At 48.2% G+C, this 203,393-nt stretch overlaps 72 protein-coding genes and 5 non-coding genes across 77 annotated transcripts; 48 read left to right on the top strand and 29 right to left on the bottom strand.

Moving 5' to 3' along the window:
• Nucleotides 1-2: 2 nt before the first annotated feature.
• Nucleotides 3-2,342, bottom strand: BDV27DRAFT_58012 (major facilitator superfamily domain-containing protein). The gene is made up of 5 exons (XM_032076999.1): nt 1,767-2,342; nt 1,617-1,714; nt 1,217-1,564; nt 1,026-1,166; nt 3-969 (listed from the first exon to the last, which is right to left on the bottom strand). Exons 1-5 carry the CDS (start codon nt 2,016-2,018, stop codon nt 135-137), a joined length of 1,674 nt encoding a protein of 557 aa, XP_031931088.1. The 5' UTR covers nt 2,019-2,342; the 3' UTR covers nt 3-134.
• A 29-nt stretch (nt 2,343-2,371) lies between these two features.
• Nucleotides 2,372-3,248, bottom strand: BDV27DRAFT_123097 (MOSC domain-containing protein). Its single transcript, XM_032065790.1, has one exon. The coding sequence runs from the start codon at nt 3,167-3,169 to the stop codon at nt 2,594-2,596; it is 576 nt and encodes a 191-aa protein (XP_031931087.1). The 5' UTR covers nt 3,170-3,248; the 3' UTR covers nt 2,372-2,593.
• Nucleotides 3,249-3,924: 676 nt separating this feature from the next.
• Nucleotides 3,925-7,337, top strand: BDV27DRAFT_154483 (uncharacterized protein; the record flags this gene model as incomplete). The annotated part of the gene is made up of 3 exons (XM_032071969.1): nt 3,925-4,915; nt 4,968-5,799; nt 5,852-7,337. The coding sequence occupies 3 exons, from the start codon at nt 3,925-3,927 to the stop codon at nt 7,335-7,337; spliced, it is 3,309 nt and encodes a 1,102-aa protein (XP_031931086.1).
• A 57-nt stretch (nt 7,338-7,394) lies between these two features.
• BDV27DRAFT_142384 (uncharacterized protein) lies at nt 7,395-8,471 on the bottom strand (the record flags this gene model as incomplete). Its single annotated transcript, XM_032069948.1, has 5 exons — nt 7,395-7,662; nt 7,747-7,908; nt 7,977-8,047; nt 8,111-8,303; nt 8,395-8,471. 5 exons carry the CDS (start codon nt 8,469-8,471, stop codon nt 7,395-7,397), a joined length of 771 nt encoding a protein of 256 aa, XP_031931085.1.
• A 2,222-nt stretch (nt 8,472-10,693) lies between these two features.
• Nucleotides 10,694-12,334, top strand: BDV27DRAFT_168765 (putative MFS transporter; the record flags this gene model as incomplete). Its single annotated transcript, XM_032074858.1, has 2 exons — nt 10,694-11,307; nt 11,386-12,334. The coding sequence occupies 2 exons, from the start codon at nt 10,694-10,696 to the stop codon at nt 12,332-12,334; spliced, it is 1,563 nt and encodes a 520-aa protein (XP_031931084.1).
• Nucleotides 12,335-13,115: 781 nt separating this feature from the next.
• BDV27DRAFT_168763 (uncharacterized protein) lies at nt 13,116-15,360 on the top strand. Its single transcript, XM_032074857.1, has one exon. It carries the CDS (start codon nt 13,132-13,134, stop codon nt 15,256-15,258), a length of 2,127 nt encoding a protein of 708 aa, XP_031931083.1. The 5' UTR covers nt 13,116-13,131; the 3' UTR covers nt 15,259-15,360.
• Nucleotides 15,361-15,461: 101 nt separating this feature from the next.
• BDV27DRAFT_123092 (uncharacterized protein) lies at nt 15,462-16,845 on the bottom strand. The gene is made up of 4 exons (XM_032065789.1): nt 16,685-16,845; nt 16,222-16,625; nt 16,115-16,165; nt 15,462-16,060 (listed from the first exon to the last, which is right to left on the bottom strand). The coding sequence occupies exons 2-4, from the start codon at nt 16,334-16,336 to the stop codon at nt 15,765-15,767; spliced, it is 462 nt and encodes a 153-aa protein (XP_031931082.1). The 5' UTR covers nt 16,337-16,625; nt 16,685-16,845; the 3' UTR covers nt 15,462-15,764.
• A 5,940-nt stretch (nt 16,846-22,785) lies between these two features.
• On the top strand, nt 22,786-23,807 carry BDV27DRAFT_123086 (uncharacterized protein). The gene is made up of 3 exons (XM_032065788.1): nt 22,786-23,196; nt 23,249-23,479; nt 23,543-23,807. Exons 1-3 carry the CDS (start codon nt 23,068-23,070, stop codon nt 23,594-23,596), a joined length of 414 nt encoding a protein of 137 aa, XP_031931081.1. The 5' UTR covers nt 22,786-23,067; the 3' UTR covers nt 23,597-23,807.
• A 1,037-nt stretch (nt 23,808-24,844) lies between these two features.
• On the top strand, nt 24,845-26,152 carry BDV27DRAFT_123085 (alpha/beta hydrolase). Its single transcript, XM_032065787.1, has 2 exons — nt 24,845-25,320; nt 25,373-26,152. The coding sequence occupies exons 1-2, from the start codon at nt 24,931-24,933 to the stop codon at nt 25,709-25,711; spliced, it is 729 nt and encodes a 242-aa protein (XP_031931080.1). The 5' UTR covers nt 24,845-24,930; the 3' UTR covers nt 25,712-26,152.
• A 729-nt stretch (nt 26,153-26,881) lies between these two features.
• Nucleotides 26,882-27,643, top strand: BDV27DRAFT_142380 (uncharacterized protein; the record flags this gene model as incomplete). The annotated part of the gene is made up of 3 exons (XM_032069947.1): nt 26,882-27,065; nt 27,115-27,185; nt 27,239-27,643. 3 exons carry the CDS (start codon nt 26,882-26,884, stop codon nt 27,641-27,643), a joined length of 660 nt encoding a protein of 219 aa, XP_031931079.1.
• Nucleotides 27,227-28,613, top strand: BDV27DRAFT_123083 (uncharacterized protein). Its single transcript, XM_032065786.1, has 3 exons — nt 27,227-27,612; nt 27,666-28,087; nt 28,295-28,613. The coding sequence occupies exons 2-3, from the start codon at nt 27,804-27,806 to the stop codon at nt 28,338-28,340; spliced, it is 330 nt and encodes a 109-aa protein (XP_031931078.1). The 5' UTR covers nt 27,227-27,612; nt 27,666-27,803; the 3' UTR covers nt 28,341-28,613.
• Nucleotides 28,614-29,093: 480 nt separating this feature from the next.
• BDV27DRAFT_123080 (uncharacterized protein) lies at nt 29,094-30,333 on the top strand. The gene is made up of 2 exons (XM_032065785.1): nt 29,094-29,750; nt 29,832-30,333. Exon 1 carries the CDS (start codon nt 29,163-29,165, stop codon nt 29,733-29,735), a length of 573 nt encoding a protein of 190 aa, XP_031931077.1. The 5' UTR covers nt 29,094-29,162; the 3' UTR covers nt 29,736-29,750; nt 29,832-30,333.
• A 1,071-nt stretch (nt 30,334-31,404) lies between these two features.
• abfI (putative alpha-L-arabinofuranosidase) lies at nt 31,405-32,352 on the top strand (the record flags this gene model as incomplete). Its single annotated transcript, XM_032074856.1, has 4 exons — nt 31,405-31,641; nt 31,681-31,767; nt 31,821-31,961; nt 32,005-32,352. The coding sequence occupies 4 exons, from the start codon at nt 31,405-31,407 to the stop codon at nt 32,350-32,352; spliced, it is 813 nt and encodes a 270-aa protein (XP_031931076.1).
• A 2,204-nt stretch (nt 32,353-34,556) lies between these two features.
• On the top strand, nt 34,557-35,540 carry BDV27DRAFT_142377 (lignocellulolytic auxiliary activity family 9 protein; the record flags this gene model as incomplete). Its single annotated transcript, XM_032069946.1, has 1 exon — nt 34,557-35,540. The coding sequence occupies one exon, from the start codon at nt 34,557-34,559 to the stop codon at nt 35,538-35,540; it is 984 nt and encodes a 327-aa protein (XP_031931075.1).
• An 851-nt stretch (nt 35,541-36,391) lies between these two features.
• On the bottom strand, nt 36,392-38,897 carry BDV27DRAFT_123078 (GMC family oxidoreductase). Its single transcript, XM_032065784.1, has 6 exons — nt 38,614-38,897; nt 38,425-38,544; nt 38,156-38,372; nt 37,561-38,097; nt 36,909-37,512; nt 36,392-36,860 (listed from the first exon to the last, which is right to left on the bottom strand). Exons 1-6 carry the CDS (start codon nt 38,655-38,657, stop codon nt 36,622-36,624), a joined length of 1,761 nt encoding a protein of 586 aa, XP_031931074.1. The 5' UTR covers nt 38,658-38,897; the 3' UTR covers nt 36,392-36,621.
• Nucleotides 38,898-40,138: 1,241 nt separating this feature from the next.
• BDV27DRAFT_57897 (uncharacterized protein) lies at nt 40,139-42,206 on the top strand. The gene is made up of 8 exons (XM_032076998.1): nt 40,139-40,785; nt 40,840-40,867; nt 40,923-41,094; nt 41,149-41,285; nt 41,346-41,400; nt 41,449-41,514; nt 41,570-41,699; nt 41,774-42,206. Exons 1-8 carry the CDS (start codon nt 40,627-40,629, stop codon nt 42,128-42,130), a joined length of 1,104 nt encoding a protein of 367 aa, XP_031931073.1. The 5' UTR covers nt 40,139-40,626; the 3' UTR covers nt 42,131-42,206.
• Nucleotides 42,207-43,315: 1,109 nt separating this feature from the next.
• BDV27DRAFT_123070 (putative amino acid permease (Can1)) lies at nt 43,316-45,584 on the top strand. The gene is made up of 3 exons (XM_032065783.1): nt 43,316-43,711; nt 43,770-43,895; nt 43,950-45,584. Exons 1-3 carry the CDS (start codon nt 43,483-43,485, stop codon nt 45,287-45,289), a joined length of 1,695 nt encoding a protein of 564 aa, XP_031931072.1. The 5' UTR covers nt 43,316-43,482; the 3' UTR covers nt 45,290-45,584.
• A 47-nt stretch (nt 45,585-45,631) lies between these two features.
• Nucleotides 45,632-47,356, bottom strand: BDV27DRAFT_168758 (putative MFS monocarboxylate transporter). Its single transcript, XM_032074855.1, has 4 exons — nt 47,096-47,356; nt 46,940-47,037; nt 46,624-46,884; nt 45,632-46,543 (listed from the first exon to the last, which is right to left on the bottom strand). Exons 1-4 carry the CDS (start codon nt 47,286-47,288, stop codon nt 45,755-45,757), a joined length of 1,341 nt encoding a protein of 446 aa, XP_031931071.1. The 5' UTR covers nt 47,289-47,356; the 3' UTR covers nt 45,632-45,754.
• Nucleotides 47,357-52,149: 4,793 nt separating this feature from the next.
• On the top strand, nt 52,150-53,066 carry BDV27DRAFT_57827 (uncharacterized protein). Its single transcript, XM_032076996.1, has 7 exons — nt 52,150-52,383; nt 52,438-52,455; nt 52,511-52,618; nt 52,675-52,692; nt 52,750-52,854; nt 52,914-52,931; nt 52,990-53,066. The coding sequence occupies exons 1-7, from the start codon at nt 52,255-52,257 to the stop codon at nt 53,017-53,019; spliced, it is 426 nt and encodes a 141-aa protein (XP_031931070.1). The 5' UTR covers nt 52,150-52,254; the 3' UTR covers nt 53,020-53,066.
• A 597-nt stretch (nt 53,067-53,663) lies between these two features.
• BDV27DRAFT_123062 (interferon alpha-inducible IFI6/IFI27 family protein) lies at nt 53,664-54,538 on the top strand. Its single transcript, XM_032065782.1, has 2 exons — nt 53,664-53,759; nt 53,823-54,538. Exon 2 carries the CDS (start codon nt 53,856-53,858, stop codon nt 54,360-54,362), a length of 507 nt encoding a protein of 168 aa, XP_031931069.1. The 5' UTR covers nt 53,664-53,759; nt 53,823-53,855; the 3' UTR covers nt 54,363-54,538.
• Nucleotides 54,539-55,458: 920 nt separating this feature from the next.
• Nucleotides 55,459-55,532, top strand: BDV27DRAFT_t45. Its single transcript has one exon. It is a non-coding gene; the product is annotated as a tRNA-Ile (tRNA).
• A 688-nt stretch (nt 55,533-56,220) lies between these two features.
• BDV27DRAFT_57820 (MFS transporter) lies at nt 56,221-58,269 on the top strand. Its single transcript, XM_032076995.1, has 2 exons — nt 56,221-56,948; nt 57,005-58,269. The coding sequence occupies exons 1-2, from the start codon at nt 56,336-56,338 to the stop codon at nt 58,204-58,206; spliced, it is 1,815 nt and encodes a 604-aa protein (XP_031931068.1). The 5' UTR covers nt 56,221-56,335; the 3' UTR covers nt 58,207-58,269.
• A 71-nt stretch (nt 58,270-58,340) lies between these two features.
• On the bottom strand, nt 58,341-60,685 carry BDV27DRAFT_123060 (putative tannase). The gene has a single exon (XM_032065781.1). The coding sequence runs from the start codon at nt 60,363-60,365 to the stop codon at nt 58,608-58,610; it is 1,758 nt and encodes a 585-aa protein (XP_031931067.1). The 5' UTR covers nt 60,366-60,685; the 3' UTR covers nt 58,341-58,607.
• A 606-nt stretch (nt 60,686-61,291) lies between these two features.
• BDV27DRAFT_57817 (putative phosphatidylglycerol specific phospholipase) lies at nt 61,292-63,329 on the bottom strand. Its single transcript, XM_032076994.1, has 2 exons — nt 62,787-63,329; nt 61,292-62,716 (listed from the first exon to the last, which is right to left on the bottom strand). Exons 1-2 carry the CDS (start codon nt 63,099-63,101, stop codon nt 61,520-61,522), a joined length of 1,512 nt encoding a protein of 503 aa, XP_031931066.1. The 5' UTR covers nt 63,102-63,329; the 3' UTR covers nt 61,292-61,519.
• An 837-nt stretch (nt 63,330-64,166) lies between these two features.
• On the bottom strand, nt 64,167-67,036 carry BDV27DRAFT_123057 (putative dynein intermediate chain). The gene is made up of 3 exons (XM_032065780.1): nt 66,846-67,036; nt 65,973-66,770; nt 64,167-65,913 (listed from the first exon to the last, which is right to left on the bottom strand). Exons 1-3 carry the CDS (start codon nt 66,978-66,980, stop codon nt 64,789-64,791), a joined length of 2,058 nt encoding a protein of 685 aa, XP_031931065.1. The 5' UTR covers nt 66,981-67,036; the 3' UTR covers nt 64,167-64,788.
• Nucleotides 67,037-67,215: 179 nt separating this feature from the next.
• On the top strand, nt 67,216-67,828 carry BDV27DRAFT_57793 (ATP synthase subunit e). Its single transcript, XM_032076993.1, has 3 exons — nt 67,216-67,350; nt 67,422-67,605; nt 67,707-67,828. The coding sequence occupies exons 1-3, from the start codon at nt 67,327-67,329 to the stop codon at nt 67,775-67,777; spliced, it is 279 nt and encodes a 92-aa protein (XP_031931064.1). The 5' UTR covers nt 67,216-67,326; the 3' UTR covers nt 67,778-67,828.
• Nucleotides 67,829-68,118: 290 nt separating this feature from the next.
• BDV27DRAFT_142368 (CSN8/PSMD8/EIF3K family protein) lies at nt 68,119-69,033 on the bottom strand (the record flags this gene model as incomplete). The annotated part of the gene is made up of 4 exons (XM_032069945.1): nt 68,119-68,211; nt 68,286-68,515; nt 68,576-68,757; nt 68,837-69,033. The coding sequence occupies 4 exons, from the start codon at nt 69,031-69,033 to the stop codon at nt 68,119-68,121; spliced, it is 702 nt and encodes a 233-aa protein (XP_031931063.1).
• A 276-nt stretch (nt 69,034-69,309) lies between these two features.
• On the top strand, nt 69,310-72,195 carry BDV27DRAFT_57768 (dolichyl-diphosphooligosaccharide--protein glycosyltransferase subunit STT3). The gene is made up of 6 exons (XM_032076991.1): nt 69,310-69,529; nt 69,602-69,625; nt 69,752-69,832; nt 69,925-70,518; nt 70,569-71,697; nt 71,760-72,195. The coding sequence occupies exons 1-6, from the start codon at nt 69,400-69,402 to the stop codon at nt 72,028-72,030; spliced, it is 2,229 nt and encodes a 742-aa protein (XP_031931062.1). The 5' UTR covers nt 69,310-69,399; the 3' UTR covers nt 72,031-72,195.
• BDV27DRAFT_123053 (uncharacterized protein) lies at nt 72,169-73,296 on the bottom strand. The gene is made up of 3 exons (XM_032065779.1): nt 73,172-73,296; nt 72,961-73,085; nt 72,169-72,862 (listed from the first exon to the last, which is right to left on the bottom strand). The coding sequence occupies exons 1-3, from the start codon at nt 73,183-73,185 to the stop codon at nt 72,774-72,776; spliced, it is 228 nt and encodes a 75-aa protein (XP_031931060.1). The 5' UTR covers nt 73,186-73,296; the 3' UTR covers nt 72,169-72,773.
• BDV27DRAFT_57769 (uncharacterized protein) lies at nt 72,197-72,487 on the bottom strand. The gene has a single exon (XM_032076992.1). It carries the CDS (start codon nt 72,392-72,394, stop codon nt 72,233-72,235), a length of 162 nt encoding a protein of 53 aa, XP_031931061.1. The 5' UTR covers nt 72,395-72,487; the 3' UTR covers nt 72,197-72,232.
• Nucleotides 73,297-74,528: 1,232 nt separating the features above from the next.
• On the top strand, nt 74,529-77,984 carry BDV27DRAFT_123052 (RNA-processing protein PTA1). The gene is made up of 8 exons (XM_032065778.1): nt 74,529-75,129; nt 75,252-75,414; nt 75,478-75,608; nt 75,673-75,876; nt 75,931-76,279; nt 76,334-77,163; nt 77,220-77,290; nt 77,347-77,984. The coding sequence occupies exons 1-8, from the start codon at nt 74,792-74,794 to the stop codon at nt 77,496-77,498; spliced, it is 2,238 nt and encodes a 745-aa protein (XP_031931059.1). The 5' UTR covers nt 74,529-74,791; the 3' UTR covers nt 77,499-77,984.
• A 438-nt stretch (nt 77,985-78,422) lies between these two features.
• BDV27DRAFT_57738 (uncharacterized protein) lies at nt 78,423-80,872 on the bottom strand. The gene is made up of 4 exons (XM_032076990.1): nt 79,838-80,872; nt 79,706-79,775; nt 79,162-79,648; nt 78,423-79,099 (listed from the first exon to the last, which is right to left on the bottom strand). Exons 1-4 carry the CDS (start codon nt 80,736-80,738, stop codon nt 78,458-78,460), a joined length of 2,100 nt encoding a protein of 699 aa, XP_031931058.1. The 5' UTR covers nt 80,739-80,872; the 3' UTR covers nt 78,423-78,457.
• Nucleotides 80,873-81,890: 1,018 nt separating this feature from the next.
• On the top strand, nt 81,891-83,873 carry nop12 (rRNA-processing protein NOP12). Its single transcript, XM_032076989.1, has 3 exons — nt 81,891-81,960; nt 82,135-82,315; nt 82,373-83,873. The coding sequence occupies exons 2-3, from the start codon at nt 82,190-82,192 to the stop codon at nt 83,828-83,830; spliced, it is 1,584 nt and encodes a 527-aa protein (XP_031931057.1). The 5' UTR covers nt 81,891-81,960; nt 82,135-82,189; the 3' UTR covers nt 83,831-83,873.
• A 440-nt stretch (nt 83,874-84,313) lies between these two features.
• On the top strand, nt 84,314-85,791 carry BDV27DRAFT_123046 (uncharacterized protein). Its single transcript, XM_032065777.1, has 2 exons — nt 84,314-84,983; nt 85,057-85,791. The coding sequence occupies exons 1-2, from the start codon at nt 84,627-84,629 to the stop codon at nt 85,576-85,578; spliced, it is 879 nt and encodes a 292-aa protein (XP_031931056.1). The 5' UTR covers nt 84,314-84,626; the 3' UTR covers nt 85,579-85,791.
• Nucleotides 85,792-85,997: 206 nt separating this feature from the next.
• On the top strand, nt 85,998-88,200 carry BDV27DRAFT_123043 (uncharacterized protein). Its single transcript, XM_032065776.1, has 3 exons — nt 85,998-86,904; nt 86,989-87,226; nt 87,309-88,200. The coding sequence occupies exons 1-3, from the start codon at nt 86,744-86,746 to the stop codon at nt 88,080-88,082; spliced, it is 1,173 nt and encodes a 390-aa protein (XP_031931055.1). The 5' UTR covers nt 85,998-86,743; the 3' UTR covers nt 88,083-88,200.
• A 1,837-nt stretch (nt 88,201-90,037) lies between these two features.
• On the bottom strand, nt 90,038-91,921 carry BDV27DRAFT_57668 (uncharacterized protein). The gene is made up of 3 exons (XM_032076986.1): nt 91,025-91,921; nt 90,660-90,972; nt 90,038-90,606 (listed from the first exon to the last, which is right to left on the bottom strand). Exons 1-3 carry the CDS (start codon nt 91,378-91,380, stop codon nt 90,259-90,261), a joined length of 1,017 nt encoding a protein of 338 aa, XP_031931054.1. The 5' UTR covers nt 91,381-91,921; the 3' UTR covers nt 90,038-90,258.
• On the bottom strand, nt 91,465-92,035 carry BDV27DRAFT_57699 (uncharacterized protein). The gene has a single exon (XM_032076988.1). The coding sequence runs from the start codon at nt 91,960-91,962 to the stop codon at nt 91,507-91,509; it is 456 nt and encodes a 151-aa protein (XP_031931053.1). The 5' UTR covers nt 91,963-92,035; the 3' UTR covers nt 91,465-91,506.
• BDV27DRAFT_57682 (uncharacterized protein) lies at nt 91,922-93,963 on the bottom strand. Its single transcript, XM_032076987.1, has 5 exons — nt 93,848-93,963; nt 93,547-93,785; nt 93,077-93,491; nt 92,080-93,023; nt 91,922-92,006 (listed from the first exon to the last, which is right to left on the bottom strand). Exons 2-4 carry the CDS (start codon nt 93,608-93,610, stop codon nt 92,537-92,539), a joined length of 966 nt encoding a protein of 321 aa, XP_031931052.1. The 5' UTR covers nt 93,611-93,785; nt 93,848-93,963; the 3' UTR covers nt 91,922-92,006; nt 92,080-92,536.
• A 1,130-nt stretch (nt 93,964-95,093) lies between these two features.
• BDV27DRAFT_154450 (D-isomer specific 2-hydroxyacid dehydrogenase family protein) lies at nt 95,094-96,327 on the top strand (the record flags this gene model as incomplete). Its single annotated transcript, XM_032071968.1, has 4 exons — nt 95,094-95,431; nt 95,481-95,533; nt 95,592-95,679; nt 95,736-96,327. 4 exons carry the CDS (start codon nt 95,094-95,096, stop codon nt 96,325-96,327), a joined length of 1,071 nt encoding a protein of 356 aa, XP_031931051.1.
• Nucleotides 96,328-98,926: 2,599 nt separating this feature from the next.
• On the bottom strand, nt 98,927-99,917 carry BDV27DRAFT_57646 (GPI anchored serine-threonine rich family protein). Its single transcript, XM_032076985.1, has 2 exons — nt 99,591-99,917; nt 98,927-99,520 (listed from the first exon to the last, which is right to left on the bottom strand). The coding sequence occupies exons 1-2, from the start codon at nt 99,802-99,804 to the stop codon at nt 98,991-98,993; spliced, it is 744 nt and encodes a 247-aa protein (XP_031931050.1). The 5' UTR covers nt 99,805-99,917; the 3' UTR covers nt 98,927-98,990.
• A 1,614-nt stretch (nt 99,918-101,531) lies between these two features.
• BDV27DRAFT_57641 (uncharacterized protein) lies at nt 101,532-103,537 on the top strand. Its single transcript, XM_032076984.1, has 3 exons — nt 101,532-101,999; nt 102,077-103,016; nt 103,083-103,537. Exons 1-3 carry the CDS (start codon nt 101,631-101,633, stop codon nt 103,325-103,327), a joined length of 1,554 nt encoding a protein of 517 aa, XP_031931049.1. The 5' UTR covers nt 101,532-101,630; the 3' UTR covers nt 103,328-103,537.
• A 560-nt stretch (nt 103,538-104,097) lies between these two features.
• On the bottom strand, nt 104,098-106,038 carry BDV27DRAFT_142356 (CCCH zinc finger protein; the record flags this gene model as incomplete). The annotated part of the gene is made up of 2 exons (XM_032069944.1): nt 104,098-104,334; nt 104,407-106,038. 2 exons carry the CDS (start codon nt 106,036-106,038, stop codon nt 104,098-104,100), a joined length of 1,869 nt encoding a protein of 622 aa, XP_031931048.1.
• A 473-nt stretch (nt 106,039-106,511) lies between these two features.
• Nucleotides 106,512-107,850, top strand: BDV27DRAFT_57634 (DNA-directed RNA polymerase III subunit RPC25). Its single transcript, XM_032076983.1, has 7 exons — nt 106,512-106,715; nt 106,795-106,893; nt 106,964-107,060; nt 107,118-107,204; nt 107,256-107,319; nt 107,375-107,552; nt 107,605-107,850. Exons 1-7 carry the CDS (start codon nt 106,704-106,706, stop codon nt 107,647-107,649), a joined length of 582 nt encoding a protein of 193 aa, XP_031931047.1. The 5' UTR covers nt 106,512-106,703; the 3' UTR covers nt 107,650-107,850.
• A 711-nt stretch (nt 107,851-108,561) lies between these two features.
• BDV27DRAFT_123026 (cystathionine gamma-lyase CYS3) lies at nt 108,562-110,113 on the top strand. The gene is made up of 4 exons (XM_032065775.1): nt 108,562-108,736; nt 108,803-108,888; nt 108,952-109,396; nt 109,471-110,113. Exons 1-4 carry the CDS (start codon nt 108,629-108,631, stop codon nt 110,044-110,046), a joined length of 1,215 nt encoding a protein of 404 aa, XP_031931046.1. The 5' UTR covers nt 108,562-108,628; the 3' UTR covers nt 110,047-110,113.
• A 274-nt stretch (nt 110,114-110,387) lies between these two features.
• On the top strand, nt 110,388-111,956 carry BDV27DRAFT_168754 (protein-histidine N-methyltransferase; the record flags this gene model as incomplete). Its single annotated transcript, XM_032074854.1, has 3 exons — nt 110,388-110,766; nt 110,928-111,239; nt 111,309-111,956. The coding sequence occupies exons 1-3, from the start codon at nt 110,608-110,610 to the stop codon at nt 111,954-111,956; spliced, it is 1,119 nt and encodes a 372-aa protein (XP_031931045.1). The 5' UTR covers nt 110,388-110,607.
• Nucleotides 111,957-112,957, bottom strand: BDV27DRAFT_123024 (putative NADH-ubiquinone oxidoreductase 178 kDa subunit). The gene is made up of 3 exons (XM_032065774.1): nt 112,754-112,957; nt 112,401-112,645; nt 111,957-112,329 (listed from the first exon to the last, which is right to left on the bottom strand). The coding sequence occupies exons 1-3, from the start codon at nt 112,871-112,873 to the stop codon at nt 112,173-112,175; spliced, it is 522 nt and encodes a 173-aa protein (XP_031931044.1). The 5' UTR covers nt 112,874-112,957; the 3' UTR covers nt 111,957-112,172.
• A 1,305-nt stretch (nt 112,958-114,262) lies between these two features.
• On the top strand, nt 114,263-117,882 carry BDV27DRAFT_123021 (uncharacterized protein). Its single transcript, XM_032065773.1, has one exon. The coding sequence runs from the start codon at nt 114,403-114,405 to the stop codon at nt 117,601-117,603; it is 3,201 nt and encodes a 1,066-aa protein (XP_031931043.1). The 5' UTR covers nt 114,263-114,402; the 3' UTR covers nt 117,604-117,882.
• A 2,787-nt stretch (nt 117,883-120,669) lies between these two features.
• Nucleotides 120,670-121,258, top strand: BDV27DRAFT_123013 (uncharacterized protein). Its single transcript, XM_032065772.1, has one exon. The coding sequence runs from the start codon at nt 120,840-120,842 to the stop codon at nt 121,155-121,157; it is 318 nt and encodes a 105-aa protein (XP_031931042.1). The 5' UTR covers nt 120,670-120,839; the 3' UTR covers nt 121,158-121,258.
• Nucleotides 121,259-121,773: 515 nt separating this feature from the next.
• Nucleotides 121,774-125,397, top strand: BDV27DRAFT_142352 (putative C2H2 finger domain protein; the record flags this gene model as incomplete). The annotated part of the gene is made up of 1 exon (XM_032069943.1): nt 121,774-125,397. The coding sequence occupies one exon, from the start codon at nt 121,774-121,776 to the stop codon at nt 125,395-125,397; it is 3,624 nt and encodes a 1,207-aa protein (XP_031931041.1).
• A 2,650-nt stretch (nt 125,398-128,047) lies between these two features.
• On the top strand, nt 128,048-131,832 carry BDV27DRAFT_122994 (putative C2H2 finger domain protein). Its single transcript, XM_032065771.1, has 6 exons — nt 128,048-128,785; nt 128,875-129,623; nt 129,697-129,960; nt 130,011-130,715; nt 130,773-131,589; nt 131,648-131,832. The coding sequence occupies exons 1-6, from the start codon at nt 128,780-128,782 to the stop codon at nt 131,774-131,776; spliced, it is 2,670 nt and encodes an 889-aa protein (XP_031931040.1). The 5' UTR covers nt 128,048-128,779; the 3' UTR covers nt 131,777-131,832.
• On the bottom strand, nt 131,833-132,543 carry BDV27DRAFT_122992 (uncharacterized protein). The gene is made up of 3 exons (XM_032065770.1): nt 132,313-132,543; nt 132,034-132,160; nt 131,833-131,959 (listed from the first exon to the last, which is right to left on the bottom strand). Exons 1-3 carry the CDS (start codon nt 132,442-132,444, stop codon nt 131,904-131,906), a joined length of 315 nt encoding a protein of 104 aa, XP_031931039.1. The 5' UTR covers nt 132,445-132,543; the 3' UTR covers nt 131,833-131,903.
• Nucleotides 132,544-133,554: 1,011 nt separating this feature from the next.
• Nucleotides 133,555-138,973, top strand: BDV27DRAFT_57348 (chromatin segregase YTA7). Its single transcript, XM_032076982.1, has 3 exons — nt 133,555-133,614; nt 133,746-135,829; nt 135,890-138,973. The coding sequence occupies exons 2-3, from the start codon at nt 133,780-133,782 to the stop codon at nt 138,817-138,819; spliced, it is 4,980 nt and encodes a 1,659-aa protein (XP_031931038.1). The 5' UTR covers nt 133,555-133,614; nt 133,746-133,779; the 3' UTR covers nt 138,820-138,973.
• Nucleotides 138,974-139,459: 486 nt separating this feature from the next.
• On the top strand, nt 139,460-140,870 carry BDV27DRAFT_122988 (Sec63 complex subunit SEC66). The gene is made up of 3 exons (XM_032065769.1): nt 139,460-139,770; nt 139,844-140,154; nt 140,227-140,870. Exons 1-3 carry the CDS (start codon nt 139,671-139,673, stop codon nt 140,626-140,628), a joined length of 813 nt encoding a protein of 270 aa, XP_031931037.1. The 5' UTR covers nt 139,460-139,670; the 3' UTR covers nt 140,629-140,870.
• A 168-nt stretch (nt 140,871-141,038) lies between these two features.
• Nucleotides 141,039-141,134, top strand: BDV27DRAFT_t46. The gene has a single exon. It is a non-coding gene; the product is annotated as a tRNA-Arg (tRNA).
• Nucleotides 141,135-142,913: 1,779 nt separating this feature from the next.
• Nucleotides 142,914-143,018, top strand: BDV27DRAFT_t47. Its single transcript has one exon. It is a non-coding gene; the product is annotated as a tRNA-Met (tRNA).
• A 583-nt stretch (nt 143,019-143,601) lies between these two features.
• On the bottom strand, nt 143,602-143,706 carry BDV27DRAFT_t44. The gene has a single exon. It is a non-coding gene; the product is annotated as a tRNA-Met (tRNA).
• A 1,724-nt stretch (nt 143,707-145,430) lies between these two features.
• On the top strand, nt 145,431-148,048 carry BDV27DRAFT_142348 (ferric reductase family protein; the record flags this gene model as incomplete). Its single annotated transcript, XM_032069942.1, has 7 exons — nt 145,431-145,856; nt 145,914-146,007; nt 146,051-146,103; nt 146,133-146,293; nt 146,352-146,609; nt 146,934-147,282; nt 147,344-148,048. 7 exons carry the CDS (start codon nt 145,431-145,433, stop codon nt 148,046-148,048), a joined length of 2,046 nt encoding a protein of 681 aa, XP_031931036.1.
• Nucleotides 148,049-150,357: 2,309 nt separating this feature from the next.
• Nucleotides 150,358-151,045, bottom strand: BDV27DRAFT_142347 (uncharacterized protein; the record flags this gene model as incomplete). The annotated part of the gene is made up of 3 exons (XM_032069941.1): nt 150,358-150,505; nt 150,562-150,632; nt 150,689-151,045. 3 exons carry the CDS (start codon nt 151,043-151,045, stop codon nt 150,358-150,360), a joined length of 576 nt encoding a protein of 191 aa, XP_031931035.1.
• Nucleotides 151,046-152,363: 1,318 nt separating this feature from the next.
• On the top strand, nt 152,364-152,662 carry BDV27DRAFT_57331 (uncharacterized protein). Its single transcript, XM_032076981.1, has one exon. The coding sequence runs from the start codon at nt 152,427-152,429 to the stop codon at nt 152,595-152,597; it is 171 nt and encodes a 56-aa protein (XP_031931034.1). The 5' UTR covers nt 152,364-152,426; the 3' UTR covers nt 152,598-152,662.
• A 119-nt stretch (nt 152,663-152,781) lies between these two features.
• On the bottom strand, nt 152,782-155,652 carry BDV27DRAFT_122987 (pentatricopeptide repeat protein). The gene has a single exon (XM_032065768.1). The coding sequence runs from the start codon at nt 154,933-154,935 to the stop codon at nt 153,022-153,024; it is 1,914 nt and encodes a 637-aa protein (XP_031931033.1). The 5' UTR covers nt 154,936-155,652; the 3' UTR covers nt 152,782-153,021.
• Nucleotides 155,653-155,819: 167 nt separating this feature from the next.
• BDV27DRAFT_57313 (putative origin recognition complex subunit 3) lies at nt 155,820-158,385 on the top strand. Its single transcript, XM_032076980.1, has 8 exons — nt 155,820-155,895; nt 155,951-156,160; nt 156,224-156,297; nt 156,356-156,590; nt 156,644-156,783; nt 156,829-157,102; nt 157,152-157,273; nt 157,320-158,385. Exons 1-8 carry the CDS (start codon nt 155,842-155,844, stop codon nt 158,296-158,298), a joined length of 2,088 nt encoding a protein of 695 aa, XP_031931032.1. The 5' UTR covers nt 155,820-155,841; the 3' UTR covers nt 158,299-158,385.
• On the bottom strand, nt 158,386-159,725 carry BDV27DRAFT_57306 (uncharacterized protein). Its single transcript, XM_032076979.1, has 5 exons — nt 159,647-159,725; nt 159,474-159,593; nt 159,350-159,410; nt 159,158-159,294; nt 158,386-159,095 (listed from the first exon to the last, which is right to left on the bottom strand). The coding sequence occupies exons 1-5, from the start codon at nt 159,687-159,689 to the stop codon at nt 158,473-158,475; spliced, it is 984 nt and encodes a 327-aa protein (XP_031931031.1). The 5' UTR covers nt 159,690-159,725; the 3' UTR covers nt 158,386-158,472.
• A 150-nt stretch (nt 159,726-159,875) lies between these two features.
• Nucleotides 159,876-162,792, top strand: BDV27DRAFT_57287 (snoRNA-binding rRNA-processing protein NOP14). The gene is made up of 2 exons (XM_032076978.1): nt 159,876-160,170; nt 160,230-162,792. The coding sequence occupies exons 1-2, from the start codon at nt 159,880-159,882 to the stop codon at nt 162,672-162,674; spliced, it is 2,736 nt and encodes a 911-aa protein (XP_031931030.1). The 5' UTR covers nt 159,876-159,879; the 3' UTR covers nt 162,675-162,792.
• A 118-nt stretch (nt 162,793-162,910) lies between these two features.
• On the bottom strand, nt 162,911-164,360 carry BDV27DRAFT_154430 (putative triacylglycerol lipase; the record flags this gene model as incomplete). Its single annotated transcript, XM_032071967.1, has 2 exons — nt 162,911-163,946; nt 164,023-164,360. 2 exons carry the CDS (start codon nt 164,358-164,360, stop codon nt 162,911-162,913), a joined length of 1,374 nt encoding a protein of 457 aa, XP_031931029.1.
• An 821-nt stretch (nt 164,361-165,181) lies between these two features.
• BDV27DRAFT_168752 (putative G-patch domain protein) lies at nt 165,182-166,534 on the top strand (the record flags this gene model as incomplete). The annotated part of the gene is made up of 2 exons (XM_032074853.1): nt 165,182-165,484; nt 165,584-166,534. The coding sequence occupies exons 1-2, from the start codon at nt 165,356-165,358 to the stop codon at nt 166,532-166,534; spliced, it is 1,080 nt and encodes a 359-aa protein (XP_031931028.1). The 5' UTR covers nt 165,182-165,355.
• Nucleotides 166,535-166,617: 83 nt separating this feature from the next.
• BDV27DRAFT_122979 (uncharacterized protein) lies at nt 166,618-168,216 on the bottom strand. Its single transcript, XM_032065767.1, has 2 exons — nt 168,156-168,216; nt 166,618-167,841 (listed from the first exon to the last, which is right to left on the bottom strand). Exon 2 carries the CDS (start codon nt 167,681-167,683, stop codon nt 166,889-166,891), a length of 795 nt encoding a protein of 264 aa, XP_031931027.1. The 5' UTR covers nt 167,684-167,841; nt 168,156-168,216; the 3' UTR covers nt 166,618-166,888.
• Nucleotides 168,217-168,847: 631 nt separating this feature from the next.
• BDV27DRAFT_t48 lies at nt 168,848-168,919 on the top strand. The gene has a single exon. It is a non-coding gene; the product is annotated as a tRNA-Glu (tRNA).
• Nucleotides 168,920-169,011: 92 nt separating this feature from the next.
• Nucleotides 169,012-172,481, bottom strand: sip5 (Sip5p). Its single transcript, XM_032065766.1, has 2 exons — nt 171,603-172,481; nt 169,012-171,545 (listed from the first exon to the last, which is right to left on the bottom strand). The coding sequence occupies exons 1-2, from the start codon at nt 171,975-171,977 to the stop codon at nt 169,461-169,463; spliced, it is 2,460 nt and encodes an 819-aa protein (XP_031931026.1). The 5' UTR covers nt 171,978-172,481; the 3' UTR covers nt 169,012-169,460.
• A 753-nt stretch (nt 172,482-173,234) lies between these two features.
• BDV27DRAFT_122977 (uncharacterized protein) lies at nt 173,235-175,045 on the top strand. The gene has a single exon (XM_032065765.1). It carries the CDS (start codon nt 173,348-173,350, stop codon nt 174,962-174,964), a length of 1,617 nt encoding a protein of 538 aa, XP_031931025.1. The 5' UTR covers nt 173,235-173,347; the 3' UTR covers nt 174,965-175,045.
• Nucleotides 175,046-175,190: 145 nt separating this feature from the next.
• BDV27DRAFT_122976 (uncharacterized protein) lies at nt 175,191-176,067 on the top strand. The gene is made up of 4 exons (XM_032065764.1): nt 175,191-175,306; nt 175,374-175,643; nt 175,706-175,812; nt 175,871-176,067. The coding sequence occupies exons 1-4, from the start codon at nt 175,222-175,224 to the stop codon at nt 175,922-175,924; spliced, it is 516 nt and encodes a 171-aa protein (XP_031931024.1). The 5' UTR covers nt 175,191-175,221; the 3' UTR covers nt 175,925-176,067.
• Nucleotides 176,068-177,583: 1,516 nt separating this feature from the next.
• Nucleotides 177,584-180,037, top strand: BDV27DRAFT_57229 (MFS transporter). The gene is made up of 4 exons (XM_032076977.1): nt 177,584-177,758; nt 177,856-178,221; nt 178,285-178,341; nt 178,411-180,037. The coding sequence occupies exons 1-4, from the start codon at nt 177,686-177,688 to the stop codon at nt 179,526-179,528; spliced, it is 1,614 nt and encodes a 537-aa protein (XP_031931023.1). The 5' UTR covers nt 177,584-177,685; the 3' UTR covers nt 179,529-180,037.
• Nucleotides 180,038-180,733: 696 nt separating this feature from the next.
• On the top strand, nt 180,734-183,369 carry BDV27DRAFT_122972 (uncharacterized protein). The gene has a single exon (XM_032065763.1). The coding sequence runs from the start codon at nt 180,845-180,847 to the stop codon at nt 183,104-183,106; it is 2,262 nt and encodes a 753-aa protein (XP_031931022.1). The 5' UTR covers nt 180,734-180,844; the 3' UTR covers nt 183,107-183,369.
• A 4,219-nt stretch (nt 183,370-187,588) lies between these two features.
• Nucleotides 187,589-190,974, top strand: farB1 (putative C6 transcription factor (Ctf1B)). Its single transcript, XM_032065762.1, has 3 exons — nt 187,589-188,171; nt 188,261-188,445; nt 188,532-190,974. The coding sequence occupies exons 1-3, from the start codon at nt 187,927-187,929 to the stop codon at nt 190,718-190,720; spliced, it is 2,619 nt and encodes an 872-aa protein (XP_031931021.1). The 5' UTR covers nt 187,589-187,926; the 3' UTR covers nt 190,721-190,974.
• Nucleotides 190,975-192,258: 1,284 nt separating this feature from the next.
• On the top strand, nt 192,259-194,947 carry BDV27DRAFT_57179 (S10 family peptidase). Its single transcript, XM_032076976.1, has 10 exons — nt 192,259-192,745; nt 192,804-192,908; nt 192,970-193,086; nt 193,137-193,260; nt 193,333-193,348; nt 193,401-193,517; nt 193,581-193,631; nt 193,690-193,843; nt 193,916-193,974; nt 194,065-194,947. The coding sequence occupies exons 1-10, from the start codon at nt 192,397-192,399 to the stop codon at nt 194,638-194,640; spliced, it is 1,668 nt and encodes a 555-aa protein (XP_031931020.1). The 5' UTR covers nt 192,259-192,396; the 3' UTR covers nt 194,641-194,947.
• Nucleotides 194,948-194,963: 16 nt separating this feature from the next.
• Nucleotides 194,964-197,425, bottom strand: BDV27DRAFT_57101 (unc-93 family MFS transporter). Its single transcript, XM_032076975.1, has 4 exons — nt 196,383-197,425; nt 195,699-196,306; nt 195,506-195,601; nt 194,964-195,435 (listed from the first exon to the last, which is right to left on the bottom strand). Exons 1-4 carry the CDS (start codon nt 196,968-196,970, stop codon nt 195,204-195,206), a joined length of 1,524 nt encoding a protein of 507 aa, XP_031931019.1. The 5' UTR covers nt 196,971-197,425; the 3' UTR covers nt 194,964-195,203.
• Nucleotides 197,426-199,351: 1,926 nt separating this feature from the next.
• On the top strand, nt 199,352-201,545 carry BDV27DRAFT_122961 (N-acetylglucosamine-6-phosphate deacetylase). The gene is made up of 2 exons (XM_032065761.1): nt 199,352-200,201; nt 200,305-201,545. The coding sequence occupies exons 1-2, from the start codon at nt 199,830-199,832 to the stop codon at nt 201,223-201,225; spliced, it is 1,293 nt and encodes a 430-aa protein (XP_031931018.1). The 5' UTR covers nt 199,352-199,829; the 3' UTR covers nt 201,226-201,545.
• A 440-nt stretch (nt 201,546-201,985) lies between these two features.
• Nucleotides 201,986-203,368, bottom strand: BDV27DRAFT_122960 (GMC family oxidoreductase; the record flags this gene model as incomplete). The annotated part of the gene is made up of 1 exon (XM_032065760.1): nt 201,986-203,368. A coding segment is annotated over one exon (1,383 nt), but the record flags the coding sequence as incomplete, so codon positions are not given.
• Between the last annotated feature and the right edge of the window lie 25 nt (nt 203,369-203,393).

Genomic DNA, 203,393 nt, shown 5'->3' with positions numbered 1-203,393 from the left:
AAAAAAAAAAAAAAAAAAGATCCCCCACGCGATAAACGCGCAACCAATGCGCCCCAGATTACAACTCAAGATGTTCCCTCCCCGCTCCAGCCTCCCATGCAAGAGCCTCTTGTGTCCCATCACAGCCAAGGATCTTATGACCGCACAGGTGCAGTCGGTAATTGAGCCCCGGTAGCTTCCGCACGTCCCTGAAGCTCAATCTCATTCATAGCTAAGAGGTCTTCTTCCTCCCAACCCTCACGCTCGTCCTTGACCAGTCTTACGAAACAAACATCTAAAATCAGCGCCACCGCACTGATGGCAACACCAAAGTACAGGGCTGCTCGATATCCCGTGATCTGGCTGTGGACACGCTGAGCGACTTGGACCTCAATGGTCGACGCAAACCCGAGTCCCAGACTGTTACCGTATAGATTCAGCGTTCCAATAATAGAACCAGCGATACCCTGCTGGTGCCTTCGGACGGAATTACTCGCAATAATCTGCCCCGCCGTATAGACAAAGTCTGGGCAGAACGAGAAAAGAACTACAGATGGGAAGATCTGGGCCCAGTACGATTGTTGCAAAGGCACGGTGGCCATCAGGGCATTAGAGACTAGAATTGTGACTGTGCCTATAGCCAGGATCCACTGCGCCGCGAGACGAGGGATCAGCCAGGCAGCAAGGGATGCTGCGGCCGTTGCACAGACGACAAAAGGGGTCCACCCGACGGCGAAATGCAGAGGGGACCAATGCCATACCTCCTGTAGCCAGAGCACCTGGTACCAGATTAGTGTACCTACTGCCATGTAATTTAGGAGGATGACTAGGAGCAGGGTCAGGAAGGATGGTGCCTTGAAGATTTCGAGTGGCATGATTGGTTGCGCCGCGAATCTTTTTTCCCAAACTAGAAAGCTGCCGAAGAGTATCAGTGATATTGGGAGGAGAGCTATTTCATAAGGGGTGGACCACCCAACACTGGGTGCCTGACTGTGAGAGTAAATCAGCTCGTCATCCGCATCCTGCCTCGCTCGGGGTTCGCCTACTTCCAAACAAAGTTAAAGAGGATCAGGGAACTGGTGCCTAAAGCGGAGCCGATCCAATCTATCTTTCCGTGGCGGTCGACCGGCGGTTCGTATGGCGCTAGAGCCCACAGAGCAACGAAGGTCACCGCGCTGAGACAAGCTCTATAATCTGTGAGCATCAAGCTTTTTCTATCTCCCCTAATGCAACGTACATGAACACGAAGAACCACTTCCAGTCCGTGTTTTCTAGGAAGGCGCCCAAGAGTATCGCTCCACAGTAGCCTCCCAATGGTGCCGATGCTGCAAAGAAACCCAAACTCAGGTTTCGGAGGCGTCCCGGTGGATTCGTGGACGATATCATTGCTACCGCATTGGGCATAATGAGAGCACCTCCAACACCAGCAAGGGCACGCATCGTGACAAAGGCAAAGAAGTTATAACAAAAGGCACCAACCAGGACGCACAGACTAAGCCATGCTCCGCCGATCAGGAGCAATTTCCGGTGTCCAAATACATCACCCAAGCGACCACTCATCAAGACAAAGGTTCCTTGTGTGAGTCTATACACGATCAGTCCCTAAGCCGTGTTTGATGAAGTAGGATGAGGCTCACGCATAGCTGGCTCCAATCCAGGAAGCATATGTGCCCCCGACACCCATTGCATTGATCAACGTACTACCACCAGCTATACCAGCAAAGTTCACTGTCATCTAGTCCCATTAGCTTTCCTCCCTCTGTGAGCAGGATTGGATTAGGACATACCTGCACAAGGTTCGCCAGAATGAGCAGCACGGTGACTGTTAACCTTCGGGCCTGCGTGGTGCCATGTGAAGGCACACGCTCGAAAATTGGCTGACCGGTTTCTGGCGGCGGGTCACCATTGGGTGAAATTCGCCGACTCTCTGTCTGTTGTCCTAGATTTTCAGAATACAAATTGGGCGGCGAAGGGGGGGCGGGCGCAGAAACTCGTTTTTCCGGCTGGATCTCGCAATGGAGAGCCTGTATCAGCGACATGGCGGCTCGTCAAGATCCTTCGGTCGGTCGATTATTGCAGCAAGGGGATCGATGAGAGCAGGAGATACAAGTGAAATTCTAGTATAGTGGCTACACCACTGGCGTGAAATACCGGAGATCTCTTCAGGAAAAAGAGAAGTTGGCGGAAAACAGGGAAATGGACTTCCGATCAACGGTATCGGCGACTCGTCGTTCAATTCCACCTCTACTGTCCTCTCCACGGTCCCCAGCGCACCGATTGGCTTTCCTGGATGATAGGTATTTCTTATACATCCGAGTCGAATCCGATTGACCCATTAATTCCGCTGTCATAGTGGATGACTCACCGCTGCTCTTGGCTTCTTTATAAACCAGAACATTAACACTCACAAACCCATCCGAAAAGTACTGGTTGTTTCCCGATAACTAATTAGATAATTGTGTATATAGATTCTTCTTCGAAGACTGAGTATAGCATGATTGACGAGTGTGTTAGAATTATGTCTTGATTGAACAGCTTCTTCAGCGTACATGCAGGCCTAGATCAACAGTCGATGTGCCCCTGCGGTACATCGCAAGATGCACAGCAACTCACATTAAATACAATTAAGAGCCAGGTTAGTTGCTGGTCTCTGGACGACAATCTCCATTCCCGGTCGAATCTCACCTCCTTTCTCGACAACACTCATGACACCAGCCATGTATCCGATCACCACACCCCGACTATCCTTCACCAAGAAGCGGTCCTTCAGACCCTTCTTCATAGCATCAAGCTGGGGACCGGGGTTGCGCAAACCAGTCAGCCTCAGAGTTGGTGCGTCCTGCCTGGGTGTTTTGCCATCTACAAACAGCAACTTTGTATCCTTGGGCAATGAGAGCAGATCAATACCCTGGGTTGTGATGTTCTCGCCCAACTGTCCTGGTTTGAGGGTGATGTCCTTCGCTCCGGTCGTAGGGTCTTTACACACTTTCTGAAGGATCTCAGCGTGCATCAGGTGTACCTGGCGCAGGTTTGCATCGGACGGCCTGGTATTTCGTAGGGGTCGGTGCTGGACAGTTGGTCCCGCATGGACATCACCTTTGACACCATGATTTGGGATAAGTGTTATACTGGGCGCGGCAGTCTTCGAGATAGAATGCGAGCCCGACAGGGAGACACTGTTGACAGACATGGTGTTGATTTTCTTTTGATTCTGCGAAAAGCGTGGCTCTAGGTTTGTAGTGAATAGGTAGACCTCTCATCTATCTATACTAATTCATCCTCTTGGCTGTTTTTTCCCCCATCAACATAACAATTATTATTTATCTACCCATTTACCCCACTCTCTGAAATGGTGTGCGGGTGATGGATGCATGCATTGAATCTACCCCGCGGGAGATGAGCTTTGGATTCGTCAATCGCATTGTGCTACTGCAAGTCCACAGACGTGGTGATCGTTTATTTGTCCGACAAACCACCATGGCATGTCATGCGATGTTTTAAGTTCATTGATCATGTTATCACTGTGATATATGGCTCTCTGAGTCTCTGTCATCAGTTGAACTCTAATCGAAATCTGACAGATGCAGCTGCACCAGTTTGAAATAGAAAGATTGCCTGTGGCCCTTATTATACATCGCCTCGCAAAACGAGATAAGAATGATTTCTTCAGTATGTCGCTAGGACTAGTTAGAGAAAACGACGCTCTAGTAGTTGGCATGTATGTGTATGAATTACTAGTACACACTGGTTTGCCTGCCGATTTAATTCGCGAGGCTGAGCATGGAAGAGAGAAGAGATTATCTGCTCCACTTTTTGGACCCTATCCGTAGACTCATCGGGCTGAAACTTGTTATCTAATTTTACTCTGCAACCCCAAACTATTCTATGCACCTTAAGCATAGTTCAAGTCACTGCAACGTTGCTTTGAGGTAGGTATTCGTCGACATGGTCGATCCAAGCGAGTATACCGTCGGCTGGATCTGCGCGATCACTGCCGAATACGTCGCTGCTCAGGCATTTCTTGACGAAAAGCACGAAAATCCAGCATATTTATCCCCACAAAATAAAAATGACTACATATTAGGCCGAATTGCGGACCATAACGTGGTCATTGCTGTACTACCAATCGGCGAATATGGCACCTCCTCAGCAGCGCGCGTGGCAGAAACCATGCTGCACAGCTTTCCGAACGTCCGAATTGGCCTGATGGTCGGCATCGGCGGCGGTGCGCCAAGTACAGACCATGATATTCGACTTGGGGATGTCGTCGTTAGTACCCCCTCGAATAGCCATGGGGGTGTATTTCAGTATGACTATGGCAAGACCATCCAAGGTGAAACATTTTGCCCGACAGGCTACCTAGACCAGCCGCCCGCAGTTTTGCGCGCAGCTGTCAATGGGCTTCAGGCGCGATATGAGATCGAAGGTCATTATTTAGCAGATAATATTGATCACGTCCTGGAAAGAAACCCAAGATTGCGAAGGAAATACGGACAACCGGGTCCAGCCAGTGATCGGCTGTACCAAAGTCATATTGTTCATCCTCTAAACAACAAATCTAATTGTACCGTAAGTTGCGGGGATGATCCCTCTACCCTCGTGCTGCGAAACCCCCGTACAGAAGAAGAAGACAACCCGATGGTTCATTATGGGCTGGTCGCTTCCGCGAATCAGTTAATGAAAGATGCCTGCATTAGGGATAAGCTGATCATGGAGAAGGATATTCTATGTTTTGAAATGGAGGCGGCCGGGCTGATGAATCACTTCCCCTGCCTAGTCATTCGTGGTATTTGTGACTATTCGGACTCCCATAAAAATAAGGCATGGCAAGGGTATGCGGCAATGGCAGCGGCTGCTTACACGAAAGACCTATTGTGTCGGATCTCTCCTCAACATGTGCAGGCAGAGAAGAAGATCATAGAGATTCTCTCCACTGGTAAGCTTAACAAGCCCCTTTTTACTGGTCAACCACACTGATTATCCTTCAGTGAGAACGATTAATGAGACAACCCAAGATATCGATCGTGGGGTCAAAAGGTTACGCCAGCTCGGTGATGACCGAGAATACCAAGCTGTTATTGATTGGCTTACACCAGTAAATTATGCTCTCCAACAGAACGATTTCATTGCCCGGCGGCAGGAAGGAACTGGGGAGTGGTTTCTGAATTCAACTGAATTCAAGCAATGGCTTAGCCAAAGCAAACAGAGCCTATTCTGTCCCGGTATGCCCGGAGCAGGTAAAACCATGATCACCGCAACTACCATCGATCATCTTTACCGTGAATACCGGAATAAGCCTATGACTAGCATCACCTATATCTATTGCAATTTCCGACAGCAGCACGAACAGCGGTACACCGACCTTCTTTTAAGCCTGTTGAAGCAGCTTGTCCAAGGACAGCCTTTTATTCCCAATGTAGTCAGAATACTTTACGATGAATGCAAGCGAAGAGAAAGTCGACCGACTCACGAAGGAATTCTAAGCACCCTGTACAGTGTCGCTGGCTCTTACTCGAGAATTTTCATCGTCATCGACGCACTGGACGAATGTCAGGTCTCCAATGAAGATCGGGCAAGATTTCTCCACCTAATATTCGGTATACAGGAAAGGACCAAGGCGAACATCCTTGTAACTTCGCGTTTTGTCCATGAGATTGAAAAAAGATTTGAGAAAAGCATCAGGCTGGAGATCCGGGCTAGCGACATAGACGTGCAGCGATATCTTGAACGGCGGTTGCAGAGTTTTCCGTCCTTCGTTTTACATAACCCTACTCTGCAAGCAGAGATTAAGACCAAACTTGCTCGGGCAGTTGATGGAATGTCTGTACCACGTGATGATGACCATTACCTTGCATTGGCTGACATACACTAGGTTTCTTCTCGCAAAGCTTTATGTTGACTCATTGGTCTATAAAACAACACCTAAGGCCATAAGGGGTGTGCTTGCAGAGCTTGAGGCTACATCCGCGGAAAGTTTAAAGAACGGCCAGAAGCCCAAGGTTCTGGACTATGCATATAATCAAGCCATGGAGCGAATTCGCGGCCAAGCGCCAGAGCACCAGGAGCTTGCCAATCGAGTCTTATCATGGATTACCTGTGCTACAAGGAGCCTTAGATTATCAGAGCTACAGCAAGGACTTGGTATTGAATTCAACGCGCCAGAGCTTGATAAAGATAATATGCCAGATATTGGACAGGCTGTCTCAGTATGTGCGGGCTTGGTGATAGTAGACGAAAAGAGTGACGCAGTCCGGCTTGTCCATTATACAACGCAAGAGTATTTTGAACGCACCTACAAGGATTGGCTTCTTCAAGGGCACACTGACTTGACAAGAGCTTGCCTCACCTACTTATCATTCAAAATTTTCGATGGTGACCACTTGTTAACATCAATGAACCTCATCATGAGAGCGTGGTCAAATCCTTTGTATCGCTATGCTGCATTGAGTTGGGGATACCATGCCAGAAAGGCTTGCATGGAAGAGGATAAGTGTGTCTTAGACTTCATCCATAACACTGCCAAACTGTCCGTCTGCGGTCAATTTATCCTACATAGCCAGCTTGGCATTAGCCTTGGGAATCCAGATATGGAAAGCATGCACCTTACAGCGTGTCTAGGGCTCTCTAAGTCCATGTCAATTCTGTTAGAAGAATCACATGATGTCGATCCAAGAGACTCTTTTTACATGACTCCACTACTGTGGGCCGCAATTCAGGGCCACGAAGCAGTAGTAAAGCTACTTCTAGAAAATGGTGCAAACGTCAATTCAGCAGATGCATGGGGCATGACTTCGCTGTCCCGGGCAGCCAAAGGGGGCCATGAGGCTGTGGTTAAGCTCCTGCTGGAATGGAATGCTGATACCGAGGAAAAGACACGTAAGGGTGACACACCTCTTATTATGGCCGCTGAATATGGCCATGAGGCGGTGGTGCGAGTTCTACTAGACAGGAATGCTGGTATTGAAGCAAAGAACAAGTCCGGTTACACTGCGCTTCTATTGGCAGTTCAAAATGGGTATGATGCGGTTGCCAGTCTCCTGCTGGAGAAGGGCACCAATACTGAAATCAAGGGGTATCTTGACAGAACTCCGTTACTAATAGCCGTTGAAAATCGCGATGACACAATGGTAAGGCTGTTGCTGAAGAAGAACCCCGATATAGAGGCAAGAGATTCGGAAGGCCTGACCGCGCTCTCATTAGCCGCTTGGAGCGGTGATGAAGCGGTGGTGAGATGTCTGCTGGAAAGGAATGCCCATATAAATTCGAGATCTGTTAAGGGCTTTACTGCGTTCTATTTAGCATCATATGGTGGTCATAAAGCCGTGGCAGACCTTCTTGAAGAGGCAGGAGCATCGTAGATTGTTTTACGATTGTAACAGTTATATAAAACAAAACATGATTCCCCTAACGATATTTCAATGAGATATACGCCACCCAGCATAGCCTATAATTCCAAGTGCAGTCACAGCCAGTGCTCCCACTTTCAATGCAGCTCGTTGGACTCTGGGCTTCAGGGTGTCCTCTAACAGTTTTTGGAACTTTTCTGGCTCGTTTCCCCGTGGATACTTCTCATCGGGGTTTGGCAGGTCCAAGAACGGACAGATCTGCTCCCAGCCGAGGCCCTCCTCGAGTTTAATCAACAAATGTGTCTCCTTGGGGAGCATGCTTTTCGCGGATTGAATACTATTGTTCTCAGGTTATATGGATCTTATAGCTTAATCTTCACATATAGATGAAGAGAGGAGGGGATAGAGCATTGTCACTTACTATTCAACATAGTTCCTACGCAGCGCGGCCTCATTGTTCGGGTCCCCGGGATTTGTTCCGCCGGATATAGCCCAGAACATGACTTGATCAAGACGGAAGAAGCATTTGAGCATGATATCGAAGTGTTTCAAGATATTCATGGGGACGAAGTTGCCATTCTCACTACATTGGCGACGGTGTTGTTCATTGATGTCACCCATTTGTCCGGGTCACGGTGTGTTAGAATAAACTTGACATCCGGGTCTTCGGCGTATACTTCGAGAGCCTGTGCGCCAAAATAGCTGGGAAGTTCAATGAAGCACTGCTATCTGATTAGCTACCATCTGATAGACCACGCACAAACGAAGATTTGCAGCCCACATACGTCATATTTACTCAGCCACTTGTCGAATTCAGCCCTTTCGTATCGCTTGATACCTGAGAAGCGAATATGCTGTGCAATCACGGCTTCCTCTAGAATCTTCATATGTAATGGGCCACTAAAACAAGCCTCAGTCATGTGGTATGGACTGAAGCCTAATATCCTCATGGCGGCGAGGAGGCCCAAAGTACCCGATCTATAGCTAATCAGCCATCCTGTGGTAGTGTGCTTGTACCGTGGTTAAAGGCAACTCGAGGTACAGAAGGACTTGCAAGATTGTTCCTCACCTGCTGCAGCTGGCGATAATGACTTTCGTCTTCTTTTTGTTCGCTGGTTGAGCCAGCCTGTCAAGTTGGCGAGACATCTTGAATAGAGGTCTCGTGCTATCCAGATATGAATACGAAAACAACTGAATTCCGGGGGGGGGGCTGACTCTCATTTATAGGTAGAGACCAAGGATTGAACACTGCCTGTTTGTGCAAGATCCACCTTGGCACAGTCTACCAATTGAAGTTTTACCGGTGATGTTGTGTATAGCCTGGCCAAATGCACGGACCGCATCATCCAATATAGGTTCATTGATAGGGAATGTTTCATGCTTGCTCTGCTGCGGCTAACCAGCCTTATGCTAGTTTCTTTTCAGTAGACCCATTGTAAATAACATGTAAGCACTAGCACTTTCTAGCCTACGTGTGTAGAACAGGTAGTACATACATCTTTATAACTGCTGTAAGCTCAACGGCTTTAGTTTTGTTGTTAGACTATCTGTACAATGCAGTATCATCGCAACACACGGTATCTATATCGGAGTTGGACAGCTTGATTTAGTCTACACTCTGGACGAAGTAACTGACACACATGTATTGATAGATGAGATGGTGGACTTGGGGGCCAAATGTGACGGTGCGCGCTAGAACCCGGCTAAGAGACGACAAGGCGAATGACAGTCAGTAGAGCATTTAAATAGGACTCCACCTCAGCCCAATTCTTATCCATCTCTGTATTTCCAACTTTCCCATAGGTGTCAATATCTAATGAATTGATAATAGAACTAAGGGCATCGCGCCCAGATCAATAGGACACATACTCTCATAACAAGTGGATTCCATAGGCTGACATTAAATACCTAACAATAGCCCATGAGAGGTTACGGGTAAATATATCTTCTACTGGCATTATAGTCCGTCTCTTGGCATGTAGAGAAGTGTATCACATGTCGCAACTTAAAACTCACGTACACCAATGAGTTCAAGGAGAGTTTTGTACCTCGAATAGGATACTAACCGTCAAGACAATGCTGACAGGATATCTGAGTTCTATTTCCCACTTCACTGGATAATCTCTTTCCTGGTAATACTAGGTAACGGTTCCTTTTGGCACGTGCAATGCCGTGCCCTGGATATACTACGTCAGACTCCACCTGCCAAGTCACTATTTTACACTTTAAGCTTTGGAAAGCTTGGCCTATTTCTTGAATTCTCATTTTGGTACTTCACACATTGCCCTATCTAAGACGTGGGGTGTCACAGCACACTGATGTAGAGGATTCCACATTCACAGCAACATATTCACAGCAACATACTCAGGGCAGCTGGCGATCGGCATTGTATATATTCCTTGAGGTAGTCGGTAAACTTCAGTGATGCATATTACACTATGGCAAATACACTCGTTATAGTTTTAATACAATTTTATGAGGATATTGAAACTAATCAGCTATATAAATATTTCGTCGGTCTGCCTTTATATACAAGCTCCGATTTTGCCTCTCCCTTTCATCCTTTCTGACTCCGGCCTATCCACATGGCCGTGGATGTTTATCTACGTCCAATCTACGTCCATAGAGGAAGAACCCCTGTATGACGTCCGTTATCCATATAGGAGACTCAGAAACCAATTTTCATATATGATCAGAATTATTATAGCTGGGGGAAGGCTTGATAGAAAAAACCCGTCTTGTCTCTTAATCCTTCCGTTTGCCGTACCTGACCATGCAACGTGCTCCGTTCGCCATGCTTGTGAAATTGTTCTACAGACTATTTGATTCCCGATATAGCCATAAAAGTATAGGAGGCCTGGCCCATCCTGCTTTTCCGTTAAGTTTTCCAGATGTCTGCCTCTGACGAGGTGGCATGGTTTTTGGGTGGCAAGTTACACACTCTAGGAACAATCCAGTTAGCTCCGTGGGCATCCCATCCGTTTATAAAGGTAGTTGTCCAGGACCCTTGGACTCCCCACAGACCGTGGGGGTTCCAATTCCGTGGGGGAAGCCGAGGGCCATTCGTCCGAAGTGCGGTTATGCTTTTGCGGGGATCGTATCGGATCCACTCAAGCTTACAATTTGAGTAATTGGTTGGATAACGGCAAAAGATCCCAGAATCAAGTTCTCCATATTACGCTAAACTTATCTTGTAACGAATCTGGGGTTTAGTAAAGGCGTGGGGGTGCTCAGCGCTGGCTACCTGCGGGGAATATGCCATATATAAACGGCAATATGAAAAACTCATCCCCAACTTCCAGCTTGTTATACAAGGCCGCTGCGAAGGCTATCTTATTCTATTATAGCTCTCTACTATCTCACCCATCATGGATCCAAAGCCACAAGGATCTCACCATGAAGATCCGGTCAAACCCGCGAACATGGACCACATCAACGTCGTGCGGGTTCCCCTGACCGAAGAGGATAGCAAGCGGATTCGAAATAAGACTGATAGGACCATTCTGATAATCCTTATGTGGGGTTACTTCCTACAAATTCTCGACAAGACGGTTCTGGGATATGGTGCCACGTTCGGCCTAAAGGAGGACGCTCACCTCTCCGGCAATGAGTATTCCTTGGTTGGTTCTATCGCTCCAATCGCCCAGCTGGCATGGCAGCCATTCTCCTCATTCTTGATTGTCAAAGTACCACACAGGATTCTTCTTCCTGCTCTGGTCGCCGGATGGGGTGTCGCACAGGCGGCAATGGCCGCTTGCCACAACTTCGGCGGGCTAATGGCCACCCGGTTCTTTCTTGGTCTCTTCGAGGCAGGCTGTCTACCTCTGTTCAGTATCATCACTGCTCAGTGGTACCGTCGTGCGGAGCAGCCACTGCGAGTGGCAGCTTGGTACAGCACCAATGGTCTTGCGACCATCATTGCTGCGGCCCTCAGTTATGGGCTGGGACATATCCAGTCTGGTGTGCTTAAAGAATGGCAGATGTAAGTTTTTTGCCTCGCTTAGATTTGAGATCTCCATATTATCGACCCAAGACATTAACTGACTTTTGCCACCAATAGCATCTTCCTCGTCGTCGGCCTTATTACCATTATCTCGTCGCCATTCCTCTACTGGAAGCTCGACAACGATATTGCTTCAGCCCGATTCCTAAACGACCAAGAAAAGCTTCAGGCCATGGAGCGCCTCCGAGCCAACCAAACCGGAGCCGGAAGCCGAGAATTCAAGGTGCATCACGTTATAGAGGCCGGACTAGAGCCGAAAACATACATCTGGATTGGAATGGCATTTTTACTCAACGTTGGCGCGTCGGTGACGAATGTCTTCGGTCCTCTGATCCTATCAGGACTCGGCTTTGATAAGTTCAAGACAACGTTACTCAACATGCCCTTCGGTGCCCTTCAGTTCATCATCATTCTGCTTGCCAGCTATCTCGCACAAAAAGCCCGCCTCAAGGCCGTCGTTCTCGCTTCCTTTATGCTACCTGTCGTGGCAGGTCTTGCGGTCTTGTACGCTCTCCCGCGGGATGACTCCGTCCAAGGTGCACTAATGGCCGGATACTATCTGCTTTCATTCTTGTTCGGTGGTAACCCGCTCATTGTCTCGTGGATTGTGGCAAACACTGCAGGACAAACGAAGAAGTCCATCGTCATGAGTCTTTACAATGCCGCTTCTTCGGCGGGAAACATTGTTGGACCGCTCCTGTTCAATGAGAATGATGCGCCCGCATATCAACCTGGACTCCGGGCCTGTCTGGGTATCTTCGTAGCCATGGCTGCTATTGTGCTGATTCAATGGGCCAATCTGTTTGTGCTCAACAAAATGCAGGAGCGTCGGCGTGTGGCGAATGGGAAGCCAGCCAAGATTGTCGATCGGTCCATGGAGAATAATTATCAAGTTTCCGAGGAGGATGCTGAGGTTGAGGCTGTTGAGACAGACAACCAGGTGGGCAATAATGCTTTCCTTGATTTGACGGATCGGGAGAACGATGAGTTTGTGTATATTTATTAGAAGTAATTGCTCTGGAATATGAGTTATGATGAGTTATGAAACCTTGTTTACACTGGGTATTTACCTGGATATAATATATGATTGTAGCTATGTACACCCTCTGTATAGGCCTGAATTGGCGCCCCACAGTCTTTTTCGAAATTTAAAAGATACCCTACATTCGGCGGTTAAATATACTGCTTTTGTGAACAACGCAATTATCTCCATCAGGATCCATATCCTAGACAGAGTGCGGAGTCAACCAATTCAACACAGCTAATACCCCTAAAAATTCCTACAAATATAACCAGGAGGGGGCACGGCCGTATCGCGCGCCCTGGGCTGCGAGGCCTCGAAGATCTCAAGGGTCAATACACCTCAACAAAGAAAGCCGAAAGCCTGATAAGTACCAATTGCGACCGGTGAACTCACCGCTACATGTCTGTGCCACGGAGCGATTGCAATCTGGCCAGCTCACGGAAACCGGCTTCTTATCTTGCAACCATTCGCTGATCATCAAGGCCCGTTGAAGACTGGCTCCGGGCGTCAATTACATGATTTCTCCCGATAGCTGCAAGGATCATGCATTACACTTGCTTCCTCAGATGAATACTTAATATTACGCGAGAAAACACATAAATAGGGGCCGATAGACTGGTGTAATTGAGGTATCTTGCGAGAGCAACAATTCCCAACTCCCCATACAGAACCAGTCACGTGCCCGCAATCCAGCGGCCCACCTGAACTTAATATTGAAATTCAATTCAACGTGCGCATGAATCACCTCGCACGGGTCATCACTATCCATTCAGAAAGCAATGGAGAAACCCGAATTGGTAAAAGAGCTGCAGCGCGACCTTGCGCGTAAATATCAGCTCCATGGACCAAAGATCGAGGGAATATGGCACTCCCTGGGCAAGGGACAACGGGAAAGGGTCATGAGAGCCGGGGCCGCCGAAAGTCAAATGCTAAAGTCGCCTATCGATAGATCGTTAGGCGATGTTTTCAAGGTCATCCCTGACTGGAATCTGCGTGACATCGCCAATCCGGATTCTGACTATCTGCTCGATTGCCTGAAACATCGCGCGACAAAATCTTTATCTGAGCAGTACATCGAGGGTGTCAACGGTGGCCCTGGTGATGCAGCGGTCATATTACGGAGCATGCAGGTCCATGGCCTTAAACATGTTGATCCCTTTCGCTATAGCTTCACGTTGTTCATGGACGAAGAACGATATGGACAATCCTTCACAGTCTCTGACCGGGAGAAGTACAAAGAAACAATGACTGCGTTGAAAGTTGGGGTGGATGCTGGATTGATTGTCCCTCAGTCGACGGGCGAGCTTATCTTGGAAAGACAGTCTATCCTACTAACGTCCATGAATATCGTGATCCAGGACATCCTTGAAGCGGGTTCTACCGTTGAGGCCAAAGGGCGCTCCAAAAAGTCAGAGAAGGCCGCACGGGAGGCTATGTCCAAACTTACAATTGACCAGAAGCCAGAAAAGCTCTCCTTGGAAGACCTGACTGCTCTTTCTCTTGACCAGAAGTCGGCTTTGGAGGATTATGTACTTCTTTGTCGGGCTGAGCCCGAGTTCCTTGCTCATGCTGTCAACGCTTGGTTCTTCAGTCGACCCGAGCTGGTGGCGGATGAGAAAGGTCGAAGATTGCCGTTGATTACAGATAAGTATATCAACATCGCATTTTTCGAGATGATCCACAATGCCGTGGTTGGTGCTGCAGTCTGGGGGTATATCCATCAACTTCTCCAGGCTCTCGTAGCCGGCCCCAACGACCGGACCTACAGAAGTGCCTTTCTCCAGGAGCTGGCAAACGTTTGTCATTTTGAGTACCAGCGAGGTCAGCAGCTTTTTAAGCGCCACGTACAAATGGCTTCTGGAGATAAACATTTCAAGCGCGTCTCTGGCGTATATGATAACGGCACCGCGCGGGTAACGATGAAAACCAAGCCGGACACTCTTACCAGAACCGATCCGCAACTCCATTATATACTTCGCCTCTGCCAAACAGACACAAATGTCTCCAAGGCAGTCGAATGGGTTCGAAAGTTAGATGACTTCCACCAAACACATCCTGCTGAGCAAGAAAAGATGGGGGAGAGCGAATTTGACGCTTTCGGTGATCTTGCCGTGACAACCAATTTCGTCCAGTGTCTCTCGACGTCTCTTCCCATGCCACCAATGAATCCGAAGAAGGGACAAGCTTATATTTCTCGGCTAAAGGCACTGGGGTCTGAGCTTGACCCGCTAAAATCCGAGATTGACTTGTCGGCGTTTGCAGTGCCCATCGATAATCTTATGGAGCCGGGAATGGCTCAAGGTGCGCTGACCACACTTGACGAATTCATATCCAACAAAACAGGTGCAGATATCGGCTTCCTCTATCAGGATTTGAACGAAGAATGTTTGTCAGGCCTGCAGGATCAAGCTCAACAGCAGAAGGAGAAGAACGAACAGATAGCACAGACTGAGCTGGCTTCGTCAATTCCTGAAGCGCCCAGCCGGGAGATTCAAATTGAACAGCGCAAGGAAAAGATCAAGACCCGCCCACCACATTCATCCGTGTACAGTATCGCTCCAACAGCAGCTCCCGCAACGGAACCTGCACCTGCAGCGCCCTCCCAAGCATTCAAAGTAAAGCCATCCTCCTTAGAGGTATTCTCGACCCTTTTCTCCAACCCGAGACCACGGAGCTCAATCACTTGGGCTGCATTCCAAGCAGCTATGGCGCACATGAGATTCTCTGTTATGCCAAAGACTGGGTCCATCTATACCTTCTCTCCTCCTGAAGGCTTCAATGTCCAAAAGTCTATCACGCTCCACCGGCCGCATCAGTCCCGGATCGAGGGTTGGAGACTTCTTTACCTTGCGAGTCGTCTAAAGAGAAAATATGGATGGGATGAGAAGTCATTCGAGACGGAATGAGGTAGCTATGACTTGCTCTTTTGGGCAAATTCGGTCGTCACCAAAGCTGTGTAGTCATAGTTCGGGTACACCACGCCTAAAGTTTAGATATTTGACCCAAATTAAGTAACATCTAGCTCTAAATACCTTCGCGACATGATATGCGAAAGGATATTTGGAAAAATGATTGATACATGTCGACAAATGTAGACTTGCATATTTTAAAAACCCCCAACACATTCACCACAACATCTAGTACGTAACCAGGTAACCATTCACATATTTTGAACATCGCTCCCAATTCTCCAAATGCATTACCATCTTCATGCAACCCTTGTCCAGTTTTACCCCATTGACAAATGTCTATTGAATATACAAAACACGCGAAAAAACATGATGTCATGGAAGTGTTCATATTATTTACTATGGTCCATATGTCCAATGCCAGCCTAGACTATATCCACATGCGAAGGAATGACCTCAAGTCATCAAGTCCCCAAGCCTCCAACTAAACAGAACGCACCAGTCTAGTTGAGATTCTTAACCCAGAGAGTGACCTTGGGGATAGAGGAGTCATTTCCAAGGAAGTAGACCTGCTTTTTGTCCGCGGAAAGACCGAAGGAATTCTGGCCCTGGAAAGTGAGGTAGCCGTCTTCAGTGATGCCCCAGGCGTTGAGCACAGCGCCTGTGGGGGTGGCACCGGAGTGAGGGGTGGTCAGGCCAAGAGGCTCAGACTTGCCCTCGATGGCAAAGAGGTTTTGCCAGGCAGTGGGGGGAGCGCCTTCTTGGGTGAAGGTGATGGTGGCGCCGTCCTGGCTGTTCACTGTATGCTGTTAGGTTGGTTCACGCAGTATTAGATAGGGTGCGTGAGACGTACGGCGCAGGATCTTCAGAGTGTTGGCTTGGGTAAAGTCCACGATGGCGTGGGCTGTTCGATGTTAGTTACGTTTTCCGATGAAGGGTTGGGTTAGGGGTGGTACGTACTGTTGTCAGTGAGGACAGTGTTGCCGCCGTCAGCGACAAGAGTGAAAGACTTGGGGAGAGTGGCTGCGAGAGCAGCGGTGAAGAAGGTAGAAGCGGCGGCGAGAGTGAACTTCATGGTGGCGGTTTGAGAGTGGTTTGTTTCGTTCGTTTCGTAGATTGAGTGATGGTTGAGCTTGTGATTGATGATTTTCGTCGAACTTTGGGAGAATTGGAGGGCTTTTATATTCGAAAGCCAAATAAATGTGGCAATGGGATGCTCAGATACTATTTACGGGTTCGTGAGGCTGTAGCGTTACGCTATTGGGGAGGATTATATTGGTGCATCGATCTCTGATGCAATCGCTTCGGTGGTTGGTGTGGAGAATGTCTCACTTCGTTAGTCTTGGAGTCGGTTCTCGGACAACCTTTGTATCTCTCTATTAACCGAGTGTTGCTTGCATGATACTCGCATGAGTGATCTAACCTTAGCATCCGATACTGCAACTTGAAACTGAGTTGGTGGAAGTTTCCAAACAAGCGAACATCTTGTAGAGAAAATCACAACCCAGTCGGATCTGGGATGATATCATCTCATCAACTCTTCTCTCACTCTCACACGACGCGGGAGAGACCCTTTGGAGCAGCCCCATGTCGGTTAGAAAATTACGCGATGATCGGCACGGCTTTTCATCATTCTAAGCTTCCCCATCTTCGCTAGTCAATGGGCTAGTCTCACAACCCCGATGGGCTGCCCCACAGGTGTCTCACGGAGAAGGAAACTCCCGCCTCATCGCCACAAAATCCGGGTGGCTAAATTAGTCTCAATTCAACATGCATGATGCATTTCTATATTCTATGATGCGTGAATGGACGATGATAACTATGATACAATCAATCACGCCATTGCCTTGCACAGGCACCAAGAAATAGTTCAGAGGAAATTGTATGGCTAATAGACTGACTCAAAAACGCGATCTAAAGACCTAAAATTAGGGGATAGAGATCGGCGTCTTTATTGGCACTATTGACATTGACTACGACCACCTCCCTTCCCTTGCTCAGCAGTTCCAATCGTCCGGAGCTCCGCTTTCGAAAGTTGCTTCAACGGTTTTTGAAAATGCCGTTAGAAATCAGGTGATATTTATTGCCCTTTGAAACACGTGCCGTTTATGACCTATCATCTTAACGCGTCCTTTTCTGGAAGAGCAGTCCAATTGGGGTGTGCGGGCCGTTTAGCGCTATCAATAAATACACTACCTTACAGAGTACAGTGCTCGGTTTTCACCCATAACAAATTATCTTCGGTTTACAATCTCTCTTCGGGGTCTTTTAGGCGACATCTAATAATTACCACTTTTGTGTAGTAGGCTCAACACCCAATAGTAAAGAGATATGGATACTTCGGTGTTGCCTTCCTCTTGTTTGGGACGCTGGCTAGTCAGACTATATATATCACGAGCGTGATGCTTAATCTGTATTTTAAGGTAAAACCGTTATCGGAAGGAATAGGAAACGAAAAACAAAGGGATTTGAGACTAACAACAATAATCTCATGCTCTGACCGACAAGATGCGCCCTTACAGCGAAATCTCAGATCTCCCAAACCGGAAATACACCAGAATGAAGCCAACACTTCTGGAAACTTCACACGTGATGTCGACCAAATTTAACTGGTGAGTATTATGAAAAAGAAGAGTCGTCCGCTCAATCTCTCACATCCACCATCCTATCTTCTCACCAGAGTTATTCCCTCGGCTGGCCAGCTACCCCGCTGCGGTTGCTCTACTCGGGAGGACATCCAACGCGTCCGCTTGATGATGGGTTATTCAGGGGAGCCATCGTCGGCTTGGCGGTCCCTGTCGTGCGAGGCGTGCCAAGGTATGGATGACCATGGCTCTACCTCCTCACCGTACTATGTAAGACAATGAATAGCTGAAAAGGTCAGAATAGTGCGATAGAAAACACCCACGCTGTACTCAATGCGCTCGTAAGTGTATCCCCTGTTCAGGGTATAGAGATCTCGGTGGCCTGGTTATACGGGATGAAACCCAAACCGTGGCTCAAAAAGCCCGGAGACGGCCAAGGACAGGGCCACAGTTTAGCTCGCCAGCGTTGATAGGCCCCAATGGTTCCAGGTTGAGGATATACCTTACTCCAGAATACAACTCTTTTAACAATAACGAAAGCTGCATATCAGCTACAGAATTTGTCGCAGTGCCCAGACCCTTAGCCCAGCCACTCGAAGAGGTGGCAAATGCGTTCTTTGTAAACATCTATTTGCCTACCTCAAGGTTTTCTTTCCTACTTGATCACTATCATACATTTATTAATGCCCAGCCCATACCTCCCACTATTCAAGCGGCAGCCTTTGCCTACCTACACGTCGAACGTCCGTTCCAAGCGGTAAATCGAGCGGCACACAGGTCCTATTGCACCGCCATTGCTGAAATCAATTCTGCATTAACAAACCCGTCGATGGCTAGACTTGTTTCAACATTAATCTCAGTTCTCCTTCTGGGTCTTTTCGAATCACTTATTATCCGCGATCGCTACTCCATCTCTTCATGCGCAGCTCATTCACATGGCACATTGGCCTTACCCCGCTTGCGAGGATGTCGTCAATTGAGCAGCCCAGAAGGACGATCTCTCTTGTCCCATATCTCCACAAATATCCGATCAATATGTTTGCTAGAATCCAAACCAGTGCCGTGCGACTTGTTGCGGCTGGAATCTGAGAAATGTTTCTACGAGAAGGATTTGAACCGGGGGTTTTATATCAATGACATTCTGATGAATCGGCTACCCCAAATGCTTTCTGCTATGCGAAAGCCAATTACATCGACCGATGCGTGTCTGGGACTGATCAAAGATGTAAAAGAATTTGAGGAGCAATTGGTTCAGATCTGCCCCGGCCTAGAGAGCTGTATCAGTAGCTACCAGAACGGCTTCACACGCGAGACAAGCAACACGAAGGCCATAAAAACATGGCTAATTGTACAGATGCTACGGTGGTCCCTAAGCAAAACGCTTAGAATGAAACTGCTCTCGCTCGTTGCCAAGAGTGATACCTTCGGCATTGATGTAATCTTATTTTACGCAAGAGTTGGAAATAATGCACGAAAAGGTCAAGGATATTACCTCTGTCGTCTTGAAGGCCGCACCACAACTGTTAGATCCTTCTGTTGAAGGCGCAGCTATGAGTGGGCGCTATGCTCTCTGGCTTTTGGCTGAACTAGCAAATGCCGAGTCTTGCCTGGAAGCTAGCCGCACTTATATTCTTCATCAGTTGAGAAACCTTAAGGTGAGATACAATCTACAGCCGGCGGAGGAAGCGGCAAAAATGTCAGAAAGAACAATCTCTTTGGAAAGATGATCAGTCGTTTTATACCCACATGTGATGATTTTACAGAGGATTATGACTTATCTGATATGGTGTAATTGCACAACTAGGCTCCTCCTTTGTCACTTATCCTAATGCGCACGCATCTATATAACCTCTTTTCTAATCAAATTAAGCAATGCTTCACCGAATGTTATTTGGGATATCAGCAGATCGGTGCAGATATTGCCTACGACAACTCGTTTCTACACCCGACAATTCCCATGTTACGTCGGTGTTCAAAGCCGACAGCGTATGATATGAGCAGTTCAACCTCCGTTTCAACACAACAAAGCTGTTGTTATAACCGACGCATCAGGCCTCGCAAAATCAATATTTCTGTCTCTTGACACCACCACGTCTTGGGTGGACTCTAGGAGTATGCCAGGGCTAGAGCTGCAAGCAATGGTTTCCGCAACATTATCGCACGTCTTGGTAACTAAGATCCTCTAAATGGCGTCTCTTCCTCCACAGATCGCAGTGGGGAAGCGCTCTGCACATCCTTGAGCGGGTTTAGGTACCAGCCATAACTAGCATACATGACAACGATTATGATCTCCTCTATCACCGCCATGCAGACCTTGGCTGAAATTGATCCCTTCACAAGATCGAACACAGAACTATTGGCAAACACCGATGATACTGAATATACAACCCGTACCAGGAGTAAGGGTAACGTGATTCCGACAACGAAGATGGCTAGGCACTCCCGCCTAGGTATATTCTAACATTAGCGTAACATGCCCCAGGAGAGAGCGAGAAGCAGAACGCATCCGGCTAAAGCAGCAAGGTACAAGCAGACCCCAACACGGGACGTGGACTTTGGGTGGTTAGGATCGGACGAGGAGGCACTCCCGACAATGCTGAGGATGACGGCCACCGAAACGACGATTTGTGTCAGACGGGAGAGTTTCGGCTCCAGGGTAACTTCTATTTCCTTTCGAATTAAGCCCGTACTTCACGGGCATGTCAGTGTTGTTCTTTTCCACTTTTTGGGTGGTTCGTCGCAGGGCGGGGCAGGCAAGCAAAAGGGTCTCCAATCTCTTACAGTCTTGATAGCAACCCAAAGTGGCAAGCATCAGTGGTGATATGCCAATCGAATCAGGACCCAGCCTGTGGAACGGCGAAAGCCGTGCCTCAAAGAGGCGATCCATACGATCACCAGGAAAGGGACATAGACAATAAGTTGCAGAATTGATATGCCATTTCTCCCGGTCAGATGCATTGTGTAGTATTCGGCTTTCCTCAAATACAGTTTAATGATGATGGGAGCAGCAGGAAATAGGAATTTGAACAAAGACAAAATCCAGGATCTGCGGTTATATACGACTTCTCTTTCTAAGCCACCTACTACGCCTGTTTACCGGAGACTGCAAAGAAAGTCGTGTGCTAAACAGTACCAATGTTCCAAGGTATTCTAATTGATTGCCAGTTTTGGCAAGTGTTTCGAAGCTTAGCGTTCATCCCCCTTGTTAGATCCATGATTCTACCACTAATATGTTCTGAATGCGTTTGGAAAATAGAACCCACCAAGGCTTGTTGACAGAACCTTTCTTAAATCCTGAGCAATATGGATTAGGTCGCTAGAACGCTATACTTAATGAGGTAGGTGACTCTGAAAATTAGCGTGGATATGAAAGAGCTCTTAGCTATGGTTGGTTACGATGACTATGTGGGTCATCGGAGCTTCAGATCCACTCGGACACCATCTGAGATTGCTCTACTGTATGGTAAGGTATGAAAAGATTATTAGCTCTGCTATGCACAGCCACAAATTTTCAGTTCGGTGCTAATATGAACAATCTCATGGGTGGGAAGTACGCACTTATTCCGAAGTATGTAAGCTATGCACGCTGTTACACTGCATTTAAGGAACGACCTCGATCTGCCGCCATACTCAACGGAATTACACAGTCCACAGGCTGATCGCGTGTATGTAGTATGTACAAGTAACATCCAGAGGGGCTGGAACCGCCTATTCTATCCGCTGTGTGATTAGGTTCTCTCCTTGTACCATGCACTGGGTGATTACGGCTGCCACATATTTGCCTTCTTCTCTAGGTAGCATTCAATCTAGACTGGTGTGAAATCCGAGATGCTACGGTTTCCCCATGACTTTCATCGCTATAAATAACACGTAAGGTTCCTCACGAGGAAAATCGTATTGTTAGTGTGCGGATGATGATATGATACTAATAAACTGAAGACGGTTGAATGCAGAGACGAAGTGCTCAGTCCGGCATTCGTAGGCAGCAAGCTATTTTTCAACGCTGAAGATCGTCCAGGCATGGATAATATGATACCAATCCATCCCTTCATCAGGCTTTTATGCCATGGACAAAGTGATCATGCCTGAACATGAACCATTTGCCCGCTGTTGAATAGACAATGGACAGTGGTAAATCATGAGATTATCATGCTGTTATAGGAGCAATTGTCTCAGTCCTCCACAATTCAACTCTACGTCTATTTCCTATAATTAGATCGTGTAGTGTTCAGCTAACCCCTCTAGTGCGATCCTTCGTGCATTGCGCTGTCAAGAGCTGATTTGCCGAGTTGACTCAGAAGTAACATAGATATATGACGTCATTTCGCGTCGATGCCGCTCCATCGAGCTATATTCGTTACTTGAAGCTTGTAATTAAGCAAAATGACATGTTTAGAGAATATATTGGCCGGTTAGCTCTGGTGTTTTCATCATTTGGGCAGATACTACATCTTTTCCAGTCTACCGTGAGATAACTCGTTAGGGCTGGTTCAGGCACCCTGCCGTTTCCTTAGCTCAAAACAAAGACCTGTCTCTCTTCTTGTCCAACAACCCCATAATGTGTCTTTCTGACCTGTCATTCTTGATACTTATTTATAGTCATTGTATATTTTGTCTTGTAACTCAGATGCTCAATAAGCCATACAGATATTAATCGAGTCTTTTCTCAATTGGTCACATCCCAAGAGACCCACACGAACAAGATTCGAATCTACAAAACATAATTTGAAACCTCAACAGCTGGAAGAAATATGGCCGCCAGTTTACATAGAAGGGGAAGAGAGAGAGAGAGAGAGAGAGAGGAAAACTCCTTCAGAATACGATGGTATTATTAGCATCAGGCCCTACATACAATATGCATGTTTTTCATGGGGTTAACCAAACATGGGTCAAGATTGGGTGATCTCGGCAGTGTCGGGGATTTTCAACCGTCGGTTACCTCGGATTCTGGGTCCTTCAGGCCAACCACAATCGTGGCTTCGCTCGCCGCTCTGAGACTTGCAGAGACTTAACGAATCACCTTCGTCTAGTGGGTGTGCCCCTAACATAGGCCTGTATCCCATCTCTCAATGGCATAAAAACCCCTTCTGCCTCCCTCGACTTCAATCAACATCAACATCAATCAACATCAAGAAGAAAGGCCAAGACTAGAACCGCAAGCAGTAGCTCAACATCCTTCAATTTCACTATAATTATTTATCATTTGAGTCATATCAACAACATGAAGGCCCCTTACTTTATCGCTTTCCTTGCCACTGCCGTCTCGGCGCAGAATGCTTTCATCGGATTGCCCAAGAAAGACCAGGAGATCACTGCAGGAGAGAAGCTAGTTGTTCAGGTTCTGCGCCCGGTAAGTTCGGACCTACATCTCACAGCCTAGCCGAGACTAACTGCCGTATCAGAACTCCCTGACTGGTTCCGAGGAGATGGGTGTCGCAATTGGCGTGGCATCCTGCGCCTCAAACCCCTGTATGGCTCCGAAAGACACACTGGGCACTCTCCTCTATAACGGGCCTTTCAAGCCCGAGTACCACGATAACCTGGGTCCTTATCAAAACTTTACCGTGACGATCCCAGACTCCATAGCCAAGGGAGACGCACAGATCAACGTCGCCCATGTAGCAATTGTCGGGGTAAGTGCTAACCTCCCACGATCGCATCGATGAGATTAAGACGCTAATGTGATTTATTTGCAGGCGAGCGCTTGGCCATACCTGGACCTGCTCAATCAGACTGTTGTTGTTGCTTAGGTCTTGCGTGGAGGCTGTCTGCCTGTTTCCGTCTGTATAGGCTCTTTGCGGGAACTGGCGAGTTGTATATTCACTCCTTAAATTTCTCTGGATTTAAATTCGTGGTTTTCATTTTGGGGTTGTCGGTCCTTGGTCATTTTGATCCTGAATTTTGCGGAGATCCTTTTAGCTATAAGATCGTCTAGTATTAATCTATTTGATTTCTTCGGCATTTACAGGTCCAGCACCATGAGGAAGTAGTGATAGGACTGAGTATTATTTCTACGACCGCATAATATTAACTCGTAGATCAATATTAGTCTCCGTTTATAGAAATCCCGACAGCGTCAAACCGGCAGTCTAGTGGAGAAACAGGCTGTCAGTCGGATCAACCCCACAATGTGGAGGATTTCGTGAGACGAATCAGACGCCATAATTCTTGAGTTTAATAGAGCTGCGAGACGACTACCTTAAGATCCCTTTATATAGGTCAACTCATCTATGGCACCGTGTAGTCGTGCTGAACCTGCGTCTTCCAAGTGACTGTCTGTGCTAACTTTTCCGTCATCGATCTCATTCAGTTCGTCTTATGGTTTTAAGAAGTTGTCTATATTTCATTAACTCTAATTGCGGGCTATAGGCGACCTATGGAAGAAATCAGGTCGCAAAATGAAACGGACGATAGCGCCATGCAAAGCCGGTAGTGCGGAAATATCCGTGGTGGATCAATATGCGTCTTCTCATAGTTACGTTTAACCTAATTTTCTCCCTATGGACTATTGGCCAATGAGTTCGCGCTCTCGATATGTGGACCAAGACTACTTGTACTTGCAGTCAAGTGAGGTATAAGTGGGTGTTGATATGGATTTATAAGAGACTATACGTTATTCATACTATTAATAGCAAAGAGACACAAAACTAAAAGGTGTTAGTACTGTGGCAAAGTCCATGCCAATTAGATATCTAGTACTCCATAACCGTGCTTTTTGAGTTGGGAATTAAGAATATTAGTATTTCTATATTATGGAGTCCCAGATAGCCCTTGGTGTTGAACTTGGTGGTAGCTTAGTGAGGGCAATGGCATGATACCTAGCCGTAGCGTAGCACTGCAGGAGGGGCTTTCAATTAGGGACCTTGAGTTAACAGGAGACTAACTGATACCGGTAAAGTGGACTACACTCATGTCTCATCTGGCTGCTTTCTGGTGGCATGCGATCGTCGCCGGGGTCGCTGCCCCACCACAAGTAACAAGCCAGTTTGTCGGAGATATAATAGTCTGCAGGACCCCGAATAACGCTTGCTTGCAGGACTTTTTCATCTCTGTCCCACGTTTGAAACAACCTTTGCAGACCAGCATGACTGATACAACCACTACTCGCCCTACGATCCTTGTCATTCACGGGGCATGGCATCATCCTGAATTTTATGCCCCCTTCTGTAAGGCATTTGAAGACTTGGGCTACGAAGCAGTCTGTCCTCGCCTTCTAACCTGCAACAATGATGTGCCCCCCACGAAGAAATTGGAGGATGACGTGACGCTCATCCGAAAGACGGCACAATCGCTCCTTGATGATGGGAAGACCGTCATCGCCGTGATGCACTCCTATGGTGGAGTTGTTGGCACTGATGCCCTACACGGGCTGGCGATCAAACGTTTGATCTACATGACTGCTTTTATACCCCCTAGTGGCAGCAGCCTCGCGGGGATGTTTGGCGGCCAATTGCCCCCTTTCATAACTGTCGATGTCTGTAGTCTCTTACCTGAACTGATATGCACTCGCTAACAACTATTTCTAGGATGAGAGGGAGATTTTGACTGTCCCGGACCCGGCGCCCTGTTTTTTCAACGACCTCCCCCCGGAGGAAGCCGCTGCATGGGCCAAGAAGCTGGTGGTCCACCCGAAATCCGCCCAATTCGACCCAATCTCACACGAGGCGTATCGCAGCAGTCCCACCACATACATTGTGTGCGAACAGGATGCCGCTCTTATTCCCATGGTTCAGGAGATGATGATCGAAAACGTGCGGAAGGCAGGAGTGGATATAAACGTCGAGAGATTACCAGCGAGTCATAGTCCTTTCCTCAGCATGCCGGAAGAGACTGCCAGTCGGGTGCTAAGGATTGCATCCCAATGAACTATGAGGTAGCCTAACCGCATGGAGCGCGGTATGCGAGACGGTTTTGGCGGAATTTACTCCGCAAGGTTCGAATAGATCCTGCTTAGTTTGAGACATTTCGTGGCCTGATACAACGGCTTGAGTCGAAACGGGTCCGATGTAACGAACCGCATCCCAGGCCAATCGCGGATCGGGAAAACTTCAATTCTGTTCTTTGCCCGACCCACTCCGTCCGATCCTGCAGGGCCAGGATTGAAGTTTATTTGATTAATGTTGCGTGGATGGTTTGACCGGTTCCAGACTTCGGGAGTAGTCTATTTACTGAGTCTGCTTTCTGCCTTTCTCGTGAAGCATTTCACCCGATAACCTGTTCTATTTTCTATTGTTAACATGGGCGACTATCCGCTGTAGACAGACCCAGGCCTGGTGCCTCAAGCCCAATGTACTTCCTGATGCTACTCAATATTTTCTAGTAACATATACATACATAGTATGCTAGGACCAATGCATTCTTTGCAGATCCCTCGGCTCAAGCTAGATGAACCGTTGCCGCGGAATTGTATATTAACAATATCTAAACAACCTCGCACAATCTGCCAAGTCCAGCACTCTAGAGTCTAGCGTCAAGAGGAATATCACTAGTCTAATGTACAATATACACTATAAATCCCAACTTAATGGTTATGCGCGCAGCGAGCCACCAGGATGAAGATCCTTGCGGGCGGGTCTGCCCAAGACAAGCCCTCGGATTTGGGCATTTGCACGCACATGTAACATCCACAGCAGTATCAGTATTCTTTTTTTCGAGGTCCCCGGTAGTTAAGAGCCCCTTAAAAGGCCCTTTTATATGAATCTCTGTTTATATATGCACATAACCCTGGTGGCACGAGCTTCGTCCTGGATGATAGCGACACAAAACGCTAAGTGAAACCATTCAAGCTTCAAAAACAGCTAATCCACTCTCAATCTTATCTTTAAAATGTTATCCACATGCAAATTCTAGCGGAATACGGGTTCCACGTGGGTTTAAATAGTACGTCAAGCAATCCAGCAAACCTTGGCTCACGTCCGACGAGATTGCGAAATTTTGCCGTCATTTAACCGGCGCGACTAGGGTTATGTATATACAGCGACAACGATAACGACAACAGCGCAGTCGTCTTCTGGGAAAAGCTTTTTCATCTCGTTATGGGTGCTAATGACCGTGGGAAAACCTACATTACGGTCAGTGCTGTGCTCGTCGCACTGTCCACGGTTGTTGTTGGTTTTCGCATCGTTGCGCGATGGATGAGAACAACGTTGGGGCTGGATGACTATGTCATCTGTGTGTCGATTATCCTTGCTTATAGCATGCTGGGAGAAGCTGTTTTTTGTAAGTTTACCAATTTGCGACGAGATCGTACATGGCTGATTGTGTATAGGGGCCCGAGATGGCGGGCTAGGAAAACACATGGACGAGCTAAGTATTCAGGAGAAGATTACCTTCCAAAAGGCGAGTATTGGCGGACATCCAATTTGTAGTCTTAGTCTAATAAACAATCGCAGTGTTTCTTCGCCAACGAAATCTCATACACCCTCCTCGTCCCCTCCATCAAAATCTCAATCCTCCTACTCTATCGCCGAATCTTCACCGTTCGCAACTTTAGAATCGCGAGCCTTATCGCCGGCGGTCTAGTCATATCATGGTGTCTCGCTGTCTTTATCACTGTCCTTCTTCAATGTCGCCCGATTGCCCTGAACTGGAACAAAACCTTAGAAGGAACTTGCATCGACCCGAAACAGTTCTTCTTCGGCAACGCGATATCCAATCTCCTCATTGATGTGATTATCCTCGCTTTACCGATTCCGATGGTTCTACAGCTTCAATTACGGTTGTCGCAGAAGCTGACTATTCTGGGTATATTCCTTCTTGGTGGATTGTACGTCTCATACTTTATTATATATGTGTAGGATGAACGCTTATGGATTACAGTGTCTGTGTCGCGAGTGTTATGCGAGTCGTTACTCTCGATATCTTCGAAACCATGGATACGTCATGTATGTTCCCTTTAATTCCTTCTCAAATCCAATCGCACTCAACTAATATCTCAACCGACATACAGACTCCGTAATGGAAGCCGCAACCTGGACCTTCGTCGAACCCTGCGTCGGAATCATCTGCGCTTGTTTACCGACCCTTCGACCGCTGCTACGGACACTATGCTGCTCCTTCTCGTGGAGTACGGACCATTCCGATGGTCCACCGGCAAACTATAGGATGCATAGAATATCCAGTGCCGCGAAGAATGATTCAGCCGGTAGGAGTGACAGGGAATGGGACAATAAGCGATTTGGGGACGAGTTAGCGTTAATGGGCGGAAGTACAAAAGTAACTATCAATGGGGATGATGCTTCCTAGATTTGATTTCAGTATAGGCGTTTGGTGTATATCCAAAAAGAGGATCTATGATTATGTGAATATACTATAGACATGTCTGAGGTTAGGGTAATGACTTGAGAGTATTATATAACGCGTGTTTATGCTGATTCCTGATATTTAAAGTAAAGGCCTGTCAAGTCTTCTGTAGGAAGTCAATTGGTAAGAAGGAAGTTTCCACGTACGAGATCATATGAGTGCGAATCTAGACTGAATGGTGCCCTTGGCTGAAGGTTAGACTGAACCAAAGTTGTACTCGGTCTGCTGCGGGTGACACCTCGTATGAAGTTTGCATCCTGCGATGTCATCATGTCGACAGCCGCCTAGCCAAACAATACTTTATGTATGTTTTGAATTGAACAGGACCTGCAGGTCGTTCGATATCTGCGATCCTGGGCCTTTCGCAGGTCATGTCCGCACATGTTGAGGATACACTCAACATTTGTCTGAGAGAGACAAAAGAAAAATAATAGAAAAAAAAAAGAAAAAGAAAACAAGAAAAAAAAGGGGGGAGGAAGAAGAAGCATATAAATAAAAAGGAAAGGAAAAAGAAAATAGAAGTATAGAGGGGAGGATGTGTGTGTGTGTGTGTGTGTGTGTGTGTGTGTGTGTGTGTGTGAGAGAGAGAGATTTTGCGACAATGGCAATGGTGCTCAACATTCCGAGATTTGGTCCATCTCAGGTATCATGTGAGCTTAAACGTTGGATATCAGCAAGCTACCTAGGATCTCGATCACTGCCGGGCTTGCAGAAGTATTTAACCTTATCGTGGGTTGGCTTCAGCGTACCGTGGGTATCCTAAGCCTAGGAGGGTCTCGTTAGGTCTGGAACTTCGCTAAGCCAATCCGATCCTAAGCTTTTCTTATTTATAGCATATGTCAGTTGATCGCCATGTGCAGCCCCTGTTACTGAGGGGATATCACTACGAAGCTGGGCTATAAATATTGCGTGACTCTCCATTAGTAGGAATCAGATATTATGAAGCTGGGACTCTCGAGCCTTCTGCACAATATCCTGCTCTCGTCAAGCTATCGTAAATTTCAGAGATACATCATGTCCAATACAAATAACACACCTACTTCGCAACCAGCACACGCAGGTTTACTCGCAGAGGAAGCACCGACCTATCAAACATTCACAGACGCAACAGATAAACTGTACAAGAAGTTGGTCCAGGATGAATCCCGTGAATGGTGGCAGTACCGTTTCGTTAGCATGTCTTTCAACTTACTCGCGATCGTGCAAGTCATGGTCGGGGCAAGCATAACTGCTCTTGGGCCGTTTGGGGGTCAGCATTTGATTGCTGTAACCGTGCTAGGCGCCATTAATACTGTCATTGCCGGGTTTATAGCTCTTCTCAAAGGTAGGGGCCTTCCTCAGCGACCCCGGAAGAATATGCTAGAGCTTAGGAGGGTTCGGGAATATATTGAGCAAAAGAGGACCATATTACAGTACAGGAACAGGAGGTTCTCGAGGGATGAGGTTGACTCTCTACTGGAAGATGTGATGAGGAGGTATGATCTTGCTGAGGAGGTTATTGAAAGAAATCAGCCGGATACCTATACAGATAGTACGGGATCGACTGGTAGAGAGCGTCAACCGGACGAAGAAAGGGGTCCGGGATAAAGCAGGTATTATCAAGTACGTTGTATTAGAACTTTACCGTGGCTGATTGAATTTCGTGTTATAGGTACTGTGAAGACATTGACTAACAGCTTACAGGTGCTTTCCTGCTTGACCGGTTCCAGCTCCGCTTGGAATGCATCTCTAGATGCAGATGATTGTTGAGATACCAGCGTCAGTGGCATGGCTTCCGTTGTTGCTTTACTCCTGAAGTTGTAAAAGTCCATTCGTCTGGTTGGCACTACTCCAATCAAGCCGTACAAGGTCAAGAGAAGATTTAGACTCACAAACCAGCAAGCCCACAGCCGTTGTGCCTTTGCTTCGGCCATCCAAGATTATTTTCTCTCCTTTCTCAGAAATTACAACGGTACCATGCTTGCATCATTTCGTACGCTGGGAGAAGGTTGCTATATTTTATACTATAGCTGCTGGAGGGAATCCATAGTCCCCATTCTTTTCACACAATATGTCAAATGGCACATGTACCAAGCTATACATTAGGAAGCTAGGCTATTATAATGTCTTATGTCGAGGGACTCCAGAATGGAAGGTCCAAGCGAGTAGAGCAAGTGTTCTTAGCAATGATATTGTTCAATTAAACGACGGTTTGAGAACCTGCTTCATTGGACGTCCGTGGTTCGGGTCCAATATAAAGCGCCGTCCGTACCCGGCCCGCGGGTTCAGATTCTAAGCAGACTCCGAACCCGTAAACCAGCCGAAAACCTGTTTTAGTTAAAAAAGGTATAAAAATAGTTACTAATTCTAATTCCCTAAGTAATCTGTATATTTTGTATATTTACTCTTGTCTGTTAACAAACGGGTACTCGTGGGTAAACCCACGGGTTCAGACTGACAACCCAAAACCCGCGGGTACTACCCGCGGGTTTTGGCGAAGTCTAGTCTTGTCCTGCTCACTCTAATGCATAAAGTACCTCTTATTGCCTAAATTCAGACGGAAGCGACCCCTTAATTTTACGATTCAGCCTGATATCCTTGTTCTTTGTCACAGATCTCCGTTACCTCGAGGTCCTTTATTGATGGAGAATACACTTGGTTACTGGAAGCTACCACCAAAAGAAGTATGCTAAACTCAATGGTCACCCCTTATCTCACTGTACTTCTTGTTCTCTCCCCTATTGCGCCTGACGAGAGATTCAGCCTTGTATGTTGGCACAAAAAAGTTAAAGCCACGAGAAGGTATTCTCGCAGCGAGTAGCGCGGTATCAACACGCAGTATATCCACTCTCTATCTATATTTCAGGCAATAGAAGCTTCAGCTTTCAGGATCTCCACCTCCGCAGCGACTGAGAATATATGCTAATGACCGGATAATGGTCCCGAGTGATGAGACATCGCTAAACTCGCCCCCTCGACGGCTTCCTGTCTATTGCGAGCAATACCTCAACTTTGATAAATCATTGGAGGGAATTCTTTCAGAAATAGAACTGGACGAGCTTTATACGCTAGTGAACCATTGCTCTTAAACATGAGCCTTAGTACGCTTTCATGATACGGAAAACAAAGAACCCTCTAGACTCGTGTTCATCATTTCTCGTTCTCTAAGATCCCTTTAAGTGAAACAATGCTATCACTTCGACTTTCCGTCATTTCAGTCTGCCTTGCAGCTGTCAACGTGCTTTCGGCTAGCGACGGTCTTCGGAATGACTCCGTGATGAAGGCTAGTCTCCCTAAGAGCTTCGAATGGAGCTTGAGTGGTCCTCTTATTGGCCCAAAAGACGATAGCTACGACCTTGCTGGAATCAAAGACCCATCTATCATCGAAGTCGATGGCGTTTACCATGTCTTTGCTAGCACAGCCAAGGAATCTGGTTATAATTTAGTTTACCTTGGCTTTACCGATTTCGATGAGGCCAATTCAGCAACATTCCATTACCGTGATCAAATCCCCGTCGGAACAGGCTACCGCGCCGCTCCTCAAGTCATCTAGTTTGAGCCACACAAGCTGTGGTACCTTGTTTACCAAAACGGTAACGCTGCGTACTCCACCAATTCCGATATCAGCAATCCCTGCTGGGTGGAGCGCACCCAAGAATTTCTTCGACAGCATGCCCAGTATCATTTTCGGAGAACCTGGGCAACGGAACCTGGGTCGACATGTGGACGATCTGCGATTCGTCCGACTGCTACCTTTTTTCATCAGACGATTATGGTCATCTCTACCGCTCTCAGACCTCCCTCGGGAACTTTCCGAAAGGCATGGGGAACACCGTCATCGCGCTGCAAGACACGAATATAAAATGCCTTATTTGAGGCATCCAATGTATACAGTACCGGTGACGGTGAGTACCTTTTTCTCGTTGAGGCCATCGGCAGTGACGGTGCAAGATATTTCCGTTCCTGGACTTCAATCAGTCTCTCCGGTACTTGGACCAGTCTCGCTGACACGGAGGCGCACCCCTTTGCGCGGTCCAACAATGTCAAGTTTAGCACTGAGGCCTGGAGTAAGAGTATCAGCCACGGGGAGATGGTGCGCACGAAAGTTGACCAGACCATGGCCATTACTTCCTGCAATCTACGCTATCTTTACCAGGGCGTGGAAACTTGGGCTCCTCACCCAGGCCACCTCTGCGTGTTAACGGGCAATTATCGGACAGGCTAACTTAAAGAAGTCTGTCAGCGGCCTGGACTGTGGATACCCCCAGTAAGTCAAGACTTCACCTCAGCGTCGGCATGCAAGCTGGCCCGACTCCACTTTCAGCCGTAGTTCAGGGACTAGATAGAAACTACCTTAGTAGAAACTATTCCGCATTGAGTACTCGAAACTCGCTTAGTCTCCTATAATAAGTGGCTGCCTCTTGCTTTCCACTTTTCAACTCTTCCATTGGTAAATTAACAAATCAGTCGTTTCGCTTAACGCGCAATTACTCCAATAGGAAATCGCCCGGTTATACCAGGGTCCACAAGTTCGAAACGTTTAAAGCTCACCGTGCTCAAAGACCCTGATCAAGTGGGTCTAGCCTAAGCCTGTGGACTATCCAACCATCAATGGTATCAACTCTCCGTAGCTACTTCGTACATTGTCCATGAGTCTATGACTACCGAGGCAGTCAAGCGCCAAGAGGAGCTCATGTGTCGAAAAGGGGCACCAGCGGAGACCACTACATCTGGTAGCTGTCAGCTATAGACAGGCTGGTGTGGTATAGATAGACCGGAAATTGAAATCTGGTTAGAATTCGGCAGAACTTTCGTCATACTGTGGGTTTCTAGGCTCTCGAGGCCATTTCCAGAGTCTGCGTTCAGACGCCGGGTACAGAGCCATTTCCCGCTCGGATGAAGCCTAAATCGTGCCATCGCTCGAGGTACTTTGGCTCTGGCCAATGGGATAAAGTCCAGTCTGTATGATATCCTACGGCTAGATGCAGTAACATATCATAAGCCGGTGTCACACTGTTTCGTCCAAATCGCTTCAAAATGGGTGGCTATGGTGTCTTCTCAGGTCCGGAACTATCTGTACATAGAGGAAGACCGAATACTGCTGCTAGCGATGCACAAACGCGTGAAACTGCAGGCTAGGTTTGCAGCTGCGCCGGTCCTCTTGAGTCAGAACGGAGTGAAGAAGGTTCAACGAAATCCAGGGTCTCAGGGAAAAATCCACAATACGAATCGAATTGTGTGGAATGATCCTCATAAGACAAAGTGGATCCACCTCTTGCCTGTGAATCTCTCACTGAGCAGACTTCTAGTTATGACTCGGCAGTTGACAAATTAAGAACGATCCGATGGCTATAGGACGGCGGTTTCATGTTTTCTGACAAGATCACTAATCTTCTTCGCTCCACCTATCTAGACTAGATTCGGAAACCCCACTAGCCCTACATACTCCGGAGTAAACTCGCTTCTAACTTTAACTTGCGACTCAGATCAATGGAAGGGGCTGCGACGCTTCGTCCAACAAGGCTCCAATGTGGAAATGACACCGTTCCTCTCCATCTGGCAATTGAATACTGACGAAACCCCTCTGTTTCTACTCGTGCATGTGCCTGGTACCTACCTGGTCTTGGTAGAAACAGCTAGATGGGCAACGCTTTGCTGATTTAGGTGGGTAATCGGTTTGCCACCTCGGCGCTCATACTTGAACAGGAGGACCCCTCCTTCAATCTGCTCGTAATCTGTCCGTGATTGCTCTTCGAGTGGATATAGTCTTGTACACCTAGTGTGAGCTGAGTTGTAGATATATCAAAACCACCAGAATAGTTGGTGACCTATTCCACTGTACATCCAATATTCATGCTTGCGGTACAGCAGGCTGGCTTTAGCCGTGTGTACCTATCTCGCTAGACAACTCCATGCCTTGAAAGGAAGGTCATTACCCTTCCACATGTGGGGCAATAGCTAATAGCTACATAGTAGTGGATCTACCCATGTCGTTACGAATCGCAAATTGCTCATTGGCAGAGCGCCTCGCACATAGGTCACTGGAATCTAGACATCATGCTGTACGGGTCTAGGGGTTTAGTCTAGGGGTCCCGAGCTACAAGGAGGGCTTGGCTCTTGACGCCTAGGTAAAACGCCACGGCACAGTTCGTATAAGATTCTCTCATTCTTTGGTCTGGTAACTGCCACCAGGGCTACATTAATATGAAACGGGAGGTTTTACTTCAATTTCGCTCTTTCGACCCCTCTTCAAGCTGGGAGAACTATTTAAGCCATGGGCTACCAGCAAGATCATGTTGGCGTTTCAATATCAACTCTTTCATTCTTCTCATTGCTCCTTTTTTTTTTTTTTAATTCACTCCCTTTCTTTCTTAACCCACAAACTAGACGTTTGTTTTCCTTTCATTACTTTTTTTTCTTTTGTCCAAGATGAAGCTAAACCTTGCCTCTCTCTGTTTTCTTGCGAGTATTGCCCCGCTGGTTTCGGGTCATTATGTGTTTTCGAAGTTGATTGTCGACGGAAAGACAACCAAGGATTTTGAATACATCCGCGAGAATAGCAATGGGTACCAACCAACACTGGCTTCTGAAATTGTGAGCAACGACTTCCGTTGCAACAAAGGTTCCATGGACTCTGCTGCCAAGACAAAGGTCTACACGGTTGCTCCGGGCGCAGAGATCGGTTTTCAACTCGCCTATGGTGCTTCGATGAAGCACCCCGGTCCTCTGCAAATTTACATGTCCAAAGCACCCGGCGACGTCAAAGACTACGACGGATCAGGCGACTGGTTCAAGGTATATCAGGAAGGTATTTGCAAAGACATTTCCAATGGCTTGGAGGATACCGATTGGTGCACTTGGGGCAAGGATACTGCGTCCTTCAAGATCCCCGAGAATACTCCACCCGGTCAATACCTTGTCCGTGTTGAGCACATTGGCCTTCATCGCGGCTTCAGTGGTAATTCCGAGTTCTACTTCACGTGCGCTCAAATCGAAGTCACCGGTTCTGGGTCTGGCGTTCCGGGCCCCTTGGTCAAGATCCCCGGAGTATACAAGCCTGAAGATCCCAACATCCACTTCAACATCTACTACCCGACCCCAACTTCTTACGACCTCCCCGGCCCCTCTGTCTGGTCTGGCGGCGTCTCGGATTCCTCTCCTTCTATTTCCGCCCCTCCGGTCAATAACGCCGCCGCCGCTTCCTCTGTAGCCCCCACGACTCTCGTGACACTCTCCAAGACTTTCAGTACCCCTGCGGCAACGTCCTCCGCTGCCCCTACCTCGTCCGCTCCATCAAATGGTACTATCAAGAAATACTATCAATGTGGTGGCCAGGGTTGGACTGGATCAGGATCGTGTGAAGCTGGTACTACCTGCCGCGAGTGGAACCCTTGGTACTTCCAGTGTGTCTAGGCCGAACTAGAGCACTATCTATTGCTGTGATGCGGGTAACCAACTTCGTCTTCATATATAATCGCTCATGGCTTATCTATTAAACCATTCAGATATTGTATTTGATAACAGCTCTGCTCCTGAAACAATAATCTGAAACTTTTAATCATTTTTTCCCCCGGTATTAGAGGAGTAAACCTAGAAATATTAAGGTTATCAATGAGCCGTGGTAGCAGAATATCTGATCATCTATGATAGGATGGGAATTGTAGGGCTCTGGGGAGAGTAGTATCGAAGTAAGGAACGTACATAAACTCTATCTCAAGGTGGTCCCCTATGGTCGTTTCTCGTAAAATATGGAGGTTTATTCAATGACCGTTAGAATAGTCGCCCTGTCGGGAGGTATCATCGTCACGACCGACCGTCCTGTTCTACACTTACATCGTTTCGCCAAGCACACAAAGTCGTGAGAGGCTACATGCGAGCTGTTTCGGTCCCATTTACCTAAAAAGCCACTACTTGATCTTTGGTTCATCAGATACGACTATGATGCAAAACGCCAAATATGTAATTCTTATGGTTTATTTTAGCTTGAGTATAAATCATAGAAGAACAACTACCAATACAGAACTAAACAACTACATCAATCTGTACAGAGCACAAACCCTCCATACAGTATCAAAATGAAGTTATCAGGCATACTACCCAGCATCCTGCTCCCCCTAGCCGGGATAAGCTATCTCATCCACCACCAAGAGAAGCGCCTCTTTCGTCTACCTCTCCCTCCTCCAGACAGGGGGATATTCTGTAGATATCTACCGAGTTGTAGGTGAGTTAGTAGTTCTGTAATTTCTAGGTATAGGTTAGGGACGTCTTATGCTTATTCCTGTTGAAAATTGTTGTCAATGTCACAAACTATATACATAATATCGTTTAATCAAAAACCCAGAGGCAAGCAAAGTCTGCTGTACTAGGATCAACTGATCCAAGCTTTCACTTATATACTTCGCTAGGTAATGCGACATGCATTCATGATGAAGCACCTTGATCTTCCAATGCCAAGGCTCGATAATTTCATAACTTAAAGCCGTAATCGCCACAGTTACATACGACTTAAGATCCGTTCCCCTGATGAGCCAGACCAGGTCTCCTTGATATAATCGGCACACCGTTCCCCAATTCCATATGCTGGCATCTGGGTATGTCCACCATGCAAGGTAGGCATCACACTACAGTCCGCAACACGCAATCCAGCAACTCCCTTGACCCTGAGCTTATTATCTAGGACAGCAAGGGGGTTGTCGTCCTTGCCCATCGCACACGTTCCGGAGGCGTGATAGCCTGATTACGTTAGCATAGCATTTGGACGAGGACTACGGACAAACTTACAGGTGGTGGCATGTTCTTTGACATATGGAATCCACTCCTCCCGAGTCGTATAGGTATGATGGGTCAGATTGGAAGGCCAGGACCCCTTGACGATATCTTTAGTTCCAGCCCCTTTCATGACAACCTCATTTCCAAAGCGGCATGCCTCGGTCAGCACCAACAGGTCCATCGGATCAGCCAGGTAGTTGCAGTCAACGATAGGGTTTTCCAGGGGATCCTTAGATTTCAAGGTAACGGTACCACGAGATTTCGGAGCAAAAAGCTCTGCAATCATCGAGAACGCATGTTTGTGGTCGACGGGGAATTGGTCATACTGTTTGGGTCCGCCGTAGCACTCGGTGGTGAAGAACTCGATATTAGGTTGTTTAGGCGTCAGGCCCATTGGGTCACGGCCAGGTTCGCGAGGAGCGTCTCGCCACAGTGGTTCGTCCTTAAGACGCTCGTCCAGGCGGGCGAAGGCAAAGGCGCCGAAAGGAAATGTTGATAGAAATCCGGTCTTGTGTTCTTTCCATTGTGCGTATGTCTTTTCCATGTTATCGTCGTGGTAAACATGCCAGTCAGTTGTCAGGCCTGCCCTTTCGGTTTCGTAGAACATGAATACAATCTGATTGGGTTAGTATCCCTCCGGATTGTCAGCGAACATGGGGCTCACCAAATGATCCATCAGGTTTTTACCCACACCAGGCAGGTCAACCTTGCAAGGAATGTCGAACTTTTCCAATTCCTCCCGTGCCCCGATTCCAGATCGCATAAGCACGGCAGGGCTGCAGTAAGCACCACTGGAAATGACAACCTCCTTTCTCGCGTGGAAAGTGCGCGTGGTCCCATCGGCTAATCTGGTCACGGCACCTGTCGCCCGGAGCCCAGCTGCACTTTCTTCCAACACGATGCGGTCGACTGTAGTATCGGTTTGAATAGTAACGTTGGATCGGTTGTAATCGTTGGTTATAAAATCCCCGCCCGTAGTACGGATACCTTTGTACACGGTACGAGGTGCATGACCGCATCCGTGGGCGACGTCGCCGGTGCTAAACATATCATGATGTAGAGGCATTCCTTGCGAAACGAGAGAGTCTATGAGAAGGTTCGAGATTGGGGCAAGATCGTGAGGCTCAGTGTGCAGAGGGCCATTGTAACCATGACTCTGGGGGTCGGCTTGGAACCAGTCTTTGGGATGGAATGTTTCCGACTATTATAGCATCCTGTTAGGCATGGTCTGAAGTTCCATAACCCCGAGAAGAATATACCTTTCTCATTGCGGCGAAGAATTCCTCTCCACTCCATCCTTCTAGTTCCCAATCATCGTAATCTTGCTTGCTACCTCTCACACACAGTGTACCGTTGCATCCGCTGCAGCCTCCCAAAAAGCGGCCTCGGCTCAGTTTCACCTGTCGGTTATCGACTCCTTTCATAGGTGGTGTGACTATATTCCAATCTGTTTCCGAGTCAAAGTTATTTGACCATCTGCGACACACTTAGTGAGTGAGACGGGCGGACGTAGATTTGGGGTTCATACCCTCCCGTCATATGTACGTTTTCCAGATCTTTGTTATGTTGACCAGCCTCAAGTACTAGCACCGTAACATCTGGATCTTCGGCGAGACGACCCGCGACAACGCATCCTGCTGTACCACCTCTATCCGGTTGGTATATCAGTGCCCACTCACATCTAACTATTTCTTCAATTACTGCACCCCGCACTTACCCGCAAATAATGTAGTCGTAAACATCTTCCGAAGTGCTACCCATGATGGCAACCTAATGTTATGTGAGGAAGAGCGAGTGATAGATGACAAAGAAATTTGTGAAAGGAATTTGGAGGGTCACTAAGGCTGCTTGTGTGTCATGTCGACATGCTCCCCTTTTATAAACACAGATGTAGCTGTGTCTTCTCAGTGGTGTGAGCGGAATCAGCTCCATGGGCACATCCCCACTTTGCAGGCACAGGCCTGTTACCCCTACATTCCGATGCAAGTGGCCAGCCTAGAAAAAAAAAAAAAAAAAAAAAAGAGGGGAGCAAAGTAGTCAGACATTCAGCTAACTATACTGTGACTAGCTTGGCTCTAAATCCTAGAGGGGATTTCAGCTATTGATAAACAGACCGGTCGCTGAAGGAAGAGTTAGTCTACAGACCATTGAGCAATGATATTCGGACATTGCTGGATATGATCCGTGCAGTGCGACTCCACGGCTATTTAAGGTAGTTGTATCGCCATTCTCTAAGCCTAGACCAGAAACAAAGCCATTGTGATTCGCTGTAGGTAAGAACTTATTTAGTAGCGTTGCAGTCGAATCGTAAGTCGAGAATTAATTCCACAAGTGAAAGGGTGGGCCAAGACGCCACTAAGCCCGCACCATGGATGATCTGAAGGCAATCCCTACCAGCAGTGCGTAATTTATGCAAGCCGATTCGTGTCGCGTACTGAGATGTTCCTTCCTTGGGTACGGTTTTTTCTGCAGGCGGTTGCTTATCCATGGATGGCGTACGTGCATACCTCCATTAATGCGATCCGTAAGCCCCTCAGTTCGGGGGGAGAGGTTTTGATCTTTGATATTGTAGACCAGATATCAAGCGATCAACACTAGGAAAACGGGTCTGCGGGCTCCAAAATGGCTCCCTCTTCAGCCCCGACACGGACACGATGTCTACCTCCACTTTTACCCGCTATTCTCCCACTAGCAGAACGCACACGGCCTGGTAGAAATTATCTCAAAACTAAATTCGGAAAAAGCTCTGAGAGCGAATCAAACCTAATACCCCAAAAAGTGTGGGGCAAGGATGTGAGAGTTCCTATACTCCACATCCTCTTGGGTCAAGTGTGTTACCTATCATACTGTACTCCTAATGAGCTTGCCTTAAAATAATAACCCTAACCTCTTTCTTGAACCTATCATCACTCCAGGTCCTTGGCGTATGGGGTAAAGCTCTGTAAAATGCTTCTCAGTACCAAGAGATAATTGGTTTCCAGAAGAACAGGTTCCCCAACAATTTATCTCGGATTTTGCGAAGCTTTAGAGTTATTCTGGCCCGAAGGCAAATGGGTCGTATTCCCTGTCATGCAGGACGTTGAAGCACCCTTAAACCCAAACTATCGATTCTGGCGTACGCATCCTTGTCAGGGGCGCTCGCCACCCTACCCCGAATGGTCTAATAAAACCCGGCATTATGGTACATAGTGATTGTGAATTGGGATCGTCGTGAATCCTAGTAGCTTCGCCGACCCTCAAATCCCAACCAGATCCCGATGTCCAGACAAAGTTGACACGGTAGAAGAGCCCACTCGACATCCACAGGGTAAACCCCCTATCGGGATCCATACCCTGACAGTTGGGATCCAGTTCGAAAACCTTGTTCAAGGTGTGCTGCCTGCTTACCCCGTACACGAGGAACAAGCTAGCCGATCAAGTCTCTCTGGGTCACATTTCTTTTTTCGATACTTCAACTGTTGCTCCTCGCCAGAAATCGGTTAGCTATCCTGACTAGATCCTGGAGGAAATAAATAAAACTTTAACTCCTATTCAAGACATACCCGCAGAATGAAAGTGGCTGCTGATGATCCGTTCTTGGAAACAGTATACCCATAAACTCCCCATGACTTTAACTGTTGACCTTTATCTGGGCCATGCTTCTTTTCATGCATGATTCTTATGTGGAAATTTGGAAACTGAATAGTACCTTCCACAGCCTTGCTTCACTCCGCCACACATTCCCTCCACGATGGCCCATGCCACCCCCTTCCAAAAAGAAGCATGGACGGAATACGGCATAGGCGTGATTATCATATTACTCCGTGTTTTCGCACGTTTTAGAGTGGTCGGAGTCAAGAACTGGCAAGGAGATGACTACTTCACGTTTGTAGTTCTCGCCTTCTGGACTGTAAAATCTTCCTTTACCCCGAGTCTCACAGCATGACACTCTAACAGACGCCAGGCAGAACTAACCATGTTGGAACTGATCGGTAGGCTCTTCTATCTTCTCAAGTTCTAGAAAACGCCTAATCTGTTTCTCCACAGGCCAATATGGCACCAATATCGGACTTGATGATGCTCAAAGGGCCTCGCTGACCCCCGAGCAAACCGAGATTCTCGCCCGTGGTTCCAAGTGTCTTCTCGCCGGCTGGACTTGTTACGTGACCCTGATCTGGTCACTGAAAGCCTGCATGCTGTTTTTCTACAACCGCCTTACGTAAGGGCTCCACGAAGTCCACCAAGTCAGCTACCCAACTGACCATATTTCTAGGCTGGGCCTTGTCCAACAAAAGCTCGTCAAATTTAATGCCGTGCTTTGCGCAAGCACATACATTGCCGTTATCCTGACTATCTTTCTCCACTGTCGTCCACTGGAAAAGAACTGGCAGGTTTATCCAGATCCTGGTCGTAAGTACACCCTCACATTGTCCTTTAGACAAAGCATCCATAACTAACTCTTATGTTCAGTCAACTGCTCTGCTGACTATGTGAACTATATCGTAATCGCGGTGACCAATGTCTCGTGCGTAACCCCCTACCTACTACCAGATTCCATGCTAATATACCACAGAACAGACGCAATTCTCGTGTGCATTCCCATTCCCTTATTAGCTAAAGTGCGACTCGCATTGCGTCGGTAAGTATACTAAAACGCAAACACAATGAACCAGTTCTAACCAGACAACGCATAGAAAGCTGATTATCGGAGTTCTCCTATGTGGCGGTGTCTTCGTCATGATCGCAACGCTCCTCCGCTGTATTCTCTCCCTGCAGAGTATCAACAGCATCAACACCAGTACCATCTGGGCTATTCGCGAAACGGTACGTCGCAGACATCCACCTCTCTTTGCTAGATTACTTTGGGAAGGACATTGGGTTCGCTAATAAGTAGCCAGTTCGTCGGTATCATCGCCGTCAACGCTCCCTGCATCAAACCGCTCTTCAGCACCTCGACCTGGCTCGGGTCCTCGGAAGACCAGTACTCATCCTCGCGAAAGAAGGGTAGCTACAGTTTATCAGTTTTCGGGAAGTCGAAGCCTAGTCAGTTGGAGTCGACGAAGAGTACGAAGGTGGGCGGGCGATCCAGTGATGAGTTCATCCTACATGGCGCGGGAACTCGTACTTTTGTCAACGATGGGCAGACAGGGCGGTCCGAGAGCCTGTCAGATGAGGAGGCGGGAGGGCACCCAATGGGGGGCATTCAGGTTACCACGATGTATGAGATTCGGAGGGATGGGTCTCGACATGAGTGATTGAGTTTTGTATTATCGGTCTACCGACTTTAATGTATGCTTTGGGTGGCTGGCTGGGCGGTCTTTGTGAGTGTGGGTTTTTTTTTTTTTTTTTTTTTTTGGAAAGAAAATTTTTTACTACTATAGTTACGATAACATTAAGTGAAATAGAAGCTATACCCGGAACACTGACATTCATTTGACAAATTCTGGGGATTAGATATACGGGGTAGGGCATCAGTACACGAGTCCTTTATTTAGATTTGGATAGGACGGAAGTTAATTCGCAAAGTACGGGGAACAGGAGCCAAGATGACGATTCACATATGACCCATCGGAATCTGGGGACAATGAGGTGCCCGCCAAGAATGTCATTTCTTTGACATGACTTGTCGTTGGATGTCAGGTTTAGGGCCACAAAGATACCTCCATCAATAGTTGTCCATTTCTTTTGTCCCATGTGACTTATCAGCATGTGACTGATAAGAGATCCTGATCGTTGAACCAGGGAGCCATGCCGCATGAGGACTAGGGTCGGACACCAACCGACACTAAGCGCAAACAGTTCTTTTTCGACCATTTTTGCCATCCAAAGGAGGGGCAAACCTGCAAAACAATACTGTGACTAGTTCTTGCCCTAAGTAACAAAGGGGGGCGAATACCGCCATGAATTCTCCTTAGTCGCCACCCAGGAGATGTCCTGTTGGTGTTTGCCTTTGTTACCAGTTGAAAGCCCTGCATAAGTTGTTAACTCAATTTTTATCTAAACTTGAGGGGTCCGAGGTCTTGGCACTGATAGATACGGTTGAGACCCACCGCGCACGCGATGGCCTCACGGTGGTGATTAAAGTTCTCAATGACATTGCATTGAAGATTCTTGGGGTGAGAAAATGCTCTGTACTAAAGAAGGCTTCAATCCATGTCATGAAGGTGAAAATATCGGCATTGGCTTCCGCTAAGCTCGCTGGTTGTGTTGCAATGACACCACTGACGAAGGCCACTTTCCGCTCTCATCGGCTGGCCGTTCGATTTTACATAATGGCTCGGCGCCTTCCGGCCAGTGAAAAGTCTGCGAGTGGATCTCTTTGCGGAGTCTTATTCCAGTTTGGCTCGATGAATTTTTCTAGTCGCAGCCGGAAAAGAAAAAGAAAGAGAGAAAAAAAAATTGAAAATGAAAAAAAAATAAAATAAAATAAAATAATAAATCCCAACCGTATGACTACGTAGTATCTGTTCGGAAAAGCTTTCTCTTTCTTTGACTCAGATCATCGAACTCGTGCATGCACGTAACCGCGTCCCAATCCCCTCACTCTCACCTTTCCTGTGACAAGTCACCTTTTCCTGTCCAATACACAACATAATATACGGCCGGGATGGCCATTGACGAAGTCACCCCTGCGCCGCAGGTGACGGAAACCGCTTCTGGAAACGACGGTGACAAGATTAGCACCAAGACGGGCGCGAACCCTCTGAGCAAGTTCGGCAAGAAGAAGGATGGCAACGGAAATGAAGATGTGGAGAAGGATGGAATTGGAGGGGATACGCCGCCGCATGACTTACAGCGCAAGCTGAAGAGCAGACATTTGCAGATGATTGCTATCGGTCAGTCAGGATCTAATATACAAGGTGATTGGAACTGTGGGTTTTAACCATGACGCAGGTGGTACAATTGGAACGGGTTTGTTCATCAGTAGTGGAACAGCCATCGCACACTCCGGTCCGGCGGGTGCCCTCATCGCCTATATCTTCGTTGGTTCTATTGTGTTCTCGGTCATGTCCTCACTTGGTAAGTCTTTGTTGTCTTGAGATGAGATATGTGCGGGGTACTAATTCATTGCAGGTGAGGTCGCAACGTATCTTCCGATCTCCGGTTCTTTCACCTCCTACACTGCACGACTCGTCGATCCCAGTCTGGGTTGCGCGATGGGTTGGATTTATTGGTTTAACTGGGCTTCGACATACGCCGTGGAACTGACTGCTACCGGTCTGATTGTTCAGTATTGGGACGATAAACTGTCGGTAGCCATCTTCATCGCCATCTTCTGGGTAGTGATCACACTTCTCAATTTCCTTCCGGTTGGATTCTATGGAGAGATCGAGTTCTGGTTTTCGATGATCAAAGTGCTCACGGTCCTGGGATTCATGATCTTCGCTATCTGCATTGATGCTGGTGTGGGAAAGCAGGGTTACCTTGGATTCAGCACGTGGAAGGATCCCGGAGCATTTGCTCCGTATCTGATCGACGCGTCAAATCCGGTTTCCAAGTTCGTCGGTTTCTGGGCCGTGCTTGTACAGGCTGGTTTCTCCTATCAAGGTACCGAGCTGGTTGGTGTCGCGGCTGGTGAGACAGAGAATCCGGAGAAGACCGTTCCCTCGGCCATCCGCAAGACTTTCATCCGTATCCTCGTTTTCTTTGTCCTGACCATCTTCTTCATGGGCTTGCTGGTCCCTTACGACAACCCCAACCTGATCACCGACTCGAGCGACGCCTCCGCCTCCCCTATGGTCATCGCCGCGAAGCTCGCCGGCGTGAAGGTTCTTCCCAGTTTGATCAACGCCGTCCTCCTGACCGTCGTCCTCTCGGCTGCCAACTCCAACGTCTACAGTGGCAGTCGTGTCCTCCTCGGTCTGGCTCAGGAAAAGTTCGCGCCTCCAATCTTCGGTTGGGTCACTCACCGTGGTGTGCCCTATATTAGCGTCGGCTTCACGGCCGCCTTCGGGCTTCTCGGGTTCATGAACGTCTCCGAGTCCGGTGGAAAGGTCTTCAACTGGCTGGTCAATATCTCCAGTGTGGCTGGATTCATCTGTTGGACTTCCATCAGTCTGAGTCACTTGGCTTTCATGCGTGCCCTGAAGGCGCGCGACATCTCTCGTGATACCTTACCCTACAAAGCCGCCTTCCAACCCTACCTGACGTGGTACGGACTGTTCTTCAGCGTCCTGATCATTCTGACCCAAGGATTCACGGCCTGGATCCCTACCTTCAACGTCTCCGATTTCTTCGTCGCGTACATCTGCGTGATCATCTTCGTGGTCCTGTACCTCGGCCACAAGATTCTCTACCGCACCAGTTTTGTACACCCGCTAGAGGCAGACTTGCAATCGGGCCGGCTCCAGAATTACTCTTGGGAAACGGCGAGACCGAAGACGTGGCAGGAGAGGCTTCGCGAGAGTCTATAAATTAGTATAATACCGCGCGGTTTGCGGTGTAATTCACATCAAGAGGCTGGCATGGCAGCTGTGCGTGCATAGAAGAAAGCTGCAACTCCGGGCCCGCTCGGAGGTACAGATATTCCGTGGAAGCGTCTTTTACATTCCCCATTTTACATATAGCAACAGTGGAGTTTCGGGTGTTTGGGTGCATATATTTGATGATTAGTATGTGATCATGTGATCATGTGTATAGTGTTCTTATCCATATATGATAGACAGGAGATAGTTATTGAATAATCATACATATAACAAGCATCGTGCATAAAATCATTCAGTACCAGAGAAAAAAAAAAAAAATCATGCCCGCTACAACGCCCATCTCACTTTTGTTATCCTCACTCTTCCTACCACAGATACCAATCTACATACAACCCTCATCTAACACAACCAATGGAACTATAAACCCACAGCTATCGAAGAAGGAAATTCAATTCAAATCCACCTCAAAGCCCTCGCCACAACCGACACCCCACCAAGAAGACCAGTAACACCAGTAAGCACCACCAAAATCCCATACTCCGTCCCATAAGCGCCCCAAGCCTGACCCTCCCACAACCTCGTCTTCAACAACGCCTCACTCAACGGCCCACTAATCACATTCCCGATGCCCCGACCAGTCTCCATAAACGCGAAAACCATACTCACATCCGCAGACGGATGACTCTTCCCAACCTCCGACGAAGTCGCGGCCCACGAGGACGAAAAACTCCCCCCGGTACAGCCGTAGACGATACTAAACAGATAAAGCGGCGCGAGATGCACACTCATCCCCCACAGCAGGAATGTGGAGAATATCGCCCCCACAGTAGAAATGAGGATACATTTCGTGACGTGGTACCGATCCGCCAGCCATCCGATCAAGATGCAGCCGAACATGTTGGAGATGTTGAACACTGTTATTGTGGATGATGCTTCGAGACCCTTTGCGCCGAGGAGTCCTGCGTAGCTGGGGAGGAATATCTGGGGCAGGAAGAAGCCTAGGGATTGGATTATGTTGCCGGCTTGGTAGATTAGGTAGGTGCGGTTGCGATGGAAGCTGAGGTCGAGTTGGTGCAGGTTGGTTGTTCTTCGGGGGACGCGCGGTTTGTGGAAGAGCATGAAGGGCGCGGCGAGGAGGAAGATTGCTACTGAGCAGATTCGGAGGGTCGTTTGCCAGCCGTAGGTGTCCAGGAGGGATTGGAGGATTAGGGGGAAGATTATGCCGGTTAAACCTGAGCCGCTCTGTTTGGTTGTTTAGGTGTCAGTGTTGGGGTTATTGGATAAATGGATGCAAGATGGAGAGGTAGGGGTGTATGGTTTACCCAGACTATGCCGAAGGCGAGACTTTTCTTTTTGACGAACCAGTCCGGCATGAAGAGAATTGATGGGGCGTAGGCGAAGCAGCCCGCTGTGCCGTATGCGATACCTTGTGACAGGATCAAGTGCGTGACACTTGTGGAGAATGAGCTCAGGGCTAGGGAAAGCGATAGGACTACGAATGCTATCGAGGATGCCCATCGTTGCAGTCTAGGGAGAGCTATCAAGATGGCCATCACGATTGGGGATAGCAAGTACGCCATGCCCTATTGCTGTTAGCAGGTCATCATATGCCCATGGGACGGGATACTCTTTACTGACCATTGCACAGGTCCCTATCGCAGCTATAGCATGGGATCCTTGGAATGCCGGGTCATTTCGATAGTAATTTTGAAATACACCGAAACAGGCGGCGAACCCTAACCATAGTGCTCGTCGTCAGATGCTATCGTACCATGTCAGACGTGGTTAACTCACCCCATACGGTGCCTTCCACCACAAAGCATGCCGCTAGGAAAAGCCATGCGTGGATTCCTCCATCTACTGGAGGTAGCTTAGGATCGTGGTATTCGCACTCTAAGTCAAAGGTCTGGGAGGATTCCGTTGGGGATGGAATACTCGGCTCTTTGCAGTGAACCTGCGGGGCCTTTTCAGTATCCTTACCCTCCATTTTGTGATACTACCGATGGAAGAGCAGAATTAGGGGTCACCTCGGGTGGGTTGAAAGATAGAGCCAACACGGGATATGGTTGTACAAATAGGAGTGTTCTCCATGATTAGTCCTCTCCCATGCGAATTCGCTTCTGAATATAGGCTGAGCTGTGAAATAAGACAAACAGGTTCATCCCTTGGGGATAGGTAATCCTATAGATGCGTTGGTATGCAGGACGGACATTTATTTACCAAGTCAGTAACAAAGTTGTCGATCATTGCGATTCTAATGTCCGAGGAATGCTTTTTACCTATTTTGGAAGTGATGACTTTCCAGCATACGATGCTATACGTGCAAGCTCGTGTGACAGAATCATATTTCCATAGCTTATTGTTCCATATGTCATAAGGCAGCATACGCTTGCTTCCACTTGAGCCCTTAGTGCCCAATGCAATCCAGGCTACATATAGAATAAGTGGTGAGTTGAGGGTGTCACGCGCTGAGCTTGCCCTTGTTGATCTTCAGTATACCTTGCCTCGGAATTCCTACCTGCTAATTTTAGGTGGGGAAAGCTACTGCAGGCCCGAGGATATGGACACAGTCGGGGTCTTGAACTACGTCAAAGGCACTTTATGGGCAGCAAAACGCGCGGCCATCTCTTTTATAGACATGTAAACAGGATATAGTCTTTGCCTGATACATACTTGAATTGATATTTGTAATTGAAACAATATCACCAACGTGAGGAAGTAGGGTAGAAGGTAGACCGACGTCATACGGTTCAAAGCTCCCGGCATGCTGGCTAGAGTATCCCAACGGTGGGTTATGGGAGATCATTTTCGGAATGCTGCCTGACACATCACTGTGTCTGAGCACTATTCAACCAAGAGATTACCAAGAACTTGAACATATATCTCCTACTACAGCTAGAACATCAGTATGTGTGGAATTGTCACAGTATCTATCATTGAGGATAACATCAGACTTGACATCACAATAATAAAAATCGAGAGCCTTGTGTTGTGCAAGGTAACGCAAGCTTTTGAGAGCTTCGTCACCCTTCTCTGTAGCTATTTCAAGCCAGATCATGACGGATTTAGCTTGTGCGTACATTTTTAGCATGAATAAAATTTCTATCTAATTCTTATTACCCTGGTGGGCACACGTTACATCTACCCAATCTATCATTTCGAGTGGTTCGTCTCGAAGGTACCATAGGGCTTCATGGGGTTTCTCTGAAACAGGACAAGTACAGTTGCTCAGGATAATTGACCAGACTTTACATCACTACCTCATACGTGCAAAAGGGCCTCATAAAGATGCTTGTGGTTTGTTTCTAATAGAGCGTAGTCGAAAAGCTGGCTTATGATTGACGAACCCTTGTCTTCATCTAGCAACGATTTATGCGGACAATATTCGGCTCCTGTGGAATCACAGTTATCAAATGAAATAATACACGGTCCCATAAGGACTGCCTTGGTGTGGAAATGGATTATGATCTCCTTGGGTCACGATGAGCACTTGGGGGGAGTTGTATTGAACTTTCCAACATGTACAGATACAATAACTGGGTAGATTTCTCAGCAGTAATCTTGTCACCGGGCAACCCCTTTGGTTGTTTAACATCAGATTTAGTTTGTAGAAAGCCGATTAATCGTATGATATCTCTTCAGACTGTGATGTCTGTATCTTCGTAGACTTCTTTCAGCAAAGTCCAGGGATAATCGAGTATTACTTCTTCGGTTATATTATCAACCATCTTAAACTTGAGTGAATACTTCTATATGATCATGTGGTTAATATACTTCGACATAAACTCTTCCTATCCAGTTAGTGGAAGAAGATAAGTTGATCCGGCCGCTGCTGTCACTGAGGAACTGTACAATGCAGAAAGTGCTTGAGATATATATAAAGTAGTGGATGAACAACCAAAGTCCCCCGTAGCGGGCGCATGCTTTTGATTTGAGCTTTCAATAGCTTGGTTGATCCCTGGTGCCGAGGCATAGTGTCGGGAAAGAGTATCAGCCAATGTCCATATGATCAAACAAACTACGCAACTACTGATAGTCGGATGAGATATAAAACCTAAACCAATGCATATCCAATATGCCGTGCACGAAAAACAAAACACCACATAACCGGATATTTAACTCGTACAACTGATATAGACTAAAGGGCTATTTATCCTGCTGGACTGTCTAATGTATCTTATACTGAGCGCTACCGGGTTCGATACTACGCCTTCTTCTCCAAGCAGTCGGTATACCGACCAAATTGATGAAAAAGGGGGTTGTTCGCGTCTATCGGGGGTAGTGTAAGCCCGATGACACTGTGGGGCAAGGCATGCGCAAGCACAGGGGCCCTGCCACGGAGACCAAAAATAAGATTAATCAATGTTGTGTTCCTATGGAACACTTTCAGAGATTAAACTGAAAAGAACAGATACTACACTTGATCTAAGCCAAAAGGCAAAGAGAGCTGGAGAAGAAAAGAAAAAAATTCTAAAGAGCGGGGGGTCGACGCAGTATTTAAAGAATTGTTTGAGTGGCCCGTGCGGTGCTAGTGGTAAGCGACCTAATATTAACCAATCATACGTCAGTCAGTCGTGCCGCGGTAGGCTTACCGGATCGGGACACTATACTCCCTACTTGGGGCCAGATTGAGGATGAACACCACCCGAATTCTAGTATCCTGGAGAAGCAAAAACCTTAAGGCTACGGTCTAGTCTATATGCCCAGTATCACATGCCATTCAGTGAAGATTTGCTAAATCCGCAATCAAGCTAGAACGAAGAGTTATCAACGCTTACAAGTTACATGTGTCGTGGCCGATGCTACGGCTACGATCGCAAAGACCATGTGTTTGTCTACAGGTACACTCTTTCTAATGGACTGACATACGCACTTCAGGAAGTGATAAATAATGCCGACGGACAATCTTCCAAGAATTGTATATCAAATATATTCTATATGAAAGGTTGAGTTAGTTTCTCCAGGCTTTTCACCGAAGAAAAGTATATGCAGCGAAACAAGAGACTTATAGCTTAATGGCAGTTGCTTCATTGATGATTCAATTCTTACTCTCTTGCGACAATATGACCAAGTTAGAGGGGGTTGCATTGTCAGGAGCAAGTCCGAGGGCCATACACCGTCCATTTTCGAGAACAGTACTTCAGATGACCTGTAGTTCACGACTTATGCAAGACAATAACTTAGAAGTATCATTACTCATCCAAAGCAGAGAGGCTTCTTGTTTGTAAGAGTCTAGCCTTTTCTACCTATGATACCCGAGCGGAAGTTCTGGAGAAAGCTCTATGCGCTCTCGTAGATTATCGCACTTAGGAATCTCCGCTTCAGTATCAGGAGAACTCAGCTCAAAACATAAAAGTAATGATCGAGGCCGTCCGATGTTTACATGGCCACATGCCGAGGATTTCCGGGGCTCCGATGTTAATCGATCTCATATTGACAAAGTACCAAAAGCGGGAAGCCGGGGCTTAAGCCAATATAAGCCCTATAGATCAACAGGAGTAAAACTATACCTTACAGGTTCTCCACCTGATTCACAAACGGCCCGGTTGCCATCGGACATTTATGAACTTCTAGACTTTTCTACTCCCCTGTTCGTTCTAGACTAAAAACGCCTGATCAACAGAAATGACATGCATCCGAAAACTCTAACGTCCGCCATGCAGGCCTTGATATGTTCCGTACCTTTCAAGACCCTTATAATGAGGAAAAAATAATATAACCGTTTCATTAGCTCCCGATATATTCCAAGACTACCTTGCCGTGATACTTTTATAAATCGTAGCCCTTCTGATCCTTGTGCCTCGACAACTTAATGTAGAAAACGAACATAAAAAGTCTTAGCCGATTCTACCCGCAGTTCGAGAACTCTTACAGGATCAAAGTATCAACATACATCATTGCCAAAAGGATCATGATACTTTACATGCAAGGGTGTGCATCCGCCACCTGCAGTGTTACTGTGGTATCATAACATAAGAGGTATGCATGAGTCGCCCCAGACACGTCGCTTTTACGTTTCTCAGTTAAAATCAGAATCTCGTCAAGGAATAATGCAAATCATAATGATTTATTAATGTCGTAAGGCAAAGCCTAGAACAACGTCACTTGTAGAGAAAACTCTGTTATAGTGCTCTGTACTCCCTGAACCAGGGTCACCATGTAAGAATCAACGTATTGAGTCTCTTAGGTATGGTAGTCTCTAAGCACGTTCGCTGACGCTTCACTCTCATTGATCCTCAGCAGCATCGCCTTCGCCTTGAGCGTTTATGAAATTGACAACCGAGCTTCCAAATCGCCCCATGCAATAATATCTGTATTGATTTTGTCGCACACTACATACTCAATATCCCAACATCCCAACATACCATTTCGTAAAGCTATACTACTCTCAATTCGAATCAGGCATCAGATGCGATGCAAAGCAACGTGCCATTGCATTTCCATTTCCGCTAAGTAATTCTAGGCCCCTTGCATACCACGCTCATGGAGGAATCTGCCACAGCAGCGATATCACCTACAGAATATGTTGTCCTCGTATTCCCGATGGTTGGTATGTTTCCCTGTTTCATTGACGATTGTGTATTGGTCAATGCATTTAATTATAGACACCAAACAAAGCATCCAAGGTAGTACAACCGTTTCAGCTCCACTAGGTGCCATGATAACGCACGGCCCGAAGCCGCAGGTGTGTTCAGCTCTTCTTGTCAGGGATACAGAGTTACTTATTTTAGAAGGTTCCGGGGTGGATCCACCCGGACACGATCTGGAGAGCAAGGGATGGTCTGACCATTACAGTCAGATTATCAGATTCGGGGTATAAATACTCGCATATTTCAACTCAAGTTCAGGTATAATTCATCAACAACACTCTCACATCTGAATACAAAAGCATTCCTCGCACAGCAATCTCAATTGTTCTTCTGAACACTTCCTTGTTCCCCACGTCCACCAAAATGCTTCGTGTCTCTGCTATCTTCATGGCCTGCCTCCTTGTGGCGACCGCTGCCCCTACCACCCCTGAGAAAAGCAACGCTTGTCTCTCCATGTGTCTGCAGGAGAAACCTGCTTGCGCTAGTGATGAAGTAAGTTATTCTATATTCTCTTTTCACGATGCGCAATTACTGACCCCGTTCTAGCATCCAACTGGCTCTGAGGTATATCTCGTTTGCCCATAGGAAAGAGTAATAATGATAACGAATGAGTGTTCAGGGCTGCTGGGGTTGCTGCCAGAAAATCGAAGCAGTAGCTGCCCCTGTCCAGAGCGAGTCATGTCTCTCAATGTGTCAACAGGAGAAGCCTAGTTGTGCTAGCGATGAGGTGCGTAACTGCATATTACCTTCCCTAGAATAGCATCACTGACTGACTTTCTTTAGAAACCCACTGGCTACGAGGTATGTCTCTTTTAGCTGGCATAGGCAAGTGTAATGGTATTAACGGTGTATTTTCAGGGCTGTTGGGGCTGCTGCCAGAAAGTCAAGCCAACTGCGCCTGTCAAGAAGGAGATGTGTCTCTCCATGTGTCTGAAGGAGAAGCCTGCTTGTGCCAGTGATGAAGTAAGCTACTCTGTAATTTTTTTTATCGTGATCGCATTCAATAACTAACTTTGTTCTAGCACCCAACTGGCTCTGAGGTATGTCTTTTTCACTTGGTGCAGGTAAAGGTAATCATATTAACAGGTCATCGTTTAGGGCTGTTGGGGCTGCTGCCAGAAGATCTGAACAGCGAACAACCAATGACTGATCTTGGGATCATCACATCAAAAGTATTAATTTTCTGTCTGAATTTCTGCTCAAAAGCAAAAACAAAAACTGTCTATCTCCCATTTCTGTCTCTTGATTGGCGCATGTCTTCTATGTATTGCAATGTGGACATCGCTGATGTACGTACTAATAATAAGTCATTCCTTCGTGCATGTGTAGGTGATATAATACAAACCATGCATCTGTTTTTATTCTGAACATCATTACCTATGTTATACTAGTAGTGATCTGACATATCACTTGGTATTCCCAACTAATATGCACCACCATCCATCTCAGACTCCAAAAAAATATCCAGTCCCAGTAGGTCATTTGCTCTGCCCCAAAACCAATGCAAGGCTACGTATCAAATAATCCATACTAGCCAATCCCTATCCGATGTCCTTCCATCCCAGATCCACCTAGCATGCAAGGCTGGCGCTTAAGATGCACTCACACTGCGGAGCCTTGGCGCTCGCGATATGGATTAATATCAGCCAGTAGAGGACGAACAGCGCCGCTGCAGACCTCATCATAGTAAGAAAGGCGGTGCAGTGAGATGATAGATATATAAGACTAATAAAATGCCCCGGAAAATGTTTTTCGGAAAGTACGGGGCCTATCGCCAGCGCAGCACCTGTGGGTTCAACTCCCTTGCATTTATCCGTGGCTTCGTCCCATACTTATAACGACCGACCTAACCATCTACTTTAGTGAATGTAATCCCACAAACACCTATGAGAAATCCCTATCCTTGCTCACACCGATCTAATCTCAAGAAGAAATACTTATACAAACTTCCCCCAGAACGCAAAATGGGTGCTGTCAACTCGATAATGCAATGCTTCCCGTCACGACCTACTCACAACCAAGCACCACCCACTCGCAAGACAGAAGACATCGCCTCCGATGTCATCACAATCATCCTAACCACCGACTCGCACTACGCCATCAAAAAACGTCTCGACGAGACCATCAGCACAACTAGTTGGACCGCATCGCTAGCCCAAGCCATCCTCCACGGGCTCGAGACTGCCATCAAAGCCGGCGCGCAGATGGCCGAAGCAGCTTCCAAGGCACTTTCTCGGGCTACAGCTGAGGCTTATGAGTTCTCTCGTGAACACCCTATCTTCGTTACTATTCTTGCTTTGGGTGTTTTGGCTATTTTGACTCCGTGGGTTATTGAGATCTTGGGATTTGGGGAGTTGGGACCTATTGAAGGGTCGTTTGCTGCTGTTTGGCAGAGGACCTATGCTGGGTATGTGCCTAAGGGGTCTCTGTTTTCTTTCTTCCAGCGGTTGGGGATGGTCTGGAAACATTAGAGGTTTGGTTGGCATGGCTTTGGATTTTGCGTCTGTGTATGTGAGAAACATAAGATGTTGATACTTGTGTGGTCGATGCTGGTAAAGATTACTTGGGACGCAGAGACTATGAGGCAAAAACCTCAGTTACTCCAATGACAGCTCAGTATTGGAACTGGTTTATAGCAAGAAATGGATTTCTAGTACACGACAGTGATGAAAGAAAGAGGCCCCAGTGCCCATAACATTGCTTAGTCAATGTCGAAGCCCAAGATATTACCGCTTGTTGCCCCTGGGAGCCCGAAGTGAACGAGCCGCCATCGCATTCCTGGCGGTAGACCCAGAAAAAAAGAAACCTAGGGACGGGATTGTCAACGTTGAGAATCGTTTGGTAAGACCTCGGTTTACGATCCCTTAGTGGCAGTATCCAAGTTGACTAACTTTTAGACTGTAAGTTACCAGGATTTGGAAGTTTTCTAAACGCGGACTTTCAGGTCCTTGGTGAGCTCTCAACGTTGTATTGTGGTACTTCTCGCCCGGTACAGGGTGGCCATGTAAGTACGCCGAACGAGGATCAGTCGATGTTTATATAGGTTTTAATCCTCTAAAGTTAGGATATTCTAAATAGGTGCAGTAAAAATGTATATAAGTATGAGAATAATAAATCTACCCATCATCTCTAGAGTAGAGAATTTTTGTCAGCATGACACAGTAGAGAGACGCAATCAGCTATGTCATTCTTTGGCTGCGAAGTTCTGTCACTCTGCAGTTTGATGTATTACTTTCATTCCTTTAGAAATCCTATCACTTCACTCTCTCCTACTCTTTTCTTACTTCCTCTTCAGCAACAATAGTTCTGCTCGATATGAATGTCAGAGAAAGACGAAATCAGAAGGTCAAACAGCCCAGCAATCAGCTGTTGAGAACCATATTTTATTCCGACGACCCTGGTGAATGGGAAGTCGCTGCTACAGTTGCGCAACGGAAGACCCCAAGGGTGATTAAAAATATCCGGTGCGCTGGACAAGACCACCGAAGGGCGGGAATAACGACTTTATATCTGGGCGTACCAATTTTGGAACTAGAAAACAATTATGGACCCGAATTTTCAACAAGTGGTCCCGTAACTCAGTCGGTTAGAGTGCTGAGCTAATAACTCAGAAGTCGAGAGTTCGAGCCTCTCCGGGACCATGGATCTTCTTTTTTGCTTTTCCCTCTATTTTCCATACGTTTTTGCACGTATCGTTTGTGTCTTGCCTACAAATATTGCCTAGGCCTAATGTCCCTGGCCTACACACACGTCATAAACTCTATCCCCGACGTAAGAGAGCGGAATGTATACCTCTCGCATGACAAGTACATTTCTTGCCTATCTCTAAAAGATGTATAACTCTGAGTATGACTTGCCGTGTCCCTGGTTGGTGATAATATATATATATGCACTTTGCGCACGAAAAATGATCAAAATGGAACGCGATATCTGAGTGGTTCAGCTTCCCTATGGCTCTACGGATCATTAATAATATTCGAGCTTGATTTAACCTTAACTTAACTAGCTGTCATGTACATCTTAACCGGTATTCGTTCGAGAACCCACAGTCAGCTGTCTAGGTATTAGGAACACGGTTACTGCGGCCAATCCCGTAGCCGAGCCTCGGTCCCGACTCGAACGGGATCATGCAATTCGGCTTGCCGAAGTACAAGCCGAGTCGATCGATGGTGGACCAAAGCGGGCTGCAGGATCACCCAAGTGGAGCGACCACCCGATGTATACAGCTCTTCAAGCCAATGGTGTTGCAATTCGTCATATTTTCTTTTATTATCTGATCTGTACATGTTATCATCTCACAGAATTTGATCTCATGGCCTCCATGGTCTCAGCAACAGTATTGTGTATATAATCCTTTCATTTTCGATCCTTGTCCATTTCTCTTACTTCTTTCCACCGCACAGTATGCACAATAGCATAGATATATCCACGCAGGCCCCTTGGAATGGCTTTCGAAGACTATACTCATGAAGCTACCCGGCCCCAGGGAATTCCGTATTGGCGCCTACTCACTGACCAAGGCGTCGTCACGCCCGAAATAATCAACTATCCATATAAGGGCTCCGGCACAGATGATGACCCCTACATCGTGGAATGGATCCCTAATGATCCCCGCAACCCGATGTTGCTTAACAAATCCCTGAAATGGGCTTACACTATCACCGTTGCATTCGCCACGTTCGGTGTCTCGCTTTCCTCCTCCGCTTATGCAGGAGGCATCCAGGAAGCCATCAAACACTTCGGCATCGGCGAAGAAGTGGCAACGCTCGGTGTGTCACTATTCGTCCTAGGCTTTGCAGTTGGCCCATTAGTATGGGCGCCTCTGAGTGAACTGATCGGTCGCCAGATCGTTTTCTTTATCTCATACGGGGCTCTTGCATTCTTCTGTGCCGGCGCTGCCGGTGCACAAAATAGCTGGACGTTGATCACCCTGCGCTTCTTTGCTGGCTCATTCGGATCCTCACCATTAACGAACGCTGGAGGCGTCATCGCCGATATCTTCCCAGCAGAAGAACGAGGCCTAGCAACAAGTTTATTCGCCGGCGCACCATTCCTAGGTACGTACACCACCACACACCATCTTCAACCTAAACTAACAAAAATAAACAAAAAGGTCCAACCCTAGGCCCTGTAATCGGCGGCTTCCTCGGCGAAAACGCCGGCTGGCGCTGGGTACAAGGCTTCCTCGCAACCTTCACCGGCCTAATCTGGATCGTGGAATCGCTCCTTGTGCCCGAAACCTACGCACCACTACTCCTCCGCAAACGTGCCGCCCGCCTCACAGCCCTCACCGGCAAAACCCACCGGAGCAAGCTTGATCTCGAACGCGGCAAAGTAACCATGACAAGCGCTTTCGGCACCGCCCTCCTTCGCCCCTGGATCCTCCTCTTCGCTGAGCCCATCGTTCTCTTCCTCTCAACCTACATGGCCATCGTCTACGGCACGCTCTACATGCTCTTCGACGCCTTCCCAATCGTCTTCCAACAGCTCCGCGGCTGGTCCGAAGGCGTCGGCTCCCTCCCCTTCCTCGGCGTCATGATCGGCATGATGCTCGCTGTCGCCCTAAACATGCTCGACAACAAACGCTACGTCGCGATCCACAAAGCTCACCACGGCTTCGCTCCCCCCGAAGCCCGTCTCCCGCCAACCATGCTCGGCAGCGTCGCCATCCCCATCGGCCTCTTCTGGTTCGCCTGGACCAACGCGCCCCCCGTCCACTGGATCGTGAGTATTATTGCCGCCGCCCCCTTCGGTTTCGGCATGGTTCTCGTCTTCCTCAATATCATGTCCTACCTTATCGATGCATATACTATCTACGCTGCCAGCGTGCTGGCCGCAAACTCCATTATCAGGTCCTGCTTTGGTGCCGGCTTCCCCCTCTTCACCACCTACATGTATCGTAATCTAGGGGTTCACTGGGCTTCCTGTATTCCTGCTTTTCTGGCCCTTGCTTGTCTGCCTTTTCCGTTTGTTTTCTATAAATATGGCGCTGTTATACGGAAGAAGTGTAAATATGCCGCCGAAGCGGATGATTTTATGAGGAGGTTGGCGGAGAAGACGGCCCCTCCGGAGGAGGAGAAGGTCATCGATGAGGAGGTTAGGGCTCAGGCTGAGGGGAGGGGAAGTGCTAATGGTGGAGAGGATTTGGAGAGGTTGGCGTCCGGGGGTAGGAGCTCACTGTCCACTGTGAGTGACGGGACTGCGGGTTATGAGGCTAGTCCGTATGATATCGATCGTGTTAATACGAGGAACTCAGCCATTTCGAGACGGTCCAGGTCTGCTAAAGGGATGAAGTGGGGTTTTTTGGGGTTTTGATGCAGGTTTGAGAGGTTGTTTCGTATGTAAATGTCTACATATGGGTAATTATTATTTTAAAACTGAGAGTTTATTGCCCTTTGATGGGCTTTTGCGTGTACTTATGGTGAAAATGGTGTTCCCTGTGATATTGGTCTTATGCGATTATCTATGTACAAGCTCGGTGGAATATCGCGTGGAAATAAGAAATTTAAAATTGTTTCGGTTGACCTCGGTTTGCGTATGTACACTCAACCGGGGTTTGATATTCAAATTGTATAGACAAAAGAGCCAGGTGCTCAGGAAACATGAAATGAAGAATAAGAAAGTCGGGAAGATTAGCTTCATTCAGAAGCTATGGAATTCTCAAATATCGTCAGTCAGTATATGAGATGGTGGCAAGTAGGAATAATACAAGCACACTAGTATACAGGGACCTTGAAGGCTGGGAACTCGTAGGTCCAGCTGTCAATCGACTTCTCGTCGTTGACACAGTCGAAGGTGGAGTTGCCGCGCCAGAGAGGACGCTTGGGCCACTGGCAAAGCATTTGGGTCTCGCCGGCGTAGGTACCCGAAGAAACGGTGGCATTGAGACGGGATGGCTTGTTGCCATTCTCAACCCAGTCGATCATGATCTCCATGTTGTTCTCGGGGTAAGGTCCAGGCTGGAGAGAGTTGGTTCCGCAGTGGGCGGCACCGGGGACCAGGTAGAACTGGTACCAGTCCTCAAGGGCCTTCAGAGCCTCCTCTTCCGTCTTGTCGCCGTACATGATGGACCGAACCGCCTGCCAGTAGTGGACCGAGGAGGCAGCAGGGATACTTGGGTCAGATTCACCGTGGTAGTGCAGCAGCTTTCCGCCAGACGATTGGAAGGGAGTCAGATCGGGGAGGGTGGTTTGAAGGCTGTCCATGTAGCGCACCATACCAGTGTTCATCCAGTCCACCAGGGTGTCGTAGGTGACGTTGTTCAGGTCCGAAAGGTTGTCGAGATCCAGGAGCTGAATGAACTTGGTGACGTACTCACCACCGGTCGACGGGATGCTGAGCTCCCACTTGCCAGTGTCAGAGTTGTACTCTGTCTCAGCATCGCTCAGCTCGGAGGCAATCTGCCAGGAGAGGTACGCGCGCTCGCCCTTGCTGTTGTGGAGACCATCGTAGATGGCCTGGGCGACAGCTACACCGCGTGCAGTAACCGTGCCATTCTGGGCGGGTTGGTAGCTGGTAGTGCTGCCCTCGGCCTGACGCTTGACATTGCTGCGCTTGCCATTGCTAAAGCCGAAACCAAGAGAAGTGCTCGTCTCCGCATCACAGTGGTAAGGCTCGCCGATGATGGAGGTCAAATTGAAGTGGAGCTTGCAAAGATCTGTCCGGGACACGACACCGTCGGTTCTTCCATCAAGCGGGTCGCAAGCAGCAATGGTGGCGTTCACGATCTTCTTCAACTCACATGGAGGCGGGTAGTAGTCCAGGGTCTGTTCCACTTCGGACGAGAACACATGGTGCACCTGTTGCTGAGCGAAACGGAAGGCCGGGGCACCAGTAATCACGCCGTCGTACTCCTCACCCCAGCGCTGGACTTGGCTCATACCCTCACGTCCACCATCGGAGCAACCCTCGTAGTAGGTGTAGAGCTTGGACTGGCCATAGAAGCCCTTGGTGATGTACTTTCCAATTTGGGTCATCTCTCCTAGCGCCTGATATGCGAACATGTACGTGGCGTCCCAGTTGATAGTTCCGTTTCCGTAGAGGACAACCTCGTCGTAGCTGTTATCGAAGGCGTCGTACCCAGCATCGGTGGCACCTCCAACAGCGCCATAGGCGAGACCTCCGGTCGCGTCACTGGAGAGGGAGAAGCCTCCACCGCCAGCAACGTAGAAACGGTTCTCGTAGTCGGAAGGCTTGGGGAATGCATACTTGATGACCACCTTATCGCCCTTGCCAGTATGCGTGTAGGCGACAGTCACGTTGCAGTAGTCATAGGTCGTGGTGCTGCCCATGCCGGCCGACTGGTTGTAGAGAGGGCTGGCCGTGACGGCGGACGGAAGCATGCTGATTCCGAGCAAGGTTCCGTTGGCAGGCAAAGCAGCCTTCACATTGGACACGGTGCACACATCGGTGAAAGAAGCTGCGTTCGCTCCTGCTGCCAAAGCAGCAACGGCCATGCGCGAGTGTTGGCGCATCTTTCGAACCAAAAGAACGGCAGAGGTCAACGAGTGTTCAAAGGATACGAAAGGAATAAACGAATGATGAGGTCGTATGTTAGAGAGTATCCATAGGGGAAAGTATCGTCCTATTTAACGCAAGGCTAGGGCTGACCGAGGCCACTGCCTTCAGCATCATAAGGTTCGGGATTCGTATCAAGCTTGTGGGCCAAGCGGCAGATCAACGCTTTGCCATCCTTAAATCTATTCAGGCTGTCGTCACCGGGTTGCGTGGCAAGATGCCAAGACAAAAGGCCTTGAGGCTCGACTGGTGGAGTTCATAGTCTGTTGTCGTGAATTTCCTGTTATCTGATGTTCCGAGTCGGCTGAACTCCGGTCTTATCTGATCTCTCCGTGCAGCCCTTATCCCTGAGCATGCGAAGCTATCCACGATCGAGTTGCCATGTCAGCAACATTCAATGGAGATAAAATTACTGAGATTTGGTTCTCCCTTGGCATTCGTCTTGTCTGACGCGGTCTTCAGTATTTTTGGCGCGTTTTTTGGTTTTACTAAATCCGCTAAGAGGGAACGGGTAACTATTCCCGAGCCCTCGGAGTTAACGATCAAAAGATAAGATGCTGAAGAAATTTGGTCTCCAATCACCACCAGTACCAATTGTTGATCAGGGGCAAATTGGATTAAGACCTTACCTAACGTGTTGCGTTATTTATTTTTTATTTTTTTTTATCTCCGAGCATCAGATACCAACGACCTCACCTCGTAGCATCTTATACCTACAACAAGAAGACCTATCTCAAGGCGGAAAACGCTGAGCGGCTGCCAAATACTCCACAGACCAGGGCAACCGATTATGGACTGGCAACGAAAGCCGTTCTACATTTAAGTAACGGATGTTAAGGACAATTAATAAGTACCAAACATTATATTCTAAATTGCGGAAGAGTATATACCCGGCTCGCCTTGACTGGACCTCAAAGTAGTGGAGGCTGAGCCAACCTTACAAGACCTACTGATGTAATTATTCCTTAGAAGGGAATAGAGAATTTTCATAAAGGCAAATTCTTCGTTGTTGCCTGGGCTCATTTAATTGAAACGGTTATTGTCATAATTATATCGTCATCATGGTCATATGTTTTTCTAGACATCGGGTCTAGACTGTACAAATTCATCCTTAAAAATCAGCCGGCTCAGGTAGCTTCTCCGGCGTCTCACGGAAATTATTGGTGATCAGACCTCGGAAGCTGGGAGACCAGTCGACGCGAGGAGTGAGGATGTCCAGGTTCCAGAGCTCAGCCACATACTTGAGGATAGAGGTGTGGGTGAATTCGTTAGGCTGGTCAGTCGGGCTATTCTGAACCACGCCTTTGCCCACCCATGGAGACATCAGAACGGTAGGCACTCGGATACCCAAACGATCGAAATGGAAGGTAGCCTCTTGGCCGTCCTTGGCCGTTTCGGTGTACGTCAGGTTATCGCCAGCCGGCACGTTCTCAGGAGGAGACACATGGTCGGCAAAACCACCGTGCTCGTCAAATGTCAGGATGAACAGCGTCTCATTCCACTGCGGGGAAGAGCGCAACGCCTCGTAGATGCTCTTAATGAAGCCCTCGCCCATGTTGATTGGAGAGGGCGGGTGGAAAGACATATACGAGCAGCATTCTGGGTTGATCCAGGTAAACCGAGGTAACGTACCGGCTTTAGCATCATTGAAGAACTGGTCAATAGGCTTCACGTTGGTGGTGCCCTTGCCGCTATTGGCGGTCCACTGGTAGAACAGAGAATCCGGAAGGAAACCAGTGGTGTTGGAGTAGTTGATCCAACTAATGCCGGCGGCCGAGAGCTGTTCGAAGATAGACACCTGAGGCAAGTTGGAGACGTCGAAGTCGTGGTCATTTTGACCGTGACCGTGCGAGGTGCCAGAGGTGAGGTACGCACGGTTGGGGTTGGTCGGTCCAGGAACCGATGCGAACCAGCGGTCAAAGAGCACAAAGTTCTCGGCCATAGCATTGAAAACCGGCACGTGTTCCGGCGTGTAGTAGTTAATGACCTCTGCAGCGCGACTCAAATCAGAGCCGAGTCCGTAAGAGACAATCTGCTCTGTTACGAAGCCCTGCATGCCAGGCATGTCATTCTTCGCGCTGGGGTGGTAGGTGCTATACACCTGCTGGTTACCACCAGTAATGCTGTGGTCCGGATCATCGGGAGCCACATTCTTCGCGATCGGTTTGGCGCAAACCTTCTCTGAGAATGGATCTGAAGCATTTGACGGGTTGCAGTACTCGCGGTTGACCAGCCCATCGATGTTAGAGTTGTATGTCAAGCCGCCGGCAAACACGTCAAAACTCAGGTTCTCCTCGACCAGTACCACCTATAGTGTTACTTAGTACAGAAGGTCGGGAAGGGTAACCATTTAGCAATCGATAGAAATCGAAACATACCACGTTCTTAATAGGAGTGTCTTTAATAGGATTTACCGGCTTGCCGTATGAAGGGCTTGACAAACGGGCATGGGGAAGGCCGTTGATACCCAGACCCAGAGAGAAGAACGCGAGCAACGAAATGATGCTCATGATGGACAGCAGCACCGTGATGAGAGTCGTGCGCACCCAGGGACGACGTGGTCTTTCTGGTGACCAGGTCGTCGCCTTTATATGAGCAAGTCCATCCTCCTGTGTGACCCGATCAGGCCTGAGGATCGGCTGCAATTCGGGCTTTGATGGGCCACGTGGGGCCGAAGGTGGTTGCCATTGCATGATGGAATGCAGTGGTGCTATCAGTTAGCTTCCTTGCAGAAGAGAACGAGGGTTGAATGTGAGTTTGTATCACAATAGTCGGCGGTCTACTTCGCAGTAGTTTGTTTCGTTAGTTCGACCAGACTTGCCGTGGGGTCAACAATCGATAAGGACCCTTTTGCAGGTGGGGCAAGCCTTAAGCCGAAAGGCTCCATTGGTGCTCGGCATGCGGTCTCATGGTTGGATGAGGGCGGTGGATTGGCTGGGGAAAGACTCGGCATCACGGCTGCTCCATACCGCAAGGGGCTTAACTCTTCCCCTCTCATTCGGTCTAGTCAAGAGACCTTGCAAGCCCTAATCCTCCAACGTTCCAATTATTGATTTCTCTCAGGCATGTGCCATGCAAGGCATCAGGTTCCCGTGTCGATCCCCTGAAAACAATAAAACTTTCCAACTTTTGAGTCTGTGATCGGAATGAATGACCTCGCTTGGGGACGGTCGGATTACCTCGCGCGCCCTATTGGGGTCCTGGATATGCCCCCGACAGATCTGCATCCGTGCGCCATTTTTGCAGATGGATAGATTTGTGATGAATTAAGAACGGTGCTCTTGTGCTGTACCCCTGGTTCCTGTCTACTCGGCTGGTTACATTCAGTTTCCTGTCGCTAGGAAAATTACTGGCCATCGACGAAAACCTTATCATTTGACCTCCTCAGGTGTTGACTTTCTCCAAATACTTGTGGAGCTTAGCCATCAGGACTAGGCACTGAAACCGCATATGCCATAAAGTACCAGAAGATTAGCGGTGAGTGATCAGTCATTTCAAAGTATATTCCCTCCAATATAGTCATGGATGCATGCCATACACACTTGCCCTCTCTAAATGGCCCGAAATGGAACTTCTGGTTCAATGGCCCTGATACCATCGTGGGGCTGGGGCCTCTCCGTCATGTGCGCGGATTCCAGATATGACACGAGGGGATCATACAACCTTTGGAATTATACTTTACTTTATTAGTGACTTCACTAAAATAGTTTCCATTTCACCTGTGACCAACTCCTTAACCGGTCTGGCAGTTGTGGTCCGGTACCTCTATCTACGAGGTGCCCAAGTGTTACCCCCGCCATCACGTAACTTAACCTACCTAGATAGGCAGATCTATGTCCATTCGGACCATACCGGGACCCGTACATAGTGCTTAGAAATCCCTGCGGGCCATGAGCCATTTCTGATCTCGTCCAACATGGCAGCTCATGTCGGCCTGAGACATACAGTAATATGGCGACACGTATGGCATGGATACCGCTAATTTGTCTTGCAAGACACAGAATCACCCCGCCATGCATATCTCGAAAGTAGATTATTTACATTTTAATGCCCTTCTAAGTCAGGTCGAGTATAAATTCAGAGAACCCGCCTTCCTGGTCCAACAAATGCATACATACATCAACAGCTGCCCGAGGGGTATATGATAAAAACCAAATAAAAGACGCCATGCAAGGAAATTCGGTACAAAATGAGTAAGGGAAAGGGAGACGGCTACTCTGTTGTAGCAACTGGACGATAGCTAGCGGATGATGATCTTGCGGCGTTCAGGCGACGGGGGATCAACACTCCCCGCACAAAGGCTTGAGTCAAGCCGCATTGACCGTCCACTGGAGCTGAAAAGCGAAGCGATCTATGCCAATCGCAAACCTAATTATTACCTCAGTTGATCCGGTCCTTTTGCTCTAGTTTCCCCACCAGTCGCTTCACTCCGGCCCATTCCTCGGCAGGCACATCTTCAGGAGTGCCACTAAGACCCTTTCCTACCTCAAAGACGGTGACAACCCCATCTAATCCACCCGTGGCAATCCGCCTTCCTTCACGCTCCTCCCAGGCCACCTTGTTGAGACTACTCGTCAAGATGCCACCGCGGCCCTTGGACGGCGTGGTCCGCACAACTGGTACTTCCGTATCCGTGTAGAGGTCCCAAACTTCGAGGTTTCCAGCACCATCGACGAGGGAGAAAACTCCAGGGCGGTGGGGAGACCACCGGGCATCATAGACAACGTCTTCGCGGTTGATGTCCAGAATTGGAGATACAACCTGTGTCGCGGCGATGGCCGAGGTGGCCGGTGCAGTGGTGGCTGGTGGCCGAACACGCCATAGCTTCACGCTCCAATCCAAACTAGAACTCAGCATCAGGTCTCCCAGATCAACGGGGCCCCGAGCCGGATGAAAGGCAGTGGACATGATAGGTGCTGCATGGCCGCGGTACGCAAGACGGTGGTCAGTTCCGGCTTTAGCACCGGCTCGGTCATAGCGATGGCAGGGGTAGATCCCGCCTTCTTCTGTACCGACGATGAAGAATGTCGGATCGGATTGTGGGAATGACATAGTCGTGGGGGCGAGATCTTCGGTTTTGGAAGGCGGGGGAGTAGAAAGTTCGAGATATTCTTGAGGTTGAGACAGCATATCAACAGTCCAGCCACAAACCACGCCATCCGTAGACGCAGTAAGTATGTTATGAGCATTTTGTGTGCCGATGATTGAAATGCTATAAACTGGATGGGTGTGCCCAGAACCAGTCAGAGGCGTCTTCTGCACCGGTGCACCACCACCCGCGCGCGATGACCGGGTGTCCCAAAGCAGAACCTGCCCGGAATACGAACCACCAACGATGAGATTAGGGTGAAATGGAGAGAATTTGGCCGCCAAGATATCAGATGTAGAATGGAACACATACTCGGGGCGGGATTGCAGGTGTTGGTTCCAAATTTGAACCAGACCGTCCGGTTCATGAGGTGCAGATGGGTTTTTGGTGTATGCAGCCAAAACAAGCTCCGGGAACTATAGGCGGATAGTCAGCGGTGCATAACAAGGGAAAATAAATTTCGATGATGACAAACCTTTGGAGAAAAGCTCACGTCACTGATCATGCGCTTCTTGCTCCATCGTTCGTCCCAAAATTGGCAAACCTCTCTGATGCCTCTCCTTTTCTTCCCATGTTCGTCATCTTCCTCCACATCGCCATCAAGTCCACCAAGCTCATAGTCCGCTAGTACGTCATATTCCTCATCAAGGGCACGCTCAATAACCTTTGCGGAACGTTCGACGAAGTCCAAGAAATTCTCGGAAGAGGTCACTGCCTTCAGTTCATCATCATCCAATGTGCGCAATGGATACCGTAGTTTTGAAGATTCATCCTCGGCGTCATTTTCTGCCTTCTGCTGGGTAGCTAGTAATTCCTCCTCGATTTCTGCGCGAAGCTTCTTCCGGATCTCTTCGTCGCGCTCGCGCTCCTTCTTGCTTAGGCGTTTACCTGTGCCCGTAGGATCCTGCCCGTCTTCGTCTTCGGATTCAGCCGATGAATTATCTTGTGGTTGTTTTGAGTCATCCGTCTGGACTCCTTTGCTGTATGTAACAATTTCTGGTTTTGGTTCAGGGGGTGGTCCTGTAGGATATGGCTCTGCACCGACGGTTTGGACGGCGATCGAGTGCGAAACTGGTCGCGCAGCAGGGATAAATGCTTCGGCATGGTCTCCGCTCACTTGGCTAGCGCTAATCACTGAATTCGGTCTGCTCCCTTTGCGTGAGGGGCCATCTGCGTGGCTGATGGATGCCGACCCGGGACGGTCCACCAGACGTGAGATCAGGTCATCGAGCTCCGCTCTGCTATCGGCACGGCTAGGAACTGGGGACACAACCTATAGTGGGTGGGGGAGTTAAAAAAGACATGGCTCTCCTTTAGAATATTGGTGGTGTTGGAGAATGTCCCCTACCTCGGAAGCATCACCGCTGTTGGCCCGACTTTGCGAGAACTCCTGCTGGCGCAACTCTCTTTGTCGTTTTAGTTCGGCGAGTTTCGCTCTTTTGGCGAGAATCTCTGCCTTTCGCTGTTGCATAGCTGATGACATGGTGAATTGAGACAGCCGATGGGCTGACGTACCATCAAAACCAAATCCGTTCGGTACTATAAGTTTATGATTATTTACTCCCGTCTCAAGTTATGTTATGCGCGTTAGTTGGACTTCCCCGTCCCGCGCCCAGAGTCCGGGTCGGCGGATGACATAAGCACAGGCCCCCGACGGTCCGGAAAAACTCGCGACAGGAACTTCGCCTTGAACAAGCTTCTGAGTATCCTGTCCGATTGCCAGCCATTGCCAATTGATACCCTCCAAACGGTCGCTCGGAATCCGGCCTTGTTACCCTGCGTTTATTTGCCCTTTTTTGAATTCCGCTCCGGAGGCCAGGATCTTAAAGATGGCTACCGCACAAGGTGTCAACGTGAGTGTCCGCAAGGGCCCCGTTCTGATAATGGACCCTAGGCAACTGACAGCATCATACCCGCATTACAGGTCCTTCGCTACTCGGCTCTCGTAGCCGGTCTCTTCTACGGTGCCTACCACCAATCCTCGATCACTGCCAGCGCGAAGCGTGCCGAAGCCGACCGTGAATACGCCCGTCAGGAGCGCCTGATCCAGCAGGCCAAGGCCGAATGGAAGAAGAAGACGGCACCCAAGGACACACAGAACAGCGGAAGTATGTTGCCAGCTTCGTGAGCCCTGAATGAGATGCGACGCCTTCGATTTATTCCACGAAGGCAATACTATACTTGATCCGACGCTAACGGTTGCCTGCAGTCATCACGGACCCCGAGGACAGCCGGTTCGACCTTGAGGCCTACCTAAAGATGAAGGCTGGGGAGAACTAGAGGAATTGGAAGGTACAAAGCGAGAGGACGAGTGACAGCTGTTCTGGTACAACGGTCGTGCCCCCTTAGGTTACAAGAAAGGTTGTTAGGGTAACCCCCGATTATGTATTATTGTTTGGTCTAATTTCCCAGAGTCGTGTCATTGCGAGCGAAAGGAATGATTTTTCTTTTACATTACTAGAGATCCTCTCCGAGTCATTGTACATACCCTGGGCTGTCGTGCGTTTGTACACTACAGTTGGACCAGAAGAGCAAGAGATTCTGTTGTTCGCTTTGGTATCATTGCTGATCCCTTGTACTGTGTGCGCCCTTGGGTGCGGTGATATTCTTATCATTGCTCATCAGACGTTTCCGTCATTAAACGGACTTGGAGGTCTATTGTTGCGTAGCCATCTCAGCTCCTCTTCATTCAACCAGTCGGATCTTCCGGTTTTCTAAAGCGATGTCATGTCCGAATTATCCACCTTTAACCCCCATGTTTCCCAATCAACGCCATAATCTGACTCACTTCATCGTATAACCGAGTGTCCTTTTCTGGTGCTGTGGGGATTGGCTTAGGGTGTAATAGTCTTGTGCTTTCATCCCATACCCACCCAACTGCAGTGAATTTCTGTATCACTGCGGGGTTGCCCTGCTCTGCTGCACCAGTATCGAGGCCGAGATAATTTGCAGCCGTCGCAGGCCGTATCGCTTCGTAGGCATGGCTGACTTCTTTCAATGTTTTCTCTTGAAAATATGCTAGGAAAATAGTCAGAGAAAGTCACAGCGACAGAAACAGAGTCGACATGTTTCTCTTACTCTCATAGCTTTCTACCGCCGGACGCAGGAGCTCTGGCCAGGGTAGCTCTCTTAGGATTTTGTAGATTGATTCATATTTCCTCTGCCAAACAGCCCGTAGGAGAGTCAGACAATTCTGGAGCGATGGATCATTTTGAGACAGCTCTTGTGGCATTCGTTGAGTCATCGCGCGAGCTTCATATCTGTACAACGCCAGAATTTGACCATTAGTTGCCTGACCAGGCGTCTTCTCTGCAGGCTTTGGGCGTGGGTAAAACTCACATTTGATCTGTCAGAAGGTGCGCAAAGAAAAAGGTCGAGTAGAATAGACTGAGGAGCTCCGACATATTGCTATCAGTTGTTGACATTAAACAAGCCTCGCCCTCGTACTCCACCAAAGTATTGTAGAGCTCTGTTGGTGAACGACTAGATTTGAGCACAGCGGAAAGTTGTTCCTTGGATAGTGGAGGTAAATCCATCTTAATTAGATGATGTATAAATGGAAGTATATTAATCGCAGAGACCGTGAGACGAGAGAAAGACGTAGGCAAAGACCCAAAACAGCACGCTGAAGCTAATCTCAGTAGTATCGATAGTGACGGTTGATTGATATCAAAGGCGGTGCGGTGTGGGGGCGCGGAGAGTTCAATGTGACGGTATTGTATGTATGTAAAGTATAAACGTGCCTGGTGCCAAGCCTCGGAAGTGACCACCTTGCGAAGCTGTCCCCATTCGATCAACGAAACATCCAACTACTCCTCTCTTCAGCTCCAGGGCAGGACGAGGGCCAACTCTCTTTTTGCTTTCCCCATTGATTTTTCCTTTTACGTTCTTCTCTGGCCGTTATGGCCGAAACACCTGTTGATGCCTTGTTGAAAGGCAACACCGGCAGGAATACGCGCGGCCTGCTGCGCATTATCATTCTAGTTACAATCGCCGCTGCTGCAGTGTCGAGTCGACTGTTCAGTGTGATTCGTATGTCATCCGACAGATAACCTACTCGTAACTACTCATTGAGTCAATTGGCACTGACTTGAAATGCGCTAGGTTTTGAAAGCATTATCCATGAATGTACGTTCAACAACAACCAACCTATACTCCGACAAGTTGCCCACAACCCCGGACTTCGACCAATATACAATACTGTTGTCTCTCTTCGTTAAGAGCGCCGGCATCCGCTGACTTCATACCGTATAGTCGATCCTTGGTTTAATTTTCGCGCAACAAAATACTTGGTACAACATGGCTTCGAAAGCTTCTGGGACTGGTTCGATGATCGTAAGTGATTATTCGGCAGGCGATACCAACTATACTGAGAAGCAAAGCGGTCAGCCATCTGCTTATGGTACTAATTGACTAATTCTGTACAGGAACATGGCACCCTCTGGGACGTGTCACTGGTGGCACGTTATACCCAGGTCTCATGGTGACCAGCGGCGTGATTTACCACATCCTCCGTTTCCTGACCATTCCCGTCGACATTCGCAATATTTGTGTCTTGCTCGCACCGGCATTTTCTGGTCTCACGGCCTTTGCAATGTATCTGTTGACCTGTGAGATGTCCATCTCACCTTCCGCTGGTCTCCTTGCTGCCGCTTTCATGGGCATTACCCCGGGATACATATCTCGATCGGTTGCGGGTAGCTATGATAACGAAGCCATTGCAATCTTTCTTCTTGTATTCACCTTTTTCTTGTGGATCAAGGCTGTTAAAAATGGTTCGATCATGTGGGGAGCACTGACCGCTCTCTTCTACGGTTACATGGTGTCGGCTTGGGGTGGTTATGTCTTCATCACCAATCTTATCCCCTTGCATGTTTTTGTGCTTCTCTGTATGGGAAGATATAGCTCCCGTCTGTACATCAGCTACACCACCTGGTATGCGCTGGGGACTTTGGCAAGCATGCAGATTCCATTCGTCGGCTTCCTCCCCATTCGGAACAGTGACCATATGTCTGCCTTGGGTAAGCGCGTTCTCAATTGATTAACGGGAGTTATACTAACGACTACCTAGGTGTATTTGGTCTGATTCAACTCGTGGCATTTGCTGACTTTGTCCGCGGCTTCATCCCTGGTAAACAGTTCCAAAGACTTCTCACTGCCATGGTCATCGTCGTATTCGGCGTTGCCTTTGCCGGGCTTGTTCTTTTGACCGTGTCCGGAGTAATTGCCCCGTGGAGCGGTCGCTTTTACTCCCTGTGGGATACTGGCTACGCCAAAATCCATATCCCCATCATTGCGTCAGTGTCGGAGCACCAGCCCACTGCTTGGCCAGCTTTCTTCTTTGACCTGAACCTCCTCATTTGGCTCTTCCCCGCCGGAGTCTACATGTGTTTCCGCGATCTCAAAGATGAGCACGTCTTCGTCATTATCTATGCCGTCCTAGCAAGCTACTTCGCCGGTGTCATGGTTCGTCTCATGCTGACACTGACCCCGATTGTCTGCGTGGCGGCTGCGCTGGCGTTGTCGACCATCCTTGATACGTATGTATTTGCATCTCGTGGGCCAAGTCCCCAAAGCAAGGCCCAAGATGAGACATCCGCAGAAGGTCTTCGTTCCACAAGGAACCCAGTTGTTGGAATTTCCTCTTATCTTTCCAAGGCCGTTGTGACATCCTCTGTCGTCATTTATCTGCTCCTGTTCGTTGCGCACTGCACTTGGGTCACGTCCAATGCCTACTCTTCCCCTTCGGTCGTTCTGGCTAGTCGGATGCCGGATGGCAGCCAATTCATCATCGACGACTACCGTGAAGCCTACTACTGGCTTCGCCAGAACACCCCCGATAACGCCAAGATCATGTCCTGGTGGGATTATGGATACCAAATTGGTGGTATGGCGGATCGCCCCACTCTTGTCGATAACAACACCTGGAATAATACCCACATCGCCACGGTTGGAAAGGCGATGAGCTCTCGCGAGGAGGTCAGCTATCCTATCCTCCGCCAGCACGATGTTGATTATGTGCTGGTAGTGTTCGGCGGATTGCTGGGTTACTCCGGTGATGACATCAATAAGTTCCTCTGGATGGTTAGAATTGCCGAAGGCATCTGGCCTGATGAGGTCAAGGAGCGGGACTACTTCACGGCCCGGGGCGAATACCGTGTGGATGATGAGGCTACCCCCACGATGCGCAACAGCTTAATGTAAGGCCGCCCGAATCTTGCAAATGACACCTCTTAAAGCATGTGCTAATAATACCTTGCAGGTACAAAATGTCCTACTACAACTATAACGCCCTCTTCCAGCAGGGTCAGGCCATGGACCGCGTCCGAGGCTCCCGGCTGCCCGCGGAAGGGCCACAGCTTTCCACCCTCGAAGAAGCGTTTACCAGCGAGAACTGGATCATCCGTATTTACAAGGTCAAGGACCTCGACAACCTGGGCCGTGACCATAACAGCGCCACAGCCTTTGAGCGGGGCCACAAGCGGAAGCGCGCTACCAAGAGGAAAGGACCCCGTGTTCTGCGAACCGAGTAAAGGTGGAATCTGTGATTCCGCCTATCTTTGGTTTGTGGCCTCGTAAGGGACAGATGGATCCCTTCTCTCGGTTTAGCATGTTTCTCAATTCCATGTTTTTGTATTTGAACACCGTTTAAAACGGCAATGTAGACGATTAGAAAATGCATGTGATTAAAACATAAGCCACCACGTTGTAATAGCTTTGCGTCGTGCATTGTAATTAACCCCAGCCTCCTGAAAACTTGGGCTCCGACGGTACTGCATCGCGTCTGCAATCAATACGAGGGTGGTGGTATCTTGACAGTTCAAACTGATAATATACAGATATAAATGCTAATAAGGACAGGAAAAACAACAAAATGAGCTGAGAGGTATTTTTCATGCGGGCACCCAACCGACTTGCTTTTTCACACCACCCCAACTGCGCAGCGATGCCGCGGGCTGGGTCCTGCGAAAGTCCCGTTCACCATTACTTCACACTTCGTTAACTCCCAATAGGAATCCTACATTTCCCATCTTTTTCGCACATTGAAAAAGCTCTCCCCATTCAAAGCCCACAGGCAGGTGATGCCAAGCAAAGGAAACACAATTCGCCACGTTACTCCGGTACCCGATACATTATCTGATCAGCGATCGAATCGAACCATTGTCCTCGACCGTCGGTGTACAATTCCAACCCCAGACCATTCGAGATTCCAGCATAACCAAATCGTGAGCGGAGTTTGCATATCAACGTGTCCAACAAAACGGCCAATTCGCACTCATTGCTTCTGCTGGGGCTTCGCGGGTGTCTCGGGGACCTTCACATCGGAGAATTCATCCTGGCCGACTGCGCGGATGGTGTAGGCGTCTTTTGTAGAGTCAGTTTGTTAGTATGTTATTCCTTGGATCTAGTAAGATTCCTAATTTGTGATTCCGGGGAGAAGATAAGATCAGAGTCAAACGTACAGACGCCGATGGTAAACGCGACGAGGCCGAGTCCGGTCAAGGCATTCTTGACTAGGTAGGGACGACGGGCGCGCAGGAGGGCAGCCCCGGCGCGGTAGTCTTTGCCGTAGTAGGTGGAGTTGAAACTGGGATTCTAGGGTTAGTATGGGCTCACTTGTATTGCGGGTATTAAAGAGGGGTGTGTATTGTGTGCGTGACGGGAAAGACGTACATTCCGGAGGCCATCTTTTGAGATCTTCCTGTGAGTGTCAAGGCGAGAGCGACTTTTCTATTATTTTCAGGGAATTGAGGAAGTGGTGAGGGGCTGTACAGCGAGCAAGTGAGGACTGATTCGACACCGTCGGAAGATTATCGCGAGTCTTTCGATCAAAAGGTCTTGGCGGATTTGGTCCGGAGTTAAGGTGGGTTACCGGATTTAGGACTATGCTTGGGTGCATGACTGGACAGTTTCCTCGTCGACAACAACATATTACTATAGAAAATCCCCACACCTAGTCAGTCAAAGGAATTCACCGCTCAACAATCTATGTCGAGTAAGATCTGAGACGAATCGAGTTATGTCCCGAGATACCAATGGATGGATATGTTGCGCTTCTTGTCAGCGCGATTGAAATTGAGATGAGAGGCATGACCAAGCACGTAGTTTGAAGAGACAAGGAAACTTGTTTTATACAGGCTAGCGATTTTACATCATTCAGCTACTGATCAGATACATAATAGGTAAGATAAACTCAAGGATATGCAAGATCTCGTTGTTTGTATGGGAACGAGTAAAGTCCTAGCTTCTTTCACCACCGTGATTGCTATGCGAAACGAAACGTGAGGTCCCATGGAGTAAATGACTCTTTGGCTCTCCAGCAGACTTAGAGAATACTTTTTCTTTCAGCTTCGTAAAGCTTACCATTCTATAGATTCAATTATGATATGTGTTTGTTGATATATGATAGAGGTACATACCTCGTGATCAATCGTAGCCCAGGCAATCCAAGCTACTTTCATTGTATACAGGCGAGACTACCATATATTAACTACAAGCCTTAGGCCAGAGATAAACTAGTGGTAGATAGTGTCTGTCTTGCACGTCATCATCTTGGTGGCTTACTTGACAGCAGAATGGTAATGCTTGCGAAATCTGGGGTCTTTAATATATACGAATAGTATATAAATTCGGGAAAGAGTCAATGGCCTGGCAACTTTACAGTATGACCTGTATCACACAGCTCCATTACTTTTATTTTCAAAGACAAAGACAAAGACAAAGACTGATGTATATATGGGCTGGTGAAACTTGAAGCAATTTTTTATTTTTATTTATTTATTTATCTCAATTTTTTTTTTTTTTTTTTAATTTATATGAGTACTATTTTTTTTTTTTTTTTTTAATTTATATGAGTACTCCGAAGTATATTGAATTCCCTTGTTGTTGTTGTTGTTGTCTTAAGGCCATGGGATTAATTTATTAACAAATGATCGGCCGAATTGCCGGCCCGCTGCAGGTGACTTTACTTCCCCAATCGAGTCCATCGGCGTCATCTTGAAATCTCCCGAATTGTCCAACTCCCCTCTCAACAATCGTTATCTACTGCACTATTCTTTCCTGTCGCTCCTCATCCCGGAACCGACCTTTCGACTCCGGCATTGACGCACCATATCCACCGGTGATCCTGTTTTCCGGCCCGGCGGTATCGTGGCCAGGCTGCTCGTCGCGTCATTCAACCCGAACCCTTCTGTCCATTTTCGTGGTACTATAGATTTTATTTATCGTAGAAGATTCGCTTAACCGCCGAGACCTCTCTTTAATCTTCCTCCTGGCCGGTTGAATAGAGCCGTCATGGCTCAGTCGACTGGTAATCTTGTCGACCAGATCGCCCAGCTCAACGCTGCCCGAACTCTCGTTCTGGGTGATTCCGCATTCTACCCACAGATTGTGAATGGTGTTCTTCCTATAATTGGTGCGCGATCGCGATTGGAATTACGACGATGGGGCGCAGAATTCTTAGCGGAGACCTTCTCCAGCCCGGCGCTGGCTCCGGCTCAGAAGGAGCAGCTAGCTGCGACTGCATTGCAGACACTACGAGAGACGTTGGAGTTGCCGGAAAAGGATACTGTGACTTTGAAACATATAGTGGAAGCTGCGGCCAGTTTATATCCCCTGGTGTTTAGGCATATGTAGGTGACCACCGCTCTCCCTTTTGTTTCGCCCCGGGGAGAGGTCTCGTAGAAGTGCGCAGGGAACCAAATTAAGCCAGTCACTGGGGACCTGTGGGAACTGACACTCTTGATAATTGCAGCATCAACCACCCTGAAGACTCCACAGTTTGGGAGAATATGACCGCTATTAAGGATGATATACTCCGGAGATGGGATACGTCCCCATTTTCGGTCAAAGTATGCTGTATCAAGTTTGTACAGCGGGTGGTTCAAGTCCAGACCCACGGTCTAACGGACCCTAGAGTACGTACAGGAAAGAAAGAATTACTTGCTGTTCAAAAAGGAAAGACTGCTGATGACTCTCAGCGGCCGGAGCAAAATGAAACGTCCTTGGCCATTGTTCCTAGAAATCATTCCCTCCTCTCCCTACCATATCTAGAAGCCGAGGCGTCGGGCCTCTTGGATAGATTGCTATCCGTCTTTCAGGAAGATGCAAGGTACGAATGATACCGTCTCCGAGTTAATTGTGCCACGTCCCACTAATGGACCCTTCATCGTTAGCGACCCCCTCCTAGTGAATGCGACGTTGAACAGCCTAGCGATCCTGATTCGAACCCGACAGTCCATCGGTAACAAGATTATCAATGCGATTCTAAGCTTTGTTCCCGCAAGACAAGCACGCACCCCGGTGACGCCTGCGGTTCGTGTTGGCGTCAAGTCGATGGAGCGTACAGCTAGGGCCTTGATGATCAATATAATGAAGAGGTGAGAAGGATGGGTCGTTCCAAGTTGGGAGTAAGAAGCTGATGGGCAGTCTAGAAACCCCAGTCATCCCCTCGCAAGCAAAATGCAGCAGCATATAGAGCGCTTGATGCAGTCGCGCATAGAAACCGTTGACGATAGCTCGAAAAAGCGTGGCCTGCCGATCGAGCCAACGGATGGTTTGGACAATTCCAAGCGGGCAAAACTGGACGCCGAATCTCCTCCACTGATCAAGGTGTCGCCGCTTCCTCCGGGCCCTGTCAGTTATTCGCAGCTCTATACGTTAACCGACGACACTGGGCTTTCCTCCTTTGATGTGAAGCAGCTACCGGTTGACCTTCTAGTCAAGATTGTGGTTCCTGTTTTAGCTCGGGTAGACCAGTCTGTCCTGCAGCAGGCCGTTGATGTAAGTTGGAAACATTTTATATCGGAGAGAGGACCAGTCCTAATCTCAAAATAGGGTGTACGAATGCGGTATCAGACACTCCAGAAGCAACAAGCTGCGCAGCCTCCACCGGCAACAGGTGAAGAAGAAGACGATGACTATGAGCCCGAATACCAACCTATGGACGTTGCCGAACCGGCGGCAGAGCAGGAAGATGCGCTGTCGGCTGAACCGGTCGATCTTCAGCCCGATCTAGTGTCACTCGGTCCGTTTGTGCTCCCGCAACCTCCCCCGCTATCGGAAAACGAGGCGGCAGAGATTGGCCGAAGCGCCGTGGGGCGAGTGTTTGACATGCTGGCATCGAGCGGTGTGGCACCAAATACAGGAAAAGGAAAGGGCCAGCAACACCTAGGTTTCTCGAGGCTGGCTGGCAGCACCTTTGATCGGGACGCCTGGGTAACGTTGCTCACCCGACTCGCGACGCGGGCGCCTGCTGGATTAGAGGTAGACAACAAGAAGAACGATCAAGACCCGTCGTCGAAGAGATCGACAATATCTGATTCTATACGCGAAACATTGTATCGATATATACTCGAAGATTTCAGGGGCCGAGTAAATGTTGGAATCATGTGGCTGAACGAGGAATGGTACAATGACCGAATTCAAATGAAATTTACCGCGTCCCAACGAGCCGAGGAAGATGAGGAATCGTCGGTGCCATTACACTACGACCAGTGGTCACTGCGGCTTCTGGACGGATTTTTGCCATATTTGGATTCTCGGGACACCAAGATCTTTATCCGGTTCCTCAGCGAGATTCCAGAAGTAACTATTCCCATCACAAAACGGGTAGCCAGTCTCGCAAAAGACCCCGAGAGAGTGAATCTCTGCATCCAATCCTTACTGTGCGTACTTCGTCTATCAATAGACTCTGAGAACTATATGAACTGACATTGATTAGGTATTTGATTATGTTCCGGCCCCCGGCGCGAGAAATGTGTCTCAATGCCGTAGAGGATGTTTACCAGACATGTAAGCTAATGACACCATTCCCCATGGGTGTACCTCCGCTAACTTTTTAACCCTAGACGAGGAATCACGACCCGCCGCTGGTAAAGTTCTAGCCAGATGGCGTCCGCAGAGCACAGCCGTACAGCAAGCACAGCCCGAACAACAATCTACCTTGGTGAGCCGTACAGTTGAATCAGAGAACAACACTCCCGTCGCAAACGGTGCTTAGGCACCAAATCCCAGCCAACACACCCGCCCAGAAACCATAGTCACAAACATAATCCAAACCGTCAATACCTCGTCCCCCGGCATCCCTACACCCAAAGGCCTGTCAAATTACAATTGAAAATAAACCGAAGCGAGCGAGAAGTCTTGACCGTACTTTTATTAGGATTGATAGATGATGTCACGTCTAGTTTGGGCAGAGATCCAATTCTGTTTCGCATACACAGATAGCAATTAGTCATCGCTTTACTAAATGATTGGGCATACTTACAGCGGAAATGCAATGCACCTGCTATGGTTCCATCCATGTACTGAATATCAATCTAGTATAGGTTGTCTGGTTCTGTGTTTTCTTTCGCCATTTAGGACTACCATTCATCCCGATAGATTGCTTATTTAACCGTGTGTCATACCTTGGATGCTATATGGATATCTAGCCAGGTTCTATTAGATTATGTGGTAGTGTTGCATAGTCATGTTGAGAGTGTATGGTCATGATTCTAGTCAATTATATTTTAACCCTTATATCCTTATGCATATCCGAGGAACAAGCACTCAAATGAAGTAGAATCAACAAGGCTCAAGGCCAATATGTGTATCATAGAGGCATGTATAGTTAGTTAGATAGGTAGGTATTGTGCAAATACAAAGGTAACATAACACATAGGCAAGCCGAAGCAATGCAACCATTTAATCCCATATTCACAATGCGCCAAGACCAAAGCAAAAAGATAAATAAGCGAAAGGGGTACTGTAAGTTGATCTCGTCCGTGTTTCGATTCCAGTCATACATGCTAACCCGTACATACATTATAAGAAAAAAGAATAATAGCGCAACTCTACAACACCGTGTGGAACCCTATACACTATCCAAACCGTTATGGAGACAATAAGTGAGACGTTATGAGGTGGGGTAGAGAGGATGGGGGTTATCGTGGTGAGGTCTTTTGGGTGTTTTGGGTTCTAACGGGCTGTCATTTGGTTCGAACCGGAGCCGCCCAGGACTCCAGCTGACCCGTGATGATGTATGGAATTTGCTGGTTTGGAGGAGGGCAGCGGTGGTGATGAGTCACGTTTCGACTGGAAAAGCCCTAATCGGGCAGGAGGCGGTGAGTAACCGGCATTCCGGTGCGGCGGTGATCGGTTGTCGAGGGTGTTATACGACGGATGGGGTTTCCGTACATCTAGCGGGGAGGAGCTTAATGATCGGAACCCGGATCGTCGGTCTGCGTCGTATTCGGGATTCCCATACGGCCCGAGACCCTGGGTGGGCTGCTCGTGATCATAGGGTGTGTTGTTTGCCGAAGAATTTTCGGCAATGGTGGACGCCGACCCGTTGGGAGCATGAATGTCCACAACTCGTTTTTGGGCTGCTGGTGTAGTGTAAGCCGGGGCTCGCGGGTTCTCAAATACCCGACTCTGGGGCCTTGGCGGAATCTGCTGTTGATGATGGATTGGATGCTGTGGGTTGGCCCAAGGGGTCTGTTCTAAGAACGCTTCCTCTGCCGCGGCGCGGAAGACGTTCGACGACATAGACGACATGGCGCCTCGCGGTAACGTTGAGTGATGGTGGTGGGAGACAGGGACTCTCGTTTCAATGGAGATCTGCCCGCAAATTAGGTCAGCATTAGAGCATAATGATTGAAGAGTCCCCAGAACAAACTTACGCCCATCTTTTCCATGTCCTCTTCAAGCTCAGCCGGCCGTGCAGCAGACAATGAAGGTGCGGCTGGGAAACCGACATACTTTGCAACACCAGCCAGAATGGATACTTCTTGATTGTAGGCAGTCTGGTTGGCAATCTGTTGCGAACGGCGTGTGGGAAACGGAATATAATGTTGCGGACTAACTTCATCCGTCTTGAAGCGATCATGTTGAATGGCATAGAACTGCTTGCTGATGGCACTCGAGTGCTTTTCACGAACGTCCCGGACCCGCTGGAAGTACGTACTATGCGCTTGTGCACGCTCGGCCAGGCTCTTGTTCAACAGGGCCTTGATTCTATACTGATACAGTGTATGCTCGTATTTGATCTTGGCGTCCCGATACCGCTGTATACACTCCAACTGCCGCAGAAATTCGGGATGTGTGGGGTTCGGCCCATTGAGCATTTCGAGTTCGCGATTAAGCTTAGAGACTCGTTCATCATAGATCCTATTGGCTTAGTCAGTAACCAATGCATGTCTGACCAAGAGACGCAGGGATCCTTACTTGTCTCGCAGGGCGGCGAACTCCCGCTCTAAAACTGCCAGCGATTCCATCGCAGATACCCGTTTTGCTGCTACACTCGAACATTAGCACGAAGTAGAAAGTGACATAGTTGTGGAGGACATAGTAACTTACATTCTTCTTCAAGTTTGGCGGCTGCCTCACCATCATCTGCTTCTTCGCGTTCAGCAGCCTCCTCATCCCCAAGTGTATCATCCCCACCGCCTTCCGCGCCGGCTTCGAGAGCCATGTCTGCATCCTCATCGACATCTCTCGCTTTCCGCCCCTTTCGCTTGCCTTTCCTACTCTTTCTTCCCTTCGCAGGAGCCGCTGGCAAGTCGGACTCGGGAATATCATCGATTGGGGTATCTTCTTCGTTGGGTTTGGAAGATTCCTCGATGGGGTCCTCCTCAATGGGCTCAGGTGTCAGCACAATATCCTCCGCGGGAGGATCACTCAATTCGCTTTTGAGAGAGCCGCGGCGTTTCTGAGGAGGCTCGTCCTCTTCGTCAAGTTCGGTGCCCAGCTCATCAGCAGAGCCGTGCCGTTTACGTTTCTTTCCGATGCCTTCTGAAAGTGCTGAGTCGTCAAGCCCTGGCGTCTCTTCACCAAGGTCAGGTATCTGATTATTTTTTGAGCGGGGCTTGCTGGGCGAATCGTCTGGCACATGCTCCTCGTCTTCAACTTCATCGTATGTCGTTGACTGAGCTAGCTTGCTGGGACTTGGACCATGATTAGTTGCGCTCACAACAATGTCTCTTCTCAAACGAATATTATTCGGAGAATCTTCAATGCGCTCGGTTTCCGCCTCTGAATCGTTCTCCGTCATGGCCTTCTCAGGCTTAGGCGACTCAAGATCGAACGCCATATTCTCGGAGACATCGTCAATTTCACTTAGACTACTAGATCGACCGTCATCATCATCATCTATAAGCGCGTCGGCAAGGAGAAGGTGGTGTTCGCCATTGGTGATGGTGGACTCTGCCCCGGCGGGCGGACCGACCGAGGCGGATTCTCTGCTTTCGGCCACCTCCATTAGTTATGGAGGGTGGTGCACAGACTGCAGTGGCTTCAGAAGTTGAAAGGAGACAGGTAAAAGGAGAGGTCCACGGAAGTTGATTTTCAGTATGCTTGTGGGGAGGAGGCCGGCGGTCAAGAGGGTGCAGTCGGACCAAGAGCTAAATGGATCGAAGAGAAAATGTTAGAAAGACTCGGAAAATGCATTATAGATATGCCAAGGAAACCGTTCACACTACATCAACATGAATGACCAAAATCAACAGGAAGGAGAATGGGAAAAAGTATGTTGAGGGCAGAGTGTCTGAAGGCGGTGCGGAGATTTGATCACACACCCCAGACTCATGGGCAATCATTCGTTCCCGGCTTTGAGCGCAGGGAAGTGCGCCAGAGCAACAGTAATATTCGGTTTCCACAGTATGCCAACAACCAGAATGACATCGCATCGAGGATAGATCAAGCCATCGATGAGGTTGTAGGCCAGCAACAAACGTACCGTTCAATAATGCGCCAATCGCGAAACCTGTGGTAACCCCAGCTGCCGCGACCGAGCACGATTCCCTAAGACCGCAGTTGCAGAAGGAGGTTCAAGGCCACAGGTTCTCGCCAATATAACCAGATAATGTTGTATGTATGTCACCAAGGATATAATATACTGCAGGATCGGCGCAAACCAGCACTTGGTGGGGGGAGGGCGAAGGACGACGAAGAGGAGGGAGGTGGAGGTCGACTTCACGAAGCGGGCAATACGACAGTAAAGCGCTGCGGGAGAATGAACGGCATAGAAGAAAGGTGGGTTAATGTCGAGGTTTTGAAGAAAAAAGTAGCAATTCCCTAGCGAGCGATTATGACAACGATTGAGTATGGGAGCCACCAGAGCGTTAGCGCAGAGAAAAGTGGCTGCTGCTGGTGGAGGGAGAAAGAATGATTGATCATGACCGAGAGCGAGGGAGCGAGAGACTGAGAGAGCGTCACGCTGCCGTATGCCGCCCGTATCGTCCGGTCCTTTTCTGCCCGTCTTTTCGCTTTTCCTTCACTCGGATCATTACTCACCGCCTTTGGGGGTATGATGATATGCTTCTGGCTATCTCATGCGCCGCGACATGCCAACCGACTAGTAGGGAATCAAAACAGAAAAAAGAAGCAAGTAAAAGTTCCACATGATCAGTAACACACTGACAGATGTGAGCAAAGTGGCTGGTAAGGTTGATTTTTTCAAAAAATAATTTATAATTGCCCGAGTGAGGAACTACCACGATTTATCAGATTCTTCACGTGATATATCAGCTTCCGTTGCCAAGATCCAAAAAGAGTAAAACAGAAAAAAAAAGTTATGCGGAGTACGGACAGCAACAGAAAGAAAATACGCTCCCCGCCATTACACTCCCTCTTTTTCTAATTTTTTTTTTCTTTAGCTAGAAACAAGCCGTATATCTTGAGAGGCGGGACACTCTCACAGTTAATTTCACGATGGGAAAGAAATCAAAATCTCAGTCGGAAAACGCTCCGCAGACCGAAAAGGCAGAGACATCTCTTCCTTTCATAGCTGGAAGTGCCGCAGTTGACCCAACATTGGCGTCCTTGTTTGAGACGAGTGTAAGTGGGTTGCTTTCGATTGTTGAAAACTTGGCTAATGTCTGTCACATATTTTAGTCGGGCCCAGTAAAAGCACCGTCGTTGCCCACAACTAGCAGCACCGTTGAAAAACCTGCCGCAGGTGACGATACCAGTGAAGATGTGTCGGAGCCCGAAGATGAAGATCAGGTTATGCAGGAAGTATCTGAAGCCTCGAGCGACGCTGGTGATGACCCTGCTCAGGCAGCTTCAGAGCCCCCCAGTCGGAAACGAAAGAGGACTGCGGGAGAAGATCTCGAAGAATCTTACATGCGTCGCATAGCGAAAGAAGAACAGAAGGAAGAACAGAAGCGCCGTGCGGAAAAAGCAAAGCGGCAAAAAGCCGAGGGTGAAGAAGAGGACGAAGCAACATCTACCGACAAACCCGACGGTGAGGATGAGGATGAAAGTTCCGACGAAGATGGAGAGATTGCGATTCCCAAACACGAAACTCTGACTGGCGACGCTCAGTCGTCTAATATTGACAAGTCCAATCGCACGGTGTTCCTAAGCAATGTCTCCAATGAGGCCATCAAGTCCAAGTCTGCCAAGAAAACCCTTTTGAAACATTTTGAGTCGTTTCTTTCTACACTCCCTGAATCTACAGGACCGCACAAAGTGGAATCGATACGTTTCCGTTCTACAGCCTTCGCGAGTGGTGGAAAGATCCCGAAGCGTGCTGCCTTTGCAAAGCGCGAGGTTCTGGATGAAACCACTCCTAGTACCAACGCCTATATCGTTTATAGTACTGTCCAGGCCGCTCGGAAGGCTCCTGCTGCCCTGAACGGGACTGTCGTCTTGGATAGACACGTACGTGTTGATAGCGTCGCACATCCCGCCCCGGTCGATAATAAACGGTGCGTTTTCGTTGGCAATCTCAACTTCGTGGACCAGGAAGGCAATGCCGATGATGAGGAAAAGCCGAAGAAGAAGAAGGCTCCTGCCGATGTTGAAGAAGGACTTTGGCGGACCTTTAATGCCCACACCAGCAAACCCAAAGACCAGACTATCCGCCGAGGCAATGTCGAGTCCGTTCGGGTCGTTCGCGACAGTGTCACCCGTGTTTCGAAAGGGTTTGCCTATGTCCAATTCTACGATCAGAATTGTGTGGAGGAGGCCCTTCTGCTGGATGGAAAGCAGTATCCGCCTATGCTCCCCCGGAAGCTACGTGTCATGCGAGCCAAGAAACAGCCGAAGAAACGTGAAGCCGGCGGTAGCACTCAAGGCAAATCGCTACGGGAGGCGGACAAGACGCTTCAAGGTCGAGCTGGTAAGCTTTTCGGCAGAGCGGGTGCGGCCAAGGTCAGGGCAGATGCAACGAAATCTATTTCCAACAACTCGTTGGTGTTTGAAGGCCACCGGGCGACAGATGATGGGTCATCGCGTATTCGCGTGAAGACGAAGAGTCGTGGCAGCAAAGGCAAGCCGAAAAACCGCAGTAGCAAACGAGCCGCCGCGTACAAGGCAGCGGGAGGGAAAAAGAGGAAGACTGAATAGACTGAGAGTATGAAGTAGATTACATGTTCTGTCCCTCATATATGTATTTTACAAAAGAAATGAACCTTAAATAAAGACCTACGGTACTATACCTGTAATGATTAAGCAGAGGATAGTGTAGTGCCTGAAGCCTCACTAGTATGTAGTATAAATGTGTCCGGCCGTGCAGCCCAGGGTTCTGACGTCATCCAGTCATCCAGTCATGGGCTTTTGGGCTAAACCCAATCGGTCAAAGAAGGCAACTACCTACTACTTTTCTAGTACCAGGTACTAATACTTAAGAACAACTACTTCATCTTGTATTAACTACTGTGCTTTACCATAATTGATCTTTCTCGCTTGTCTGTTGACAGTAGGGTCATATGATCTCACAGGACGGGTCATTGTACAGCTGTCGATCGATCACCACTCAGCCCAGATTCCCCCACCCGACGCGGGGTGTAAATACACAGGAAGGTAGCGTGTCTGAGTGAGCGCAAGAGCCATAAAAGGACTGTGTCGAATCTGTATGTACGGCTTGAGTCAGTGGACTTGTACTTTGACCCATCTTTCGTTATTGTCTTCAGCTTGACTTAATCGAGGCTGTGTGGAACTCTTCACTTTCAGCTCGGCGCCTAGAAGGTGGATCATTACCTAGAGCAATCATCAAACCAGCCGTCCAGTCCTTTCGCTGATAAGGATAGATAATTTATCTAGAACGTGCTTTCCCAGTGACTTTAATTTTGTCACCCTTTACGATATACTCTTCATTATCGCACCATTCCTAACACGAGGTCTAGACCCACTTGCTTTCTAGATGATGCTCCCCATGGTTCCACGCTTCCGTGGGCTCAGACGCAGACAGTCGAATTCCTCTAACGACGAGCCCGAGCCCCAATCTAATATGGGCAACCAAAATAGCACCGCTGACGACAACCATGGACCGACTGACTCGGAGATCTTCTACCCCGAACTCTACGATGTGCTTAAAGTTCGGTATCTGCTGCGATGGAAGATAATCCCTGAAGGGTTACCCGTTGAGATTGTCGATTTGATCGTGGATGCGGCTGAATATTGGCCCTCCATCGAGGCTACCTTGGATCAAAAGAGAATTATTCACCAGGACAAAGATCAGGTGTTGGTCAGGACAGCACCACTGTGCTATGATGAAAATGTATACTGCATACTCTCCAGAACTCTTCACCTGGCATATCTCTCCACTAACTTTGATCGCTGACATCTCGTAGACATTGGGCAGTGACTCGCCTAAAGTTCTCCCTCACCGGACTATTCATCCTTGTCGGAAGATTGTCTTCTCCATCGCCTCGCATGACCAGGGCTTTGTTAACAGCGGGCATGGCACGTTTGACGGATCTTATACTTGGTTTGACACCGAAGTTGTCCCCTTCGAGAATTTGCCAACGTCTGGAAATTCATCTATTCCCGAGCGAGATGCGAACGGGGTCCGGTTTGGGCAAGATCATCCTCTTCTCCTGCCCAGCTCCCACAAACTCCAAGCGAATCGAGCGGCGGCGAGCGGAACCCAGCATTATCATATCGCCTGGCATCATCTTGACAACATCAGCGCCGATTCAGCGGAAGCGGAAGAAATCCAGCATAACCAAGGTCGAGGACGAGCCACGCTCGATGGCAGTCAAGTGCGTAATTTGCAGATTGGCGATACAATCGCCGTCTGGGGTCGAGCACGGTTTGGGGCATGGTCGAACCATGTGGAACGGTTGTCAGTGCGGGTATTTTGGGCTGTGTAAAGTTGGTGGCTCCTTATTGTCCCCTGCGTCTCCCGGCTGGACTGGTACATATATACATAGAGAATCAGTGAGAGGGAATGCTAGGTATACGATAGTAAATAGATATCAAGGCTGGACCTGTGAGATATTGTTGGATCATTGGGTGAATGGGGGTAACTCATGAATGATATGTAGTTCCCAGCATTTTATTATTTCATTTTATTTATTTATTTATTTCCGATGAGGAATGTATGTATGGATGAATAAATGAAACATACTTGAGTTACTTGATCATAGGACAAGACCCCCCAATTCAGGAATAGGGTGACAGCCTTTCGAATCAGGCCGCCAGCAATAACCTCATTCCTTTGAGAAATCACGCAATTGCGCCAAGACTGCGACGATCCACAACTAACTCATCTGAATATAAGGTCCTCGCTTCCTCCATCACCAGACGCCTGAAAAGGATCCTCTGTTTTTCGCGATCGAAGAGACAACTTGACAGTCACTCGGTCTATGGAACTGAGATTTTGATCTCTTCTTTCGACCTTCACCCCTTGACTCTTTCTTCGTCTTTGCCTCTTCACCAGCCAAGACACGAACACGACCAGCATGTGACCTCCGACGGAAAGCGCTCAAGGATTTGCCTGCGAGTGGGGCGGATGCGTCAGGTCGCGCAACAATTGGCTTATTTGAGGGAGGGCAATCGGCGACTACCAGACGACGGGCTACGAGGGTATCACCGCCTGATACGGGGACTGCGTCAACTGAGGATGAGGAGTTGTACATCTCGCCCGAGAGCGCCTTCCTTTCGGCCTTGAAGCCGCATTTCCGCACAAAACGATCCCCAAAGTGCCAGTTACGAATGACTAGTTCTGGCTGCTGTCATTCGCTCTGTCCCATCCGCTTGGTCGTTTTCTCCATGTGCCTTCCCCTCTCGTCTAGACCAAGGCACAATGACGACGCTCCCTAGCTTGTTTTGCCGAGAATTACACCGGTGTTTCCATACATTCCACCCCTGGGCATTCTCCCCATAAATTTCGGCCTTCTCTCCCAGCGTTCTCCCACCCATCTTTCTCTGGATTCTGCCATCGCAAGCCGTGCACTATTTCTATGCCACAAAACGCTCTGTTTCGTTCCTGGTATCCTTAAAAACTCAAATCACACCACCTATACGGCCTCGGAAATGAATTCACAGAGATGTGCCGCGGTCGTCGTGGGAGCCGGCCCCGCCGGTCTTGCCGTTATGGGGAATCTGTTGGAGAAACAACTAGGAGGGAAGATCGCCTGGATTGATCCATCCTTCCAGGCTGGTCGGGTGAATCGCAAGTACCGTGAAGTGCCTAGGTGAGTGTTTCTGTCTGGCAGCCTGACTTCATCGAAGGCGTCGGATGAGGAGCGCTCGACTGACTTGTCTCGGTGCCGATTCAGCAACACCAAAGTCGCTCTGTTCCAAGCGTATGCCACAGCAGTCCAGCCTTTCCGCTCCGTAATCTTAGGCACCCGTATCCCTAGTCCATTCTCAACGATGGCCAAACTCGATCAGGAGAAGACCTGTCACCTGCATCATGCGGCAGATATGGTCCGTGCCTTGACAGATGGCATCACCAAGATGGACCAGGTTTATGCGTGTCGGGGGTATGTCACGGCTGCCAACCTGGTAGAGAATGTCAGTATAAAGTCCTATATAGATGGCCGTCCCAGGAGATCTCGTGCCCTGTGTAGCTAATCGTTGTCCTTGTCGCTCTTAGACGTCGTCTTGGACTGTTCGGATCCAACGCGCGGACCACCTCGACGAAGTTGAGGTCATTACCCCTAGACTCATCTTGTGTACGGGATCATCGCCGACAGAGGTGCCGATTCCTGTGTGTGGACAGCACATCGAGAGGTTGGATCTAGATGTAGTGCTCAAACCTAGTGACCTCGTCTCGTATCTTCCCCGCAGTGAGTCCCAGACTGTGGGGGTTGTCGGAGCTTCCCATAGTGCCATTCTGGCACTCCTCAACCTGGTAGATCTGGCCCGCAGTACCCACCCCCAGCTCCGCATTAAGTGGTTCACTCGGCATCCACTGAGGTATGCCGAGTACATGGATGGCTGGATTCTGCGGGACAACACCGGTTTGAAGGGTTCTGCCGCTGACTTTGCGCGGCAACAGCTGGAGGAGGACAAGCTCCCTCAGTCCGAAGCCGGCCTGTTCATCACCAAGGTGGACTGCGGAGGCGGCCAGGAAGCCACGCAATATGAGCGGCATCTGCCATCGTGCACCCACCTGGTGCAAGCTGTAGGATTTACTCGGGATCCCCTTCCTGAGTTGTCAGTGAATGGTCATCTCCTCGACCCTGAATTTGACTCGGCGTCCGGTGGCTTCCATGATACGACTGGCCGTGTCATCCCGGGTTTGCATGGAGCAGGAATTGCATTCCCGGAACGAGTGGTCGATCCCTACGGCAATGTCGAACATGCTGTTGGGTTCTGGAAGTTTATGAAATTTATCAAGAGAGTCAGTCCCCAGTGGGCAGCATGATGGTGGTTTTCTTTACCTAATGATTCCCCTTTACTTTGTCTTGATTTCTTGGTATTATTAGCGTCATCAGTTGTGAATAGAATTTCCATTCTAATATGCAAGGTGTTTTTATACTGGACACTTCTACGTTGTAACTGACATGATCCGTCTAAGCTACGGCGTCTTATAACTTCGTCCTCCTAATTTTACCCATTAACACCTCAACCCAAACCCATCCGCATCGAGCTTTCAGTATAATCACCTACTACACCGTCCTGGCAACAACATTTCCAAGGGACTATATCAAATTCTCTAGCAACCGCACCGTCCTACCTCTCACGAAGGCATAGTTCATTACACATACGTCACAGATATCCCTGGGAGACAAATCAGGGCGTCGCCCGACGTGGAGATCAATAAATTTACTTTAGTTACCCACTTCCCTGTAGTCTCTCTGCTGCTCTTCTACCACGGACAGCCCTGGGAAAGCAACTTGTGGCTATTCGTGAACTTCTCCAAGCTCCATGATCAAACCAGCAGTCAAGATGAAATGTATCTATGAGAAGCTCTGGCTACACAAGTTTCGCAAAACAAGCCATTCAAAGACAGTCCAACGAAGGAAGGCAGTGTATATCAGACTTACTCCTCATCCACGGGGCCACAGGCATAGTTACAATAATATTAAAGACCCAGCCCACCACCTGAAATCTCAATGTCTATACTTCTCAATTTCCCTCCGTAACACATCCAAATATTTAAAACATCCTCAAACAACCGGGTTCATCGCCATCCGCTCAGATCACATCGTCTCGAGGCCCCTACAGCCTTCCACGTCAGACAACATACCTACAGCCTATCCCGAACCGACTTTACAATCTCAACCTGCGCATCGGACAGCAACCGCCACAAACCCCACCCGAAGAAACTCTTCTCCGTCCACGGTCACTACCTATCATGGCCCCAACGCCGCGACTTCGGCGATGCAACTGGCCTCTCCCTCTTCCAGATGCACCGTAAACGGAAGCGGTGCGGCCTCGTTCGTCCAGTTACCCAGTAGTAGTGGTAGCTCTAATCCCATCGTTACATTCGCGCCTCAATGGAGCACCAGGAACGACAAATTAGAGATGTATTTCACGAATGCCGTTGGCTGCGGCGAAGAGAGACCGTCCTCGACGTCTGGAATCAGGAGTTCTGGAAGAGTGAAAAACGCATTTCTAGTCTACTACAATAGCGAAATCATCATGATGGCGCGGTGTACGAGATTCATGCAGTGCAATATGAGGGGCAGGAAGCCCAAAATGGGGGATTGAGATTGCCGAAGGCATAGATCTGGCGTTGGCAGGTTGCTATCTGGGTTCACGTGTACGTGTGTTTTGATATCAGGCGTCGGTGGTTACGGTGCTAACTGGCGGAGAGGTTTGGGGGGTCGTCTTGCGCCTTCGTCGTCGTCGTCGTCGTATTCTCCTTCTTCCTGTTCCGGGTCTGGTGTTGATTGTGGATGGAAGAAGTCGGTGCTGGATGCATTGTCTACGCTGTAGGTGGTTGGTACAGGGTCTAGACTCTAGAATAACTTTATCATCGTCTATATACTTTCCCATGTTGTTGGTTACCCTCTGAGCCACGTTTCTGGCCATGACATTGCAAGTGGAACCAATGAAAAGCCGAGTATGGCTTAGACTTGCACGCATCGCGAAAATCCACTTCTCATACGTAGGCCAATAGGAGGCTGATCGCGATGGCTCGCCCCAGTGATTCGACGCGTTCTGGGATGGATGCCTGGGATCGGATATCGTCGGCCTTAGGTTGTCGAAAGGCCTTATGTTGTCAACATAGCTATGCAGGCTTTCGATGGACGTGTATAATTCTTATGTTGCTAAGTCGCCTCGTGAGGCCAATGTTAAGATGATTAAGTTGCGGATGTATTGGGAACTTTAGTACTTTTGATAAAAGCGATGTTTATGAGAGCACCAATATGAATGTGTTTGCATGTCCAGAATAGAGGCATTATATGTAAGATATTTACTAGTCTGAGGCTGTGAGGCACTTGAAAGGACATGAAAAGATTTAATGTAGCCTTTGATGACTATATACTCTGTTGGACTGAGTTCTGCACTGAAGACGAAAATAGCATTTCGATGAGTGCCCAGTAAATTATATCGTAACAAGCGTGAACTGATCATTTTGACTGTTTGACAGTTTATGAATCCCCCAGTTCTTCTAACATAGCATCAATGAACTCTCTCTCTTCTAACAGAAACTCGCGTGCCGAGGCAACGTCAAAGTCACGACCTGCCTTCTTATGCTGCCGCATTACCTTCAACTGATGACGCACCCGCTCCTCCAAGTTCTCTAGCCGATACTCCACATACTGATAGTAAAGAGTCCTCTTGGGAGTTATTGGCAACAGAGGTCTGATGATGGTCTCATCGCGAACAAAGGGCGATTTAGGCCTTAACGATGTGACCATGCTGATACGTTCCCGACCGCCAAAGGCCTTGAGAGCTTGATGCTCAATATAACGACCTTGCATAATGACAGCCGTGCCCTAGATTACACCATTAGCTATGGGGCCTTCCATATCAAAATAGAATTCCTTACCATGGCAGGTCCACGGAATTTTAAAACTTCGCCGGTGCCTGTCCGAATAGCCGTCTCGCCACCGATCATTCCGGCACAATCTGATAGCATGGTGACGCAGACGAATGCGTAGCTGTCAGAATGCCACTCAAAAGCAGGCTTATCATCTGCATCCCTGCCGGGTACACTGGCGGTTGCAGCGTCATCACGAACTGAGATATTGACATGTCCAATATCTACATCCATAGCAGGAACCAGCTCGATTCCAGCTATTTGCGAGAGTGCTCCCAAAACTGCAGGGCTGTTCCACGCGTCGTAGATAAATGAGGACTTCCTATATGTGCATAAGTATATCTTGTGAAGAGAGAACGAAGGTAACAACGCACTCTGGGCAGTAACCTCGAATCATATTGGCTGCCAGGTCCGAACCAACTTGATACTTCTCCAGCACTTGCCGGCTGAATATCTCGGCTCTCATCTGCTTAATTGCCTCTTCGGTGAAAAGTGTGAATGGCTCCGAGATGGCCGTGGACGTGATGCCCGCGCCTTCCAGTCCGATTTCCTTCATCGTGATTATCCTTTTGGGAAACTTAAAATTGACATGCTTTTCTGCATAAAATGGTGTCCGGTCTGGTATCTGAGCACCTTCAATGAGAGACTGTGGGAGAGGTTTCCGGGGGCTCATGAACTTGTCCTGTTGAGGGCTTGGAGCCACAGCTGGCGCAATTGCAACATCCGTCATGCCGGACCGTGCTTGGATTTGGGAAGTGATGAAACAGGGTAGGTAGAACAAGCAATGTAGATCAGATCAATAAATTTGCTGGTCTTCTCGCGGTGGCATCATGGCTTCTTATCTTTCTCGGGGCGCTCAACCCCACATAGTAGCACATACGCTAAAGCACAGCTTCAAATCCGTTTCCGAAGTTTTCACCTGAACATAAACCCACTCGTGTCTCCCCAAACCACAATATAATTGTGTCCTGCTCAGAACCAATGCTTTCCCGCGCAGAGAGCCAATCCATTTGGGGAACGGGCGAGATGTATGGATAGGTGATGTAGAAAGCCCAAGGCATTCATCAGCACCTAATAAAGATCTCTTTCGGCTTGCCTCTTTGCGTATGAATTCTTTGAGCGTATGTTCCATCAACTCATGTAGAGACGCAGCGGAGATTTTTGTTCGTTCGGTGGACCGGATCTCAGCGACACGTGAGCTTACGACACTTATCTTCCCAGTCTCTAGCATCATAATCCCTCGATTTTTTAAAGGATGAGTGCTAGGAAGCGGGCGTACCTTTGAATTGTTCCATTCAAGAAAATGATACATACACTAGGTCCCGGTTCTGAAACTGTCCCATGTATCCCCACTCACTGTGTCAATAGTCAATAGCCGTGTGGCACCGCACAGTACCAGGTAAGGATGTTCCAGGGTTCCCACTCATACCATTTTATTTTTTTGTCTTGTACTTAGGGCGGCGAAGGTAGTGCCAGAGAGGCTTCAGAGTATATGCGATGATCAGAAGCAGGATCTGTTTGGGTAGTTGTGTGAAGAATATCTAACCCAGTGTTTTCTCTCGCAACCTGAGGCACGGCCCTGGTTAAAGTTGAAAACGACTCCAATGGAGCGTTCTTTGCTTGGGACACGGAATCAATTGCAGTTTGCTTGACGGCTTGATGGTTGCAGAGGTGAAGAAGGCGTGTAAGAGATGTATACACAGGTGGCGGTTTGTTATGGATAGTCTCTAGCTCAGATCTCAGTTACGACTGTAAACACGCTCTTGTTTTGTTGTCAGTTAACTGGAACATCGCATTGGTGGTCTTGTATGTATAATTTATAATCCGGAAATCCATTCGCAGAGGGCCTTGATCGTACAATGCTGCTTTTGTCTATAATAGAATTGCTACATAATAAACACTCGTGGTTCTGGGAGAAGTGTGGGCCAATTTGTATAACTGCCTCGCGTCCATATCTTTTCAAGAAGCTTGAGAGCTTGCTGCAGATTAAGGAACCCATTACGGTGAAATTGCTTTTCCAAGAACTGCTTGAAATATAGCCGATGCTCATCCTTCAAGCTCTCTGATGCAGCAATGAACGTGGGCCACACAAGGGAATGTTCTCCTAATGATCCCTCCGGGAACAACCCTAGTGTTTCCTTGAATCGCTCTATCTTGTCAGGGTCTAATGTGCCGTGAGGCCCTATTAGTGCGCGCTCTAGATATATGTCATATGCTTGCTGTCGAAGATGTGCATTCAGATAAAAGGTGAGTGCATGGTCGGGGTGGAGGTTGCCGTTGTAGTGCAGGCAGTCAAAGCTCTCTTGGGCATGGGCAACAATGCTACGTACACCAGCCTCCTCACTCAGCAGTGGTGCAGCATAGACACGAAACCTGGCAGGATTAATGATGGTACTCAGCAACCCCTGGAGGCTTTGGATACTCACTTGCGTATTTGCCGCAGCAGAAAATTGGCCATGTCACCGTTCCCAAGCCCGCCCTCTCCCCCGACCGCATCGAGAGCAGATTGCAACATGTGAAACAGGATAGGGAAATCGGAAGATCCGTTGACCATGACCCCTACCAGCAGTGTAATGATTGCAACGAATATAGACTGCCTCGTGAGCATGTCGTACTCATCCAAAGAGCTTCTATTTTGTAGGCCTAAGATTGCCTTTGCATAGAGCTTATCCGGTCTGACAGGGAGTGTCCCTCCGGTCTTGTGAGAGAGATGGAAGGCTGATACAGCCAACACCGCATCCATAACCATTTTGTCGGAGAACGCAAAGGGCAGAATCAAGTACCGCCATCCATTGTACTTGTCATCCATAACCACCATTTGAGGTGCAATATTGTGGGAGACTTGAAGGGTTATTATCCTATATAAACTTCAATCGGGTCTGTCGATGAGGCTTACAGTAAGTCAACAGAAATTCATTGCTTGGGTCCACTAGATCGACGCTTAGAGGGAGGGTGGTCATTGCTTCAGGGCTACCAGCAGATGATTTTGGTGAATCAGGGCCCAGCCCCGCTAGTGCATTGGGTTCTGCGGGGTCATTTGTGACATTGATAGTCCAGTCGAATTGCTCCTCGGAAGAGCCTCCACGAACAAAAGACGGTGAGCGTTCATGCTGCGGGAGATCACCCGGCCATTTGCTGCAAGCCCAGTTAGTATGCTCACCTTCGGCGAAACCATCATTAAGGAAAAACATACCCACCCTGAGGTGAATTTTCCTCTTGCCAGGTTATCTTACCTTGGTTTCCCCCGTCGCGGAACCGGTAGCGGACCCCAAGCCCACTGCATGGTATGCCTCTGGACGCACATTTCCCACAGCATGGCTGTACGCGGTCACAATGGATTCGGCGCTGGGAGCATTCATAGCAACCTGCACACATATCCGGTCAGAGAACCCACGATATAATTGGCACGTCTGATTCCATCTATGCGCACCTTTTACCTTCGGAACGTACCGACGTTTTTGACGGGGCATATTGACAGTTGGGTCTGAACGTTTTGATTGAGCAATAAGAACATTAAATCAAAGCATCATTGACAATAAGCCAGGTTAGATAGGCAGGTAAAAGCTACTAGTAGGTCTAAAATGCAGCAAGCGAAGCAGGGCGGCCTTATCGAGAATGGCGGGGTAACTCCCGATATTCGTGATTGATTACTCAAGTCCAAGTCTGGTTCATTCGTTAGATAACTCGCACTTGACCAAAGGTTTGCACGTTCATGAGGGTCCTCAAATGGGAGGGAACTTGCCTGTAAGATGTCCCTGTTGCTAGATAATGTCATTCTTTTATCTAGATTTGATAGTTATTGATTTCCCTCTGCATCTGGCGCGGTTGTTGGTCGTAAAGAGACGGCGACTTTGATCCAACGTCCACGCGGGTTGGTGGCGAATCTACCATTTCGGGCTTAGTTGGGCAGATGTGCTCTCATTTAACTTGCCTATTCTGGTTAGATCTTCACCCCGCATATCAAGTGACACTCCCCAGGATTCAATCCGAAGATCAGGGCTACCGGTAAGTATATCTAAACGAATAACCCTATGAGAAAGATCATGCTTTGAAACCATCCACTCACGCCCGATCGCAGTTTGTTTGGGCATCACGTCCCGTATCTTATTATAACCATAATAATTCTATATCAGCTCGATACCCACAAAGAAAATGGCAATCTTTTAAATGTTCTCATTCAACTTTATAGAGAGAGCCACTGGTAGACGTACATAATTGGACTAATAACAGCGAGCTCCAGTCAGATTCACCATATTTAAAACAAACGATTGCCCTAATCCCCGATCCATTTCTTCTTGCTATAGACATGGTTTCTAATAGGGCTTTTAACGCCGCATCCCCGCACACCCTATTGTATCATCGACCCTACGATTCTCCTCGCCCCGACATCAGTTCGCCGCTCGCCCTACTCAACAGATACTCCCGCAAAGACAACAAGTCAAAATGATGCAGAACTCGGTCCAAAATCCGGAAGTACTGCTAAGCATAGCACCATGGGATCTCCCTGTATCATTCCTCGAGAGTCTACCAACAATCAGTCCCGGCATCCGGGTAATCACCTATAAAAGGGACATGCAGGACACCGAGATGCCCCCAGATATATCGCAGGAGACCTGGAACTCGATCACAATTCTTCTCACGTGGAACTATGTCCCAACAAAAGAACAAGTCCCTAATCTGCGATACGTACAACTTCACACCGCCGGTTGCAACCACATCGCAGACACAACCCTCTTCAAAGACAGCGATGTATCATTCTGTACGGCGAACGGTGTACACCCGTAGGTGGATGTTTGGCTTCTTTCCCGCTCGCAAGCTGACTACATGCAGTCCACAAATCGCCGAATGGGTCATTGCTACTTTCCTCGGTTTCCAACATCATTGTAATCGCTTCGTGGATTCCTCTGTATTCGGTGCGAACTAATCTCTGAGGATTACTAGTGTTCGAGCACTGGGACAACCAAAAGCGCGAAACATGGGCTCTACCTGAGTCAGACGAAGACACGGAGGATGCTGTCGGTTTACGAATGTGTGTATACCACCCATCAATGCGAATGAAAGATACGGTTCTCTTATCGTGTCTAGGGGCGTTCTTGGATACGGGTGCACTGGGCGTCAGTGCGCACGCTTAGCGAATGCGCTTGGAATGGACGTTCATGCTTTTACGCTACACGAACGACCAACTCTAGAGTCTAAGCGTGATTACTCGTACGTTGAGGCGGGATTGGGTGATCCCAACGGCGACATTCCATCCCGATGGTACCATGGCTGCGATCAGCTAAATGAGTTCCTTGCCGGTCTTGATCTACTGGTTATTACTCTACCCCTTACCTCGCTAACCCGGGGCATGATCGCTCGCGAACAGTTCCAAGCTCTCGGGAAGCGCAACGCCTTCGTCAGCAACGTTGGACGGGGTCCAATCGTAAATACCGATGATCTCGTCGTTGCTTTGAATAACGGGACAATCAGAGGAGCTGCGGTTGATGTCACGGATCCTGAACCATTGCCTGCGGGACATCCACTGTGGAAGGCGAGGAATGTCGTTATTACACCCCATGTTGGAGGAAACTCGACTCACTACAATGAGCGAGTCCTCAAGGTTTTAGCTCGCAATCTTAAGAATATTGCGGACGGGAAGGGGCTTATTAACAGGATCAATAAATCGCTAGGCTACTAGGTGAATCTGAATGGATATCATTCGTGCCCTTCACAATTCCTGGCCGCAGTGTCTGTTATGCGTCCAGTTCCAATACAGAGGTGAAGTGTCAAATATAACCAAAATCGTCTGATCATGCTAGCCTTCAAGTGGCCGCCTCAATTAGGGTACCTACCGTACAGCTGTTGTTACCTAGTACTCCAAAGCAGACTTGTTATTTACTATAACGAGCCCTCACTAACCCAGCCAATAATACCACTAGAAATCAATCCCCGTTCCATCCTGTCGACAAACCACATGCATGTTATGTCAAATCACATTTTCCTTTTTCTTTCCCCCCCTTAACCATGTCTCTTACTAGTTTACCAGCGCTAAAAAAAAAAAAATAAATAAATAAAAAAAAAGAAAGAAAAGAAAAGAAATAAAAAAATAACGAGCGAAGAATAAGAAATAAAATAAAATAAAACCATCTTCCACATTCAGCCTCAAAAACAAAAATAGTACCTAGGGACCAACGAGAGAAAACCAGACCTCGGTTCCGGAGAAACATCCCCGCCAAGGGCCAGACAAGAAACTCGGTCATAAAATTTCATCCGACAAATGCCCTTCTAAGCCAACCACGGGTCTCCAAGCCTAGTGTGAAAGTAGTAATCTAACAAGACACTATTGAACTATATTCATGGTCCATCCCAAACCAAAGCTTGTTCGCCTCCACTCTCACTTTTTCACGTTCGTTCTGGTTGCATTTAGTATTTTTCTTTGAAGTGGCCACTGAGGGGGGGGGGGGTTATATTTATCTTTGATTTTATTTTATTTTTATTTTTCAATACTTCATCAATACTAATTTAACGATGAAAATCGTTTGAGATAGGCAGGGAAGCTTGTTGCCTATGGTTAATTAATTGGTTAGATCAACGTTTTAATCCGGGTCGATGATAGGGTGAATGGTTAATTTGAATGGATATCGAATTCATTACATCCTGGTCAATAAAGGATTGGAGCTGAGATGAATCCTGTCATTGTTTATGCTAGTTTATTTTGACAGGGTTGCATTCAGTTTGTAACTCTCGCTTTCTTCTTTCAGTAAAATGTCATGAATCCTTGGCCACTTCCACAGCAGGAATAGCTATATACATGTACTAGTAGTACGACAGTATGTACCTGTATGTATGGATGTATGGCTGTATGGCTGTATGGATGGCGGAAGCCACCGGATAAACACTGAGACTGACTTACTACATACGGAATACATGCATATGTCAAAAATGTCACTACAGTGAGCACAGTACGCTGTATAATCCGTGATCAATCAAGTATTCCCAAAGTGTTCACGACTCATGAATCAAGTAAACCAGACGACCAAGTGCTGATGGTTTCTTGCGATAAAACTACCATCCTCTGTAATTATACTGTAATTCCACTAATCCACCAATCACTCTCGAAGGTTTCGCCCCCGCGATATCAAGACAAACGAGATAGACGACAACCCATAAAAGGCAAGTCGGCAAGTGTCGGTCTACTCTTACTCCGTACCTGTTCAGGAGACGAGACCTGTTCGTATGCCGTCGATGCTACTTGGGAGCGGAGTCCTCCGTAGTCGGTAACTTCGAAAAACAGCCTTAAAGCCAACCGGTAAAAATGTGCTGATCCCCCTCTAATTGACAGTTTATCGTAATAATAACCAGGCTCCGCTCCGTCTTGGTATCGGTTCTTATCAGCCAATCTGCATGACGAGTGATAATCTATCACAATCAGGACGGACGATCGTGATCCCCTTGCTTTCCCGATGCCGGAGGTTGAAACTGCACTTCAAGTTTGTCGCGGCCATGTCTCAGGGTTCCTACGTGGATTGTCTGACACTCTCGTGCCTCTTGAGACAAAACATTAAAAAAACAAGACGTCGGATAGGTATACCTACGGGGCTGTAGCGTATTTTATTTTCTTTTCGATAAGGGGGATTTAGTAACACGGTGTCAGGTGTGTTTTCTCGACAGAATCCTGTGGTGTTGCGTCAGGGTTAATTTCCCGGGACAGGATATCTCATTGGTGTAAGGCGGGTGGACCCGTTGGGTTCCTTTTCAACGGTCCACTACTGCTATCAAGTAGTTGGATTGTCAACCTACCGATGGGACCCACTGTTGACTTGGTGCCTGGCCCAAAAGTCGGTACTAGTCCAAGGCCCAATTTTATGGAACTCTCCCCCAATAATTGCTCCGTGGTTATCACCGAAATTTGGTTCTGACCTATCTCCTAAGTTGAGCCATGATGCACTAGGTACGCAAATCAAAACAAATCGGATGATATCCATGAAAGGAAAACTTGATGCGATTGCTCGCATGTTGGACTGGTCATTCATTACAGGATACACATATCTACATACTAGTACATACCATACAAGGCCCCGGGGGCTCAATCCATCCGGGTAATCACGACGTAATAACAATATTCAGGCCAAAACATTGCCCGGGCAAAGAAGAGATAAGAAGCGTGACTATACTCACGTCCGAGACAAACAACTTCAATACCCAAGGGTATAAAACACGTCCGCTCAGTTAACGAAAAAAAAAAAAAAAAGAGAAATATAAGAGGGAAAGGAAAACCGAAGAAAAACGATAGAAGAGTAGTTTAAGAACTATCTGATTAATAAAGTATGGTCAGGTCGCCGACTGGAGTCCGGAGGAAGCTCACAGGACGGCAATGGCACCCAGGACGATCGCCAGCATGCCGCCAGAGACGCGGTTAACCATACCACCATTGACATTGGGGACGCTGGTGGTCGAGGTCGATGCACTGGCGGAGGTGGTGCTGGAAGCCTCGGTGGAGGTCGAGGCAGAGCCGGTAGAGGAGCCGGTCGAGGTGCCAGTGGTGCTAGCGGAGGCACTAGTGGACTCGGTGCTGGTGCCAGTGGCAGTAGCCGAAGTATTGGAGGCAGTGCTGGCAGTCGCCTTAGTCAAGGTGGTATGAGTCTCGGTGGCGGACTTGGTGTTGGTGGTGGTCTCAGTCGCGGAAGACTCGGTGGCAGAGGTAGTCTCAGCGGTAGTGGTAGAAGACGCAGTGGTAGACGCGGCGGCAGTAGCACCGGCCACAGTGAACCGTGGCAGATAGTTGACCTCGCTGGTGTCATCGTCGCTGAAGATCTCAATGGTGTAATCAGGCTTAGCGGCGAGATTGGCAGGAGGCGTCCATGTGAAGCTGCCCGAGTTGGCAATGTTTTCTGAAGACACCGTCAGCATACATGCGCATGGAACATCACTACTACTCATGGGAAATTAAGGGGGACTCACGGGCAATGGTAGTACCCGAGTTTGTAGTCATCACAGCACCCCACTGAAGCTTCAGGGTGACGGTGCCGCTGGTGGTAGGCTCCCAGGTGAGTGTAGTCGGCTCACCAGTCTCGAACGAGTAACCCTCGGAGGGGATGTTGAACGGGTTGGCACCAGTAGCAGCCGCAGCGAGGGATGCCAGGGCGCTGAGAGTCAAGTAGACGACGGAACGCATTTTGATGAAATTGTTATAAGGCGATTTGATAATCCCAAAAAGGTAGTTGAAGATATCGAGGTAAGGTCGATGCTGGTATGATATGCAATACAAGTGAGATACAGCGAGACGGGAAAGCCTTCGACGTAAGTTTGATGGTTAAAGGAGTGAACTCAGTAGGATAGTAAAAAAGAAGGACGATGCGTAGATATATACGCAGGAACAAGGGTACCCAGAAAAGGAAGGAATGAAGGCTGTCCGATTCGAAAGAAAAAAAGGGAAAGAGAAGAGGGAAAAGAAGGGACTGCAAGACGGCGTGACTACCTTATGTACTAGTAAACTAGTAGCATCTTGGGGTCGACGACAGGAAACCACGAGGTCTGGAGCCCAGTGCAGGTCATAATAATAATCATAATAATACCTCATGGAAGGGGCAAATTAAACCAAGCGCTAAGACCGGCACTAATTCAGTGTCACCCCCAATTGAGAGGCTAAGCCGATAAAAGGCCGGTCCGGATCCCCTTCTCTTAACTTCATTAGCCCTGAACTAGCAATGGCTTGGAGAAGGACTCTTCATTCCCATTGGGGGGGAACATTGGGAATAATACAAAATTGGTCGAGGGATCACCTGCCATCGGACCTTCGTAAGAAATAAGTTAGTACTGTTGGCTATTAACAATACCTAGGGTCCTAGGGTCCAGGAAAAGGGTTGGACAGAAGTTGTTGTGTGGTGTTCTAATAATAATCATGGCAAAAAAAGAATCCGTGTTCTATCGCTTGATCAGGGAAACAGTTTCCAGAATTTTTCTCGAGTTTTGAAATTTAAATTGTATCATCCAATTTCAACCAACGCTCCACCGAGCAGAGTTGTTCTGCGGATACCTCCGATTCCGTCGGTCCCTAGCGTTCGCTCTGCATGGTAATTTTCCCTTGTACGAGAAATATATGGAGATGTACCTGACTAGTCCCGAGTAGGCAATCCAGCAGTTGAGCCGAGTGACAAGTGACCTGTTCTACTCCGTACTCCGTACTCGTTAACGATGTACCAATTGAATACGTACCGTACAGGAATGTTATATGTCACGTACTAATAACTAAGGTTCTTTTTTCACGGTTAATCAGTCGATCTGGAGAGAGCTACCTATTATCTTATCGGCATTTGATTGGTTCCCGCTTAGTCAAAGTGTGGTATGGATTGACTGCCACTAAGCCGAGAAAGGCGAACTTGGCGAACGTCGGAATTAATAATTCTCCTTGGAAACCAAAAGTTACTCCTGACCAATTTTTGGACTAGGGCTCAAACCTTGGTAGGCTGCATCTGGTATGGACTCGGTTGATATCCGACCGACAAGTATGGTGATATCTAGATCGTAGTTTGTATACATACATAGGACCCTTGGAAACCTCATCTTTGCCACAGATGAACTTGTCAGTCTATGGATGATGACCTCATACTCCATATATCCGGGTCTTCAACGGTTCTACCGGCTTCAAAGATCTTTTTTCACACCCACTCGGCATACCGATCAGTTAGTGATCTTCCACAGCTATCACTCAATTGGGTCATAGTTCCCAGACGGATGTCTCACTCTCATCCTTTCCCTCGGATTTGTCCAATAGAATAATTTTTTTTTTCTTTTGAACACGAAACGGCAATGGCTGTGCATCTTCCCCATGAAGATCGACTATTAATATATTCTCAAGTTTTCAACTTAGTTTCAGGGGTCCTGGAAAACGGAAATGAAAAAGAAAACTTAAGCTTCACTTGACAGCCAACGGTTTCTCCCTTTCCAGAATGTCAGACGTACTTTAATCTACCTTAATATTGGTCTCATTTGTTCCCGGTCATGGAATGGATCCCATCCGATCTAACGGGTGCGTCCTGCATGGACCCATTCGTGGTCTTCCAATCCTTCAACAACCTGGCCACGTGCTTTAGTATCTTTGGTGTCCCCGAACACACGGACAGCACGGGGCCTACTTTGATAGCGAAAGAAGGCCACCGTCTGAACGTGAATAGCACTTTTGGAACTCTCGTCGGAGATTGTCTCAGGCAGTACTGCGAAGTGCCAGATCCAGAACTGGAAGGATGTGATTTAGAGGGTTACACTCCAAGCGATTATTATCGCATATTCACTCTCCCCAGACAGGAATTTGAGACCACAACCTGTAGGAGTGTCGATAATGATGTGAATCAAGATATCGGTGGTGTGGGGGTACATCTACCTGGAGCATACTGTCTAATGACTTTCCACAAGACTTGCTAACAGCTATTGTCCCGCGTAAATCACAGGTCTTGCTCTCATTCGCGATGCAGTCCGCCATCCTGCTATACGTCCATTTCGCTGTTCTCATACTGAGACTCATCCCCGCATTCACACGATGTATCCGTCGGTGTACGAAGGGGGCACGATCCAGGGCCAAGATCCAGTTTGGCCAGCACCATTTCTCGGTCGTCAAGTCCATGCTGGTGGAATTTCAAGAGGCACAATGCTTCTTCATGCTTTCCTTCCAATGCGCTGCTCTGATTGCTCTCGCGGCGGGCCCGCAGGTTTTCGAGGCAACCAGCTTGTTGCAGCTACAGTCGAACATTTCCATGGCCAAAGCTGTTGCATTCATGGGTATCCTTCCTATTACGTACGGCTTGTGGATACTCCATAGGATTGGCTTGCATTCATGGTATATCTCCGTGTGGTCCGCTATCACAATTGTAACGTCTAGCGTCACGCTGCATCTGTGCAAGGTAGTGCCTCGAGCGGACAATCTACAGGAGATCGCGACAGCAGATCGTCTCGACAAATGTGGCTTTTCCCCACCTCCTCTCATATACTGCGGCTCGGATTCTGAGATGGGGTCAAACTACAGCATTGTCAACAATTTGACCTTCGGACTGTCCGATAATTCCGCGAACTTCGTCTGCATTGCGATCTACGGACTCCTCCTTTTGAAACGCCTCGCCCCTTATCCCAAGCGATGGCTCGGCCAGATGCCCTGGTTTCAGGCAACCTACCACCGTGTCCACCCGTGGCTAAAATCCAGAGGAGTCAGGATCCTTTCCAGGACCTTGGATGTAATCATTGAAACCCTTCTCCTACTCGCCAACTTCTTCTATTCTTTCATGGTTATAGCACGAAGCCTTCCGACGATCTCACTTGACTCGTGGAGTTTCGGTCAAATCATCGCCGTGACTATCTGGTCTCCCATCATCAGCAAATATCTCTACTGGCTTTTGTGTGCGTATCTCTCTTTTCTCTCTACTCCCATACCTTTCTTTTACGATATGCTCATAACCAAAACAGTCGGCACGGACTCCTACTCCGCCATCCGATTCCCATCCCCTTACAAAATCATCCGAGTCAAAACAATCAACGAAGAAGACAATCCCGACGACGAAGATCGTCTTTTCATTCACCTCCCCTCCACAAGTGACCTGAACATCAACCCGAACTCGAAAAAGTTCATAGTCACCGACGTAGAATTGACCCCTGTCAACGACTCAAAGACATCATCAGTTAGTACGCGACATTCCCGATCTCATATCTAGGTATATCCACTTTTGTACTACTATCATAGAAACCATGCTCCGTTTTTTGGGGGTGTTCTGGGTGGATACATTGGCTGGTTGGGTTGGCGTCTAGGTTATGTGAACCATGTCTGTACTGTATATGCTTGTTAGATTCGGTGATGGATGTTTGATTAGTTAGAATAGATATGCAGGGGATATAGATACATAGGTATGTTAGCTGTATTGTATATTACCGATTCCATTCCAGTCCGATCTGCAGTTGCGTGATCTGTCTCAGCCTTATCGATCAATGAGGATGGTCATGTAGATCCTGTGTAAGCTTATTTTGAGTGCTGGGGCGCATGGGCCATTAGATTAATCCAATGTCAGTCCCACTTAAATGTCTAGGCGTGTTTTGGATATGCATTCAGAAATGAGGAGGAATGATGCCACCTAGATCGGATTATCCTACGGCTCGAGATGCAGCCATTAATTGAAGCTCTAGAACTGAACATATTACGTCTGAGATTCGGGTTGGACAACTAGGTCTTGTTCTGGCTCATTTGAGTAGTATAGCCAAAGTCGATCATAACTCAATTATAGATTGCTTAAATGTATGACGGGGTACCCCCGTGGATATGCGCATGATTAATATGAGAGACGGGAATAACACCTATTGTACAAGGGTGCATCAACCTGGAAACAGACTGATTGATCAATTTATCTTGTCCTCGAGACTAGGCAGTCAAGGTTTGATTAATATTGATTGCTGTTAAGTATATATACATACTAATATGAACAAGCGTGTGCTAAGCAGTGGCTGGGGCGCTATCGCTTGTCTGCACCGACACAATGTCTTCTGATGATAATGGTGGGTCTCCAGGGAGCCCTTGGGATGATTTTACCTCATCCATTGCAGAGTTCTCATTCGCACCTTCCAGGGCCTCTACGTGGGACTTGGTTTCGTCAAGAAAGCCGTTTTCACCGAGCCATACAATAGCTTCCATAACTTTTCGATCATCTTCGCCTTTTTGACGGTCGAGAAGCTGATTTTTTATGTTAGTCCAGTTCTTGATAGAATTTTGGAAGAAAAAACGAAAGAAAGACGCCTAACTTACTGCTTGTAAAAGGCCTTTGCGCCCCTTCTTCTCTACAGACTTCGCCTTAGCCCCACGATCCGGCGTCTCGTGCAGGAACTTGCACTTATCTCCACGCTGACAACGACCAGTTCGGGCAAAGTGTCGGCATAGCTTCTTCTTCGCTTCGCGTGGAGGCGGAGCCACCCGTTCAGGGCCCTCACGGCGAGAGGTTGTCTCCTCAGGGGCGGAATCACTGTCGCTGTCCTCCGAGTCTGAAGAGGAGAGGTCCGATCCACTAGATGACGTCCAGTCGCTGCTGTCGGAAATATCCGAAGACACAGCAGCATTTGCCTTGACATCTTCCATGCCATCCTCCCCGTTCGGTTTGGCTTCAATAGCGGATGCTGGCCCAACATCATTGTTGGGTTCGGCAACCTGGCCCGGAGTATGCCCTGAAGCGAGTAGCTCACCTTGAGTCTCTGAAGCTCCCGTCTCCTGATCAGGAGCAGTATCCGATTTATCTTCAGGGCCTGGCTGGGCTTGAGCGTCTTGTGTGGATGCAGAAGTAATGTCTTTGTTAACATCCGTCGATCCTCGTTGCAGTTCCTCGACTCTCATCCGAGCCCGCTCGGCATCTGCTTCCGCCTTTTCGACCTTTTTCTGCTCTTTCATGAGCTTCCGTCGTAGCTTATCGGCCTTCCGCTTCGCTTTCTCAGCTGCGTCTATTGGATCTGCAGGAGCTTGCTGATGGTCTTTCTGCGATTTCTTCGTCTCTTGCTTTCGCGATTCTTTTTGTCGCTGAGCTTCTTCCTTAGCTTTCTTCGCTTCCTCCATCGCCTTCTTTTTCTCCTCGATTTTCTCCTTAGTTGGGAACCGTTTCTTACGCTCCTCGATCCATGCTGCAATTTCAGCGGGGGATTGCAACGTGGTTGTGCGTCCTTTGAATGTAAACTGCACGGCTGCTGCTGCACCAGCACCACCCTGTGCTAGCCTCGATTCTTCGTCTACATCATCTTCTTCTTCGCTAGACTCGTGTTCCTCCGTCTTCGGTGTCAAACCAAGTTGATTGTGCTTTCGTTTCTTCTTCTTCGGTTTTCTCGTAGCGTCAGCCGGCGGAGGTGGCTTGGACGGTAAAGGATTGCCGAAGCTAGGAACTGGAGGAGGTGCAGGAACTCGAGGGGTAATGCTGGGTGGCTTTCCAAATGCTGAAGCATGATCGCGCTTCATATGTGGCATGGTACCACCCCCTCTGGAGGCCTGGTTGCCGTAAGCATTGTACGGGCGGGGGCCTCGCTGATTCCCGTGTGGAGTGCCAGTATACCCTCCTCCAGATCCGGCATTATTGTATCCCCAATGCATGGGCAGGCCCATCATTGACGGTTGCACAGATGGGGGGGCATTCTGGTGGCTTGGAGTAACGGAGTGATACGTCGGAGCCTGCTGAGCGGTAGATGGACCGTAAGCTGAGTAGCCAGGTTGATGCTGGTATGGAGGTCCATGTGTTGGTGTAGACTGTGGAAATGGTCGTGAAGAAGGGAAGGAAGTCGTACTTTGGGGAACTTGGTAATTGGCGGTCTGCGAAGGTGGGAATTGCGGTGTCGAAATACTTCGTTGAGGGTTGGCCATGGGCTGACCTGCATAGCCAGGATGATTCATCGGAGCGTAGCCCATATTTGAAGAATTCGCCGCATGGGGCATGTATGACCCTCCCCGACCTCCTCGATTTCCATATCCCCTACCCCGGCCTCTATGATGGCCACCACGTCCACCTCGCTGGCCATGATGGCCTGGACCGTACTGTGAGGGGAAAGTCGCAGGTTGGTTTTGGTTATACTGCGACTGCTGAGTGGGAGGAGGAGGGGGCGGAGGGGGAAAAGAGAAGCCCTGGGAGTTCATCGTGAGAGGACCTCAGTAGACCTCCAAAGAGAATTAGCATCAACGCCATCCTCACAGCATCCTAGACATCTGGAAAAAGTGCCGAGCTCATCAGATCAAACAACTGATGCGCTGTTGTTCCGTTCCGAGCACAAAAGGGGAAAGCGCGGTAATCACGTGTGTCATGATCTGGTCGGGTAAAAAATATCAAAAGTGATCCGCCGTCTGCGATTGGCCGGAATCGATTTGTGGTTTTTCAAAGGACTATTTTTATTATAAGAAGTTCTCTGCCATTATAAATATGGAAGCATGAGTTATGATGCCTGCGTGACGGAATATTGATGCTTGATCTGATAATGGAACTTACTCTTCGTGCTCTATCTTTCCGCCGTGGGACCAAATCGTATTGAAATAGAAGATTTTTTTTATCTACCGCCGAGTACCTACTAATTGAATTCACCATGTTCATTCTTGTCAGTCGCATAGGACCTTGCTCTTACTTTACAATAAAGTCACTTCACTACCAAGGCAAAAGCTAACTAGTCCATACAGACTACCCTCTCCGATCTGATCCAGATCTCCCCAGAAGACTTCTCGAAGTATAGTTCTATCGCTATTGAGGACAACATCAATGAGAAGTATGCAAATAAAGTACGCACGGCTTCCTATCTGAAATGCCATGTTCGCTTGCGCAGCATGCACTAACAGTAATTGTGTAAAGGTTATTCAGAAAGTTGGCCTATGCATTGGATTCTACGACTTGTTAGAGTCCTCCGACGGTCTTATCGGCCATGGCACTGGTTTAGTCAACGTGAACGGTACATCCAGAATGCTGAATCCCTTTCAAGGGGGTCTATGCACTGATTGAAAGACAGTCAAGTTCCGCCTCATTGTGTTCCGTCCGTTCAAAGGAGAAATTATGTTGGGCAAGATCTCCAGCGCTACTGAACATGGTATAAAGAGTACGGCAATTTTAAATTGACCCTTATGGTACTAGCACTGACCGACCATAGTTGGAGTAGAATTTTTCAACGATATCCTCGTACCTCCAAATCTTCTCTTGGACGGTGCCAGATTGTGAGCTGCCTTGATATGTCCAGTATTCTTAGTCATCTATGCTAACATGCTACAGTGACTATGCCGATCAAGTTTGGATCTGGGAAAACGAGGACGGCTCCACATTCTACTTTGATATCGGAGAAGTTGTCCGATTCCGCGTTGAGATAGAGGAGTGGCATGACCAAATACCAAACGCCCCAGATCTAGGAGATGCCGCCGCTATCGAACGGAAGCCACCATATTCCATCATAGTATGAATTCTCTCTCCCGTGTCCCTTGACCTGATTACTAACGATACCCTAGGGCTCAATGCAAATGGCTGGTCTGGGACCTGTATCGTGGTGGTAATGTTCCGGATGGGTCATGTGCATGCTTCTTTGACGTGAATAAGCAAGAATAACTTCTTGGCTCCCTTACTTCCCGTGCTTATGTGATGAGATACCTTGCTGATGGAATGGTTGAACTATGTATATTTCCATGGTTACACGAATAACGAAATAATCTTAACATAGAGATTTCAGTGATTGCTCACAAATCAGCCAAATGACGACATTTGGCCGGAAATGGGAGAGTTTTGAGGCAACATCGAGCAAATTCTTGAGTATGGAAGAATAAAAGATCTGACCATGTAGGATGATTTCCCCGCCAAATAGATCGTCATAATCAATTAAACCTTGTAGCTAATTGTATGCAGACTACATACTCCGTACTCCGGAGTACATTAAGGCAACGATCATTATCAATCGAATTCGGCTAGTGGCGGAGATAAAGAAAATTGCATTGACACCGCCACGGGAGGGGACAATCAACGGTTCACGGTGGAGTTGCACTCGGCGCTATGCCGGAAATCCTCACGGGGCCCGATCAGTCCCTGCCCTATCGTTCTTCAGCATGCTTGATGTGCAACGTAAAAAAAACCCATGTCCAAGCAACAGAAATTTTTTTCCCTCGGGTTTCAGGAGGGAAGGGGGGTAAACTTGGTTCTAGAGTCATCGTTAATAAATCCTAATTAATTTTTAAAACCGGCTTCACCGATCTTACTCAGTTTGCCCTCGTATCAATTATAAATCAGTGCTTTGTCACTACGACGGTACAAAGACCGCATTACTATTTATTAGATCTTCCTTCTCGCAGCTTGTGACCTCATAGGTGTTTCTATCAGGCTTCCAGAAGAAGAAGAAGAAAAAACAAGAGTGAAGAACTTATCTCCCCGTCTTCCTTTACGAGTCGACTTGTCAGATTCTTTTTGAGCTTGAATCCTTTTTTTTTTTTTTTTGCAATTTCATATAAAGATACACCACGCGACCACGTTCGCAGTCCCGTGACAATGACCAACTCTACCAACGGAGCCCCTGCTCAGGACAAGCGTTTCGGCACTTTGGCTGTCCATTCCGGCGCTCACCATGATCCTACGACCGGCGCTGTTATTGCTCCTGTAGGTCTCACATTTTGCATGAATTACGCGATTGAATTGTTTCGGTGATGCTGACCGGTTGTGTAGATCTCCCTCTCCACCACTTTCGCTCAGACCAGTGTGGGTAGCCCTGTAGGTCTCTACGAGTACACACGTAGCTCCAACCCCAACCGGTGAGTACCCGACTCAGAATGAATCTTGGTTTATGATTGATCTCCATGCTAACTACCGACCAGTGATAACTTTGAAGAAGCCATTGCAGCTCTTGAGCACGCTAAATATGCCCTCGCATTCTCCTCTGGTTCCGCAACCACCGCGGTAATCCTTCAATCCCTCGCGGCCGGCTCGCACGTCGTCTCGGTATCCGACGTCTATGGTGGAACTCACAGGTACTTCACAAAGGTTGCCAACGCCCATGGCGTGGATGTGACGTTCACCCCCACCATCGAGTCGGATGTGGAGAAGTTGATCCGTCCGGAGACCAAGCTCGTATGGATTGAAACCCCGTCAAACCCGACTTTGGGATTGGTCGATATTGAGAAGGTTGCTGCCATTGCGCATCGTCATGGGATCGTTGTAGTGGTTGACAACACATTCATGAGCCCCTACGTCCAGAACCCTCTGGATCACGGTGCCGACATCGTCGTGCACTCCGTTACTAAGTATATCAACGGCCATTCGGTATGTTTCTAGCCCTTTTGCTTTCAACGTAGGATTGTTTTTCTTGGGTGGCCTATTAGCTAACCGTGAGACAGGATGTTCTGATGGGTGTCGCCGCATTCAACTCCGATAGCTTGAAAGAGCGCCTTGGGTTCCTTCAGAACGCCATTGGTGCTGTTCCTTCTCCCTTCGACTGCTGGCTCGCTCACCGTGGTCTTAAGACTCTTCACTTGCGTGCCCGCGAGGCCACCACTAACGCCACGACTATCGCCAAGGCCCTGGAGGCTTCCCCTCATGTTATCTCCGTCAACTACCCCGGCATCGATTCTCACCCCCAGCGTGCGATTGCTGTCAAGCAGCACCGCCAGGGCATGGGCGGTGGTATGCTCAGCTTCCGCATCCAGGGTGGCGAGAAGGCTGCTCACCTTTTCTGCAAGTACACCAAGGTCTTCACCTTGGCCGAGAGTTTGGGTGGTGTAGAGAGTCTTTGCGAGGTTCCCGCTAGCATGACTCACGCCGGTATTCCTAAGGACCAGCGTGAGGCTGCTGGTGTCTTCGATGACCTGGTCCGCATGAGCTGTGGTATTGAGGATGCGGAGGATCTCCTGGCCGACGTTCTCCAGGCTCTTAAGAAGGCTGTCGCGTCCAGCGAACAAAACGGCTCCGCTTAATTAAGTTAATATAATAGAGAATTAGAACCTTTCATAGATCAAGTTAATGATGACACGGATTACTCTTCAGACGAACTTGCTTTCCGTAAGGCAATTTAGCTCCCTTTTCTGATCCTTCTCAGAAGACCGCTATCTCATAGACTATGTAAATGCACCAATTGGTCCATGTAATACAAAAGATCCATTAAACGTGCAAAAACATGGTCAAATAAACGACTTGTGCCACAGCATCACCAACACATGCTTAGTCATCCAAGGCAATACCGCAAAAAATTTAGAGCAAATTTGAAGGCTGATGAAGAAGCTTCCAGGACTATGGCTGCTAAACATTCAAATTTGGAGTGAAAGTCCCTAGAATATACGTGTGGATCATACTGTGGCTCCCGGAAATTCTTGTGTCCCCCAATTCTAGCTTGCACCCTGAATCTTTATCAAACTATAAACCGCTTCGACATTATCTACACGTGCCCCGCGTCTGTATTCTATATCGGCATATCACCCAATAGCTTTTGGTGACTTCTCAGCGGGATCTGGCCGTGATAATCAACGTGGTCTTCTATAATGGCGTCTGCATTCAGCTTCGGCTTCGCTGGGGATGATATTGACATGGACGACTCGGAGCTGAACACTGTTGATGAGGGGCATACATCTGTTGTGCAAGATAGTAGCAGCACACTCCCTGAACTAGTTGAGGCCCAGAGACATGAACTAAGTGACTTGGTAGGTTCATCTTAACGCTGATGTGCCCTAATTGCCATTGAAGTTTAGCTCCTTCTCTAGGTGCCACGAAGCTTTCTAGCTCTTGCCCGTTTACAGATGGGAGAAAAATACAATTTGTTATATAATGCTTTGGGTTGGGCAAAAGACTGACCATGTTGTAGCTCTCAAGTCTCCCGTCTCAGGTTTCATTCAATAAGCTCAACATAAACACACCTCAGAATGATCAAACCTCCGAAACAACACTCACACTCGCTCGTCGCGAAGTGTTTGATATCAGGACGCAATTGATGGCAGAAGATACTGCCGATTATGCGAACGAAGAGCTGATCTCCGGACTCGAGAAAGGAGATATCACGCCCAACATCTACGAAGGCGGTTTCAAGACGTGGGAATGCTCAGTAGATCTCGCGAAGTTGGTTGCTAATGAAAACATACTATCTAACGCTGGTGCGGGGGATCGACATATCATCGAGGTTGGTGTTACATCTTGCGTTTAATCTTAGCCCCATCTATTAGACCGGTTACTGATAAAGAATCTCTAGCTTGGAGCCGGAACGGCAGTGCCATCGCTTGCTCTATTCGCGCAATTGCTGTCCAACCCCACGGGGTCGTCACAAACTACTCGTTTCACGTTTGCAGACTACAACTCTGTTGTTCTTCGGCTGGTGACTTTGCCTAACCTACTTCTGACTTGGAATTATATTGTTACGCGTCAGAAGTCGGTGTCAGTTGCTGGGGCAGAAGATCACGTTGAAGAGCTAGAGTTGGATATCACCCCGGAACTTCTTGAGTCTTTCCAGAAGGATCTTGCGGAACGGAGAATATCCGTCGAATTCATCTCTGGTGCCTGGTCTTCCGCTTTCGTTGACCTGGTGTTCTCGTCGGGTGATAAAGCCAAGAATGGAACGTTGATTCTTGCTAGTGAAACGATATACTCCCCAGCGTCTTTGAGGGCGTTTTCAGAAACATTGCTAGCTTTGATCCGTCGTCCTGTCCGGGCAGGTGGGAGAAGTAGAGCTTTGTTGGCTGCGAAGAAAGTCTATTTTGGAGTCGGTGGTGGTGTGGACGAATTTCTGGATGTGTTTAATACTGTCGGTGGTGATGAACTGGACGTGAAGGAGCGGTTGGATGTTAAGTCAGAAGGGGTGGGTAGAATAGTACTGGAGATTGTGCCCAAAGGTCTCCAATAGTGGTAGATAGAAAGATATCGCATTGAAAGGTCAACCTTGTCCGGGAATATTGTGAATTATGGGCTTTTCTTTCCCCCGGTAGAGTCAGAAATACAAGACGATCAGCAACTGAAACTGTCAACGAAACCTTGAACTGTCCTGTTATATGTACATTATGTTTGACCCTGTCATGCCTACTACCGGCGTCTTGGAACGTGAAAACGAAATCAATTTTGTCTAATCATAGATAGAGACAACCTTGCCATCTTGCATACGGGCAACACGGGCCTCTTCCAGCTCCCTGTTTTGGCGCTCATAGTGTGCGGTAACATGGCTCATATCCATAGCCGAGCCAGCAGGAACGTTGAAAGGAGGGGCGGAATTGAAGCTGACCCTGGAGAGAGGAAGAAACAAGTTATGTTAGCTTGCGGTCTGCAAGAGTAGGTGCGGTTATATGAGACATACTCGGGCTGCTTCAATTCGAAAACGGCTCTAGGGCCCTGACTCTGGAACAAGTGGCGGTCATGGGCAGCCTTCTCCATTACGACAGTGCGAATGGCATTTCTCTCTTCAAAAACCTTCTCCGAAGGGGTCCACTTTTGGATGAGGCTGGAAATCCACGATTGCGATCCAGACTCCTCGGTGGACTTACTCAGTCGGTAAAGGACGTAGGCAGAGGCGAAGGAGCCGACGGTGACGTAGAAGCTACGCTGTACGGGTCACAAAGATCCAGGTTAGTCACAGCTACCAATTGACGGGTAGCAGGCTACTGCCACCAGTGAAGATATCGAATTGTAGAGGGGGTCCAAGAAACGTACACCGAAGCTCTCGTTCGCGGGCTCAGCATGGTGGTGAGCCGCGTGCGAGTCGAATCGCCGCTGGGGTTGATTGCGCAGCAGTAGCCGCGCGGAAGTGGCCGATCGCCTAGCGAAAAACATAGTGTGGAGGAAGACAATTGGCAGGGCCAAACGAATATGATGCCGTCCATTTGGAGGAAGAACGCAAGCTGGTGAGCGGTTCGAGGCGGATATCACGTGATAATTACTAGATGCGGTTTAGGGTCCTCACGGGACTTGGCACCCGGACACTGGTCACCTGCCAATGAGAAGCATGATTATTTTCCTTTCTCTAGTCTACATCCCTCTTAGTCGGTGACAACGAATATGCCGCTCAAACAGCCCAAAACGCTGCGGACTCCGAACAGAATGTGAGTCTCGCCACGCTCGGGTACTTTACAGGGAATCCCGGAGCATGGAACGAAATCTATTCGAAACCAGCGTTGGGGAGAAAAGGTCTTAGTGGCATGGGTCTACACTACTATGTTGCCTCCTGCAACAAGTCGGCGGGTCGCTGCGTTGTCTCGACAGTAATGGTGGTTTTTCTTTACACCGCATTTGGAGGTGGTGCTGATGCACGACTAACTGCCTCATTCTGAGATGGCGCTCCCCACTGTTCCCCAGTCGCATGGTGTCAATTGGGCTGCGGTCCCTCCCAAATTATGCAGGCGTCTGAACGTTTGGTTATCAGAGGCGACATGTCATCGATCTGATTTTAGCGCTTTCGACCCACTCGTTACCTGCCTCCTCGACCGACTTTGACTGAATCCTCTGTCCTGTCATAGATGATAGTATTATGACTGTATGCAATACTTTTTTTTCCTTGTCGTTTTTTTTTTCTCCCTCATCTGCACGCTATGATTCATCCTGCCACCCAGAAAAAACCAGTGCTATTGATGCCCAATGCTTACTCATTGGGTGATACTCTCTCCTCAACTTGAAATGATCGGTCCACTTCTGTCCCCGTTTCGCGCGAGAAATGTATGCTCTTGCCTTTCCGGCCCTGGTGATCCATATTGAATGGGTATCAATTACTGTTTCAAGGTTCGGTCCGTTTGTTCGCCTTGCCAGCCCCCTTGAGGCTGGATGCAAATGCGTCCAGTGTGCAGAGAGTTTCTTTTTTTGGGCGTGTTTTAGGATAGATTCTTAGCTGCGTAATTTTTACTGCCTCGCCTAATGTTTTAATTAATTCCGATTCCTAAGAAATCCAAAATATTTATTTGACGAGTTGAGATCTGTCTGTCCTGTCTTGCCAGAATTGTCTGCTTGCATTCAACGCAGGTCTTTACCATCGGGCGTCTTGACTTCGTGGATTGCAACCATTTGCGCCCACTTCCAGGCTTCCCTGCTCTAGGGCGAATTTTCTTCCTCGCATTACTTTTTTCGTCCTGACATTCTTCCCTGTATCTGTCGTGTGATCGTTTGACCTTCGGACCTCCCCCCCGTGCAAGTTGTCATTTTTTTCTCCATATCAGATCGGAATATATCTTTGGCGCCGGTGAGCGCGTTTCCATGTATTGCTTCACACCCCAACCACCACCCAATTGCGTTTTTGCTAACAGGTTTTTTAGCCTACTGGTAACACGTCTTTTTCCTTTTATTGAACTTGGGCACGCATTATTTTTACGACCATGGCCAAAAAGAAGTCTGGTAACAAAAAAAGTAATAAGAAGCCAAAGGCCCAAGAGGAGCCAGACAATCAAACACCTCCACCTGCTACGCCTGATGTTACTATTCCTGAACCACAATCAGAGGAACAACAACAGCAGGAACAACAGCCTCAGGAGCCACAGCTAGCTGAATCACAGCTGCAAGAACAACAACTACAACAACAACAACAAGCCGAACAACCATCTGATCAAGCAGTGGGGCAAACAACTGACCAACAACCTGATCAACCCACAGAACAGACCTCAGAGCAACAGCCTGAGCAACCAATAGACCAACCCTCTGAGCAAACAACAGACCAACCATTAGACCAACCCCAAGATCAGCCCCAAGACCAACAGGCAGATCAACCCCTAGACCAACCCCCAGCAGAGCAAGCAGATCAACAGCTCCCAGACCAGCAAGCGGAGCCACTGCAAGAGCAACCACTTGAGCAAGAGCTACAAGACCAACCGCCTCTTGACCAAAAGTTGCAAGAGGAACCACTCCTGGAACAACAGCTGCAAGAGGAGCCACTCCTGGAACAACAGTTGCAAGAAGAACCACCACTTGACCAAGAGCTGCAAGAGGAGCCACTCCTGGAACAACAGCTGCAAGAGGAACCACCACTTGACCAACAGCCGCAAGATCAACAATCTGATCTACAGTTACAAGAGGAACAGCCAGAGCAACAGCTGCAACTACAACCAGAAGAAGCAATCGAAGCCGAGCCCCAACAATCAGAGGCTCCAGTAGAAGCCCCAGTGGAGCCCGAGTCACTGTCAGCACCTGAAGTTGCACCTGAAGTCGCATCGGAAGTCGTACTAGAAGTTGCCGCAGAGCCAATCCCTGAGACGGAGCTGGCACCAGCGCAAGAAGTGGAGCAGGAACAACTACAGCCCACTGCTGATGAAGTTTCAACAGCCCTTGAACCTGAGCAACAACCTCAACCACCGACTAATCCTGAAGAGGATGGTTCTGCCCAAGTGAATGCCCCCGACCTCTCCTCAAGTCAGCAGCTAGACGCGAGTGATGTCCAGCGGGACCCCGAAGTGCCTCAAGATCTGCACCAAGAGGAACTAGAAGTACCGGAACATCCAGTTGAGGAGGCCGCTGAAACGACTCCGGAGAATATCGACGTATCGAAGGAGCAAGTTGTCGAACCACCAGAGCCGACCCCAGTGACAGCACCACAGACCCCATTGTTCTCGACGGACCCAACCACGGCTTCCGTAGAGACTCCATTCGCTACAGAGACTCAAATCGCCGAGTCTGCATCTCCCACAAAGACCGACGCACCAGAGATTGAGTCACACGCAGCCCCCGTATCTGACCCCTCCTCTGAGGCAGTTGAGGCAGCACCTACTTCCCCCGCCCGCCAAACTACCCCACCTGTGTCCAAGCCGGCTTCTCCTGTGCCAAAGCACGCCTGTCCCACACCTAGGGCTGTTTCGCCTGTGCCTAGGGACGCTGCACCTACACCCAAGGCCGCTTCTCCAGCTCCTAAGCCTGCTTCACCTGTACCTCAGGCTGCCCCACCTATGGCTGAAACTGTTTTGTCGATGCAGGAAGCCGAGCTTCCTGCGGAAGTCATCCCACCCGCACCAACACCCCCACCGGTCGCTTCTGTATATCAAGAACCTCCGGCCATGCTACAGAATCCTCCACCAGCCCAGAAGATGGCCTCTCCTGTATCAAAGGCAGCATCGCCATTCCAGAAGGTCGCTTCCCCTGTCCAGAAATCCGCATCGCCAAAAGTTACCAGCCCCCTCGCCCGCCACGCTTATATGTCACCGATGATATCCCCGCACGCTACGCCACACGCTACGCCGCCAGTACAGCCGGCAATGGCTCCTATGCCCCCTATGCCTCCTCCGAGTACTGCTCCCAGCGTAGCTAGCTATGCTACAGCTTATTCCCCCGTCATGACCGCTGCTGGGTTTATGCCCCAGTATGCCTTCTACCCCCCGGGCATGCAACCCACCCCCCGGGGCTCTATGGAGCCCAGCACCGCGACAGCCTTCCAGCATTTGCGCGATCTGACTTATGCCAACGGGAATGGATTCTTCGCCCCTCAGAACGGACATCACAATGGGCATAACGGTCACCACAAGGGAATGATGTCGCCTCCTGAGCACCCTGTTGAAGAACCAATTGAACTTCTGCAGAGAATTCAAGATGCCATCCCAGACATCAACCGCTTGTTGAGCAGTTACAGGAATACGAAGAGCAAGCTGCAAGCCCGCGAAGCTGAGTTTCAACAAATGAAGACCCAGCATGAGCAGGATTTGATGCACAAGGACTTCTACATTGAAGCTCTTCAGACGCAAATGAGGAAAACTGCCAATGAGGCGGCGGAAGAGTCCACCAAACTCAAAAACACGATCAACGAGCTCCGCATGGAACTTGGAAATCTTGACGAGAAGCGGAAGGACCTCGAGGAGAAGCTGGAGGACTCCGAGAAGTCGAACGAGGAGCTGACACAGAACAAACATGACCTCGAAGAGGAAGTCAGGACACTTAACACCAACATGAAAGATGCCCAAGAGGCTCATGAGAAGGAATGTGAGAGGCGCGAACAAGAGAAGGTGGACGCTCTTGAGACTCAGAAACGGGAAATGACCGAATCCTTCGAAGAGATCAAGGCCGAAGATGAAAAAGCAGCAGCGGAAGCTTTGGCTGCTCGCGAGAAAGAGTTGCTTGACCAGCAAGAAGCAATGAAGAATGATTATGAAGATCAGAAGCGACAGATGCAAGAAGCACACGACACATTGCAGTCGAACTTCGATGACAAGGTGAACGAATTAGAGTCCACCAAGACCGATCTCGAGAACAAGCACAAGGAACTCGAGGAGACTCGTGTGCAACATGCCAATGAAATTGAACTCCTCAACAACACCCATGCGGACCATGTGGCCGACATGGAGAGGCGCTGGGCCGATGAGAGGGGCGAATTGGAGCAGCGCATCACGGACAAGTGCGATGAACTCTCCCACTGTGAGCGCGAAAAGCAGAAGGTGGAAGAGGATAATGTTGTCAAGGAGCAACAACTACAGGCAGCATCTGACGGCATGCGCCTCACCATTGATAATTTGGGCAAAGACTGCGATAGGTTGAGAAAGACCCTTCACAGCCTTGGAGAAGCCACTGACCTCAAGAGCACGAAGGGTGATCCATTCTTGTAAGTGTGACCTAGTGCATTGAGAATGTGTTTTAGTACTTGACTGTCTTTCAAAAATTTCCTTTTGTCATCTTAATCTTCCAGACTGTCTTCTGTGATACTCTTTTTTTTACCGTTCTGGCCAGAATTGTGCCACGTTCATTTGTTTTCTTTTGTCCTTTTCGATTTTCCCTATAGAATTATGATCACGATGGTGACGAAGATTATGAGATGTCAATAATGCTATCAATTGTACCTGCTCTGATAAGAATTCTATAATCTAGTTTGGACTGCTTCGGCCAGCTTTCTCGTCTTATTGTTTCCTTGTCTAAGGAGCACTTTGCGTACCTTCCAATCGATCCTCCCAAGGATGTACTGTCCAAGATACCTCAGGAGCTACCATCCTTCCTTGATAATACCCCGGCATCGCGTGAACTGCGCTCCGCATACGTTCAACATATCATCTCGAAGACTTTGACTTACCGAATCTTCCATCCGTTCCTTTTCACCTTGGGCAAGAGGTACGGTAAAGCGGACACCTTCTTCCAGATGCTCTCGATGGACATTCGACGCAAGTCTGTGAGACGTGAAGCCTTCTGGAGGCAGCAGACGCTGAAAGCTGCGTACACGACTTCCGATGCCAAGCAGTCGATCAACGTTGTGGCCGCTGTGATCGTCGACGAGATCATCGACCACCTCAAGCACTTCGCCGACCCCAAACACATGGACACCCTTCATACAAGCGTACGGAAGATTGTCAAGTTGGCCGCCGAGACGTGGAGACTTGCTCGTGTCGAAAGGGAACTGATAATGGCCTCTTTCCCAGCGCCCGACTCGGAGGGCACCTCGAATGAGATCTGGGAGGAATATGGAACCCCGAAAGAAGGCTGTGTCGGCTCCAAGGAGGATCCTACTCGTCACGTCATTCTGCGGACTTTCCCTCGCATCATTCGGGAGGCAGCGCATGAAGATTTCGCAGAAGACGAGGAGAAAGCCCTCTCCTGTACTTATACTCAAGGCAGTGTTTTATACTCCGACTCCCCTGTGGTTATGGCTCGACGCCAAGAGCTGGCAAGGCGATCCACGGACTCCCTAGTGGGTGGAGAAGAAAGGCCTCGAAGCGAGTCGAGAGGCTCTACACGTTCCGACGGAAAGCCCAGCTCACCCAGGCGAGGTAAAGAAAGCTTCGATACCCTGTAGAGTGAGTAGGGTACATTGGAAGGCGTGAGAGCTGCTGGGGGTATCAAGGCTAAGCATCATAGACCGGTCAGCTGTTAGCTGTACATGAAAACCTTGAGTTACATTTCTGGGAAAGGATTGTATTGATTATGATCTGAGCGCGGTGTTTTTGGTTTGTTCACTTGTTTGCGACAATATACTTCTGTTCCATTATAGGGCAGCTAAGCTCGAGAACAGAAGCACCCTTGCCATTCTTCTAAATTTCTCTTTGTTTGCCCTCTTTCTGTTTCACGCTGTTACCTTTCTTTTCTATCTATTCGTATAGCATTTGGTGGGAGTTTGAGCGTGTCGTTTTCTTCATTTCTTTAGTATTGTACTCCTTTCCTTCTGCCTTTCTTTCATTCTCTTTTACTTTTACGCCTTCTTTTCACTTACGCTCTGCATGGTGCAGTGTTACGGTTTTTCATGGTGTGTATTATTTGTTATGATGTATGCTCATCGGGATGATGACACATTTCTAATGTATGTGATGTCAGTTGACGAAAATGATCTGCAGTCCCTTCCTTCACTTCCGATTACCTTTGTATCTATTTTTAATCGAGACTATAGTATATTGCCGTGATGCCGAGGGTCAGCGATATCGGACTGACTGTGCATTTAGTTCCCTACCGTCCGGCGTCGAGATCGCCCTAACCGCTATGGACTACAATCAGAGGGGGAGGAAGGGGGGATGGTGAAGAGAGAGAGCACAGCCACGCATGACTAGGCCAGGAGGGAGAGCAGAAAATATCCGACTTAGTTTTTAAAGCTTGTTCCGACCTCCCAAGTCGCATTCTCGCGCGCAGCAGTCTGGGCTGGACCGAAACATCGTGCACAGCCTCAGGCAGGTCTGACTAACCCAAACCAATACGATGCGCCGAGCATAATTGGTCTATATGGATCGAGGATCGATGATCGATGTACTGAGTACCCTTCAGACTCAGGGCTACTCTGGTTAAGATGCTTCTAATAGGCATCTGGCATCCAGGTAAGTCAATCGTGGCGCAGTCGTTTCGCAACCAGAAATGCCTGCAACAACAATCATCACTCTATTCAGGTTGACCTTACAGAGGGCCGTTCACTGAACAAGGGTTCTTCAATCGGTGTCCGGTTCCTGTCCGCCCGTGTTGTGGGGGAGAAACAGAGCAACATGAGTGGAGATTTAGCATTTTTTTTAGTGGACCAAAAAGATACTTTTGGAACCATAACTGACCGGTCTGTGGTTCATGATATCCAACACATTTAAAAGAACTAACTGATTATTTTTTTTAATTTTTACTTTTTTTTTTTATTACCCTTCTCTCCTTTCATAGAGAAGGGTAAATTGATTGTGAGATGCAAACGCATCAGACATAGATGTAAATGGGTAGGAGTACATACATCGGGTCCGCCCCGATGAAGATTCCCTTTTTTATTCCCTTCTTCCTTCGTATCTTGATTGCGGAATGACCTTTCTCAAGGATCAGCATCCTACGGGTACTGAATATAGAACACTAAACGGGGCCGGGGGCTTGACCCTCTCTTTTCCTCGCATCGGGCCACAGCACCAAGATTTCATGCTCATTTTAATTACTGATGATCCATTGCTAGTGGTGGCATCCTGTTTGTTGATTCGTGGTGAAAACCGAATGGTTCCGTTCGTCATTCATTTATTTTTCTTTTTTTTTCCTTTTCTTCCCCTCTCTCTCTTTCATTTATTTTTTTTTAAAAAAAAAAGAAAAGCTACGGTAAAAAGGAAAAGAAAAGCCGTGCAGATAAGGATAATCCTCCCTCTTCCTGAATGGACGTAATCCGCCTAATGAGAACCCCACTTCCTTCTCACTGGCCAGCCACGCGCCCACACTTTCTTAACACCGGCGCCTGTTGAACATGCAGTAAATGACTCCATCCTGTAAAATTAATTTCTTGAGAAATGAAATGGCTTGAGATGCATGTCTCCGTCTCTCTCTTCTTAAGCAGACGAAAAAAATGTGATCTTTCCTGTTCTAATAGCAAAATAAGTTATTATATGGAGATCAATTCTGCTTGTTATGTTTTATTTGAATGAGCCTCATTAAACAAAACAGCCTTGCAATCACGTTACAATCTCTCAAGAGGCTCTTCGATAAAAGAACACATGACGTGCCCTCTTCTCTCTTCTTACTGTTTGTTTCCTTGTTCATTTGTGGCTCAGTCCTCATCTCAGCCGCAAAGCATCTTTTCCCAATTCTTCTTCTTCCTCTTCCTCTTCCTCTTCCTCTTCGTTCCTCCATCCTTTTCTTCTTCGGATTAATTCTTGCGCAATACCACGGGGAATTTCCCACTCTATTTCTCCTTGATTTGGCTCGTGCTTACCCCTCCTTCTGTGTCGTATCTGTATAGGTAGCCAAGACTTTTACCATTATCCTCAACCAACCTTTGCGTCAATCTGCCCTACAAGGCGCCGTTACGCTTAAAACCTCCCCCCCCCCCCTCACCCCCCCTTTTTTCCCTTAATTTCTGCTCCCCACTGCCATTAGCTCATCCCAAACTTTGAATCCACGGTCATTTCTGTTCCTCCCGTCGATATTATTCTCAACCTCATTCATTTTCACCTTTCCCCCTCGCCCGTTGCTGAAAGTCAGTCTACGTCATTGGTTGAAAACAAGCTGAATTGCGATCAAGAACGCCCGCAGAATGATTCCTGCGGTGGTCTAATCTAAAGTGGCTGCTGTTTACGGATTCTATTTCTGTTACTTCTATATTCTCAATATATCTTATTGGCTTACCTGCTTTATGATTGCATAAACCGCCGCTTTGCTCATCGATGGCTTTCTAGACATGCGTCCTCAACTCTGCTTTCCATCTCAGTGAGCCCTACTGTACTAGCTAGAGGAAGCGCGCGCACGTTAGCAAAGCAATCCGGAAGAGAGGACAAGACTGCAACGTCCCTTACACCTTTGATTTTGTGTCGGTTCACGCGAAAACGAGGCATCGGATATTTGGCTTACCCACAACCATGTCGACACTATCACCTCATTTCGTCCCAAACGACTCGCCCAACCCCACAAAACTAAAAGACGCTTCCTTTCCCGATCCTTATCTCTCGACCCAGCTAGATCCCGAGGTAGCATCTTTCAGATCATCTGCAATCAGACTAACCCCCGTGAGGGGCGAAGATCATGGCACGCGCGATGCTTCATCTTCCCCTATAGGTTCCCATGTGCACAGTGACTCGCCCCGAGATGAGGTACACCCAGCTTCTTATTCTGAATATCTCAGCCCCGCGGACGACCTCTCCAGTGAGATGAGCGTCCATACGTCGCCAACCGCCGATTACCTGTCGGCAGCCTTCAGTACAGACCTAACCCCAGACTCGAATAGTTGGCAGCATGACGGAGGTTTACATCCAGGCATTCGCAGCACTGCATTAGACCCGAACGAGTTGAACTCTGCACAGATGAACATGGCTCCCTCTCAACTACTTACTCCTAATCTGACCAATAAATCAAGTCTCTCTTCTGAGACGACCAGTATCAAGAGTCAGCCTGGTTCTGTTAACTTGCAGAACCAACCGCAGGCGCTCACTTTGATTACTTGCCCCCCGGATGAACGTCTGGATGTGCCCGGGGACCTTGGCTCTCCCAGGGCCAGAAGCCCAATTGTCAAAATTGAAAGTTTTTCCCGGGGTGATTCGCCGGTCAGAGATATGCGGCGACCAAGTCATTCTTCAACACACCTTTCCCCCGGCGGGCCATCTAGCGAATCCGACGAGGATGCAGGGGTGGACAATGGCGGATATCTTGGATCTGTCCAATCTGTCTCGCGAAAACATGATGGATCTTGGATTCCAAATGTGGCTACTGGCCATGCTGGTGTGGAGCCCACGTCTCGAGAAAATGTTTACGTGCCAAGCCCGAATGAGCTCGAACTGCGGCGACAGTTGGACGAGAAGAATGAAGATATTCGATCTTGGTCGGCCTCAGTCAGTGTGGCGAATAGTGAGAATGGCGATGACCCAACCCCACACAGGGGCCGCAAGCACACAGGTAACCGACGCAGAGCGAAAAGTGCTGGCGACCCTTCGCTCCAGCAAGATTACTTCAACTTGAAAGTTGCTCTCATCCCTGGACCAGGCGTACTCGTCACTGAGAACAGCGAAGAGGAATACAGTGATCATGAATCAGCAATCGAGGGAACCGGCTCGGAAACCCCGGCTGCCAGTGTGAACGAGGCGAGATGGGCTCTGGGAGAACAGGAAATGCCGCATAGTCTGGAACAATCTAGTCCTGAAGGTGAAGAACCGTCGCCTCATCAGTTCCTGGGACGACCTCCCTGGCGAGATCTCGTTCCGGTCCCTTCTCCGGACATGGCCCGTACGCAGCCTGCAAGCTCAACTGCAGCTATGGTCGAGTATGAGAGACGTGTGAGGGACTTGGACAATGTTTCGCGCGCGGCGACTTGGGGCACCCGTGACGCCGATATCAACAGTCTCGTCGGTGCGGGGGGTTCCTTCGAAAATTTGTCTATCAGCAACGACAAAAGTAGGAAACACGAGAGGCGGAGCAGTCTCCGCAAGTTGTTGCACAGGAAATCGTCCAACAATCTCAAACCACCTAACAATCTCAAGCGGCATCTGTCTGATCTCTCTATCTCACTACCTGGCTCTGATGACCAGAGCAAGGGTGACGAAAATAAAAGCTCCCATCAAAGGAAGAACAGTTTCCCACATCGCAAACTAAGCCTTGGTCTTTCACCTAGGTCGCCTAGTTTGAGCACTGGAGGTGCCGTTATTGCCATAGCCGGGCAAATGGCCGCCATTGGTGGGAAGGATACCCTTCGGGCGGCATCCCCAAGCTCCACAAGCAACCCTTGGCCTTCGCTCAAGGTCCGTGGACGAAGCAGAAGTGAAATACCGAGACCGTCAACACCTGGGCTCATCGACCTAATGACAAGCCATGGTGGACCACCGGTTGCTAATATCGCATATTCACACTTACAGCCAGAACCTCGCAGCGCCCCACCAAACCAAACTCGACTAGGGCAAGGCACCGGTGACAGTGATGAGAACGACGATAATACGCCTGATGAGAGAGGATTAGTGATGGATCTTTCTGTTCAATCACGCCTCCCCGTGCCTACATTGGAAGGGTTCAGGACTCAGATCGCTCAATTAAATCCCCGACTTCAGCCGGCACTACTTGAACGCTTTGCCAACGAGCAACTCCGCCGCTACAAAAAGTTGGTGGAAAACAAATTCACCCATACCTGTGCGGTTACCCAGAAGGGCTGTGCTTCGGGCAAATTTTGCTTTGCGCAGGGCGGCGAAGCCCTGCTGTTGACACCTCGTGCAGGCCCGCAGGACTCAGAAGCCCCCCATACTCAATTTCAAATCCCTGGGCATGGTGAGGCAAGCGACGATTCCCCAGCCCTCGGAGAAAGTGCTGTCACTGCGGCACAGTTCCCTCCGGGGGTCCCTTTGCCGCCAGTCAAACGGCTTCCAGCGGAGTTTGAATGCCCGATATGCTTCCAGGTGAAGAAGTTTCAAAAGCCATCGGATTGGACCAAGCATGTCCATGAAGATGTGCAGCCATTCACCTGTACTTTTGCCCATTGTAGCGAACCCAAATCATTCAAACGAAAGGCTGATTGGGTCCGACATGAGAGCGAACGGCATAGACAACTAGAGTGGTGGACCTGTTCGGAGCCCGATTGCAACCATACTTGTTTCCGAAAGGATAACTTTGTACAGCATCTCGTCCGCGAGCACAAGATGCCAGAGCCCAAGGTAAAGAAAACGAAAGCCAAGGGACTATCCAAACATCCGGTAGATCCGAATTCACCCGAAATGATGGCAGAGATCCAGCGCGAGCGCGAGATTGAGCAGCTCTGGAACCTTGTGGAGCAATGTCGACATGACAATCCGAAGGGGCCCAAGGATGAGCCGTGCCGGTTCTGTGGTAACGTCTGCAGCAGTTGGAAAAAGCTTACGGTGCATTTGGCCAAACACATGGAGCAGATCGCGATGCCCGTGTTAGCTCTCGTCAACGAACGGGATCTGTCGTCCAACCTGGGACCAGGTTCTCCTGGCAAGGGCGATCTCGGCTCCGAGCCAGAGTCGATCTCGCGTGAAACCACCAATTTTGCGCCCAATCTGAACGGGGACCAAGCTAGGGCAGACATGCCCATAGGCTACACGCAGGCACCATACCCAGGTCATGACGTTGGGCAATCCGACGGGCTTGAGGTCCCTTTCAGCTCCACCGGCGTTCCCCACTTTACCACCATGTCAGGCGCGTTCATATCCGCCGAGCCTGAGCCGATGGACGCGTACGACGAGTATAGTGTGCAGGTGGGACTACAGCCAGGGGGGGTCATAGACCAGTCGCAGCTCATATCTATGCACCAGAACTCAGTGACATATCCTCCCCCTTTCAATGCCGGGCCGCGTCCTCGGGTCTCCAATCAAGACATGAGCGTATTACAAGAATCGTATAATTTCTCCATGTCTCCCACGGAGATGCAGCCGACCTATGACCCCCGGTACATGTCATCCACGGGGGAGAATAGCTATGTCTGCCAAGGGGCCGTGGCACCCACCATGCCATTCACTGCGCCCGGGGCCTACCCAAACCAACTATAGTAAACCGGTTTACCACTCGATCTATACTGGACCGGGCCGTAACCGTCTGCCCCATCACATTTATTTGACTCTTTTTGTATATGATACCCTAGCGCACTAGTTTGGCAGATCGTGAAGGAAATTTTCTATAATCTGATCTGAAACGGTTTTATTCCTGAAGATTCCATCACCTTTTTTTTTTCCAGCACCCCTGGGTATTGGCCACACTTATATGGGTGATGATTTTCTTTTTGGATCTCTGGAGACACTTGATCTGCATTGATATACCCATAACCAATACTAGATGATTTACTCGATGGTCATGTCTTGGCGTAGTATAGCATGCGCGTCAAGTGACAATTACTTTTTTTCATTTTTGCTTTTTTTTTTCTTAATTTCCCTGCTCTCTTTCTTTTCCCTTGGAGAATATTTTTAAGTTTTATGATTTTTTTGGTGCTTACAGACATTTTGGGCCCACGAATGATAGACGTTAAAACTACCGACGCGGTGGATGTGACTAACGATTTCTTCGACGCGATATGTAGGAAAGAGGGACCTCGTATGAGAAATGAGGATCTCTCTACGTATATGTATGTACACCCTACCTCAGGACTAGTAGTAGGAGGAAGTAGTAGTCCACTCGCTCGATGGAAATCCCGAAAGGGACAGTTGCTCAACGGATGATGATTGGACAAGGAGGCCATGCACCTGGCCCAGAGAGAAAAGCACGAAGAACGGGGAATCTTGCAACTAGGCCACTAGGTGCAGAGTTCGAGGGAGGTTGACCAGCGAGGGAATCTCAACTGGCAATCTGTCAACCTGAGAAGGGAAAAAAAGAAATGAGACATCACACGACCGGATGCACTCACAAGTTCCCGGCGAGCGGCACATCCCCTGTTATTTTATTTTATTTTATTTTGATTATAAATAGTAATGAGTAACCGTAATATTGCAGAACAGGGAGACCTTCACGATGGATGACTTGGGCTTCCGCGGAAGGCCAAAAAAAAAAGAAAAAGAAAAAGAATAAAATAAAATAAAATAAAATAATAAAAAAGTGGATGAGAAGTCAAACGACAAAAAGAATTCAGGAGGAGAGAGTGGAACTTAAAAATAAAATAAGATAAACACGAGTTTGAAGGGGATCGACAAAGTGGGATGGGGGTTGACTTTTCAGTTGACGGAATACTTTGGGGGAGTTCGTCCGCTAAGGTTTTTTTTTTTTTTCTCGACACCAAACCTTCTGGGCGATGCGAAGACGACAAGGTTGGCTTTGACAGTGAGGTGGAGGTAGAGGTGGAGGTCCTGGATGAGGGGATGGCAGACGCAACTCCTCGGACATTGCTTATCTGCGTGATCTTTGAGTCGTTCAACTAGGAGGAGTATGTCCATACTACGACTACAGATCCCAGCCAGGGATACACTCAATGGATGGAATGAATTCTGTCCAGCTTTCCGAGGCAGCCAATCACAAGGACGAATTCCCCATAGATTTTGGATTCAGGGTCTAGGCTGATAACATACGATTTCCACGATATCGGGTGGGAATGCAGATCCAATGAGACCGTCGACTAGTAAATAAGATTAGGTGGTAGCTGGAGTGATGTGCAGGAGTAATCATAATAATCAGCAATAATGAGATTCGTACTTTGTATATTAGCCCAGATTAGCAAGTATAACAGTAGTACTAGGAGTAGTGGTGGTCGGTATGTGGTGCCGATGTCCCTTTTCCGAGAAGAAAATAAATTATTAATTATCAAAAAATTCAAAATTCTTTTTCTCGCATGATAAAGTCTTTTTGAGGGAACTTTGTAATCCTTACAGGCACAGCCACGCTGTTGTCCCTATGTTATTGGTTCTCATGCTGGTTGTCATGATGCCGATGGAGTCCTTCTCATTTTCCTTCGATTGCCAATCACGGACCACATACCACGCGTGCCATGGAGCCCCCTTACATTCCATCCTTCGTTCTCTTAAGAGAATTCCGAACTAAGTAAGTAGCTTACCTGCCATTAGTCAAGAACCTCATTCGTTTCAGCTGACGAATCCCGGGGACTCAATTCCCGATGTGGAGATCGACGGTGGGAAGCCCAAGGGTCTTCGCCCTTTCCCCCCCTCATTTGGACAATGAAGTTGTATGCTCCATAGTCCATACTGCTATGGAGATAGGGTCCTACGTATAGGTACATCCATACCTTGGGCATTATGAGGCTGTAATGCCTCTCTATCTAATCTAATCACATTCTACTCGTCCGATCCGACTATCCAGGGGTAGCTCGACAGAGCTTGTTCTGCAATGAGCTACTGCATGCTAGGAGCCTGTATGTACATACATTCTCTCTCTCTCTCTCTCTCTCCCTTTTTTTTTTTTTTTATGTACCTGGAGCCATATCTGACGGCATTGATCTGGGAAGAAAGGAAGGGGATGGTGAGATGGCAGCTGAATGAAAGCAATATGTATGTACATACATGCGACCTGAACGCATGCATTCAGAAAAAAGGAAAAAGTAAAAAAGAAATGAATCAGTAAAATTCTGTTTTCTGTCGTCGATGTATGACAGATCTTAATGAAAGGTTGAGAGCGGTCACGTTAATTTCCCCTCCTCAGCTCTCATCTCCCCTTCAACCCCCAAACAAGAATAGTACAGAATCAATCAACTTTCATTCTTTGGAAGATCCTCAATCCCCCATTCCTCCAATACTGTGTACTTCTCAGCTTTAATGGACTCTGCAGTCCACCTCCCACTGATTGGCCCCTTCGTATGGATGCACAGACAGTACGTACTCTTGGGTTTTTCTTCCCCCCCCCCCTCCTTCTCCTCTCTCCTGTCCTGTCAATGTGGAAATCTTTCTTTCCCTTTTCTCTCTGAAGTTTGAACACGTTATCGCGTGGGGTTTGGCGATGGACTTAGTTAGTGTCCACCACCGGCCCGTCGATCACATCGTCTATCCTTTCCCTTCTTTTCTGCCGTTGACATTAGCGCTCACTCTCGTCTTCCCTTGTCGTTTCTTTTATTAATTATATATAGGGAGTGTGTTAATTAACCTTGTTCTATTTAAAAACGGATCTTCTTCACGGTCCCATCCCAGTCTATGTTTCATCTCAGAACTTACTCAGCCTCACTGCCCGACTTTCTCATCGGCTTCCCTTTTTGACTATGTTTGGTCTGGTCTCAACTATCATCATTTCTACAAGAAGACCATTTTGACTACGGATGGTGCCTAAAAGAAGTCACATTAGACCCATGGCCTGTGAGCGCTTTAAACATTTATATAAATCACTCTGCTACTCAACTCACGCGCTATCCTGACGCATCATCCCCCACTACTTTGGCTTGTCAATACATCCTAGACGTGGAGACGATTATCGGGAAGGTCATTTTAGACAGCCGACTTGGCAGCTATGAGTGTATGTGACTGTCGTCCGGCCTCGTTCAGTCCTACCTCAATTGTCAACTGTCAGGGAAATATATGACCAGTGAACTAACTATGCCTTAGGAGCCTAACCCCAAAAGACTGACTTGGGACAACTCGGCGGATATCCTCCAAGGCATGCTGGACCGGCAGGTCGCACCAACGTCACCGCAGCTAGAGTTCTCATCGGATGGGTTTGTAACCTCTGAATACGCTCTAGGCGATCCAGCATCTTTTCTGGGCCTGCAGTTCGGTCCCGACTCCGCAATAATCCCGCACAGCCATCTATCTATGCTCAACCAATGGCCACCACATCACCAGCAAACATCGTCACCACCGCCTCAACCCAGCTTGGACGTTTCTCAGTACCATCACCCGCGGTTAACGAGCAATCAAGATGCGTGGAACCCGCTTCAAGTAACGGGTGTGCCGGTGAACACGTCGGCATGGGGGTTTCCTAACGCGAATAAGCTCCAGCAAACGCCTGAGGGTGGCCGCAAAAATTCGACGGGACAGTACAGCGCAACTTCCGAGAGCGACAGCCATTATAACGGCTTCCACCCCTCGGATTCGGGATACTGCAGTCGCAGCTGTACCACGCGTTCAGTCACCACGTCGTCTTACGCGGTTGATTCCGTCAGCAGCCCATTCTTGGCGCCGCATGAACATGAACAAGATCGAGCGTCAATGCTGGACCTCGGTCCATCCCAATGTGGTGACACAGTTGTCGATGCGCTAGAGATAGCAGAATCACCATCTTTAATGTGTCATGATGTGATTACATGTGATTACCCCAACTGCCCTTGGACGGGCAAGTGTCCATCCGACAAGAGGTATGCTTCCTCTCTTCAAGCATGTTTTACCAAAATTACTATACAGAAGAGCCATGAAGTTGACTAGCAGCAGGAAGCATGAAGCGAGACACAGAAAGCTGTTCAAATGCGACGAGCCCGGTTGTACGCGGAAGGAAGGCTTCGGCACCATCAATGACCTTGCACGACATAAGAAGTGCGTCCACAAACAGGAACCAGAGCGCGGGCCCAAAGTGTTGTACATGTGTTTTGGGCGTAATTGTCCACGCCGAGGTAAAGAATGGCCCCGGTTGGACAACTTCCGTCAGCATCTCTCCCGGATGCACAATGACGAGGATACCAATGAACTGCTGAAAAGGTAAGTTGTCTATGAATGCGTCAGAAAAAGCAAGCATTAAGCTCGTCCAGGTCGCATGATTGGTATGAGTCTTATGTGAAGCCACGAATTGAGCCTTCATCTTTTACCGACCGCTTCTCGGATGAGGTCACGGTTGCTGCTTCTGAATCAGAATATGTCAGAAGGGGTTCCGGTCAGGACCTTTACAGCTTGCGGTCTCCAGATACGCCTGTCTTTCGGCCATCTAATGAGTCAGGCCCTCAACCAATTAAGGACCCCCAGACTCAACGGAGATATTCTACCTTGGATAGTACACCAAGGCTCCCTGCAAGAGATACTACACAGCGCCTTGAACTACCGGCCCTGACGACCCTCAATCTGAGCTCAACCACGGACCTAGAGCCTTCTACTTCTTCTCGGCTAGGACACTCCCAACCTGATAGTATGGAAAACATGGTATCCGAGATGGCTACTAACATGGTCAACGTCATGGCAAGAATGATGAACAGCAGTAGCAATGATAGCGGTAACAGCCAGCGCAGACATAGTCACCATATGGGCGACAAAGTAAAGACACTTAAGCGGGATGACGGACTGTCCGATCAGAAGCGGGAGATGATGCAAAAGATTTTATCTGCAGCTTTAGACCAGGTGTCCGGGAACTCAGAACCTAGTCAGGCTGCTTCGCAGGCGGTGCCTGACAGTAAGTCCGACAAAAAAGGCTGGATACAATGTGAATTCTGCACAAAGCGCACGCGTTTGCGCTGCGAAATGAAGTGGGTGAACATACGTCGCTTTTATCTGGAATAAAGTCCTAACATTTCAACTTCCAGGAAACATAAGAAGCGCCATGAGCGACCGTACGGTTGCACATTTGAAAAATGCAGCAAGACCTTCGGTAGCAAAGCTGACTGGAAACGACACGAGAACTCCCAGCATTTTCCCTTGCAGAGTTGGCGCTGCACCCTTCCCGATGCTACGCAAGGGGATAGATCTTGTGCTCGCCTATTCTACGACCAAGGAGAATATACCCGTCACCTGAAAAAGCATCACCATGCAGAAGATAATGAGGTGCAGACTGCACTGGCCAAAAACAGCATCGGACCGCACGGACAGTCGCAATTCTGGTGCGGCTTCTGTCGCGACATTATCCCACTAAAGGGCCAGGGCCTTGCCGCGTGGAATGAGCGCTTCAATCACATAGATTCTGAGCACTTCAAAAATGGCGAGCGGATCGAGGATTGGCTCCTCCCTTCGGGGCATCTGACCAAGGGCCGAGAACGCAGCGAAGGAAAGGAACGAATCGGAACGCACGAAGATGGAGATGGCGAGCCTCCAGCAGATGATGTGAGCGACGATGAGACTGTCGGCAGTGTCTGTAACTCTGAGGGCGAGAACCCACGGGATGAAACCCCCATGGCGGCCCCAGAACAAGTACATAATCTTTCACTTCGCCAAGTGAACACTCCTTTCGAAAACAATTTTCCTATGTTTAACTCTCTTTCCGACCAGACGAACTTACGAAAACGCAAATTTTCCGCCCCACAACCGTCGTCAGACTACTACGTTCGGGCAGATATTCCGGCTATGGAGAAAAGATATAAGACCGATGATGCCATTCAATCCCATTATGGGAACCTCGTCTACTGCGTAAGTCATTCCAGATCAGTTGGTTTTGGAGACGAAAGATAGGCTAACCCAAGAACAGTGTCAGTGTATGCAGGGTCCGTTTTCTTGGTCTTATACCGCTCAATGCTTATATTGTCCTCATAGCTTCTGTGGCAATTGTGGGAGTGAGCGCCAGCCTCGGCCTAATGGATATATAGAATCCTCTTAAAAAATACCGTACATACATATTGAGCCTACCAAACTAGCTCTAAATGATATGAAAGTAACGTCAGATCTTACATTGACATACGGGGTATATACAATACAATGTTCGCGTAGGATAAGATGAAAATCCCTTATTTTTGAGTGCCCGTCAGCTCCCTAGCCTGCTTCTCCAGAGTCGCCACTTCTTCTGCGAAGAATTGTTAGGAACAATGCGGGAAGCAAAGAACAGAAAAACAATAGGAAAATTCAAAAAGCACATACGATTCTTGATATATTTCGACTCATCCATTTCAAGCTTCAGCCATGTCCAGTAAATCACTTGGTAGGTGAAAATGGCTCCCAAGAAGACCTTGGCAAACGGACTTGCGAAGAGTTTGTACCGAGATACCTGGTATGAGTTAGCCTTTTTTGGGATATGGTTCTTTGGCCTTCCAAACTTGAAGGTAATATGAAAGTGTCTTTGTTTACGGAGACCTTGCCTTAATGGGTCCATGACTTAACTTACAACAATGACGACAACAAAAGCTAGGAAGCACTTACCCCTTCTTTGAACGAACTGGATTCGTTGGTGTTCAAGTTGGTCCCAGTGGTGCTAAATGGTCTGCGAGATGGGGACGCAGTAAAGACGAAACAGGATCGCGGGGAACGGGTTAATGGCAGCCGGCGAAACATATTGGGTGGGGAAATAGGTATTGTCTGGTCAAGTTTTAGGACTGAGATTAAAGGTGGTGTATTGATTCGGGTTCTCCGGGGTGTATATATATATATATACAAGTCAAACTGAGTCGTGGATGGAAGAAGGATCGATGACTCAGTGATCACATGACAGAGTAGTCGCTAAAGCCGCATTAGGCAAGCGGCTCTGCATTAAATCATGATGGACAGGCGGGGAGGAGCCTAAGGACGATAAGCTTCGAGGACCTGGGGAAAGGTCGAGGTTCCTGACCGACTTATTCCTTCCTTCTTCCATCTTTTGGCACCTCGGTTTTGCGCCCTGGACTACGGCGAAATCCGGTCGGAGAGCGGTCGATATTGACCGAATCTGCGCATCGAAGCTTGGAGCTCTATTGTGACTAGGCTTACAGATGGTTTCTAGTGGGCTCTACGTGGGTGGGAAGAGAGAGTGATGGTGCGGCAAAGGGAGGATGATGAAAGGGTTGAGCTGTTGTGTTTTTACACCAACGGAAAATCGACGGTACGGAGTAGTGTTTGCTGCTGCCGTGGAGCAAAATGGGCAAAATGACGCGGATGAAGGCACGTGCACCGGAGCGCTAACCCCAAAGGAGGACTAGCTGCGGCGCGAGTCTGTGGCTCGTGACCCCGGGAATGGCAGGACTAGCCGGACGGCCAGCTGTGGCTGGAGAAGGCCAGGCAAAAGGCGTGCGCGAATCTTTCCGCCCTTCGATCTTCTTGTCCCACGCCTGTCTATTCGATGTTTGTTACTTGTGTGGCAGCGTGGATTTTGGCCCATTTGACCGTTTCGTTTTTCGCTCGTTTTTGATTCTTGTGCGCCATCTCCTGTTTTTCACTCACTGGATGCGATCGGCTCTTTCCTTCCCGTATCGGCCTTTGTCGTGAGATTCACTGCGATTTCTCTCTCCCGGGGCCCTGCGCTTTGCGCTTCGCCGTAGCCCCGTGGTATATATAACCGTTTCTTGTCCACGGGCGGCACATCGTTCCCCCAACATTGATGTATCGTGTCTGCAAGGGAGCTTAGGTCTTTGTCTGATTGCATGAGAAACAATAGCATTGTCTTGTGCTGAATGGCAGTGTCTGTTTGGGTCTGTTTACTTTTTGTTTAACGTGACAATACGTTCTACTTTTCCATTCACTCAATCCTTGGTGAGTGCCATCGATATCCCTACATCCCCATCAGCCTCCCCTGGCGCGAATTTCTCGTGTCTTCAATGACCTATCACATGGCAATTTGTCTCAAACCATTCCGTTTTTGCTCACATGGCGATCATCAAAAGAGATCCAAACCTCAAGCCTTTTTGGCGCGATACCATGGCTCGTATGAAGCGCTCAATCGAAGAAATCGCCAACAAGTCCGATTCGGACGATGACGACTACAGCGACCACCCTCGCTCATCCCGCCGCTCTGTCTCGCGTTCCAAGTCGAGGAAGAAGGCCAAGCCATCGAAGAAGAGAGCTCGTCGCCGTTCCGACGATGACATTGTGTCTGACGATGATGATTTCTTCAGTGAGGATGAGGAATTATCTTATGAAGAGTCGGAGGAAGAAGTTGATGTCAACGCTCAGAGGAATGCAAGAGGCCTAGTCGCGCGAAGGGCGGCCACGAACCGACCACTTTATAACGAAGCCGATTCAAGTAGCATCGAGGACGACAATGAAGCAGAAGATGCGTCACCAAAGAAACGCAAAACTGCCGTGGTCACGCTGAAATTGGGTGATGCTTTGAAGCGACAGCCACAACAGGACCAAGGAAACCGACGAGTCACCCGACGTACACGGGGCGCGTCGGAAGACATTTACGCGCTCACGAACTCAGGTCGCCATGTGGAAACAGTCGAACGAGGTACACATAGTCCAGAGGCTGAAGTAATACGACCAAATCGCCGCGGATCTCGCTCATCGAAGCAGGTTCCTACGGTTATGGAAGAGGATGAAGAGACTCAGGAGAAGCAAGAGGAGTATATTGAAGAGACCACAGAAATCAAAGGCTCTCAGATCGAGATTATGGAAAGTGCGCAGGCCAGCTTCGAAGAAGGGCCCATATCCGCTGGGGGTGGCCAGCAAGGAGCGGCAGAAGCTGACGAGGGATTTGTTCCGGAGTCTGAGAACGAAGGTGCTGAGCACGAAGAGGATGAAGACGAAGATGAGGGCCCAGTAACACGGAGAAGAACTCGTCCAAACAGAAGCCAGCAAATCGATGAGCCCGAGCAGCCAGATGAAGAGGAACCCTCAGGGCCTCGTCGCTCCAGCCGAAAGAAACCGAAGAGTTCTCAACGCAAGCGACCAAATGATGAGGAGAGCGACTTTGAACCCGAGGAGGAAGACTCGAACGATGACGATGAGGTATCCCAGAACGGAAAATCCAACGGCTCTCCCCGTAAAGCCAGTCAAGCACGCGATGATGAAGAGGACAGCACCGCCGGACGGCGTCCTGGGCTTCGCAAGAGGGCGTCTCGATCTCGTGGGCAATCCGAAGCGGCAGGTGACATTGCAGAAGAGCTCGCAGAAGAACTTGAGGATCTGAGGGGTGGCCGACCTCGTAGAAGATTGCAGACGGATATTGTGTATGAAAAACCTCGGCGCAGCCGCAAAGATGTGGATTATCGAATCATACGGCCGGACCTAATTCTACCGATCGAGGAAGCCGAGAATGAAGTCAATGAGTCTCCCTCACGCCGTGGTGGCCGCGGGGGTGGCGGCGGCGGTAGCTGGCAACGCACCCTATTCCCTACTTACGGGCCTTTCGGAGGTGGTGGCCCAGCTGCGATTCTGGCTCCGCCCGGAGCACCTGCTGCGACTGGAGGCGTTGACAGTGATAGCAGCGATGATGAAGGGTTGCATCACCCGCGTGGCTCCGTCGCCGGTGTGGGATCCGCTCTTGGGCCACACGGCGCTGGTCTTCTCCCCGGCCAGACTCAAACACACGACGCTACGCAGGGTCTCTCAGGGACACCAGCAAACCTGGGCAGAGTCAAGGATAAGCAGGCGCTTGCGGATGCAGATCCACTAGGTGTGGATATGAGTGTCAATTTCGATAGTGTTGGAGGCTTGCAGGGACATATTGATCAGTTGAAGGAAATGGTGTCCCTTCCTCTGCTATACCCGGAGATCTTCCAACGTTTCCACATCGTGCCGCCTAGAGGAGTTCTCTTCCACGGTCCTCCTGGAACGGGTAAAACACTTTTGGCCAGGGCCTTAGCGAACAGTGTCAGCTCCGAGGGTCGTAAAGTCACATTCTATATGAGAAAAGGAGCTGATGCACTAAGCAAATGGGTAGGAGAGGCTGAAAGGCAGCTGCGACTGCTATTCGAGGAAGCTCGTAAAACACAGCCTAGCATTATCTTTTTCGACGAAATTGACGGTAAGTGAACGACACCTGAAGAACGGGTCCTAGTAACATTACTGACTTGCCTACCTCCAGGCCTGGCTCCTGTGAGATCAAGCAAGCAGGAACAGATCCATGCATCTATCGTCTCTACTCTGCTAGCGTTGATGGATGGTATGGATGGCCGTGGTCAGGTCATTGTTATTGGTGCAACCAATCGACCTGATTCGATTGACCCTGCTTTACGCCGTCCGGGTCGTTTTGATCGAGAGTTCTACTTCCCCTTGCCGAATGCCGAAGGTCGACGCGCTATTCTCGATATTCATACCAAGGGCTGGGATCCACCTCTTCCGGGCCATATAAAGGATGAGCTGGCTGAGATCACCAAGGGCTATGGAGGAGCCGACCTTCGTGCTCTTTGCACAGAAGCCGCCCTTAACGCAGTGCAAAGAAGATATCCCCAAATTTACAAATCCGATAGGAAGCTGCTTATCGATCCGAAGAACATCGATGTCACCCCGAAGGACTTCATGCTCGCCATCAAGAAGATGGTTCCATCATCAGAGAGGTCCACTTCATCCGGGGCCTCACCGCTCCCCAAGGAAGTCGAACCCTTACTACGTCATCCTCTGGCGGACATTAGAGCCCTTCTCTCCGAAATTCTTCCACAAAGAAAGCGGCTCACTGCTCTGGAAGAAGCACAATTTGAAGAGCCCGAGGGCGCGGGAAGCTTCCAACGTGAGCAGATGCAGCAGGAATTCGACCGGTCGCGAGTTTTCAGGCCCAGAATGCTGCTTCGCGGACTGATGGGCATGGGTCAACAGTATTTGGCGGCTGCCATGCTGCATTACTTTGAAGGATTGCACGTGCAATCGTTCGATTTGCCGACTCTCCTTAGTGATTCGACTCGGTCCCCGGAAGCAGCTGTCATACAGCTCTTTGCAGAGGTAAAGAGGCATAGGCCAAGTGTAATCTACATTCCCAACATAGAAAGTTGGTTCGAAACCGTTGGGCAAGCCGTTCTCTCCACTTTCTTGGGTTTGCTGCGGTCAATCCCTCCCACTGATCCTGTCTTGCTTCTCGGAGTCCAGGAGCTAACTGGAGAAGAAACGGACACCGGGTTGCTGCGGCAAATGTTTGGGTTTTCCAAGAGAAACTTCTACGACTTGAAAGCACCAGGAAATGAGGCACGGTACGAGTATTTCAGTAAGGTAGTCGAGTACATCAAAACCTCGCCAGCACATTTTCCGGATCCTGAGAACCGTAAGAAGAGGGTACTCGAGACCCTGGAGGTTGCGCCTCCGCCTCCGCCAAAGCCCACAATGCCACTCACCAAGGAGCAGCTAAAAGCTCAGAAAAAGAAAGATCACCAAACGCTGAATCTTTTGAAGATCAGGATCCAGCCTATCATGGACCAGATCAAGAAGTACAAACGGTTCAGAACCGGTGTGATCGATGAGTCTCAGATCCGGTACCTCTGGGAAGAAGAGGATCCGAACATCGTCACAAGCGATCTACCGATTGAACAGCGGACTACCTTCCGGCCATTCGAGAAGGCTTATGACAAGCACGGCGTCCCGGGGCTCTGGGAAACTGTGTCGGGTAAATTCTTCTACAATATGGAAATCGTTACCATCGAAAAGCGCCTCTCCAATGGATACTATAAACGGCCCAGTGACTTCCTAGCTGATATAAAGCGACTAGCCAAAGATGCACGACAAACTGGCGATCAAGAGAGAATCTTGAGAGCCAACGAGCTTCTGTCTAACGTTGAAGTTGATATTTCCACCATCGAGCAGGCCGAGCCGCAGCTCGTCGCAGAATGCGAAAATGTCTACATTCGGGAACTAGAAAGGGAGAAGGCCGCAGCTGAAAAGGCTAAGAGGGCCGAGGAAGCGGAAAAGGGAGGCTTTTTGGGTCATACGGCGAACCATAATGTACCGCATGGTAATACTGAGTCCGGTCCGTCGAGTGGCCCTGTGGTACTAGGCGAGACGTTCCCCGACCTCGCTCCCAAGGAGCAGGCCAGACCGGTGACGCCGACACGACAATCAACGGCAAGCTTCTTGACCAACGGCTACCATCAAAGCGGAAGCTCAGATCTTAATGATCTGAGCGCCCATGGACCGACAAGCAACGGTTCACATGAGTCGAGACCAGATGGGGACGGTGATGTCTACATGACTAATTCAGAGGACCACTCAGGCACAAGAGACACGCAGGGCAGTTCATTTGGGCCATCTGCGCAGCCAAAACCACCGTATTCCCATACAGCGCCTTCCCAACAAATACGCCGCGAATCAGGTCTTTCGAGCTTCTCACAGAAGGGGCCGATGACCCCAATGGCTCCGGGATCTCAGCCACACGATTACGCCAACGAAGCTTCCACTACGCAGACAACATCGGGCCAAAAATCGTCGGATCAATCATCTCTCCGTCCAAACTATACACAAAGCCCCATAGCGGGTCAAGCAATAAGGCACGATTTCCCTGACCTTACCCAATACCCAGACCGGGTGGGATTAGAAGAGCATCTACCAGACACGCAGCAAGGTGACAGCAGCCAGCCGTCACCAAGACCCCGTGAGTCTCTCCCCGGAAACGCAGACTCGCAACCCGAATACCATGTGAATGGCAGTCAGTCACAACTTAAAACACAGCCACCCGTGCCTCTTTTCGATGAATCTACGAAGCCGTCTTCTCATCCTCCAGTCAATCTCCATTCGATACTGAACGATGATGACCACTCACCAAAGCTAATCGTGGACCCTGAGTACATCCAGAATCTGCACGAGCAGCTCACCCAGCGGACCAGTGGTTGCTCGGTGGAGCAACTTGAGCAGATCAACACTAGCCTAATGGATTATCTGTGGCGCACGCGTGGTGAATGGAACCGCAGCAAAGTGGCCGCTGGCATTCGTGACTCATTTAATGAGATCCTCGAAGACATGCAGGTGATGCAGGAAATTGGTCCTATCAGTCAAAGGACGAAGGAACAATTAGGTTCATCATTTGAACACCTATAACCATATTGCTACCCCCGTCAAGAGAAAGAGAACCCTTAATGCTCTCTTCTTTCCTTGCCTCCACCCCTCGGTCCCCCTCCCTCACCCTCTCTCCTTCTCCATTTTCTTTCTTTCCTGCCCATTATTTTCCTCTTCGCTTGGTATAGGGTTGAATTAGGGGTGTTTGCGTGCTTTGTCAATGGACTTGTGTAATGAAGTCAATGCTGGCTCTAGGACTTTTTTGTTTGTTTTTTTCCTTTTCATCCTCTTTTTATCTTCTACTCTCAGATTATACCTATCTTGTTTACATTTCTTATCTTGCTTATTATCTACGAAATGGCTGTTCTGAAAGCCTGCGGTATGTTTCTTTTTTGGTTGGTACTACGGATTTTTAAGGGCCGGTTTGTTTTCTTTTGTGCGAACGTGAGCTCGTGCATGTATGCTTTAAAACATCTCATCTGTTTCAAAATTTGTGGACAAGTTTGTAGATAAAATGCATCAGCATCAGTGACTAGAGTTGAGTTTGATAGACCCTGGAGAATTGAACGTATACTTGTATGGCAGTGAACATGTGACGCGGCCAAGACACCAGCCTGTCCTTTCCCGGAGTGCGATCATCACCGCCTCACCAGATTTCCCTTTCCTGCGGCGAGAACATTAAATTGTTTCTCCCTCCCTCATACAACTCCGACATTGTGCTGCTTGGTGTCGCGCGCAATTTTAAATTTCAACATTATTTGCAGACAGCGCTGCAAAGGTTTTACACCACAACCAGTGACGATATTATGACCCCAGCCTAAATACTCCCCGCCGACATTTAAATTCCATTCGATCGCTATTCCAGTACAACCATATCTGTCCTATACAACACCATGGTAAACTGGCTCAGTCTTGCCGTGCCGTTCGCCTACCTAGGCGTCCTGATCGGCTCCCTGGCAACGTTCTCCTCATTATACCGCAAACGCAAAGCCCGTATGTCCAGCACCTTTTACATAAAAGCCACGTTCATTCAGTATACTAACCAACGCCCCTCGCGGACATATAGAAAAGGCATTCTCTCTAGAAGCATGGTTCCCTGCTCATCTCCAACGAGATATCTACTTCTCCCTTCTTCACATTGACCCGCCTGCGACCTCTTCCAAGGAGAAGAAGGCGCCCGCTGTACCCGAGTCGGTGCTTAAGGCTGCGCTCTTAAGACGTGCAGAGGAAGATATTAAACGGGTTTTGGCCCTGCGCAGTCAGAAACAAGCTTTAGCTGTGCTGCTTCAGCGTGGTAGTGTGGGTGATGATTTGTGGCAACGGTTCCAGAGGGCGGAGAAGGAGATGGAGGATGAGGTTCGCGATGTTGTCTCTGAGGTTAGTTACTCTCTCCTTGTGCTTTGCTTTCGGACATCTTGAGGGTGTGGTCACTAAATGGTTCGAACATAGGCCAACGCATATGTACCTGGTTGGGGCCAAACGATTTTCCAATCTGCCAATGAAATGATGAACAACACCCTCTACCGCGAGCGCATCGCAGAGCAGCAGGCCAAGTTGGATGAGGAGCGACAATGGTGGGAAAAGAAGAGAGCCAGCATCAAGGAAGGATTCATGAAGGAATTGGACGCCGAGGACTCTACTTCCACCGCACCTTCACAAAATACCGAAGCTCCAGCTGACACGACTCCTACTACGACCAGCAACTCCACCCCTGCAACAAAGACCCCCGAGTCATCTGGTGCACCGTCCTCAGTAACTGGAAGCGATGACGATGCTGTTTTGGTCGAGGCTGATGATCAGCCTGGGAGTCCGGCGTCCCCAGGCAAGAAGAAGAAGAAGGGCAAGAAATAATGGTTTCACGTTCGGGTGTTTTCGTCGCGTCCGTTTCTTTCATGCATTAAAAGATACTCTTACATCTTCTATATCATACGCATCTGTATTTTGTGTGCTCAATATAACTTGATGTTAGAAGAGAGACAATAACGGTGCTTCTTGGCTGGTTACATTTGTGTGTACGATACTTCTCGCTTCTTGGTAAGAAAGTGGTTTGAGGGTTAATATACCCTGGGCGAAACAACTGGTCACCATAACATAAATGTTAATCTTCCACCCTGCCACGGGAATAACTCGCCAGGTTATCTTCCATAATATACTTTCACCTCCAGAAACACGGCGTTCAATCAACGTATGGGAGCGATTTTTGGCCAAACTTTAAATCAGGCTGATAATGTCAAATTTGGTCGATTATTAAATAGATCCTAGGCCGGCTGGCTCAATGGTAGAGCGTCAGTCTCCTAGTAGGCCATTGGTCAATAGATCAAAACTGAAGGTTCTGGGTTCGAGTCCCAGGTCGGTCGTTTTTTTTTTTTTTATTTTGGTTGCTCTCTCTGGATCGGGAGGTGGAGATGACCAATTCACGCTTTCTGGCTTCTATTACATTTTGCTAGGGTAAATTTGCCGGTGTGATACTGATCGTCGACTATGCCACGATTAGTATTGTTACTTCAACCTCATCATGCATATGTTGATGGACATTCAGATATGACTACCAGAATTCCCGGGCCTAATTAACATTTTCTACAGAGTTTGGATATAGACAAAAGGAAAGTACCTGGTGTTTGTGAGGATAGATATCTATAGCATGAGGCTAGACTAGATTTCACTTGGCGGTTCCCGTCAACCGTACCACACTCCAGGGGGGCTATGACTAGGTAGGCGATATGGGACACATAGAGGATCCAGGGTTTAAGTTCTATCAATTCCACTTCTCCTGTACTGTGTAGTCTCGTTTTTTTGTTCTGTGGGGTTTCAATGTGGATAGGCCAACTTTACCGCTAAGGGAATGATGTGTTCAACCCCAGCCCTCTCGGGACACTAGGGTCTATATGGCAAGGAGGAGGGATGGCGTAAGGGCTGGCAGATTAGTATCTATACTGGGTCTCAGCTAGCGCTGAAGTATCCAGTATATGCGCTCTAGTGGACAAGCAAGGCATCTTGTTTCGTGCTATGCCAGGTTCACAATGCAATTCGCCAACGGCCATATCACTCTGTAAAAAAACACTCATCTAGATCCTGACCTGACACACAGCTTCATGTCTACGAGATATCTGCCAGGTGTAACTTGGTACAGATCAAACCCCATATTAGTAAACCAATAACCTATCCTTACCAGCGATACTATTTCTGACGTACCAGCCAAGCTTCTCAGTAGACCCAAGCCGAATGCTTTCTTGATCTGCTGATTGGCTTAAGGTATCTTTAGGGCATTAGAGCCGAGCGTTATTGGGAGACATGGCCAGTATGTGGTGATGTTGTTCCCCATAGGGGTGATTGATGTAGGGCATCTTGTTATCGGTGATCTTTCGACTAGAGATGCTGTACAGCTTCGGAGGCTTTTTCCTTCTCCTACATATCGGGCTTCAGGCGTGTCAGTACTGCAGTCTTAGTTTCTAGGAGGGGTTATCAGACTAACTTATCAGTGACTCGGTATTGATATTCTATCTCTATATGGGATACACTGCAACTTTAGTCTCTTGGGCGGGGTTATTGGCTTGGCTCATATGGAGCTTTTCCTCTGTAGTAGTACTTTGGTTTCGGCCTTCCTATATGTCTAGAGTTAAATCTCGAAATAAGTAGCTACCTGTTCCTGTTGCGTTTGACCTTGACGCTCGACTGTGTTATTCTTGCCGTGTGATCCTTGTCGAGCCTTCTGCGTCTCGTAAGGAGGGGGTGCTACCTTTCTTGTCCATATGTGACTCTATTTGGTAATTGGTTGGTTACTCGGTATGTGACGGATGTGAGCCATCTGGTAGAAGTATGCTTGGTGATGTACTTTAAAAATATCCTATCCTGGATCATATCAGCAAATACATGTGGACCCACAAAAGTGATATATATATCTACTTGGCAGCAAGGCAACATTGTGTGAGTACTAGATATTCAGCGCTTGAAGAACGATAGTAATAAGAGAATTATAGGTTAATTCACATAACAGTTCAAAACACATCGATACAATCTAACATAGAGGGAAAGAAGGATACAAGCAAAAGACTGAAGTACCTGGCGCAACTATTGGTATAGGCCGTATAAATTACTAGGGTTATGTAGCTTAATGTCAAGACCAAATAATATATCAAGTTTCCATAGTCTAGTGGTTAGGACGGCGGTCTCATAGCAATATGACAATTCCTATCTAAAGGAGTTGCAATCCGCAAGCACGAGTTCGATTCTCGTTGGAAGCATTCTTTTTTATGCCAATCTTTCATTCTTTCCCCCTTTCTCCATACAGTCCGTATACTTCGTTCAAATAGCTTGCGATCAGGTTCAGGTCCACATACCAACCAGCTTCGATTTTTGTCTGCTACATAGTCTTCTTCATACACTCATCCAGCAGCGCAGCTCCTTGCATACATACACAACTGGTACATAGTATACTCTATATACTGCCTGGTCACTTACTGTGCGTGCTATCTCTACCTCAAAAGTCCGGACTGCCCTTTCTAACCCCCGAAGTAGACCCGAGTAGAGGGGGGAAACTAAGACCTACTGTCGCGGACCGCGATTACATGTCCACAGCCAGATGTGTTTGACGATCAAAATATTCAAGTACGCCGATTGAGATCGCGATAATCCCTGGGATGTCGCCAGGTGGATGAACTAAGCCGGCTGGGGATTTGGAGGCTTAATGTCGACAGGGTAGCATCCCTCTTGTAAAACTTGTGTAGCTTCAGTGCATATTAACAGCCTGGCTTCGCGGTCAGCTATCCTCGAACAACAGGAGAGGTGGGCTCACTCACAACAAGCCAAAATAATAAGAAAAAAGAATGCTTCCAACGAGAATCGAACTCGTGCTTGCGGATTGCAACTCCTTTAGATAGGAATTGTCATATTGCTATGAGACCGCCGTCCTAACCACTAGACTATGGAAACTTGGTTGAAGTTCAGCGGCAAAGTATGGTCTTATGTCCCATAGCGGTACCTGTTCCTCCTACAATTAGTTCACACATCATGCCGATCAAGAAACCAGGTCTTGGTCTTGAGACACGAATGCAGCCATGGTACCGTAACATATAAAGACATTGTTGGAAATCCTTTATCATGGGTAGATCATCAATATGAACAGCTCTCTCGAAAGTCACTTTGGCCATTGGTACTCGCAGTAGCCGGTAGGGCAAACGATGCACTTTGTGACACTGTCCTTGTTGACTAAGACAGCTCGTAATAGCAATGGCATGGTTTCAGTTTACATTGAAGAGGTAATGCATATCACTGTGGATGTACTGATCTGAAACATGTTGGTTTAAGGACCTGCAGAGCCATTGATCACCCCGCGTTAAGATGCAGATGAACCAAAGTTGCTGGCTTCTGAGAATCACACGACAACAATAGAGAGAGGGGTAAGAATACAGTCAGCTAGGTGTGTCGAGTCGTCTCAAACTGGCTTCTCAGCATTAGACAACTGGAATGACATCGCTGACAAAAATGCTTGAGTTTGAAGTCCCAGGAGCTCAAAATGACATTCTAATTATCATTCTTTATTATCTGTGCGGCTAGGCGCCATGATAGTGGTCGGCGCTCGAACGTATCCCACTCTACTGGGTAGATAGGTGCGGCATCTTCCGTACGTGGGGAGCCCTAGGATGAAATATTTTTGATCCGAAGCTTGTCTAGAATTGGCTTTTTCTGGGTATCGGAGGAAAGCCTAAGCCAGTCATGACTGAGTAATCTTTCGAATATTCACTCTAACCTAGTCGTAGTTGCTGATCATAATATCCCTGTGCTCAGTGAATCTAGCACCGAGGCTCGGTACGATGAAAGTCTTCTAATTGTGAGAATATCCATTCCTTGACGAGGTCGTTGAAAAGTAGTCGACCACCTGGTTTAGAAGTAGACATGTTCAAGTAAATGCATGTAAGCCAGTTGTTATTTAACTCAAATATATTGTTTAAGAGACGATCTTGCTTCTCATCACGCGTAGAACCTTCAATAGACTGGGTACTCAGGTAAAGTTATCTCAGGTGAGATCTGCGAGATTATCGTCCAATCTAAATTTTTGAGATGGGATGATCGACGCACCTTAGATACACTCGGAAGCCGAGCATAGAAATGTGGGACCAGTTATTAATCTGATCGACGATCTGATAAACCATCATGCGTTCGTACTTTATGAAAAGTATGTTTTACATAATAGTGCTACTGGTGATACTCATTCGATCGCTTATACCCCATAGTGAGCTGGGATATAGGGGTGGCTCGAGAGAAATGAAAGCAGAGGCTGTCATTGAATGGCGCAAATCTTGTGAACGGAGCGTGATCTGCGTGGGTTATTGATGTGCTATCCAATACGAAAAGGGAGCCCACTTTTACTTCACCCAATCCCTACCAAGAATTGGCTTCGAGATGGAACTGAAGCGCGAGGTGCAATTCGCCACGGCCCTGGGCCCCACGCATTATAATTTCCCTCTTCTGATGGTAATGAGGTTCCTCATATTCACAAAAGATAGGACCCGATGGCCACTAGTATTTGAATTTAGAGAGGAGAAAATGGGAGGGGGTACGTGGAAAGCAACATATAAAAGCAAGGTAGTTGAAGATTCTCGAATGGTGTATGGACCTCCAAGAAGGGATCTCTGAGTGCCAGTCTCTCGCCCAAAATGCATTCATATCATATCATTCCACTATTTGCGTTCACAGGCCTCGCTCACTCTTGGGGAGGTCTCTCCGCTTCCAGTTTGGATGTATATTGTTTTTATTCCATTTATGAATCACTATCAACCCTGACATGGTCTGGCTCCTACTCACAAAATGCTGCATGCAACAACCCTGCACAAGTCAAGTCCATCTATACATCCGCAAAGCTATACTGTTCGGAAGAGGAGCTGTCTGCTGGGGTAAATTTGTGGGAAGATTACTGTCAGGGACTCAGCAGTCCATTGAATCTTGATGCGATATCGAACAATACAACGAGTTCATACTTAGCAGAACTTCCGCATGTTGATCCCAGTCAATATAATAGAACGATACTGACATCGACTGTATTACTGTCACACTCATACTATCTCGTTGCCTTCCACAGTTATGTGAGACACATATTCTCGATTCGTTAATTGGTCAACACCACTGACTATGTATCGCAGCTAGCGAAAGACCAAGCATTACCGAAATCAACGCGGTTGAGCTGGAGTGTAATGGGCTACTGGGGTGTAATCTTGCTCATGGGTACACTACATCGTTTATGGACTTCATCGCGGCATATCTACAAAGGAAGTGGCAGTGGAGACGTGGAGCGCAAGCGAGAACAACAGTTACCAGACAAAGCTGGAATATGTGATGATCGTCTTAGCCTTTATTGGAAGGCTTACATCGCCGTCCCAGCAGCCCTCGGATCGTACCATCGACGCCGATTCCTGGGATGTAGCATCCCGAATCGTCCGGAGATTCTCGTGGTCGTGGGATTTTGGATCATGTGTATTATCCTCAACTTTGGGTTTCACGACATCTTCATTCCAAATGCCACGTACGGGCAATGGGCGCTTTTAAATGCTGTGGTACTACGTCGACTAACATGCTCATAGGATGCCAACCATTTCGCAGCAGGCATGGAAGTACGTTGCTCAACGGACTAGCACGTTCGCATATGCCTGTTTGCCATGGGTGTGGTTATTCGCTGGACGGAACAATATCTTCATTTGGGCCACTGGTTGGAGTTTCAACACTTTTAATGCCTTCCACCGACACTTAAGCCGTCTCACAGCCATATTTGCTTTTGTACATGCGATATCATATACCGTCTTGGACACGATCTACGGTAGGGACTTTGAAATATGTCTGAAGTAGCCATACAGCTAACAAAGCTCATATAGGGCCCTACTAACAGGACGGACTGCATGTTCTCTGGTTCAAGTTTGGTATTATTGTGGGTCTGAGCTCAGTCACCTCAAGTTCCTTCCGCTAATATATTAGGGTGCCGTTATGATGGGGCTACTTTGCGGCCTCTCCATCCCCTGCATTCGTACTAAATGTTATGAGTTATTCTTGATTGGACACATCTTATTTGCAGTGACCCTTTCTTGTTGCTGTTTTCCAGTGCGTCCTTATGCCCCCCCCACCAGTCCATGCCTCTAGCAAATGCGAAACTGACTCACAAAATATAACAGACATACTTCGGTTTTCGGAACTAAGTATAACGCCTATCTCTGGCCAGTGGTTGCCATATGGTGCTTTGATCGGTTCTTGCGCATCGTACGCCTCGCATATTGCAACATCCGCGTCTCTACCAAAGGGCATGTGCAAACAACCACAGCAATGGCAACGTACTGTAAAGACGCTGATGTCATCCGACTAGATATCCAAGCAGGTGGATCAATCCGGCCTTTACCAGGACATTACTTCCACCTATATCAATTGTTCAGCTGGCGTGGCTGGGAAAACCATCCTTTTACAGTCGGCGCCTGCACAGCACCAAACACAACCTCGCCATTAACGTCTTCATCTGAAGCACCAGAAGTCTCCCACTCTATGAGTGGAGCCCTCAACGAGAAGAACACATTCATTTCAACCACTACAGAGATGTTTACACAGGAGACCCCCGGATGTTACCACTGACCCCACCCTTGGAAACCTTGTTTTCTGGATTCGTCCTTATAACGGTTGGACAAAGCGACTGAAAAACCAGTGTTTAGGCTCATCGTCCTCTGACGATAGTGCTGATAACGGATATTATCAAACCTCTATTCCCATAGCTTTGGAAGGCCCTTACGGTCATACAATTCCGTTGTATCACTACGGCTCTGTGCTCATGGTTGTTGGGGGTACCGGCATCGCAACAGCAGTACCTTACATTCAAGATCACGTTTCTAGATCGCCGAAGACAGGCTACAGGAGGTCTGACGATAACAAAACCCAGACTTCGAACCTTACTCTGGTCTGGGCATGTCGTGGCCATGAATTTATGGAGCAGCTGCGTGGTAGGGAACTTGCCGGTGCACTAAAACTTGAAGGATTTACTGGGCGTTTCTATTGCACAAAAGGCTGTGATAGCCACTGCGCTGCTGCTGACAATGATGGGGGATTGCGTATTGAGCGTGGGCGCCCGAATATTGAGAACATTATTCATGGTGCCGCTACAGAAGCGCAGATTGTGAAGCACAGAATGGCAGTGCTCACATGCGGATCTCCCATTATGTCGGATGAGGTTAGACGCAGTGTGCATAGTATACTGAAAAAAGGGTATGAAGGGATTGAGTATTTTGAGGAAGCATACTCATGGTGAGGCATATGTGTGGTTAGTTGAATGTTTGTGGCTGTTGTATGTACTGAGTCAATCAACACAGAAATACGCCGGACGTGTCGATCCATTCACCTGAAGGTTGAAAGTAGTAGTTGCGTCGCTCATAAAGGCATCCCTGGTCCTCTCATTCTCTCGTTGCCAAGTTGCATCCGTGTTACGGTAGAACATTTTTCCAATGATTTTTAGTGGTTGCAGAGCCGGAGTAGTTGTGGTAGGAAACAACTCAATTAGATCCCAAGATCACCATAGCATTGAACCTTATCATATGATTGGATAGTAGTTTGGCCAATGGTTCTTCATGATGTGTGTGGACAGTGAGAGGACAGTAAGTTGACACTGTCACTTGGTTGGTATGCGCCTTTGTTTCGAGTCAGAAAACCGACGAAGAAGCTAAAAGTCGAAGAAAATCTATCCATGGAACCAAACCTTTGTACCCAACAGTTCAGTTACGCTGTTGTAGACTAAGACTTGTCTTGGGTTAGTTTCATACCGCAGATCCATGTTTATATTGACGCCCCAGACCACCTAGGGCAGTACCATTGGCCCATGTTGAAGCATGAAAGCCAAGTTCTTTTCCCATACACTGATTCCCAATCTCTGTTGGCCCTCGCCAGCACTTTTCATCCCCCAGAAGAGAATTGTTAGGTATACAGCGTTAACGCCAAGGATGAGCGTTTGAGGCGCTTTACCATAGCAAGGAAAGATTGGATAGGTTAGAATCGCGGTACGTGAGTATCTAGACAGAAGCTTTTGCAGAAATTATATACTACTTAGTGAGGATTCACTACTTCCATCTGGTGGGATTTCGGAACAGCTCCTTACGCCACGCCAACCAACACGAGGCTCCCATTTGTAACAGAGGTTCTCGTCGCTAGACAGGCAGCGGGTGCTGCCACTATTGACTACAACGCCGCACCCCCAGACCTGACAACCCTCCCTAGTGGCTCCCTCTTCGAAACATGGAGGCCAAAGATTCATGCCCTCCCCCCAACTGGTCAGATCGGTGGCCCATGTGCACATTACAACGATCCAGAGACCGGATGATTCCATGTCCAGCACCTGCATAGCGGAACTGGTATTGCCGGTGTGCAGACCGACGATCGCGTCTACTATTATGATATCAATGAAAACGGGAACTACACTATTGTTGCTGGTGGAGCCAACGATTAAATCCACTGGCAGTATTTGACGGCTCTGTTATTCCCAGTGGCATTGATGACAAGCCAACACTGCTGTATACCTCGGTCTCACATCTCCCGATTCACTGGACTCTCCCTTACACCCGCGGGAGCGAATCGCAGTCTCTGGCAGTGACTTATGATGGTGGCCATAACCTCACAAAACTGGACCGCCCCTTGTTATTCTGGAGCCTCCAGTAGGACTTGATGTCATTGCCTTCCGTGGCCCTTACGTTTTCCAGAATAAGGACCTAGATGACACTGTTGGCAGCGGCCTGGGGACTTGGTATGCTACCATCTCGGGCGGTGTCCACGATGTCGGGCCCGGGGTATTCCTCTATCGCAACCAGGGATCGGGGTATGAGGACTGGGAGTACCTTGGAGAGTGGTGGAGAGAGCCTGCTAACTCCACTTGGGGCAACGGTGACTGGGCCAAGGTATGGGGGTATAATTTCGAAGTTGGAAATGTGTTCAGTCTCGACAAAGAAGGCTGTAATGTTAATGGCGAGAGTTTCATCATCTTCGGCATTGAGGGTTCATATGTTCCAATCACCAAATCTGTTACCTCAATGCATGGCATGCTCTGGGCCTCCAGAGCTATCTCGATACCGGACGGCGGAAATGTGACTTTTGAGCCTACCATGGCGGGTGTTATTTCGAATGTAACCTATGGATATACTTCCATCCCCACTCCTTCTTGCTGCTTCCGGCTTGAGCCCCCTATAGATTGACATTTATTACCTCCTGATATGGAGGTACCTAATGAGATTGGATGGCCAACTGGAGCAGTACGCATATTTGTATCGTGCGTGTCGTTGTTGTACCGAGCCTTCTGTTATGGGAGCGAGTAGATGGTTTTGTAAAGTACATTGTCTTGGAGTTTCAATTGACATTGCCAATTCCACAGTGTCTCTCCTATTTACCTCGGCCAAAACATTCTTTCTGGGTTGCTCTGAGAGTCTCATATTACATATAGTAGCGTTAGGGCCTGAAGTAGTCAATAACCCCTGCCTCTCAACGTGCAGAAAATCACCCTGAATATACCCCATTGATTGTAGGCTTGCTGTGTACCTCGTAGACTAACTAGGTACATAATGTGTATCGGGCCTGGGTTTAGCCCTGAGGTCTAGACCTTCCCTTTGCTGGGCAATCTTCCGTCAGACACCAGTATTCTTCACCTTCCCCACGGCAGTCATCGCCATATGCACAGTACCAATGGCCACCGCCTGCATTATTAACGTTTGGCGCCTTCATGACGAGCCTAATCAACCTGATCAGTGAAAGAACAACTGTAATAAAAGTTCACCAAACACTCACGGTCCTGTGGGTTGGTTAGAGCACACCGAGCTATACAGGTGCTTATTGACGACTTTTACTGTGTACGCGGTCTGTCACGGTGTGTTAGGATCACCAACTCGCAGGATCGAAATGGAGCACTACTGACATATGCCATATCGTACCAGAGACAGACCGTTGCATTTATATCTGCACTACAGGTCTTGATCTCGCCCACGGTCCATGATTCTGTCACCGAGAAGCCGGGAGCGAACCACCCAATATTCGCTCCGGCTGAGACGGTGTACCCAAATGTATGACTCGCAGAGAATCCAATCCCACAACCCTTAGCACCTGGGCCATCCCGACACTCTCCTGTACTGGTCATTTGCCTGTGGAGATAATCCGTATGTGGGTCTCCATCCCCGACGAGCTCATAGCTGCAGTCTCCCATACAACACATAAACTGATGACCCAGGAGCTGCCTCTCTTCCAGTGTGTTGTTTGCACCTGTTGTGTTATCCATGTGGATTGCGTGTGCTAGAGACCGGCTAAGGCAGAGAAGGAAGGAGATTTCCAGGAGTATCCCATACATTCTGACTTGAAATACATATAAGTACGGAAGGCTTGGATAGCTTGCACAAGGCATGGTTCAACATACAAACAGCACTATATATATAACGTTCCAATCCCCACTCATGCTGTTACCCCTTAAACTTAATCCGAGTAGGATATCAGTGTACCTCCTCCTTAGCTATCTGAGGTACTCAACGAGAGTTGTACTAGTAAAGTGCACGAGCGGCAGAGACGCGAGAGAGAGCGGGTTGTCAAAAAAGATTGAAATTGCTGGCTTGCGGTCAGACCCATACTGAAACGCTTGGAAAGCAATCTCTCCATGGGGAGTAGTCAAGGCAACATCTTCTGTGTAGATCACTGTGAAGGCTTGCAACAGGATTGCCTTCCTGTTACCATATATAAGAAAAGAATTTATATCTTACTAAATGCCGACGAGTGCCAGCAGTCTCATGAAAGCCAGACGATTATTGCACTGGCCTATTGCGCGTAGTCAGGTACGACTTGACCAAGACCAACCAGACAAAGACTTAACGCCCGGCGAAAGTCTATGATACATTACGGTTACAATTGGCTAATCAGATTTCATGGTACTTTCGTATCTTTGTTTACTCCGACTTTAGCCTATGCAACTCAATGGAGACCGTACAGCATCGGTTCAACCAATGCTGGATTGTCGACTATCCCCCGGTTGGAGAGAAACAAAACAGAGGCCCTTTTATTGGGTAAGTAACCGCCTTGGCCTTAAGACAAAGACTCTTTCCCTCTCCCCTATTTTGTTTTGTTTCGGCGGATGACTAGAAGGATGGAGCGGCAGCAGAATCGAAACCAAACACCCCCCCCCCAACAACAACAAGGACCAAGGCATATACGGTGGGAAACAAGATGACCCAGCATAGATTGTGAAGAAAAGATATTTAAGCCATTTTCTGTTAGCGAGATCTGCATGACCTTAGTCTTTAAGTTTCACCTGATCTTATCATAATCTTCAGGAGATCAAGGAAATCAGAGATCTCTTTTCCCGGTTGATAATCCACACCATGTCTACAACAGAGAAAACGACGCCAACGACAGCAACAACAGAGCTGCCCGTACAAACTCTGGAAAGCTTACACGGACCCGAACTGGACTCGAAAGATATATGTTCATATTACATTCGCGATCAACCAAACGAACCAGAAGACTTAGACGCATTCCAGACCTGCTGCACACCAAATATCATCCATAGATACAACGAGCACCAATACTGGTGCGAAGTCCCTGAGCATTACTTCCCTCCGACGCCCTACCTTAATGTGTCGAATAGCACGATTGAAAAGTGGGTGGATGGCAATATGACCCAATGTATGAGAGGCGCTCATCCGAGTCATTATGTTGGGTCAAGCACGTGTCACTTTCCCAGATACAATGTTCGCAATGCAGCCGCTTCCTTGATTGTGGCGTCGGTGCCCTTGTATCTTGGACTACTGGGCGCTTTGTGGTCTTTTAGGCTTCTGTTGCGATAAGTGGTACCAGGCTCTGAGAGGATCAATGTGATATCTCCCTTCTGGCGGTTGGCTCTGGGTTATGTATGTAGATACGGTATAGTCGGATTATATACCTAACTGTACGCTTCAGTTGTGATTTATCAGCGAACAGAATGGATGAAGACTATGTTCCAAAGACCTGTAGTTTCGGATGATAATCATATTGGAGGGGGTAGATTTAATATTAGCCACTGGGTTTTAGAAATATATGACGACCCCGAGTGTCTAAGACAGCTCAAGAGAGGAAAAATTTATTATAGTACACATGAGCCATGATTATATACATAGCACCACCGCCTGAACGCCGATCCGTATGCTGCGTGGCAATCTTCTATCCCAAAGCAATACCGCTAAACACCATGATGTACTTTTCCTGATTACCTAAAAGGTGACTGGTGTAGACCTACAGTAAAAGGTCATTATCCTCCAACGACGATCCAAGATCCACCCCCAGGATATTCATCTCTTCTGCAACGGACGCAATATGATCTTCAACTCTGCTCGATTCAGTAGCAGCCCGGCCCATGATGATACGTAAAAGATCAGTCATTATATCAAGCTGATACTGCTCCCGCTCTTGCGGCTCGAGAGTCTCGAGAGTAAGCCCCCGCGCCTGGAGAGCAGACACCTTGCGCTCGCTCAAGATCTCTACCAACCTGTTGACATGGGAGATGTTCTCCTTGCTCTTAGGAGTCGTTGAAAGGCGACGGAGCCGGCGCTTGGGTGTGCCGGCCGGGACACCGGCCATCCGTGCAACTTGTAGGACTATGAGACGAGCGGTCACGTCGTCGGGAGAGAACCCGAATGTTGATCTCAGCGAATAAAGGGCAATTAGTGTGCCAGGGAGGTCTTTAGAGAGACAAAAACAACGAATTATTTGGTTATAGAGTTCTTTAGAAAACTCTTCTTGTGCGGCGGCTCGACCCCGTGCAGAAAGGCGAGAATACCACTGCATCATCTCGGCATAAAGGCCGCGAGCAGATGGAAAATCTGCAACAAAAGTCGTACGACCGCGATCATACTGAAGTTTGCCACAGTCCCATAGGCAAGCAAAGGTTTCTAGATCGGGCTGGATCGATGTAGACATGGTTCGGAACTTGTCCCACAAAGATCCGATATCCTGTTTCCGGAGCTCGGCATATAGGATGTGATTCATGAAGTAGGAGTTTGGCTTAATCTGAGCATCGCCGAGGCATTTGATTAAATATTTAATCATCCCATCGTCGCTTCTTCGGGTATAATGTAGGAGCAGAATGGAAAATGTTTCGATGTTCGCGGATGGAATCTCTCGTTGCATCCATTTGGGTATGCGAGGACTATCTTGATCGGGGCTTACAGTCACTGTCGGAGAGCTTCCAGTCGAATTGGTCCGCGCCCAAATGCTGTCAATCCGCTGTTGAACCATAGACCACCCCAATCGTTCAGCTTTCTCTCGCGCGTCGGGATTGCCATCACGTAGCCAAGCGGCAATCAGCCCATTGAGGTGTTTTGAATCCGGCTTCACGCCTCGTTCGTACATCAACTCAATCACCAGTGCAGCAGAGTCAACTTCACCCATTCCAATGAGCTTCTTCATCCAGCTGGCATAGAAGAATCGGTTCTGGAACTTTCGAGGTAGGACCGTTAGCGTCGAAAGCGATACCTTGTTCACTTCCAGTTCCGAAATACTTGACGCCTGGAGATGACCAACAAGGCCGACGGCTGCTTTATAGAGGGAGGTCGAGTCGTTTGCTGGGTCTTGCCCTGTCACCATCATATCTTTGAACACTGCGATAGCTAGATTCGGTCTACCAGCTTTTAAAAGACCAATGCTGATATTATCGTAGTCGTTCATAGTTAAGGTATTCTCAAGAAAGCTCTTCAGTTGTAAGTATAGAGCCCACGCCTTGACCTCAGCTTCTTTGCCAAGCTGTCGCCCCCAAGCAGTAATGACTGGAAGGAGGATGCGAGGTTCGCGTGATTTGTCATTTGCTAGAAAAGCAAGAGCAATGTCCTGTGCTCGTTGAGGGTCATTTTCAGCAGCGAAGAGTCGTACACCCAATTTCCAATATGCTTCAAGGTCTTGCTTGTTTTGCGAAAGCCCCGTTTGATGTGCCTCCCACTGGTCCAGCGCTTCCTTCGTTTTGCCAGTCTCTCGGAGCGACTCAATGTAAGAGAGGAGATGTGGAGTCGAGAGCGATTTTCCAACTGACATTGCGTCTTCAGCGAGTATTCGGATATGGCTTGCGCGGGAAGATCTTGTATGGTCACCAGCTTGAGCATTCCATAACAACGCCAGAGCTTCTTCAGGTATTGATTCTAGGAATCCTGGGACCATCTGTTTGCATCGGCGGTACCATCTCCATAGTTCCGGACCGAGTCGTTCGTTTGATCCATCGTTTGCGATCCGGATCAGGCATTGGTTGAATTTCTCGATATAAGAATGGTGTTCCGGAGTCGATACCGCAACCTCGTAGGAGCGCCGTACATGCTTTTTTGGCGAGTTATCCTTTCCTGTCGAATGCCAGTTTTCCTCTTCTTTGGCCAGGCCCTCGAATTCCTCTTTTAACATCTCATCCAGCTCAGTATCAAAAACCTGCTCAAGGCCAATATCGGGTTCATCCTTGCCATGCTCCGCCTCATATTTCCTCAGAGCTTCTAGTGCAATGGCTCTCTCCTTCTCGGGTAGCTCTTTCATGAACTGACTGTTGGGGCCGTAAGGACCTTCTTTCAGATCCTGCAGTTCCTTCTCAAGACTAGCTAGCTCACCCTCTACTTCCTCCCGATCAGCGTTGTCTTCGGCTTCTGGATTGACCTGCGTTCTCTTTTTGCTCCCGCGAGTATCTTGTTCGTAAAACCGAACCTTGTCATTGGGGCCGCCATACTGGAGGGAGCGTGGCGTTCCGACGGAGAATGTACGCTGCAAAGGAAGAGACGGAGCCGACGGTGCTCTGAGGGCCACATGCTGATACCACCGAGCTCCTCGAACAGCTTGGCGCAGCATGAGGTATAGGCGGTTAGATCATTTGACAAAAAAAATACTGGTGAATAAAAGTTGCTGTGACAGTAACGAAGTAGGAGTTTTGCGGAGGATTATCGCATGAAGCTCCGCGGCGGAAAACCAATACCACCCCCAGTTTGGTTTAGCGTCAACGCGAGCTCCGCCGCGGCTTCAGTAAATTATTCTACAATATTCATTCCTCCCCAGATGACAGAGGGCAGGCCGTCTCGAAGCTTACCTATTATGGACTTGGATACGGAAACACAGGGTGTAGCCAAGGATGGCTCAAACACTCAGGTATTGTTCTGCACTAATGGTTCAATCTGTCCTAAACTCACTAATGCTTTTGTAGGGTGTGTACATCTATCGGCCTGCAACTTCCGCGAAAGCTCACGGGGAGCGACCTTCGAAGCGACGAAAGGTGCAACCCGAGAATAAGGAACAGAAAATTGAGTCGCACCCTTTTGTTCCCTTGCTGGACGGCGAAGAAAACGAGTCATCGGTCGAATTGAGGTACAATGCTTATCGGCTATTATGGTCAACTCAGGAAAGCAAGATCCAGGTTCGCAAACAATAGAAGCTTGCCGGTTTGCTGGGTATGGTATGTCTGGCTAACGGCAGGCAGGAGATTCTAGATGACGTGGATTCCGAAGTTCTTGAGAACGTTTTATCCTTTGTCAGGTCCACTTCGCATCAGACGTAGGTAGTTCGTTATTTTTTGACACGAAGGCGCTTCGAAATGCCTAACCAACGATAGATATGACGGCTGCATCCCCACAGCATTAATAACGGTTGGATCCAATGTTTCATCGCTTGGCAGACTGTTATCCAAGCTTAATGATCAGTTGACTGCGTCAGAGGAAGGCGGAGTGGTCATACTGGAATCTGGCGATGCGCCCAACCTCAAGGCAACGCTGAAGAATATTATCCGAGCTGCCGTCACAAACACGGAAGGGAACGATGGGTATCAGAATTTCTTGACGGACCGAGAGGTAGGTTTGCCCTGTTCAAACCCTATATGGGCGAGGTGCTAAGAAGGCCGTAGGGGCCCAGACTTCTTGGGTATGATCTCGATTTACTTGGAGATTATGTCAAAAGGAAAGGGATCAGAAAGCTGGTCGTAGCATTCCGTGACAGCGAAGCTTTTGATCCGAACATCTTAACTGATCTCCTCTCCCTCTTAAGGTAAGGCTCACGATCCTTACTAATCCATTAAGTTAATTGTCCTAGTTCCTGGTTTGACCGGATACCATTTACCCTGTTATTTGGTATCTCAACATCTGTTGAACTCTTCGAAGGAAGGCTTCCTCGGTCAAGCGTAGCCCTTCTTAGAGGTAGATACTTCGAAATTCACGGAGCAAGTAACTGTGTTGATCGCATGTACGAGCGATTACAAGCAGACCAAAACGGACGATTCTGGCTAGGGCGCAATATTACGGGGGTTTTGTTTGAGAAATCGAATGACTATTTCCAAACACCGGAGGCATTCAGTCGGACAGTTAAGGTATTTGCCATATTACGCGTGCTAAACTGATTAATTCTAACGGGGATAGTATGCGTACATGACACACTTCTTTGCAAATCCATTGGCAATGCTCCTATCAGACGAGGCTTCCGTGAGAGGGCAACAGGGGAAGCTCTGCGAAGCAATTAGAAACCTCCCATCTTTCCGAAGGTAATATATTACCTTAACTTAGCCTTTTCTTGACTAACCACACTAGATTTTGCGAGCATCTCCTTGATGATGCCTCTACTGAACAAGTGCGCAACCTGTTGGAGAACGACGAGTTTCTGTTTCAGCAAAGCCTAATGTACATGGAAATCGGACAGCGACGGATGAGAGATATATTCCAGGTTGTCAAGACGATTTATCTATGCCTTAAGAGCATGGATATAAGAAGAACTTTCACGATGGCGGATTTGTCAATTCGTGCACTATCTGGAGAATTGCAAGATTCAACTTATATGGATGATCTTCTTAGGGGCCTGAAAACGTTGGACTCTTCTAAACTGGAGGAATTCCTTGCGTTCATGCCTCAAGAACTGATTGACTGTCCGGAAGTCCAAGAAATAAAGAAAGACTTCAGAGCTCTTGTACAGACAAACCAGGGCACGGGGCCGCTTCGGAGTGAGTATGACAGCCATAATTCCATTGTGGCGGCAACTGTGGTCCAACAACGGGTGAAGCTCAGTAAGAGCAAAGCCAAATTACCCCAGCAGAATATTGAGTATACCAAGGTAATTGATCGCGTTCATGCTCTGTCAGAACGGTACTTTGTGGAAACGTTGGTAAGACCACAAGACCTGTTCTTGCATGAGGCTTTTCTTCTGGATATGAAAAATCCCTTGAAGGAGATCTTCTCCCCTAGGCCACGTTTCGCGATCGAACGTGCTTTAGCCAATCCTTTCGACTACTTGATATCAATGTCGGATAGGACGGATGCTAAGATTTCCGCGCGACAGCCAGCCACGGCTATCTTATATCAGCTATATCTCGAGTCCGGGGCACTGGTGAACGTTTACGACCTTTGGCAAGCTTTTTATGCGGTGTTCGAGAGTGAACAAGGTGACGCTTGCGATGAACTGATGACTATGACATTGTTCTATCGGGCGGTATCAGAACTCAAGGCGCTTGGTATGCTTAAAAGTAGTCGGAAGAAGGTGGATCACGCTGCTAAATCAGCATGGATTGGGCTATGAATGCCATCATAATTGTACATTTAAGAACATCGACGAAGCGGGCTATGTAATATCAGGACAAAAGGGTATCATAAAGCAAAATAAACTAATCGCCACAGCAATCACATAGTGCAGCCATCGAGTAGATGAAGTCCATTCCTCTCACGATGGAGACTATAGAAGGAAACTTGTCCGTCATTCGGAGATAGGTAGTTGAATGATATCGTCGTGACCAAGTGGTCGTCCCCCATCACTCAACACCATAGCCTCTCTCCTTCGTCTCCTTACAGCCTGCTCCTCAGCACTCCGTTCCCGCAGGCGCCTCCCGGGGACTCGACTTGAGCCGGCAGTATCATCACCATCTACCATCCATATGTCACTGTCATCATCATCCTGGTCGTTTTCCTCAATCATGCTACCCATTAGACCATATTTGCGTAATTGCTTCGTGCCCTCCGGATGAGAAGAGAGGGTGCTAAATATTGAACTCATAAGGGTATCATCGGACCACCAGGTTTTCATGAGTATCACCACGTCTTGCCGGCGCGACGGCTCCGAAAGCGCGCAAGGAAATGGATATTTTGAGAGCCAACGACTGACGACGCCAGCCTCCAGAGCTGCGGGCACATTTTCTGGAAGAACCAGGTTCAGTGTACCAAGCGCCTTCTTCTCCTCGAGAGGTCTAGTTTTGGGTAAAATAGGTGATACTGTGGTGGAAGTTTCTTCGGTATGTTCGTTGAGGAAATTGCAGAGACAGTCGACAAGAGCGTTGTATGTGGGCGGATCTTTCAGTCTTGCACATACGGAGGTCCGAGAAACTAAATCGTAGCAATCAGCATCAACTTGAGATATCCCAAAGTCGAATGTGCAAGGTCCGTACGTGAGCGATTTGATACTAGGAAGTACATCGCACTGAGGGCTTTGCTTCGTCTCTCTGTATTCGTGCTCGCAAGATCCCTTAGAAGCAAATCTCTAGTTTCTCCCTTTGTAGATCTCTCGGCGATAATACGCAAAGCACTGTGAAGTATGTCAGTGCCTATTATGCGGGCTGTGTACACTGGAGCTGTCATACGCTGCCCGGAGGTCGTAACTTGTGCTTTCAGAGAGCTTGAGTAATGTGTCCAGTTTGAGGGCTGCTGGTCAATTAGCCACTAGATAACTCACCCAAAGAAAAAAAAAAAAAGTATGTAACCAACCATCCTCCGTGCCTTCACTGATCATCTTATCTTCCTTCTCGACATGCTTAATCTCCGTCAGATCTCGCACTTGGCGGAGGTCCGTGACTATGCCGCGAACAGCGAAGAAAAGAGAAACACCTATAGGGTCAGCGGCCCATTCACTTGCCATAAGCAAATCACAGAAAGCTCACCTAGGCATAGCCATAACAACCTATCGTTCATATGAGAGGGCATGGTTCAGCTTGGAAACGAGAATGATCTATACTCATGGTATCGTAGAAAGCGGAGAGTAATGATGATCTAAAGACAAACCGGCAGAATTCAGCACATAAAGGCGGTGAATATAACTTTTTTTCGGACATACTGCCGCCGCCAAAAATTTCGGAGAAACAGAACGCTTTTGCATCATCTTCAGCACCCAGATATGCCGCCGTCGCAGTTGAAGCAGCTAAAGGCCTCTCTCCGCGACAGTGGAGTTCTGGGGCCACAGCAGTCGAAAAAGCAAAAACGCCAGAATGCGAAGAGTGGTGCTGCGGCGCAAAATCGGGTCCAGCGCAATGCCGCTTTGCAGTCAATTCGAGACCGATTCAACCCGTTCGAAATCAAAGCGGGGGGTACACGGACAAAATTTGATGTGACAACTCGAGATGGAAATTCAGGCACTGCTGCTTCGCGTGCGCGACCTGGTGTTACCAAGTCACTGGGAGAAGAAAAAGTGAGTTTCATCACAGCTTTATGTCTCACTGTATTTACTAATGGTTCTACTCTGTACAGAGACGCCAAACGCTATTACGAGAAATGGAGAAGAGGAACAAGGTCGGTGGCATATTAGATCGTCGGTTCGGTGAAGATGATCCGACTATGACGCCTGAAGAGAGAGCCGCCGAACGTTATGCTAGAGCAAGTCAGCGCAAGATGCGAAAGGAATCAATGTTCAATCTGGAGGGGGATGATGAGGAAGAAGAATTTCAACTCACACACAAAGGCCAGTCTTTGAATGATATCGATCAAGACGATTTCCAAGAGGGAGACTTGGGCGGGCTGGAAGATGATGCCTCAGATTCCGAAGCAGCCCGAAAAAGGAAACGAGTTTTCTTCGATGATGGCGAGATTGATGGCCCAGAGGATCTAGAAGACGGGGAGGAACATCCTGAACGAAAGAAATCAAAACACGAAGTCATGAAGGAGGTCATTGCCAAGTCGAAATTTCACAAGTATGAGCGGCAAAAAGCTAAGGAGGACGATGATGATCTCCGTGAAGAACTCGATAAAGGGCTTCCTGATCTTTTCGAAATGCTAAGAGGAGTGAAGCCACCGCCAAAGCCAGAACCTCCGAAGAGTGACCTGGCATCTATGAACCCAGATCGCGCTGCTCTTATGGAGGGCATGGCCAAAGGAGATACTGAAAAGGAATATGATCAGCGCCTTAAGCAATTAACGTTTGATAAGCGATCTAAGCCAACTGACCGCACAAAGACAGAGGAGGAGAAGGCCGCGGAGGAAGCTGAGCGGCTGAAGGCTCTAGAAGAAGAGCGTGTTCGGAGAATGCGCGGCGAGGAAATAAGTGAGTCGGAAGACGAGGAAGACGAAGAAGAAGAGGGAGGAAGTGAGATGTCCGATGACGAATCCATCCCAGATGACGCAAAGGCTTTTGGGTTGCAACAGTCTTCAGGTCAGGCCAGTACCCGCCCCGAGCTTGGCGTCGAGGACGAGGATGATTTTATTATCGATGATGATCTTGTTGAGACGAGATCCGATGTTAGCTTATCAATTGGCGATAGTGATGAGGAGGTATTATCTGCAGATGAGTCAGAAGAGGAAGTGGAAGAGGACGAAGAAGACGAGCTTATCAACGGGTTTACTCTCCCTAGCGATAACGCCGGAGAAGCCCCTGCTGCAGCTGATGCGCTAGAAGCTAATGAAGGGTTGGCTTATACGTACCCTTGCCCGAAGAATCATGAGGAGTTCCTCCAGATCATTCAAGATGTGCCCATGGAGGACCTTCCGGTGGTCGTTCAGAGAATTCGAGCTCTGCACCATCATCGTCTGCACCCGGACAATAAGAAGAAGCTTGACCAATTCTCCCGCATTCTTATTCAGCATATCGCCTACATGGCCGAACAGCCTGAGCATCCTCCTTTTGCCATTCTTGAGAACATCCTCCGTCACGTCCACTCTCTGGCAAAGAGCCACCCCGAGAGCGTCTCTCAGGAGTTCAGGGCTCGTCTACGTGAAATCGCAGCAGACCGGCCACTTAATCTCCGGCCCAGTGATCTGGTCATTCTAACTGGAATTGCCACTACCTTCCCAACCTCTGATCACTTCCACGCCGTCGCAACGCCAGCGCACCTGTGCCTTTCGCGGTACCTAGGACAAGGCGCCGTGAACACTCTCGCAGACTTTGCAACGGGTGCCTATGCCGCAAGCCTGGTCCTCCAATATCAATCAGTTTCCAAGCGCTACATGCCAGAATTGATCAACTACGTCCTTAACGCCCTGTGCAACCTTGCCCCGGAGGAGCCAAAGAGCAACCTCGGTCTCTTCCCATCTCGGAGTCCGGAGGCATCTATACGACTGAAGATGTCCAAATCGCTGAAGTCGAGAAAACTCCAATTCTGGGACGTCACTGGCCCGGAAAGCACTAAGGCCCAAGAAGATCTCAAGCTTTCCCTCATCAACACATTCATCTCTCTCCTCAGCACCGCCTCCGATATGTGGTCAGAATTATCAGCCTTCCTTGAGATCTTCGATCAGGCTCAGAAAGTTCTTCGCTTCCTGAGCCGATCCTGCAAGGGTAGGATTCCCTCCATTGTTCAAGATACCCTGCAGTCGACCCTCGATAAATTCGATGGCCACACCTCAAAAGCCCGCCTTACACGTCGCCCGCTTCTACTCCACGATCACCGCCCGCTGGCTATTAAAACCGCCATTCCCAAGTTCGAGGATACTTTCAACCCAGACAAGCACTACGACCCCAACCGCGAGCGTGCGGAAGCCAACCGGCTCAAGGCCGAGTACAAGCGCGAGCGCAAGGGCGCCATGCGGGAACTACGCAAGGATGCCAACTTCATTGCGCGCGAGAAGCTGCGCGAAAAGAAGGAGCGCGATGCCGAGTACGAGAAGAAATACAAACGACTTGTGGCCGAGGTGCAGAACCAGGAGGGCAGAGAGGCCAATGCTTACGAGAGGGAGAGGAGATTGCGCCAGGGCAAGCGGTAATCATGTCGCTATTTATGACATTCTTGTTGGTTTTGGTTGGGCTTCAGGTATCATTATTATTATGTTTGTGCTTATACTTCGCATGCCGAACATGTGTATATACTCTTGATCATTTGATTTGTCAAGGCTGCTGAACAAAAGAACTCTTCCGTTATGTCAAACATGTATCCCAATTGCCTATGTGGGCTCTAAGAGTTATGTAGGTAGAGTAGCAGTCAAGACAGGCACAGTTAGTATTACTGTTGAAGTTCCGGTCCGATGCTGATCAAATATTCACAACGTTCCCTCTGATCTTCCGATACTTGCTCCATCCTTGTTTCGTTTGTCTTGATGAAGATGCGGGAATACCCTTCGTTACCCCAAGTATTCCATTGTGGACTCCCTGGGTAACGATGAGGATTTGGATCAAATGTTTTGATGAAGCTTGTCCAGTAACCTTGCATAACGGGTACAATCTGCGCATTGGTAGTGAAGTAAGATGAGGGAGGATCTCCTGTTACATAATTTGGGCCCCAAATCGCGTTGATTTCCACTGTATGACCTACGCCGAGGCCAGATTCTTCCAAATCTGGGCCTTGGACGGCGTAGTGGTAGTTCCAACTGTTAATCCCGGCCTTGGCGTAGATAGATGCCAGGTCAATCCCAGGGCAGATATACCGCATCTCACTATATGCAGTGCTTGCAGGTCTCCAGTAAGGCTTAGCGTCCGGAAATTGGCGCGTCTGGCTCTCATAGAAATACCAGGCGTTGATTGCAGCAAATTGCTCTAATTCAATAGTTGCGAATTGATTTTGGATGAATGTATCTGTTTCCCCGACGTTGGAAATATTCTTGGGAACGAATATGGTGCCTTCATTCGTGTCGTCGCCGAAAATAACAGGCACCTTGATAATATGGTCCCTGTGGAACAGACGGTACGTATAATCGGGAACAAGATCACCGTCAACCACTAGTCCGTATAGATATAGGGGCGCCTGTTGTGCATTAGGCAAGGGTGTGTTGATGTTTTCACGCTGGAGGACCTCCGTATCCAGACCACGCAAGCATTCAAGTGTGTCAGCATCACTTGCACAATCAGTACGGATGACTAGGTTGTTGTATGCAAACTGACTTTGATTCAAACTAAGCATGGTAGCAAAGCTTTGCGATTCCGCAGCAGCAGCATGAAAGAGACCATCGTCCCTTCCACCGTAGGCTGAGAGAAGAAGGGTGATGGAGGCGGCTCCTGCGCTAGCACCACCTATAACCACATGTTTGGGGTCTCCGCCAAACCTGGAAAATCTGTTAGCATTATCATGCTGCTGCCAGTGTCTAAGATCTAACCTTGTGTATATATTTCTGAACCCACTCCAGGACTTTAGTCTGGTCCTTTAGGCCGTTGTTCACACTTCCATTTTGTTGAATCTCTCTCCTCGAGAGGAATCCGTACGGGCCAACACGATAATTGAAGGTAACCACGACGATTCCCATACCAGACGCTTGTATCAAGCCGGTACCATTGTAATTCGGATTTGAATTCTGATTGAAGCCCCCGCCCTGAATCCAAACAAATACCGGCAGCAATTCGGGATGGTTACTGGCTCTATAAGGAGAATACACATCTAGAAAAAGGCAGTCAGATGCGTCTTCAGGAATCGGATACTCGCTAGTGGGGATACACGTAGGACCATGCTTTAGGGAGAGCATCAGCTCTCGTGCAGTATATAGTTCCGGATAAGCAACTCTACCTCAAATGCATCCTGAATCCCAGCTACCACGCTTGGACTCTGTGGGGCAGAGAAGCGTAATGGTCCTGTAGGAGAGGCGGCATATCGAATTCCTAGTCATTGTACTAGGCCGTTTGAGAGCGCTCTACCCCTATACCGAGCGTACTCAAGGTCTACCACCACTTCTTGAGCAGCTGTCAAGCAGAAAAGTAGGAAGAATTGGGCAAATAGAATGTACTGTGCCATTCCGAAAGCATTTGCAACTCTACCCAGTGGTGACCACCATCGTATGGCAAACATACGCGCTAGCATTCGCTCGAAATCCACACTTAAGGGGAGCACTGATCGATGCCAAAGGGCCGCAGTGGCCAGACTTGCAGAAGAAGGTTCAGTATTCACAAGACATGACTAGGTAAAGATGATTATCTATGGTGTCATCGCGTGTACCGACTTTGATCGTCAATGCCTAAGGAGTGAGTAGTGGGAGGGGAAATGAGCTACTAGCTGGCTGGAGAGCTGATTGGGTGGACAGTGCTTGACGCTAAAGCATCAACGTTTAAAGGCAATACTCCGAATTAGTTCGATTAACAATAGACCTATATAGCTGAGTGAGCCAGTACTAGTAATTAGTATAGTACTAGTAGTATTCATGGGTACTTTCAAGTCCATTGAGTCCTCTCAACTGTGGTATTGTGGGTGCAGAATGAGAAAATTGACCAATCAAAGATGGAGAACAAATTTCCTCCGCATTGACAAACTGCATTGATTTTCTTCCCCGCAATCGGAAACCCAGAGGAGTCACCTGAACCAACAAATAAACTATCTAGTTTACTCGGACAACCTCCGCTTAAAGAAAGCATTATTGTGTCGGCTTTATCCACGAGCTAATTCTCGAGCTAAATCCTGTATCTTTTGTCTCTCATCCGTATTTCCGGGTCTACTTCTGTGTCCGTTTCGCGCGCATCTTCGCCGGAAATGGCCCCTCTTCAGAACCCCGCACCTGATGTACGGGACGAAGAGGAGGATGATTACTTGTCTATGGTGATCGAGGAGCCGCAGCAGAAAGAAACATTTACCCAGAAAAAACGCCGACAACAGAGAGAGGTAGGTAGCATGTGCTGACGCCATACAGCCCTTGTTCCCTGTTTCCCTCACACTTGCATGGCGCGCAAATGAACTGATGTGTTCTTCTCCTCTACTCAGGCCGAAGCTCGAGGTAAAGTTCCATCCAAAGCCGAACGTGCAGCCCAAGAAGCCGAACGTCGTGATGCGGCCTTAGCCACCAGCACGCTTAACCCTTCCAACAAGGGGTTCCAAATGATGGCCAAACTGGGGTTCAAGCCGGGACAAGCATTAGGTAAATCCCAAGGTGCGGGGGTATCAGATCAAGAATCCATTAGCAAATCCGGCGCGCGAGCCGAGCCACTCAATTTGGTGTTCAAGGAGGACCGGGGTGGTATTGGTCTGGATAGTGAAAAGAAACGCAAGTTCCGGGAAGAGGCCGAAGAGGCAGTGAAGAAAGTAAAGCAGGAAGAGGGTGATTACCGCGATCGTGTCCGCATTGAACGGGAGACACGCCGTACTGAAGCTCAATTTCATGCTGCGCAGAAGGTTGCCGAACGATTGGATGCGGAGGCGGGGACAGGAGACGGGGAGACCATCCAGACGAAGCGTGGGAAGACCCCGACTGAACATGAAGAGGAGGAATCCGAAGAAACGACCAGTGGATCAAAGATATCGCAGCCCAAGGTCAAGGTCAAACCGACCTTGCAAATCAACATCTTATATCGCGGGCTCGTCCGTGAGCGGGAGGAGAAAGAACGTTCCATCCAGGCCCGGCATCGGTTGCAAACATCCCTGCCATCGTCATTCTTCCCCGACCCACGGTTACCAGGGTATGACGACCCGACGCTGGAACGGGAGGATAAACTGGCGCTCGACAACAACCCTGATATCTCAACTATCCTTGAGCAGGAGCTTGATGAAGAAGACCCAGAACTAGACGAGTTTAATGCCCTCGAGCCGAGCGAGCGGCTGGACCGGATAGTGCAGTATCTGCGTGAGACACACCATTACTGTTTCTGGTGTAAATTCCGCTACGAGACCGGAGAAATGGAGGGATGTCCAGGTGTGACTGAGGAGGATCATGATTAATGACTTACCTGTATCATAAACTACTTAGTAAATCGCATTTGATGTTACTTTATATGCTTATATATAGATGGCTAGAAAGCACGTCAGATCAAAATAATCTATACTGTCTAAGCGAACTCCTAATAATCATACATTGACCTAAACCCGTGACCATATATACAATAAATAACGACGAAATATCTGCAAAGATTTCTTGACGTATCATAACATGAACAGATAATAAGCTCCGGCAACGAGAGCGCAACGAACTGAACTTTAATATATCAACCCGAAAATATGTATAAGAAATTAAACTATGGAACCAACACCCATGCCCTGGACAGGTCAGAACAACGATCAGTGATGAGTGAAAAGCTAGTCGTGGGAGGGCATCGTTTTCATCAGCTGCTCCAGCGAGCGATTCGGGCATTTCTGCAGCGCCTGGTAACAACCGGCGCAAATGCGCAGGCAACAGAAAACGCATCGGTATCGAATTTCTCGATCGTATTTCTGGCAGGTCATACATGGAAGTGGATGCCAGAGGTTGTTTGCAGTGGGCATCGACCGATGTTCCTGATAGCAGGCATAGTGTAATTGGTTTAGCGGTGCGGCGACGGGCTCGTAATCTGGCGGCGTCCATGGTCCATTACTCTCTTCGACTGAGACCGGTTCGACAGTCGCACTGCTGTCATCGAGTTCTGGTTCTGGCTCGGGAATAAAGCTCTCTAGAGGGTCCTCGATTGGCCGAACGTGTTCCTGATGGTGGATAGGGTACTGATCTTCACTGGATGGAGGAGTTACTTGTTGTACAGGAGCCGGAGCCGGAGGCTCCTCCCGCTTGGGAACGGGAACTCGAGGAAATCTGGGGAGTGGGCGGTCTTCATATTTAGGTGTAGGGTTGATGTGATGGTACGGCGACTGGTTTGAAAACGAGTCGGTTGGGGCAGAGGGGAATGGGGGAGGAGAAGGCAGCGGGTTGGGCGGCAGGTCCTTCTCTTGCGAGTGAAGAAATCGGCCCGGTACCGAGTCCATTCGTGCTGGTATCGCGACTTCCTCAGAACTTGAATCTCTCCGTGGTGGTGATTCGGCGTTTTTCTTTCTGGATTTGATTGCAGAAAGTGATGGCATTCGGAGACCGCGTGAACGGCTTTCCTTGTCGAGAATGGCCATGGTTATGGCCCTTCTTCTTCTTCTTCTTTTTCTCGCCTTCCTCTGTATCCTCTCCTGATCGCGTAAGTTGCAATCGCAATAACGGATGGACAAATACTAATGCCGGCTGACGTCGGTGGTTATCAGTGCAGTTTACTCCGTAATTGATAACAAAGAGACTGCGCGATTAGCATCAGCGAAAAAGTATGAGTACTTGGCAAGCCCGCGACTTACTCGGAATCAGACGATGCAGATAATGTACCCAGTGGTAATGAATACAAGGAAGGAAAATCACAGGAGGAACACAGAGAAAAAGAAAAACACTTTGATTAATCTGGGTCGAGTAAGGAACAAACCAGAGACCAGGCTGAACGGTGGAATGGATCCATCGATTTACTGGATCGAACTACCTTTTAGTTCGGATGATAGTTCGTTACAGCCTTGAACCAAAAGAAAAAAAAAAGAAAAAAAAAAAAACCACTAAATTACTTACAGGATCCCAAGACAACGCCGTTATTACATGACGAATCCATCGATAATGAAGTCTATTAATCTCCGGTTCCAGTTGTGTATCGCTGATACTATATTGTCAGGATCAAGGTGGATGAGAAAGTAAGGAACTGGTGAAAGAATCACGGTGAAGTTCGATCGGATATCAGAATCCAAATACGAAGGAGAACTGGCAAGATAATGGAAATACTAAACCTACCTGGAAAAAGCAATGGCTGATCCATTCAGGAGCGATGCAGATATGCTGATCCTTATTAGATCTGGCGTCATACTTTGGTATTTATCGTTCCGTGCTAATCTTGGAGCAGCAAATGAAAATGCTCAGACAGGTACGGAGTAAAAGAAAATTTAATTAATTGACCATGATTGAATTTTCCTTACATTCAATTACTCAGGACTGCGTTACTATTTAATGATATATAGAAATCACAAAGAATATCCATGCTACCGAGTATATGGATGAGAATTAGATTTAAAAACTCATGAACCGCTGTCATGTGATACAAATTATATTTATTTTTTATTTTCTACCATTTTTCCTCATCGATTAGATTGTTGTGGTGGCGTGAGCTCGCCAAAGAAAGGTCTCCGAAGTGGATCTGTAGATCGGAGATTTCAATCCAATTGTTTATTTATCACTAAAAAATTTATTTGTCCAAAAAATGACACAGTTACTCCGATGTGGTGTAATGGTTAACATCGCTGTCTCTCACACAGCAGCTCGGGGTTCGATTCCCCGCATCGGAATTATTTTTTCATACATCCCCTTATTTCATTTCTTTTTCACTTACTGCCCTGCCCTTCCTTTACCCAGCCACTCGCTTCCCCCACTGGCACTTGAATATCAGGCTATACAACCACCATTCGTATTTCCCTAATCTATTTGAACTAACTATTAGCATGGACCTGACAGAGCCCCTTGCCAGCACGCACACCTGAGCCATCATTATCGAGTATATGTATGCAATCTGGCTGCCTACCTCGCCCGATACATATGAACGAACAGTCAATCAAGTAACAACAAGTTCTATGCCAATGTATGTATATAAAGCAAGAAGAGAACGTCCGGTCCGGTCATGCACAAACATCATGATAAGAGCAAACGTAAAAGGAAAGGGAACCAGACTGAAAAAGAATGCAACATCGCTTTTCACTAAAAAGCCTCCTGCGCCGACAGATTCGCATCACTAATCTCATTCCTTCTCCCGCACCAAAATGGTCATATAAAAAAGGTAAATAGAGAAAGAGGGGTAATAATGTTAGTAAATGGGGCAGCCTTCTCACGCCTTCAAGACGTGGCCTGGGGATTCCCCGTAGAGTCGGTGATCTCCATTGAGCGTGTCTCAAGCTCTTTCGGTATCAGATATCCTTGATTCTCTTGTAGCGCGAATTCTGATCCAGCCGGTTCGGTGGTATCAGCCTTAGAGACCGAGTCATCAGTATGTGCATGGTCAAGTGGAAGCACAGACCGCGAGGCAGACCCCTCAGCCTGCGGAATTGATGACGCATTTTCTACGTGCTCTGCAGATTCATCCCTTTTGTCTTCATCGCCTATAACGGCAGCTAGACTCCGGAAATTGAACATCGGTTCTGTAGACGAGCCATTGCCCTCTGTGGTCCCAGCGTGATCGCCAGACATCGACTCAACAAGAGAGGAGAACGACGAAGAAGCACTCGAGACATGTCGCAAATGTGACGGTTTCGATAGCTCCCTGGGTGAAGATTGAGAGACGGAAGATTGCATAGACTGATGTTGATCTGTCAAATTCGCAGGCGGATATACGGCATTCATACCACCGGACGCAGTACCTGAACATGTAGGCGTAGCATCGACAGGGGCATCCGGGGATACACGATCCACTTCTTTGCCCTTGCCAACAGGCGTGCTTTCCTCGCCGATAACAGAGGAAGAGCTGCTCGCAACCCTTCCTAGCCCTGTAGGTACGTCCAAAGCGGATCCACTTGCATTGGTACTGTAAAGACCGGTCTTACGGGCAGACTTTTCTGCCTTCTTGGCCTCTTTTTCTCTCTTTTTTGCTTCTTTTTTCGCTTCCTTCTCCTCCCTCTTACGACGCTCCTCCTCGCTGGCTAAACTCAGCCTAATCGCCTCCATCATCATCATCTCTTCCAAATCGTCAATACGGTTTCGCCGGGAACTATTGCGTGGCGGAGCTATGTTCCCAGACACTTCCTCAGTAGAGTCCGTGTCGTTTGTAGCACCGCGTCGGTCTGTTAAGAATGCAAGAGCCTGCAGCGCCGGGGAGCCTGTGCGGCTAGAAGAATTGTGGGGATCCGAGCCGCCAGCTCTCCGCATGACGCCTCTCCGCCCAATATTGAAAGTTCGAGAGTCACTTCCATTGCCGTTCGAGTTCATCAGATATGCTGCAGTGTGGAGAGCGGTTGCCGCTGCAGACCTCCGCGCTGCGTGCGCACGAGCGTTGGCCAGTTTTTGAGCCCAATCCGGACGGACCTTATCAGTTGTGATTACCGTAGGGTCATTTGCAGACAATGATGCAGCGCGCCTCCGGCCCGTAACAGCTGTAACATTTCCAGAAGAAAGTGAAGATGTAGACGAGACAGGAGATGTGAAGTTTGGGCGGGCACTAGGGTCTGACGCATATGTGAGCCCTCTGCGGAAGGGTGGCGGCGCGTATGTCACTCCAAATTCAGGCTGGACACAAAAGGGGCAGGCTGCAGGTTCCGAGACAAGTTGACAGTCCTGGTTGTCGACAGTATCACCCTCGGCAGCTGCGGCGGGGGCATTTGGATCAGAATCTCCATGCTCAGGAGGATGTGGGTCGGGACGTTTGATTTGTACAAAGCATTCGGAGCAGATAGGTTGATCGCAACATCTCGTTCGGTTTAGGTAAGGAGGATAATAGAGGAAGCAGATGGGGCATTCAGCCGCGTCTTTATAAAGATAAGCCTCGATGGGTTGCCCATTGACAAATGGGTCGCGAGGGAGCTGCATCTCCCGAGGCGCTGGGTCAGCTTGGGTACCATGTTTAGATGTAGTGAGAGAGGCGAGTGTCTTCGCCCGGGTGCGGAACAATGGCGAACTCGAAGTTCCTGAAGCTAGGGGTGATGTGGGGGAAGGTAAGGAGTGGGCTGGGGTAGATGATTGGGATGCATCGGAGCCATAAGATTGTGACCTCGAAGTGATCGGAACCGTCAGATGTTGAATTCCTTTCGTATCAGTTGACTCCTTTGCCCCTTCTGTGACTTTCGGTGGGTTCTTATACTCTAGCTCTGAAGGAATCTCGTCAGGCGGTGGAATGGGCAGGCCTCGCGCGGCAGCCATTAGCTGGTGCTCCGTCCAAGAATCAGAGAAGTCGTTAAGACCCCTCCAGAAGGGCGCAAGTCGTCGTTCGATCTACGCTGAAGAATTAGCCTTGATCGCATCAAACAGTTGGCGCAAATTTCATATTACCATTAATTGCCTCACCACAGCCTTGTTGAAATCTTCCGTTCCCGTATAGACACCCTGCGTAACTAGGTAACCTCCATCGACGTGTTCTTCTCTCATACTACGCTCCCGTTCCTTAACCCGAGCCACCCGTTCCCTCTCCAAACGGCGAGCCTCTCGCTCTTGCTTCGTTTCTCGGCGATGCTCGAGGGTCGCAACATCCCGTTCCGAGCTTCCGCCAATTCCGAGAATGGAGAGATCTGGTCTACTGCCTCGCGTTGATCTGGAGCCTTCTGAATGATGTCTGTCGCCATACGGTGATCTTCCATGTCCACCGCCATGGTTTCGGCGATTTGGAGTAAAAGGTGGCCGGGCCTCTTTTGTCTGCGAATTACCCATCTCTGCCGAGAATGGGAATTGGTATGAGGGAGGTCAAAATGGTGAAGTCTGACTGTTGATAATTTGAGAATCTGGGGAGGCTGCGGAATGCCGGATAAGAAAGCGGAGACGACGCGAAGTGTCCGAAAGATAGTAAGAGAACAGATTAGAGATTTGAGGGAACCCCGGGTGAGACTCCCAAGTGAAAACAAAAAGGGTCAAAGTGGAGCGGTAGGCTGTGAGACCCTCAGTTATTGGAGCGGGGAGAAAAACAGAAAGGTGATAATAAAGTCGCTGTGGCCATGTGAGCGACAAAGAAGCTAGCTGGCTGCTGGAAGCGGCGATGAGATCAGAATGCGGGCCAAGTTAACCGCGGGTGGATGGGGCCGAATCAGGGGTGAAATATGACGGGGAGAAATGAAGAGAGCACTTTGGAATGGGAAGGCAGTGATAAATAAGTAACAATAGTAGATACTGGTATTGGAAATTGTACATGAACCGGGAGACAAAGTACCTGAAGATAACAAGAAACAGAAGATGGTCGAGAAGATTGATGATGGATGGACAGGACTTAATCGTGATTTTTGAGTTCAATAGTACGTGGTACACACCATTGCATTGGTACAGAATGCTGTAATTGTAATATGATACATCTCCTCCAAAGAATGAGAGGTCCTGATGCGACGCCACGCCTTTGTATTACATCAATTCGTCGGATGCTTAATGGTGGTAAGAGGGGCGAACCCCTTGGCTCTGGGGGTTCTAGACTGAAAGGGATCCTTCCACTACTGTACAGAACGAAGTCGTTTTTTATGATAAGTGGAACATTATCTATTTTCTTATGTATCTCTTTAGTAGTTAGTTAGTTACTTGAGTCTAGGATATTACTAATCGACTCCCCGTAACTATCGCATGGAATATGGAATTAGTACAGTACGTACTGTACTGTCCTCCACCTCCAAAACTCTAGAACTTGGCATCGAGTATCATAGCACTATGTGGCTAAGACCGTTGACTGCTGCGCCACAGGTCGGTCCCTTTTAGGTTTGGGATTAGCGGGTGGAAAATCCATCAACTACTACAGAATTATTTATCACCGCCACGGCTGTAGTTGATGATCCTTTACACATACCTCTCTCACTAGTAATTGAGGTCAGTCTGCTATCCCATTCTAATAAAGGATGCGAACAAATCCTTAACTATCCGTTGTGACCTAGAGCAATCGGCTACACAGCTTCCGGTGGTTGCAGTTATCGCCATCCTTTGTTTTTTTTTTTTTTTTTTTTTTCCCCTCTTTTGCTTCTTTCCTTATAGGCACCTTACGGTCCTCCTTCTCCCCTATTACCTATTAACTAGGCTATCGCCATATGATCCATCATCAATCTTAACAAATGACGACCGATCCTTTAGCAACTAAACGTCTTTACATCACTCCTTTTACCGCAGAACTTCTCCCCTCCGTATTACCTTCATCCGTTCGGCCGTTGGCCAGAGAAATCTCCTTCCACAGCATCCCGACATTTCCGGAGAATAACTACGGCTACGTAACGCTACCAGAAATGGAGGCAGATAAGATCAAGAAGAAGCTCAACGGTTCAATCCTCAAAGGTCGAAAGTTCAAGGTGGATGTAGCTCGGCCGCAGAAAAGACAGAGGGACGAGGGCGACGACGAAACCGATAAGGCAGCTTTTAACACAGTATCGCCGTCAAGCAAGAAATCAAAGAAACGAAAGGATGTCGGTAACGTCTTGGAGGGATATGAGCTTCAAACAGATCGCCAAGTAAAGAGAGGCTGGACAGAGTCAACGAGCTCCTTAAAAGAGAGGCGCAAAGAGGAGAAGAGAAACAAGAAGAAGGATGATAGAACAGGAAAGTCACAGGCGAAATCCAAGTATACCGAGAAGGCAGAATGTTTGTTCCGAACAAAAATCCCTCTTAATAGAGCCTCGTCTGCTGAGGTGGAGCAGGACAAGCAGTCAAAGAAGAAAAAGAATAAATCTTCACAGGAGTCTGTTGTACATGAGTTTTCCAAGACTGTTACACACCCGAGTTTCCTACGGACAGATAGTGACGTGGCATCACCTACGTTTACTTTCGAAGAAGGCAAGGGCTGGATAGACGGCTCAGGAAACATAAAAGAACAAGCCAGCGATCGAATCAGAAGTGATCGATACACACCAGGGAAAATAGCAGGGGCAAAGGAGAAACCGAAATCCAAGTCTTCGCCCAAGGCTAAAGCAAGCTCTCAAAGTCTCGATGATGTGAATTCTGTTGGAAGAGATTTTGATCTGAAAGAATCAGACGAATCAGAGGATTGGACCTCGTCTAGTGGGGCAACATCATCCGACGATAGTGTCACCGATTCAGAAAGCGAGGCAAGCGTAACCTCCGGTTCGTCAGACACATCAGGTATCTCCAGTGACCAGGATGAACAGGGGGCGCAGTCGATGCCCCAGGGTGTTGAAAAGGTTTCCGGCCCTGAAGTAAAGGTGGACCAGGGCGTTGCTCAAACGGAGAAAAATGATGAGCCACACCATCAAGAAGTCCATCCATTGGAAGCTCTTTTCAAGAGACCCGCACCCGGCACTACCGATGTCAAGCCTGATCCAGATGCCAGTGCGCAGTTTAGTTTCTTTGGACAGGGAGACATGGAATCCGAGGAAGAATCACAGGAAATTGCAGAGCCACAAACCCCGTTTACGAAGAAGGACCTACAAAGCCGTGGACTGAGGAGTGCTGCTCCCACACCTGACACAGTGCTGGCTGGGCGAAACAAAAGGTGGAATACCCTAGAGCAACATGACTCCATGAATGTGGATGATGAGCAATACACCAACACACCGGTTCCAAAATCCAGCTCAGGACTCAAGGATGAATCTGAGTTCGCAAAATGGTTCTGGGAGAACCGTGGAGATAACAACCGAGCCTGGAAGAAGAGACGGCGTGATGCTGCCAAAGAACAGAGACAAATGGAGAATAGGAGGAAAGGCATGAAAGGGAAATCATAGGGCTCCTGTCCTTGTATATATCTTCTATAGAATCATGTGAAAATATCGTAGCTGTGTCAATCGAGATTTTTGCCGGCAATATAGATTTTCAATAGTCAATGTGCATAAATCCACAGGTAGAACTGATATATTTATCACGTGATGACAAGGAGTCCGGGGTGCGGGTTAAGCTTTATATACGTAACCGCAACTGATAACACATTCGTTTCGTCAGTAGGAAGGAAAAGGTTCCTTCCACCCCTTACCATTTTCTCACCATGTCTCGTTACCGGGACATTGTATCTCATACTATTCTTCTTTTAGTAGCTTTTTTGTCACTGACGACTTTCACGTTGGCATCCTGTGAGTGACTATTTGCGATTGATCCTAATTATGACTTGAAGTATTGACCAAAATTCCATCATTCAAGCTCCTGCCTCATTTTGCAAATGCACTTGCTTCTCTAACAGCACCATCATTCCACTCGATCCTGCGAAACCAGAGACTACCTCTCTATCCAGTGTTTTCCATCTCCTCAGCCGTAGCGACTCCACCGATCATCACGATAACACAAATGAAAGACGAGCCAGCAAATATCGCTCCCTTAGCTGTAACGATTGCAATCGAAAGTTTTGTCTTGATTATGACTTGCCCACGTGTAAAGATGCGAAAGAGGAGGATGTTTTTACTACATGTTTCCGTACGATATAACTTTCCCTGTCTTGCGGCTTACTTGTGCTGACCAACCGTTCGGGTATCCAGAGAGGGACTCCAGGAAAGACGAAGCCATAGTGTTCATTTTTATAATTGCTACAAGCGGACTGCTAGCATGGGCTGTCTTCAAACCATGGCTACAAAAATATATCGAGGCATGTCAAATACCCTTGTTCTAGTCATCGGCTTGCATTAATGCTAATACCTCGATAGGCAGCAAGGGAACGGCGGTCATACATCCCTGTGTCTGAGAATACAGACCAATAATGCTCTCCTACTACCAAACCTCTTCCAGATACCCATAATGAATAGCTACCTTCTACGGAGCACTTCAAGACTCACTGTATATTTTTACTTTCATAGTTACGAAATTTACGCTTGCAGATATGCCTTACAAAGCCACTCTAAAGACTCAAAATAGCTATAGTAGTGGCTTCTATGCGACATCTACAAATTAGCAGGTCTTGTCAGCAGAAGTCATGACATATTTCGGTAACGTAAACCATGGCTTGGAACTCAGGCATGCTCAGATATCTGCTTTTTATGATAAATAAGCCGATGAACTAGTTCAGAACAAGTCCCCTATGCTACTACCAATGTACATTATTGACACAGCGCCAGCTAAGTCATATTAATACATCTAATTTTACGCAGCAGCAGCATGTCAAAGTGCATGAAACATTGCGAACGTACGAGTCTTAACCGCGCTGATGGCAAGGGTTCCTTGAGGGAAAGAGTATAGGAAGTCGCCGGCTCGAATGGAGTAGATATCCGATGAATCCGGGTTACATTCTATCGATACGATGTAAACTGCCAAATCTGAGATATTCACCATCATCCACACGAGAATTACTTTGCGATGAACCCAACACAAGATGATTCCTACGAGGTAAGGTTCTAGTCTAGTAGCCTTATTTGGATCTAATCTCCACCGGTCAAGAACAGGTTGCGGACTTGGTACCCACAATCTATGTAGGCAACCAATACCTTCCAAGGATACGTACTGTGTACTGTAGTATTAAAGGCTAAAAGCGCATGACGCGAGGTTTCAGAACTCCCTTAGGAATTAGGAAGTAGCCTAGGTGAATGCTCTAGACACTCTTCGCTCGTACAGCTGGACCGTTGATGAGCAAAGCTACCAGTTACACAGCGGGTCTCGGACACCACGGCACAGGATTCGGAAAAATTTGCCATGCTATACTCGGTGTACCGCAGACAGGGCCCAAGGAGGTAGGGAGAAAAATGTTACCTAAACAGGGCCAGTGTCCGCCACCGATCCTTTCATGTTACATACGGAGTACACCGTAATCCGTACCAGTATATGGTACGCATCTACTTAGAAATGCAGCAATATTCTTTACCTACCTAAAAATTGCAGACACTTGAATAACTCTTCCATCTGGGTATCATGTCCCAATTCGGCTACTTCGCTTAACGGTATCCGGTACGTAGTTGGATGTGCTTTCCCTGTCAACGGTGAACTGAAATTTAAGAAGAATAAGTCCGACTCAGCTCAAACTTTAATCTCCATAGTTCAAATCTTTGACCCGGATCCATGATCATGTGCAGCTCGCTATTCCATATTCAGGGCTAGTGTACTGTCATTGGGCTGGATCGCCAATCAAGATAACCCTTAAGCCGGTAATTCCATGAATTGCTTCCGCTGTTTTACATGACAGTACCCTGGAACCTCCTGCAAGCCTGACCTTTTCCTCTCCCTTTTATAGGTGCTCTACTATTTCTCTTCCCTGCCTCCCGTCTCTTCCTCACACTGTGCACACTCTCCGACTGTGATACGCCATACTTCCACCACCTTATCATAATAACTTTTTGTCTCTATATTCCTATCCCCCCGGGTCTCGGGCGCTTGCCAAGTCGGGATTGAAATACAGGAAAAAGAGACGAAGAAAAGCACTGTATCATCATCTACGCAGAGTTCACAGGAGGTTAGAAAAAGGATAGTCTCGGTAGGAGACCTGTCGTTTTGTGGAGGGCTAGCCGTAAGAGTCTTGGACGTTTCCAAAGATAATGGTATTGACACAACAGAGAAGACAACCTGCCTCGGACGACCAGTTCCCAACCACTCAGCTATTCCTTTTAGGTACGTTGAACGGTTCAAATCCCTTATCTCTCTATTTCGTTTGTGACCTTTGACGTTTTTCTCTTACTTGCAAGTACTGATACTTGTTTGACTATAGCAATATGTCGTGTTGCGGAGCCTATTGCCTTGACTTCCATCTTCCCATACTCATGGGTGATGGTCAAGGACTTCAATGTGGCTAATGGATCCGATGCGTCCTTCTTTGCTGGCATACTTGTCTCGGCCTTTTCACTGGCCGAAGCGCTCACCGGTATGTTTTGGGGAAGCCTCTCAGATCGTGTCGGTCGCAAACCTGTCCTACTGTCCGGTTGCCTCGGAACCATGGCATCCCTTCTTATTGTCGGCTTCGCGTCGAACTTTTGGGTAGCTCTCTTTGGTCGGGCCCTCGGAGGCGTCTTGAACGGAAATATCGGTGTCATCCAGACAATGGTCGGCGAACTAGTCAAAAGACCTGAGCATGAACGTATGATTTCTCCTACCTCATTGCTTCTGTGGCTGGAACCTTGGCTGACGGTAAACTGTGTAGCTCGAGCTTATGCTGTGATGCCATTTGTTTGGTCAATTGGCACAATTATTGGGCCAGGTATGTATTAAGGGGCACTAGTCGACCAAAAAATATAGCAGAAGATGTTAACCATGTATACCATGGCAGCTATTGGAGGGTTACTTGCAAAGCCTGCTGAAGGCTTCCCTTCTTTGTTTAATCGTGATGGCCTCTTTGGCAGCTTCCCTTATCTCCTACCAAACCTTGTTTGTTCTGTCTTACTCTTTCTCAGCATTATCTTCAGTTGGCTCTTCCTGGAAGAGACTCATCCCGATATGCAGCCTGGGAATGTTATCGAAAATCTCGACAACAGATCCGCAGAACGCCCTCTTCTAGCGACTTCTGGGGCGACTGCCAATGCAGGAGCGGATCTACGAGCCGAATCATACGGCACTTTCAATCAGGTTCACCTATATGATGAGGAGGATTGGTTGGTGCGGGCAGATGGTTCAAGGCCCGAGAAAATCTCACAAAGACAAACCATCTTCACGAAACGAGTCATGATGCTCATCGTTGCGTTGGCGATCTTCACTTATCACTCCATGACTTATGACCACTTACTGCCTATTTTTCTCCAGGACAAGAATTCTCGAGACATCCATACTGTTGGAAACTCGATATTGAACTTCCCCGGCGGTGTTGGTCTTTCAACCAGAACAGTCGGCCTAATTATGTCTACCGACGGCGTCATCGCACTATTCATTCAAAGTGTCATTTTTCCTGCATTGGCACATTATTTGGGAGTGTGGAGACTTTTCGTGATTGTGACCATTCTTCATCCGGTGGCTTATTTCATGGTTCCATTCCTTATTTTTCTCCCTCACGGTCTGTTGTTCTTCGGCATTTACGGATGCTTAGTCGTTCGCAATATCCTTGCAATCATTGACTACCCCGTTTTGTTGATCCTTATTAAGCAAGCTAGCCCTTCCGACTCGGTCTTGGGAAAGATCAATGGCCTTGCTGCTTCCGCCGGAGCTGCTTCTCGCACCATCGCCCCACCCATGGCCGGTTATTTGTACAGCACCGGTGCGGAACTTAATTGTACTGCGCTTGCATGGTGGGGAAGCACTCTAGCCGCAATCGTCGGTGCCATGCAGCTGTGGTTCATGGAGCGAAAGAAACACTCGTCGGCTACAATCCAGCCAGCCGCCCCCTGCCACTACTTGCCAAATGAGACCCACCCTCGGAGAGACGCCGTTCATATTATAGTTACAGGCGCTGATTAGGCATTCCGGATGCCTAATGATGCAGGGGATGAGCAGACGGTACTGCAGACAACGACTGGATCATCATACAGCTGAGGAGTGGTACTCACCGAGAATGCCTCAACCAATTGACTGGATCATTGCAATGGGCAGTGAAAAAGTACATATACCTTCTCTTTTTTAAAAAAAGATTGTCTCTCCCCTAGACTTGTGGTTACAGTTGAAGGGCAAAAAGTTCTGCACGTTGGATTTTTGCATGGTGTTTGGGTGTTTTATGTATAGCGTATGAGTCTGAATAATAAATATCATTTTCCATAACGTCCGTTCGTCTATAAGCCCGTATGGTTCGAGAGCTAAACCATAAACACCAGTAGCCTCCTTCGACCTAGATTATGCCCCCTTTCAAAAGCATAACACCACAATATATAAGCTGATGGGAGCATTTTGGAAGTTAGGCGATTGCCGACCTACATCCAATTCACGCGGGTGTCTGATCTAATGTGTAGCATGAATGAAAGTCTCTGTAAGTGATAAGAGATGCGTAGCTGTGAGCGTCACAAAAGGAAAACTAATCCCTAACTAGCTCCTGTTTACATCTATCGTTAGCTTTATATAGATGGGACTCCCTCTGAGCCCATTACAGAATCACATACATAACATGTCAATAAAATCCCGGAGGGCTTGACGATGATGCGATGCTTGCCCCAGTTTCAACCAGGCAACTCCAAGATTAACCTACAACTGGTCCAGTGGATCGAGAAAATAGTCAGGTAGTTGATTAAAGTAGGCTGGCTAGCAGCCATTCTACCTGATAAGGGCGCCATAACAGTACGGAGTAGCGCAGGTGGGGAGATGGAGTACAGTGAGCAGGTTAGCCTCATAGATAAAGAGATAACGCAGATCGACACTGTTCTGCCTCAGTCAGTTGTCACGAACATACACAGTTGTGGAATCCTCCTACAAGGTGCAGGGAGACTACCGGTGTTAGAGTGGTGGGGAGGCCCACGAAAAAGATAACCCCATCGTAGATATTGCCAGGTCAAGATAAAACCTCATTTTCATAGGTGTTACACTAAGGCGGTGAGGATTTTGTAAAATTTCACCGCCCTATAGAAAATCATACTATACCTATATAGGAATAGCTTTGTTTACAAACATCCTGGCAACAGGCGAAAATAATAAACTCCGGGTTGGACTTGCTCTCGTTCTCAATGTTGTGTCATATGGGCCTCTCACGCTTTGCACATATACTGCTCTTGCATATCGCGCTGTAACCTGCTCTGGCTCTCAGAACAGTTACTCTACCTGTTATTACACTTCTTCATTACCCCTTTGCCATGCCCACACCTCTCTCTCCCTTAACATCCTCGCGCCAGAATTCACAGCCAGTTTCCCCAGGAATTTGCAGTCTGGTTGCGCAGGAGGATGTCGTTGATAATATGGTCGCGCCGAAAGATAGACTAGAAAATGGCTTTTTGAGCCCGAGAAAAATGGTTGACAATCTGAGCGCAGATACTGAAAGGCGTCAGAGTTATACTGCTACGCAAGAACCGACCGAGCAGGATATAGGTTATGATTACACCGATCCCATACTACCACCTAGCTCACCATTTCAGTATGACGCTAGGGATGATACAGTCGACTTGCAAATGCTCCGGGGCCAACAATTGTCGGCGACCCCCAGGAAACGGTCCTACGAACATGTACCTGAGGATGATGCGTTGGACGATAGATACAGAAAAGGCACTACCCGAAGAGATATGCCCAATATCAGTGTCTACACTGACGAAGACGTCAGCATCAATAATGAACAAGGCAGCAGAGAAAGTGCTGGACAAGATATTGGAAACAGTCTAATGGAAGAAAACCACAACGAAGGAATGAGCACAGTGATTCACGAGAACAACAACAATGATGCTTCCAATGGAAAGGAGGGTACGAGCTTACACGAAGGAGATGATGATATAATTGACGATACAAACGATTCCATGGATGAAACTTGTCTCAGCACGTTTTCCGCTGTGACCAATGTGGACATGACATCCTTCGCACATCTGCGGGGCGACTCTCCGTTCAAGGCCGGACAACCTCCTAAGCTACACGGTGATCTGGACGGAAAAGGTGAACAAGGGACTCCTACCACTGCTAGAAAATCCCCCAGAATAAGCGGCTTGGTTGATTTCGGCTCACCCACACCTAGAAAGAGAGATGCAAGGGTTAGCATAAATACAAGCGAGACTCCAAACTTGCTTGACTTGTCAGACCAGCCCAGCTTCTTCCCGCGCAAACGCTACAGCATGCAAAATGAGCGATACTCGCCGTCACGGCGTTCGCCATTAAGGACTGTCCGGGAACCAAGCAGGTCTCCCGCCAAAGTCTCATTACTCGACTTTGATCTCCCTGCTGCTCCGACACCTCGATCCATCCCGTCAGTGACACCACGGGAACTAGAGTCCCTGAAGTCCGGTTTTCTTTCGGAGATCTCTTCTCTCAAAGCTACGCTCAGTGGCAAAGAGGCGGAAGTCGCTAGTCTGAAGCAGGCTGTTGCAGACGCCGAACGGCGTGTTGGAGAGACATCAGAGGAGGTTCGAAATGAAGTTGCCCGGAGAGAGACACTAGAAATTGAACAAGCTGAGTGGCAGAGAAGAGGCCAGGAGGTGGAAGATGTCTTACAATCTGTCAAGACTGAAATGATGGAAAGTGAACGAGAGAGAGAGCAATTAATGAGACGAGCCGAGGAAATGGAGAAGAGCAAGGAGCAGTTAGAAAGTAGGGTGGTTGAACTAGAGACACAATTAAGCTCGGCTCGCAAACCAGCGTCGAACGATAAGGATGCCTCTGGAAGTACACAATACGGCAAGACTGCTGAGGAAACGGCGAAGGAAGTTCAAGATGCTGTTGAGAAAGTTGCTCGTGAGCTTCACACGCTGTATAAGAGCAAGCATGAGACCAAGGTAGCTGCCTTGAAGAAAAGCTATGAGGCACGTTGGGATAAACGATTGCGAGAAGCTGAGAACAAATTAAAAGCCGCTTATGAAGACAATAAGCGACTCAAGGTTGAGCGGGACGCAGCTCTTCCGGAAGTCTCTCAGCCTGATCTCAGCATGATTGAGCGGGAAAAGGACGAGCATGAAGCAGAGAAACGTGTCCTAGAGGCTCAAATCAAGGGCTTACAGCAGGAGTTGGGTGCACTCAAAGATGACAGTGAACGATTGCACCATGAGCTGAAAATCGAACGGGCTGAAAAAGGCGAGCTTGTCGCCGCTGTGGATGAGTGGTTAGCAATCCAGCAGAATCAGCCATCGACACAGGATAGCCCCCAAGACCCAAGACCACAGGCGGATAATTCGCCCGAGCCAACGCCAGTTGAGGTTGCGCCGGAGGACTTCAGACAGAGCATTAGCCGCAGTAGTTCAAGCAGCATACGCCCCCCGAGCACGGGGTCTAGCAACGGCGAAAAGAAGATACCAAGGATTCCAGCACCGGGAAGCCGACAGGCCCGCGGGAATAGTGGAGGAAAGTCTGGCATTGCTGTCTTCACCCCAGGTCGCAGTGGTATCATGGGTTCGATAGAGCGAATGGGTCGCGGTGGTGTGTGAGAATTGGGAGTTGTTGGTAGAAGTCTATCTACTTCTGTCTTGTTGTTCTTCCTTTCTGTATATTTTTTCTTTCATGGTTCTTCTCTGGACTTTACTCTGATGACGATCATGTCTCTTTATTCCCCACGGGCGGTGCACTGTTTCAACTGGTTCTCTATTTGGTGAATATATGCTTATTGTTCTTTTCGATATTGTTGCGATGGGTTTAACAACCTATTGGTGAATGAAATCAATTCTTGATATGTTACTTAGCCACGAGCAACAATGGGGCACCTTGATTTATATGATCCTCAGTAAGTTGTCGCTCTTATTTGTTCAGGCTATGCAGGTATTACTACATGGAGATGGCCATCTCTTTAAGCTGAATTATTTTCGTATACAGTATAACATGCCAGGCTAGAACGAGCACGAATTAGCGTTATTGGTCGAACAGTTAAACATGTCGGTACCTAGGTTAGATGCCCTCCCCGCTCCAAAATGTATATATATATATATATAAATAAACACCATCGTAGAACCAACGCCATCCATGACCCTATGTATAAACAGCGATCAAATATCGAAAACACATAGCCAACCTCTAACCAGCCCAACGGCCTCGAGGTCCGTAGTTGGACCGGCACCCCTCCCAGACGAGGGAATTACATATTTACCACCAAGTTGGAGCATTTGATTGAATACGTATCCTATTCGCCTAAATGTAGTACGGGACTAGGTCTTCCCTCTCCTTGTTTGGGCATTTATGACACAGCCCCCTCTTCTACCGCATACCCCGCGATCTCAACGAAGGCCATAATGTCTGTGGATGACTTCATACGTAACAACTCATCCTTAGAGGTTACTGCTAGGTAAGGGCAAGGAAGGTCGGGTTACCGCGAACGTGGGGTGACAGCTACGTCGGACCGCCTCGCCCAGCCTCGGGAAGATGTCCGACTTGCTAGTGGGCTACAAAATGTTGGAATGAGGGATTAAAAGGAGCAGCGCAGGGACGTGCGCTAAGAATTAAGTTTGATTGTCGACTTGCTTGCTCTGACTCAGTCAGAACATATTGGTGTCTTGAGCAATGTTCAATGTTCTCTCATCTGTCTCGCTCGGTTCGTTGTTTATCGCTCTCTTAGAATTTTGGGGAGGAGCATGAAGCAGCGAATGAAGTAGCTGGATGGACATGGCAGCAATTGGAATGAGGGAATTTGATGGTTGGGGTTTAGCGATCGTAGTTCAAGTTATTGTTGCCTATGGTCCAGACGTTATTCGTTACGTACATACTGTCTTCGAGTCTTGGCGCGGCCTGGGGAATCATCGTGATCTTGGTTCTTGGATTCCCCCAGCTTGCCCCAGGTCAAAGAAAATTTTAGTCACTTTACGGGGCCGAGCCTGGGGAGCCTGGGGTAGCTGGAGAATTTTAGACCAGTGCCACCTTTCTAGAATCTAGCGACTTCGGCGCGGGAAGCGAAATCTCTTGGTATTCCTTGGAGAAGGGGATAGAACCTGAATGAGCGGCGCACAATATCATTAAAGTGATAATATTAATACTACGACACTTTCGGAGAGGCTCCATTATTCCGAACGCTGTTCAGGTCATTGGAGAGACTATTCCCGAACAGTCGGGAGCCCGCGTTTCCACGTTCGCCTGGGACAATCGGGCCACAGTCATTGGTGCTTTCTCGTGCAAGAGATGGATAAGCCCACCTAGTCCCACTTTGGTATCCGCTGGGGTAGTATCGATTGGTCCTGGTGCCAGAAAAAAAAAAAAAAAAAACCCTCATTAAAGAACCCCCGCGAATACTGTGGACTTATGTATCACCTCCGAATTATGGAGCCTGGCTCGTGACACTCGGAAATTATTATTGTGATCATTTTTTGTCCTCGTTTCAGTTGCAAACTAAGAAAGTTGACCTTACACCTGCCATTGATAATGATTCATGCCCAAAAACAAGTTGTATGGTATCGGCAAACAACAATTCGTTCTTGGCTCTCTGACTGACGGCATTTGATGCATCCCCCAGCACTAGGTAGTAGGTATGTATGTACTCCGTACATACAGCATAGCGCGTTGCATAGGCCACTTGATCAGCTTCCCAAAGTATGTGATGACGACACCGTGCGCCCCCTTCTCTTGCTCTTTGACATCCAGACCATCAAAGATTCCTCCGAGTATCGCTGATAATGACTAATCTTACTTTCACCCTGAACTTAAAATCATTGGCACTAGTTCCTGTGCATGTCACCTGCTCGGTTTCTGAACTGCTGGCGTCGAAGGTCCCTGGTATGTGATTGGGTCTCCGAATCAACGCTTCTTTCACTGTTGTTGAATACCGACGGAAAGGGGCCAAGTTTTCCCTCCGAGTCCCTGGGATTATTCCGCTCGTCGGCACAACGGTTGACGTCGGCTACGCACCATTTACCAGAACAATCAAGTCTCACGTGGAGCTGGTGAGGCTTGTTTTTAGCCTTAGAGGATTAAACGAAGTCGGATTTCATTCGATGTTCCAAAGTCACTATTATCCACATCCCTGGAGTTATTTGGGGAAGAAAGAATATTCGAATAAATAGATAGAAATGAGAGAAATACTGAAAAATGAACAAATAAATTCTTCTGAGACAAGACATTCTTTGAATAGTTACTATAGCAAATCTACAGTATACTCCATAGAATTCTTCCTGACTGTGATATGCAACTTGACGTCTAGAACTTGAGCTGCCACCCCTTTTAGCGGCCCACTTCCTGATGTCCATTTGCGCCTTTTATTATATTTATTTATTATTTATTTATTTAATAAAAAAGCAAATAGGTACATAGAGCCCTATGATCCATGTAAGCCAGCGCGTGGGGCTATCCCTCAGGAGTGGCTCCCACACAAATATTCCTGTAACGAGCTGGAAATGTTTTTCACGTTGGGATCTGGATCGCGCTGCTGTTCCATAACTGGCAAGGGTGGACCGTTAACCATAGGATGTACGTAGTACTACGTACTGCTACCGGGTTTGGCCTCCTCTCAAAAGCCAAGTACGATAGTTGTTACTAAGTAGACTCGTAAGACTCACAGGGACCGTGAGCACTATGCTAAAGCACATCAAATAGAAAGAGAAATCCTATGATCTTCATGGACCATTCTCCTGATACTAGATGGTACCGGTCCACTTTCACAGCAAATTAATTTGGTTATCCATACCTAGTGGATTTTCTTGCGGGATATCTAGTCGATGATCATCCCCATTTATCATCAATGCCTGTCCAGACGCCAAGGTTCCTTCCCTAGGGTCCAGTTTTTATGAAAAGACAAAAAATAATGTGAATAAACATGTGAGTTGCACATTCTTAAAGCCTATTATGATAGGGGGGGATCCTGATCATCCCCAATTGACCAGAGATTGTCCCAGTCCGGGTCAACCTTTTGTTTGATGGAATAATCATCGCGGACCTCGGCCCGTGGAAGCATACATCTTTCGACCGGTCTGCAAATCATCCTGTCGTTCAATCAATCCGTGATCCAAGCCACTATGCTGGTCAAGGATATCTCAATCCCATATACCCTGCCATTCAAGGCAAAGACGAGGTGAGGAAATACTAGTAACAAGCAAATTTCCTTATCAAGTAAGATGCTCCTGCAGAGTGGACAGAGAACTTTAAGAGACGGGAACCAACTGGAGTCCAGATGCTACTATTATTGTTTAGAAGACCAGTTAAAGCAGAGAAAAAAATATATATATTATTCAAAAATATTTTCGAGATGCTCGGAATTTTTTCCGGGCACAAAACATCTCTCCTCAAATGACGCACCTGTCCTTCAAGGTATCAAAGTTGGCCACTGCAGGGGGACAGAGTTAGGGCAAATCAGCGTCCCGGTTGGTTATGAACCAATGTTGCGAGAGCAGAGGATCCAGGTTTTAGTAACGTGACCGGGCCGAGGGACGCTATTCGGGTCTCGTTGGCGCCGCTGCAAGTCGTAGGCAAGTGGGGAGTCCTCACTTCGCAGAAGAGACCGTACTCCGTAGGTATCCGTATTATTCTCAGGCTCCTAGAATTAGGAAAGCCATCGGGAGTGGAAACGGCTGCGAGGAGTGGAGCAGAATTCGGACCGTCATTGGGTGGGTTTGTGGAGAGGGTACAGTAAGCAGTCGCCGACCACTGGCTCAAAGCGCGCGCTCTTCAGTAGTAGTAACTATGGAATCTCTTCCGTTTCCACCCACCCCGCCGAACTTAGGCCGCCCTAATCCCATTAGTTCAAGCGTGAGGTAAATACCTATCCACAATTGGGGCTAGCGTCATTTCGGTGGAAAATGGATGGATGACCGATTAGTATTGAAACCCTCTGGATTCATGGATGGAGTCCGTTGGTCAAGGTCTGGGGGAGGCAACACAGTCACAGTGTGGATCTGGGGGCATTCATCGCCAACCCCAACGCCAGCGCCTCCTGACCGATTTGTTGGTGGACATGTTGCATATTGGTTCACTACTTAAACATTCCTTTCCCCATCCCCAAGTCTCGCCTCTTCTTTTCGTCCCCTTGGACGAAAAAGGTTTGAATGTGGTACCCCAGTTACCAAACTTATATATAAATAAAATTTTATAAAAAAAAAAAAAAGAAATTTAAAACGAAAGGTCCTCTCCACTCTTGACTCTTTTGATTTGATTTTAACAGTTTTGGAATTGTGTTCTCTTTCTTCTTTCTCACTATCCTTTTTTCCTCTTCTTACCATATCGGTCCTTCTCTTATAGCATTACTCTATATGAGCTTAAACTCCGCCGCGGCTCCTTTAACACGATAAGTTAACCGGTTGATGGATCTTTGGCGTCAACTGAAATCGCACACTTCACAATGACTAATCTCACTGCCTCGCCATCATCGAGTAACATGGCCGAGAACGAGGCCAAGGGGAAGCGAAAGGCTTCGACGGCGGGCCTCCCTGCCAATGCCCGGCCCGTAAAACGGAGGGCATCGAAGGCATGCTGTTGCTGCCGCGCTCGGAAAGTTCGTTGTGACGTGGTTGAAAATGGGTCTCCTTGTACGAATTGTCGCCTGGATCAAGTAGACTGCATTGTCACCGAGAGCAAGAGGAGAAAGTTCGTCCATGCCGAAAACATGACCCGTTTGCCTCACTCGTCGCAGAATCGCGGGCTAACATCGAGTGCGCTACTTTGCCACTTTCCAGGAAATCACGTGTTGAGGTTGACAACCCCAACCATCAGCTCTCTCAATCGCCCGCGGAGGCCCCCGAAGACGGAAGTCTTCTGCGGAGACTCAGTGAGTGCCACGGGCTCTCGGATGTTGCCCCTGCATCTCCTTCTCAGCGTTCCGTAGACCTGGACCAGGGGCAACATATGCCACATCTTCTCTGTTCGTATTTGCCTACACCCCTGAGGAACGAGACTCGTTTGAGTGTAACGTATGCACGTTTGTACTGATATAATCGACGTATATAGATCAGAGCCAAGTCAGCAGAATTGGTGCTGGTGCTGAACGATATCGAAGAAGAATGGCACCCAATCCTGCAGTGCCTGCCACCATGCCTCTACACCACGTCACCTCGCAGATCCAGCAACTATTGGATCCTTCTTTTGCCAACGCCAGGTCTGGAGGCATCATCCTGCCCGATTATATTCGAGGATTACCACCTCGCTTGCAGAAGGAGGACATCGATTATCTGGCAATGAAAGGAGCCTTGACGGTGCCTGATGTGGGACTGCGGAATGAACTGCTCAAAGCCTACATACATTATGTCCACACGTACATGCCCCTCCTAGATCTGGAGGAATTCCTGCAGACTATCGTGCAAAATGACGGAATTCGCCGTATGAGTCTCCTTCTATTTCAGGCCGTGATGTTTGCCGGTACTGCCTTCGTTGACCTGAAGCACCTTCAAGCCGCCGGATACTCAAGCCGGAAGGCAGCCCGGAAATCATTCTTCCAACGCGCCAGGCTTTTGTACGACTTCGACTATGAGGTGGATCGGATCTCGCTTGTACAGTCCCTGTTGTTGATGACTTACTGGTATGAAACTCCAGATGACCAGAAGGACACCTGGCATTGGATGGGTGTCAGCTTGTCTCTAGCACATACCATCGGTTTGCATCGTGACCCAGGTAATTCTCGGATGGATGTTCGACGCCAGCGAATGTGGAAGCGCATATGGTGGAGCACCTACACTCGTGATCGCCTAATTGCCTTGGGAATGAGGCGTCCCATGCGCGTAAAGGATGACGATTGTGATGTGCCCATGTTAACCCTAGACGACTTCGAATTCCATCCCTTTTCACCAGAGATTGTCAGTATGGTGGGCAACTCGGAGATTCTCCAAAACGTGAGCCACCAGAAAGAGCTCGCGCTCATGTTCATTGAGAAGGCGAAGCTTTGTCTCTGCGTGAGCCACGTCCTTTCGGCACAATATTCCGTGCTCAGCCATAAGTTTGGTGGTACAATGGAAACGACTATGATGTTGGTTCCGAAGAAGTCGGCGGCAGAGACATTTGAGGTTCGACGATGCGACCAGGAGCTGGAAGATTGGCTGGCCCATCTTCCATCGGAGATTCAATACGCTCCAATGGCTCCAGCGAAGCTAACCGAGGCACAAGAAGTCCTGCATTCCCATCGGGCTCTCTTAAAGATGGTTTACTTGACAACGTCAAGCGCGTTACACCGTCCTCAAGTTCTTCCTGCCATGCCATTTCCCTCCACGGACGCAGAGTTACAGGACATCTCTCGGAATAAGGTTCGATTTGCTGCGGTCGAGATCACAAACATTGCTCAAGACCTGCACGCCTTAGATTTAACTCGTTATTTCCCTACGACCGGTGTGACCGTGCTCCTGCCTGCCGTTATCATTCATCTTCTTGACATCAAGTCCAGTGACCCTAATGTCCGGATGGTTAGCCTTCAACGGTTTTACCAATGCATGCGCATTCTCCAGCGCTTGCGGGAGATCTACGCATCGGCCGACTTCGCCACGTCATTTTTGGAGGCCGCGATCCGCAAGGCCGGCATTCAGCTCACAGTGGCACCGCAAGACGTACAGGCACGAAACAATAGCACATTTGATTCCGTTCGATTGAATACATTGACGCCGCCCCCGGATTCTCTTGCACAGAAGATTCCCGACTTGACATACCCCAAGACCAGCGGCACCCGACTAGCTGGTGAAACTGTGGAGGCCTCTGGATTCGCGTCTACGCCGCCACCGTCAGACGGAAGTGAAAATGGCAGTACCAACAACATTAACCCACACTACCACCAGGACGCTTTTGCAATACCTAATCTAGACTCCGACCTAAGCATTAGCGAACTTATGGACTTAGCAAATGATGCGGAGGTGACTCAGAACGACTTCGATGCCTTGATCAACTTTGATGACACCGGTGCGGAACTGTTTGCTGCCGATGATGGTCTTAACATCAATGGTAACCCGAAAGGCCAGGGGTATGGTTTCAATATCGGCACCATGGACAATGTGCCGGACTTGTTCGGAACTGAGAACAAAGGAGTTGGGTTGGCCGGGTTAGGCGATGGGCAACTCCATGAAGATCGCACCTCAACAACGCTGGGCGCCAACGAGGCATCACGGGCCGAGCTTAATGGCATTGCTGATCTCGAAGCCGAGCTTGGATTGAATCTATGATTATAACAAGCCATGTGTTACGATACTTTTTCTTTTTCTTTTCTCATTCTATTTCCCTTTGTCCGGGTGGTTACGCGTGTATTTACGGGGTTGGGTATGACTTGATCTTATAAAAAGCAAGGGCATGTAAAGGACGGCGCATCATGTGTAACGGCACTCTAGGATGTGATTTATGTCGGTTTCGCCTCCCCGTGAGAACAACTGTGTTTATATTGTATAGAAATTATCTCGAAAAGTACATAATGAGGAATATGACAGACCGATATATGAATCTTTCTTTTCTTAGTTGTTTGTTCGCGCGTGCTTTCCATGACGTGCCGATTCCCTCTGCTGCACTTTCGACTCAGTCGGACCGAAAGCAGAAGCGCAGCATTCCGATCAAGCCGACCGACCCGCGGGCCACCTCCTCCAGCACTACCTGAAGTATCGCTGTCTGGAGCTTTTATCACATGCATCCGGCATCTCTTTATGGGTCTCAAAGTATGCCATGGGAGTCTCGGCTTCGGTATAGGATCGACAGAGTTCTGGGACTCATGTTTCTGTCGATCTAAATTTGATCATTTCCCCAGTAGTAGTAGTAGTAGTAGTCGATAAGTGGAGTCATCGAGTGAAACCAAAATGGATTGTTACAATCTATAAAAGTTCAACTGGTGGGCACTACTTCAATGTTCTTTCTACCTACCTATCAATCATTGGTTCAACTTTGTTTTGGGAATGTATTGTCGCTACATCGTCAATCAGGAGACTTGCCGTATGGATGGACTTTGGTATGTAGGACGACGGAAGTGTGTAAGAACCAATTGAGGGGTAATGCTTGTCCAGATTGAATGATTCGAATATTTCCATTATACATTAACCCTCTTCTGGCAGGTCATTACTTTAGGACCTAATCTAGTGAACCTTAGTTCGTCTTGGGTACTACTACAGTCAGGTATGTATGTACATATATGTACATAACTGTACGTTCTGACTTCTGCAAGTTGTCTCTCTTGCCTGGTTTCCCCAATGCCGGGCGCCCTGGCACACAGTTCCCCGCTGCTAATGAACTGGCTCCTGACTCCTCAGACTTGCAACCCCCCACTCCGATGATTGCGGGGTTTAAGAGATACGTAGCCCAGCCCAGGTCAATTGATTCATCTTGCCGATCCTCTCTATTCTGGGAAGCTCCGGTTTGATCCTGCGATAAGCGATGAGAAGGCCACCCGACGGATATAGCAGGTAGATAGCAGGATTCCTTGACGCTGCCTAGAGAAAATAAGCCGTGCAAGGTGACACCGCACGCGGCCGATTATGGAGTGATCTGCAAAGCTAATCTTGCTCAGACTATTCCGTGGATTCCATTCATGCCAAACAAGTCATGCCCTTATGCCCGAAATACTACCAGGATAAGTTACTAGTCGGTATCGCAATCCAATGTCTGTATTCAAGGCCCCCTAATGGCTGCATACAGACTGCCCCCTCCCACCATGTGGGCCATATCTCAATGCCAGATGTCTGTTACGCCGACGTATAAAAGTCAGAGGGTATTCCTCTGAGCGCTGACCTACCCAGTAACCGAAGACGTTGCGAGTGGCTCATATCCAGGTTGCTGGTCGCTGGATAGCATCTCTCCTTGCATACGTTTAGAACATAGACCAAACGAGGAACCGGGAGTGGACTGCTGAACCTTAGTAAACATGCGTGGCTACGAATTTCTCTCGGTACTACCCTTAGTTGCAGCCAGCTGGGCGCTTCCAGGAAGTGCCCCGGGGTCTGTCGATAGACGACAGCTACCCAAGAACCCCACCGGGGTCAAGACCATTACAACCGCAAACAATGTCACCATCCGGTATAAGGAACCCGGTGCAGAGGGTGTCTGCGAAACTACCCCGGGTGTCAAATCCTACTCGGGATATGTCGACACTTCTCCCGAGTCCCATACCTTCTTCTGGTTCTTCGAAGCTAGAAATAACCCCGAGACTGCACCTATCACATTGTGGTTGAACGGTGGCCCTGGGAGTGATTCATTGATCGGGCTTTTCGAAGGTTTGCTCGACGCTCGTTACAGTCTGCTTCTTTCAGATCGCTGTTAACCTTTGGTTAGAACTGGGCCCTTGCCATGTCAATTCGACTTTTGATGATTACATCAACCCTCACTCGTGGAACGAGGTCTCCAATTTACTATTCCTGTCCCAGCCGTTGGGAGTTGGTATGGATTGCAGCGCCCTCCCCTACTGCAGTCTTCCTATATTGATGATGTTTGCCCTTAGGGTTTTCTTATAGTGATACGGTTGATGGGTCCATTAACCCTGTCACTGGGGTCGTCGAAAATTCGAGCTTCGCAGGAGTTCAGGGCCGCTACCCAACTATTGATGCCACTTTGATTGGTACTGGTTCCTTCCGGTCCACATGTTTCCATTTACTGATACGACAGCAGATACTACCAATCTTGCCGCAGAGGCCGCTTGGGAGATCCTTCAAGGATTCCTTAGTGGACTGCCGAACTTGGACTCTAGGGTGCAGTCTAAGGACTTCAGTCTATGGACGGAGAGCTACGGAGGGTAGGTAGTTTTCTTGTGCAAATCTCTATATGGCTGTGATGGTTGCGCTGATAGGTTTCCTTTGGTTCAAAGGCACTATGGTCCGGCAGTGAGTTCTACCAGGGCGACGTGTCAAAAAAATGCAAAACTAACGAACGTAGTTCTTCAATTATTTCTATGAGCAAAATGAGAGAATCGCCAATGGTAGTATTGATGGTGTTCAGCTTAATTTCAACTCTCTGGGAATTATCAACGGCATCATCGACGAGGCGATCCAGGTATACCTTCAGAACAGCCGATAGAACATCGTCCATAGCAAAGCTGCTAACCTATGCCTGCAGGTCCCTTACTACCCTGAGTTCGCCGTGAACAACACATATGGTATTAAAGCTGTGAGTTTCTCCTTATGCCCATGTGATTATACCCACGCATACTCATCACCATGACAAGGTCAATGAGACTGTCTACAACTATATGAAGTTTGCCAACCAAATGCCAAATGGTTGCCAGGAGATGATTTCCACTTGCAAACAAACCAACCGCACCGCATTAGCTGACTACGCCCTCTGCGCTGAAGCGACCAACATGTGCAGGGACAATGTTGGTACGTTTTTTCCCCTCCCTGAAACACAAGGTATATGATTCAAATTGGTGCAAACGTTAACACGAGAACTAGAGGGGCCATACTACGCTTTTAGTGGTCGTGGTGTGTATGATATTCGGCATCCATACGATGTAAGTAGAGCTTTGATTTCTATTTACACACCGCATGCAATGCGATGCAGGGTTCATCGTTGACGGGTAAAACTCCTCATATGGTATTAGGACCCGACCCCGCCAAGTTTTTACAACAAATTTCTAGCAAAGGACTCTGTCATGGACGCCATCGGCGTCAACATCAACTACACCCAGTCCAACAATGACGTCTACTACGCCTTCCAGCAAACTGGCGACTTTGTCTGGCCCAACTTCATCGAGGACCTCGAGGAGATCCTCGCTCTCCCCGTGCGTGTCTCCCTCATCTATGGCGACGCCGACTATATCTGCAACTGGTTCGGCGGCCAGGCCGTGTCCCTCGCCGCAAACTACTCTCACGCCGCCCAGTTCCGAAGCGCAGGGTACACGCCCCTGAAAGTCAACGGTATCGAGTATGGGGAAACTCGCGAGTATGGTAATTTTTCCTTCACTCGCGTCTTTGAGGCAGGCCATGAAGTTCCGTACTACCAGCCCATTGCCTCACTGCAATTGTTTAACCGGACTATCTTTGGTTGGGATATCGCTCAGGGCCAGAACAAGATCTGGCCCAGCTACAAGACGAATGGAACGACCACGGCTACACATACCCAGTCATCTGTGCCGCTGCCTACGGCTACCGACATGTCCAGTGCTGGTGTCATATGAGTACACTATTGCTTAGTATATGACGAGACGGTTGAAACAATATGACGTCACGATACCTGATGATAAATGTAAGGATGTAATTTTCACATTGGTGCACATGTACATATACATGGACCGGAGTTTGTCATAGTAACAACACTATCATTCTTTTGCCACTTCGAGACGTGCCATGGGAACCAGTGGTATGGCTCTGTTAACCGGAGCCATCCCTACTTTCTCGGTTTACGTCAGACAGTCTTATATTGTCACATGACGAGGCTCACATGACGTTCCGTGTTTACTAAGGTCCTACCGACCCCCCTTTTTAGTTAGAAGACAAGCAATGAAGATCATATTACATATATTAAACCATTCATGACTACTGGGCATAATTAAATACATGATTGAAGATTAATTCAATGGTACACCAAAAACTGTGAGTCTGAGTGTACCTCGGGGTAAAGGGTCAAAGAGAAGCTTTCGAGTGAGGCCGCCCAACATGTCATCATGGATATCAACTGTTAGCCTTAGTGTAAAGGAGCGATACATTCAAATAAGCAGCAAAGGATCAACAATAGGCAAAATTAAGCAACAGACGTCCGCTTCTCCTCCCTCTTTCCAGAAGTCTGTTCTTCCATAGGGATGTTACCCATGACGTCATTTGTTGTTTCGTCGGAGAATTTGAGATCATCTTCGATATCTACATGGTCCTTGATCTTGAAGAAGATGATGGGGGATGCAATCAGAAGACTTCCGAGAAGAAGACCCCAACAAGAGGCAAGCTCGGTCATAAAAGGAGCCTTATCAAGGTCCAGGCTGTGGAAGGGAGACGTCAGTAAGGAATTGAAGCATTCGATTGGGTAGACACAATTATATGATGACTTACGCCCACATTCCCGCTGCGCCAGCGGACTGAATTCCCTTGTAGAAACCAGCAAAGTTTGCCAATTTGCGCGCGTTGTTGGTAAGTGATCCCATAAACCTGTAATACAAAGATTAATCGTCAATCCCCAACTCTCATACTTCAAAGGGGGCAGGTGGTGCGCGGACGACGAGGTAAAGAAAGGCGGTGAACTAACCAATAAGCGCAGGTTTGGAAGGCAGCGTCGTAGAAACCATAAAACATATAAAGGAACATAGGACCAACATAGCCACTATCCGACCAGTCCTTATCAAGCGGCGCGTCGGCACGAGTATACTGCTTCTGGAATGCATAACCGCCACCCCAAACGCCCAATGTGAGAAGGAAGAGTAGGGCGAAGTTGATCTTTGCGCGCATTGACCGAGAAAAGAACTTCATGTCCAGAGTAAAGCCGAATATGAAGGCGCCGACCATTTGCATGAGCCAATAGAGGCAGCTGTTGAGAGACCTAGTGCGGACATTGAAATAGGCGCCATTGACGCTATTGAAATGGTAACCGTAAAACCAATTGCTCGACAAAAACAAAGGGAACATTAGGACAATGTAATAGTCACTGCGCAGGGTTTCAAGAAGGCCTTTGAATTCTGATTTCCAGGAGGGGTTCTTCATGACGATGACACGTGAATGGTCCGAGCGCATAATGTACTTTGAATCCGATAAACCCCATGCGAGAACGAAACCAACTGCCATAAGGACCATGAAAGCTATGTATGTACCGTCATTGACCCGCCCAGCGGTAGAGTGCAGATTCTGGCCCAGAGGTACCTGTGCGTACGAATGGCATCATTAGTGTCTGTTCTCCTACTAAATATGAGTAGGATATGGGAGCAAAAGAACCTACCAGACTGCCAATCACGCCACCGAGGTTGAAGATCACCCAGAAGATGGAGATATATTTGCCCTTTTCGTGTTCACGTGGGTAGCTCATCATGACGGCTCCCTGGGCACACCACAGCAGCCCAGCACACACACCAAGCAGCGCGCCAGAAAAGACCAGGAAGCCGGCATTAGAGTTATGGTTATATGAGAGAAGTGATGCCACATAGAGGAAGTATCCAAATCCGCCAAGCGAGAGAGTCAGACGGAGGCCAATACGATTGGCAATGGAGCCAGCGAAGAAGCCTACCACGGCAAATGTGCTGTATAGCGCAGTGTTGGCCTTGTTAACATCGGTTGCATCGACTTGGCCACCACCCCCAAGACCACTCACGGCATTGAACATGCCAGGGCAAAGGAAACAAACAAAGGAGACCAGAACGAGCTGGGTCATCGGGTGCGCAAACCAGGGTAGTGTTAAAGGGCCAATCTTCCAGGGCTTGTACATCCATGGTTTCCCCGTGACAGAGTCCTGACCAGCCTCGGGGTCCGAAGAGGCGGCAGCAAACTCCTTCTCCGCAGGATTATCATCGCCAACCGTTGAGTTACCCATTGCTTTGGAGGATGCAAGAAGGGAATCTCTAAAGGCTGTGATAAGAGGCTGCGTAAGAGCTCGTTAGGAGAGGAGGAGTTCACTTCAAAGCGGTCAGTACCTGGAAGTGGAATGTTCAAGCTCAGTCTAATGCACAATAGTGGATCAAAGAAAAAGAGAGACAAAAATGGAGGGTTTGGTGGTGGTCAAGCCTGAAGAGAGAGAGAGAGAGGGCAAGGGTTGAGGAAGAATGTAGGAGAAGGAAAAAGGGGGCAAACAAGTGGAGCAAGGTAAACAAAACGAGAGAGGGAGGGACACACACATCAGAATAAAATATATATATATATATATATATAAATTGGGGGAAAAAAAAGGCGAAAGGGAAGTTACCGGAAGCAAGTGAATGGAATAAAAGGGTATCAGTGTGTAGGCAAGAAAAAGAGGAAAAAGTTTGGTCGGGTGGTTTTCCTTTTTCGAAATATAAGTATTATACAAAGAATTTGCAAGAACTCAAGTAGCACAGATTGACACCACAACACAAGCGCAGACAAACAATGGAGGGAAGGAATGTTCAATGTTTGTTGTGATGTTGGGGATCTCAATCTGGGGTAATGAAGAAGAGGGAAAAAGCGAAACAAATATGGGATATTAATAGCAGAATCAGATCAACCCCATATGTTTTAGGCGGAGTATCTTGAGTTCGAGGCTTCAAAGTCGCATCCAGCCGGTGCTTGTGAACTTCAAATGATGTGTAGTTGTGGAGTGTAGTGTAGTGTAGATAACCCGCGGATACCACCATAGATGACAACAATACTACATCTACGATTCGATAGTGGGGAGGAGAGACAAAGCCATAACTCTCGAAGAAAAGCGTAGATAAGACGTACCTTGATCTAATGTTGCGTTGACCCGGTATCAGTGTTTTTGCACGATGTCAGACAAGACTGATAACGTCGTGGAAATTTCCTTTCCACGAGTGTTGCAGTCTGAGGATAAGGAGGGAAAAGCGAAGGAAAACGTAAAGAATAGACCCTATAGAAGGAAGGGTACAGCGGAGAATCAGCCCAGGAACTGCGTAGGAATCGTCAACCACAGTTCTGATCTCTTGCTCACACACTCTCCACGATTCCAGTGGAAATTGCGGAGAAGCTGCAGCGAATGAACAGATTGCCGATCGGGAAATAAGAGTCCCCAATTCGCGAAACAATTTGGTAAATAACCAAAGAAGAAACCAACCCTAAAACCAAGACAAGGTCGAAATGGAAGTGGAAATGATTGAGTAACAGGAAAGAAGAGGTTTTGAAAAATGAAAGAAATTTCAAGACCAAGAAGAATGACAATTTTAGGGTAATAACTGTCTCAGTCACTGAGTCGCGTGTTCATTCAATTATTTTTTTTAGTACTGCTTAGTCTCATGGATAGCTTTTATTTATTTTTTTTTTCTCTCTGTATTCGGTGCTCTCTATGATAAAGAGAATGAATTCATATACATAGACAAGTGGTGAGTGATAAAGAAATCGAAGGAGAAAGAAGACATCCTGGGTGTAAATAGAATATCTTCATTAGTTTTTGTAAATCTTTTTTCTTTTTTCCTCTTTTTTCAAAATTTATTTTCTTCTTTTTCCTCATGATAGTAGCAGTCGCTTGCAAGACGTGATCCACGAGGTGTGGCTGGTTATCTCCAGACTTATCCATTGTCCAACCAGAATCGTTCTATGGGAACGCAACGAAAAGCCGAAGGAGACGGTAACATCGACTGTTTGCAACCTTCACTTCGATGCCGAATGCGGGGAGGCGAATTGAGTTACCACTGGTACAGTACTCCGTACTCCGTTGTAGCGTAGTATTGGTGGGGCTTGATGAAACCGTACAGTTAGTAAGTACTGCATGTACATCCTCTGGATTTCTTCTTCCAAGGCCTTCCCTAAAAAAGTAAAGAAAAGAAACCAGCAATCCATTTGTATCATGAACGTATCATTATTGAGCAGATACAAACGAAAAAATAGCCAGTACAATGCTTGAATAAGCTCATCTACCTAGCGCCTTCTTGCAGAGAAATCCCTACTAAGTACATGCGCGGTCTTCAATACTTGTATGTACATACTACTAATTTTTCGACTTTCAATGTATAGACCTGTAATATATACTGTAGATGGATACGGCTCCTGTCTGCAATGGCCTACAGACACTCCTCTGTATGGTAATTAATTATATAGACGCGTTCGGTATGAAGGCAGTATGTATTGGTATCCTGAGCGGTACTGGTATGTAACGAATTGCTAGTATGTACTGATATGCTAATGACTAATCCGCTGCCATACTACAGACCTAACCACTCTGGAGGTTGTATGCACTACAAGGACATTGCAATTAATGAATCACATTCAATTTTTTTTTTTTTTTTTTAAAAAAAGGAGTACCTCATGATACATCACAATGGGAGGATCCTATGGAACCGAGTCCCTAATATCATGCCCCATCAGGCCATAGACGTCACATCCTCTCTCGTTCCTGTCGATGTCACATTCTCACTCAGTGGGACTTTTTTCCCCATGGGAGGCAACGTCAAGACACAATAAACGCCTCAGAGCCATTCGATGCCGATCTCCTTCACACGTTTTCTGAGGAACTTGCCCCGTTCCATTTGCGTGTGCCTGTCGGCCGTGATGGATGTTACTATCTATCCATGATGTAGCCTTTCACATTCTGTCTTTGATTGGAAAGGTCTTCATTTACTCCTTATCTATATGCATAATTTCCCCCTCCTTTCTTCGGTCCTCCTCGTATTCTTCTGTATGGTCTATTGTTTCCTTGTCAGCGACTGCCAAGACATTTCTTTCTATCTGCATCATCGTCACCAACGAACGGTAACCGCTCACCATGCCTGGCAAAACAGCTACCCCGCCACGCATAACAAAATTTACCAACTGCCGGATTGTTCGTGGTAATCAACTCGTTGAACAAGATGTCTGGATTGACTCTTTATCTGGAAAGATTCTTCGCGACCAGGAGGCCTTCTATGAATTGCACATGTCTCCTGACGAGGTCATTGACCTTGGTGGTCGAATCCTCGCTCCAGGACTTATTGACGTGCAGTTAAACGGCGCTCAAGGCTTTGACTTTTCTGTTCCCAAAGCTTCAAAAGAGGAATATGATGAAGGGTTGCGTATGGTCAATAAGGGCCTCGCCAAAACCGGTGTGACATCATATCTCCCGACTGTTGTTAGTTCAACGCCAGAGGTTTATTGGAAAGTATGTCCGAACTTTTTTAACGTTGCTGGCCTCTTGTTGCCCTTCGATAGTGGATATATGTAAATACCAAAATCAAGACTAAAACTTCTAACATATTTTCTAGGTCCTCCCATCGTTAGGTCCCCCTGGAGCCAAGCATCGCGCAGAAGATGGTGCAGAGTCACTGGGTGCCCATGTAGAGGGTCCATTTATTAGCCCCGGCCGCAATGGCATCCACAAAACTGATGTTTTGCGTGCCGCAAAGAGTTTTGATGATGTTGTTGACTGCTATGGTAAGGAAAACATGATCGGACCGTCAAAAACTGTAAGGATGATCACGGCTGCCCCCGAAGTGGGCAGCATGGTCAACAATATTCCAAACTTGACCGCCCAAGATATCATCTATTCAATTGGACATTCAGATGCAACATATGAGCAAGCTATGAACGCCACCAAACAAGGCGCGACCATGATTACCCATCTTTTCAACGCCATGCGGCCCTTCTACCATCGCAACCCTGGCGTGTTCGGCCTTCTGGGTCAAAATGAGCACCGCCGACCTTTCTATGGTGTCATCGCCGATGGCATCCATCTCCATCCCACCTCAATTCGCATTGCGTATAATGCCCATCCAAACGGTCTCATTCTTGTGACTGATGCTATGAAGCTGTGCGGTCTCCCGGATGGTGTCTACGATTGGACCAACGGAGAGCGCATTGTCAAAACCGGAGCTCGGTTGACGCTTGAGGGCTCCGATAAGATTGCAGGCAGCTCTGCCACCCTCATTGAATGTGTGAACAACTTTCGCCGATGGTCGGGTGCGTCGACTGCGGAGGCCCTGAATGCTGTTACTACCACACCCGCGCGTCTCTTGGGACTTGAAGGTGTCAAGGGAACATTGGACTGTGACGCAGATGCAGATTTGGTCGTCCTAACTGACGCACCGGATCCTTATTCTGGGCCAACCTTGACAATCGATCAAGTCTGGAAGCGCGGTGTCAAGATTTATGATGCTGAGAAAGAAGCTACCAACAGTGAGGTTTGACACGTTCAGAGTCCTATACGCATGCTATGCTATGCTAGTTTGTGGTCATGCTATCCATTTTAATTGCCTGTTAGATTACCATACTTATCATATTCTTCTTCTTTAGTTGCTTCCTATTATCGAGTGTCTCTTAGTTTTGAGGGGTATCGAGCAGCGTGATCTGTGTTTTTCCTGGTGTCGTTCATCACTATCATTTATACCTTGTAGCCGTTATTTTTGTACTCTGGAGAGCAATTTACGATAGAACTAAAGACTATAGAAGGCTTCATACAAACTAAACGAAAAAATACTAAAATTGGAGAAAAACCGTTACCAGTGATAACCACTTTATCCTGTGCTGTGCTTTCTACTTCGACATGCTCTTTCTACCAATAGATCGATTATGTGGACGGACACCAGGTCTGAAATCTTTATATATTTTCTCTAGAGTTCGATGGCGCTACCCGCGCTAAAAATGTGATCGCTCAAAATCATAGGAACAAGTACAGGAATACAAGATATGGGATAGGGAATACAATAGCCCTATCCATTTAAACACATCTCAACATGCCAACAGTGCAATATGTGGCTATTGCAGAATCTCACCCCTTCCTTTTTGCCTCTTTTATCTTCCCAATTTGATGTTGTGGACATAATCATGAATCGTGCGACATCTGAGTACTTCTAATGCCGCTTACATACCCTCCCGCCCCCCTCCTCCTCTTACATAGTCGCCTTCGCAGAGCAGCGAGGTTCACGAGTAAAGGACGAAAGCAAGCGTTTACAGACGAGGCTGCTCGCGCTTCCATCCAGCTTCTTCAGCAATCAACTCTGCAGCACGCTCTCCGATAGCCAGTACGGTCAACATTGGGTTGATGCTGGGCATCTCAGGGAAGACACCGGCGTCAGCAATACGGACATTCTTCAGGCCACGGACCTTCAACTGAGGGTCAACGACTGCCAGAGGATCACGATAAACATCACCCATCTTTGTGGTTCCAGCGGGGTGGTAGACAGTGTGAGCCACACGGCGACCATATTCGGACAGCTCCTCATCGGTCTGGATCTTGGGACCGGGGGCAACTTCACGCTTGATCCAATCTTTAAAGGGAGCCTGCTGGGCAATCTCACGTGCCGCCTTAAGACCGGCGACGATGGTGGCAGCATCATAACCCTCAGGGTCGGTGAAGTAACGGAAATCCAAAGCTGGCTTCACGTTGGGGTCAGCTGAGGTCAGGTAGATACGGCCACGGGAGCGGGGGCGAGGGATGTTGGGAGTCATGCAGAAAGCATTAACAGGAGCATCGTATCCGAGGCGACTGGTGTTGAGATCGAAGGGGATTTGGTAGCAGTGCATCATAACGTCGGCGCTACGGCCATCAGAACCAGCGGCGTTAGAAAGTTCGCGACGCAGGAAGATGCCAGCATCGGAGTCCATAGTGGTCTGGTTGGGAGGCACAGGGCGGTTGAGCTCCCACATAATGATACTCTCCGGGTGGTCCAGGAGATTTTCACCGACACCGGGGATGTCCTTAACCACCTCAATTCCCAAGGAGCTCAGCTGATTCTGAGGACCCAATCCAGAGAGCAGCATTAGGCGAGGAGTATCTACAGCACCGGCACACAAGATGGTCTCCTTCTTGGCCCGCAGGGTGTGCTTGGCGCCCGACTGTAAGGTCAAATTGACACCGGTAACAGCGTCCCCTTCAACGTTCACGCGGGATACCCAGGCGTTGGTTAAAATAGTCAGGTTAGGACGCTTCTCCTCACCACGCAGGACGGGATGGATATAAGCGACGCTGGCGCTGCTGCGGCGGCCGTCGTCCGGGTTATAAGAAACGTTGAAGAATCCAACACCCTCAGTAAGCTTACCATTCAGACGGATCTCCTTGTTGAAGTCAGGAATAATGGGGATGTTCATGGCAGTGGAGCAAGCCTCAACCCAGTCCTTGCAGAGCTGGTTGCGGTGACGAGCGTGAACCGGCTGAATGGTATTGCGGAGGTTGTCCAACACGCGGGTAAAGGTCTCAAAGGACCAGCCCTTGCAACCTTGCTGTTCCCACCTCTGGCAATCATACTCGAAAGGACGGAAAGAGATCAGGGTATTGTGGCTGGAGCAGCCGCCCAGGACTTTAGCGCGCGAATGACGGATATGGCTGTTGCCTGTGAATCAAAAAAAAAAAAAAAGT

This window comes from Aspergillus caelatus (genome assembly GCF_009193585.1).
Source record: "Aspergillus caelatus strain CBS 763.97 unplaced genomic scaffold BDV27scaffold_28, whole genome shotgun sequence".
NCBI lineage: Eukaryota > Fungi > Ascomycota > Eurotiomycetes > Eurotiales > Aspergillaceae > Aspergillus > Aspergillus caelatus.
Note: the sequence above shows the minus strand (reverse complement) of the source record. Positions and strands in the feature narration are given on the sequence as shown.

Excerpts from the sequence above, each read along its gene's own strand:
- BDV27DRAFT_58012 (XM_032076999.1), bottom strand. The coding sequence starts at position 2,018 with ATGTCGCTGATACAGGCTCTCCATTGCGAGATCCAGCCGGAAAAACGA. Across the intron at positions 1,715-1,766 it reads TTCTGGCGAACCTTGTGCAG|ATGACAGTGAACTTTGCTGG; the intron begins GTATGTCCTAAT and ends TAATGGGACTAG. Across the intron at positions 970-1,025 it reads CTCTTTAACTTTGTTTGGAA|TCAGGCACCCAGTGTTGGGT; the intron begins GTAGGCGAACCC and ends TTACTCTCACAG.
- BDV27DRAFT_123097 (XM_032065790.1), bottom strand. The coding sequence starts at position 3,169 with ATGTCTGTCAACAGTGTCTCCCTGTCGGGCTCGCATTCTATCTCGAAG.
- BDV27DRAFT_168763 (XM_032074857.1), top strand. The coding sequence starts at position 13,132 with ATGGAGAAACCCGAATTGGTAAAAGAGCTGCAGCGCGACCTTGCGCGT.
- BDV27DRAFT_123092 (XM_032065789.1), bottom strand. The coding sequence starts at position 16,336 with ATGAAGTTCACTCTCGCCGCCGCTTCTACCTTCTTCACCGCTGCTCTC. Across the intron at positions 16,166-16,221 it reads CACTGTCCTCACTGACAACA|CCCACGCCATCGTGGACTTT; the intron begins GTACGTACCACC and ends AACATCGAACAG. Across the intron at positions 16,061-16,114 it reads CACTCTGAAGATCCTGCGCC|TGAACAGCCAGGACGGCGCC; the intron begins GTACGTCTCACG and ends AACAGCATACAG.
- BDV27DRAFT_123086 (XM_032065788.1), top strand. The coding sequence starts at position 23,068 with ATGAAGGCCCCTTACTTTATCGCTTTCCTTGCCACTGCCGTCTCGGCG. Across the intron at positions 23,197-23,248 it reads TTGTTCAGGTTCTGCGCCCG|AACTCCCTGACTGGTTCCGA; the intron begins GTAAGTTCGGAC and ends CTGCCGTATCAG. Across the intron at positions 23,480-23,542 it reads CCCATGTAGCAATTGTCGGG|GCGAGCGCTTGGCCATACCT; the intron begins GTAAGTGCTAAC and ends ATTTATTTGCAG.
- BDV27DRAFT_123085 (XM_032065787.1), top strand. The coding sequence starts at position 24,931 with ATGACTGATACAACCACTACTCGCCCTACGATCCTTGTCATTCACGGG. Across the intron at positions 25,321-25,372 it reads CCCCTTTCATAACTGTCGAT|GATGAGAGGGAGATTTTGAC; the intron begins GTCTGTAGTCTC and ends AACTATTTCTAG.
- BDV27DRAFT_123083 (XM_032065786.1), top strand. The coding sequence starts at position 27,804 with ATGGAAGCCGCAACCTGGACCTTCGTCGAACCCTGCGTCGGAATCATC. Across the intron at positions 28,088-28,294 it reads ATCAATGGGGATGATGCTTC|GAGATCATATGAGTGCGAAT; the intron begins CTAGATTTGATT and ends GTTTCCACGTAC.
- BDV27DRAFT_123080 (XM_032065785.1), top strand. The coding sequence starts at position 29,163 with ATGTCCAATACAAATAACACACCTACTTCGCAACCAGCACACGCAGGT.
- BDV27DRAFT_123078 (XM_032065784.1), bottom strand. The coding sequence starts at position 38,657 with ATGGGTAGCACTTCGGAAGATGTTTACGACTACATTATTTGCGG. Across the intron at positions 37,513-37,560 it reads AAAACCTGATGGATCATTTG|ATTGTATTCATGTTCTACGA; the intron begins GTGAGCCCCATG and ends TAACCCAATCAG. Across the intron at positions 36,861-36,908 it reads CAAAGAACATGCCACCACCT|GCTATCACGCCTCCGGAACG; the intron begins GTAAGTTTGTCC and ends TAACGTAATCAG.
- BDV27DRAFT_57897 (XM_032076998.1), top strand. The coding sequence starts at position 40,627 with ATGGCCCATGCCACCCCCTTCCAAAAAGAAGCATGGACGGAATACGGC. Across the intron at positions 41,095-41,148 it reads TTTTTCTACAACCGCCTTAC|GCTGGGCCTTGTCCAACAAA; the intron begins GTAAGGGCTCCA and ends CCATATTTCTAG. Across the intron at positions 41,515-41,569 it reads GTGCGACTCGCATTGCGTCG|AAAGCTGATTATCGGAGTTC; the intron begins GTAAGTATACTA and ends GACAACGCATAG.
- BDV27DRAFT_123070 (XM_032065783.1), top strand. The coding sequence starts at position 43,483 with ATGGCCATTGACGAAGTCACCCCTGCGCCGCAGGTGACGGAAACCGCT. Across the intron at positions 43,712-43,769 it reads TTTGCAGATGATTGCTATCG|GTGGTACAATTGGAACGGGT; the intron begins GTCAGTCAGGAT and ends ACCATGACGCAG. Across the intron at positions 43,896-43,949 it reads CTCGGTCATGTCCTCACTTG|GTGAGGTCGCAACGTATCTT; the intron begins GTAAGTCTTTGT and ends AATTCATTGCAG.
- BDV27DRAFT_168758 (XM_032074855.1), bottom strand. The coding sequence starts at position 47,288 with ATGGAGGGTAAGGATACTGAAAAGGCCCCGCAGGTTCACTGCAAAGAG. Across the intron at positions 47,038-47,095 it reads GGTGGAAGGCACCGTATGGG|GGTTCGCCGCCTGTTTCGGT; the intron begins GTGAGTTAACCA and ends CACTATGGTTAG. Across the intron at positions 46,544-46,623 it reads TCGCCTTCGGCATAGTCTGG|AGCGGCTCAGGTTTAACCGG; the intron begins GTAAACCATACA and ends ACAACCAAACAG.
- BDV27DRAFT_57827 (XM_032076996.1), top strand. The coding sequence starts at position 52,255 with ATGCTTCGTGTCTCTGCTATCTTCATGGCCTGCCTCCTTGTGGCGACC.
- BDV27DRAFT_123062 (XM_032065782.1), top strand. The coding sequence starts at position 53,856 with ATGGGTGCTGTCAACTCGATAATGCAATGCTTCCCGTCACGACCTACT.
- BDV27DRAFT_57820 (XM_032076995.1), top strand. The coding sequence starts at position 56,336 with ATGGCTTTCGAAGACTATACTCATGAAGCTACCCGGCCCCAGGGAATT. Across the intron at positions 56,949-57,004 it reads CGCCGGCGCACCATTCCTAG|GTCCAACCCTAGGCCCTGTA; the intron begins GTACGTACACCA and ends ATAAACAAAAAG.
- BDV27DRAFT_123060 (XM_032065781.1), bottom strand. The coding sequence starts at position 60,365 with ATGCGCCAACACTCGCGCATGGCCGTTGCTGCTTTGGCAGCAGGAGCG.
- BDV27DRAFT_57817 (XM_032076994.1), bottom strand. The coding sequence starts at position 63,101 with ATGCAATGGCAACCACCTTCGGCCCCACGTGGCCCATCAAAGCCCGAA. Across the intron at positions 62,717-62,786 it reads ACACTCCTATTAAGAACGTG|GTGGTACTGGTCGAGGAGAA; the intron begins GTATGTTTCGAT and ends GTAACACTATAG.
- BDV27DRAFT_123057 (XM_032065780.1), bottom strand. The coding sequence starts at position 66,980 with ATGTCATCAGCTATGCAACAGCGAAAGGCAGAGATTCTCGCCAAAAGA. Across the intron at positions 66,771-66,845 it reads ACAGCGGTGATGCTTCCGAG|GTTGTGTCCCCAGTTCCTAG; the intron begins GTAGGGGACATT and ends CACCCACTATAG. Across the intron at positions 65,914-65,972 it reads ACGTGAGCTTTTCTCCAAAG|TTCCCGGAGCTTGTTTTGGC; the intron begins GTTTGTCATCAT and ends ATCCGCCTATAG.
- BDV27DRAFT_57793 (XM_032076993.1), top strand. The coding sequence starts at position 67,327 with ATGGCTACCGCACAAGGTGTCAAC. Across the intron at positions 67,351-67,421 it reads CTACCGCACAAGGTGTCAAC|GTCCTTCGCTACTCGGCTCT; the intron begins GTGAGTGTCCGC and ends CCCGCATTACAG. Across the intron at positions 67,606-67,706 it reads GGACACACAGAACAGCGGAA|TCATCACGGACCCCGAGGAC; the intron begins GTATGTTGCCAG and ends GGTTGCCTGCAG.
- BDV27DRAFT_57768 (XM_032076991.1), top strand. The coding sequence starts at position 69,400 with ATGGCCGAAACACCTGTTGATGCCTTGTTGAAAGGCAACACCGGCAGG. Across the intron at positions 69,626-69,751 it reads TGAAAGCATTATCCATGAAT|TCGATCCTTGGTTTAATTTT; the intron begins GTACGTTCAACA and ends CATACCGTATAG. Across the intron at positions 70,519-70,568 it reads TGACCATATGTCTGCCTTGG|GTGTATTTGGTCTGATTCAA; the intron begins GTAAGCGCGTTC and ends ACGACTACCTAG.
- BDV27DRAFT_57769 (XM_032076992.1), bottom strand. The coding sequence starts at position 72,394 with ATGAAAAATACCTCTCAGCTCATTTTGTTGTTTTTCCTGTCCTTATTA.
- BDV27DRAFT_123053 (XM_032065779.1), bottom strand. Across the intron at positions 72,863-72,960 it reads CGCGTTTACCATCGGCGTCT|ACGCCTACACCATCCGCGCA; the intron begins GTACGTTTGACT and ends ACTCTACAAAAG.
- BDV27DRAFT_123052 (XM_032065778.1), top strand. The coding sequence starts at position 74,792 with ATGGCTCAGTCGACTGGTAATCTTGTCGACCAGATCGCCCAGCTCAAC. Across the intron at positions 75,415-75,477 it reads ACGGTCTAACGGACCCTAGA|CGGCCGGAGCAAAATGAAAC; the intron begins GTACGTACAGGA and ends GATGACTCTCAG. Across the intron at positions 75,609-75,672 it reads GTCTTTCAGGAAGATGCAAG|CGACCCCCTCCTAGTGAATG; the intron begins GTACGAATGATA and ends CTTCATCGTTAG.
- BDV27DRAFT_57738 (XM_032076990.1), bottom strand. The coding sequence starts at position 80,738 with ATGGAGGTGGCCGAAAGCAGAGAATCCGCCTCGGTCGGTCCGCCCGCC. Across the intron at positions 79,776-79,837 it reads CGCCAAACTTGAAGAAGAAT|CAGCAAAACGGGTATCTGCG; the intron begins GTAAGTTACTAT and ends GTTCGAGTGTAG. Across the intron at positions 79,649-79,705 it reads TTCGCCGCCCTGCGAGACAA|GATCTATGATGAACGAGTCT; the intron begins GTAAGGATCCCT and ends CTAAGCCAATAG.
- nop12 (XM_032076989.1), top strand. The coding sequence starts at position 82,190 with ATGGGAAAGAAATCAAAATCTCAGTCGGAAAACGCTCCGCAGACCGAA. Across the intron at positions 82,316-82,372 it reads CGTCCTTGTTTGAGACGAGT|TCGGGCCCAGTAAAAGCACC; the intron begins GTAAGTGGGTTG and ends CACATATTTTAG.
- BDV27DRAFT_123046 (XM_032065777.1), top strand. The coding sequence starts at position 84,627 with ATGATGCTCCCCATGGTTCCACGCTTCCGTGGGCTCAGACGCAGACAG. Across the intron at positions 84,984-85,056 it reads CACTGTGCTATGATGAAAAT|ACATTGGGCAGTGACTCGCC; the intron begins GTATACTGCATA and ends GACATCTCGTAG.
- BDV27DRAFT_123043 (XM_032065776.1), top strand. The coding sequence starts at position 86,744 with ATGAATTCACAGAGATGTGCCGCGGTCGTCGTGGGAGCCGGCCCCGCC. Across the intron at positions 86,905-86,988 it reads AAGTACCGTGAAGTGCCTAG|CAACACCAAAGTCGCTCTGT; the intron begins GTGAGTGTTTCT and ends GTGCCGATTCAG. Across the intron at positions 87,227-87,308 it reads CTGCCAACCTGGTAGAGAAT|ACGTCGTCTTGGACTGTTCG; the intron begins GTCAGTATAAAG and ends TGTCGCTCTTAG.
- BDV27DRAFT_57668 (XM_032076986.1), bottom strand. The coding sequence starts at position 91,380 with ATGACGGATGTTGCAATTGCGCCAGCTGTGGCTCCAAGCCCTCAACAG. Across the intron at positions 90,973-91,024 it reads ATTCGAGGTTACTGCCCAGA|GAAGTCCTCATTTATCTACG; the intron begins GTGCGTTGTTAC and ends ATGCACATATAG. Across the intron at positions 90,607-90,659 it reads AATTCCGTGGACCTGCCATG|GGCACGGCTGTCATTATGCA; the intron begins GTAAGGAATTCT and ends GGTGTAATCTAG.
- BDV27DRAFT_57699 (XM_032076988.1), bottom strand. The coding sequence starts at position 91,962 with ATGTATCATTTTCTTGAATGGAACAATTCAAAGGTACGCCCGCTTCCT.
- BDV27DRAFT_57682 (XM_032076987.1), bottom strand. The coding sequence starts at position 93,610 with ATGACCACCCTCCCTCTAAGCGTCGATCTAGTGGACCCAAGCAATGAA. Across the intron at positions 93,492-93,546 it reads TGAATTTCTGTTGACTTACT|TCTCCCACAATATTGCACCT; the intron begins GTAAGCCTCATC and ends TAACCCTTCAAG. Across the intron at positions 93,024-93,076 it reads CTGCTGCGGCAAATACGCAA|GTTTCGTGTCTATGCTGCAC; the intron begins GTGAGTATCCAA and ends TAATCCTGCCAG.
- BDV27DRAFT_57646 (XM_032076985.1), bottom strand. The coding sequence starts at position 99,804 with ATGCGTTCCGTCGTCTACTTGACTCTCAGCGCCCTGGCATCCCTCGCT. Across the intron at positions 99,521-99,590 it reads CTCGGGTACTACCATTGCCC|AAAACATTGCCAACTCGGGC; the intron begins GTGAGTCCCCCT and ends CGGTGTCTTCAG.
- BDV27DRAFT_57641 (XM_032076984.1), top strand. The coding sequence starts at position 101,631 with ATGGAATGGATCCCATCCGATCTAACGGGTGCGTCCTGCATGGACCCA. Across the intron at positions 102,000-102,076 it reads AAGATATCGGTGGTGTGGGG|GTCTTGCTCTCATTCGCGAT; the intron begins GTACATCTACCT and ends CGTAAATCACAG. Across the intron at positions 103,017-103,082 it reads ATATCTCTACTGGCTTTTGT|TCGGCACGGACTCCTACTCC; the intron begins GTGCGTATCTCT and ends TAACCAAAACAG.
- BDV27DRAFT_57634 (XM_032076983.1), top strand. Across the intron at positions 107,205-107,255 it reads TACTGAACATGGTATAAAGA|TTGGAGTAGAATTTTTCAAC; the intron begins GTACGGCAATTT and ends GACCGACCATAG. Across the intron at positions 107,553-107,604 it reads AGCCACCATATTCCATCATA|GGCTCAATGCAAATGGCTGG; the intron begins GTATGAATTCTC and ends ACGATACCCTAG.
- BDV27DRAFT_123026 (XM_032065775.1), top strand. The coding sequence starts at position 108,629 with ATGACCAACTCTACCAACGGAGCCCCTGCTCAGGACAAGCGTTTCGGC. Across the intron at positions 108,889-108,951 it reads CGTAGCTCCAACCCCAACCG|TGATAACTTTGAAGAAGCCA; the intron begins GTGAGTACCCGA and ends ACTACCGACCAG. Across the intron at positions 109,397-109,470 it reads AGTATATCAACGGCCATTCG|GATGTTCTGATGGGTGTCGC; the intron begins GTATGTTTCTAG and ends ACCGTGAGACAG.
- BDV27DRAFT_123024 (XM_032065774.1), bottom strand. The coding sequence starts at position 112,873 with ATGTTTTTCGCTAGGCGATCGGCCACTTCCGCGCGGCTACTGCTGCGC. Across the intron at positions 112,646-112,753 it reads CCGCGAACGAGAGCTTCGGT|CGTAGCTTCTACGTCACCGT; the intron begins GTACGTTTCTTG and ends TGACCCGTACAG. Across the intron at positions 112,330-112,400 it reads TTCGAATTGAAGCAGCCCGA|GGTCAGCTTCAATTCCGCCC; the intron begins GTATGTCTCATA and ends TCCTCTCTCCAG.
- BDV27DRAFT_123021 (XM_032065773.1), top strand. The coding sequence starts at position 114,403 with ATGGCCAAAAAGAAGTCTGGTAACAAAAAAAGTAATAAGAAGCCAAAG.
- BDV27DRAFT_123013 (XM_032065772.1), top strand. The coding sequence starts at position 120,840 with ATGAGCCTCATTAAACAAAACAGCCTTGCAATCACGTTACAATCTCTC.
- BDV27DRAFT_122994 (XM_032065771.1), top strand. Across the intron at positions 129,961-130,010 it reads ACCAATGAACTGCTGAAAAG|GTCGCATGATTGGTATGAGT; the intron begins GTAAGTTGTCTA and ends AAGCTCGTCCAG. Across the intron at positions 130,716-130,772 it reads CGTTTGCGCTGCGAAATGAA|GAAACATAAGAAGCGCCATG; the intron begins GTGGGTGAACAT and ends TTCAACTTCCAG.
- BDV27DRAFT_122992 (XM_032065770.1), bottom strand. The coding sequence starts at position 132,444 with ATGTTTCGCCGGCTGCCATTAACCCGTTCCCCGCGATCCTGTTTCGTC. Across the intron at positions 132,161-132,312 it reads CCAGTTCGTTCAAAGAAGGG|GTATCTCGGTACAAACTCTT; the intron begins GTAAGTGCTTCC and ends AACTCATACCAG. Across the intron at positions 131,960-132,033 it reads GTCGAAATATATCAAGAATC|AAGAAGTGGCGACTCTGGAG; the intron begins GTATGTGCTTTT and ends AATTCTTCGCAG.
- BDV27DRAFT_57348 (XM_032076982.1), top strand. The coding sequence starts at position 133,780 with ATGGCTCGTATGAAGCGCTCAATCGAAGAAATCGCCAACAAGTCCGAT. Across the intron at positions 135,830-135,889 it reads CTTTTTCGACGAAATTGACG|GCCTGGCTCCTGTGAGATCA; the intron begins GTAAGTGAACGA and ends GCCTACCTCCAG.
- BDV27DRAFT_122988 (XM_032065769.1), top strand. The coding sequence starts at position 139,671 with ATGGTAAACTGGCTCAGTCTTGCCGTGCCGTTCGCCTACCTAGGCGTC. Across the intron at positions 139,771-139,843 it reads ATACCGCAAACGCAAAGCCC|AAAAGGCATTCTCTCTAGAA; the intron begins GTATGTCCAGCA and ends GCGGACATATAG. Across the intron at positions 140,155-140,226 it reads TTCGCGATGTTGTCTCTGAG|GCCAACGCATATGTACCTGG; the intron begins GTTAGTTACTCT and ends GTTCGAACATAG.
- BDV27DRAFT_57331 (XM_032076981.1), top strand. The coding sequence starts at position 152,427 with ATGACCCAATGTATGAGAGGCGCTCATCCGAGTCATTATGTTGGGTCA.
- BDV27DRAFT_122987 (XM_032065768.1), bottom strand. The coding sequence starts at position 154,935 with ATGGTCCCAGGATTCCTAGAATCAATACCTGAAGAAGCTCTGGCGTTG.
- BDV27DRAFT_57313 (XM_032076980.1), top strand. The coding sequence starts at position 155,842 with ATGGACTTGGATACGGAAACACAGGGTGTAGCCAAGGATGGCTCAAAC. Across the intron at positions 156,161-156,223 it reads CTCAGGAAAGCAAGATCCAG|GAGATTCTAGATGACGTGGA; the intron begins GTTCGCAAACAA and ends AACGGCAGGCAG. Across the intron at positions 156,784-156,828 it reads GATCTCCTCTCCCTCTTAAG|TTCCTGGTTTGACCGGATAC; the intron begins GTAAGGCTCACG and ends TAATTGTCCTAG.
- BDV27DRAFT_57306 (XM_032076979.1), bottom strand. The coding sequence starts at position 159,689 with ATGCCCTCTCATATGAACGATAGGTTGTTATGGCTATGCCTAG. Across the intron at positions 159,594-159,646 it reads GTTGTTATGGCTATGCCTAG|GTGTTTCTCTTTTCTTCGCT; the intron begins GTGAGCTTTCTG and ends CTGACCCTATAG. Across the intron at positions 159,411-159,473 it reads CAGTGAAGGCACGGAGGATG|CCCTCAAACTGGACACATTA; the intron begins GTTGGTTACATA and ends ATTGACCAGCAG.
- BDV27DRAFT_57287 (XM_032076978.1), top strand. The coding sequence starts at position 159,880 with ATGCCGCCGTCGCAGTTGAAGCAGCTAAAGGCCTCTCTCCGCGACAGT. Across the intron at positions 160,171-160,229 it reads AGTCACTGGGAGAAGAAAAA|AGACGCCAAACGCTATTACG; the intron begins GTGAGTTTCATC and ends TACTCTGTACAG.
- BDV27DRAFT_122979 (XM_032065767.1), bottom strand. The coding sequence starts at position 167,683 with ATGGCCATTCTCGACAAGGAAAGCCGTTCACGCGGTCTCCGAATGCCA.
- sip5 (XM_032065766.1), bottom strand. The coding sequence starts at position 171,977 with ATGGGTAATTCGCAGACAAAAGAGGCCCGGCCACCTTTTACTCCAAAT. Across the intron at positions 171,546-171,602 it reads CTGTGGTGAGGCAATTAATG|ATCGAACGACGACTTGCGCC; the intron begins GTAATATGAAAT and ends TCTTCAGCGTAG.
- BDV27DRAFT_122977 (XM_032065765.1), top strand. The coding sequence starts at position 173,348 with ATGACGACCGATCCTTTAGCAACTAAACGTCTTTACATCACTCCTTTT.
- BDV27DRAFT_122976 (XM_032065764.1), top strand. The coding sequence starts at position 175,222 with ATGTCTCGTTACCGGGACATTGTATCTCATACTATTCTTCTTTTAGTA. Across the intron at positions 175,307-175,373 it reads GACTTTCACGTTGGCATCCT|CTCCTGCCTCATTTTGCAAA; the intron begins GTGAGTGACTAT and ends CCATCATTCAAG. Across the intron at positions 175,813-175,870 it reads GGCTACAAAAATATATCGAG|GCAGCAAGGGAACGGCGGTC; the intron begins GCATGTCAAATA and ends ATACCTCGATAG.
- BDV27DRAFT_57229 (XM_032076977.1), top strand. The coding sequence starts at position 177,686 with ATGGTATTGACACAACAGAGAAGACAACCTGCCTCGGACGACCAGTTC. Across the intron at positions 177,759-177,855 it reads CACTCAGCTATTCCTTTTAG|CAATATGTCGTGTTGCGGAG; the intron begins GTACGTTGAACG and ends GTTTGACTATAG. Across the intron at positions 178,222-178,284 it reads CAAAAGACCTGAGCATGAAC|CTCGAGCTTATGCTGTGATG; the intron begins GTATGATTTCTC and ends TAAACTGTGTAG.
- BDV27DRAFT_122972 (XM_032065763.1), top strand. The coding sequence starts at position 180,845 with ATGCCCACACCTCTCTCTCCCTTAACATCCTCGCGCCAGAATTCACAG.
- farB1 (XM_032065762.1), top strand. The coding sequence starts at position 187,927 with ATGACTAATCTCACTGCCTCGCCATCATCGAGTAACATGGCCGAGAAC. Across the intron at positions 188,172-188,260 it reads ACCGAGAGCAAGAGGAGAAA|GAAATCACGTGTTGAGGTTG; the intron begins GTTCGTCCATGC and ends GCCACTTTCCAG. Across the intron at positions 188,446-188,531 it reads ACATATGCCACATCTTCTCT|ATCAGAGCCAAGTCAGCAGA; the intron begins GTTCGTATTTGC and ends CGACGTATATAG.
- BDV27DRAFT_57179 (XM_032076976.1), top strand. The coding sequence starts at position 192,397 with ATGCGTGGCTACGAATTTCTCTCGGTACTACCCTTAGTTGCAGCCAGC. Across the intron at positions 192,909-192,969 it reads GTCCCAGCCGTTGGGAGTTG|GGTTTTCTTATAGTGATACG; the intron begins GTATGGATTGCA and ends GTTTGCCCTTAG. Across the intron at positions 193,087-193,136 it reads TATTGATGCCACTTTGATTG|ATACTACCAATCTTGCCGCA; the intron begins GTACTGGTTCCT and ends ATACGACAGCAG.
- BDV27DRAFT_57101 (XM_032076975.1), bottom strand. The coding sequence starts at position 196,970 with ATGGGTAACTCAACGGTTGGCGATGATAATCCTGCGGAGAAGGAGTTT. Across the intron at positions 196,307-196,382 it reads GTGGCGTGATTGGCAGTCTG|GTACCTCTGGGCCAGAATCT; the intron begins GTAGGTTCTTTT and ends TCGTACGCACAG. Across the intron at positions 195,436-195,505 it reads GGCGCAGCGGGAATGTGGGC|CCTGGACCTTGATAAGGCTC; the intron begins GTAAGTCATCAT and ends TCCCTTCCACAG.
- BDV27DRAFT_122961 (XM_032065761.1), top strand. The coding sequence starts at position 199,830 with ATGCCTGGCAAAACAGCTACCCCGCCACGCATAACAAAATTTACCAAC. Across the intron at positions 200,202-200,304 it reads CGCCAGAGGTTTATTGGAAA|GTCCTCCCATCGTTAGGTCC; the intron begins GTATGTCCGAAC and ends CATATTTTCTAG.